This window comes from Choloepus didactylus, chromosome 2 (assembly GCF_015220235.1).
Source record: "Choloepus didactylus isolate mChoDid1 chromosome 2, mChoDid1.pri, whole genome shotgun sequence".
Classification (NCBI taxonomy): domain Eukaryota; kingdom Metazoa; phylum Chordata; class Mammalia; order Pilosa; family Megalonychidae; genus Choloepus; species Choloepus didactylus.
In genome coordinates this window covers 175,909,204-176,126,881 of record NC_051308.1, presented here as the reverse complement: position 1 = coordinate 176,126,881, position 217,678 = coordinate 175,909,204, and the positions used below count along the sequence as shown (strand labels likewise).

Sequence of the window (217,678 nt, the reverse complement as noted above, 5' to 3'; positions counted from 1 at the left end):
AGTTTGGACATTTTTATGGCTGCAGAACTGTAAATTTTAGCCAAATAAGCCCCCTTTATAAAAGTCAATCCATTTCTGGTATTTTGCCTAATGGCAGCTCTAGCAAACCAGAACATTAGATCTTGATGTGAATTCACAGTGTGAATTGTGTCATATACTATATTTCATACTCTTCATTAGTTGCTAAGAAGCTCATCACCACAAATGGAATCCACCTCTAGGGAGTGGATATTATTCAGACCACTATGCAGGTCTGAACTCTGGGAAAGGAGAGAAGAAAGGAAGAAGGATTGAATAGTAAGATCCTTAGATTCCAATGTAGCCTCTGAGAAAGTCTCATCCCAGGCAATGAGGAGCCACAGAGTAAAGATTTTCTATTAAAGGAGTCCCATATTGGGCAAAAATGGTCCATCTCTAGTAGCCCTACCAAATTCAACCATTGGTTTTGAGTAACTCAGAGTAACTCTTTGAGAGAACACTGCAGTGGATCCAAATATGTGGCAGCTGGAAGTTGTGTGTTTACTACTCTCCTCACAGCAGGTTCTTTTGAAGGGAAATCTGGGGGGCACAAATTGTTGGCCACCATAGACCTTACAGCATGAATTTACTGCACAAATATTACCTATGACATTCCCTAATTCCTTCCCTTTCTTTTTATCTTACTGAATGATTTGTATTTCTGTAAAGCTACTTCAAAATATTGCTGGAATAAAACAAGTTATGACATTTTTTAACTGATGGACTAAACTAAAAAGTAAGATTATAAAAATATGAGTTAGAATACAGTAGAAATAGAGTAGATTTGGTTCTACTTTCTCGGATAAGCCCCAACGAGCCTTCAGTTGTACTTGATTCTATCCATACCTTCTGTTTTCAGAGTCAGCCTACTACCTATAGACTTAATTCACATGATTTCTGGAATTGAGGAGGGCCCAATTGTGTTTTCTTCTCTTTCCCTCCATTTCCTGATGCCTGAAATTACACAATTAGTGACATATTCTCTTGCACTTCTTGTTTTCTCTTGCCGGTCTCCATGGAATGCCTTCCAATCCTTCTTTCGATGGTTACCTTTATTTATTTTTCAAGGGTCAGCTCAGGCATCATCAGCTCCAGGAAGCACCTTCATGTAGCCTTTCTACAGTTCTGCAATATCTTTTTATGTATGTCCATCATAACCCTTATCCCACTAAATTACATAATTATTGTTTTATTTGTGAGTATATCTCTCTAGATTCTGAGTTCCTTGGGAAGAGTCCTTTGTTTATCTGTGAAAGAAGGGGAACACACTCCATCCTCAGTGTCCATGCAAAAAGAAAGTTTTATTATACTCATTTCTACAGGTCTTTATAGCATACAAGGTAGTCTCCTACATGACTGCTCTCAGGTATATTTTTTCTAAAGCCATGAGGTGTATTTACATATCTTTAGTCTTAAGGGACAATTTCTTTGGGGGCTAGACAGGAAACAGCAGGGGCAGGGGGCAGGAGGCAGGAGACAGGAGCACGGAAGGGGCCCAGCAGGAGTTCGGAGATTATTCCCTCATCTAAATTGCAGTCCGCTTTCAGACGTGCAAGGCTTTTGGCCTTTCCCTAGCTCCAGTGTCCGCCTTCAGACATCTGTAGCTTTGGGGAGGCCCTGCTCCATAGTTTGTTAAGCCAGGGGGCCTTCCATGTCTCCACATTTATCATTGTATTCCTTATAACTAGCACTTTACGTGGAACATGATAGGTACTGAATCAATGTTAAATGAAAAACTTCAATTCCACTAAAATATATATAATCATAGACATGTTTAGCTTTTCCATTCAGTCATTTTTCATTTGAAGGTGATTAAAATATAAAGGAGGTTTTGGTTGGGTGTGGGAATCCCAGGGATTGGTGATGGGTGTTGAGGGAGATGAGTGGGCAGGGGAAGGGAAGATAGGGGTGGGAAGTTGAAGGCACTTCATGCTAAAGGTTAAATAGAGGCCAACCCTAAGATCACAGAAAATGCAGAATTGGAAACCAGAGACAAAGTTACTTACCCAGTAGCAACTTTACAATTTCTCACAAAGCTGGCCCTGAGATGTGCTCATTTTAATGTCAATATCTGTTATTTAAGCCCAAGTGGATTGGTTTGGTAAACTAAATTTTTTTCAACCATTAGAAATGGCATTCACATTTCTGCTGGAGAAAAAAAAAAGGTGGTTGGTTGGTTTTCTACAGAAGTGCCCACATGAATGGCATGTTAGTTAAATCCAGGAGCAAAGAAATCAATATCAAATGTGAAGTGGCATTTAAAGATTTATCTCATTGGAAGAGTTCCTTTTAGACCTGGCTTGATTTCTTTCAGCAAGAGAGTCACTGAGACTTGACTGATTTGCATAGTTGTCTTAGTCATTCCTACGCTGGGAACACCAGTGATCTTTTGAGAATATTCCTAACTCCTCTTGCTTCTATAGACCCTGTCTCCAGGACTCTGCTTGGATTGAAGGAGAACTAGGATGAGAAATGCTATATCTTTGTATTATACAATACTGCACTTAAACAGCCATTGGCATAAATATCATATTTTAAAAATTGTTAGTGGGAATTACAACATGCTAGAGATTTTATAAATAAGTTTATTCTGGATGATGTTTGTGAATGTACTCTTAATTTCTTACAATGAGCACATGATACTAAACTATGGAAAACCCGTCATAAGAGAGAAAAAAATATCTTTCTCTAAGCTTTGTGGATTTTTACAAAAATATTAATTAGGTAGCTTAGTTTGCCAAGGCTGCTATGACAAATACCACATCCTGGTTAGCTAAAACAGCAGGAATTTATTGTTTCACAGGTTTAAAGTACAGAAGTCCTACATCAAGGCATGGGTAAGGCTGTGCTTTCTCTTGGAGTCTGTTGCATTCTGGTGATAGCTTGCTGCTATCCTTAGGGTTTCTTGGCTTTCATCTCTGCCGCCATCATGTGACAATGTTTTGTAGCTTTCTTTGACTTACTTCTACATCTTCTGGCTTCTCTGACTGTGACTGAATTTTCTCCCTTTATAAGCTCTCCAGTAATGACACACCCAGATTCAATTTGGCCTCATATAAATAGGATCTTCAGAGACCCTATTCATGAATGAGTGCACAGCTTAAATAATCATAACATCTTCAGAAGATCCTATTTACAAATGGGTTCACACCCACAGAAATGTAGCTCAAGACTAAGAACATATCTTTTGTGGGATGGATAATTCAATCCCTAACATGAAGTAGCTCTCTCCCCACATCACATCTCTTTCATTATCCCATGCTATTTAAAGTACTCTGATGTTACAGGACTTTGTGTAGGAGATAACAGCTACAAATAACAACCAGCTTTGTATATGTTCCTTTCACCTTTGAGTCCAATTCTGTGAAAGTCCCAAGATTAGCTCTGACTGAACTGATTTGAGTCATGTGCTCACTCCTAAACTAATTATTGAAGCCAAGGAATAGAATGCTAATTAGCCAAGCTTGGAATACATGCTCCCTGCATCTGAAGGATAGGACAGAAGAGTGAAGATAGGAAAGACAGAATGCAGACAAGTGTGGTTTCCCAAAGAAAATAAGGTAATTTTCCTGAAGAAAGGGGAAAGAATGCTGGGCGATGAAAGCAGAAACTTCCCACTACAATAAATTGAAATTAATATGGTCACTTTAAAGGGCAGCAGGGTTTTCCTCAATATGGATATGTCCTAACTTAGACAACTCCCTGTGAGTGGATATTTTGGATTGTTTGCAAAGTATTGCTCTGATGAATATCCTTGTATATGCATTTTGATTATATCAGGATAATTATTAAAAGTGAAATTGTGAGACCATAGTGTACTGTACTAAATCTTTGATTTAGGAAAATTCAATTACACATCTTGTGGAAATTCATTTGTCTTGGCCAGAGCAGTCCTATCCAATATAAATATAATGTAAGCCACATAGGTAACCCAATATATCAAAAATAGTATCATTTCAACATAGCATATATATTGCAAATTTATTAATGAGATATTTTACATTTTTTTTCTCATACTAAAGTTTTTGGGTTCTGGTGTATATTTTACACTTGTAACATGTCTCAATTAGGACTAATGCTCAATAGCCATGTGGGACTAGTGACTATCATATCAGAGAACAAAACTGTAGATTATTATAGTTCTGGTAAGCATGTAGGGAGTTTTGCACAGAGACTAATTTCTGGGAACTAGTTTAAAGCTAACTTTAAATTGAATCTAGTATAAATCAACCACTAATCAAGAGACTGTTTATCTCTCAAAAGAGTTCACTCTAAATGATGGTTTACAAATAAATGGTGGAGATGACTTGGCACCATCTCAAACCAGTCATGAAGACAAGATTATAGTCACTGGAAAGAGGTTTCATGCAAAAGCTGAAGCTTAGAATGATAAAAAGTTTGGTATTGGGTGAGGTGAGAAAGAACAGGGATTCAGGGTTACTTAGCTAAAGCTGCCTAGAGGAGAAGAATGCTGAATCTGGTGAACTGTAGTTGTCTGGCATCAGCCTTCTTCTTGAGGCACCAAATTTCATCCAGGCTATAATCAGGGTTTTCCAGTTTGCTAAAGCTGCTGAAATGCAAAATACCAGACATGAACTGGCTTTTGTAAAGGGGGTTTGTTAAGTTACAAGCTTACAGTTCTAAGGCCATAAAAGTGTCCAAACTAAGGTGTCAACGAGAGTATACCTTCACTGAAGAAAGGCCAATGGCATCTGGGGTTCCTGTCACATGGCTAGGCACACGGCGACATCTGCTGGTCCTTCTCTCCCAGGCTACTGTTTCAAAATGGCTTTCTCCAAAATGTCTCTGGGGTTATGTCTTAGTTTCTCTGTGTCCTTCTGCTTGTTTGTCCTGGGGTGTTTCTGTCTCCGCCTCTGGGCCTGTGTCAGCAATCTTGAGGACTCCAGTGAACTAATTAAGACCCACCTTGAATGGGCATGGTCACATGTCCATGGAAATAATCTATTCAAAAGTTCCCTCCCACAACTGGGTGGGTCACATCTCCATGGAAACAACCTAATAATCAACCACCCACAGTAAGAATGCACCTACAAGATTGAATTAAATGAACATGGCTTCTATGGGGTACATAATAGATTCAAACCAGCACACTGGGTGAAACAGTTCATTAGGCTTTGGAAAGCCTAGGTTGAATATACTTTAAGACTATGAAAATCATTTTACTCTGACATCAGAAAAATATCTAATGACTATTGAGTGCTTACTATGAGCTGGGTTCTGCATTCATTTGTTCTTCACAGCATGTGAATTAGGTACAATTGTTTTACCATTTTGCAGATAAACAAGCTGAGGCACAATGCAATTAGCTTCTCAGCTAGAAGGGGTTGAGTTGGAATTTAAGCCCCTGAGTTCTAACTCCAACATCCGTGTCCATTGCTTTTTTCTATTTTTTTCTCATTACACCATATAAGCTCATGCCTTTTGTCTTTTAGCAATTTAACTTCCTGTGCACATTGACATTAGTAAGTAGGTGCCTGAAAATGTTAGAAATAAGTATTTTAGTCACCAAGGGACACATTTCTTTTTGAAAACTAGTATGTAGAAGTATAATTTATATGTTGGTATCTTATGAAATGGCTAACATGAATCAGTCCTGACACTCTGGTCAAATCTTAGTATTCAAAAAATATTTATATTTAAATTAGAAGACCAAATCCTGAATTCTGGGGACTCCATCAGACCCTACCTGAGTAGCCACCCTCTTCCCCATTTCTTTATAGCCTCTCCATCTTATCTTTCAGCCAATTCTACAAAGCTGTTTAGGAAAAAATTGCCCTGGGATAAATAAGAAAGCTCCCATCATCTTAATGTGACAAGTAGAAAAGTAACATAGGACCAGAACAATAATCATTTGATTGTTTCTGATTGCTGGGGAGACAGCACCAAGCCTCAGAAAAAAGTGCCTACAGGAATATGTGATGAAAATGATGGGATTGGAGTGTGCATTATCTGATTCCAATTCCCAAATCTGGCTGGAGACAAAATATTCTGGAGAACAAAAGTCAATCTCCTAAGAATATAAAGATTTTTAAGCTTCTTTGCTACTAGTGACCTTGAGGCTTTATTAGAAGTCTGTCCATTTACAGGCCTTTGTCCTTGAGAAACTCACTTAACATTCTCATTGGCCAAATGAACAAATCACCTATATTCTAAAACATGCCAAGATATTGTCTAATTGTCCACTTACACAATTTTGGGACTTCTCTTTGTAACAGAAGCATGGTAAGGGCATAAGCACTTGCATAGGGGTCATCTAATAGGTCTTTAGCAAATGTATTTATGTGTCTGTCTTCCCATGGTACCCTTGGGCAATGGAAAGAAAAAGTAAATAAGTATTCTTTCTTCTTACCAGTCTGGAGGACAGGACTGCCATACACAGTATTTACAAACAAACCCTGAAAATGATTACCAAATTCAAAGACAGTTTATTGTAGGTAAGTACAAGGTTGAGCAGGGAGCATCTTAGGGTTTAAAAATTTAAGTTGCAGAGAAAACAACACTTTCTTCCAAGGGAATGTTTTGTTGAAATGCTGGAAATATGTTTACCAGAAGTAAAAAGATGGTCCAACAGATTTTACAGCATCTCAGAGGTGGTGCTCAGCCAAGGTAGATTTCATACTTACTTAAGCTGCTCCTGAATCCTACCTGCAGGATAGGAAGGAGTGTGATAAGCTTTCAGTCCCAGGAACACAACCCCTCTGACAGAATTTGGGGAACTGTTGAGGAAAATTAACATTTATAAGAAAGGAATGAGTTCCCTTTTTCAGATATAAGCCAGAACACATGTCTTGTCTGACACAAATTTAAAATTGGAGCTTCCAAACAATTTTGGAAAAGGAGTTTCCATCTTACTGGGCTCTGAAATAACCTCACCAAAGTGTTGGAGTGCTTCTCCCAAGGTCCCTAAGCTCCCTGGGAATGATTTGGGTCTGGGGGAAGCAAGCGGGAAGCCTGAACTTAACTGACTCCTCTTTAGGCTCCTCTGAGACCCTTGCTCCTTCACTACATGCTGGAGGTAATGACACTTGCCACCTTGCATTCATTAGTATAATAGCTTTAATTATTTGATTTGCTCCTATAAAAGGTGCTATATAAATGCAAATGATTACCAAGAATGATAATTAACATTCTTCAGCTGCAAACCACTCAGGCTTAATGTCCATATGTCAGAGAATGAGAAATATAGGAGCATTATTTAAGAAACTGTTCCCTCTTTTTGCTAAATATGGTGACAGGCAGTAAAATCTGTGCCTTCTTCTGGTTCCATAGCCTAAGTATTTTTGCTGACTAGGGAGATACTGATATAATTCATCTTCCAGAAGTGTTAAGTGCTAGGGTAGCAAGATGCTGCAGTAAAGATGGGGGCGAGATTGGGGGCGGGAAGAGAAGAAAGCAGGGAGACTACTTCCAGGTGGGAAAACGCAAAATCCGCAACCCCTAAGTGTATTTAACAGAAAGAGATTTATCATGATTTGCACACTGCCAGCAGTGTACACAAAACAGCTTTACAAGATGATAAAAGGGCCAATAGCAGAACTTGAGCATCTCAGGTTAAATGTAGTTCAGCCTCATATACACTGTTTTCCCTGTCCTGACCAGGTATTAGATATTGCTTATTGTCAGCATTGATAATCTCAATGAAACCAATAATCCAATTAAATAACAAAAGTCTCTGGATTTAAATCTTGAAGAAAGGGAGAATTTTTGTTGCTAGAGATGTGCTTTGTTTTCTTATTAAGCTCATCTGCCCATTCTGCTGTTACATTACAGAGAACAAGATAAACTAAAATAAAAGACAAAGTGGCAAGGCTACTCTTTAATAAGTCTCTTTAATAAGTCTCTTTAATAAGTTGACTCCCTCTTATTAAAGGATAAGTCTCTTTAATAAGTTGACTTATTAAAGTCTCTTTAATAAGTTGACTCCCTCTTTTACAAGGATGAATTTCATGAGGATTTGATTTTTCACAATATGAGCTGGAGCTGAATTTTAGTTTTTCCTATTAATTGATGTGTTCCTTTAAGAACCTTAACACTGATGAACATGTGGCAAAACCCTCTCCTCAGCACATTATTTAAATAGGGCATTAATTATGAATAAGGAATATTTACCACCAGCTTAGCACTCATCTTCCTCGGTTTTCCTGGGACAGCTATTTTTACATTCTTTTGGTGGTTTTTTTATTGATGTGTTGGAGTGTCACAACATTGTCTGATCTTAAATGCTTGCCTTCTCTTTGTAGCCCATTCCTGATTTGCAACTTGGCTCTTTCATCTACTTCTTGATCCAAACTCAGGTCTTTCATTCGTTTATAGATAATTTACTCCTACTGGTTATTTGGGATTTTCAAGCTCAAGATGCCAGTTGAAGTGAAAAGTTCAGAAGTACTTGGATTATAAATCATTTAATGTTCTATCCCAGGAGGACACTCCAATTCAAGATGAGAAGGTTTAAAAAGGTAGAAAGGTTGGTAAGCTCATGAACTGACTTTTTAAAGCATTACTTACGTAGTTTCTTTTTAAAAAGAAGCAGAGCATTCTGGGAATTTGAATTCAAACCAGAGCACATGCAACAGAATTAGTACTCAGCTTTTTTTTTTCCATTTTTTCATTTTTTTTTTTTTTTTTTTTTTTACTTTTATTTTCCCATGCAGATAGAGAACTTGGTGTGGAAAATAGAAGAAACTGACCCTGAAGCAAGCTAATGGTAACAGTCTTCACATATAAGTGGTAATGTTTCTTTCAAAGTAAATTTTAAAACAATCCCGTGAAATTTTAGGAATGGGGTCATTTGAATCCTCAGCAAGTTTTTCAATGTTTGCAAATTTCTTCTCTTTTTTTTTGCTTTTGCTTCTCTCTTTCCATTCTTCTCTTTTTCACCCTGGTGTTACCTACCTCTGCTTCAGCCGCATTTTAGCTGTTTAAGCCTGGCTGTCCACTTACCACCTTATATGCGCATTTACCACCCCATATGCTTCTTCCTTTCCCAACACCTTTCAAAACTCTTTTCTTTGCAAGGAGATCTCAGCTAGGTGTTAGGAGGAAAGTAATCTGAATAATCTGAATAATTTGATGGCTACTTAACTGTTTTTTTGTCCACTCTGGGCAACAGAATCATGACTTTAATTGTTGTGTAGGCTCTTCCCAATAAAAGTGTGCATCTACAACAGAAGTGACTGAAACAATTAATTAGGGTAATTAGCATTAACAGTGGGACAGTGGCTGCCTGAAGCTCTGTGTTGAGAAGATGTGTAAAGCAAAGTTAAGTGTGGTAGGAAGGAGCCTGACAATCAGAGATAATCATCTGTAGACGGGGACATGAAGATGGTTGACCAAAGGCCAAATATTTGCCATCCCTAATATATTGAACTATGATAATGGAATCTATGCTTTAAAGCAGTTGAGTCTATTAAATGAAATAATGCTACAAAGTACTAAGCATGATGGTTCTCAACTTTAACTGTCCATCAGAATCATCAGATTTTGATTCAGTATGTCTGAGATGATTGAAACCACAAAGCAATAACAACAGCCGCAACTTCTTAGATGAAATTTCACTGGGATTGAGACCTGTTGGCTTTACCCATAGCAGTCAATAAATATATATTTGTTGCCACCACTAACATGGATCAACATTTCTCAAATGGTATACTGGGAATACTAGAAACATTAAATGACCTATGAAAAAGCAAATTGCAATAAAAAATGTGTGGGAAATGTGGCATAGCCCATCCTCCCTTTTAGAAACTAAAATGCACATTTTTTGTTGAAGTGAGTTCTTTAGTAAGGATGTAAATAAATCAATTTCTCAAACTTTTGTGACTACAGAATCCTATCCCTGAACATCCATTGATGCTCTTTGAAGTAGAATTGGAACATAATATTCCTAAAGTGTCAACTTAAGCAGGAATACATAGAACAAACTATGGGAAATAAATAATCATGTTCTGTATAACTTCCTATTTGGGGACATTGAGTAACTATTCCCTCTTACCAGATCAATTCCAGCAACATACAACTTCATGTAATCATTTCTTCCATAAAAAAAGCCAACCAAGAAACTTCTTTTATGATCCACCCAATTACCATCCCAGTTCTCTGTCTCCCTGTATAACAAATCTCTTCAAGAGTTGTCTTCCTGTGCTGTCCCCAGTTCATCTTCCATTCTGTCTTTTTTTCCTGTGTCCCGCTTATTTATTGTTTTGCAGCAAATGCCCAACATAGACCATAACTGCAAATATCCAGCTGTACAAAAGGAGATAGTGTTTAAGTACAAATGAGAGACATGACTTTTTAAAAAAAATAAATACTTAAACACAACTGAGGATCCTACAAGCATTTGAACTCGAGGGTTTCTAGGCCTGCCTGACTGAGCTGCCTCACCTGTGGACCCACAATCATGATCATGGCCCCCACCCCAATAATCAATACATGGTTGCCAATGATTGAATATAATCACAAAGAGCCCCTTTTTAAGAGCTTTCCATAGCCCTCTACAGATATGATCTGCCTGGGTAAAAACAATAGGAATTTCTTGAAGGTCAATGGTCTGCAATGGTTAAATAAGGATTCTGCATGATTTTGTTGGTTCCCATTTCTATTAATACAGAACCTCTTAGGTGACTTTCTTCAATTTGTCATCTGGGACCAGCATAAGGTCTCCACCAATGCCTCTAAAGACACTGGACCATGCACCCTTGATGAAGTTTTTGCCACCTTCATCTTTGAAAATCTTCTACCAGGAGTCAGCACTCCCAGTATATATGATGTCAGCTCCTTTGTACCCAGACAGCATCACTGTCTGCTGCCTTGTGGTGTCAAAGAGGCAGGAGACCACAGCAGTCACAGCTGTCACAGTCTGGGAGATCATCCAGTTCACCACTATGTGTGTGTTCTTGAGGTCAGGGAACATGTCTTTGACCGAGCATCATACACACCAAAATAGGCTACCCTTTAGATGATGATGCCTTGCACAGAGACCTTGAAGCCCTGCTACAGGCCTCAAGTGCTGTCAGATTTGGTGTTCTTCACCACACAGTCTCTCAGGCCTTTGAAGTGTCTTTTTGCAACATATTTCCCAACATCAGCTGCCAAACGGGTTCTAGAAAAATCCAGTGGGTAGACCAAGCAGAGCCAAGCAGCTCTAGTTGCCCCACCAGAGGCCAGGTTGCCAGCAAAATACCTCTAGAGCTGTGTGTGCTTGTCTACACTCTCCAGAAACACCTGCTTATACTAATCCTTAAAGGCAAAGTTGAGGGCTTGGGTAGTGAAATACCAGATGACATTGGCCAAGTTACCCCTCCAGAAGGAGAGGATGCCCTGCTCCTTGGGTATACAGACTATACAGTCCATGATGACTTTGTACTGTTTGTCGGTGGAGATCTGCTCACTGGCATATTGTACCTGCAGCAGCTTGACCCACAATGCTACCCACCAGGAAGCCCTTGCGAAGGAGTTGGCTGTGTGGGTGGCAGAGCGGCACAAAGCCGGGTGGAAGTCCAAGAGCTGGGAGGGTCTGGCTGCTGGCTCAGTGCAGCTGGTGCCATCACTGAAAAGATTCCCATCCTCTCTTGAATGTGCTCATTCAAGGTTTTGCCCTCACTGCTCTTCCAAAACTGCACATATCAAGGGAACCACAACATTTGACAATACCATTGATTACTCTTTCCTCTTTGAAAAAAAATTGTTCACTTGGCTTCTAGAACATCAAACTCTCCTCGTTTTCCTTCTACTTCACTGGTCACACTTTCTCAGTCTTATTTATGATTTTCTTCATCTCCCCAATCTCTTGTACAACCTTCCCACTCCAGGGGTACATACCCCCTCTTTCCTTCTTCTGTTTATTTTCCCCCAAGCACTATCATATCTAACATCTAGCTCATGTATTTACTTCTGCTGTCTCATTCCCCCACAGTGTCTATGTTGACTGCTGATAGATCATCAACAACCAAAACAGTGCCTGACATGTAATAAGTAATCTCAACAAATGCTTTATGAATGAATAAATTGGATAAAACCAAACAATGTGTTTAGGAAAATGGCCTCGTCTGGTCCAGAGTCTGTCTTCCTAAGTTAAGTCCATTTCTGATTAAATCTTCTTGAGTTTCACCCCCTTTGGAGGCAGTAGAGGTTTATTTCAGTGACACTTTAATTGGTTCTGGTTGTCTAGTAATCAAAGGCATCGACTCCAGACCTGGGCTTGGGGCCTTTGTTGGTTGTGACACTATGGACGCTTTCCTTAACTTTGCTGTGCTTATTTCCTTGAGTTTGAACAAAAGCTAACAATTTGTTCTCCCATAGAATGCTTGTGGAGATTAAATGAGAATGCATTTTATGTACTTAGCACAGTGCCTGACACCTTGCAAATGATAAATGTTATTTCCATCAATAATATGATCAGAATTTCTATAGCAGAGCTATACAAGTTCTTGAATGTAACAGCCTTGGTTTCTATTCTTTTCTCTTTATCAGTTGCTAGTTCTGTGACCTGCATGACAAATCTTCTCAGAAATGCCCCCCACTAACCTAGAAGCAACATCCTATATAGCTATCTAGATCTAAGGAGATAGCAGAGCCCCAAGAGTTAACTGGACCTTCTGGGTGAAACAGTGCCAGCCACTCATTTATTCCTCTGTTCAAAGTATCTCTTGTAATTTTCTGCAAAATATTGCAGAGAATCTGGAATCTTCTTCAAATTTAAGAGTTATGAGACAATAAAATGCTTTTTTGATATGTAATGTAGCCTAAAATCGTTTAAAAACCAGAGCATATAACATGGGAATTATGATAGTGTCTATGTCTCTATCCAATCAAGGAGGGGGATGGTACAGGTAGGAAGGGGCTGTTATAAGTTCACACTGTGAAAGGGCATTTAAAGAATCTTCTGTTTGGTGTATTCCTTCCTATTTATAGCCAAAAGCAAAGGGGTTAGTACACAAGGCTACAGGCCAGCAAGATTGGAGTATCCGTAAGGAAACAGGCTTCAATATTAAATACACAGACAAGAGAACCCCAACAGAAGACATTAATACATGCAGGAAGCCCACATTTTGAAGAGGGCATTGGAGGGAGAAAACCTTCTTAGCACCACTGATAATAAATATGACATTGAAAATGCACATTAAACATTAGCATCAGGAAAGGCTTGAAATTTTGCAACTGATAAGAAAAAAGTTGTAGGCAGTCACAAAAACAAGTAGGGTAAGGCAGGGTGCACTTAGAATAACAAGTGGTTTAGTATGGTTAGAACATAATGTGGGGGTGAGGATTTGAATATATTTTTTTTATAAGGTAATTTTTAAATTGTTGCAAAGTCACTGGTTTTCCTCAGTCCCTTAAACTTAAAGTTGACCCTGGTTTTCCTTGCCTAGTATTGCTTGAGGGACTTGGATTACTATGATGAAAGCTCACAACAAGAAAATTGCATGAAACGTAAAAACTCAGCCTTGGAAAGGGGTATAGTATAATATCTATGAGCATGGGCTTTGAGTTTGAGCAGAATAAGGTTCAAATTCCAGCTCCAAAGCTTGCTAAGTGGATGATCTTAGGCAAGTTAATTAACTACTTTGAGCCTAATTTTTCTTTTACATAAAATGGGAATAATGTTACCTTCTTCAAGAGGTGGTTGTGAGGATTAGATTGAACCATGTATAGAAAGCATTTAGCTCAGCACTTGTCATATAACCAGAGTTTGTTAAGGGCAAATGATGACATTCATGTCAACAATGCAATTATTGAAAAGGGCCTACAAGTTAGATCTTAGCAAAGAAGATTTTGGCTTTAGAAAATGGACAGAACACACTCAAATTCAGATAAATAAAAACCTTTTGGCCTCCAGATTATATTGGGAAAAAGCAGAAAATCACAGCTTCCCAGAAGAGAATGTACTGGGATACTGGGCCTTTTTGTATAACAGAAGGGAGAAATGGAAATTAGAGGAGTATATTATTGGGGTTCTTCAGAGAACTGACAGGAGACACATGCACACACACACTCTCTCACACACACCTTAAGAGATTTATTATAGGAATTGGCTCATACAACCAGAGGAATGGCAAATCCAAATTCTGTAGGACAGGCCACAGTTGGAAATTCTGATGAAGATGAAGTTGAATTCCCCAAGAAAAGCTGACTGGTTGAAATAGAGGCAGAAATTCTTCTGACTTCTGAAATCCTCACTTCTACTTTAGTACCGCCAACTGATTGAATGAGACTCCCCTCAATGCTAAGGGGAATCCTCGTTTTTTATTGTAGGTGCACTCAGCTATGGATGCCATCGACTGACTATAGACACAAATCCATCTACTAAGTACCTTCACAGTAATAAGCAGGCCAGTGCTTGCTTCACCAAACAAAATAAGCTAGCCAAGTTGACACATGAAATTAATCAACACAAAGAGTAAGGAAGTCTAATCAACTCTCTGCCTCTGTACTTTCCACCTAGTTTGCTTCAGTATGCTTTGCTCCCAGTGGATCAGCCAACATAAGGTGATCAGTGGAATATAAAAAGGTTCATTATGAAACTTTGGAATACCTCAATGCTATTTTACTTGGGTGAGCTCAATGACAGAGAAATAATATTATTAGGATGCCAATGATAAAAATACATACAACAAATGATAGAAATGTATGCCCACATACACACAAATAACCATTTATGTATCTATATGTATGGATATAGATATTTATACATATAGACTAGAGATACAGATACATAATGTCGAACATTACTTGAGCCCTGTGCGCCTGGAAAACAAGGAGTTTCCTTGTTTCTGCAAAACGGTTTATTGCAAAAAAAACACTCTTGACAGTGGGGTAAGATGATGGCAGGAAAATGGTTTCCTGTTTTGCAAAATGATTTATTGCAAAAAAACACTCTTGACAGTGGGGCAAGATGATGGCATATGGAGGTGTGGAATTTAGTTAGTCCCCTAGAGCAACTACTAAATAGCCAGGAACAACTAGAAAATAGTCTGAAACAACTGATGGGGATTATCCGTGACCAGACAACATCATATACCAATTAGGAATGGGTGGAATGACTGAGATCACAGCATAAACTGAAAGAAATCTTGCCAAACTGTGGAGCTGGCACCACTCCCCACACCAGCATGGAAGTGGTCCCTGCCAGGAGCAAAGGAATGCAGCTCTACCAAGCTCCAACTGTGGCTTTAATTAACAAATTTGGACCACTGAATACATCCTACAAACACAGATAAACCCAGAGCAAGCAGAAAATGAACCCTGGCATAGAGGAGGTATGGCTGATGGAATGCTAGCACCCCATAGGATGCTAAGTATGGGTTGCCATATGGTCCTGCAACCCCTTTATTGGGTATATACTTGGAAGAATTGAGAGCAAGGACATAAGTGGACATTGCACACTGGTGTGTATTGCACCATAGTCATGATTCACAATGGATGGAGGTGTCTTAAGGGTACATCGACTGGTAAATGGAATGGAGAACAATGGTGTATACATACAATGGAATACCTAGCAGCAGCAAGAAGAAATGAAGTTGTGAGCTATGCAACTAGGTGAATGGACCTTGAGGACAGTATATTGAGTGAAATAAGGCAGAATCGAAAAGACAAACATTATAACGCTTCACTAATGTGGACTAACTCTAATGTGCAAACTCTGGGAATTGAATCTGAGTGCACAGGTTATCAGGGGAAGGTTTATGGTAAGTGTTCCTAGATTGTAAGTTCTCACAGCAGGCACATCTATTCATGAGTTGTAATGGTTACCTCTAAATTCTGAGATACTGAGCTCTTTGTGTATAACCTGGTCGCTCCCTATAACTTCAGATATCTGTGTGACACCTAAGACTCACAGTCAGAGTTCAAGAGCTATGAATGTCAGCATTATCCCTTACAGCAAATGTTAAAAAAGCTGAAAAAGAAATAAGACTTCAGTTAGAGATATGAATGAAATGAACTTGATTAGAACTAAGGTAAATCAGACTAAAGGGAAAATGATGATATTGACTGTGTTTTAAAACTTCAACTTCTGTGTGGGACCAAAGGAAGAGATGTTTATTAGTTGCAAAATCTGTATTTTTTTGTAGCACTCTATATAATTTAATTATTGTCAGTTTATTCAAACACCATAATTACATGAATCCTTGAATAGGCTGTGAAATCTGGTTGGTCTGTAGAGGGTAGTGTGAAACCCTTATATATCCCAAAGTAATTAGGGCAGAGAATAAAAAGTATTTGCAAAGCCCCCTTGAGGGCCCAGGGAAAAAATGTGGAAACATTAAACTCCCCCATCTGAGGAATTCTTGATATTTTCACAAGCATTGGGAAATACCATTGTAGTAGGCCAAGTCCTCAATCTTGGGTCTTGCCCTTATGATGCTTGTTACTGCAAAGGAGAGGCTAAGCCTACTTGTAATTGTGCCTGAGAGTCACCCCAGAAAACCTCTTTTGGTGCTCATTGGCCTTTCTGTCGCTAACGCACTTGGCAGATGAACTCACTGCCCTCCCCACTACATGGGACATGACTACCAGGGATGAGCCTGGACCTGTCATCATGGGATTGAGAAAGCCTTTCTGACCAAAAGAGGGAAGCAAAATTAAACAAAATAAAGTTTCAGTGGCTAAGAGATCTCAAATGGAGCCAAGAGGTCATTCTGGAGGTTTTTCTTATGCATTATATAGATGTCCCTTTTTAGTTTTTAGTGTTCTAGAATAGCTAGAAGGAAATACCTGAAATGTTGAACTGCAACCCAGTATGCTTGATTCTTGAAGACAATTATATAAAACTATATATGGCTTAAATGATGTAACCATGTGATTGTGGAAACCTTGTGGTTCATAGTCCCTTTTTCCAGTGTATGGACTAATGAGTAAAAAAATGGGGGACAAGAAGTAAATGAATGATAGGGGGGACATAGAGTATGAGATGTTTTGTGTGTCCTTTTTAACTTTTATTTTTATTTTTATTCTTATTATTTTTTGGAGTATGAAAATGTTCAAAAAATTGATTGTAGAGATGAATGCAGAACTATGTGATGATACTGTGAATAACTGTGCACTTTGGATGATTGAATGGTATGTGAATATATCTCAATAAAATTGCACTAAAAATAAATAAATAAAACATCATTTACTCTAAAAGAAAAGCAAAAACAACACACCCTTTCCCCTATGACTTACAGAGGACTCACAAATGCCTGCTTGTTTACCTATGACAAGGCCAGACACAGACTCCCCAAATTCCCACTCTTTACCTCATAAACGATAAACTGAACTGCTTTGCCCTCACTGATCAGTTGGAAGAAAATGCTTGTTGTGCTGGTCTGGATATATTATGTCCCACCAAAAGCATATTCTTTGATGCAATCTTGTGGGGGCAGATATATTAGTGTTGATTAGGTTGGAACCTATTGGTTCAGTGTTTCCATGGTGATGTGACTCAATCAACTGTGGGTGAGACCTTACATTGGATTATTTCCATGGAGGTGTTGTCCCACCCATTCAGGGTGGGTCTTTATTGGATCATTGGAGTACTTTAAAAAGAGCCACAGATGTGGAGCAACTGAGAGTGACATTTTGAAGAGGAGCTGCAGCTAAGAGAGGACAAAATGCCCCAAGAGCAACGTTTTGGAGAATGCCATTTTGAAACACAACCTGGGAGCAAGCGGATGCCAGTCACGTGCCTTCCCAGCTAACAGAGGTTTTCTGGATGCCAATGGCCATCCTTCAGTGAAGGTACCCTATTGTTGATGCCTTACCTTGGACACGTTATGGCCTTAAGACTGTAACTTTGTAACCAAATAAATCCCATTTGTAAAAGCCAATCCATTTCTGGTATTTTGCATTCTGGCAGCATTAACAAACCAGAACACTTGTTAACCAAATTTTGATTAAGATTCTCTCCTTCCCCTAGGTTCCTGAACCTTGGCCCATTCTTTTCAGAATAGACTGGTCTCACAATAAACCATTCTCTTATCTGCTATCCAATCAACCTATCTTCTCACCCCACTTCCCACAACCAGTCATCTTTTAGCCTTGTTTACTCCTTCCTATAAAACATTTTTTTTTCTTTTTCTTTCCTTTTTGTTTTTCCTAGCCCTTGGTCTTGCAGATCTTATGGTCAATGCATTCTCTCTTTTGCAAAAGTCTCTTTCCCTGTTACAATACTACTTTCAAATAAAATCTCTCCTTATTAAGTCCATATTTGTTTTGTATTTGACAGTATCAATCTAAGAAGGTTTGTGTATTTCTGTATATTTTTTAAAAACCCTTTTGAGCTTTAAGGTGTTCCTCATGCAGGAATGTTCTAGACTCCTGATATTCCACAGTTTAGTTGGGGTAGACAGGTCTTATGCTAGAAAGGATGTGTAAATGGTATCAGGGAAACACTACTGTTGTTCTTTTTCCTATATATTCCCATGCCTCCCTTTGGGGCTGTGTTTCTCAGGATGACTTCTCCTTGGAAATGTTATGTAAGACCATCCTTTTTTTCCTGAATTGTTTATCAAAACCCCTTTTGAAATGATTCAAGACTTTTATCTATGCTACCATCATCCTCACAGATAAAATATTTTCCTGCTGATCCTCTCAAGCTCCAGAGCAAGGCTTCTTGCTATTTGATAATATGCCCTGACTCCTAAAATGATTACCTTTTATGCTGGCTCATGGCACAAACTTTGAAAACCGCCAGCTGAGTTGTCATTGTTGTACAGCTGATTCATTGGTTGGTATACAGTGTCTGAGATGTCTTTGTTCTGCTGGCTTCCCACTGGTTATCAGATTACAGATAAGAATAAAAGAAAAGAGTATAACAACCAGAGCAACACCAGGGTCTCTAATAATATTAAAGGTTACCTTGTCTTTAAGAGACCATTTGTTATTTTTAAATGATTGTGTCATCCAAACGTGTCATGCTGGGCAAGTAAACATGACTATAGACCTGAGCTTTGGAAAGCTTTCTTCCTCATCCTGGAATTCATCTACTTTTTGACTGCAAGAGATAAAGGTTCTGAAAAATTAAATGTCTGGAATGATCTTTAATCTCAGTAGATAGCTTTTTCTTTCTTTGTGTCTGCCCAAATTTAAAGGAAAACACATTGTTCTTTATAACGCTGGGAAAGTGTGTGTGTGTGTGTGTGTGTGTGTGTGTTAAAGAAAGTATTTAATGCTGGCATATTACTTCACAGAAAAGAGATAATACTTTCCACTTGCGCAGAAAAAGCTTCAGCTATTTTGTTTTTATTTTTCTTCCAAAAGAAAGAAAATTGACAGATTGAAACATTCTTTGGAAAACATATAGGGCATTTAGAATTGGTTTTCAGTCCAAGGTACCCAGCCTATCAAAAGATTTGGAAATTAGCCTTGATTTATCAACCAATTTTCCTGTTTTGAAAACTTTTCTGAATCCATCATTACTGTAATACAAATAAAATTGGTTTTTCTTTCAAAAATACTTTCCAATATCCACAGTGCTTCGATATTTGTCTGAACTGAGACTTCCTATATGCATACAGTGTTCTATTTACAGAAATGGTTATATAACTCCTTCTTGGCTGCTTCTCTTTTTCACAGTGCATGGCCAGGCAAGTATAGCAGAGTTAAGTACTTTGGGGTTAAAATATCTTTACCGAATCCCACTATGGACTGAATCCTAATGACTTAAGGTACAGGGACATATCTTACATACTCGTCTCATGCAGCTGCTGCTTGGTGAAGGAAGTTGGCCTGCAGATGTAGCCTCTAACAAGGAAAATTCAGATAAACCATAGAAAATTACATTCAAATAGGTATAGGCTGAGATCACCACAGAGAAAATGTAGAGTCTGTAATTTCACTGGCAGAGGCAGATTGTTGAAAACAAAAATTATTAGGCTAAAATACTTTCTGATTGGCAGTAAATTTTGAATTATCTTTCCATTCTTGCTTACCAGTCTCATCTCATTCTGTGCAGCCCTCTTGCACTAGGCTTAGGGGCTCCAGCCAGTTTGTAGCTAATCCAGTCAGCCTGTGCTGCTAGCAGGTAAGATTGAGCAGGAGTCACTGATAATGATGGAAAAGCACATTGCTTTCTTGAAAGCAGACCAGGAGAGCCCTGGCTCCATCAGTTATCTTAGGGCGATGTACTGGTTTGATGAGTCACAGGGAGTGAGGTGCCCCCTGACCCCTCTGATCCATCTTTCCCACAGTGCAAAGACTCCGTGGCTGGAAGCCTCATAGCTGCTATCTTGTAACCAAAGGTTGCCCAGAGCTCTGACACATAACCATGGATAGGATAGTAGGGAGCCAGCTTGTGAATATTTCAGAAAACCATCTCTCACTGAGAAGAAAGAAGGGCAAAACATAAGATAAAGTGAGCTTGGAGAGAAGCTTCTCCAGTAAGAAGAGACTTCCTTTGTGTTTCCTGGTTCCCTTGGGATCAGATTACAGTGCTAAACCATATGTTCTGTAGCTAATATTTCTGCCTTCTGTCTGTCATGTAAATGACTCCCATTTACTGAATGCCTAACTGTGCACCAGGCATTGCATATAATTATTTAAAGACCATTTGATCAGGTAGTATTATGATTCTCTCCTCCCTACAGAAGAAAATGAGGCTCAGGAGATTAAGAATCTTGCCCCAAATCACACAGCTAAAACATATGTATTAGGACTCAAACCCACGTGTATCAATTCCTGTGTTTTTAACTATGCTGCACAGCTGCCTCATTCCTCTCTGCTTTTTGCTATTCTCTTTCTTACCCTGAATATTCTCAGGTTTGATTGTTAATTTGCTATCCTAGAGCAGGGTTTTGGCTGGAGCATCCTCACCAAAGGACTTTTCTGGACTGATGGGTCTTTAAGACAAGGGCAACTGGTGCTAATTGATTGACCATAGGGTTCCAACACAAAGGGTCAATGCTGGTGGATCTCTGCAGAAACAGGGTTTTAAAAATAAGCAACTTTGGGAAAGCAAAAAGCCTCAGCTTTGTGGCATTGATTGAGCTCAGATTACTCCCAAGCATAAGGTCAGAGTCATAGAGTTGTTGTCTCATTTGGATAATTTTTTTCCCCTTTTTGAGATGGCCCTGCTGCTAGATCTATATTAGGTCTAAGCACATGCTTGCTTTTATAATGTACTTTGACCTTTATTCCAAGCTGTACTGTATCATCAATTACTGATGGTTAATGATGATACATGTTCCCAGCCTTATAGGTCTTAGGCTAAAACTTTGATGACACTTATTCCTACCATGCTGGTCCTAAAGGGAAATATGCAATTTTCTGATTACTAACACTTAAATCAGCAGTGAGAGGAGCCTAATAAGAAGTCAAGAGAGAAGCGTTGAAGTGACAGTAGTTGCAAGGAGATGGCATCTGTGAAGTATGTCTCCAGCCATGAATCTATGCCTACAGTCCCTTCTCCTTCAAGTACCGCAACCTCAAGGGTGCTAAGGGACAGATCCTATGTCTAGGAAAGCAGAACTTCAGCCCTTATAGATTTTTAAACAAATTCTGCTTGCATTTTATTGATTAGCATCAGTTTGCTGAGAGCAACGCACTGTGCAAGATGGAGAGGTGGACTTAAAGAAGCTTAAGATATAACCCCTAACCCAGGTATCTCATAGCATAATTGAGAGAAGCAGTGGTAATAGAAGGGGAAAGTATGAGGTAGGCATAATGTTTAACACGATACCTGTAAAAAGTTGAGTGCCAGAATTGTGGGGTGGGAGCTCAGAGGAAGGGGAAAGCATGTCATCTCACAAACTATGCTCCAACCACAATAATATCTCATAGATATGGTACATTTTTGAGAAGTGCTGTGAATAATTTTTCCCCGCTCAATGTCCTGTAGTTAGATTGTCTAACTTTCAATTGTATTTTCACATCCTAGTAACTGTGTGATACTGTGCCTCTATCTCCTCATCTCCAAAAAATGACTATTACTACTACTAAATACTTCATGTATTAAATGTGAGGAATAAACTAAATAATTCATATGAAGCACTCATCACAGAAATCGGCATATGGGAAGGTCAGTAAATTATACTATGCCAGACAGAACTCCAGCTGAATTGAGTGGTAATGTACCCAGAGAAATGTTCCCTTTCCAGCCTGCCTTGAACCAGGGGTAGACACATGGCACAGCTCTAGCCAATCTGTGAGAAGTGGAAGTCTTTTGGGTTTTTCTGGGGAAGTCCCCCCCCAACTTTTTTTTTTTTTTTTTTTCAAAAAAGTAGAAATATCTCCCTGGCATCACCCTTTCCCCATTTTTTCCTTCTTTGAATATGGATCTAATACCAGGGAGCAACAAGTGAAAGGAAAGAAAGGAATTGCAGAGATGCTGTTCCTAGAACCCAATACAATCAACCTACTAAACCAATACCAGCAGCCACCTAGCTCCAGATTTTTTTTTATGTAAGAAAATACTCCCAATTTTTAATTGTTGTCATATTGCCTTGCAGGAGGGTATTCTGTTATTTGCAGCCAAAAGCATTCTTCATAGAGTGATATATCATTATTATTTTTACCTGAAGCCAGACATTATTTTATTTAATCTGCATCAAAATCCAAGAAGGGAGATATTATTATCCCTGCTTTTCCATTTGAGAATGAAAATTAATTAGGGCCTAACAATAAAAAGTAACATTTCAAATATTAAAATAATTGCAACAATAATAATAAGTAATGAATTATAATAAAATAAAAATATTTGTGTAATAACTGCTGATGGCTATTGAGTGTTTACTGTGTGCCACTTGAATGATATTCGTTTAGTCTTCAAAATTACTCTATGCAAGAGATATTGTAACTACCTCCATTTAACAGATGAGGAAATTGAGGCACAGAAAGGTGAATGACTTGCCCAAAGTCATGGAATTGCGATTCAAATCCAGATCCATCTGAACACAACATTTATGAGCCTAATTTCCTAATTCATCCTGCCTGCCTTCCAGCATTTCCAGAATGATTTCTCTCTTCTCTAGTTCTTTGCACATACTGTTCCTTATGGCTGGAACAGTTTTCTTCCATCTATCTCTTCTTGGCTAAGTCTTATTCATGTTGCATACCTCAGCTAAAAATGTAACTTCATCTTGGAAGACTTCTCTGACACTCCCTCCCCTCTATATGATTTCATCACCTCTTGTATCGAATCTTATCATAACACTTAGTCCATTCTTTTGCATTTTCAATTTTTTTATCTAGCTAACCCATCAGAGTATTGTCTTCCTGATCGGCTGGATCTATGCTTTGCTCAAGACCAAGATTTTCACAGGATTTGGTTTTTAGTAGACATTCATTTAAAAGGTATCAGAGTTTGGATGCTAGAGGATGCTTTAGTTTGCACAGAGCCTGAGGAGAAAGAAGCCAAAGCTGGTTTGAGAGAAGGGAGAATGATCAGTGTCGATTCTACACCACCCAACAGGACCTGCTCACTGTTTGAGCATTTACTGCAATCGGCTTTAGGAGAGCTCCTTACTCCATGGTTAAAAAAATGCAAAAAAGAAAATGCTCTGATGAAAAGGTGGCAATGTGTGCCTCTGGAAGGCAAGCCTAGACATGTGGTGGGAGTTAAAGAAATGTAGAATTACAAAAAAAAATCCCTCCCACGGATGTCTAAAAATGATGCTCCTAGCAGCTTTAGGTATCACAGTTGTGCAGGCAGAAAAGTATTTGATTAACTCACTGGCATTATCTCCAAGGTGTGGGTGTCTTGGAAATCTGCATGCACAATATTCCTTTCAGATAAGCTATTGGTCGTTGTTTTACATATGCTACATCGTGGCTCTTCAGTTCACACTGTACATGACTGAAGTTATACATTTTAAAAATTGTCCCTCTCAAAGTTAAAATAGCTTTGCTGTGGCCATTTTGTGCCTTGCATTTAGGAGCAAGATAATGAGATTTAAAGTTGAATTGAAATAGTTTCTAAATGTACCAGAATGGGTGACATATTCTGCCTCACCCTGTTCATTCTCTCTGCCTTGCTTTCTTTGGAATGTTTTCAGAGATCTTTCTTATCTGCATTTTTCCTCTTTATACGGGTATGTGGTGAATCAGACTTGGATGATTTAAGTGGCAGGGTTAGTCAGAGTATGTTATGGAAGCTTTCAGGGGCCACCTAAGGAAGGATTTCCAGAAATAATGGGATGAGGATGTGCCTTATGCAGTATCCTCACCACTGTACTCATCTCCCAGCCCCTGAGTCAACTCTTAAAACACCAAGTTTAAGAAGGAGAAGCCCAGGAAAAAGGAAACCTGTTTCCAAAAGCAGCCACATCTTCCTGTGTCCCTAAATGAGTCCATTAACTTATCAGTGATTTAGTTCTCTATGTGCTTTAATAGTAATAATAATTGACACTTTTAGAGTGTAAGAATACACAATAATTTTTATTTCTTTGTCAAATTTCAGTTAAATGGTAGTGGGTGCCAGGATCAGTTTGTTGGCAATGAGTCTGAAGCTGTGTGATGGTTAGCAGAAAATTATGCCCTAATCCAGGGGTTAGCAAGCTTTTTCTGAATAGGGCTAGATGGTAAATATTTTAGGCTTTGCAGGCCATATGATCTCTGCAGCAACTACTCAACTCTGATATTGTGTACTGAAAGCAGCCAAGATGATATGTAAATGAACAGGTGTGGCTATGTTCCAATAAATCTTTATTTTTTACAAAACAGGCATCGGGCAGCCATAGGTTGTTGATCTCTGCAGAGGAGACAGAGAGGAATCGGTGACACAGATGTCACGTTTCCCATTCCTGATGCAGTGACGTTCAGCATCCAAACAGTGTCACTTTTACAGCCGTTTTAGTTCTTTCCAACAAACATATAAGGAAGCTCAGAATAAGGTATTTTTAGGGCAATGATGCATTCTGGTTAACAGCACAAGCTTCAGAGAGTTCTGGCTTAGAATCCAGCTTTGTCACTTACAAGCTGCATGAACTCAGGCAGACTGGTGCTTTCTTAGTGCCTCAGTCACCCACTCTGTTAAATGGGGATAATAGTATCCACCTCAAGTATCAAGGGTCATTCAATGTTTTCGATAAATGTCAATTATTATTATCTTCCTAACTCTAACTGTAAACTGGAGCTAACCTCATATGGTATTTGTGAGTATTAAATGCGGTATCATATGTAAAGCTCATAGCCTAATGCTTAGTGCACAGTAATGTTTAATTAACATTAGCTATTACTCATATTCCTATTTTGTCATTAAAGGAAATTTGAAATGATCACATAATTGTGCCAAAGCATTATGGTGAATAATAGAAGAAGTGGTACTCAAACTTAGGCCTTGTTACTCCACAGATCACATGATGCCCACTAAAAATGAGCAAATGTGTGTTAAAATTCCCTGAAAAAGTACAAAGTGAAACTCATGTGGAAACATTTTTTATTAGAAGTGATAGTGTATAGACAAACCCTAACTTTCCATTAGTTTTATTTGTTGATGATTTACTTGTTTATTTATTTTTAGTCACCTACTTCTGTGAAAAACTCCTTGATTTCAGACATATTTTCTTTAAAGTCTAATTAGGGGGCAGCTTGGCCCTGGGAACAAAACCAGGCTTGATAACATTTAGGATTAAGAGATTTTACATAGTCTTTTCCACTGGATATATTTGAGCCTCTGTGAAACAGACCCCATTGTGTTATTCTACATTGAGCCTATCATCTTGGCCTCAGCTAAGTAGAGCAAATGGTAGACAGATAAACCAAAGTGGGGGAGGTTAGAGACCTATGACTTGTGTGACTCAGAAAGTTGAGCTGGACCAATTAGATCACCTACTACCTTCTCTCTTTCTCTAATTTTTCTTCCTTCCTTCCTTCCTTCCTTCCTTCCTTCCTCCCTTCCTCCCTTCCTTCCTCCCTCCCTCCCTCCCTCCCTCCTTCCTTCCTTCCTTCCTTCCTTCCTTTCTTTCTTTCTTTTCTTTCTTTCTTTTGAATTTGAACTAGAGGACTCAGAAGGAAGTTACCGCTTATATATGGCACACAGAGGTGGAAATATCAAGTTGAATTGGGGTACGGGAGAGGGCAATTTGCCCCTTATGAAATATTTGTAAACAGGAAAACAGTCAGTAGAGAGAAATATGATGATTTAGATGGGCAGAGAGAAGGAGCACAATTCCCAGTCCATCCCCATTGGGTCAACTCTACTGCAATTCCTATCTGTAGAAGAACCTACTAAGTAGCTTTATATTACCAGGATCTCCAGTTTAAATAAGCTATCTTTGTGCACCTCTGATCCTTGCAAACTGAACCCTGGCTGATATAGTGATGTCACAAAAGCATTGTCACTGGGACAGATATTTGAACTCTTTTGTATCTTGCTTGGTGTGCCAGTTTGAATGTATTTTGTCCCCCAAACGCCATTGTCTTTGATGTAGTCTTGTGGAGCAGACGTTTTGGTGCTGATTAGATTTGCTTGGAATGTGCCCCACCCAGCTGTGGGTGTTGACTCTGATGAGATATTCCCATGGAGGCACGGCCCCACCCATTCAGGGTGGGCCTTGATCAGTGGAGCCATATAAATGAGCTGACTCAGAGAGAAGGAACTCAGTGCAGCTGAGAGTGACATTTTGAAAAGGAGCTACAGCCAAGAGGGACACTTTGAAGAATGCACTGGAACTGAGAGAGGAGCTTCAGCTTAAAGAGACAGTTTGAAGACAGTCATTGAAAGCAGACTCTTGCTCCAGAGAAGTTAAGAGAGGACAAACACCCCAAGAGCAACTAAGAGTGACATTTTTGAGGAACTGCAGCCTAGAGAGGAACATCCTGGGAGAAAGCCATTTTGAAACCAGAACTTTGGAGCAGATGCCAGCCACATGCCTTCCCAGCTAACAGAGGTTTTCTGGACACCATTGGCCATCTTCCAGGGAAAGTACCTGATTGTTGATGCATTCATTACCTTGGACAATTTATGGCCTTAAGACTGTAACTGTGTAACCAAATAAAATCCCTTTTATAAAAGCCAATCCACTTCTGGTGCTTTGCATTCTGGCAGCATTGGCAAACTAGAACACTTGGCTACTTCACATGCAGAGGAAAGAAGAAAATAAACTTATATCTTCAAGTCTTGTTATACATATGTGGCAGCCCAGGACCCAGGTCCCCTCCTAAATGGGAATGAAATCCTAAGCACATAACAAGTCTGTTTAACCAGGACAGAGGTCAAGAAAGTAAACAATCTCCCCAGAGAGAGAAAAATGTAATCATGGATGTAAAATGGCACTGATTATATCTTTGTCTTAAACCTTAATCTTAGTAAAATATCAAGTCTTAAGTCTCTTTAATGATTATACTAGAGGCCTGATGTTCTCATACTATATGGAATGTCCTTGTTCTAAAATCATGTACATAATACCCCTGCACTCCTGTCCTGTTCCCAAGTGCTACCCCTCCAGACTGGCTGTCACCAGAGACTCTCTCCTGTTCGTAAGTCCTAATAAATCTGTCTACTTATGTGCCTGACATGTTTTCAGTCTCATATCAGCCCCAGCTTGTGCTTTGCATGAATTTTGTCTGGGCCCAAACAGTGTATTAGCTTAAAAGCACAAATGAAAAGGCCTTAGTAGTATCTATAGATTGAGAGCTAATTGGTTGGCAGCAAAATTTTTGAAGACTGCTTTTATTCCCCCTTCAATTGTACTTTAGATGATTTTCTGCTTCATTTCATTTTTATGATTACATAAAATATTACTGCATTTTAGGTATACCTAAGTAATAGTTAAGTAGTAGGTAGTGAGTATTACAAGTACTGTTTAATTCTCATTGGTTCTCAAGTGAGCCTAGTTGAAGGGTCGGAATCAATTAATCAGGAGACCTTGAAGTCTTGCCTGCTTAGTAACTCAAGTCTTTTAGAGTTACTTCATCCACCTCTCAAAGTTCCTTGCATTTTTATAATGTGATTGATCTCCTGCCTTTGCCTATCCCTTAATTTACTCTTAGTCCTTCCCCTTCCTATCATGTCCACATTCAAAGCTTTCACTATCAGTTTTCCTCCCTTCAACAACCTCTCCCTTTCCCTAAATATGTAATTCTAGGGAAACAAAGAGTACTTACTCCCCACGTACAACATATGAACCCTAGTGCACTTATTCTATGGATGCTGCTAATTAGGGGGAAAATGTCTCTTCTTCCAAATACAAGTTGTTGCCCTACCTGGTAATATGGTCACCATTTTATAATGTGGAAAATAAAATGGTTGAACACAACACATTTGTTGACATTTTGCTCAAAGGAGTAACAGATTGGAAGGATATTCAGGTAGCAAGTTCCAGGGGTGGTACAGTTGGATGGTGGCAGCGAAGACTCAAGTGTTGGTATTGGGAGGCAGATTGCATGGCATTGAATTCCTTGTTGCAGTTTCTTTTGTTTCAGATACAATATGGCCATATCCAAAACAATAAAGTGAAATAAAGGCACTTCAAACTCAATATTTATTTAGCACTTATGTGACAGAGATTATACAAGCTATTAGTGATACATCAAATGAATAAGGAAATAAGTGCCCTTGAGGATCCTGGTCTTAATATGAAAGAAACTGCCAGACAATTAAGCCACCAATTATGGTACAGGGTACCAAGTGCTATAATGCAGATATGTACATGTATGTGGGATTTCAGGGACAGAAACACTATTTCTCCTGTGGAGGGTGGCAGGTTAGAGAAAGCTTCAGAGAAATGACACTTAGAGAGTCTTGAAGAGGGGGTAGAAATTCAGCAAGAACAGAAGGGAAAAATGTATTTTAGGCAGAAAGCATAGGCTGAGCAAAGGAGGATTTTCTGGGAAGGGGAGAGAGATACCTAGGAAAACTGCCAGGAAGCTTTTGGGACAGTTGCTTGGTAACCAGTTTGGAGGCGGTAGCTGAATCACTCAAATACTCTTGTCTGCCCTTTTCCTTTCCCCACCCCCATAAGTGTGAGCATTTTGAGTGGAATCTAATTCTAAATCAGCAGCTGATTCAGGTATCAGTGACTGAGGAGTAAGTTATCTCAAGGACATCTCTTTCGAAGCTAAGGGGCAAGGTCTTACTTCCCATTCCAGGGGTACCCACAGAGCTCTCTAGCTCCTACTCAAGCTGGCCCCAGGACAAGCAGGTGGACACTGACTTGACCGAAACTCACTTTTGCAAATCATGCTTCCATCAATAGACCTAGTTGCAGAAGAAGAAATCAATCTTAACAGAGAAGGGGAATGGCAGGGATGAGCGTTTTTCATATCTTTAAAAAAAAAAAAGTGAACACGTTCAGAAAAGGTCCTTATCAGCACTTTCAACACTAAAAGGCGACAGAGTAAGAAATTTGTCAAGATCCCACATGTTTTCTTGATGATACTTCTCTTCCCTCTGAGGGCAAATTGATACAATATCGAGAGCTGTTCTGGAGATAACAAGAACAAAAGAGCTTACAGTAGGTGTTGTACCCTGCAGCAGGGACTGTGCCTGTCTGATTCTAGCCAAAACAATCTCCTACTCTTTTGCAGAGAAGGTTGGAGATTCTGGTCATGACTCATGCGGGGGGAATGACTGGAGGAAGTGGGTAGACGAGCATGGGCATTTTCGGGCTTCATTATACCTGGTATGCCCTTGAAAACCCGGGGAATCGTGGGGACTGTTTTCCCCCATCTGCCTCCACTTGTTTTCACTTCTCTCCACCACTTTCTCTCTCCGCCCCCACAAGCACATGCACACATTGGAGAGAAGAGGCTATTTCTGGCTTGCTAGCAAAGACAGAAATCACACCCAGAAGCAGAAAAGCTAGGAAAGGATACAGCTGAGAGACCAGACCACAGTTTTGAATAGCTGAGGTGAGAGGAGAACCACTTAGAGGGAAAGAGACCTGTAGGTTACATTTGGTTCTTCCCTTTTGATGGAGTTGTTTTGCTTCAGTGGTTAATCTGCATTTCTTCCATTAGCACCTTCGGTGACAGTTTCTGAAAGAATGAAGGGCAGAGTGACTCCATCAGACAGAATTCCTTCTGTACAATCCACTTGAATGTTTCATGTGTATTTCCTTAACTTCCAGGAAGAATGGCATCACCCAGCTAATGTATGGAGGCCTGGTTGTGTTCTATTCTTTTTGATTCATATAGTGGGGAGGAAATGAATCACACTTGATTAAGGGGTTGATACCACCTACTCATGCAAATTGTGTGTGTGGCTGGGAGCAGGATGAAGCAGAATGCCATAGAGTGGGCAAAGTTCCTCCCTGTGCTTGAGTGTTGACTATGTAGACCGCAACTGCCAGCATCTGGATCCACGAGTTGCTGGGTCTGCAGCCAACTCTGCCGAGAAGCGGGATTTTTGCGTGTGTCCAGCTTCTGGACTCTGGTTCATCACAGAATATCAAAGTATTATATTTATGTGATTCTTATTGCCTCTGCAGATAAAAAGACTGTTTTGAATGCCAAATCAGACTGCCAGGCACGAATTATGATAATAACCATAATGGCTATTTATTATTTGTTTTGTGCTCCTCCCAATATCCCACAAGTAGATATTTATAATCTCTACTATAATAATCTTGGGGAGGTTAAATTAGTAAATTTGGGTACCATAATTCAAATGCAGTTCTGCTTACCTCCAAAATTTGTGCTATTTTACTGCCTCCCTAAACTGACTTTAGAATTCCACTATGAAACCCACGATGTTTTTAAAGTGTTCCTATAAAATGTAAAATGGCAAGAGAGAATATTTTATTCATAATGTATGACAAGCCAGAAATTTAAAATGCTTCAATATCTGCACTCAATTTAGCACATAATTTTATATTCTCACAAATTGTGCTGCTTCTTTGATGTAGATCAATCTTTGAGGGCAGATTGCTTTTTGTACTTTGCTTTGTATCGCCTCCGGTGCCTAACATAGTGTAAGAAATCCAATTACAGCCAAAGAAAGGGAGAAAAGACAACACAGTATTTGTATGCCCAACACAGGGCTAGATATTTTTACATGGTTCCTATGGAATCACATTTTATGTGAGGATGAGGTTCTAAGTCAGCACACATGGTGATTATTTGTTAATCTTTTCCCAAGCCTCAAGCTGCCTTTCTCACACAACCCCTAATTTCTCAGTAATGTGGAATTTTGATGGGGTTGGTTTCATCACAGCTCCAGCGTGGGACTTATTGACTTAAATTAGTCAGTGAGTCCCATCTTTGTACAGTTATTGATTCAGGGATGTCACATGACCCAAGCAAAACTAATCAAGATACAAGATCTGGTCTTTGGTTTGAGCTATAAAAAACAGTAGATTTTCTCTTTCCTTCTGAATTTAAAAGGAGAAGCTTGTAGACTCCCAGAGCTACAAGAGCCTTTTGTGGACCAAGAAGGAAGGATCTTCATGAGAACTTACCCAACACTGAAAATTCAGAGCTGTGAAATGGTGAGAAGACTTGTGTGTCCCAGGAACACAGGGGCCCAGGACTGGGAACCAATAAATTCCCTTTTATGTTTAAGCCAGTATGAGTTGGTTTTTCTATTCCTAACAACATGAGTCCCACCTGATTCTCCAGGGAAGGTAAAAAAATTCTCATATGCCATCACATTAAAAATAGTCATAATATCTCATTTTAATTCCAATGCATTCAGTTGGGTTTTTTCCTTCACCACTGAAGCAGATTGCTATTTCTTGGGTTGGACAACAAATGAAATGACTGGCTTTCATTTTAGTGCCATGTTAGGAAAAATATACTTCTTTAAATTCTGGAATCACACCTAATGTAGTGACATGCTCAAAATGGGTGAGGCAAGTGGGAGATGAGACCTTTCCAGAAGATAACACACATTCTTGTATTTGCTCTGGAACATTTGGTCATTGACTGGATATCAGATAACATCACCCACACTATTTAAAATTCTCTCTCTCTTTCTCTCCCCATCTCCCTTTCTCTTTGCCAAGTACATGTATTTGACATCATGCAAGTAAAATAAATATACATAGGCTATGACTCCATGGTATTACCTAACTTGCAACATCACTTTAAAGAAGGAATCAGCATTTCAACTTTTTACGTAAGAAGGCATTGAGACTTAAGAAATTTAGCAGCTTCTTCAACATTATAAAAACCACAGCTAAAGCTAGGATTTATAGCCCAGCCTTCAGACATAGGTTATATGACACAGGAGATCAATGCATCCTTTTTTGATGGATTGAAAACTTACTGGGCTTCAATATAATGAAAGTTACAAATATGTTGGCAAATTGCTCAGGAATCAATAATTCTATTTAATAATGTGATATTAAAGTCTTGGCCTATCCTCTTGACTGTTACAGTTTTCATTGTTACAGTTTAATTTTAGAATCCTGATAATCTCTTAAATTTCAGAGTGTAAGGGGAGGAGGGGGAATATAAGTAGCATGTTCCCAAAGCGGTTCTACAGGGCTAAGGACTGATAATTTCCTATGAAGCAAAGGAGTCATACAATGAAATATGGCAAAAAAGAGTTACTGGAATTAGTGAGCACTGTTATAATTACTTACTGACAGTAAAGAACTAGAAATAGGGGTTGCTTTACCATTAATCTCAAAGATCAGACTACTCCTTTAGTCCATCCAGAAATGTTATAGATGATGAGTAGAAAGATACATTTAAAGCTTGTGAGGTTCAATATTTTTACTCCCCAGGATTGTGCATTCTCTTTTGTATATGGGAGATCAGTAGTGGGAAAGGAGCCAGGCTTTGTGTTCATCTCTTATAGCCACACCTACAGGCTATCCACGGCGTCTTTTCCTTAGTGGCAGAGTGGAAAACTATCACTTATTGAGGGCTTGTACTATTCAGGTCTCTTTCCTATGGTGACATCATTTAGCCTAATGCCTTCAACATCTCCTTGAGAAAGATTTCCATTTTGCAGAGAGAAACATTTAGAAAGTTTAAGAGTATTGCCCTGATTAATACAACACACCAGAAAATCTAAGTCTCCAGATTCCCAAATCCAGATCCTAACTAGGCCACACATTTTTGAAGCCTCCTAGTATCAGAATTGACCCCCAAACAGATGTCAAAAGCTTTCTTTGAATCTATACCTTGATGTTTGGAAGAGATTTTCAATTTGTCTGTTTTTTAAATAAGTTAGTTCTCAGTATCTTTCTTTGAGTTTCTCTGGTAGACTGCCACTTTGTAATTTTTTCGCCTGTTATTGAATTTAATTTATAGCCTAAATATTGGGTGGCAATATGCATTGGGGGGAGGGCAAAATGAGTTAAATGAAAACATTTTGAGATATTGTGGTATCAGACAGTTCTAGGTCTTGTTACTGGGTCTTATTATTCCTCACTGTGTGATCTTTGGAAGGTTACCTAACCACTCTGAGTCCCAATATTCTTCTCATCTATAAATTGGAGAGAGATTCTTTCACAAAATGCTTGTTCCAGTTTGCTAAAGCTGCTGGAATGCAATATACCAGAAATGGTTTGGCTTTTACAATGGGGATTTTATTAGTTTACAAATTTATAGTTCTAAAGCTGTGAAAATGTCCAAATTAAGGCATCAATAGGAAGATACCTTCTCTGAAGAGAAGCTGCTGCCAGCCAGTGTTCCTTTGTCAGATAGCAAGGCACATGGCTGGCATCTGCTTGTCCTTCACTCCTGGGTCTCATTGCTTTCAGTTCTTGGTTCCAGTGAACTCCTCTCTGAGCTTCTGTGGGTCCATTTTTAGCACCTCTGGGGCCTTTCTCTACAAACTCTCTCTAGGTGTTTCTCTCTGAGCTTTCTTGGCTTTTTCTGTCCTTTATCCTCTCATAAAGGGCTCTCATAAAAGGATTAAGACCCACCTTGAATGGGATGGTCTACACATCAATTGAATAACCTAACCAAAAGTCCCACCCCAAACAGGTCTGCAGCCACAGGAATGGATTAGAAGAACATGGCCTTTCTCTCTCCCTAAGGGTATAATGCAGGTAAACTCACTGCCTTCCCCTCTACATGGGACATGACTCCCAGGAGTGTAAATCTCCCTGGCAATGTGAGACATGACTCCTGGGATGAGTCTGGACCCAGCATTGTGGGACTGAGAAAGTCTTCTTGGTGAAAAGGGGGAAGAGAAATGAAATAAAATAAACTTTCACTGGCTGAGAGATTTCAAATGGAGTCGAGAGGTCAAATAGCTATCCCTTTGTAGTTTTTATTGTATTTTAACAGCTAGAAGGAAATACCTGAAACTGTTGAACTGCAACCCAGCAACCTTGATTCTTGAAGATGATTGTATAATTATGTATCTTACATGGTGAGACTGTGTGATTGTGAAAACCTTTTGGCTCACACTCCCTTTATCCGGTGTATGGACAGATGAGTAGAAAAATGGGGACAAAAATTAATTGAAAAATAGGGTGGGATGGGAGATATGGGATGTTTTAGGTGTTCTCTTTTACTTTTATTTTTATTCTTTTTTTGTGGTAATGAAAATGTTCAAAAATTGATTGTGGTGGTGAAACACAACTATATGGCAGTATTGTGGACAATTGATTATACACTGTGGATGATTGTACGGTATATGAATGTATCTCAATAAAATAGAATTAAAAATAAAAAATAAACCTAAAAAAACCTTTCTACTAAAAAAATCAATAAAAATTGGAAAAGAAAAAAAAGAACAATGCCTTTTCTGGGGAACATAACAGCTTCAAACCAGCACAATGGGTATAATAAACAGTGCATGTAAAGCACCTGCTACACAGCTTTCTTTCAATACCCTGTGCCCAGGCTCCTTCCATGATTATGACTGGTAAAGGAAATAGAAAGTGACCTTTGCATATTTGATATGTTCCAGCTGGTGCACTTCATCTTGGCTCACCATCTGTCTTAGGTTCCCAGCTACTATGACAAAATCACACAATGGCTTCCGTTAAGCAACAGGAATTTATTGGCTCATGTTTTTGAGGCCAGAAGAAGTCCAAAATCAAGGTGCAGCAAGGCAATGCTTTCTCCCCAAAGTCTGTAACATTTGCTCTGGCAGCCAGCAATCGTTGGGGTTCCTTGGCTTGTATCTCTGTCACATGTCACATGGCGATGTTTTTTCCTTTCTCTTCAGCTTCTGGCTCCTCCCCTGACTTTCTTTCTCTCTGAATTTGTTTCTTTCTCATTCTTTCTTTCTCTCTGAATTCTAGTTTCTTTCTCTTTATATGCCTCCAGAAATCTGGATTAAGATCCAACCTCATTCAGCTGGGCCACATCTTAACTGAAAAAAGCAAAACAAAAACAAAGCGTAACAAAAACATCTTCAAGAGACCCTGTTTACAATGAGTTCACACCCACAAGAATGTGGAGTAAGATTAAGAACATATCTAGACTGGGATACATAATTCAACTCACCACACCATTCTAGTTGAAGGCTATTCAATATCCTGTTGCCCTTTAATGCTTCCAACATCTTGTTGGCTTCAATTCCTTCCAGTGGTTTTCCATCCTGACTGCGCATCAGAATAGCTGATGGAGTTTTATAAAACCCACGTATCTAGACCTCATTCTGACAGTGATTCATGGAGGTTCTGGTTCAGTAGGGGTCAGGGGGGGAGCCCCTTAATACGTACAGTTTAAAAGCTCCAGAGGACAGTCTGCTGCACATGTAAGTTTGCAATTTACTACAGTTTGGACAACATGTTCTAGAATGTCAATGGCAAGCCACTCCTGGAAAGAGTGAAATGGTTGCATTCCCAGAAGGTCAACTCTGCCGAGTCCTCTCCATCTGCATCGTAATACCTGATCTGCTTGTAAATGCAGCTTCCTAGGCCCAATCCTGGATCAGAATCCTTGTGGATGTGGCACCAGCAATCTGTATTTAACAAGTTTCCCAGGTAATACTTATGTATACTGAAATTTGACAAATATTGCCAAAGAGATTCTAGGCCACAGAGAATTTGAAAACAGACCCGATAATAAGGCACGGACATAAATAGGCTTCTCTGACTTCTAGGCAAAATAGCTTGAAAAAATGATTGTGGTAACATTTATGTAACGTAAAATTGCCATCATAATCATATTTAAGTGTACAATTCAGTAGCATTAGTTGCATGTACAGCATTGCACCACCGTCACCACCATCCATTACCAAAACTTTTCCAACACCCCAAAAGAAACTTTGTACCCATTAAACAATAACTCTCCTATCTCCCCTTCCTCCAGCCTCTTCTAACTTCTAATCTACTTTCTCTGTCTGTGAATTTGTTTCTTTTAGATATTTTACAAAAATGGAGTCATACAATATTTTTCCTTTTGTGTCTGATTTACTTTGCTTAGTATAATGTTTTCAAGGTTCATCCATCTTGTAACATGTATCAGAGCTTGATTCCTTTTCCTGGCTGAATAATATTCCATTGTATGTGGCTACACCACATTTCGTTTATCCATTCATCTGATAATGGATACTTGGTGGTTTCCATCATTGGTTATTGTGAGTAATGCTGCTATGAACTTTGATATAAAAATATCTGTTAGAGTTCCTGTTTTCAATTCTTTGGAGTATATACCTAGGCATGGAATTTAGACAAAATGGCATTTGACTCACAGAGAATTGAAGCTATGCTTGCTTCTCCAGTGGATTGACTTTGCTAAGTAGTTTAACTTGCTCCAAACTCCCCTTTCCTCACCTTGCCCTAACTCTCCTACTTCCATTCAAACATGCCAAGGTCATGGAACAAACCAAGCTCACAGAACCACTTCAAAATAAAAAGAGAAATATTTCTTCCTTTTTAGGACAAAAATCTGATTTAATTAGTAGAGACTCTATTTAGAATAGAGACAAAATGGCAGGTATTCTTTGACTTCCTCCATTTTGTATCTTTGATAAAAGCCCATAGAGCTGGCTTCATACTGCTGCATTTGAGTGAATCCAGTAAAAAAGGATGAACTATCACTTGTTTTTATAAATCAGAAGGGAAACTACTTGGCAAAGCACACAATTCAATGCCCTAGTGTTTGGCAGCCTATCTGAGAAAATGTCATACTGCAATACCACGGAAATTGCCAATCTCCTTACAAAGGAAAGAACTTTTTTTTTTTTTTTTTTTTTGGTGACTAAGGAGGTTTAGTGTTCACTGAGATGTGAAGACTTGAAAGCACTTGGATCTTCTATAGAAATGCCCAAGTACAGCTTACCCCCCTCTATGCCCACATCAATCAAAATGTAGTTTTCGTCAAAGTTGTTTTAATTTAGATTCTAACTAATCTTAACTTCTGCTCAGACTTGGTCATGCCAACAAGGCATGGCAACACAATAACAACTGTGGTTTACAGTTTTTCTTTTGTTTTTAATATACCTTAATTAAAATGAATTAAGCTTCAGCTAATCTAACAACTCATGAAATAAATTCATCAGACCTCCGCAAATGTGGGGAAAAATAAAATTGCTGCTATGTGCATGGAACAAACTTTTGGTCTTTAGTATTCTGTGCTTAATCAGGTTAGATTTTTGGCAACTGTTCTGTGGAGTGCCCTTCTTTTTAGTAGTTGGGGGAGAGGGCCAGGAGAAAAAAACAATTGTGTTATAATTTCCTCAATTTTTTCAATGCAGTCTCTGTATAGAGATTTTGGTCACAAACTTTAGATTCTGTTTTAACTGAACATATATGAAGTAGTAATCCATTTAGGACAGAATGTCTTGCCCCATATACATCTGTATTTTAGCCTATAGTTTTTCTAAAGTAACAAGTGTCAAGAAGCGTTTTGAGGGAGGCTGATTATCTGGATGCTGGAACAATCTCCAGTGGTTTTTGTTCTTATCCTTTTGATTTGCTGGCTTCCATATCTACCAGACTAGAGTGGAAAACTAGGTTATTGAATTCATGTCCCCTGATTGCCAGTGTGGTGTCCATCTCATTTAAGTGAGGGTGTTGTCATCCCTTGCATATTTCCTTGCTTGTTCTCTGCTTAGATTCCATATGAATCATGTCTCCAAAGTTATCTTTGAATTACCCAATATACAGATTATGCTGCCAAAATACATGGGAAAGATGTTTTGTAATTTTGAGGTAAGGATTCAGATAGTGTTGCATAACTCAAAACGAAATGGATTTTCTGAAAGAAAAAAAATATTAAAGGACAGAACTCGATTTCAAGAAATTTTATTTATAAGAATAAATGTTCCCTACCTTTACAGCTCATTTCCTGTCACTTACCATCTTACATTTAAATTTCAACTATACAACTATTTAGATTTCCTAGATAGGAGGAAGAGATGGTTTTCCAGAGTCTGGAAGCTGGAATTGTCCAGCAATAGCTAGAACCATAGAATGGGTTGCCTGAGACAGGGAAGAAAGGGTTGTCCCTTGTGAGGTCAGTCAGAAAAAGCACAGTTGCTACTGGAATTGCCACTACACAAAGTGAAAGTAGAATGAATATCCTGACTTCTCTCTTCTTGCTGCCCTTCAGCTTCCACTGAGCCTTCCATTGGCTAAACCACTAGACATCATTTAGCAAGGGAGCCTGGGATATATAGTTCCCTGAGATATCAAGCAGAACAGAGAGGTTGCAGGGAATGGATCTTAGAGCAAATAGGCAAAGGATAGCCCATCATAGATTGAGCTTATCTAGAAGAACTCTGAAACAAGGATTTGAGTTCAAGGAGTTCATTTGGGAGGTGATTCCAGGATGCACAGGTACGGGAGTGGGAAAATGATACATGAAAGGGAAGGAAGCTGATGCAGGGATCATTCATACATAGGCTACCACTGTGGGCAACTGTGGCTCATTCAAACTGGGGACCTCTGAGAGACTGTGTAAAAAAATGCTTCAGATACTTAGGGGTAAGGAAGCTGGGGTATGTGTACACCAACTCTCTTCCATGATTACTTGAGAATTGCTCTTGGGAGGAGATGAGCCATAAATTTAGTCGCTTTTGCAGACTTCCCTAAGCATGGGCTGTGTGTGATCCTTTCCTCAGAGAAAGTATCAGGCAGGGAGTACAGGTGCTCACAGTAAGAAAATGTAGCATATCTAAGAATAGTGAGTATTGAGGGACAAGAATAGCACCTGTTACATTCCCAAGACTAAATTAGTTGCTTCTCTTCTGTGTCTCTTTTGTACTTTCTGCATATATCTATCTTTGAATTTGTTGCATATTTTTTTCTAATCCAAACTTTAGCTTCTTAAGGCAGAAGCCGTTTTTTATTTTTTATCTAGACCCCTCCAATGAGCCAGAGAAGTCCTTAATATATATATATGTGAAGTGTTAAAACAGTGGTTTTCAACCCTATCAGACCCAACTCCTACCTTTTCCAACAAATAATTTGAGATATTCCTTTTACTATCCCCAAATTAAGATAATATAATCTACCTACACACATTAAAAAAAATCAATATTATGTCTTAACTCTTAAAAAAATAAAAAAAAAAGAAAAGAAGAAACCAATTTATAAGAAAATAATATGCATTTCATTGTGTAAAGGATCATGCACAGCTACACTGGAAAGTATAATATGATTGTTAAATATTTGCATCTACTTAAATAAATTTGGCTTTAAGAAGAAAAGGAAAACTTTCATCTGAATATTATTGACATTTTTATTTACGTTTGTTATATTGAAATATGGGCTAATTAAGTTTATTTGTATATGGGCACATAGAGTCATTATGAATATAATAATTATAAACAGAAAGACCTAGGAATATTGTATTGGCAACTTAAATTTCATAAGATTGTTATAACTTATGACATGATGTTCTGGTTTGCTAATGCTGCCATTATGCAAAGTACCAGAAATAGTTTGACTTTTATAAAGGGGGTTTATTTGGTTACAAATTTATAGTTTGAAGGCCATGAAAATGCCCAAATTCAGGCATCAACATAAGTATACCTTCAGCAAAGGAAGGCCAATGGCATCCAGAAAACCTCTGTCAGCTGGGAAGGCACATGGCTGGCATCTGCTGATCCCAGGTTATATTCCAGCTCCACTCTCAGCTTCTGTGCTTTCTTCAAAATGTTGCTCTTGAGGCATTTTGTCCTCTCTTAGCTTCTCCGGAGCAAACACTGGGCTAGCATCCCCAAAGTGTCAGCAAAAGTCTGCTTTTAGTGGTCATCTTCAAAATGTCTGTCTGAGCTGCTCTGAGGTCCTTCTGTTTGTGAGCTTTTTTATAGGACTCCAGTGATTAAATCAAGACCCATCCTAAATGGGCAGGGTCCATATCTCCATGGAAATAATCCAATTAAACATTTCACTCATAGTTGATTGAGTCACATCTCCATGGAAACACTCAATCAAAGGATTCCAACCTAATCAACACTAATACATCTGTCCCCACAAGATTGCATTAAAGAACATGGTGTTTTGGGGGACATAATACATCCAAACCGGCACACATGCTTTTTCAAAAAGATTAACAAATCTCTGTATGCTTCCAAAAAAAATACTACTTTTCATTGATTATCATGATGGAATTCCTGAAAAGTGCTAGGTAATTAAAACTAAGCCAAAAAAATGTGTATATTAAAACTGAACCAAAAAAATGTGTGTGGGTGTGTGTGTATATATGTATGTGTACGTATATATAGTTTGTTTATATGTAAAATGGAGTTAGAATCTAGGCTCAGGTAATTATATTGAGGTTTATCATCTACATGTATCCTCCCACAGGCTATATTATAGTTGCCAAATATGGGACAATTCTCTGATGTGCAGGACAGGCCCAGGCATTGCAGGATTTATAGCATCCTTAGTTGTCCTTACATGCTAAATAACAAAAAGCACCCCTAATCATTGTGACAACTAAAAAACACTCTCAAGTTTCTAAAATACCCTTCATAAAGTGGGATTATCCCTTTGAGACTGCTGCATTAAATGTTTGTTGAATACATCTGCTTTATAAGTAGATGTATTCCAAATGTTGGGTTTGTTGTAGATAGATGAACAGGAGATTGAAGTTATTTAGAAATATATCAAGTAGATATTCGCCAATTTATTAAAAATCACCTCCTGACTATGAAGATGATTGAGGGATGCTTTGGAAATAAATGTTTTTAAATACAGGATAATGTTGGGATATTTAAAACTGTCCTCCAGAAGATAATATGATGGAATTGACCTTTCAGGTTCAGCATTTTGATAATGGCTTGGAAGAACATATGAGGTATGCATATATATATATATCTATATAGATCTATATATATCTCCAAATATCAGATTTGGAGACAAGACAAAGTTGGAGGAATGGTTAATGTGATGGGTGACACTTTACCATGGTAAAACAATGAGTCAAAACAAAAAAAATTAAATTCAAACTTAAGTCTCAGAATATGATTGCAGCAGTATGGAATGAAAGCATAGGTTCAATTATGCACATTTGCTGATTACTGTCTTAACAAGTGGAGAGAGACAAGTTTCACCTAATTCTATGCCATCTTCAACTATGATAGATGACTAGTATTCAAAACAAGCAAGCTTATGGCCCTACTGTATTAGACCCATCTATAGTAATGAGCTTAGTTCTAAATGGTATAGTTTAAGAAAGATGTAGACTAACCAGAAAGCTTTTGGAAAAGAGAAACATAAGGAGGGATCTAAAACCTCCTCCTCTTGAAGAAGTTTTGACAGAATTGGGGATGTTAAGAGTGGAGAAGAAAATATTTAGAGAAACCATCATTTACATATAAGTGAGGACACGTTTACATATGAGTGAATTAAGACTAAGAGAAATTAAGTATTAAAACTAATACCCATTATAGCTTTATTTATCAAATACTCATTGCCCAGCAATGGACTGTACATCATTTGTAATTTTCACAATAAACACATGTATTAATTAGCGCAATACAAGTTGCTATAAAAATAAACTTAAAACTTTATAACTTAACAAGATAAATGTTTACTTGCACACATTTAACTGTGCAGTCTTTGATCCTGTTAAGTGTGGTGCTTTCCTCCACGGGATGATTAAAAATCCCAGGCTTATTCCATCTTGGGGCTCCTCTATCCCCTAGGGCCTCTGCATCCTTCCCACTGACCAGGTAAATGAGAGGAAGAGAAAGCATGTGTAGTAGGCACAAATGCTTCTAAATACTTTCTTGGAAATGACATACATAACTTCCATTCATATTCCATTAATAAGAAGAACTCACATGACCCAATCTGAAAGCAAGGGAGGTGGGGCAGGGGAAGGGAGAGGGTCAGGAGGGAGCTGGGAAATACAGACCCTGGTTGGGCATTTGTCTTCCAAATTCCAGGTTATGAAGAAGAGAACGTGATTTTTTTTTTTGGTGGACCACTAACTTCTCAGCCATAGTGAGACAGGTGGATTTTTCCCTCATTTAGTATTGGGGATACTAAAACTCATCAAGTTTCAAGGAACTTTCTCATTTTCTCATGGCTTTTAAATGACTGTACACTTTGTACCTAATTTTAAAGCCTGTGCTAAACCACCTTTAGGGAGGGACAGTTCTTTCTATTACCACTTTTTGTTCTTTTCCCCAAATAAGTTCAATCTTCTTATTGTTACAAGCTTTTTGTTTGTTTCGTTGGTTTTGTTTTATTAGCCAATGGAATTTCAGCTACATCTAACTTTTATTGAATCGAGAGAGTTATATCTCTTTTCTAAACAAATCCTTCTTCCATTAGTTCCCCCGGGGCATGCCACCGATTATCTTTGTGGTGGGAGTGTTTCAACACACACACACACATACACTCTCTCTCTCTCTCTCTCTCTCTCTCTCTCTCTCTCTCTCTCCCACACACACGCACAAGCGCCTTTCCTTCTCTGACCTATTCTACCTCACACATTTTTTTTTCCTTTGGGAGATTAAACTGCTCCAGGACCCACCTCTCTTGTATTTAAATTAAGTCTGCACAAAATACTGAAGTCACCTATCTTCCAGGCTTTGCTCAGTCTTCTTAGCAACCTCCCTAACAACAGACTTCTTTGAAAAGGGATCTCAAAAAAGTTTCACAGGTCCACATTTCTTCTAATTATACTAAAAATTGGGGGAATAAGAAGCAAATTGCATCACAATTTAAACCAACTTCCCCCCCAGTTCATTCACTAACCTCCTGAACTATGGACCTCCTTCTGCTCCTGCCCATTAGTTACTGTCTATTCTTCACACTGCAGTCAGAATGATATCCAAACACGAAGCAGTTTGTATTATTTTCCCACCAGAAACCTTGCCAGTGGCTTCTGCTCCCACTTTTGATCAGGGCCTACAAACCCATGCAAAGTCCCTCCTGTGTCTTCAGCCTCTCCTCTTCTCCCCTTTGCTGTAGCTCTCCTGTCTTGCTTTTACACCAATCTGCCAAGATCAATCCCCCTTCGCTGCCTTTACAATTGCTATTCCTTCTTCAGGGCTGCTCTTCCTCCAGATTTTTACATGATTTGCACTTTCTCATTTTAGGTAAGGATTTCGCCAACACCCTGATTTATCAGCAGTAAGTTTTAACAGAATCTGATGCTATCGGAAAATAAAATCTATTTATCTATGCATTTATTATACATGCATTTCCAGGAAGTGAAGGACTTTGTCTCTTTCACTACTTTATTTTACTCTGGATTTGCTTCCTAGGGCTGCCTGACAAATTACCATAAGCTTGGTGGCTTAGAAAAACAGGAAGTTAAACTTTCAGCATTCCAGAAGCTACAAGTCTGAGATCGAGCTGCGCTAGGATCTCTCTAGAGAATTCTCCTCCATTGCCTCTTCCTAGCTTCTGGAGGTGGTCAGCAATCCTTGGAGTTCCATGGCTGATAGCTGCATCGCTCCAATCTCTGCCTCCATCTTCACATGGACTTCTCTCTTGAATTTGTGTCTCTTCTCTCTTTTTGACAACAGTCCTATTGGATTAAGGGCCCACCCTACTCCAACATGACCTCATCAAAACTTAACTAATTACATCTGCAACGAGCTAGTTCCAAGGAAGGTCACATTCTGAGGTACTGCAGGTTAAGACTGCAACATACTGGGGGGGCACGATTCAACCCATAACACAGTCACTGAGCCCAGTATTGGCACCACGTAGCTGCTCAGTGGGGAGTAAATCATACAACTTACTCACCAACGTTTGTGTAGTGCCTCCCATGTATCAGGCTTCCTTGAGGACTTTGTCTGTTTAAGGGTGTTGATAAAATGAGCAGCTTTTATTGAGAACAGAGACTGGTGCCCACATCCATCTTAGAAGCAAAAGCTTATCCATCGGGGACATCTCACTCAGATTCCGCTTAACAGCCGAATTGGAATTCTGTCAGGCAGCCAAAGCTGACCATAATTAGTCTGCAGAAGTGGGAAAGGCACTGTCTATGTGATTTTTCTCCCCACATTCATCTTGAGTTCAAGATCATGCATAAAACATGTTTGCTTTAACTTTGGGGAAAGTTCAGCATACTGGAATTGAAGGGAAATTTGTCTTTCAGGCAGGTGGTAACCAAGATGAAAAAGTCGAGGAAAGGTGACAAAAGAGGTTTGCTTAAGAAAGGAGGAAGGATTCTCTACTATTTTCCTTTCTCAGAAATGATGCTTAACAAAGAACATTGGCTAAGTGCATCCTTTATGGATGATGCAGATTATTCCAGAAGAAATAAATGCAGTGCATAAGTCAATCGAAAGAATTGCCCCCACGTTGACTTTTCCTTTTAGCTTCCTCATTAGCTATTCAAGAGCAGCATTCCCCACACATGTCTAAAAATAGCTAGAAGCTTGGTAAGGAAAAGTGAGGCAACCTGTTTTCTCTGTATTTCAACAGTGATTCAGAGTTGCACATAGTTACATGAAGCCAAAAGGGTGGTATGTTTTTTTCTTTTGAAATTGTGTGTCCAAATAGTATCTATAATAGAAAAAGACATGCCCAGAGGTTTTATTCATTTTTAAATACTGTTACATGAGTTTCACATAGAACTTTGTAGAATGCAAAGCACACTAATATAAATAACCCCCCTGGGAAATAGGTGATAGTAATATTAGTAACCACTTTTGGTGGTGTCGTGCCCCCATTCGCACATAAACCGGCAGCCCCTCCCACCTAGGTGTGTCTGAGAGCCACGAGGAAATGTTTAATCTTGTCTCATGGTATTTTGTGACAGCTTTCCTTACCGCAAGATGTTGGTTGTTTTCTTTCTCATCTGCTCTGGCTCTAGTTTCTCTTGTTGATGTTCTCTCTTCTCTGAGATACTCTGCATATGCCTCGCTCATGTCTTCATGCCCATGAGAATGCTGATATTCATGTTGACTCCTGAGGTGCCAAAAGGGTGCTGAGTTCCCCATGGAAGTGGCGAATATGCTCCTCTTTCACCAATTTTATGCTACGTTTTCCTCCTTCCTCTTCCAACTAGTGGGACACTTATGCCAAGTAAATAGATTCTTTGAGCAGGCTCCCATCAATTCATAAGAAACGCTCAGATTAAACCTAGCAGTGGGCTGGATTTAGGCTCAAGAGGGAGCCTGCTGTATTTCATTTGGTTTCCATGACAACCCTATGAGGTAGTTCAGGGTAAAGCACTATAGGCCTCATTTATGTATCAGAAAACTGAAATATGAGGAGGTTGATTCATTTTTAAATTTTAAAAATAATTATTAAGAATTTTCTGGTTAAACTAGGGAATTAGATGCTTTTCTACTGATCTTAACATGGACATTTTCTGTTATTTCTTTGTCTCCCTTTTAAGGTTCTCTGTGTAAGGACTTCTTAATTGCCCCTACGTAAGAAAAGCTGCCCAGGAACAGGTGAATTTCACATGAGTGGAGGTTTTGAAACAAACGGGAAGGTAAACTGGAGTGTTCACATACCAGATGTAGAATATGTACTAGATAATCTTTAAGATCTCTTTCCAGTCTTCTTGTGGTCAATAATCCCAAAGCCAATCCAAAAGCCAAGCAAATAAAATGTGACTCTGCAAAAATGTGACTCTGCAGGCTTTTATTAAAAGAAGGGTATGGGGGTGTAAATGTTGGGAGGAATGCACAAAGCAAAGCGGTTGATGACATTCCAGAAAAAAATTAGAGAAAAGGCAGAGGGAGTAGCTTTTCAGCTTAGGTGAGAGCAGGATCTGGTGAAGCAGTGCATGGCTCATTATCTCCATCTTAGTCCAGGGCAGTGCTGACCTGACCTTAGGTCCCAGTCTTCAATGACTGTAGCAATATGAAAGAGGTAAGAACGAAACAGAGGGAGCAAGAGGACAGAGTATGATTCGCTGAAATGTCACAGGGCCTGGTAGGTATTGAGTGGGAGCAAGGTGGTACATTCAGAAGCAGCTCAGTCCCACAAAGGTGTCTCAGAACCCCGTTCTATATTTGGTTTCCAGTCCAGGTCCCAAACTGGGAGAAGCGACCCCATAACAGAAACCAGGGCAATTGTGCTATTAGAGGTAGAATAGAACTCTCTCGTCCACAGTATCCAAAAGGGAATCCTGTTCCCAAAGGAAGGAAGAATGGCTAATGACAATTATGACACATCTGAGAAGTCCCCCTTCTCTGCCCTCTTTTTGAGCAAGCATGACTCAAAAAGTTCTGGGATGATTAATTTGGGCAGAGAATAAAAATGTATTTGCAAAGCCCCCTTCAGGGACTGGGGGAAAAAGGTGGCAATAATATACTTCCCCACCTGGGGAATTACAGATATTCTCACAAGCACTGGGTACTACCAATTTACAAGGCTGAGCCCTCATTCTTGGGGCTTGCCTTATGAAGTTTGTTACTGCAAGGGAGAGGCTAAGCCTACTTAATATTGTGCCTAAGAGTCACCCCAGGGAACTTGTTTTATTGCTTAGATGTGGCCTATCTCTCTAAGTCAACTCTGCAGGTAAACTTACCACCCTCTCCTACATGGGACATGACTCCTGAGGAGGTAAATCTCTCTGGCAGTGTGGGGCATGACTCCTGGGGATGAACCTGGACCTGGCATCATGGGATTGAGAAAGCTTTCTTGGACCAAAATGTGGCAAAAAAATGAAATAAAATAACGTTTCAGTGGCCAAGAGATTTCAAATAGAGTCAAGAGGTCATTCCGGAGGTTATTCTTATGAATTAAATAGATATCCCTCTTTAGTTTTTAGTGTGTTGGAATAGCTAGAAGGAAATACTTGAAACTATTGAACTGCAACCCAGTAGTAGCCTTGATTCCTGAGGACAATTGTATAACTATGTAGCTTACACTGTGTGACCCTGTGATTGTGAAAACCTTGTGGCTCCTACTCCCTTTATCTAATGTATGGAAAGATGAGTAGAAAAATGAGGACAAAAAGTAAATGAATAATAGGGAGGGATGGGGATATGGGATGTTTTGAGTGTTCTTTTTTACTTCCATTTTTATTCTTATTCTTTTTTTTTTTTGTGGTAATGAAAAAGTTCAAATTTGACTGTGGTGATGAATGCACAACTATATAATGGTACTGTGAACAACTGATTATACACAGTGCATGATTATACAGTTTGTAAATATATCTCAATAAAATTGAATTAAAAAAGAAGTTCTGGGGCAAAGAAAACTTGTGGTACTAAATTGTGTCCAGCACAGGCTGGCGGTCTGGGAGAAATATCTGTTTCTCTGTTACTCTCTTTATGTTATCGGCATTTTCACAGTCTGCTTGTTCATTCATCTTTGTAAAAGTTTTTCAGCATCTGGATTTTCTGTTCTCTGGATTCCCCTGAGGTACTGGGGCTCATCACTCTGTGTGAAGAGTTGGTGAAGAGGAGGGGACTTGTCTTGCTCACACATCATCTTTTACGCTGACTTGACCTGTACATCTTAGCTTTGACTTTTACACTTGCTCTGCTAAGTCCTTGAACCCTTGGGACTCAAGGCTGTGTCTGACAACTCACACAGATGGCTTTATTTCTTTTCTCTCAGCCTTGGAAACCGAGCATTCTAACAAAAATCAGCCTTCAGAAGTGATGTTGTTTTACTTTTAAATTGTATATATTTTGTTTAAATGAACCAAAAAGTGAGTTGCAATAGGTTTAACAATTTACTTATGGCTCACATCAGAAAAGAAAAGTAGTTTTCTTTCCAGATGGGTAAATTGAAACAGGTTAAACGTATTTCTCTTGATAACAGCAAAAAGGAACGGAGTTGAGAATAGAACTCTGCAACCCTGATTCCCAGTTCCCTGTTCTCATCAAGAAAACACAGTCAACACCCTGCTCTCTTGCTCTGATTGCTGTATTTACATGCCCCAATTCTCCCATTAAATTTAAATTGTATTGTATTTAAATTTAAATTGTATTTAGCATCTCCAGCAGAAAGCATTAGTTTTTAAATTATTTCTAAGAGGTCTGAGAGGAGGTTATTGGAATTCTGTCTTTAGAGCACAGGCAAAAAGGGAATACAAAGGTTAAATGATTAAACACAGGTCACACACAAACCACAGAAGTGTAGACAAGAATTCATAGCATATTATTCCCTCTACTTTGGGGTATATTTTGAAATTTTCATAGTAAAGCATTTAAAATGACACAAATCAAAATATGGCAAAGTGAAAAAAAAACCAACAGTCCATTTTCCTACTGAGTTTAATAATTAACATAGTATATCTAATAGTTAATTATCTTTATCTAATTCCTATGTTTTCCAATACAATATGTCCCCTAGGAGTAGGTTTGCATGCATATGATGACAGTGAAGTGCTGAATAGCTTCAAGAAAAATAGTAAAGGTTTGGACTTACAATTTGTACTGCTATATATATGTGTTAACTATTGAGATCGATATACTCTAGATTCCTAAGTACATACATGAGATCACTATTTAAGGTGACAGACACTGGACACAGGATTGAAAGGAAATGAACATGATAACAATGCCTGGTAATTAAGAATGTTACTATGTGACAAGGATACTGAAAGCACTAGCAATATGTTCCAATGCAGATTGTGGGTAGAGGATAATGTGAGGTTTAGATTTTAATACAAAGAAGTAAATAAGACTTTATAGATTTCACCAAGACTTGGTAAGTGGAATTTTCAATTAGAATAGAGCAATGAAGGAGTAGAATTTTTGAAAAACATAGAATGAAAGATGGAAAAAAAATTTTATATGACCATATAGCTTATGTAAGATGTAGTACTTTAAGGTCTTTAAGCAGAGAAATGACATAATTAATCTGCACAGCCTTAGATCACATGCAATGTGTTTAGAGTGAGAAGAACAAGGGTCCAAGAAACAAATTTGGAGGCTTTTCCAGTTACATAGATAAGAAATAATAGTTCTAGACTAATACAGTGACATGGTCAAAGGGAGCGGTCATATTTGAGATAAAAATGAGGAGGTGGCATTAAATAGAAATGTAAGATAAGGGATAAGGAGAAGATACATTACCTCAAGTAGTCCACCCTAGAACACTGGCTTACTGGTGACTCCATTTACAAGGATGTGAAAATCTGTTGAGAAAACATCACAATTTGTACATTTTGCTTTGAAATGGTTGTGGGACATTCAATTTGAGATGAACAGCAATCAATAGGAAAATAATTCCTGGAACTCAATCAGGAAATCTGAAGGAGACATCCTTAAAGTCTTAAGATTATTGAGTTTTAAGATAACCTGGTGAGACTGTGCCAAGTGAGAAGATAAAACACATGGATGAAACCCTGGAAATTCCACATAAAAGCAATTAATCACATCTTTGTGACTCATGCTTTAATATAGGGATATATCAAGCACTGTGAAGCACAGAAAAAGAAAGAATGTGTTCTGAATTCAGTACTGGTAAATTAGAGAAATTTTCCTGAATTTTGGAAGATTTCTTCTGAAAGAGGAAGTTGTCTTAGCCCATATGGCTTTAAAGATCATAATCAGGAAAAATGGAATAAAAAACAACTTTCTAATAAAATGAACTGTGCCAAAGAAGATAGTCTAGTCTAGTTAGGCAGAAACAAATTTCCAGATGCTGAAGGTGTGCCCAACATAAACGAGGCATGCAGTAATAAATGAATAAGGCTGATCAATTTTCTGAGAGTTGTAAATGATGATGAAATATTGAATGAGAAGCTCTTCAAAATAACAGCTGAAACTGATTTCTGTCCAATCTTATAACTCCAAATTTTACACTGAATAGCTTTCAGGTCCATAAATACAAGGGTGTGGGAGCACAGAGCCTGGGCCTTTCCCTAGAATTCCGTGCATCTTAAGCACACAGTGGTCTGTATGACCCAGAGCAGTTAATCAAAATGTAGCCTCCCCCATACACCCCCCACCCCCTCAAAGGGAGGGAGTGCATAGATGGTCACTTCTCCCTCCTGTTTTAACTAAACCTTTCCGAGGTCCACTGGATCCCAGAACCGAAATTGTTACTCCCTTCCTAGCATGTAGCTAATCTAAACGTTTAAAGATCCCTTTATCTCATACCCACTGTTTTTGTTTTGGGCTTCTCTAACTGGCCTTGCTGATTCCTGCCTAATTGTGAATTGCTTTCACACTGAGCTCTGAACTGGCTGCCTTCAGCACAGCTTGACTGACTCCTCACTTCACTCCTGTAAGTTCCTGTAATAAAGTTTATGTCTCACTTCATTCCTGGTGTTTCCTTTCATCTCCTTTCTGGACCAGCCCCTGCGGGCCAGTACAAATGGATCATCTGTAACAACATTTCCCTGAAGAGACACTTCCATAAACTTAGTTTGCCATCTGTGTCTGAGAAAATGGTGCACCTATGTTGGAGACTCTGTAAACGTACATAACCTGAAAGTGCAATAAGACATTTGCACAGAACTATCACTTTGCCAGTGTTGTTACTTTGGACATGATTGGTTTCCTCAAAATTTTAAGGTCCATTTTTTTCTTCTTTCATTCCAGTTTCTTCTTCACCATTATTGCATCCATGTAGGATCACAGAACAGAAAATGGTCAGAAAGATCATTGATTAGTCCATCTCCCTGGATTCAGCAAAATAGCAATTAGATAATTTTGGATTAATGGGATGTATTAGTTTTCCAGAGAAACAGAACTAACAAGAACATGCACACACACATACATACAAATAATAAATACTGAGATTTATTATAGGAATTGGCCCACGCTACCATGAGGATTGGCAAGTCCCAACTCGGTAAGGCAGGCCACAAGTTAGAAACTCAATGGTAGTGTTGAATTTCCCAGGAGAAGCTGCAAGTTGTGAACTTCAATGAAGGTGAAGATGAATTCCCTAGGAGAAGCTATCTGGTAGAAGTAGACATCCAAATTCTTCTTTCTAACTGCTGAAATCCACAGTTCTCCCTTTAAGGCCTCCAAATGATTAGATGAAGAGATACCTCTCACTGCTGAAGGCAAGCTCCTTTGTTGATACTAGATACAATCAGCCAGAGATGTAATCAACTGATCTATAATTTAAATCCACAAAATACTCTCACAGTAACAATCAGGCCAGTGCTTCCTTGACCAACCAATCTAGTCAAGTTGACACATGACATTAACCATCACATGGGGTCATAAAGATTCTCATCTCAACAATTTCATGACTTCTCAGTTTCAAAATTTGTAGGTCTTATACATATTTCAAAGTGCGAAGTACAAAAAAACATGTATTTGCTATGGGTTGAGACCCCTCCCCCAAGCCTGTCTGGCTTAATTTTCTAAAAAAGGAACTAATTACATTTATATAATACTTAAAAACATATTATGAAATATCTCCTAGTATTAAATTATATGTATTGTTCTAATATTTATTTCATTTTATCTTACTTACTTTTTTCCTAACAGGTGACCCAATTTATTCTTCTCATTTTATTCTGTATAAACCGTGCACTCACATTTTATATTCCGTACTTTTTTCTTTATTAAGTTTTTGATGCTACTGTATTGCTTCTGAATTAGAATAATGTTTATCATTCTCAAAAGACGTTTCCTTGTATTCCATCTCTAGGTTTTTGATACTCAGTAGTAATGTGTAAAATACATTCTTTTAATTGCTCTACAGATCCCTTTTTATCCTTAAAACATAAGACACACTTTTTTGCTTCCTGGATGCAATTAGGACAAAATATATGAAAAATGTCAACAAGAGTAACAGTTAATTGTTAGACAGAAAACATGTGCTGTAGTCACTTTAGGGACAAAACTAAATTGGAAATTCTAGTTAAATGAAAGTCAGCTTTCCTAAGCAGATGTCAATAAAGAAGCAATACCTTCTTCCATAACATTGATTCTAGGGCCAATACATGCATGTTATTTTTTCCTTGAGTTCTATATGAAACTTTGTAGTTTAATACAATACCCCCATATATAATATACTGATCAAAACATGGAAATAGCATATATTTCAATTGACTCTGGACAGTACCCAGTATATAGGAGCTCCCTTCCCTAACCATTTAGTTTGATGGTGGGAAGACATGTCTTTCTAGTTTTGTCCATAGAGATCCAAATATCAATCAATGAGTTGACACAAGTATTTACTCTGTACTTGGGACTTTCAACTTAGTTTTGAGAGTCTGATGCCATCAATCTGGGACAAAGGCACTGAAGAAATAATTAGTTCAGGTTTAATTTACCACATATGTATTAAATATTTCCTATGTGTTGTATACAATGAAGAAAGAAAATTAGTAATATAGTGTTTCATAAACTGTTAGCTATTGTTTAGAGATGGGTTTAGTTATTTGTTGAGATGGTATTAAATAATAAAGAATCATACAATGGGCAAGATCTTTTTACTTCTCTTTCAAACCTGATTATCATCAGGCAAAATTTTCATTTGATGCCTCTGTATCTTTTGTTCCTCTTTAATACTCACAAATCTGTTATGAAAGGAGCAGCTATGGTCTAAGACGTTGAGGTAGGCAACAGTACAGTTAGAATTTAATAATACAATTTAATTTTTGTCATTTTTATTTTGAGGTTTCTCTCTGATTAGAGCAAAGAGATATAATTTTCTTTTAAGATGCATTTATTTACGTTAAAAAGTATTTAAGCTAAAGGAATATTAGCAATACTGGATGCGCAGATGCTGGAATTTTGGTAAGAACTGGACAATTGTATACTTTGCTCATGAGGACCACCATTTCAATTATTCTTTATGGGGCAAACTTCTGTTCCTAAATGTTACCTTTATTGTGCCTCTAATTTATTGTCTACTCCCTTCTACACTTCTGGTTATAAGGGGACTAAGATCATCACCAACTTGGAAGCCTCTACTATTTTTAACAATGGGATCTAAGTGGTAGAGATAAGAATTATATGAAGAGATAAAATTACAAAATAATTAAGAACCAGGTTCTGCCTCTAATGCATTTTTCATCAAATATCAAACTTAGTACACATACTATGATGTATTAGCTATGGCATGCATTTTTATCCATTTTTGCTTACCAAATTACTGCCAAAAATCACCATGCTTTGGGCACTCCCACAGTGTGGATAAGGTAACTTTGCATGGTACAGGCATTATTTCAGGTTATGATTGTGCTTCTGAGCAACAACTGAAAATAAAAATCAAGTACTTTACAAGTCAGTCCTCCAGAGATATTTACTGATTGCAGTTTCTGCTATCTTTTGTGAGGAAGAATATGTTATTGTTTTGTCATAAAGAAAATGAATGGCAGAAATGAGAATCAAACTCAGACACCTTGATTTAATGGACCACGGTTCTCCCACTTATAGGAATAGGATGCATACTCCCAGACAGATGCTACAATTAGACTGCAAGGAGCAGGAGAAGAATCCTTGTGCTGGGAGTGAGGAGGTTAAGCTGTGTGACCTTTGACAAGACACTTAACCTGTTAGGACCTCAGTTTCCCCAACTGTCAAATAGAAAAATTAATATTTTCCTTGTTTGTCTCATTGGTTTGCTTTGAGGCTTAAAGAAAATGCTGCACAAGGAAGAGACTTGAAATTCTGAGCTGCTATGAAAATGTAAGGCATTATTATACTTGTATCTTACTAGTCTTCCCTCTGTGATGTTGGTCATTGTTCTCTATTCTGCACGTGCCCATGATCTCTCACATAGGTTCTCCCAAGTCTATGTTCTCTATTTCCTGATGGGTCCAGAAGCTAGACCAACCACTACTGAGGATGCTAGTGTTTGGCAGAAAGCCCTCTCCTGTCCCTCCCCCTACTGGGACCATGTCCTAGTGATACTCTACTTGACTATGACGTAGGCAGAGCCCTGTCAATACTATCTGTTCTCATGAAAGCTAAAGTTGAGAAGGAGGAGAGTCAAGATCCCAGGGGCATTTGGTGAGTACTTTTTTTCCTTGCTCTGGACTCTGACAGCAGATGGATGAAGCCATAGGTAAAAATCCCACTCAACTTTCATGATCCAATTCAGATATCAAGTTTTCTCTGAAGCCTTTTCTGGTAGCCCCAGACACATTAGTAGTTCCTAGATCTTGTATTATCATTGTACATTGATTGAACACCTCTGTTATAGCACATACTGCTTTGTATCAATTTCATATGTTTAGGTCTGTCTTTTGAAACTGTTCCAGTTTGCTAAAGCTGCTGAAATGCAAAACACCAGAAATGGACAGGCTTTTATAAAGGGGGTTTATTAGACTACAAATTTACAGTTCTAACACCATAAAAGTGTCCAAACTAAGGCATCAACAATAGGATACTTTCACTGAAGAAAAGCCGATGACATCTGGGGTTCCTGTTTCACATGGGAAGACACATGGCCAGACTCTCCTGGGCCCCTCCCGGGGTTAGCTTCTGGTTTCCATTGCCTTCTCCAAAATGTCTCTGGGCTTCTGTCTTAGCATCTGTTGCTCAGCTCCTGTGCATCCTTGCTTGTTTCTCCCAGGGTGTTTTAAGTGTCTGGGGTCCTCTCTTAGCTTCTCCGGGGCAAACTCTGGATTTCATCTCTTAGCTTCTCTCCTAGTTCTGGTTTCAATGGATGTCTCCAAAATGTCTCTGGTGTTTTCTCTCTAAGCATCTCTGAGATTTCTTCAAAATGTCTCTGCCTTTTATACTCTGGTAGAGGATGCCAGAAAACTAATTAGGACCCACCTTGAATGGGCAGGGTCACATCTCCATTGAAATAATCTAATCAAAAGATTCCACTAACAATAAGTCTGCACACACAAGATTGGGTTAAAAGAACATGACTTTTGTGGGGTACATAATAGATTCAAACCAGCACAGCAACGAACTTCCTCAGAGAAGGAATCTGTCTTAATTTTTTTCTGCCACCTCAGTGCTCTGTTCAGTGTCTGTTATATGATAAGCATTCATAATTTTTGGAAATAAAGAAAATGTTGGAAGGAAGGAAGGAAGAAAGGAAGGAAAGAAGAGGGAAGGAGGGAGGGAGAGAAGGTGGGAGAGAGAAAGAGAGGTATGTAGAGGGAAAAGAATGAGTGAATTTTCTTTATCCTATAGAGTGGTTAACTTTGCTCTCATCATCCCTGAATACAGAGCTATAATTTTTATCCAGATTTTAGATCAAGAATATTCAAAAAGGATATATTATTTTCCTAGGTGGTAAGGTAACTGTGATAATTGCTGTTCAAAAGTTGTTTCTTCCTTAGCATCCATTTTGTGTATAGGTTTTTCTTAGTTTTAATAACAAAAAACATTTTTTAAAGTAAGTGTTGTGTGTATGATGTGTCAGACATACATAAATGGCAATCTCAAAATGTTATAATCAGTTTTTCTTTTGCCTATGTGATTATTTTTGTTTCTAGCTCCAAAATGTCAAAAAAAAAAAAAAAGTAATGCTTTTTTAAAATATCTAGACAATTTTGCCTTTTGATTTGAGATCTGGGCACTCATCTTATTCTTGTACTGCAATTAGAATCAAGAAAATCATTAAGCATTTGTAAGAGGACATCCTATATGAATTTAAATAGCTTATATTTTTAGTTTACTTTTCCCAATTTTAAGCCACCACATAAAGCATAAAAAGGCATTTCTAAGTCACATATTTACCTAACAAATTTCTTGATGCATTTTCTAATGAGATAAAAACTTATATTTATCCTCTTTCCTCAGGTAGCTGCTTTCTAAGTCTTATGACTATGAAAGGAAAAAGAAAGGAGGAATAAGAGGGACAGGGGAGATAGGAAGGGAGGCAAAATGAGGGGAGGAAACTTCTACTTAAGATTCTTAAAGTAGCAAACAAGGAATGTCTTAGAGATAAGGCTTCAACGCTGGGAGAAAAAAATCAGAGTGTTGTAAAGATTTCACAAACATAAAAAAATGTAAGTAGAATTTATGCTTTCCTGCCAAGGTCCAGAACATTTAAGGAATGGTCTCATTTATTATTTTATTTTTATTCTACAACAGTCACCATCGACCTACCTCCTTTGCAGCTGATGTTTAAAAGTTGCTTATCTTCCTTTTAAATTTTTAGTAGTCTCATTAAAACTGTTCTTATGAACACTGAATGGTGGTTTTCATAAGAGAGCTAGCGTTCTATAGACACTAATATTTCATTGAGGTCAGCGACCATGATGCATTCATCTCTTTATCTCAGTTCTTAACAGCGTGGCTGCACATAGGAAGTACAAAATGAAGTATTTGATGAAAAATTGCATAAGTGTCTGAATGATGTTTGAATGAGAAAGGTATTTAATTTTTATTGGCCTCATCATTGTTTGCTTTCCTTAATGTGGCTATTTATATTCTAGTCCAGCTCTGTGTTTTATTTGCTTATTGTTGAGGGAGGATTCCTGCCCTGTGGTCATGGGAATGGCCAAAAACATGACATCTGGCACTGAACAGATGAGATCCACAGCAGCTTATTAGTCACATAGACTCATAGCCCAGGGGAGGACTTCACAAGCCACACAAGGCCAAATGGGATTGCACTCAGAAACAGTAAATAAACAGGAATTGTAGCAGGCAGGCATTTTAATACCAAGAGGATGGGGTGATCCTTTGTTCCCACAGGAGGATGTGGTTGGACTGTTTGAATAACTTTTTACAGGCTGGCTGGGAACTGAAACCAATTACTCAGAAATAAGTGCCTGGTCCTCAAGATAAGGAGGGTTATTTGATTAGTGGGCCTTATCCATAGGAGTAGAGGGGAAAGGGAACTTTTCTTGATGCCTTTTGAGGCCCTCCTGATTTTAGCACATGTCAAGAGAGTATGTAATATTAATTTTAGGCCTTATCCCATACCATGAAATGAGAGTTTATCTTTGATAGAATATTTTGCTTTTATAAGAAATAATATATGAAACAAAGATTTTGATTATTTAAATATTAAAGAAGCCTTAACAAAATCTTCTTCCATAGATCAATTCTGCAGGGACTATTGGGATCAGTGTCAATAAAAATCAAATTCAAAACAAAACAAAATAAGGCAATACACTAACCTGAACATTTAATTTTAGTTGATAATCACAAATGCATACTGTGTGCCTGCTATGATTAATACACTGAAATCACTGTAAATTGTCTGAAATTAGTAAGTTTCTGATCTGCAAATAACTTTTTAAATTTCAGATACACATTCCACACTTCTCTTTAAGTAATCTTCATCAGTTTTTGCATAATTTCTATAATTGTGATATTATGCATTGATTACTAAGAATGTCATGGCTAACCTCATTAACTAGTTTTCTGGACTTTTATCATTTTTATAATTTTTTTGTTACATATTTGAGTTTGAAATAACTTCACTTTAGTTTGAAAATGGTTAATTTTCCAGCCCTTCACTATTGTACCACCAGTTGTCCAGGTGGTCAATTAAGACAATGAGCCAAACTGAAACTAACAATCAAGTCTTTATTCACTTACAGCAACAGTGCAATCATGAGGCAAAAAGTGACACTGACACTCCAGTGTTCCATTTTCCCCCACAAAATGTCACTGGGTGAGGATCAAGTGGACCAGCATTGATGAGGGTAATTAACTTATTGCTGAGCAGCCCTGAACAAAAGGCTCCTGCTTTTTAATGACATGTAGGCAGGGAAGAGGGGAAGAGGGAAGTACTTGGAGAAGGAAAGTATTGAGTCTAAGTAGAGAAAGGTATCTCAGCCTAAGCCCCCAATAAGGAGGTCTTGGTGGAGGCAGCTGGGAAGTGCTTCAGAGGAGAATCCTGGTAAGGAGGGCTCCAAATATTGGCACTTGTGCTGGGAATACAGATGTGCATATGCATATGGCTGGCCTGGAGTTCTGAGTTCTTGACTGCAGCTCTCTCCAGAAAACTAGTGCATTGGCTGTGCACCAAGTGTAGCATAAAGAGAGCAGCTTCCCCTCATGAGACCTGCCAGGCGAAACCTTGTGATTGCCAATGGTTGGGCTTGAAGGATCACACATAGGATTTTGGCCTGGAGCCAGACTCCTCATGGGTCCACCATCTTTTCCGCAGTTCTGCAGTACTGGGGATCATACCATGTATCTACAGCAGCTCCCTTCTTTTAGCTTCACCTTGCCTGGAATTCTCCAGTATCTGGCTCAAAAATTTCATACCTCTGAATGCATGCAACATCTTTCAGATACTTGGCTTGTGGTTAATTACCCTCTGCCTCTGTTACCCTTCATTTCCATTTCATATTGTCCACATGCCACAAATTAAATAAAATCCTATCTCTGAGTCCCCTATGTCAGTATTGCCCAAAATCAAAATGTCCTCACCCTTTCCTTATCCCTTTGCTCCCTTCTTGTCATGCGCAAATATTGTATACATTATATTTGTATTTCAGAATCTCTCCCCCTTAAATTACTAAATGAGTCTCCACGTGGCTAAGTGGTGCTTTTATCCAACCCAGGATACCTGGGTCTTGTTACTTCCCTCACCACAACACCACTCATCTTTTGGCATCCCAGTACCAGACCCTGGATTGTCCTCATATTTTTCTTTCTTTCCCATGTTTCTGTTCCTTGGCTAGTGTTTGCTTTAGCCATCAAGCTTGGCTTAATAGAGGTGTGTGCTCTCCAATCACAACTTGGCTGTGGATACTTGCTTGGCAACCCTCTTGTTCATCACTCATTGGATTTCTGGCTCCCCCCCTTCAATGGCAGATTTAGGCTTCATCATTCCATCACTTATCTTTCCCCACCTCTCTTTATAGCTGACAACTTTCTCTATTTCTTCAGGCAGGTGTGAACTCTCCATCTACCTCCTGTACCTCCTCAGTGATGTCCTCTTTCTAAAAGCAATACAGTAGCATCTGCAATACTGTGGTATAGCATAAATGGTTAAGAGCTTGGACATTTTAGGAAAAAAATATGAATTTAGATACTGTATTTACATCGAAATTGAAATCTAAAATTTACAATATTTATACTATATTTTCAACAATTTTTTTTAGATTTTATTCTATTCATCTAAGAAATGGGGATGACACCCATCTCTCTATGTTCTGTGGATTGAATGGCACATAATAAGCACTTAGTAAACATAAGCATCATATCATGATCATCATCATCAGTCTCTTTCAAAATTGTTTTTTTATGTAATTTTATTGAAAGATATTCACATGCCATATAATCATCTAAAGTATACAACTGTTCACAGTTTAATCATATAATTGTGCATTCAACACCACAATTTTTGAACATTTCCATTACTACAAGAATAAAAATGAAAATAAGAATAAAAATAAGAATAAAAGAGAACACACGAAACATCGCATACCCCTCCTCCCCATCATTTACTTTTTCAAAAATTTTTAAAATTGACATATTTTCACATACCATATAATCATCCAAAGTGTAAAACAATTGTTCATAGTATCATCATATAGTTGTGCATTCATCATCACAATCAACTTTTGAACATTTTCATCACTCAAAAAAATAAAAATGAGAATAAAAATAAAAGTAAAAAGAACACCCAAAATTTCCCATACACCCCTCCTTCATATTATTCATTTACTTTTTTTAATATTCATTTTATTGAGATATATTCACATACCATGCAGTCATACAAAACAAATCATACATTTGATTGTTCACAGTACCATTACATAGTTGTATATTCATCACCAAAATCAATACCTGACACCTTCATTACCACACACACAAAAATAACAAGAATAATAAAGTGAAAAAGAGCAATTGAAGTAAAAAAGAACACTGGGTGCTTTTGTCTGTTTGTTTGTTTCCTTCCCCTATTTTTCTACCATCCATCCATAAACTAGACAAAGGGGAGCGTGTTTCTTATGGCTTTCCCAATCCCATTGTCACCCCTCATAAGCTACATTTTTATACAATTGTCTTCAAGATTCATGGGTTCTGGGTTGTAGTTTGATAGTTTCAGGAATCTACCACCAGCTACCCCAATTCATTAGACCCTAAAAAGGGTTGTCTATATTGTGCATAAGAGTGCCCATCAGAGTGACCTCTCAGCTCCTTTTGGAATCTCTCTATGACTGAAGTTTATTTCATTTCCATTCACATCCCCCTTTTGGTCAAGAAGATGTTCTCCATCCCACGATGCCGGGTCTACATTCTTCCCCAGGAGTCAGATTCCATGTTGCCAGGGAGATTCACTCCCCTGGGTGTCTGATCCCACGTAGTGGGGAGGGCAGTGATTTCACCTGCCAAGTTGGCTTAGCTAGAGAGAGAGGGCCACATCTAAGCAACAAAGAGGCATTCAGGAGGAGGCTCTTAGGCACAATTATAGGGAGGCCTAGCCTCTCCTTTGCAGCAACAGTCTTCCCAAGGGCAAATCCTGTGGTAGAGGGCTCAACCCATCAAACCACCAGTCCCCTATGTCTGTGGTCATGTTAGCAACCATTGAGGTGGGGTAGGCGAATACCCCTGCATTCTCCACCAGCTCCTCAAGGGGGCTCTGCATATTTTTTTCCTTGTTTTTTTTTTAACTTTTGTTTTTAAATCAACTGTATGAAAAAAAAATTAAAAAAATTTAAAAAAACATACTATAAAAGAACATTTCAAAGAGACCATAACAAGGGAGTAAGAAAAAGACAACTAACCTAAGCTAACTACTTTACTTCCAACATGTTCCTACTCTACCCCAAGAAAGTAACCTAACATAGCAACATTTCTGTGAACTTGTTCCTACTATACCCATCAGAAATTAACAGACCATAGTCATTCCTGGGCATTCCCAGAACGTTAAATTTACCCACATTAGCTTACCTGTTCTTATTGGATTATTGTTCCCCCTTCTTTAATTACTCCCTATCACTAGTTCCCCTACATTCTACATTATAAAACATTTGTTTTAGATTTTTCAAAGTTCACATTAATGGTAGCATATAATATTTGTCTTTTTGTGCCTGGCTTATTTTGGTCAGCATTATGTCTTCAAGGTTCATCCACGTTGTCATATGTTTCACGACATCGTTCCTTCTTACTGCCGTGTAGTATTCCACCGTGTGTATATAGCACATTTTATTTATCCACTCATCTGTTGAAGGACATTTGGGTTCTTTCCATCTCTTGGCAGTTGTGAATAACACTGCTATGTTCATTGGTGTGCAGATATCTGTTCGTGTCACTGTTTTCTGATCTTCCGGGTATATACCGAGAAGTACAATCACTGGATCGAACGGTAACTCTATATCTAGTTTTCTAAGGAAATGCCAGACTGACTTCCAGAGTGGCTGAACCATTATACAATCCCACCAACAATGAATAAGAATTCCAATTTCTCCACATCCCCTCAAGCATTTGTAGTTTCCTGTTTGTTTAATGGCAGTCATTCTAATTGGTGTGAGATGGTATCTCATTGTGGTCTTAACTTGCATCTCTCTAATAGCTAGTGAAGCTGAATATTTTTTCATGTGTTTCTTGGCCATTTGTATTTCGTCTTCAGAGAACTGTCTTTTCATATCTTTTGCCCATTTTATAATTGCGCTGTCTGAACTATCATCATTGAGTTGTAGGATTTCTTTATATATGCAAGATATCAGTCTTTTGTCAGATACATGGTTTCCAAAAATTTTTTCCCATTGAGTTGGCTGCCTCTTTACCTTTTTGACAAATTCCTTTGAGGTACAGAAACTTCTAAGCTTGAGGAGTTCCCATTTATCTATTTTTTCTCTTGTTGCTTGTGCTTTGGGTGTAAAGTCTAGGAAGTGTCCGCCTAGTACAAGGTCTTGAAGATGTTTTCCTACATTATCTTCTAGGAGTTTTATGGTACTTTCTTTTATATTGAGATCTTTGGTCCATTTTGAGTTAATTTTTGTGTAGGGTGTGAGGTAGGGGTCCTCTTTCATTCTTTTGGATATGGATATCCTACTCTCCCAGCCCCATTTGTTGAAAAGACCATTATGACCCAGTTCAGTGACTTTGGGGGCCTTATCAAAGATCAGTCGGCCATAGATCTGAGGGTCTATCTCCGAATTCTCAATTTGATTCCATTGATCTATATGTCTATCTTTGTGCCAGTACCATGCTGTTTTGACAACTGTGACTTTATAATAATCTTCAAAGTCAGGGAGTATAAGTCCTCCCACTTCATTGTTCTTTTTAGAGTGTCTTTAGCAATTCGAGGCATCTTCCCTTTCCAAATAAATTTGATAACTAGCTTTTCCAAGTCTGCAAAGTAGGTTGTTGGAGTTTTGATTGGGATTGCATTGAATCTGTAGATGAGTTTGGGTAGAATTGACATCTTAATGACATTTAGCTTTCCTATCCATGAACATGGAATATTTTTCCATCATCTTTTAAGGTCCCCTTCTATTTCTTTTAATAGAGTTATGTAGTTTTCTTTGTATAGGTCTCTTACATCTTTGGTTAAGTTTATTCCTAGGTACTTGATTTTTTTAGTTGCTATTGAAAATGGTATCTTTTTCTTGAGTGTTTCTTCAGTTTGTTCATTTCTAGCATATAGAAACATTACTGACTTATATGCATTAATCTTGTATCCTGCTACTTTGCTAAATTTGTTTATTAGCTCTAGTAGCTGTATCATCAATTTCTCAGGGTTTTCCAGATATAAGATCATATCATCTGCAAACAATGACAGTTTTACTTCTTCCTTTCCAATTTAGATGCCTTTTATTTCTTTGTCTTGCCGGACTGCCCTGGCTAGCACTTCCAGCACAATGTTGAATAACAGTGGTGATAGAGGGCATCCTTGTCTTGTTCCTGATCCTAGAGAGAAGGCTTTCAGTCTCTCACCATTGAATACTATGCTGGCTGTGGGTTTTTCATATATGCTCTTTATCATATTGAGGAAATTTCCTTCAATTCCTACCTTTTGAGGTGCTTTTATCAAAAAGGGATGTTGGATTTTGTCAAATGCTTTTTCAGCATCTATTGAGATGATCATTTGATTTTCCTCTTTTGAATTGTTAATGTGTTGTAATACATTGATTGATTTTCTTATGTTGAACCATCTTTGCATGCCTGGAATGAATCCCACCTGGTCATGGTGTATGATTTTTTAATGTGTCTTTGGATTCGATTTGCAAGCATTTTGTTGAAGATTTTGCATCTATATTCATTAGGGAGATTGGCTGGTAGTTTTCCTTTTTTGTAGCGTCTTTGCCTGGTTTTGGTATTAGATTGATTTTAGCTTCATAAAATGAGTTAAGTAGTATCCCATTTTCTTCAATGCTTTGAAAGGGTTTAAGTAAGATTGGCATCAGTTCTTTTTGGAAAGTTTGGTAGAATTCCCCTGTGAAGCCATCTGGCCCTGGGCATTTATTTGTGGGAAGCTTTTTGACGACTGATTGGTTCTCTTTGCTTGCGATTGTTTGGTTGAGGTCTTCTGTTTCTTCTCTGGTCAGTATAGGTTGTTCATATGTTTCCAGGAAATTGTTCATTTCCTCTACATTATCTAGTTTGTTGCCATACAGTTGTTCATAGTATCCTCTTATAATTTTTTTAATTTCTTCAGGATCTGCAGTAATGTCACCTTTCTCATTCATTATTTTGTTTTATGGGTCTTCTCTCATTTTGATTTTGTGAGTCTAGCTAGGGGCTTATCAGTCTTGTTGATCTTCTCTAGCTTCTTCAGTTGATCCATTAGTTCTTTGATTTTGGCTCTTTCTTCCCTTTTAATATATGTATTTAGTGCTATAAATTTCCCCCTCAGTACTGCTTTTGCTGCATCCCGTGGATTTTGATATGTTGTGTTCTCATTTTCATTCGTCTCTATATATTTAGCAATTTCTCTTGCTATTTCTTCTTTAACCCACTGATTATTTAGGAGTGTGTTGTTTAACCCCCAGGTATTTGTGAATTTTCTAAGTCTCTGATGGTTATTGACTTCTAATTGTGTTCCATTGTGGTCAGAGAATGTGCTTTGAATAATTTCAATCTTTTAAAATTTATTGAGCCTTGTTTTATGTCCCAGCATGTGATCTGTTCTGGAGAAAATTCCATGAGCACTAGAGAAGAATGTGTATCCTGGCAATTTGGGATGTAATGTTCTATATATGTCTGTTAAATCGAATTCATTTATCAGATTGTTTAGGTTTTCAATTTCCTTATTGGTCTTCTATCTGGTTGATCTGCCTATAGGAGAGGGTGATGTGTTGGATTCTCCCACAATTATTGTGGAAATATCAATTGCTTCCTTCAGTTTTGTCAGTGTTTCTCTCATGTATTTTGTGGCACCTTGATTGGGTGCATAAACATTTATGATTGTTAATTCTTCTTGTTGAATTGCCCCTTTTATTAGTATGTAGTGGCCTTCTTTGTCTCTCAAAACATCCCTGCATTTAAAGTCTATTTTATCTGAGGTTAATATTGCTACACCTGCTTTCTTTTGCCTGTAGCTGGCGTGAAATATTTTTTCTGTCCTTTCACTTTCAATTTCTTTGTGTCCCTGCATCTAAGATGAGTCTCTTGTATGCCATATATTGATGGTTCATTTTTTTTTTGATCCATTCTGAAAATCTATATCTTTTAATTGGGGAGTTTAATCCATTTACATTCAACGTTACAACCGTGAAGGCATTTCTTGAATCAGCCATCTTATCCTCTGAGTTACGTTTGTCATATATATTTTTCCCTCTCTCTATTAATATCCTTTAATGTACCCGTACCGAATCTCTTTAGTACTGAACCTTTCTCCATGTCTCTCTCTCCTTTCTTTGTTTCTCTGTCTGTAGGGCTCCCTTTAGTATCTCCAGTAGGGCAGGTCTCTTGTTAGCAAATTCTCTCAGCATTTGTTTGTCTGTGAAAAATTTAAGCTCTCCCTCAAATTTGAAGGAGAGCTTTGCTGGATAAAGTATTCTTGGTTGGAAACTTTTCTCACTTAGAATTTTAAATATGTCTTGCCACTGCCTTCTCACCTCCATGGTGGCTGCTGAGTAGTCACTACTTAGTCTTATGCTGTTTCCTTTGTATGTGGTGAATTGCTTTTCTCTTGTGGCTTTCAGAATTTGCTTTTTCTCTTCTGTATTTGACAGTGTGATCAGAATATGTCTCGGAGTGGGTTTATTTGGATTTATTCTATTTGGAGTTTGCTGGGCATTTATGATTTGTTTATTTATGATGTTTAGAAGATTTGGGAAGTTTTCCCCAACAATTTCTTGTATACTCTTCCTAGACCTTTACCCTTTTCTTCCCCTTCTGGAACACCAATGAGTCTTATATTTGGACGTTTTATATTATCTATCATACCCCTGATGTCCATTTTGATTTTTTCAATTTTTTTCCCCATTCTTTCTTTTGTGCTTTCATTTTCCATTTTGTCATCCTCCAGGTCACTGAGGTCAACTTCCTCTAGTCTTGTACTATGAGTATCCAGAGTCTTTTTAATTTGTTCAACAGTTTCTTTAATTTCCATAAGATCATCTATTTTTTTATTTACTCTTGCAATGTCTTCTTTATGCCCTTCTAGGGTCTTTTTGATGTCGTTTATATCCTGTGCCATGTTCTTCTTCATGTCCTTTATATCCTGTGCCATGGTCTCATTGTTCATCTTTAGTTCTTTGAGTAGTTGCTCTAGGTACTGTGTCTCCTCTGATCTTTTGATTTGGGTGCTTGGGCTTGGGTTATCCATATCTTCTGGTTTTTTCATATGCTTTAAAATTTTCTGTTGTTTTTGGCCTCTTGGCATTTGCTTAACTTGATAGGGTTCTTTTAGGATTTGTAGACCAATTGAAATCCTTATCTCTAATTTGTCTGATCTACAGCTTCGTGGAGTACACTTTCTCTAACTAACCAGCAGGTGCATCCACGAGCCACCTGTTCCCCTGAAGCCAGTTCTCCCCCGCTTTGCCTTTGTGTTGAGTGGGGTAGTGAGTCTTGTGGGGTCCAATTGGTGTACCAAGCTTGCGTGTGTAGTTGGTATTGCCCACCTTGTGTATGGGGCATGTTTCTGGGCTGTCAGGGAGGGCGGCAGCTCTAGCAATCAAATCTCCCTGGTGTTCTTGGAGTTTTAAAGCTGCTGCAATAGTCTAATCTTTCAGTTCAGTGCTGCCACAGTTTGTCTTTGCCACTGACCCACAAGTCCTTGGTATGGCCCCTGAGACTTGTGAGTGGGTTACTCTTCCAGGCCATGCATCCCCTGGTTCTCTGTTGAAGAATATGCTATGTCACAGTTGAGTGCCATCCCCCCAGGGCGGTTCTGGGCTGTAGGGCTGTGTAAGGAGGCTCCCAGTCTGCTAAGCAGATGTCCCCCTTTTCTTGGGAAGTTGTGGTGTTTAGTGAATTTTCTCAGTCACTGGATTATTGCTTTTTGTCTCAGAGCTCTCTTAGTTCTGCTCTTGTCTTGATCTGCCCAAATTGCAAGTCTTTGAGGCTTTCTGTATTGGGCTTCTTAGAGTAAATTTTTTAGAAAAAGAGAGAAAAAAAAGGGCCCTCCTTGCAGATCTAGTGGGTTATTGAAATGCTAAGAGACAAAGCAATTAGGGCTATTAAGGAAAGGTCCAGGGAGCAGAGAGATCAGTTTTTCTTCTGGATTTGCATATGAGCCTCAGGGCCTGAGCTTTGCCCTTCCCCTTTCTATGTTCCCCAGAACTCCAAAAAGCCTTTGCTTTTCTTTTTGGGCTTTTCTTGCTGTTTCTTGCTATCCCTATCTCCTCTCTGCTGGGCTGGCTGCTCTCAGATTCTCTGGTGTCTGGTCTCAGTCTATCTATGATTGGAGTTTGGATCAGTAGAATGAGTTTCCGATGAGAGATGCCACTGCAGTTCTCCCTTCTCCTTCCCAGTGCTGACGGCCCCTCCTCCCACAGGATTGAGCCTGGCAGGGAGGGGCGTGGGTCCCCTGGCCGCAAAAACTTACAGATTTCGCTGATTGCAGCAGTTCCACGTGTTCATGAGTGTTGTATGAAGTATGCCCAAAGTCAAATTGCTCTGTGGTGTCCAGTCCATGCAGTTCCTGGCTTTCTACCTACTTTCCTGGAGGAGTAACTAAAACATACACCTCACCAATCCACCATCTCGCCTCATTTACTTTTTGTCCCCATTTTTCTACTCATTTGTCCATACACTGGGTAAAGGGAGTGTGAGCCATAAGGTTTTCACATTCACACAGTCACACGATTTAAGCTATATAGTTATATGATCGCCTTCAAGAATCAAGGATACTGGATTGCAGTTCAACAGTTTCAGATATTTCCTTCTAGCTATTCTCATAAAATAATTATTAAAAAGGAATATCTATATAGCGCATAAGAAGTTATCTCCAGAATGACCTCTCGACTCCATTTGAAATCTCTCAGTCACTGAAACTTTATTTTGTTTCAATTCTTTTCCCCTTTTTGGTCCAGAAGGCTTTCTGAATCACACAATGCAGGGTCTAGGCTCATCCGTGGGAGTCATGTTGCACATCATGAGGGAGGTTTATACCCCAGGGAGTCATGTCCCACGTAGGTGCATAGGGCAGTGAGTTCACCTGCAGAGTTGGCTTAAAGAGAGAGGTCATTTCTGAGCAAAAAAAGGTCTTCTGGGAGTGACTCTGGCACAATTATGAGTACGCTTAACCTCTCCTTTGCAGTAACAAGCTTCATAAAGGCAAGCCCCAAGATCGAGGGCTTGACCTACTAAGCTGGTGGTCCCCAATGCTTGCAAGAATATCAGGAATTCCCCAGCTGGGGAAGTTTAATAGTTCCAGTTTTTTTCACAGTCCATCAAGGGGGCTTTGCAAATACTTTTTATTCTCTACCCAAATTACTCTGGGTTATATTGGGGCTTCATGCTAATCTGTACAAACCAACAAGATCTCACTCCCTAGTCAAGTTTCCATGAAATGATGGCATTTGAGTAAACTGATCATATGAGTTAAACCCTAGTGTGCTGCAGAAAACACAGACCTTGCACCATATAATCATCTCTTCTTTGGTCCCACATAGAAGCCAAAGCTTTAAAACACAGTTAATATCATCCTCTACCCTTAAGTCTGATCCACCCCAATCTCAACCAAGTCCATTTCATGCATGTCTCCAATTGAAGTCTGATCTCCTTTTCAGCCTCTTTAACAGTTGATTCATGGGACACTGCCAACACTCACAGCTGCTGAACTCTGGCTCTGAGTCCCAGGTGCCACACAGACACGTGAAGCTCCAGGGACTGAACAAGTCATACACAAACAGCTCAGAGTCTCAAAACCTAGAAATCACTGTTACAACTCATGAATAAATGTGACTGCTGTAAGGGCTTACAACCTAGGAACCTCCATATAAGCCTTCCCCTTATAACCCATGCTCCCAGATTCAATTCTCAGAGTTTACACATAATTATTAGTCCATATTACTGAATCATTATACTGTTTGTCTTTTCATCTCTGGCTTATTCCACTCAACCCACCATCCTTACAGTCCATTCACTTCATTGCATACCTCACAACTCCATTCCTTCCTGCTGCTCCCTCTGAAAAAACATTTTTATATTTGTTTTTAAATATATTTGTTTAAAAATATACAAATATTAAATATTTGTATATTTAATCAGACTCATTGACAATTTTAGTTTTCACTAAGTTATACAGCCCCAGTCTTTATTGTCTATCTTTCCTTCTGGTGTCATACAGACCCTTAACACTCCTTATTCATCCATATTCAGTCATCTTTTTCAGTGTACTTACAATATTGTGGTACCATGACACAGTATCGTGCTATCCATTTCTAGAGCTAGACAATCAATCTTCTAGAACATTCTATATGCCTCAAAAGTTTTTAAGCTGCTGAAGTTATAAAATTTGCATCAGGAGAATCTGCTCTCAGCAAACTTTGAGTTAAAGGGTCTGGATTTACATTCATGCCAGAAATAATAAAAAAACAGACAAACAAAAAAGCTCACTATATTTTGAAACAATCATTTTCAAGATAGTGGACATCAAGTTACAGAAGACATTGATCCATGAAAGACAGGTAAAAAATGCTTTGAGAGAGTTTCCAGGGAGACGAAACCCAGGTGGAAACCAGCAGTCTCCTGTGTTGAGATAAACAGAGAGTTCAGGGAACCCAAGGTAGCCTGATGGAGCATCAGAGATCTGTGTGAACAAAGAACCCCCAAGATTTGTGAAGACCCCACTCAAGTACTCACCTCTGTCATGATCAATTCCTGTATATGAAGAAAGAACTTAGAGCTGGGGGGCAAGAGGAGGATACCCTGACTGGCACTCATTCAGGGCTGGTATGTAGTTCCTCTTCCACCAGCCTAGCTGGAAAAATTCATTATTTATGGAAATTCAGTAGAATCATCAAAAAACTCTTTCCTTAGTAACAGATAATGATCAGTTGTAGACAGAGCACTGTTCAGTACCTACCAAACAAGTCACAAATGCAGAACCCAAAAGGATCAAAATATTTCAAAACAGTTTGACTACATCCCAGAACAAGCCCAAGATTTATAGGAGTAAAAAAAAAATCCAGCACTGAGCAAGGTAATGTTCACAATATCTGACATCCAATAAAAAATTATGAGGCATGCAAAAAAGCAGGAAAACATGATCCATAGTGACATGGATCCTGAATAGATACAGATATTATACTAGATGTGAAAATTAGTAGACATGGATATTAAAGCAGTTATTATAACTATATTCTATCTGTTCAAAAAGTTAAATAGAGACATACAGATATAAAAAGGCCTAAATTGAAATTATGAAGATGAAATCTACAATGGGTGTGATGTAATAAACTAGATGAGATTAAGCAAATATTAGGCATAGCAGAAGAAACTATTAATAAATTTGAAGATATAGAATTTAGAAACTATACCAAATCACAGAGAGAAAAAAGAAAACAAAATAAATGAAAAGAGCATCAGTGAGTTATGGTACTACTTCAAATGACCTAATATACATAATCAGAGTTTCTAAAGTGGAGGTGGGAGGAAGGACAGAAAAATTATTTGAAGAAATATTTGTCAAAAAATTACAGGCTTGATGAAATAGACACAGATTCAGATTAAAGAAGTTCAATGAAACCCAAACAGAAGAACCATGAGGAAAACTAAACCAAGGCACATCATGACCAAATTACTAAAAACAGAAAAAAGAGAAAATCTTAATATCAGCCAGCGGGGGCGGGGAGTAGGGGAGATATTTTCATGCAGAGGAACAAATTTAAGAATGACAGCATATTTCTCCTTGAAAACAATGCAATCAAGAAGAAAATATAGGAACATTTTGAAAGCATGCTGGAGAAATATTGTCAACCTAGAATTCTATAACCTGCAAATATGTATTTCAAAAGTTGAGGTGAAATTAAAATTTTTTCAGACATATGAAAGCTAAAAGAATCTGTCACCAGCTGACTCAAACTATAAGAAATAGTAGATGGAAATTGGAATCAACACAAATGAACTGAGAATACTGGAAATAGTAGCTATGTGGGCAAATATATAATTATTTTCTTATTATTTATATCTCTTTAAAATATACTAATTCTTTAAATAAAAATAATGGCAATGTATTAGTGGTTTTATTATATATCTATGCATAAAATGTATGGCAACAAATGCTTTAAGGCAAGGAAGGGAGAAATGAAAGTATACTATTTTAATGTTCTTACACCATGCATGAAATGATATGATATCACTTGAAGATAATACTGTGATAAATTAAAGATTTATGCTATAAACACCAATTCAAACACTAAAATGACAAAACAAAGAGTTATAGATAATAAAGTTGTGAGATGAAATGAAATAATTTTGAAATGCTCAATTAATACAAAATACGACATAAAAAGAAGAACAAGAGAAGAAGAAACAGATGAGACACACAGAGAAAAATTAGCAAAGTGATAGATATAAACTTAACTGGGCCAATAATCACATTAAATGTAAATGATCATATGCTCCAATTTAAAGATAAAGATTTTCATATTGGATGAAAAGCCAAGTCTTTTTCTATATACTGCCTATACTAAACTCACTTTAAATATAAAGGCACAAATAGATTAAAAGTAAAAGGATGGAAAAAGATATAACATGCTAACACAGGAAAAGAACCTAATGTTATTACATTAATTTCAGATGAAGTAGATTTCTTAGCAAAGAATATTATTAGAGATAAAGAAGGTCATTCACAATGATAAAGGGGTCAATTCCTCAAGAGATCATAATAATCCTAAGTATTTATGCACCTAATATCAGATCTTCAAAATACATGAAACAAAAATGAATAGAAATGCAAGGAGAAATGGCCAATTATAAGCAGAAATTTCAGTATCCCTCTCTCAATAATTGATAGCACAAGTAGAGAAAAATTGGTAAGGATATATATTTGAACACCTAACAACTAACTTGACCTAACTGATATTTGTAGAACACATCACCAACAGAATAAACATTCTGTTCAAGTGCATATGGAACATTTTAAAAGGCAGTCCACAGTTTGGATCTTAAAATTAGTCTTGATAAATTTTAAAGGATCCAAATCATAAGAAAGTGTTTTAGTTGACTACAATGGAATTAAATTAAAAGCCAATAACAAAAAGATCTCTGCAAAAACCCCAGTATTGGGGAACTAAATTATAGCCTTATAAATAACCCATGAATCAAAGAGGAAATCAAAAGGGAAATTGGAAAGTATTTTGAATTGAATACAAGTAAAAACACAACATATAAGATTTGCTAGGTGCTGCTAAAGCAGTACCTAAAGGGAAATACATGCATAACATTGAATATTTATATTTCAAATGTAGAGGTTCTCAAATCAATTACCTCATCTTCCACACTAAGAAACTAGAAAAAGAAGCATAATTAAACCCAGACTGATAGGAAAGGAAATTTAAAAAGAATAGACAGAAATCAATAAAATAGAAAAAATGATAAAGAAAGCTGGTGCAAACAAAAGGTGGTTCTTTGATAAGATCCAACTGATAAAACTCTAGTCAGAAATAAAAAAAAAATTAGAGAAAACACACAACATCAGGAATAGGACATGTGACATCACTACAGTTGCTACAGATATCAGAAGATAATGATGGGAAGAGGATTGTGGGAAGATGGTGGAGTAGGATGCCCTAGGATTCAGTCCTTCCACCAGCACAAATATTAAACAGGCAGAAACTGTCTGAAACAACTATTTTGGAACTCCAGAGGCCAGTAGAACACTGTACAGAATCCAAGGAAGAGTGAAAGGAAGAGCCTGGTAAATTATGGTAATTACCAGTAAATTGCACTCTTGGTGCAGCAGTGACAGTGTCCATCCTCCATTCTCATGGCAGGCTACCATGCAGTCCAGCGTCTGGCTAACTCACTGGTGACAGAAAGGGGCATAAAAATCCTCTTCACCAAGACCAGGATCTGATCACTGATCATGGCTTTTTTGTTATTGTTGTTCAAGTGTTTTATTTCTAATGTTAAATTATGTTTTCTAAATATTTTTATAAAGAAATGAAAAATGCCACAAACTACTGTTTGCCACAAAGTCATACACCATAAAGTAAAATACAACCCACTGAATTTATCCATGTTTTCCCCTAATCAGATGTGACTTTTAGATGTTTTTTCTATATACTTTATTCTGATTCATTTATACAGCTTAGGGAAAGCTGATTTATAATAAGTTGTTTTCATCTTTAAAGCTAAGTTCTATATACTGCCCCTCCTTTCCAGCAAATCCAGTGCTAAAGTGAACAATGATGCAATGTATTATTTCAGGGGACCAAAGTAATCTGTAATGTTAATTTCCCAAATTTAAATTACAAATTTCTGCCTGTATAAAAAAAAAAAATAGCCAAAAACATATAGTCAGCAGGAAGGAAAATGTATAAGATGAAGTTTATTTAACTAGAACTTCATTACTTATGTTTTACCCCCAAGCTACAGGCACTCTGTAGACTGGCATAGAACATACACAGCTACAGAGTTTAGATTTTTTCAGGCATGTAATTACATGAAAAATAAATAACTTTTAAGCTCTTTCTTAGTTGAATTGGCTCTTATATATTTTCAGGGGAAGGGAATCCCAAGGATTTTGTGTTCCTTAAGAAACTAGCATATATAAATGATCTGCAATTAGATTTTGAAACCTAAAGAAGCTTTTTTTCCTGAAAGTGCAATGCAGATATTCATGGCCATCACTGTTCATATAATGAAAAGATGGAATGACAAAGACAGATTCAATCTCTTGTAAATGTACAGTTGTAAGCTGATCTAAATGGAAAACAAAACAAAACAAAACAAAAAACTTGACACTGACAATCATTTAAAGGAAAAAAGATCCAATCAAGAAAAATGTTGATGAACAAGAATATCAGATCTTGAAAAGGTTAGAAAAGTGTTATCCAACACAAAAATGAGAACTACAGATTTGAAAAACATTCGTCTTTGTCTTAAAATATAAACAAAAAATAGTGGAAGGAGGAAGACACGACCATTCAGAATTGAGGCAGGTCTTTATAAAAATGGAACAGAGTACAGTGATTTCACCTCATGAAGGAAATGACTGAAATGAAATTTCACAAGCCTTCATGCCTATAATAAAATATATTAATTTGAAAAAAATCAATGCACAATTATCAAAAGTACAAAGTCTGGATTTTCCTCTTAGGTTTATAATAGACTACCAAACCTGTTTAATGCATTTACTTCCACAAGCCTGCTCTGTTTAGTAACAAATGCTATATACAAGTACATACATACATACCGGTATTTTACCATGAGAATCGTATGTCTCACCTCAAATTAGTGGTTTGTCTTTCACCCACTTAAATATGTTTTATTTTCATCATAAAAAATTTAAGACCTTTCTAAGTGGTATATTTTAGAAAGCTACGAAAGAGCTTTAACCAACAGGAACATAAAAAAGAAACTTGATTTTTAAATGAAATATTATTTGTATTGTGGCATGAAGGGTTTAACAGTTGAAACATAAATGCTTAAACTAATTCACAGCTATAAGAAAATGACTGATTTTTAAAATATACCAACCTGAGACTATGTAGTTATCCACAGTGAAATACTAAAAAACAGTAAATGAATAAATAAGGTGATTTTTCAGCAGTGGCCATTCATTATTTTGCCTTCAGGAACATGGAAGAAATTGTCTTCTTTAAGTTTCAAATGTTCTGCTTTTTCTTGTCATTTCTTAGCTTCCTCAATATCACCTTTGATTGCTGAAAAAAATGACTATAAAGAATTGAAGTTCTTTTCTGGTCTGAGGTAGCCAATGTGGCCATACTGAGCATTTTCCCTTAGAATTCCTCCTTGAAGGCATGCATAATGTGAGTTTCCATGGACTTTTTTGTATTCTTATAGTATGGGTTCCATCCTATGCTCACCACCATCTTATGGACATCTCCACTTCCAACACTGGCCCAACCATAACAAATGCCAGTGGATATGTCAGCTGGAAGATTATCTGCTACTTGTTCAGGAAAGTTAGCAGTGGGGATGCCCAGCTGCTTGGAGCCATGACTAAAGCCCTGCAACTGGCAATGGCAGAAGTAGGGTAGGTGCCTCACGATGCCACCCGCTTGTGGTGTGGGGTCTGGCCCAGTCTGTGCATCTGATGGGGTTGGTGTCTAGGCATCTGACAGAAGACACCAGAGGGAGCCCAGCTGGTCTTCCAGGTGCAACCAGCTGCATGGCTCTGATGATGCACCGTGGTGGGTCTTTCATGCCACTGACCCAATAGATGCTACCAGGCATCTGAGAGATTGTGTCTCTGATCACAGCTTTTGATTAGCAACTTTGTATCACTGGGGGCCCAGCTCAGAAGGCAGCCATTCTCCAACCCATCCTGGATAAAGGCATGGCAGAGGAGATTTAAAAATGCTATGCTTTCTCTGAATTGCAGGGGATAGTGAGTTGAAGGGCTGCATTTAATGGGCTGTCAAGAAAGCTCAACTTTGGGGAGCAGTGGAAGAAGCTCCTGGTACCCTACTGAACACTCCTGGCACCCTACTGAAGGGAGCTGGTCTGTGTTCCCTTTATGGGTCTCTGGTCCTGTTTCAGCTGGAAAAGACTGACTTGGGAAAGTCTTCTCAGTGTGCCTTCCCTCCAAGAATTTTTCCTCCAGACAAAAACAGTTTGAGACAATGAAAGCAGTGTAAGAAACTATAGAGGCAGAAAACCTGGAACAAAGGCTAGCCTGTTTTAAATACCTGGGAGAGGCAGTTCTGTCTCCTGGGAAGTGGAGGGGATATTCAAATTTGTGTAAACAGGGAAACTCCTATATAACTAACAAGCACAAGACAAGACACAATACCAGAAAAGACAGGTAGGATTCTGTACTCTGTATTCACCTTGGGCAGACCTACCTGATAAGAGGGCTAATGCTCAAGAAGATTTCCATCACCAGCTGTTTACAAAATCAAGAAACAGACCATTCAGGGAATAAATCCCAGAGTTAATATTTTAAAATATTAAAATGTACAATGTGCAACAGTGCACAAGACAAAAAACAAACAAACAAACAAACAAAAACAAGAGATGACAGCCCATCCAAGGAAGAGGATAAAAATCCAGAAAGCACCAACAAAGAAGACCAGAATGTGGACATATAAAACAAAGGCTTAAAAAAAATGATCTCAAGAATTCTTATGGAGAAGAAGGAAAATACAAAAAAAAAAAAAAAAGATATCAAGAAAACAATGAATAAGCAATATGACAATCTTAGTAATGAGATAGAAATTTTAAAAAGGAATCAATGAGAACTTCTGGAGTTGAAGCTCACAATAACTGATATGAAAAATGCCCAGGAGTATTTCAAAAGCTCAGTGGAGCTGGCAGAAGAATCTGTGAACTCGAAGACAAGACTATTGAAATGAGTCAGGCTTAGGAGTAGAAAGAAAAAATAATTACAAAATGTGAAAATGGCCTAAGGCAATTCTGAGAAACCAACAAGCATACCATATAGGCATTATGGGAATCCCAAAAGGAAAAGAAAGAGAATAGGGTCAGAAAGAATAGTCAAAGAAATGATGACAGAGAACTTTCCAAAACTAGGAAAAGATTTGAATAGGCACATCCAAGAAGCCCAGAGAATGCCAAACAGGATAAACATGAAGAACAGTTCATCCCATCACATACTGAACACACTATGATTGCAAAGGACAAGGAAAGTTATGAAAGATACAAGAAAGAAGCAACATATTATGTATAAGGGAATCCCAGTTAGATTGTGTGCAGATTTCTCAACAGAAACCTTAGAGGAAAGACAGACATGGGTTGAAATACTTAAAGTGGTGAAAGAAAACAACTACCAACCCAAAATTTTTTATCTAGTAAGATTTTCTTTTGCAAATGATAGGGAGATTAAGACATTCCCAGGTAAACAAAAGCTGAGGTAGTTCATCACCACTAAACCTACCCTACAAGCAATGCTAAGGGAATTCTTCAGACTGAAAGGAAAGGATGTTAGATAGTGGTTCAAAGTGGCATAAAGAAATAAAGACTTCCAGTAAAAATAACAATTTGGGTAACTATAAATTCCATTATTATTGTAATGTATTGTTTGGTATGTAATCCCACGTCTTTCATCCTACAGGTGCTAAAATCAAATGCATAAAAGTAATGATAAATCTATGGTTTTGGGCATAAAATGTATAAAGATATAAGTGGTAAGAAGTACAAAAAAGGTGGGGGCATAGAGGTGTAGGAAAATTTTATGTGTATGCTATTGAAGTCAAGTTGGTATCAAATGAAATATGATTGCTATATATTTAGAATGCTAAATTTTAACCCCATGGTAACCACAAAGAAAATGTATGAAAAATATATCCAGATAGAAAAAAAGAATGTACTCAATATGGTACAACACAAAAAAAAGCAAATAAATATAAAAGTAGGCATTAACAGAAGTGAGTGAAAAAGGTATAGGCCTTACAAAGGCTAAATAGCAAAATGGTAGAAGAAAGTCCTGCATTATCAGCAGTGACTTTAAATGTAAATGGATTAAACTCTCCAGTCAAAAGAAAGAGATTGGCAGAACGGATAAAAAAGGATGGCCAAACTGTTTGCTGTCTGAAAGAGACTCACCTTAATTCAAAGACACAGATAGGTAGAAAGTGAAAGGAGGATAAAATATGCTATGTAAGTAGTAACCAAAGAGTGTTGGGGTAGCTATACTAATATACTAATGTTAGATAAAATAGACTAAATTAAAAACAATTACAAAGGAGAAAGACAGCCATTATATGCTGATAAAGGTGTCAATTAAGCAAGAAGATACAACAATTAAAAATATGTTTGCATCTAAGAGCAGTCCCAAAATATATGAAGCAAATACTAATGGATTTGAAGACAGAAATAGACAGTTCTACATTAACAGAAGACTTTAATACGCCACTTTCAATAATGAATAAAGCATCAAGTCAGAAGATCAATATGGAAATATGAGAATTGAACAATAAACCAACTAGACCTAACAGATATGTATAGAACATTTCACACAACAAAACAAAATACATATTCTTCTTGAGTGCACACAGATCATTCTCAAGGATAAACCATATGTTAGGTCACAAAACAAGTCTCAATAAATTAAAAAATATTGAAATCATTTACTGTGTCTTTATTGACCACAACAGAATGAAGCAAGAAATAGTAACAGAGGGAGAAATGAAAAATTCACAAATATGTGGAAATTAAACAACATTCTGTTAAATCACCAGTAAGTTAAAGATGAAATCAGAGCTATTGAGAAATACCTTGAAACATATGAAAAGGAAAATACAATATACCAAAACTTATGGGATACAGCAAAGGTAGTGCTGAGAGGCAAATTTATAGCTCTAAATGTTTACATTACAAAAGAAGAAAGACTTCAAATCAAAGACCTAAACTCAAAACTGGAGTGATGAGGAAAAGAAGAGCAAACTAAATCCAAAGTGAGGAGAAGGAAGGAAATAAAAAAAGATTAAAGTGGAGGTAAATGAAACAGAGAACAAAAAAAAAGAGAAAATTAAAAAAAAAAAAGTTGGCTCTTTGAAAGGTCAATAAAATTAATAAATCTTTAGAAAGAATGATGAAGGTAAAAGAGAGGATACACATAACTACAATCAGAAACAAAAAGGAGGGCATTACCATTGACTCAACATAAATAAAAATTGCTATAAGAGGATATTTTGAATAACTGTATGCCAATAAATTATATAACTTAGATGAAATGGTTAGAAACATGCATACTACCTACATTGACTCAAGAAGAAATATAAAATCTTGAGAAACCAATTACTAGTAAATAGACTGAATCAGCAATCAAAAACCCCCCAAGACAGAAAAGCCCAGGATCAAAGGGCTTTACAGAAGAATTGTACCAAACGTTCCAAGAAGACTTAAATCCAATTCTGCTCAAACTCTTCCAGAAAACTGAAGAGGTGGGAATACTCCCTAATTCATTCTATGAGGCCAACATCACCCTCATATCAAAGCTAAATAAAGATATCACAAGAAAAGAAAATTACAGACCAATATCTATTATGAGTATATATGCAAAAACCCTCAACAAAATGCTGGCAAACCAAATCCAACAGCACAACAAACCCTACCTCCCACCTTGTACCAAAATCAATTCAAATGGATCAAGGAACTATATATAAGAGCTAGAACTATCAAACTCCTAGAAGAAATATAGGGAAGCATCTTCAGGATCTTGTGCTAGGCAATGGTTTCTTAGACTTTACACCCAAAACACAAGCAATAAAAGGAAAAATAGATAATTGGGACCTCATCAAAATTAAAATCTTTTGTGCCTCAAAGACTTTATCATGAAAGTAAAATGACAGCCTGTACCATGGGAATAAATATTTGGAAACCACTAATCTGATAAAGGTTTAATATACAGATAATATAAAGAAATCCTTCAACTTAACACAAAAAGGCAAATAATCCAGTTAAAAAATGGGCAAAAGACTTTAATAGACATCTCTGTAAAGAAGATATACAAATGACCAGAAAGCACATGAAAAGATTCTTGGTATTTGTGCCGGTTTGAGTGTATTGTGTCCCCCAAATGCCATTATCTTTGTGGTCTTGTGGGACAGACGTTTTGGTGCTGGTTGGATTTGGTTGGAATGTGCCCCACCCAGCTGTGGGAGATGATTCTGATGAGATGTTCCCATGGAGGTGTGGCCCCGCCCATTTGGGGTGGGCCTTGATCGGTGGAGCTATATAAATGAGCTAACTTAGAGGGAGAAAAGAGAGTGCAGCTGGGAGTGATGTTTTGAAGAGAAGCAAGTTTGCTAGAAAGGAACGTCCTGGGAGAAAGCCATTTTGAGGCCGGAGCTTTGGAGCAGATGCCAGCTGCCTTCCTAGCTAACAGAGGTTTTCCGGACACCACTGGCCGTCCTCTGGTGAAGGTGCCCGATTGCTGAGGTGTTACCTTGGATGCTTTGTGGCCTTAAGACTGTAACTGTGTAGTGAAATAAACCCCCGTTTTATAAAAGCCTGTCCATCTCTGGTGTTTTGCATTCTCCAGCATTAGCAAACTAGAACAGTATTATTAGCCATTAGGAAAATGCAAATCAATACCACAATGTGATTCCATTTCATACCCATTAGAATGGTTAGTATTTTAAAAATCAGAAAATTCGAGCATTGAAGAGGATACAAAGAAACAGGAACACTCATCCATTGCTGGTAGAAATGTAAAATGGTGCAGCCATTGTGGATGACAGTTTGGTGGTTCCTCAGAAAGTTAAGTATAGAATTACAACATGGTCTGGCAATCCCCCTAGTAGGTATATAGCCAAAAGAATTGAAAGCAAGAACTCAAAGAGATATTTGCATACCAATGTTCATGGGGCATTATTCACAATTTCCAAAAGATGAAAGCAACCCAAGTGTCCATCAACTAATGCATAGAATTAAGTTCTGATATATGTGACAACATGGCATGAAACTTGAAGACATCAGGTGGAATGAAATAAGCCAGACACAAAAGAACAAATATTGTATGATCTCACTGATACAAAACAATTAGCATAAGCAAACTCATGGAGTCAGAATCTAGAATATAGGCTAACAAGGGATGGGATGGAGATAAGGAATGAAATTTAAGGCATCATTTTACATGTGTGTGTATGTGTGTGTGTGGCAAAAGTTATAAAAATATACACTTTTTGTGCAATTTATTGTATGCCAATTACATCTCAATAAAGCTGTCTAAAATTTTCTAATATGCAGGGTGTTAGAGTTCATGAAGATAAGAGATGGAAAGTCTCCATTCTTTTATTCAAAAAGCATTTACTCAATGTCTACCCCTGGCACCAAACCAAGCTTCAGATCAAGTATGGCCTCTAAACATCAGTATATTTCAAGGGGTTGGCTTTTCTTCAGTTTTCCATGTAATTTCTACCTAATATCATTATCCTGTCCAAATTCCATATTGTCATTGTGACTTCTCTGATCTTCAAAGCTGATATGTGGTTTCTTCTTTCTAAACCACTCTAGCAACTACATGTGCAATTCATTTGGTGGTTATTTCCTTGGCAATATCCATAATGCTTATAGTTCCCTAACTTGGAATGCTTACTTCTATCACCTTAGTCAATCTAAATACTGCCATTTATTTTTTTTAACTTGTTCAACTTTTTACCTCTTTCTGAGTCCTTTATAGCACTCTCCAACTTGGAATTGCCCCTTCTCTACTTGAATATTTAGTAGACTCTAGAAATATGAAAATGTTCTTTCTACTATCAATGTCTCTTTATTGCCATGTTCAGAAAGATTATTGGATTGGGTTAGATAACTACCATTCCAGTCTGAGCTCTTTTGCAAACCTTTAGCAAACCAGGTAACTGTCAAAAAAGGGGTTGTTCATTTTGAGACCAGAATGTTCACTCCATCTTCAGGTGTCATTCAGATGAAAGTTTCATCTCTAGTTATGACCTTAAAGCTGAGTGAAGTCAGTTGTGTTTTGAGTAGCAGGCCTTATAACTAGGAAGAAAGTTAGTGTTTTAGAAACCATGAATGACAAGCCAGTGTTTCTGCCTGTCTGTGGTGTGTCCATGCTGATTTCAGACTAAATAATCATCACTGTATTGGTGAGTCCAATGACGCTTTTATCACAGCAGGATAAATTCCTCTTGTCAAAATTGGCACCAATTATGCAAATAAAATTTGAAGGGTTCATTAGCTAAATGGTAATTGGAGTAACATGCATTAAAGAAATGATATACAAAATTTCTATCCAGAAAAATCACTTACAATAACCTTTAAAAGCCTTCTTAGTGCATGATGACTAAATCAAGATTTTAGATATGTTTAATAGATATTGAAAGGATTCACAGCTAACATTCTGTTCATGGTGTATTTTTATATATTTTTCCTTCCTGTTCATTTTCTTTGATTATAAACACTGCTCATAGTACTAAGGGGAAGATAGTAGCCATTATTTTAAGATACAGCATTGTATTGTCAACTACAGACATGTAAAATCAACAAGTTTTTACTGGAAGGAAAGTCAAGTCTTTCCTAATCTCCTTAGTTAGAGTTGATAAATCTCTCAAATGTACTGCACTAATCTCACCTATCACCTTTTTACTTTCATTTCTTTTTCCTGTCTACCTCTGCTTTTAAGAAATGGTATTCTTTCTGTCTTTTATCTCCAGGGGCTAGCATAGTGTAGGTCTTAACAAATGTCTGAGGAAGGAAAGAAGGGGCAGAGAAAGAAAAGGTGGGAAAGAGACAAAAGGACGGCTATCATTGCATTAAGTAGAGTGGAAAATAAAACGGTATTACACAGCATAGTCACTATTCTCAAGGATTTTATTGTGATGTAAAGGAAACAAGCTATACATGTATAAATGCATAAATATTAGAAATGAAAAGTACCTTAAGAGGGCCTTCAGTTTAGTGTTTTCCATCAAAAATGATTCAGCGAATGAAAAGGAAAACTACATTACAACTATCATGAATCAGAATGATCACTTGGGTATGAAAAATTGATCTAGACCAACCATTCTTCTGTATCTTGATCTGTCTTAGGTATATAAACTAAAATCAGATATTTTTATAAAACTCACAGATCTGTGAAATATCGCTGAGTTTGATTACTGTGGTGAGGAGTCAGATGTAAAGCTAAACTAATATTTCTTCTCTCTTATTAACCTCTGTGAAACCCAATTTACGCCTGGAATCTCTGTATGGGTTAAATATACTATGGCGAAATCAGTTTCCCATATAATACAATTAATCATGTGTTACAGTAGAGTAGAAATTCATTAGTTATTTTTTCACTGGTTTGAATAAGTTATTTTAAGTGTCTTATCATTACTGGAAGGAGAACTGCTTATATTAGACACTGGAGGAATATATAAAAAAATATATTTGAAAAGAAACAGGAACTTACTTGGAAACCAGATCTCCAGTAGTGAGGGAAGTTTCAGAAAGTTGACATATATTAAGTACTGACAATGTGCTGGGAAGAGTGTGCAACATGCTTAATATGCTTTATTACATTTATTCCACAAAGATTTCCTGAGTGCCCAGTAAGCTCTAAGCATTGTGTTCTAGGAATAATGTTATTTAAGAAGGCTGTGATATCCATGCTATTTTGTCCATTTGTTTTCTGCTAGTAAGAAACTAAACATTAGAACTTTAAATAACTTGGTCAGGATTACACAGCTTGTGTCAGCCAAAAATTGAACCTGGGTTTATTTGACTCTGAAATACATGTTCTTACATTTGACATAACAGTGTCTTCTACATACCTAGAAGACAGTGAAATTAGGGTAAAATGTCTGGTTTCTGGAGAAAAAAAATATTTTAACTTAAATTCTAGCTCTATGAATCATTAATTTCATAACCATGGGCAAGCCCAAACTCAGGGACCTCAGTTTCTTATCCTTTTTAATGAGTAATAAAACACTCCATTTACCTGGCTTGCAGTGAAGATTAGACTAAAAATGTATGCAAAATGTGTAGCATATTTTCTTGTATTCAGGAATAAAAAAGCTATATTTTATATTATTTTAGATGATTGGTGTCTTTCCATTCTGCATTCTCAGCATCTAGCACCAGGTCTAGTATGCTGTAGCCTCTTGAGACATGCTTGTTGAATAAACAATGAGAGAATGAGTGAATGGATATATATGAGGCATCTGAAAGGCAACGAAACTCTCACAATCATTTTCTTTTTCAAATAGCAGAGATATAGTCCCACAGTCTCAATGTTCTTGCTTATCTGTTTGCTTCTGAATGATTCCTGCTGTGAGGTAATATTAATAATGCTTCACCTTGCATTTTTGAAAGAATGTCATGCCAGAGGATATAACAGGCACTGAGTAAGCACAAATCACATCCAAAGCAGGACATGAGAAAAAATTATCTTCTAACTCAGAGTGAAACAACACTCTTAATGGATCAAAATTACCGACAATGTTTGAAAGGGCTCTGATTTTATAAAATAATTCACAGAATAACGTATTTTATAAAAACCTCCAAGATATGAAGATGGTTAGAACTGTTCTTGGAATGGATCCTCTAACTCAGAGATAAAACACCTGTGCTGTAACCAGGTATTTTGTAAAAGAAGCAGCTCAGTAAACACAGATTTGTTCTAAAACAAATAGGCATAAAAGTATGCATGGAAGAATTGAGATTGAGAAATTCTATTACTTAATGAACTGGTATTTAAATTTAACTGATTTATATTATTGGGAAATATTTGTATTTTACATTTCCTGTAAAATAGACGAGAAAAGATACTGAGACTGATTTTACTTTATGGCCTGTGGAATCTAGGATGTTATTTTATACTGCTGACATATACATGGTGTAATGGGTTAAATTGAATCCCCCAAAAACATATGCTGAACTCCTGACTCCCAGAACCTCTGGATATGACCCTATTTGTAAATAAGGGCCTTTACTGATATAATCAAGTTAAAATGAAGTCAATCAGAATTAAGGTGTGGCCTAATCCAATATGGCTGGTGTTCTTAAAAGAAGAGGAGAAGAGACACAGACACATAGACACAGAGGGGAGAATAACGTGTAAAGATGGGGACACACAAGGAGAAGACAGCCGTGTGGAGACAGAGGCAAAGATTGGAGTAATGTTGCCAAAAGTCAAGGATGCCTGGGGCCACTAGCAGCTAGGAAGAGACAAGGAACGGTACTTCCTTCAAACCTTTGGAGGGAACATTGTCCTACTGACACTTTTTTTCAGACTTCTAGTCTCCAAACTGTAAAAGAATAAATTTTCATTGTTTAAATAAAGGCACCCAGTTTTGTGTTACTTTGTTTCAGCAATCCAAGGAAACTAATACACATGTATTTTTCAAAAGTAAATAGAATAACATTTTTAGATGAAAAGCTTAAAATATCTGAACATGTATTACCCTTGAAAAGTTCTGATAGATTAGATTGTTGTTTAAAATTTTCACTCCCTCTTCTCCCATCCCCATGGCATTCATGTACCTGACTCTTTAGCTGGGCTCTGTCGTTTGGCTTTCTTTGGCCAATGAAATTTGGATAGAAGAGACAGTGTTCCAGTTTGAGCCTATGCCTTAAGGGTAGGTTTACCAGATTTAGTAAATAAAAATACAGGATGCCCAGTTAAATCTGAAATTCAGATAAACAGCAATTTCTTAGTGTAAGTATGCTCCATATTTAGGACATACACATTCACTGTTAATCTGAATTTCAATTTTAACTGGGCATTCTGTATTTTACCTGGGAATGCTACTTAGGAGTCATTTCATTTTTTGGTTGTCCTTTGCCATTGCCATGGAGAGAAAAAAAAGCCCCGGCTAACCTGTTAGTCTCTGGAGAAAGAAGAGAGTTATCTGGATCATTTATAGAGCCAACCTGCATATAAGAACCAAACAGACTTATATAAACCTGTCTAAATCACCTGACTCACCCAACGACTCATTCAATCTATATATGTGAGAGCAAAATAAATTCTTATTTTGTTTGCCACTGAGAATATATATTTTACTTTTAATTTATATCCAAGTAAAATTTGCTCAATAAATAACAAAGAGCTAACTAATAGTGATAACTATGAGAAGTTACCATTGATTGCTACTGGACCTGAATCTATTCCAGATCACACATTTCTTTTGCTCTTACTTGCTTTCTACTGCACATGGACCAACTATTCAGGCTAATGTCTCATTTTTTTTGTTTTTTAATTTCATACAAGGTTTTACTTAGTGCCTTATTAGTTGACTATTGCAGTGTAAACATTCACCCCAAAATAGCTTGAAATGTTTATCATCTCACAGATTCTGTGGGTCAGGAATCGGTGAATGGGTCATCTGAGTCTTCTGCTGAATGGTCTCTCACAAGTCACAATCAAGGTGTTGGCTAGGGCTGTATTCACCAAAAGCTTGAGTAAGGGAGGAGAAGCTTCTGAGCTCACCCACATGGCTGTTAGCAGGATTCAGTTCTTCATGGACTGTTAGACTGAGGGCCTCAGATATTCACTGGCTGTTTTTCAGAGGCTTCCATAATTTCCTTGCTACATGGGCCTCTTCAACATGGTAGTTTGCTTCATTATGTACACCAAGAAGGCAATAGAGAGAAAGCAAACCAGCAAGAAGGAAGTCAAAGTCTTTTAAAATCTAATCACAGAAATGATATCACATGACTTTTGAGATATTCTATTCAATAGAAGCAATTTACTAAGTCCAGCTCACCCTAAAAGGGCAGGTGTAAAGCAGTAGAGTGACTACTAGGAGGAGGAAGTCACTGGGAGCTGTGATAGGCTGCAAAAAAAAAAAAAAAAAGATATCCACATTCTAATCCCTAGAAGCTGGAAGGTTACTTTCTATGGCAAAATAAGGATCACTGCATATTTGATTAAATTAAAGAACTTGAGATAGGGAAATTATCCATGCAGGCCCTAAATACTATCACTTGTATCCTTATAAAAGGGAGGCAGAGGGAGACAGCACACAAACACAAAGAAGATTGAGGAAAGAGCAGAGAAAGATTTGAAGATGATTGCCTTGAAGATGATGAAGCCACAAGCCAAGGAATGTTGGCAGCCACCAGAAGCTGTAAGAGGCGAGGAACAGATTCTCCCCTAGAGCATCCAGAGGGAAACAGCCTTGCAGACATCTCAATTTCAACACAGCAATACTGTTGGGCTCCATAACTGTGAAAGAATACATTTCTGTTGTTTTAAACCTCCAGGTTTGTGATAATTTGTTATAGCAGTCATAAGAAACTAATAGAGGAGCCACATCCAAAGCTGAATAACATAGTTCCTAATATACATCAATATGTTGTCCAGGATTTTTTTTCCATTTTCAGTTAACAGAAAGCTTTCCTTAAATTGGCCTAAATAAGAAACATTTGTGCTAGCTCAGATAACAGAAAATTCACAGGTAGAGTTAGTTTCAGTTGCTACCCACACTTGAGACACAAATAATGTCAGTTTCTTCCCTCTTTTTTGCTGCTATTCTTAAGCAGAATAAGAATTGTTGCCAGAATGTTTTGGCAAAATGATTGGCAACAGCTTCTGCTTTACATCCTATTCACTCTCATACCTGAGCAGAAAGAGTGATTCCGTCTTCCCACTATATCACTGTAGGTCCAAATAAAGATTCTCATTTTCTATAATTGAGTCATGTGTCACCTATATAATCAATCTCTGCACTTAGAGGTATGTGATGCTTGGATTTTCTAGGCTGGTTCCTATGTCTCCATTGGGGTGAAGTTAGGTCCACCCAAAACTCATGGATTAAGACAGTAGGTTTGACTCCATAACAAAAATAAGTAACCATTATTGAAAAAAGGATGAATGGATGACAAGTAGGTAAAAACAAGGAATTTATACTCCATTCAGTCCTGGGGAGAAGCGGAGTTGAAGAAAATCAGCCTCTGTGTTTCAAGTTATTCGCAGTTTCAAGTGGGATGCAAAACAATAAAGATATAATATGTCCTAAGTAGTTACTTTCTCAGAAACTAAGACCAAACATCATAAATACAGGTATAGATAGCATACATTCATGCATTCATTCTACTTTAAGCAAGTACCTCACTGGCTTTCTAAAAACCCTGGAAATATTTACGTCTCAAAATATTTGGGATACAGTATAATGTAAGTCTAAGAATATGGATTCTGGAGTCATATTACCTTGGTTTATTGCATGGCACTGCCATTTTCTTGTTGTGATATTTGGTAAATTACTTAACTTATCTGAGATTCATTTTACTTGTTTTAAAAAATTAAGATACAATTACCTTCTACATAAGATATTTTCTAAATCACAGTATAATGAGATGGCTCATGCTTAATATGTAGTAAAATGTCCATCATTTGCTCTATGGGTATTATCTGGCCTGGAATATTCTTCCCCTAGTTGCTTCCATACAAGTACACTCCTTCTTAAAGAAGTAGATTCAATCTGCTTTTCTTTGAAGTCTTTCCTTACACAGCTTTCCTTACTCAGTACCCATCGGTAGTGTTAGTAACTTTTTCCTCTGATCTTACTTCTATTATTACACTCCCACATAATCCTGTGATCATATGCATTTGTATTTTTTCCTCTTGCTAAACATTCAGAGCTGTGCTTGCCATATAATAGCTCCTCAACAGGTATGCATTGAAATTTTCATGAAATGTTAAAAGCCATGAAACCTTTGTTCACATTGCAAATCACTTGAAATTAGAACATCTGTATTCTTTTTATGACTGCATTTCATATAATGATCTCCACAGTCTAATTAATCCATATATTTTTGTATTTGAACCTATGACAGAGCATTACCAACATGTGATAATATTAGTAATAACTAATATTATTTCTAAAGTACAAGTATTTTGGTATATAAGTATAGTTGATATTTCTACTCTTGTTCAATGATATAATTCTTCTCAAGAGAAATTTCTGTCTATGAAGATAATATCATGGCATTTTATTTAGTCACATAATCAATATTTTATTGCTCTATGACAGCAAGACTACAGATTGATAGCTAGACAGGAGAGAGACAGAGAGAAAGAGAGAGAGAGGCAGAGAAAGAGAGAGAGAGGCAGAGAAAGAGCGTAATAATCTTAAAATGTCCTGAACACTTGCCTGATGTTTTGTTCTCTCTAGAGATTTGTTTGAAAGATCACATCCAGGTTTATTCAGTCTGTGGCTGTGCCTAACAATATTCTATTACTGAAGAAAAATATTGCATTCCAATTTACTCCCAGTGGGTGGGGTGAATCAATATTTGCTGAATTAAATTGAACTGAGTTGAAAACTTATCTCCTGTAACTCTTACCTAGAGCCTCTGAGTTATTCTGAGGGGAGCCAAAAGAGGTCAAAGTTTGAAGAGCCTAATGAATAATAGCAATTATATTCCCATGACTTCTCCATCTTCCTTTTTGGCACCCCACTACCCTTATAACAGTTGTCTAACTTTATTTATTAATCTCCCATGTAGCTATAGCAGCAAATGGACCCAACTCACAGATGGAAAGTTAGAACTTTGGCTCACTAGATAAAGGATTCATCCACTGCTTTCCAGAGTTAGTCAAGTGTGTCCATCTGAGTTAGCAAAACAGGAGACTTGTTATTACAACATAGTATCATAGATCATGAATTGAGACTAAATTTTCTTTCATCAGAAATGAAATTACACAGGCACAGGGAGTGTCCCACAGGATCTGTGGGGGAAAAACACAAACCAGTTTAAACTTAGTATTCCTTAGCATCTAACAGAGGGTTTTCATCAAAGTAACAGGATACATAACTGCCTTGTAGTGCATTTTACTTCCCATTTCCTTTAAAGACCTTTCAATTAATAGCTAATAGTTGCTACATGAGGTAGATGTTTAGGATACTGTGAAATAGACAAAACTACAGAACTCAAATATACTGGTTATTAAATTTTTTGCAACAAACATGAATCCCAGAATATCAGTAGACAGAAAGCTTAGGATATAAAGTACGCAGGTACATTTAAAAAAAAGAGGATTTAAATAAAAGCTTGCCAATTTGTCATTTACTTTACAGTGAATATTTTAGGCACTATTATTGTTTTATTGTGAAAAGAACTCCCCTCACATTGTCCCTACCAACAGAATGCTCACTGAAGTGGAAAAGTGAGACAATTCCACAGTTAAATTGAAAATATAAACAAAACATTTATGCTTAAAATATCTAAAGGATTTCAGAACTTAATTAATTAATGTAGATTAGCTTTTCAAATTTAAGCCAAGCCTCCAACTAAAGGAGTAGGTTTCCAGTTGACCAAGATGGCAGTGTAAGATGCTCTAAGGTGCTGTTCTCCCACAGAATCTTTGAACAACTAGGAAAACTGGCAGAACCACCTTGCCCAAAACTCCAGAAAACAGAAAAAGGGTTGCAGTAATTGAACAAGGGCTGAATCAAGACAACACAGCTCTAATAATGCTCAAAGTTCATAGTTCCCCTGCTAACTCTCCTCCACCCCATCCCCACATGGTCTGGAGCCTGCCTGCACTCTTATTGTGGATCCCTGATCCTGTTCAGGGGGAGCAGAATAAGCCCAAACACATACTCGGATGCCTACATGTCAGTGCCACTCTACCAGGTGGCAGCCTGAAGAAGATCCATCTCTGGCTCCCCCAATTAGGCCTTGTCTTGCAGGCAGAAGCAGATTGCAGAGAGCTAAAGCAGTGTGAAAAATAATTATGTCAAAGCAGCCTGGGAAAAGGCATTCTCAGCTTTAAGTCAGACAATAGAGCACCAGAAGAAGGAAAGTCTATTTTATAGGAAGTAGAAGGGACATTCAGATTCCTGTAAATGGGGGAAATCCTAAGACTGTGAGCAAGCACAATCCCAGGACAAGAAGTAATCTTGGAAAACATGGAGAGGACCCTGAACTTTTATTTGCCTGGGGCTGGTCTTCTTATCAGGAGGGCTAATGCAGAGCCAACTTGCAATGACTGTGAAAGGTGTTTTTGCTTAGTTTGTTTGTTTGTGTTAGCTCCTGGCACTTAAGGAAATCTCTGTCCTATTGCTAACCGGGAAAAGAGAGCTCAGTGAATAAAGCCCACACTGTAAGATATTAAAATAAACACTGTGCAAGAAAGGATTGCAAGAGAAATAAAGAAACAGGAAATGATGGGCCATCCAAAGGAACAAGATAAAAATTCAGCAACAATCAACAAAAAGACCAGACTTTGGGCAGACAAAAGACTTTAAAAAAAAGTAGTCTTCAATACACTCAAGGAGATAAAGGAAAACACAAAGAAAGAACTAAAAGATGTCAGGAAAACAACAAAAGAAAAATATGAGAATCTTGATAAACAGATAGAAATTTTAAAAAGGAACCAAATAGAAATATCAGAGTTAAAGACCACAATCACTGAAAAGAAAGTTTTCCAAAAGAGTTTCAACAGCAGATTGGAGCTGGCAGAAGAAAGAAACAGTGAACTTGAAGACAAGACAATTGAAGTGATTCAAGCTGAGGAAGAGAAAGAAAAAGAATTTTAAAGAGAACAGAGCTTAAGAGACCTGTGGGACACCATCAAATGTACCACTATACACATTATGAGAGGCTCAGAAGGAGAAGGGAGAAAGGGCAGAAGGAATATTTAAAGAAATAATGGCAGAAATCTCCCCCAATTGAAGGAAAGACATGAACATTGAGATGCAAGAACATAACAAAACCCAAACAGAATAAACTCAAAGAGAATCAAACCCAGACATATAGTAATCAAGTTGCCAAATGCCAAGGACAAGGAGAGAGTTCTGAAAGCTGCAAGAAAAAAGTTGTATGTTATATACAAGTAAGTCTCAATAAGATTGAGTGCCAACTACTCATTAGAAACCATGGAGGCAAGAAAACAGTGGGACACAAAAAAAAATGTATGTTTAAGGAAAACAATTACCAACCAAGATTTTTTTTTTTTTTTAGAAAAACAAAGCAAAAGTGGAATTTATTGGTTCTCGGAATTCAAAATCTCAGATGCAACTCTTGCTTCAGATACAGCTTAATGCTATTGTTCAAACAATAACTCATGATTTGATTGTTCTCCAATTCTGATATAACTACTCTTTTGTTGACTGTATTCTCAGCCTCCAGAATCCAAGGAGTTCCTCCCAGTTTCAAGTCCAAAACAGTAGTTCTTCCTATTAGCTTCTGCCAAATCCTAGGACTTGAATTGAATCATCCTGGGTCTACTGACATGTGAACCAATAACTGTGGCCTGAAGAGAGGAACTTGGAGCTGATCCAGGCCAGTGCCACACCTTATACTTCTGATTGGGGGAAAGAAAGGAAATTCAATGTACTATTACCAGAAAAAGGGGATAAGAAATTCTGGGAGTCCAAAATGACCAATGTCCAACACAGGCTTCTCTCCAGAGTGGACATGCTCATGGTGACCTAGCTGGGAAGAAGTCCTAAAAGGTTTTTTCACACTTACTACACTCGTCAGGTTTACCTCCAGTATGAATTCTCTGATACCAAAGATAATTTCTTTCATAGTGAAGACTTTTCCACACTCATCACATACATAGGAAGACTCTTGAATATGAATTTTTAGATATCTTTTTTTTATTTTTCCTTAGCACTGAAGGCTTTTCCACAATCTGCACACTCAAAAGGTTTCTCATCACTGTGGACTCTCTGATGCCAGATTATTTTGTATGAAAAATTCAAGGCTTACCCACATATTTTATAAGAAAAAGGTTTTTCCCCTGTGTGAATGCACTGATGTTGGCTAAGATGTGAAGTCCTACCAAAGCTTTTGCCACACTCATTGCACTCATGTGATTTCTCTCCAGTGTGGATTTTCTGATGCCAAATTAGTGGTGAATTACCAACAAAAGCTTTTCCACACTCATTACACTCATAGGATATCTCCCTAGCATGGATTCTCTGATGTATGACAAACTCAGAACTACTTGTGAAACTATTTCCATACTCCTTACAGTGATCCAGTCTATCCCCACTGTGGATTCTCTGATGCCTCATCAGATTTGCATTATCATTAAAGGCTTTCCACACTCCTCACACTGACAGGGCTTCTCTCCAATGTGGATTCTCTGATTCTAATTTAATGAAGAATTGCCATTAAAGGCTTTTTCACACTCATTACACTCAGTTTCTCCTCAGTGTGGATTCTCTGCTGTCTAACATAGTAAGAAAAATAGCTGAAGCATTTCTCACACTCCTCACATCTGAAGGGTTTCCTTGCAAAGTGGATTCTCTCATCCTTTCCTCTAACATTTTTCCTTGTGGGGATTTTCTGGTTCTTCTCATGCACATGGTTTTGGAAAGTTGGTTCTCCAAGGAACACTTTTTTGCACTCACAAATCATCACCATGTCTCTTTCTTCAGAAATTTGCTGTGTTGATGTGGCCTCAATGCCAATGCTGGTCTCAGCATCTTTACAGACCTTTGGTCCTCTGTGCAGGCGGATCATCTTGTGCTTCCTGGCCTTAAAGAAAATCCACTCATTCCAGAAGTGAGATCAGGGCAGGTTGGGAACTGAGTATCCTGGTGCTGGGTTTTAAGGGGCATGGATGCCATCACCTGGGCTCCCTCTCAGGAAGAGCAGGGGCCCAGGAAAGGTAGAAAGTACGGTGTGACTGGAAGTCCCAACAAAGTATTTCATATCTGGTGAGACTGTCTTTCAAAATGAAGGTGAGATTAAGACATTCCCAGATAAACCAAAGTTGAGAGACGTTGTCACCACTAGACCTGCCCTATAAACAATGCTAAAGAGAATTCTTCAGACTAAAAGGAAAGGACACCAGACAGTGGACCAAAATGATATAAAGAAATAAACAGTTCTGGTAAAAGTAACCATAGAGATAATTATAAATTCCAGTACTATTGTATTGTATTTTTTGTTATGTAACACATTTTACTTCTTACAGGTTCTAAAATACAAATATACAAAAGTAATGATAAATCTATGGTTTAGAAAATACAATGTATAAAGATATAATTTGAAACAAATTATACAATAGGTGGTGGACGGAGGTGTACAGGAACAGTAGATGTGCATCCCATTGAAGTTAAATTGTTATAAAATCAAATGATTGTTATATATTTAGAATGTTGAATTTTAGCCTCATGGAAAACACAAAGAAAATATATGAAAAATATATCCAGGAAGAAAGGAGAAGGGACTCAAAATGGTACAATACAAATAATCAAATAAATATTAAAGTAGGCATTAACAGAAGAATTGAGGGACAAAAAATATATGACTTGCAAAGACCAAATTGCACAATTGCAGAAGGAAATCCTGAATTATTAGTAGTTATTTTAAATGTAAATGGATTAAACTCTCTAGTCAAAAGGCAGAGAATAGCAGATGGAGGAAAAAGCATGACCCAACTATATGCTGCATGTAAGATACTCACCTTAAATTCAAAGACACAAGTAGAGTGAAAGTGAAATGATGGGAAAAATATAACATGCTAGTGGTAATCAAAGAGAGTTAGAATAGTGAATAGCTGTACTAATATCAGATAAAATAGACTTTAAATTAAAAAAAAACTGCTATGAGTTATAGAAGATCACTATATAGTGATAAAGAGGAAATTCAACAAGAAGATATAATGATTCTAAATATATATGCATCTAACAGAAGGGCACCAAAAGATATGGAGCAAATATTGACAGATTTTAAGCGAGCAATGCATGGTTCTACATTAATAGTAGGAGGCTTCAATACAACACTTTCAATAATGGATAGAACATCTACACAAAAGATCTATAAGGAAATAAAAGACTTGAATGATACTGAAAAGTAACTAGACATAACAGACAAAATATAGAACAGTTCCCCTACAGCAGCAGAATACACATTCTTCTCTAGTGTGCATGGATCATTCACCAGAATAGACCTTATGTTAAGCAACCTGATAAATTTAAAAATATTGAAATTATATGGTATATTTTCTCTGATTGTAGTGGAATGGACTAGGAAATAACAGGTGTAGTAATGGAAAATTTACAAATATGTAGAAATTAAATAATATACTCATAAACAACCAATGGATCAAAGAAGAAATCACAAAGGAAGTTAGATTATATCTTGAGATGAATGAAAATGAAAACACATCATACCAAAACTTACAGGTTGAGGCAAAGACAGTGCTGAGAGGGAAATTTATAGCTCTAAATGCTTACATTAAAAAAGAAGAAAGATCTCAAATTAGAGACCTAACCTCATAACTGGAAGATCTAGAAAACATAATGCAAACTAGATCCAAAGTGAGCAGAAAGAAAGAAAGAAATGACAAAGATTAGAATGGAGACAAAGAAAATAGAGGGGAAAAAAGTCAACAAAACCAAAAGATTCTTTGAAAAGTTTAGTAAACTTGACAAACTGTTAGCTAGAATGATGAAGAAAAAAGAGAACATGCAAATAACTAAAACACAAAGTGAAAGGGGGGACATTACTACAGACCTCACATAAATAAAAGGGATAAAAAAATATGGTGGTGTGAAGCAGTATGTGTGCTGGTTTGAACTGATTATGTAGCACACAAAAGTTACATTCTTTTAATCCAGTCTTGTTGGTGCAGATGTATGGTGGGTGGATCTTTTGATTTGTTTCCAATTTTTTGATTAAGATTGTTTCCATGGATATGTGACCCCAACCATTCAACGTGGGTCTTAATTAGTTTACTTGCATCCCATAGAAAGGATAAAAGTCAGAGACATTTTGAAGATTTCTGAGAGATGCTTAGAAAACACCCAGAGACATTTTGGAGACAGGCACTGAAACCAGAGGTGACACAGACCCAGAAGCTTGGAGATGCTAAGATAAGAGATGGAGCCCAGAGTTTTCCCCAGAGAAGTTAAGTGAGAACCCACAGACACTTAAAGAGAAGTCCCTGGAATCAGAAGCTGAAAGCAATGCAACACAGGAGCAAAGGACCAGTAGACTCCAGTCACATGCCTTCCCAGCTGACAGAGGGGTTCCAACATTATTGGTCTTTCTTCAGTGAAGGTATCATCTTGTTGATGCCTTAGTTTGACACTTTTATGGGCTTAGAACTGTAAATTTGTGAACTAATAAACCCCTATTGTAAAACCCAATCCATTCTGTTATTTTGCACTCTGGTGGCTTTAGCAAACCAGAACAGTACCCAAGTAAAACATGTTCTTAAATCTAATCTAATCTTGTAAGTGGAAACATTTTGTAAGAAGGGCCTTTCAAGTTGAGTGTCCCACGTCAATCATGATGGGTATTAATCCTATTATTGGAGTCTTTTATAAGAGAATGAAATTCAGACAAAGAGAGATAATGCTGTGGAAGCAAGAAACTGAAATAAATTAAACCCAGAAGAGAAGAGAAAGACAAGTAGATGCCACCATGTGCCTTCCTATGTGACAGAGGAGCCAAGGATCTCTGGCAGTCTTCAGGAAGAAAGCATCACCTTGATGATGCCTGGATTTGCTTATTTTCCCAACCTCAGAACTGTGAGTGAATGAATTCCCATTGTTTAACCATTTCATGATATTTTCTTTGAGCAACGTAGGAAACTGCAACAGAATTTCATACCAAGAAAGTGGGGTTCTATTATTGCAAATACCAGAATTGTATTTGGAAATGGCTCTGGAATTGGGTAACATGTAGGGGCTGGAAGAATTATGAGATGCTTCATAGAAAAGGTCCAGATTGCTTTGAAGAGTCCATTGGTAGAAATATAGATGCTAAAGGTACTTCTGATGAGGTCTTAGACAGAAATGGTGAATGTGTTATTGGAAAACTGGAAGGATGGTGATCCTTGTTTTAACATGACAGAGAACTTGGTGAAATTTAGTTCTGATGTCAGATGGAAGGCAGAACTTGAGACTGATGAACTTGGATATTTAGCTGAGGAGATATTCAAGGTAAATGTGGAAAATGTAGCCTAGTTTTTCCTTGCAGCTTATAGTGAAATGTGAGAGGAATGGGATGAGCTGAAAACTGAAGTACTGGTCACAGAGAAACCACAGATTTATGGTTTAGAAAATTCAGAGCTACTGGAAAGTGTGTCTCCAGAGAATAGTTTTCCATGTGAGGGTATAACTAAACATAGATCCAACCAGCCATTTCAATGCAAGTCAGTATTGAAGGTGTAGTTATTTAGGAAGAATCTGTGGAAAGTTCTATTGACTGATGGATTGGACCCCTTTGCATGCAAAACCAACACTTCAATTGTGAGATCACTATGAATGGAACCACTGCCAGCAAGGACTAAAAAGGACAGAAAAGGGACATACTGAAGGAAAAATCTCTTCAAGGGTGGAACTATAGAAGCTGAGGTCTGAACCAAAGCCATCTTCTCAGGCCAAGAAAGCAGGTCCAACCCTGGTGTAGAAAGGGTGATTCTGCCCTGGTGCTTGGAGAGATCAGGCTTTCCACCCTATTGTTCAGGAAAAGTGCTAACATCCCATTATTTTCAGAGGGTGAAGCCTATGCCCTGGGGATTGTGGCGAGTTTAGCCAGCACCCCAATCCTCTGATAGAATGGAGCTTGTGCTCCCACATTTGCAGAGCCTGCCTGTCATCCCAATGCTTGCAGAACACGGACTCTTCACCCCAGTGTTCAAAGAGAGCATCAGAAAAGCACTTGGAAGGGGTGGGGGCTGCTGTTTCATCAGGCCTAGAGGACAAAATATTGTTCCATAGAAGATTCTCAGACCTTGAAATCTAATTGAGTATACTCTACAGGGTTTTGGAATTGTTTGGGATGGTGTGACTCCTGTTTTCCTTCCAATTTATCCTTATGGGAATGGGAGTGTTTATCCTATGCATGTCCTCCATTGTATATTGGAAGAAGATACCTTGTTCTCTAGGTTTCACAGATCAGCAGACAGAGGGGAATTATGCCCCAGGACAGACCACATCTGTAACCGGTTTTGATGAGACATTGTACTATGCACTGTTTCTGAATTGTGTTAAGGCTTTTGGAATATTGTGATGGAATGAATGTATTTTGTGTATAGAAAGAACATGTCTTTGGGGGTCCACATGATGGAGTGAAGTGGTTTGAAGCAGTCATTACCCCAGAAAAATATTTTCTTAAATGTTATCCATTCCTTTGGGTATAAACCTATTATAAGTAGGAGCTTTTGATAAGGTTACCTCAGTTAAGGTGTGTCCCACCTCAATCTGGTTGTGTCTTAATCCTATTTCTGAAGTCCTTTGTAAAAAAATGAAATTCAGGAAAAGAAAAAGCTATGGAAGCAAGAAGTTGAAATAAATGAAACCTGGAAGAAAGGAAGAGAATAGCAGACACAGTCATGTGCCTTGATATATGACAGAGGAGCCAAGGATCTCCAGCAGCCAGTCTTTGGGAAGAAATCATTGCCTTGATGATGTCTTGATCTGGACATTTTCTTGACTTCAAAAATATGAGCAAAGAAATTCTCATTGTTTAACCTGGCCCTTTTTCATGGTATTTGCTTTGAGGAGCCAATGAAACTAAAACAAATGGGATATTTTTATGCTGAAAAATTCTATAACTTAGATAAAATAGGCAAATTCCTAGAACCACACAAATTAGCTACACTGATTCAAAAAGAAATAGGGACATCGGGGAAGATGGTGGCATAGAAAGAAGTGGAAAACTTAGTCTCCCCCAGAACAATTCATAAATGAACAAAAAACCAGTAAATAACCTGGAATGGTAGTGGGGAGACAAACATGACTGTACACTCAACATCCACTGACATGAATTGGGAGGAATGCCCGAGATCACAGCATAAAATCTGTAAGTAAAATTGCGGACCCGCGCTGAGAGCCGAGAACCTAGAGCTGGGAGCCCCTCCCTCACGGAAGCCGTGCCGTGCACTTTCTCAGCCCAGCCCCAAGTGAGGTTTTAATATTAACTGCTCAATACAGACAGTGAATCCTCAACAAGCAGACAGAGGCTTTTGGTGACAACTGACCTTGGGAGAATCGGGGGAAATATTCTGTCTCTCGCTCTCTCTCTGTGGAGAAAACCTCAGCTGCTCTCAGCCCACAAGGCGTTGCAGTAAAGACAGCCTCACACATTCTGCATTCTGAAATGAGCTGAGAGCCCCGTAGCACAGCCAAGTGGCCCAGGGCTTCCCTAGAGGGACAGCGCACACTGATGACGTAGCACGGCATCCAGGGAGAATCGCGGCTGGGAGGGGGGATCTGCTCGGAGAACCCAGGGGTGCTACGCCAAGTCTGGTGGTTTATGGGGCACTGAGAGAGAGCTGCCCTTCCTCCCTGGCCACCCATGCGCGCGCCCCACATTCAGGGCGGGCGACTCCAGCGGCGTGCCCAGGTTGAGCTCTCCAACTGAACACACAGGAATCATTTCCCCTCACTACACAAGAACTGACTGGAGGGATATAAGTGGCTCACAGACGCCATCTGCTGGTTAGTTAGAGAAAGTATACGTCACCAAACTGTGTCTCTGAAAAATTAGATCGATATCCTTTTTTTTCTTTTGATACAACTTGAAAGAACCCTATCAAGCAAAAAAAATGCCAAGAGGCCAAAAACAACAGAAAATCTTAATGCATATGATAAAACAAGATGATATGGAGAATCCAGCTCCAAACACACAAATCAAGATTTTGGAAGAAACATTATACCTCACAAAATTAATTAAAGAACAACAATCAAAGAAAGAAAACATGGCAAAGGATTTAAAGGACATCAAGAGGACCATGGCCCAGGATATAAGCGCTATAAAAAAGACCCTAGAAGAGCCTAAAGGAGACATTGCAAGAGTAAATAAAAAAATAGAAGATCTTATGGAAATAAAAGAATCTGTTGGCCAAGTTAAAAAGACTCTGGATATTCACAATACAAGACTAGAGGAAGCTGAACAACATCTCAGTGTCCTAGAAATCCACAGAACAGAAAATGAAAGAACAAAAGAAAGAATGGAGAAAAAAATAAAAAAAAATTGCAATGGATCTCAGGGATATGATAGATAAAACAAAACGTCCAAACTTAAGACTCATTGGTGTCCCAGAAGGGGAAGAGAAGGGTAAAGGTCTAGAAAGAGTATTCAAAGAAATTGTTGGGGAAAACTTCCCCAACCTTCTACACAATATAAACACACAAAGCATAAATGCTCAGTGAACTCCAAATAGAATAAATCCAAATAAACCCACCCCAAGACATATTCTGATCAGACTTTCAAATACTGAAGAGAAGGAGCAAGTTTTGAAAGCAGCAAGAGAAAAGCAATTCACCACATACAAAGGAAACAATGTAAGACTAAGTAGTGACTACTCAGTGGCCACTATGGAGGCAAGAAGGCAGTGGCATGCCATATTTAAAATTCTGAGAGAGAAAAATTTCCAGCCAAGAATACTTTATCCAGCAAAACTCTCCTTCAAATTTGAGGGAGAGCTTAAAATTTTCACAGACAAACAAATGCTGAGAGACTTTGCCAATAAAAGACCTGCCATACTTCAGATTATAAAGGAAGCCCTACCAACAGAGAGACAAAGAAAGGAGAAAGAGATATAGAGAATTTTAACAGACATATGTAGTACCTTACATCCCAAATCACCAGGACACTCAATTTTCTCTAGTGATCACAGATCTTTCTCCAGAAGGGACCATAAGCTGGGACATAAAACAAGCCTCAAGAAATTAAAAAAAAAAAAATGAATATGCTCAAAGAACATTCTCCAAACACAGTGGAATACAAATAGAAGTCAATAATTTTTGAACTATAACTCCACTATTTACTTCCTACATGATAAAAAATACACAAACTCTAAGGACAAATCAATGGTTTTGAACTCAATGTAAAATATGTAATTTTAGACAACTATATAAAGGTGGGGGAATGAAGGAGTATAGGAACATAGTTTATGTGCCCTATTGAAGTGAAGGTGGTATCAAAGAAAAATAAGATTGATAGGGATTTAAGAGGTTAATCTTAAGACCCACAGTAAACACAAAGAAATTATCAGAGAATATAGCCATAGAGATGAAAAGTAGAGTTTGGGTTAAGAGAAATGAGGGAAGGGGCAATGGGAAGTTAAGAAAGGAGTGTAGGGTTGCTGTTTGAGGTGAAGGGAAATTTCTAGTAATGGATGCTGGGAAAGAGCATAACATCATTCTAAATGTGATTAATCCCAATAATGGAAGGCTAGGAAAGGGGTGGAATGGGAAGATTTAGGCTGCATATATGTTTCCACAATTGAAAAAAGAAAGAAAAAAAAAAGACAGTCTAACTAGACAACAATTGAATGCTAAGGATGAACTTGGATGGGATTGGAGGGTGGAGGACAGGTGGCTCGAAGGGACACAGTTGAGACATAAGAAAAAGTAAATATAGAATGTAAGCATTGTATCATTGTTGAATCTCTTATACTTCTTAGCTGTGTTTAACGGAATTACATAAAAGAATGTTCTTGTTCATGGGAAGTACATATGTGAATTATAGTGTATGTTCAAGGATGTGTGCAGCTAACTCTCATATATTCAGAAGACAGAGAAATATGTGATGGATGATAGAGAGGGAGGGAGGGAGGGAGGGAAAGAAATAGTGATGTGACAGCATGTTAAAGTTGGTGGATTGAGTTATCGGGGGAGGGGGTCAGGGTATGATGGAATTCTGTGTATGGGGCTAGTATTGTTTTTGCAACTATTCATGTAACTGAATTTATTTCAAAATTAAAACAAAAAGAAATAGAAGGTCTCAACAGACCAATAAAAGTAAAGAGATTGAATCAGTCATCAAAAACGTTCCAACAACAACAACAAAAAAAAGCAGATGGCTTTATAGGGGAAATTTTTCATACATTATAAGAAGAATCAATACCAATCCTGCTGAAACTCTTCCATAAATCTGAAGGGGGGAGCACTATGTAACTCATTTTATGAGGCCAGTATCATACTCACACCAACTACCACAAGAAAAGATAGCATAAGAAAGGAAAATTTGAGACCATATATCTAATGAATATAGATGCAAAAATCCTCAACAAAATATTAGCAAACTGAAACCAGCACAATATTAAAATAATTATACAGCATAATCAAGTGGAACTTATCCCAGGTATGCAAGGATAGTTCAACATTAAAAAATCAATTAATATCATATACCACATAAATATAATGAAGGGAAAAAAACCCACATTGTCATGTCAATTGACAGAAAAAAGTATTTGACAAAATGTAGCACCTATTCTTGAAAAAAAAATACTTGAGAATTAGGAATAGATGGAAACTTCCTCAACATGATAAAAGGCATATATGAAAAACCTACAACTAATATCATACTAAATGTACTAAATGGTGAAAAACTGTAAGCTTTTTTCCAAGATCAGGAACAAGACAAGTATTCCCTTCATCACTACTTTTATTTATCATTGTACTGGAGGTTGTAGCTAGAGCAATTAGGTAAGGAAAAGAAATAAAAGGCATCCAACTGGAAAGGTAGAAATAAAACTTCCCCTATTTGCAGATGACATGATCATCTGCATAGAAAATCCAAAAAAAAAAAAAAATCCACAACAAAGCTAGTAGAGTGAATAAATAAATTCAGCAAAGTGGCAAGTACAAGATCAATATGCAAATATTAGTGGTAAGGAACAATTGGAAGAGAATATCATGAAAACAATTCCATTCACAATAGCAATTAAAATTTCAAGTATCTAGGAATAACTTTAAATGAGAACATAAGAGGCATATATAAATAAAAAACAACAAAATATTACTAAAAGAAATTTTTAAATGCCTAAATATATGGAAGGATATTGTTCATGGCTTGGAAGACAAACTACTGTTAAGATGTCAATTCTACCCAAAGAAATTTACAGTTTTAACACGATCACAATCAAAATTCCAACAGCCTTATTTGAAGAAATGAAAAACTAACCATCAAATTTTTATGAAAGAATAAGGGCCCCCAAATAGCCAGAGCCATCTTGAAAAAGAAGAACAAATGTGGAGGACTCACACTTATCAATTTTAAACTTATTACAAAGCCAGAGAAATCAAAACAGCATGGTACTGGCAAAAGCCAGTCACAAAAACTAATGGAATCAAATCAACAGTTCAGAAATAAACCCTCATACCTATGGCCAATTGATGCTTGACAGGTGTGTGAAGTCCACTCAATGGGGAAAGAAAATTCTTAAAAAATGGTGATGAGAAAACTGTATATCCATAAGCAAAAGAATGAAGGTGGACTCCTACCTCACACCATATACAAAATTCAACTCAAAATGTTTCCAAGAACTAAATATAAGGACAAAAACTATGAAACTCCTAGAAGAAAACAGAATCATCTTCAGGACCTTGTGTTATACAGTGGTTTCTTAGACTTTCCACCAACAGCATAAGAAACAAAAGAAAATATGGATAAATGGACTCATCATGAAAGTAAAAGGACAACTTACAGAAGGGTAGAAACTGTTTGGAAACCACAAAACTGATAAGGGCTTAATATACAGAAAAAAAAATCCTGTTACTCAACAATAAAGACAATCAAACCAATTTTTTAATTTTTAAATTTTTTTATCATTCAATTTTATTGAAATATGTTCACAAACCATACAGTCATCCACAGTGTACAATCAGTTGTTCACAGTACCAATGTATAGTTGTGTACTCATCACCACAATCATTTTTTGAACATTTTCATTATCACATACAAAAAAGAATAAAAACAAAAGTTAAAGTAAAAAAGAACACCCAAAACATACCATCCATCCATCCCTCTTTGTTATTCATTTACCTTTTGCCCTCATTTTTCTACTCATCTGTGAATACACTTGATAAAGTGAGTAGGAGCCCCAAAGTTTTCCCAATCATGCAGTCCTACAGTGTAAGCTAAATAGTTATACAATTGTCTTCAGGAATCAAGGCTACTGGGTTACAGTTTAACAGTTTCAGGTATTTCCTTCTAGCTACTCCAATACACTAAAAACTAAAAAGGGATATCTATACAGTGGATATCTATATAATGGATAAGAAAAATGTCTAGAATGACCTCTAGAATCTATTTGAGATCTCTCAGCCACTGAAAATTTATTTTGTTTTATTTCTCTTCCCACTTTTGGCTCAAGAAGGCTTTCTTAATCCCATGATGTCAGGGCCAAACTCATCCCTGTGAGTCATTTATCATGTTGCCAAGGAGATTTACACCCCTGAGAGTCATGTCCCATGTAGGGGTAAGGGCAGTAAGTTTCCCTGCAGAGTTGGATTAGAGAGACAGACCACATCTGAGCAACAAAAGAGGTTTTCTGAGGGTGACTCTTAGTCACAATTAAAAGTAGGCTTAGCTTTTCCTTTGCAGTAACAAACTTCATAAGGGCAAGTCCCAAGATAGAGGGCTCAGCCTTCTAAATTGGTAGCCCCTAATGCTTGTGAGAATATCATTATTTCCCAGGTGGGGAAATTTAATATTTTCACATTTTCTCCCAGTCCCTCAAGGGGGCTTTTCAAATACCTTTTATTCTCTGCCCAAATACTTCTGGGATTTATTGGGACTTCACACTAACCTGTACAAACCAACTAGATTTCACTCCCTATTCAAATTTCCTTGAATAATGCTGTTTGAATAAACTGACCACACAGGTTAAATTATATACAGTGCTACAAAAAAATACAGATTTTGCAACTAATAAGCATCTCTTCCTTTGATGTCACACAGAAGTTGAAGTTTTAAAACACTGTCACTATCATCCTTTGCTCTTTAGTCTGATTTACCTTAGTCCTAGTTATGCATTCACCACCGCTATCTATATGAGGGCATTTCCATTTCTTCCACAAAGAAAGAGGAAGATTTAAAAAAGAAAGAAAAAAGAAAAAAGAAAAAGAAAGGAAAATAATTACAGCTAAAAATCAACAAAAGAAAAAATAAAATACAATAAAAAAGTCAGACAACAACATGAATGCCAAGAATCCCATACCCGTCTCTTATATCCCCATCTTATAGACATTTGGCTTTGGTATATTGCCTTTGTTACAATTAATGGAAGCATATTGCAATGCTACTGTTAACTATAGACAGTATTTAGCATTGATTGTATTTTTCCCCAATACCACCACATCTTTAACACCTTGTAAAGTTGATGTTCATTTGTTCTCCCTCATGCAAAAATATTCTTATATTTTTATATTTAATCACAATCATTGGCCACTCTAGATTTCACTAAATTATACCATCCCAGTCTTTATCTTCTGTCTTTCCTTCTAGTGCCCTGCATGCCCCTAACCTTCCTCTTTCAACCATACTCACAGTCATCTTTGTTTAGTGTACTTACAATATTGTGCTACCACTGCCCAGCATTGTGCTACCCATTTCTGAATCTATACAATCAATCCTGTTGAACATTCTGTACTCCTTCAGCATCAAATGCCTGATCTTTACCCCTTTTCTATCTCTTGGTATCTTCATTTCTACACTCTTCTCCAAACCTCTCTCTCCTGTCTTCTCCTATCTGTCCATAGCACTCTCTTTAGTATTTCTTGTAGAGAAGGGGTCTCCTGTTCATGAACTCTCTCAGTGCCTGTTTACCTGTAAATATTTTAAACTCTCCCTCATTTTTGAAGGACAGTTTTGCTGGATATAGGATTCTTGGTTGGCAGTTTTTCTCTTCCAGTATCTTGAATATATCATACCACTGACTTCTCACCTGCATGGTTTCTACTGAGAATCTCCACTTAGTCTTTTTGAGCTTCCCTTGTATGTGATAGATTGCTTTTCTCTTGCTGCTTTCAGAATTCTCTCTTTATCTTTGACATTTGACAATCTGATTGGTAAGTGTCTTGGAGTAGTTCTACTTGGATCAATTCTGTTTGGGGTACACTGTGCTTATTGGTTCTGTAATTTTATATCTATCATAAGAGTTGGGAAATATGCATTGATTATTCCCTCTGTTATTCTTTCTACTCCCTTTCCCTTCTCTTCTCCTTCTAGAACACCTGTAACATGTATATTTTATGCTCCATGTTGTCATTCAGTTTCCTGAGACCCTGCTCATATTTTTCCATTCTTTTCCCAATCTGTTCTTTTCTGTGTAGGATTTCAGATGTCCTGTCCTCCAGTTTGGTCATCTTTCTTCTGCCCTTCTAAGTCTGCTATTGTACAACTCCATTGTGTTTTTCATTTCTTCTGTTGTGCCTTTCATTCCCATAAGTTCTGCCATTTGTTTTTCAAACTTGCAAATTATTCCTTATGGTCACCCAGTGTCTTCTTTATATCCTTCATCTCTTTTGTCACATTTTCTTTCAGCTCATTGATTTGATTTAGAAGATTTATTTGAACATCTTTATTTATTGTTTCAACTCTTGAATCTCAGTTGAGGTGTTAGCTTGTTCCTTTGACTGGGCCATATCTTTGAGTTTCCTAGTGTGGCTCATGATCTTTTTGCTATCTAGGCATCTGATTTTCTAGATTAGTTTATTCTGGAGGTTGTGTTCTTTTGCCTTGGGTTTTCTTTCTGGTTTTCTTTGATCTCTATATTTCTTTATTTTTCCCACTGGCCAGTTGTCAGAATGGCTCTGTTCCCCAGTCTTCCCCCAAACCAGGCACCCACCATGGCCCACCATGGGGATTGGAGGTGAGCACTGGGCACCCCAGCATGTTCACTGTGTGTGATAATATAGATCTGCTGGCTTCCAGTGGTGCTGTTTTTTCTGCCAGTCAGCAAGTCCTGGGTTTTGTTTTAGAGCCTTGCTTTGACATTGGGTTGTCTGCATTTCTCAGCCAAAACCAGGCTGGGTTTCTGTGCAGGGCCTGTTCCTGTGGTCCTAATAAATGGTCTGAAGTATCTTTTTAAAAGGGCTTCTATTTCCGTGCACTTTCCAAACTGCCCAACAGATGGCACTATTCAGTAACTTACTCATCCTCAGAGGCTGCTTTGCCTCCTAGCACAGGTGAGCTGAAACTGCAGGATTCCTATGCCCTCACTTTGCTGACCAAAATCTGGCTCAATGTGGGGCTACACCTGTGGCCAAGTACTCCCTCAGCAGAACCAGTACTCCAGCTTCCCTAAAGCAAGGAAATGGCCACCAGCTGCTACTTCCCTCAAGGGTGGGAGTAGGGTTTTCAGATCCAGGGCCGGAAATGCAGTCTGTGTCCACATTTTCTCAGTCTCTTTGTCCCTCACTGATCTGGGCCTTGAACTGTCCTCCCCTATTCCCTGGGTCTTCAAACAGTGGGGGTATGTCTCACTGCTGTGAGAGATTTTAAAATTTTACAGGTAAGAATGTGAGCATTCCTTTCTGCTGATTCTGTGCCTTTCCTGCACTGAGCCAAAGTGAGGGGGAGGAGAGAGGATCAGCTGGTCCAGGTGGAAAATTCCTACCTAATATTTCTTCTCTTTCTTCAATTTGGCATTTGCATGGTCCTTCTCCTGTCTATATCCTCCTCCAGACTTTCAAACAATTCAGAATTGTCCTATTTTTCACTGAATTTCTGGAGAGGAGTTTTCAATAGCTGTTTATGTCACCATGTTGATGTCACTCAATCAAGCCAATTTTAAAAAAAGCCTTGTATAGACATTTCTCTAAAGATATACAAATGGCCAATTAGCACATGCAAAGATGGCCAACATCATTAGCCATTAGAGAAATGCAAATCAAAACCACAATGTGATACAATTTCGTACCCACTAGAATGCCCACTATTTAAAAAAAAAAAAACAGAAAATGCAATTTTGGGGGAGGATGTGGAGAAATACAAACACTTGTATATTGCTGATGGGGATGTAAAATAGAGCAGTGGCTATGGAAGTAGTTTGGTGATTCCTCAGAAAACTAAGTACAGAATTACCATATGACTGAGCAATCTCACTTCTGGGTAGATACCCTTAAGAATTGAATGCAGGGACTTGAACAGATACGTGCACATTGATGTCCATAGCAGCATTACTCACAATTGCCAAAAGATGGAAGCAACACAAGTGTCCATCAACTGACTAATATATAACAAAATGTGGTACATGCATACAGTAAGGTATTATTCAACCATAAAAAAGAATGAAGTTCTGATACATGTGACAACATGGATGAGCATTGAAGACATAATGTTGAGTAAAATAAGGTAGACACAAAAGGTAACTATCGTATAATCTCACTGATATGAAACAATTAGAATAAGCAAACTCATAGAGTCAGAAGCTAGAAAGCAGGTTACCAGAGACAGGGGTGCGGATGGGGAATGGGGAGTATACTGGTTTGGATGTATTTGTCCCCCAAAATGCCATGTTCTTTGATGCAATCTTGGGGGGCAGATGTATTAGTGTTGATTAGATTGTAATTCTTTGAGTGTTTCCGTGGAAATGTGACCCACCCAACTGTAGGTGATAACTCTAATTATACAATTTCCATGGAAGTGTGGCCCTGCCCATTCAGCGTGGGCCTTGATTAGTTCATTAGAGCACTATATAAGCTCAGACAGAAGGAGCCAGCTTGCTACAGCCAAGAGGGACACTTTGAAGAATGCACAGGAACTGAGAAGAGGAGCTGCAGATGAGAGACAGTTTGAAGACAGCTGATGAAAGCAGACTTTTGCTCCAGAGAAGCTAAGAGATGACAAACATCCCAAGAGGAACTGAGAGTAACATTTTGAAGAGGAGCTACAGCCTAGACAGGAACATCCTGGGAGAAAGTCATTTTGAAACCAGAACTATGGAGCAGACGCCAGCCACATGCCTTCGAAGCTAACAGAGGTTTTCTGGACACCATTAGCCATCCTCCACTGAAGGTACCCAATGGTTGATGCTCTACTTTGGATACTTTACGGCCTTAAGACTGTAACTGTGTAACCAAAAAAAAAAACCCTTTTATAAACACCAATCCATTTCCTGTGTTTTGCATTCTGGTAGCATTAGCAAACAAGAACACGGAGTTAATGCTTAATTAGTACAGTATTTCTGTTTAGAGTTATGGAAATTTTTGATAATGGTTGGTGGTGTGGTAGTACAACATTGTGAATGTAGTTAATACCATTGATTTATATGTTTGAATGTGGTTAAAATGGGGATATTGTAGGTTGTATATATACTACTATTGTAAGAATTATTTTTTAAAAAAACCTGTGGAACTCCACAACACAAACAGTGAACCCTCATGTAATCTATCTATGGACTATAGTCAAAAATATAATTACAATAATATTCTTTTATCATTTGTAACAAAGATACTACACTAAAGCAAAGTGATAATAATATGGTGGCACATGGGAACTCTGTATTTTTTGAATTATTTTTCTGTAAATCTACAATTTAATAAAAAAAAATATTAAAAAGCTTATCCTGTAGTTTTAGCCCCTATTTTGAGGCTCATTAATATTAGCTCTTTAAGGGTTTATTAAAAATGTAAAAACTTAGAATTAATATTGGGATCATGACATTGTCAATGATACTATTCTTGCTGGTTAATCTGTAGGAAGCAGAGTGCCATACTGGAAAGAGTACTGTCCTAAGGGACAGCATGAACACTGGACTTTTCATACTGTCTATATACATCATGAGTCTGGACTTGTTACTGTAACTCTATTTTAATCTCTACTTACTAAACTCTATAAGTAATAATAACAGCATATATGACATAGGATTGTAAGAATTAGATGATACAATGTATAGCACTTATAACCCTGGCACATTGTAAAAACTCAGCCTTAGTCATTATTATTTTTATAATTATTTTGTTAGTAATATTATTATTCAGAGCCAGAAGTAAATGTATTTCAAATCACAAATTTGTCCCTCATTAGCTTTGCAAACTTGCCAAAGTTGCTTAGCTGTTCTAACCCTCAGTTTCTTTGTAGTTCTAAGAGGATTGTGTTGTCTAGATATGCTATAATGTTTAAATGAAGCATTCCACGGTAGCTTACACTATAATATAAAGTCCTAATATAATTTCTGGCATAGAATTTAATAAGAAATAGCAATTGTTATTATTGCCTATTATTCTTTACATGCTAAACAATACCTTCAAGGCTATCAGGGGAGACTCAAAAAATAAATGCACCAAAGTTGTTTCAGTTCAATTAGAAGTCAATATATGCACAGTAGACTAAGAAATAGACTAACCAATCATTAAAACATTTTTTAATAACTCACATGTATCATTAAAAAATGGAACCTTCTCAATATATGAATGTTTACTTCTAAAACATTGCATGTTATTATATTAATATATTATAAATATATAAAATATGAAAATATATACTTTAGAATGAGGTTAAAATTTTATTAAAAGTATAAAATCATTTTTACCTTCACTAAGATATTATTATTGATATAAATATCATTTTAGGGGTAAAAATGTGATTGACTATGCCTCATTTCTTTTTAATCTTGCCTTAGCACTTTGTGATATAGAAATGTAAAGTTCTAATTCTGATTTTATTTTATATTTTATTACTGATTTTTATGACTTAGGAGAAAAAGATTCATAAATCCAAATGGCAGAAAGACATCACTGACTGTACTTAAAAACATTCTTCCACTAAATTTTCATCACATCCATTCATTAATTATGCAAAGTTTTTGTTGACATTCATATAATGAATTTCCTTCTCCTCTAATTTGTTTGGTTGTTTTTCAATCCAACTGCAAATTGTTGCATTTAAAAAAATTTTTAAATGGTTTCAAAACTCCCTAAAATGTCATTTGAGAACATTTTAGAAGGATTTTAAAATAATGTTTCTGAGGATTTCATTTGCAAAATATAAATGTTCTTATGGGCAATACACAGCATCTTTGGCAGCAATACCACATGTGGGTGGAAACAATTGTAAGCATCTATATTCCAAATGCTCTATCCATAGCAAGAGTTTATTCCAGAAGGCAATTGTTTTCTCACTTATTGTTGAAACATCCCTTTTACTTTGAGGAGATAGGTGAAAGAGTTTATTTTAAGATTTGCTAGGTCACAATTATCTGATATCCACTTATCATAACAGAAAAGATCAGCACATTTGGAACATGTGTCTTTTGTAAAGTAAAAACTCATAATTTACATTTAAGCTCAATAATTATTTTCATTATTTTGCCAAAAGATAACCAAGCAAATTTATGTGAGTGAGAAAGATTTTTGCAGTCACTCTCAATCTTATTATATAATATTTTAATTATTTTACTCTTTTAAATTCTGTGTATTTTCAAATATAATTATCCATATAATACTATCTTGCAAAACATAGTATGGGATATGTCATAATACACACACCTTCCAGTGAGGAACCACTATCAACTCCTCTGTCTCTCAGAGTTTTATTCTTTGCAGGTATCACTTTCTTATATATGGACAGAGCAAGTTCATTTCTTCCTCATTTTCATAATAAAAACAAATATCAACTACAAATATCAAGAAAATATAACTCTATTTTCTTCCTGCCCACTAATGTATCATCTTACACACTCCCAGATACCATTCACATTGGTGAATGTATTGTTTTCATGGTTAATTAGTTTCATGGCTGCTAAAACCAATATAATACAATGGGTTGACTTAAAAAACAAATTTACTGGCTCCCAGTTTTGAGGCTAGGAGAACTTAAAAATCAAAGCATCAGCAAGGCAATGCTCTTTCCCCGAAGACTGTGGCACTCTGGGGCTGGTTTCTGGCCATCCTTGGTCCTTGGCTTTTCTGTCACATGGCAATGCCCATGAAGATATCTCCTCCATACTCTTCTGGGTTCCATTGACTACCTACTTCTCTCCATGACTCTCTCCTTGTGGCCTTCTTTACATGACTCCCAGTAACAGGATTAAGACCCAACTTGATTCAGTTTGCTATACCTTACCCAAAATAACTTCATCAAAATTTCTTATTTTCAATGGGTTCACACCCTCAGCAATGGATTAAGATGAAGAACACGTTTTTCTGGTATTCATAATTCAATCTGCCACATCACTATATAGAGAGCAAGCTTTGGAGGTAATCTGTGTCAGAAAATTAGCAAAACCTTGAGTGGTACGAAAGGACCAGTGCTTCAGGAAACAACATCAATAACAACAGAAAAACCAAATGGCCTTTATTTGACACCAACTTTGTGATAAGTCTGTTGGTAAATACTTTGAAAATTATTCTCCTTTCTTTCTCATGGCAGAAAAGTAAATTAATATTATCAGGGGTCAATACCTACACTGTCCAATACAGACAGTGAATATCAGCCACATGTGACTACTTAAATTGAAATCACTTAAAATTAAAGAAAAAATTAAAATTTTGTTTTCTTGGTTGCACTAGCCACATTTCAAGTACTCAATCGCCAAATGTGCTTAGTGGATATCATACTGGATTACACAAATTACAGAATATTTCCATCATGTCAAAAAGTATTATGGGATAGTTCTGGTCTGGAATTAGATCCCTTAGGAGGCTTAGCACAAACAGAGATTTTATTCAATGCCACTGGCACTAAAATTCCAAACATTTCATTTTAGTCTATAATGGCATAAAATGAAGAACTATTTTTTCTCCATTAGTCAAGTAAAATTAGAGCCCCAAACATAATGATGCTAGTTCATCTTCATGGAAAACTTACTTTGTGCCAGGCACTATATCAAGTATTTCGTATGAATTACCTGATTTAATACTCACAAGTGATCTATTAAATAAATCCTTAGGAAGGAAAAGTCAATAATCCAAGGTCATAGGGTTGATAACAGAGGCCCTCTGATGTGAAACAAAGAAACCTGATTCTGGAGCTCAGGCAATTAAGATGTGTTACGTTTGTTTGGTGGCATTACATGTTCTGTAGGGCAAAAGCAGGACTAGTGTGAGGTGAGTCAGGCATTTCCTTCAAGCACAAAATTTCAGGAAAGGGATGTGCCAGAAAACAGTAATTAAGATAAAAAAATATTTTAATGTGTTATTTTTTTTAAATTAAAATTAAATGCAAAAAAATCCACAATGAACAAAACATCAAAATTTTATATAATGGCAGGGTCAGTATTACTGCTTTTTTCTTTTGTTACAGGCCCTCAACATAGCACTTCTTATCTTAAAATTGTGACTTTGTTCATCATGGATTTGTTTTAGCATTAATTTAGTTTTTAAAAATAGCTCCTTCATAAACTCTTTTCAGTCTCTTCTTTTGACCCTTGCTGGAATTGAGAATTCCTAGGGTGCTAAGTTTTTTGAGCACTCCCAAGCAAGACTTGGTAAGTACTGATCCATGGTTCTTTCCCCCTGCTTGGTTTACTCATGGTGTATCCAAATATACTAACCATCTAGGCATAATGATTTCATTGCACAAAGCTTTTGCCATAACACATCTTATCTTGCTGCCTATCTAAATTTTTAGGGCAAATCCCTCTTCTCATGCCACGCTGAGTAAAAATGATAGGTGATGCTATTTGTTGGATACATAAATTATTAGATATAAATTTCTTAGCTGTAGAATTATTACAGGCATATAGTAAGCACTCAGCAAAAGGTAGCAATACTTTTTTAGATGATATTTCTTTTCTCCTCTCCATATGATTTTTTTTTTCCATGAGAAATGAGGAAGTTGGCATAGGATAATTAAAAATTGAAAAAATTTAGTGGGATTTCTAATGCTACAGAAAATGAAGCCAGCCATAAATGTGATCAATAATCAAAAGTGTTATAATCTGTAAGACACTATACTTTCTGGGGTTGAATTTTACCATGGCCACTAAAAAGACCACACCACCTTCCACTGGTGAGTTTTCAGTATTATGTTACCAGTTTCACAATTACAGGACATCTTTCTAGAAGGTACTGTGATACAAAGATGGAGTTAAAGAAAAATGGAAAGGCAAAGAATTTTGAGACAAACAGACTTGGTTTCAAATCCCAGTTCTGATAGCCATGCAATCTTGTACAAAGTATTTGATCTCCACTAAACTCAGTGTTTTAGTTTCCAAAGGTTGCTGCAATGAAGAAGCACAAATCAGGTGGCTTAAAACAAGAGAGATTTATTGTTTTACAGTTCTAGAGGCTAGAAGTTCAATTTCTGTAGGCCAGGTCCATACTTTCTCTTAAATCTGTAGCGGAGAATCCTTCCTTGTCTCTTCTGTTTCTGGTCACTTGCCGGCAATCCATGGCATTCTTGACCTCCACTATTATGTAGCATTCTCCCCTCATCTGTCTGTGTCCAATAAGGGTATCTGCCCTATTGTATTAAGGGCCTACCCTACTCCAATAGGACCTCATTTTAACTTGCCTAATTCCATCTCTAAGGACCCTATTTCCAAATAAGGTCACATCCTGAAGTACCAGGGATTAGGACTTGAATGTACCTTTTTGGGGGGACACTATTTAACCCATAACACTGCTTCTTCATAGAAAAAGCAAGGATAATGTGACTTCAGGTTTACATTTTCTTAACCTATAGTTTGTAAAGCTTGGTTAATTTTATCATCTTTAAGCTCTAAAATTTATCCTTTGCTTGGTTATTGCTAACCACCAGATTATTTTTTTTAATTAATGAGAATAAAAGCCTATTAAGTAAAAGAAAACCAAACAACAAGAAGGGAAATTTAATTTGTGCTTTTCCTAAACCAATTAATCCAGCCTTCATCCTAAAATATGAGTAAATTATATGAATAAAATGGTAAATGGGAGGCACGTTTTTAGTGTTTAGTATCAGTCACAGTACTTACTGGTTTCATTTGCTGAGAAACTTACATCTACTTTGTAACACACAGGATATCAAGTAATCAATTTCTATGCATTTCTGGAACCCAAATATATTTCTCATTAAGTCTTTTTGATTTGACTCATCCTGACCAAAAATGGTTGATAAAATTACTAAAAATTAAAGAGACTATTATGAAACCCACATTATTCAGATACTTTATTTTTATCCATGTAAGAACAGTCTAGAAGAGATATGATTATATTTGCAGAACCGTGTTTGAGGGAATCATAGTTTTACCTCACATGTAATATAATTGGGTCATATGTGATTGCATATCAAGATTTCTATTTCAGTTATCTGTTGCTGCCTTAAAAAAGTTACCACAAAAATGTGAGGCTTAAAACAATGACTGACTAAATCTCTAGTTCTGAGCATTGGCTGGGCTCAGTGGGGTGGTTTCCCTACATGGCATAGGCTACTGAGGCTACATTCAACAGGGAAGTCAGCTAGAACCGAACTAACTAAAATGGCATCTTATCCTCCACAGTGCCTCTGCACACGGCTCTTGACAAGTAGTAGTTCAATGGCTGTCTTCTGAGAGGTAGAAAGCAGAAGATTCCAGTCTTCTTAACAATTCAGCCCAGAATGCCATTAAGACTTCCTTCAAAACAAATCATGAGACCAGACCAGCTTCTAAGGAATGGAAAATGGACTCCATTTCTTCATGGGAAGAGTGGCTTATATGTACAGGGATGGAAGGAAGTATTGACAGCCATATTTTGAGACCTTCAGTCTCTGTCCTCTGCCACAACAATTCACATCCTTGCCCCCTGCAAAATGCATTCACCTCCCCCCCCCCCCCTGAGTTTCTCTTCTCATTATGGCGTCAGCTCCAAGACCAGGTTCTGGTCATCTAAACCAATCCCAGAAGTGGATAAAGTGCCCCAGAGGCCACTGCTCAGAGTAGCAACTTGGATTCAGTTTCCAGGATAAAGTACATGGCATTGGAATAGCGACTGTGCAGTTGGTAGAGGCCTGAATGGTGGTTAGGGGAATGTTAGAGAGGCCTGAATGGACACTGGAAAGATTGTTAAGTGAGGCTGGAGAAAATGTGACTCATGTTATTTATATATTGGCAGTAAAAATGGTGAGATTGCTGCAAACTTATTTGGAGTTACTTGGAAGACATAAAGGTAAATAATGAACTCTGGAACTGGTGGAGAAATTAATAGGCAAAATTTTGAGAATGGCTCTTTAAGCTACCTATGAGAACTATTATAAGAGAACAACAAAGAAGGAATTTTTCAATTTTAACACAGAATTTAGAGGAAATATTTTCAACCTAGGACAGAAAATAACTCTATTTCTCATTCCCAGTTTCTTAAACCAACCAAAGCTTCTATTAGTAAGAAATAGCCTCACAGAAAAGACAAAATTAAGGCTCTGACAACAGAATGTGGCCTCAGGGCTAAGATCAAATCAAAGTTGCAGCTGTGGTAACTGCTTCTTTTTTTTTTTTTTTTTTTTTAATCTTCATTTTATTGAGATATATTCATATACCACGCAGTCATACAAAACAAATCGTACTTTCGATTGTTCACAGTACCATTACATAGTGGTACATTCATCACCCAAATCAATCCCTGACACCTTCATTAGCACACACACAAGAATAACAAGAATAATAATTAGAGTGAAAAAGAGCAATTGAAGTAAAAAAGAACACTGGGTACCTTTGTCTGTTTGTTTCCTTCCCCTATTTTTCTACTCGTCCATCCATAAACTAGACAAAGTGGAGTGTGGTCCTTATGGCTTTCCCAATCCCATTGTCACCCCTCATAAGCTACATTTTTATACAACTGTCTTCGAGATTCATGGATTCTGGGTTGTAGTTTGATAGTTTCAGGTATCCACCACCAGCTACCCCAATTCTTTAGAACCTAAAAAGGGTTGTCTAAAGTGTGCGTAAGAGTGCCCACCAGAGTGACCTCTCGGCTACTTTTGGATTCTCTCTGCCACTGAAGCTTATTTCATTTCCTTTCACATCCCCCTTTTGGTCAAGAAGATGTTCTCCGTCCCACGATGCCGGGTCTACATTCCTCCCCGGGAGTCATATTCCACATTGCCAGGGAGATTCACTCCCCTGGGTGTCTGATCCCACGTAGGGGGGAGGGCAGTGATTTCACCTTTCAAGTTGGCTTAGCTAGAGAGACAGGGCCACATCTGAGAAACAAAGAGGCATTCAGGAGGAGGCTCTTAGGCACAACCATAGGGAGGCCTAGCCTCTCCTTTGCAGCAACCGTCTTCCCAATGGTAAAACCTGTGGTAGAGGGCTGAACCCATCAAACCACCAGTCCCCTATGTCTGTGGTCATGTTAGCAACCATGGAGGTGGGGTAGGCGAATACCCCTGCATTCTCCACAGGCTCCTCAAGGGGGCACTACATCTTTTTTTTTTTTTCCTTGTTTTTTTATTTTTTTAACTTTCCCTTCTTTTTTAAATCAACTGTATGAAAAAAAAAAGTTAAAAAGAAAACAAACATACAATAAAAGAACATTTCAAAGAGACCATAACAAGGGAGTAAGAAAAAGACAACTAACCTAAGATAACTGCTTAACTTCCAACATGTTCCTACTTTACCCCAAGAAAGTTACCTAATATAGCAACATTTCTGTGAACTTGCTCCTACTATATCCATCAGAAATTCACAGACCATAGTCATTCCTGGGCATCCCCAGAACGTTAAATAGCTTATCTGTTCTTCTTGGATTATTGTTCCCCCTTCCTTAATTGCTCTCTATTGCTAGTTCCCCTACATTCTACATTATAAGCCATTTGTTTTACATTTTTCAAAGTTCACATTAGTGGTAGCATATAATATTTCTCTTTTTGTGCCTGGCTTATTTCTCTTAGCATTATGTCTTCAAGGTTCATCCATGTTGTCATATGTTTCACGAGATCGTTCCTTCTTACTGCTGCGTAGTATTCCATCGTGTGTATATACCACATTTTATTTATCCACTCATCTGTTGAAGGACATTTGGGTTGTTTCCATCTTTTGGCAATTGTGAATAATGCTGCTATGAACATTGGCGTGCAGATATCTGTTCGTGTCACTGCTTTCCGATCTTCCGGGTATATACCGAGAAGTGCAATCGCTGGATCGAATGGTAACTCTATATCTAGTTTTTTAAGGAACTGCCAGACTGACTTCCAGAGTGGCTGAACCATTATACAGTCCCACCAACAGTGAATAAGAGTCCCAATTTCTCCACATCCCCTCCAGCATTTGTAGTTTCCTGTTTGTTTAATGGCAGCCATTCTAACCGGTGTTAGATGGTATCTCATTGTGGTCTTAATTTGCATCTCTCTAATAGCTAGTGAAGCTGAACATTTTTTCATGTGTTTCTTGGCCATTTGTATTTCCTCTTCAGAGAACTGTCTTTTCATATCTTTTGCCCATTTTATAATTGGGCCGACTGTACTATTGTCATTGAGTTGTAGCATTTCTTTATATATGCAAGATATCAGTCTTTTGTCAGATACATGGTTTCCAAATTTTTTTCCCATTGAGTTGGCTGCCTCTTTACCTTTTTGAGAAATTCCTTTGAGGTGCAGAAACTTCTAAGCTTGAGGAGTTCCCATTTATCTATTTTCTCTTTTGTTGCTTGTGCTTTGGGTGTAAAGTCTAGGAAGTGGCCACCTAATACAAGGTCTTGAAGATGTTTTCCTACATTATCTTCTAGGAGTTTTATGGTACTTTCTTTTATATTGAGATCTTTGGTCCATTTTGAGTTAATTTTTGTGTAGGGGGTGAGGTACGGGTCCTCTTTCATTCTTTTGGATATGGATATCCAACTCTCCCAGCCCCATTTGTTGAAAAGACCATTATGACTCAGTTCAGTGACTTTGGGGGCCTTATCAAAGATCAGTCGGCCATACATCTGAGGGTCTATCTCCGAATTCTCAATTCGATTCCATTGATCTATATGTCTATCTTTGTGCCAGTACCATGCTGTTTTGGCAACTGTGGCTTTATAATAAGCTTCAAAGTCAGGGAGTGTAAGTCCTCCCACTTCGTTTTTCTTTTTTAGAGTGTCTTTAGCAATTTGAGGCATCTTCCCTTTCCAAATAAATTTAATAACTAGCTTTTCCAAGTCTGCAAAGTAGGTTGTTGGAATTTTGATTGGGATTGCATTGAATCTGTAGATGAGTTTGGGTAGAATTGACATCTTAATGACATTTAGTCTTCCTATCCATGAACATGGAATATTTTTCCATCTTTTAAGGTCCCCTTCTATTTCTTTTAGTAGAGTTATGTAGTTTTCTTTGTATAGGTCTTTTACATCTTTGGTTAAGTTTATTCCTAGGTACTTGATTTTTTTAGTTGCTATTGAAAATGGTATCTTTTTCCTGAGTGTCTCTTCAGTTTGTTCATTTCTAGCATATAGAAACATTACGGACTTATGTGCATTAACCTTGTATCCCGCTACTTTGCTAAATTTGTTTATTAGCTCTAGTAGCTGTATCGTCGATTTCTCAGGGTTTTCTAGATATAAGATCATATCATCTGCAAACAATGACAGTTTTACTTCTTCTTTTCCAAATTGGATGCCTTTTATTTCTTTGTCTTGCCGGATTGCCCTGGCTAGCACTTCCAGCACAATGTTGAATAACAGTGGTGACAGCGGGCATCCTTGTCTTGTTCCTGATCTTAGAGGGAAGGCTTTCAGTCTCTCACCATTGAGTACTATGCTGGCTGTGGGTTTTTCATATATGCTCTTTATCATGTTGAGGAAGTTTCCCTCAATTCTTACCTTTTGAAGTGTTTTTATCAAAAAGGGATGTTGGATTTTGTCAAATGCTTTTTCAGCATCTAATGAGATGATCAATTGATTTTTCCCTTTTGACTTGTTAATGTGTTGTAATACATTGATTGATTTTCTTATGTTGAACCATCCTTGCATGCCTGGAATAAACCCCACTTGGTCATGGTGTATGATTTTTTTAATGTGTCTTTGGATTCGATTTGCAAGTATTTTGTTGAGGATTTTTGCATCTATATTCATTAGGGAGATTGGCCGGTAGTTTTCCTTTTTTGTAACATCTTTGCCTGGTTTTGGTATTAGATTGATGTTAGCTTCATAAAATGAGTTAGGTAGTGTTCCATTTTCTTCAATGTTTTGAAAGAGTTTGAGTAAGATTGGTGTCAGTTCTTTCTGGAAAGTTTGCTAGAATTCCCCTGTGAAGCCATCTGGCCCTGGGCATTTATTTGTGGGAAGATTTTTGATGACTGATTGGATCTCTTTGCTTGTGATGGGTTGGTTGAGGTCTTCTATTTCTTCTCTGGTCAGTCTAGGTTGTTCATATGTTTCCAGGAAATTGTCCATTTCCTCTACATTATCCAGTTTGTTGCCATACAGTTGTTCATAGTATCCTCTTATAATTTTTTTAATTTCTTCAGGATCTGCAGTTATGTCACCTTTTTCATTCACTATTTTGTTTATATGGGTCTTCTCTCTTTTTGATTTTGTCAGTCTAGCTAGGGGCTTGTCAATCTTGTTGATCTTCTCAAAGAACCAACTTTTGGTGATATTTATCCCCTCTATTGTTTTTTTGTTCTCTATGTCATTTATTTCTGCTTTAATCCTTGTTATTTCTTTTCTTGTACTTGGTTTAGGATTGGTTTGCTGTTCATTTTCTAGCTTCTTCAGTTGATCCATTAGTTCTTTGATTTTGGCTCTTTCTTCCTTTTTAATATATGTGTTTAGTGCTATAAATTTCCCCCTTAGCACTGCTTTTGCTGCATCCCATAGGTTTTGGTATGTTGTGTTCTCATTTTCATTCGTCTCTATATATTTAGCAATTTCTCTTGCTATTTCTTCTTTAACCCACTGATTGTTTAGGAGTGTGTTGTTTAACCTCCAGGTATTTGTGAATTTTCTAAGTCTCTGATGGTTATTGACTTCTAATTGTATTCCATTGTGGTCAGAGAATGTGCTTTGAATAATTTCAATCTTTTTAAATTTATTGAGGCTTGTTTTATGTCCCAGCATATGATCTATTCTGGAGAAAGTTCCATGAGCACTAGAAAAGTATGTGTATCCTGGTGATTTGGGATGTAATGTCCTGTATATGTCTGTTAAATCTAATTCATTTATCAGATTGTTTAGGTTTTCAATTTCCTTATTGGTCTTCTGTCTGGTTGATCTATCTATAGGAGAGAGTGATGTGTTGAAGTCTCCCACAATTATTGTGGAAGCATCAATTGCTTCCTTTAGTTTTGCCAGTGCTTCTCTCATGTATTTTGTGGCACCTTGATTGGGTGCATAGACATTTACGATTGTTATTTCTTCTTGCTGAATTGCCCCTTTTATTAGTACTTAGTGGCCTTCTTTGTCTCTCAAAACATCCCTGCATTTGAAGTCTATTTTATCTGAGATTAATATTGCTACACCTGCTTTCTTTTGGCTGTAGCTTGCATGAAATATTTTTTCCATCCTTTCACTTTCAGTTTCTTTGTGTCCCTGTGTCTAAGATGAGTCTCTTTTATGCAACATATTGATGGTTCATTTTTTTTGATCCATTCTGCGAATCTATATCTTTTAATTGAGGAGTTTAATCCATTTACATTCAACGTTATAACCATGAAGGCATTTCTTGAATCAGCCATCTTATCCTTTGGTTTATGTTTGTCATAATTTTTCCCCTCTGTCTATTAATATCCTTTATTGTACCCATACCGAATCTCTTTAGTACTGAACCTTTCTCCAAGTCTCTCTGTCCTTTCTTTGTTTCTCTGTCTGTAGGGCTTCCTTGAGTATCTCCAGTAGGGCAGGTCTCTTGTTAGCAAATTCTCTCAGCATTTGTTTGTCTGTGAAAATTTTAAGCTCTCCCTCAAATTTGAAGGAGAGCTTTGCTGGATAAAGTATTCTTGGCTGGAAATTTTTCTCACTCAGAATTTTAAATATATCGTGCCACTGCCTTCTTGCCTCTATGGTGACTGCTGAGTAGTCACTACTTAGTCTTATGCTGTTTCCTTTGTATGTGGTGAATTGCTTTTCTCTTGGTGCTTTCAGAACTTGCTCCTTCTCTTCTGTGTTTGATAGTGTGATCAGTATATGTCTCAGAGTGGGTTTATTTGGATTTATTCTATTTGGAGTTCGCTGAGCATTTATGATTTGTGTATTTATGTTGTTTAGAAGATTTGGGAAGTTTTCCCCAACAATTTCTTTGAATACTCTTCCTAGACCTTTACCCTTTTCTTCCCCTTCTGGGACACCAATGAGTCTTATATTTGGACGTTTCATATTATCTATCATATCCCTGAGGTCCATTTCGATTTTTTCAATTTTTTTCCCCATTCTTTCTTTTATGTTTTCATTTTCCATTCTGTCATCTTCGAGGTCACTGATTCGTTGTTCACCTTCCTCTAGTCTTGTACTATGAGTGTCCAGAATCTTTTTAATTTGGTCAACAGTTTCTTTAATTTCCATAAGATCATCCATTTTTTTATTTAGTCTTGCAATGTCTTCTTTATGCTCTTCTAGGGTCTTCTTGATTTCCTTTATCTCCCGTACTATGGTCTCATTGTTCATCTTTAGTTCTTTGAGTAGCTGCTCTAGGTGCTGTGTCTCTTCTGGTCTTTTGGTTTGGGTGCTTGGGCTTGGGTTATCCATATCGTGCTGGTTTTTTCATATGCTTTATAATTTTCTGTTGTTTTTGGCCTCGTGGCATTTGCTGAACTTGATAGGGTTCTTTTAGGATTTGTAGACCAATTGAAGTCCTTATCTCTAATTTATCAGATCTACAGCTTCGTGGAGTACACTTTCTCTAACTAACCAGCAGGTGGCGTCCACGAGCCACTTGTTCTCCACAAGCCAGTTCTCCCCTGCTTAGCCTTTTTGGTGAGTGGGGGAGTGAGTCTTGTGGGGTCCAATTGGTGTACCAAGCTTGCGTGTGTAGTTGGTGTTGCCTGCCCTGTATATGGGGCGTGTTTCTGGGCAGTCAGGGAGGGGGGGGGTGGCTCTAACAATCAAATCTCCCTGGTGATCCTAGAGTTTTAAAGCTGCTGCAATAGTCTAATCCTTCAGTTCAGTCCTGCCACAGTTTGTCTCTGCCACTGACCCAAAAGTCCTTGGTATTGGCGTATGGCTCCTGAGACTTGCAAGTGGGCCCCTCTTCCAGGCCGTGCACCCCGGGTCCTCTGTTGAGGGATGACTGTGCTATGTCACAGGTGAGTGCCGTCCCCCCAGGGCAGTTCTGGGCTGGTGGGCTGTGTAGGGAGTCTCCCAGTCTGCTGAAATGATGGCTGAATTGGGCTTTGTTAATTTACACTGCTCCACCTTCCCAACTCTGGGACTATCAGCTGTGGTTGCAGGGAAGGCTAATGTCCACACCCAGTTTTGTGGTGTGTGCCTGTTATTTGAAGCACTTCCGTCACACTGGGTTGTCTGGGGCAGTTCTGGGCTATGGGGCTGGCGATGGGCAGAAGTGTTTCCTGTCCACCAGGATGATGGTTGTGGGTGGACACCCCCCTTTTCTTGGGAAGTTGTGGTGTTTAGTGAATTTTCTCAGCCACTGGATTATTGCGTTTTGTCTCAGAGCTCTCCTAGTTCTGCTCTTGACTTGACCTGCCCAAATATTAAGTCTTTGAAGCTTTCTGTGTTGGACTTCTTAGAGTAATTGTTTTAGAAAAAGAAAAAAGGATTAAAAAAAAAAAAAAAAAAAAAAACAAAACGGGCCCTCCTGGGAGATTTAATGGGTTATTGAAATGCTAAGAGACAAAGCAACCAGGGCCATTAAGGAAAGGTCCACAGGGCAGAGAGATCAGCTTTTCTTTGGGATTTGCATATGCGCCTCAGGGCCCTTCCCCTTTCTATGTTCACCAGAACTCCAAAAATCCTCCGCTTTTATTTTGGAGTTTTTCGTGTTGTTTTTTTTCTATGCCTGTCTCCTCTCTGCTGGGCTGGCTGCTCTCAGATTCTCTGGTGTCTGGTCTCAGTCTATCTATGGTTGGAGTCTGTATCAGTAGAATGAGTTTCCGATAAGAGCAGCCACTGCAGTTCTCCCTTCTCCTTCCTGGAGCTGACAGCCCCTCCTCCCCCGGGACTGAGCCTGGCAGGGAGGGGCGCGGGTCCCCTGGCCGCAAAAACTTACAGATTTCGCTGATCTCAGCAGTTCCACGTTTTCATGAGTGTTGTATGAAGTATGCCCAAAGTCAGATTGCTCTGTGGTGTCCAGTCCACGCAGTTCCTGGCTTTCTACCTACTTTCCTGGAGGAGTAACTAAAACATACAGCTCACCAGTCTGCCATCTTGCCCCGCCTCCCAGGTAACTGCTTCTTAATAATCCAAAAGATATGAAGCAATGCCTTGTAGACACTTTCAACCAGAAAAGGCATCAAAAATTTCAAAGGTATTATTCCATAGCATACTGGATCTTAGCCCAAAGTAGAGAGGGACTTCCCTTAAAGATAGCTGTGAATATTATATTTATCTACTGTAATAGATTACAATTCAGTACCTAGGAAACCCACAATATTTTTAAGGTAGTTGAATTGGATTGGGTGAAAAGAAACGAAGAAAATTCAAAATGAAAAGAAGTCATTAGGTCTCCAACTTTCTAGAGGTATAATGAAGGTTGAGCAAGCCACTCAGTTTTCAATGTAGGAAATTTCTTACAGAAAAGGAATGATGATTCAGTGGCCAGAAAATTGGTCTAACAGATAGAGTCAGAGCTACAGAAAACTACTTTGGGGAAAAGAATTGAACCCCAATCAAGGAATATTCCTTGCCTCAGAGTAGGATACTTTGAGATCATATGCATTGCCATTTGTTTTCTGGGTTTTGTTTTGGGTTACATGTGTCCAGAATGACAGGATCCACATTGGAGAAGTTTTATCTGGACATGAATGCAGATCACAAGATATTGGACTTTGAGTCTGACACCATAACTGGAAAAGACTTCAGGGTTTTGAGTGGGGGTGAGAGCCTTTTACATATAGGCTGACTGTGAATTGTTGTGCTAAGACAGTAGATTGTACCAGGTTGCCTGAACACACTGCCGTCATCAATTTCTCCCATTCCAGTATGCTCATGATGCACCCACATTAAGAGGTAGAGTCTGTTTCTTCTATCTCCAAGTCTGGGCTATCCTGGTGATTTGCTTTGACCAATATCTATGGCAGAATTGAGATTCTGGGAATGCTGAGTCCAAGCCTTAAGAGAACTGGCAGCTTCCACTGTCTATTTCTTAGAGCTCTGAGCCATCATGCAAAAAGTCCAACTCTGCTGTCTGATAGACCTGGGGGTGGGGAGTCAGAGAACATCTCAAACTCCTAGCTGAAAGCGACTGTATGAATTACCTCAGAATACCCCACACGAACTTGAGTTGAATCAGAGAAGCGTAAGTATTAATAAGTCATTTTTTTTTGTTTTAAGTAATTGTGTTACTTTTCTAATGGTGTGTAACAAATCACCACAAACTTATCTGCTTAAAACAACACACATTTATTGTCAATGCACATTATTATTATGGGTCAGGAGCCAGAGCATGGCCTTGCTGTGTCCTCTGTTCAAGATACCACAAGGCTGAAATTAAGATGTGGGACAGGCTTCAATCTCATCTGAGCTTTGTCTAGAGGAGAATATGCTCCCAAGCTCATTTGGGTTGTTGGGAGAATCAATTTCCTTGCAGCTGCATGATTGAGGGCTGTGGCTTCTTTCTGGCTATAGGCTGGAGGCAGCTGTCAGGTCCTAGAGGCTGCCTGCAGTTCTCTTCCACACGGCCTTCTCTTTAGGCAGTCCACAGCTAACGGATTACTCATCACCTCTGCCATATTCTGCTAGTTAGAAGCAAGTCACAGCTTCAACCTGCACTCAAGAGGAGGAGAATATACAAGGTCGTGTTCACTAGTGACCATCTAAGGGTGTGTCTGCCACAGCCACTAAGTTTTGGATGGTTTGTTATACAGTAATAGATAACTAAAACATCTTTTTTTCCAGCCTCAATTCTTTAACTAAGTAAAATTTGTCATTTTTAGCATTCACATAAAGAACCCAGTCATGTAAAACACTTTACTAAATGTCTGCAAAATTAAAGAAGCATCTTTTCAATATTAATCTTGGCTGTATTACTGAAGTATAGAGTTCTTCCCATCTGAGTCATCAAGTGAGAAGAAGTGCCAACTCTAGAAATCTTCAGGCCTTTTCAAACACTGAGCTCATGATGAGGAGTATTCTATCCATGCTCTGCTTTCAGATTCAAGAGTCAAGAAAATTCCTTAAGAGGAAGGGCCACATTGGGGGCACATGCCATTTCAGATCCCGAGAATGAAGCTCAGGAAAAGTTACAACAATCCATTTCATCTGGCATCGGATGGTTTGGAAAGTCGAAAGTCAAGGGCTGTGACATGCTCAGTAGCTGGAGCTTTTGAATGTTATAAGGTTTGTGCTAATACTGAGAACACCTTAAATGAAGATGGGAAATAGTTGGATTATGCTAAGACCCAATGTATGTCCCAGTTTATTCTCCCAGTACATGTTACCAGTGTATGCTTTCGTCAAAGGAATGTTTACAAAGATTACAAGGATCCAACATGAATCATTCTGGTTCAGATTATATATGGTATATTGTTGGTATAAGCTCTGCTACAGGTGTTGCTTCAACATGAACAGTAACTGTAGTTTATGCACTTAACACTCTGTATTCTAATATAGTTCTATTATGTATAAGGCACTTTATGTACACTACTCAATCAATCTTCAAAACAACCATATTGTAGGTACTATTGTAAACTTTTTAAAGAAATAATGAAGAAATTGAATCTTAGAGTTTATTAAAATGCTGATGATCACACAGTAAATCATGGAGCCATGGCTCCAACTTAATTCCTTTCCATTTGATACCAAAGCCCATATGTTTTATCCATTGTGATAAACCGCACCTTTATTTGTCCTCACAGTGGATGGTGCCAAACTTTTTGAGAAGGATTTGATTTGCACCAATGTAATCCAAGCATTCCTCTCATTGGAAGTGGATCATAGAAATCAGGAGTGGGTTTCCCAGGTATTTCTTCAAAAAACTGAGAACTTAGATAACAGAGGTAGTGCCATTCCACATGCATCAGGTCACTGATCTCCAAATGTATTTTTTTTTTAAACCAAAAAGAAAAGACAAGTATCTAAACAAAATAAGACCTTGACCCAGTCAGCATAGCTGGCTGGTTTTACCAGTTGTAACAGTAATAAAACCCAGTGGTGTTCTAAACACAGTGAGCTGAAAAGATGAAATCAAATAGAGTTTTAGAAAAGTAATTCTAAGTTTATGAAAAAATAAAATCAATCAGTTGAAGAAAAAACTTGCAGTGAAAGAATCAGCACTTCTAGTCTCATAAATAAAGCGTGAAAAAGTCTCTTACTTCTGAAGAGAGGAGAGTTGTTATACTTCACACCACAGAACTTCACAGAACTGCTGAACTTCAAACAGACTAGCTATAGACAGTTATGAAAACTCAGGAATGGGGTGATTCTTCTAGGGTCATCACAGAGGCTGGACTAGAGAAGAAAGGATTTCTATACCCACTGGTTTGACCTAAAAATAGCTTTAAAATACACTTCAAAATTTACCTCATTTGCTTATTCACTCATTGATTTAATCACACATAGTTAATGCAATTTCTACTATGTGCCGCAGGTATGGAGCTTACCAATGAAGATACAATGGTGAGAAAGATACACCTGGTTTTTGCTCTCATAGATATCACAACATAATATAGTTAAAAAAAAAAAAAGTCAAGTGAAGGTATTAGCAATACGGTGAAATAGGTCACCTGCTGTGTTAGGCGAACCATGGAAGCACTCTCAGCTTAATTGGGGGTGTGGGGCAGTGGAAGATGTATGTCAGGAAAGATTTCCTGGAGGAAAGGACACCTATGATGAAACACCTGTGATGGTAGTGAGGTTAAAACAGCTTTAAGGAGACTGTTTTAGTCAGAGGAAATGGCTTGTGTGAAGACTTAGAAGTGAATGAGTTCAAGGCAGCTTAGTGGAATGGAATGAAGTGTCTGGTGGATCTGTGGTTATAAGGGCAGGAGTGGTGAGAGGTGATGGTAGAGTATTGGATCACAGGAGCCTTAAGTCTTGTTAGGGTAAAGAGTAGGAGTTGGTACAATAGGAAGCCACTGAGGGGAAGAGAAATGGTCAGATTATTTGTGACTGCTATTTATAGAATCAACTAGAGTTGGCAAGTTGAGATCCAGTAAGACTAGAGTGGGAGATGTTGCATTATAGAATCAACAAGGTTTGATGATCAGTTGGATGTGGGAGCTGAGGGTAAGGAGCAATTAAGAAGGACTCCAAAATTACAGGTTTAGCCAGGGGTGTTAATGATGGTGTCATTAATTATATAGGAAATCCAAGGAGGGGAGTGATATTGCGGATTGGGGAGGGGGGAAGGGATGTATGTTTACTGAACTTTTACCACTATAGTAAAAGTTTACTATGCTTTACTGTTCTTTTTGAATTACAGTCTAGCATTGTTTTTAAAGTATTATTAACATTGCTTTTATTTTTACTACTACCATTATTAGGACCATCACCTAACATTTATTGGACAGCTTCAACGTACACTAATGAATTATATCATTTAAATATTCACAGCCATCCTGTGGGAAAGGTACTATGAGAAAACTGAGGTTTAATGAGGTTAAGTTACTTGCCTAATGTTACGCTGCTAGTATGTGGCAAAAGAATTATTGAATCCTGTCTACCTGAGGTGAAACAGTGCTCTTAACCACTATGTTATATGGAAAGTGGTGGCTAATTTGGTAGTTAGACCAAGAAAGATTCATTCATTAAAAAAAAAAAAAAAAAAAAATGAGTCTCTATTAAGTTCCAAATGCCATTTCTACAAAGATAAACAAGACATCAAGCCCACCCTTAAAGAGCACACATTCTAGTGAAAAAGACAAAAGCAAACATATACTATTTTAATGCAATGCATGATAATTGCTTTGATGGGAATAGGCCATGGCATTGTGGAAACAATGAAGCAGAGGCTTAACTGAAAGTGGAGAGGTAGGAAAGTCTTCAAAAAAGGCATGAAAGTCATAGAAGAAATATAGATATTAAACTCACTGACAGAATTTCAGAGTGACTGGAACACAGTGTATGATATGGGAATGGTAAGAAATATGGCTGTAGACTATTTTAAACCAGATAATTAAAACCATTGAGTGCCAGATTAAGGAGTTTTGACTTTATTCTAGAGTTAAATCATAGGAAAACTTCTGAGTGATGTCTTTACATTCACATTTTGGATAGATAATTCCAGCAGCAAAATAGGAGAGTTATGGAAGGAACAAGAATGGAGTCTAAGAGACCGTGTACACAGAGGTGGCAAACTAAGACATAATTTGGCCACGGATGTGTTTAGTCACCATAATGGAAAACAAGCAAAACAATGAGAGCAAAAAAATTTGAATGTAAATGCTTTCAAAGGAAACAAGAATCCGCCAATAATTTACAGTCCTCACTGTTCCCGGTGTTCTTTTAACTGCCTTCTTCAAATATTATTGTTAGCATTCCTGGCTTTTTAATTAAAAACTCCCATGACAGTAAGAAACAGAATGAATAAGACCTAAACCAAGAGTGCCTATAGGATTAATGCAGAGTAAGGAGATTATAGAGAAAATGATTAAAGAGGTAGAACTACAGGCATACCTCAGAGATAATATGACTTTAGTTCCATACCACCACAATAAAGCAAGTGACAGAAATTTTTGGTTTCCCAGTACATATAAAAGTATAATTACATTATACTGTAACCTACTAAGTGTGCAATAGCATTCTTTATTAAAGAAAAAAGTAATGTCCATGCCTTAATTAAAATGTGACACAGAGACATGAAGTGAGAACATGATGTTGAAAAAATGGCACCTACAGACATGCTATGCAGTTTTGCCACAAACCTTCAATTTATAAAAAAACACAATATCTGTGAAACTCAATAAAGTGAAGCACAATAAAACAAGGTATGCCTGTACAGAAATTAAGATAAGCATGATTTGAGGCAGGGGCTAGAATTCATTAGTCATCAGAAACGGTCAGAGACAACTTAAAGTTAAATGAGTGCTCCCTCTGAGGATTTGCACTCTGGGAAAGAGTGCAAAACATTGATTTTAAGGGATGGACTTAGGAAGTGTAGCTCATAAAGGAGGCCTTGAGGGTGGGCCAGTGTACAGTCTCTGCCTGAATCTGCCCTTGTGAAGCCTGACTGTGAACAACGGTTAGGAGGAAGAGACAGAAAAGAAAAAAAGGGATCTTCATATAAAATAATGTTATTAGATTCATAAACTTTCAGTCAGCCAACTTCAACCTCCACTTTCTAAAGGCAAACAGGGCAGCCAGTCAGGTTCAGTTCAATACATATTGGTACCCACAGTGGGCTAATAATTTGGTTCTCCTTAAACCTAAAGATCTTTAGATATTTTTTCAGTTATTTAGTGGATTTGGAAAAGAATTCATTTCATTAAATTTTTATTTAAATAATATAAGGTTCATTGATTCTTGTTGTTGAAAAAGAATCCAAATACTTTAAAGTACAAAGAGCAAGAAATGAGTCTCCCCTTACCTCCCTTACCCCCAAAATTCCTCTGCTTTCTTCATAGTAACTACTTACTATTTGGTATTTATCTTCCCATATATTTTTCTATGCTTTTATACAGATGTGTCCAGAGGACTAATATTTATTTGATTGAAATGCTATGAAGCAAATTTCCATAGAAATATGAATCTACTTGATATGAGGAAGTTTAAGTACCCTTATATTTTTCCTCTTTTCCAAAAATTTTTTAGCTGTATCTATGCATTTTTCTCTTCATTTTGAACTGTAGAATTAGCTTGTCAGAGTTGGCTAAGTAATTCAGTTAGTACTGTTTTGGGGGCAGCATTGAATTTATAGATTTAATTTGAGAGTATTTATGTATTTGAAATATTTGGTTTTCCCATTCAGGAATTTTGTACGTCTTTCTATTTGAGTTTTCTTTTCTTTCCATCAGTAAAGATTTACCTCTTTGTTCAATAGCTAAATTCCTAAACATTTTATAATTTTCTTGCTAATTCAAGAAAGATTTTTTCCTTTAGATTTTCTTATTGTCATTTCTGTTGAATAGTTGTTGCTGCTTTTTTTTTTAAATATTGATCTTTTGTATTCAACAATATTACTAAAACCAGTGATTAATTATAAGAAATTTTCAAATCAGTTCTCTTGGGTTTTCTTCATAGAGGTTATCACTTGTAAATTCTGACAGTTTTGTCTTTTTAAAATATGTGTGCTTTTTATTTATTTTTCTTGTCTTACTGCATTGGCTGGTATCTCTAGTAAGGCATTTATTAGAGACAGTGATAGTTCACATCTATAGTTTTTGCTGAATTCAATGTAATTTTTTAAAAACACTTGCCCTTAAAGTATAAGGTTTGTTTGGAGATTCTTGCATATAGACATTATCAATTAAAAGAATACTTTTTCTATTTCTAACTTTCTGAAATTTTTTAATAAAAAATTTTTATCAAATTCTTCTTTAATCCATCCATTAATGTAATGAAAAAAGATATATGACTTTCCTAATGCTGAACCCTTCTTTTATCTCTTGGAAAGAAAACCTTCTTGATCAGAATATATTATTCCTTTTCCAGTTTTGTTATTAGGATTTATGCTAATTCTGTAGAATTAATTGGGAAACTTTCCATCTTTTTATAAACTCTGGAACAGTTAATATTGTTGGCACATATTGGTGTTTTTTAATATAACAGCCTATAAAATATATAAATCTATTTCTTTGTAGCAAAATCTTCCATTTCTCTAAATCTAGATAGAGAAAGGTGGATAAAAACTATTGAGAATAAACTAGACCAGAAATGATGAGTAACTTCTGTGCCTATACAAAATAAATAACTCTGACAATGATTTGCAGAATCTAGGTGTAGTCAGAATGTAAGGTTAGTCAACACCGTGTTAATGTGTCTCTGCTGAACTGTAGCTTCTTGTGCCCTCCTTCCAGGGACCAGTGTTCAAGAGAGGGAATAAATGAAAGTCATTGCTGCTACACTGACTCAGATTCCTTACTGAAGAAGGCTGTGCATTACAAATGACTGGAAAGTCACCCTGGTAGAATGAGATTTGTTGTTAATAATTTGAGGCCTTCAAGCATCATACTTCTTGACTCCAAGTCCTACCATACTTTGCCTAGAATTTAACATCTCCTCTTTCTTCCAAACCCACTCCCTGTGTTTCTAAAAGTTTTACATTTATTTCTTGCCTGGCAATTGTTACCTTTGATTTTGAAGATGATATTTAAACTGATAAGGTTTTCTAACAATGTCTAAAGTTAATCAATGTTTATATTCTTTCTCTGATCAAAATCGGAGAGTCTTAGTACAGAATCACTAAGCCCCTCTCTCATCTGGCCCTCCCCAATATTCCATGTGATAATTATTTTGGACTTTAGATCCATGTTATTATTTTTGATATTTCACATTAGGATTTATTGACCCCCCCTTTTTTTTTATCAGTTCCTTTATAATATCATATGCTATTTTTCTGGATTTTATATTTTAATTTCCTGCAGAATATCCTTAAAAATTATGTCTGAAAATGACATAATTTGCTTTTCTACTTTAATAAAATATTGGCTTTTCATAGAATTCTGGTTTCAAAATCATTTTCCAATTTTTTTCTGCAGAAAATGGAAAACATTACTCCCTCCATTCTAGAATGTTAGCACCACCCAGAATTCTGAAGCAAATATTTTCCTTGCTCTTGTGTGAATAATTTTATTATTGATGGGGGTGTTAGAATTTTTTTTTCTTTATTCTTAGAATTCTTAGACAAACCACAATGCATCATTTAAAAAAATTTTAATTCATGCTGTTGGCACTTAGTGGACATTTTAATCCAAGATCTTATATCTCTTTAGCTCAGAGAAACACCTTCTTCTATCTACTCCTTTCTTCAATTAATCCTATTCTCTGATTTGGAACTCCTTTCAGTTGGATATTGGATATCCTAGATTGATCTTTATAAGTCTTAATGTTTTGCACTTCTAGTTTGTTCGTCTTTTTGCTTTTCATTCTTTGTGATCTCCTTGACTTTATTTTCCAGACCATTAGTGTTTTCTTCCCTTTCTCTATTAAGCCCTTCTTCTGGTGCTTTATAATTTTAGCTACAGTTGTCATTTTAGCAATTCCTTCTTCAGTGCAGATTCTTTATATCTGTCATTGCAATAGCAATGAAACTTTTTTTCCTGAGGATGCTAATAAGATTATTTTAAAAATTCCTGTTATTCCCTGAATTTTCTTATTTTTCTCTAAAATGAGCCATTCTGTTTATCCTGTTCATTCTCTTCCAGACAACCAGTTGTTTTGCCAATCTGATTTAGGAATGAAGGACTAGGTAGATTAGTGTGGGTAAGGAGAAGCAATTCATTTCCAGATATATAGGTCTGAATCATCACTAGCCCTTTCTTGCAACTGGCTGGACTGGCAGTAGGGTCTGTATTTGGGGTGAGGATGGGGGGGAATGCAACAAGCAAGCTTCAATTTAGGGTACATAGGGGACAATGTGGGAAGAAAGACTGAGGAATTCACCCTACACTTCCACCAATATTTTTCCACCAGAGTAAAAATTGGTGGATATTATCTTGGCTCTGAAACACTTTAGATCATTTCTGTACCGGCAGAAATGTTTTTTCTCTCCACCTTCATCTTGAAAGTGGAGATGAGTCAAAGTTTTTTCTGCTTTCCTTTGAGACTACCATACCCACACAAGTAGCTACAAAAATGTCCCTGCTGCTTGTTGCTCAGGCAGAGCAAAGGAAGAGAAAGAGCTCAGTTGCCCCAAATATAGTCCTTTTTAGTTAATTTCTCTAGGGCTCTTTGTGGCTTTTTGTACAATCTGTCTCTGAGTTTTGGGAATCATTAGAATTGCTTGCACTTGAATTCCAGCTTTTCCTGACATTTTGGGGCTGTGATTTTCTTTACTTTTGTTGCTGGTCAGTCTACTATATTCGATTTTACCTTTTAGGTGGTCCTCAAAATTTCTATTCTGCTGATAATATCCTATTTTGTTATCATTAATATTCTGTACTTATGACTTTTTAAATATTTTTGTACAATTTTAAAGGATTTGGTGTAGAAAATTGAATTGATGATAATGCTATACCTGCCATCCTCATCTAATCTCTGATTGTTGTTCAGTAAAAAGTGGATAATATTTACTTTATGCTTAAATTGAGAGATCTTTTACTTGCATTAAGTATTCCAGAGCTTTATGACTTCTTATAATTACATTCCATTTCATATTTTTATGTAACTCATAATATTACGCATATTCACTAATGTATGAATTATAGTTACATGTGTATCATTACAAAGCCTTGTTCACAATATGTTTAAAAAGATCTCAAAGATTTCTGGAGTTTAAAATTCAGCCTTTTAAAAAGATTATTCATTCCAGGCAGAGATTTTCATGCCATGCATTATTCAATTTCAACTCTTGACTTTAGGCAATTCTCAGTTGACTAGTCTCAAAGTTTATGGCTTAGCTTATAGTGGTACCAGTCAATTGTATGAATCATAAAATTCTCAACAGGGGTAGCTAACATTGTGGAGGAGGAGATTTTATTGTTGTTTTTACTGTTTATTATTGTATTGCTGTTACTTTTAAATTTCCATTTAGGAGTGTCATCTTGGGGGGTGGGTGAGTTGGACAGTATTTTTGTTCCAACTCTTTACTGTCTCCCTGTAATAAAACTTTGTGCCCATATACTTGCCATGTGCCTTCATTCAGAGTAAGCAGAGAATATATCCCCTCCTCATTTACATTGACTTTGGCTATGCGGCTTGCTTTGGCTAATAAGTGTGCATAGATATGATGTAAACAGAGGCTGTAATTGCATGGCTTGGCTTAGCTTCTTGTGCTCTTATTGCTTGCCATGAGAAGCAAAATCACTGAGCAGCCATGGTCTCAGAATGAAAAATACTTCAAGCAGATCTAGACTACCTGTAGTTTGAAGTAGAGCCATGCTAGCTGACACACAGAGCTTTGAGTAAGAAAGTTTATTATATCTACAAGACACTGAAAATTTGGAGGTTTTTTCTTATGTAGCATTTTCACAGTAAGAGATGACTAATTCTGTAAGGATCAATTTATATTTCGCTGTTATTTGAATACATTGGTGTCATATTTTACTAATTCATTTCACAAATATTTACCAAGTGACTACCATATGCCTTGGATTTTTATGGACAGTATTATTAAAAGTACAAATACTTTTCTATTGCCAGTGATGTTTCTTTTCCTTATTTATATATATGCCCAGGAAACCTGCCTTGCTAGCTGCCTATTTAATTTGGATTTGAGAAATTAATCAGTTCCAGTCACTATCTTTCCCAAAAGGAGAAAGTCTGACATAGAGTCATGATGTTTTCTGATTTCCAAAGTAACAAGAATTTTAGACCTCTTATATGCAAGTTAAGTTACAGATTGTGGGTTGACCATGGAGTAAGGATAGGTCAGGACAGGCTGCAATAACACTTGACTCTAAAATCTCAGTGACTTGCCACAGCAAAGATTTATTTTTCATTGATGTTCTGTGTCCATCATGGGTTGGTCTATGGCTGTTTTCCATGTTGTCGTCCCTCTGAGACCCAGGCTGATGGAACATTCTGTATATAAAACATTGTCAACTCCAAAACAGAGGAAAAAGTATGTGCTGGCTCTTAAAGCTTCTGCCTGAAATGGAATCAGATCATCTCTTTTTGCACTTCATTAGTCAATCCTCTCATCAAAAGGCCATGAAATTATAATCCTCCCCCAGGAAAAGACTGAAAACTTTATAAATCTTAATACACTTATTCCATGACAATAACCAGCATGAATAGTCTCAGAATTAATGGTTACTTTCCACAGGATAGGGAATTTACACTTTGAAGTCCATATAACTAAAGGGAACTTCTTCACATGCAGCCAAGATATTTTGTGATGAGGAGATAGAGAACAGGCACAAATCTGACACAAATCTAACTCTAACAAGAGTAGTGTTTATATTCTTAATATATGTAGGCCAAATGTCATGCAAATTTGGCCCAATTTTACCTTTGTCAATGAGCAGTAAATGACTGGGTAGCTCAGAATTTTGCTTCCTGTATTGAACCTGAGTCCACAATCTTTTATTCTTCCATATTTTTCATTAATATTTGCTAATAAGGTCCTTTATATTCTCTGATATCAGCAAGATTTTTGTTAGATACGACTCTAAGAAAATAAAGCTTATAGGTTTTCTATTTTGACATTAAAGATTATAGAACTTTAATTTTCTATCCCCTCAATAAAGAAACTAGCAAAATCCCTGGCATAAAATAGGACTAAGAAAATCCTCCTTCCTTGCCTACAAATATATTTCCAGCTGCCTTTGAGGATCATTTAGCCTTTTTAAAACCAAAATGTAATGCTTTACCATTTATAAAGCACTTTTAAAAAATTCAATTAATTCTTATTGCAATGCTATAAAATATGTACTGCCATATTTCTTTCTGTATGGATAAGTATATTGAGACTACAGGAAGTTAAACAACTTTTGAAACATCAAATATTATGGCAAGTGGCAAGAACTTTAGTTCAAAATACTATACTCTTCCATCACACCTGTTACAATGCCTGTAATTTACTTTAAAACATTTCAGTATAGCTAATGTGATAGAACCTATGTGCCAGTTATTTAAATTTTAGCTCTTGATGTGATTAGCTGCCATGCTATCAGAACTTGAAAGTCTAGAGGTAGCCAGATATCAGTATGATAAAGTACCACATTCCAGAGACAGCTTCTACAAGACCTTTTGCTATTCATATCATGATCAACCATTGATATATTTTATTAAGCAGTCAATAGGTATAAAAAATGGGTTTTTATTTATGACATTAATGTTTTATGAATTATCACAATTTATTATTTACAAAGGTCTAATTTTGAAAATGTTGATATTTAAGATACGTGGTTTGGCAAAAATAGTTTACAGACCTTCCTCATCTTTGCTTGTTCCCAACAACCTCAGAGATGGCACCTGTATTTTTAATTCCCTAAATGGTCCTGTGTCCAACTATTGGTATTATGATAGATTGAGTTAAGGACCCAGGAGAAAAACATGTTCTTAATCTTAATCCCTTTCCTATAGGTGTAAACTCATTGTAAATAGGACCTTTTGAACATGTTATTTTTAGTTAAGTTGTATGTAACTGGGTCTTAATCCTATTACTTGAGACTTTATAAAGAGAAAGCCATGGCGAGGAGTTAGAAGCCAGAAGTCAGTTGGAATGAGGAAGAGAAAGGAGAGGACATCACCATGTAACGGGAAAGCCAAGGAACCCCAGGGATCACCAGCTCACCAGAAAGCTACTGGCCCCAGGAAGAAATAAGCCTTTAGCCTCCAAACTGTGAGACAACAAATTCCCATTGTTTAAGCCAACCCATTGTGTGGTATTTGTCATAGCACCCAGGAAACTAAGAAAGTTTGGGGGAGGATTTCTGGATTGCAAGATGCTGAATAGAGATTCCCTGTCTCAGGAATTTTGTGCTTTCCTCAGAACTATGTTATGTGGTTGGGAGGACTAAAAGACATGGAGTTGGGACTTCTTCAAGTATGGGAAACAGGTTGCATGAGCCCCTTCTGTGCCAGCTTTGCTAATAAATATTAATCTAACAAATGTCTTGATGTAGGGTGGAACTTGAGGAACAATCTGTGACTTGCTTTCACTACAAGCTGGCAGCAAGGTTATGGAAAGTAGCAACATCATCTACCCCAGAATGTACTGGCAGCTACTGTTATCTATGACCAAATTGGCTTAGGTCAGTTTTCAATAACACTGCTGTTCTGATTTGCTAATGCTGCCTTTATGCAAAATACCAGAAATGGAGAGGCTTTTATAAAGGGGATTTATTTGGTTACAAATTTACAGTCTTAAGGCCATAAAAGTGTGCAAGCTAAGTTATCAACAAGAGGATCCTTCCACTGAGGAACAATGATGGTATCCGGAACATCTCTGTCAGCTGGGAAGGCACATGGCTGGCATCTGCTTGTCCTTTGCTCCCAGGTTGTATTTCAAAATGGCTTTCTCCAAAATGCCTCTGGGTGTCTGTCTTAGCTCCTCTCTCTCAGCTCCTGGGTGTCCTTGCTTTTTTATCCTAGGACATTTCTTTCTAAGCATCTGGGGGTCCTCTCTTAGCTTCTCTGGGGCAATTCTAGGCTTCAACTCTTTGTTTACCATCTCCAAATGTCTTTCTATCTGTGTCTCCAAACTTCCTTCTGTCTGCATCTCCAAGCATCAGCTTTCAATGGCTGTCTCCAAAATGTCTTTCTTAGCTTCTCTTGGGGCATTTTGTCCTCTCTGCTCTCAGTGTGAGCTCTCTTCAAAGGACACCAGGGAACTAACCAAGACCCACCCTGAATGGGCAGGGCCACACCTCCATGGAAATAATCTAATCAAAAGTTTCCACCCTAATCAAAAGGCTAATAAATCTGCCCCCTCAAGATTGCATTAAGTACATAGCTTTTCTGAGAGACATAATAGATCCAAACCGGCACAACTGCATAACCGCTTGACAACACCATGCAGTATGCCTCCTGAGTGTTGTTCTTTATAAGTTTTCTTCTGTGTGCTGATGTTGAGGACGATGACTATAGCATGATTTTTCCAGATCCTTGAAATGCCCTGGATATGTATCTGAGCTCTGCAAATAATTGCACAGACTAGAAATTAACTCTTTAAGAAAATTTCTTCAGACAGCTTTTGGAAGTCCCTTGATTCTTTCTATATAGCCATACAGAATGACATTCTGCAAGTTTTAAAAATTAATGTTTTTATATGCAGCAAGGCACACAGAGAAAATATTGGATAATGAAACAAGTGCTTAGCAAGTGTATAAAGCCCTTCTTTAGACAGCTTTACAAAGATGATCTAATTATATTTTTCTAAAGACAAAATTTATTTTTAACATAATAAACATAAGGTGGAAATAAAAATAAAGCAGCCATAAAAAACAACAACCAAAACAAATGCTAATTGGTTGAAATTATTTTTCTTCATCATAGAGTACATGTCCCTAACGTCTTCAGTACTTTCCATTATTGTTTCAAGAAAGCTGGGCAAATTTGTACTGAATATCACAGACTTACAAGCCACTGTTATCACACCTTTGAGATTGCCTTTGATTTCATAGCCTTTATCTCAAGGGAAAAGGATTCTTTACCTGTTATTGTCAAATCTAATTTTGAATAAAAAATCAAGTTGCATTTCTATTGAAATTGGGCATAAAAAATAATTTTCCTTTGGCTTTTAACTTTAGATTCTTGAATGCTCTGATTACTACCAATTCCAAACTGGTACTAGTATTTTGCTGTTGAGCCTTTGTTGATAGCAGAGAATAATTAGCCAACTTTGCAGCTAAAATGAAGTTTTAAAAATTGTATACTGCTTTGTTTGTTTGGAATCAAGTCTGTAAGAAGGGTCTTATACACACTTTGATTTGGCCTTGTAAACTTTAGAACTAATTACTGCTTCAGTAAGTCCCAATAGTTTTACTAGATTGGAGCTGATCGGGCTATCATAATTTTGGCATTTTATAATATATTTTAATCAAATTTTCCTTGTTTTTCTCCCACTTTCAAGACTTTTTGATTTCTTAAAATTATCATATCTTAAAACGTGTTGGGGTGGACTTCATCATGTAAAGTAGAAGAGGCAAACTTGCCAGTGACTTACAATCACCTTAGGACAAAATGCTTAGCATGATACAGAAGACTTTTTTTAACCTTCACTTTGTGATCCATATTTCTTTTCTAACCTAATCTCTCAATGCTGTCCCTCTTGGAACCAGAACTTTAATTACACAAGGAATTTTTATGCTATTTCATATGATTCATTTGCACATTTTGCTCCTCTGCATGAGATAAACTTTCTTGCACCTTAAAACTCCTAATCATTCAAGGAAACTCTGAGATGTCACTTCAATACGACCACTTCTGGGAAATCTTTATGAAACCTACCAAGTAGAGTTAATAATTCTCTCTTTTGTGCCCCCTATAATTCCAAACAAACTTTCATTATCTGATACTTCTATTTGCTTTACAAATGATTTCTCTACTAGTTATTGAGCTCTTTGCTGACAAAGACTATGCTTTATTTTTTTTTTTTTTATTTTAATTGCTTCATCACTTCTAACACTTAGAGTTGGTCTTTAGAGGGAAATGAAGCTCTGGTTATTCTCCCAATGCCAGAGATGGCTTCATTGCTCTACCTCTCTTCTCATCAGTCCTGAAGGAAGAGTATCGTTAATCTGATTGGACAGATATGGCATGATGACCAGGCTCGTTAGCTAATGAGCATGTCCTGGTATGTTCTTTACTGTTTCTTCCTATCAGGCAACTAAAGCCAGAAGTGGGCCAAGCACTTCCTTTCAAGGTAAGCCTGTTTGTCTCTCTTTCTGGTCATTTTTCCACAGTGTCAGTAAGCTGTAAGACAGTGAGGTATCAAGATGTGGGTTTTGAATTACAGAATAAAGAGACTCATTAAGCTAACAATTTAGAAGGATCTGTTCAACAAACTGCATTTTCAGCCCATGCTTCCCTCTAATAATGCCAGCCCACAGGGGTGAAAATGCTTTGTGTCCCATTGCTTGTGGGCCTATCACTAGTTAGGGAATTTCAAAGGCTGAACCTCTGCTCTCCTGAGTTGACAAAGAAAAATCATGACACATCAAAGGGGAGCATTTCCTACAGCTACACAGAGACAGAGATCAAAAGACCAATGTCTGATGAAAAATATCAACTTGGAAAAAAGTAACATGAACACATAAGAACATTCAAATAAAACAGAAATAAGTTTCTGGATTAAAAAAATAATCATCTAAAACACATGATTTCCAACTAAACAATTTGATAGATAAATTGAAGAAAGTATAGTCATGAATGACCTATAGGATCAAATAGAAGTAATAAAGAAAAACAAATGGAAAAAAAAATTAAAAATGGAGATAGTAATGGAAAAAATAAGACTGAGGACAGATCCAGAATATAATATGCCAATATAGAATTTCTAGGAAAAGAAAAAGTAATGGATGTAGGGGTTATACTATTTAACAACTATTCAATGAAAATATCCCTGGAAAAAAGAAAGATTTGATTTTATAAATTTAAAGAAGTCACCAGGTTCACAATACAAGTGATAAAAAAGAACATGTACCTAGGCACAAACATTTATAAACTTAAAGATGAAGAGAAAAATCTCTTAAATTTTCAAACAGAAAACCATGGTGCCTACAAAGGTAAAATAAACAACATGATGGGATAATACATACAAATGAGTAAGAGTCAAGAATTAAAACCCCAGAAACCTATGCCTGGTCAAGGTATTCATATGTTCACACATAAGGGCAAAACAATATATATATATAAATGGATAATTTCAAGTATTCAAAGTGTGTATCCCCTTAGGTAAGGTAACATATAATTTATCATTCCAACTGAGAGTAGAAGATGGCACTATTAATAATTTTGCCAGAACAACAGGACTTCCTAGGAACATTGGACTGGCATATAATTTATCATCCTAACTAAGAATGAAAGGTGGCACTATCAATACTTATGCGAAGACAATAGGCCTAAACTAGGACTTCCTAGGAAAACAAGAATGAATGGTCTGTATTTACTACATTTGAGGAAAAGGCTAAATAACTTGACCATTAAGAAAAATAAAAGAATCAGAAGAAAGAACTACAAACTCAGAACAGGAAAAACTGAGAGGAGAGGAAACAAATAGTGAATAATAAAACTTATAATTAAATGCAAATAAATAGTGATAGATCATTTGAGATAGCAATGTAAAGTTAAACCAAGATTCCCAAAATATAGGAAATACATTGCTGATAAATTCTAATAATAATCCAGAACTAAGAGTGATACACTATTTCTGCAACAGTTGGGGTGAAGGTAGGAAAAGGAGGGGATATAAAAGCATTTTAATCACCTCATCTGGAAGAAGGGAAAATATAAGAGTGAGTGTAGCAGAAGTATTGTTAAGGTCTTAGATTATTATGGTGGATGGAGAAGCAGTACAGTAGAGCATCTTTTGGAGGAAATTATTTGGTATCTGTATTCATATATTATAGAGGGATGTATCTGGCAATGGATTAGAAATATAAAGCACAACTTATAAATTAGAAGGGGAATGAATTGCTGAAATAGATCAGCAAAAATGAGGAAAAGTTAATAGATGAACTAATAGCATAAAGTAATTAAGTATAACATAAAATGGAAGAAATAAAATTAAGTGTAGTGATTATTATACTAAAAGTGAAGGTACATAAAGGCAGAGATTGTCAAATTAGGTAGCACAAATAAACCCAAGAGTTGTACTAGCGATAAGAAATGCATTTAAAGTAAAGCATAAAAGATTAAAAATAAAGGAATAAAGGACTATTAAGTTATAGACTGCTGGTTATCCTCCTGAATCTTTTCTCTCCTAATTCTGTAAAAATAGAGTTTTGATATGAGGATATAACTACCCAACCAAAAAGAACTTTTTTTTTTTTCAAAGTCTCTTGCAGTTTGTTTGGCTATTTGCCCAATTACTGGTTGATGGATATGAATGGAAATGATGGTTCCAACTTGTAAGTAATTCCCATAGAATGCCCTTTTGCCCACTTATTTACCCTTTTCTCTCTTTAGTACCTCAAATGTGGATGTAATAAAGGATAGAAAGCCATCTCGGGACAAAACAATAGAAGTCTTAGGCACCATTGCTATGGAGCAACATCATTGATATCTGTGAGATGGAAATAAATATGTACATTTTTAGAGGTGTCTAACCTATATCCCAACTGGTAGAGATAGGCAAATAAATATTAGGAAATCCCCCTTAGTAGATACCTGTAATAGAAAAAATAGTATCAGGCAAGATGGCATTTAAGGTCAAAGGCACAAAACAGGCTAAAATAGGTCATTGGGTGAAGTGATTGTCAAAAACTTATATACCCCAATGTTGAATTGTATGATAAATGAACTAGACTTGACAGACATTTATAGGATACTGCACCCCACAACAGCAGGATACACATTCTTCTCTAGTGCTCATGGAACATTTTGTAGGATAGACCACATGCTGGTTCACAAAGCAAGCCTCAACAAATTTAAAAATATTGATTTAAAAAAAAACACTATCTCAGATCATAATAGAATGAAGTTGGAAATAAATAACAGGCAGAAGATTGAAAAATTCACAAATATATGAAGACTATATACAACACAGTCTTAGAAAACCAGTGGGTAATGGAATAAATTACAAGAGGAATTAGTAAATACTTAGAGGCAAATAAAAATGAAAACACAACATATCAAAACTTATGGGAGGCAGCAAAGGTGATGCTGAGAGTGAAATTTCTTGCCTTAAATGCCTATATTAAAAGAGAAAAGAGAGCAAAAATTGAGGAATTAAATGTCCACCTGGAGGAACTAGAGAAAGAAGAGCAAATAAACCCCAAAGCAAGCAGAAGGAAAGAAATAACAAAGATAAGAGCAGAAACAAATAAAACTGAGAACAGGAAAACAATAGAATCAACAAAACCAGAAGCTGGTTCTTCAAGAAAATCAACAAAATTGATGGACCCTTAGCTAGGCTAACAAAAAAAGGGAGAGAGAAGATGCAAATAAATGCAATCAGAAACAGGAAGGGAAATATAACTACTGACCCTGCAGAAATAAAGGAGATAATGAGAAGATACCATGAGCAACTATATGCTAATAAACTGGACAACTTACACGAAATGGACAACTTCCTAGAAAAGCATAAACAGCCAACATTGACCCGAGAAGAAATAGACAACCTCAACAAACCAATCACAAGCAAAGAGATTGAGTCAGTCATCAAAAAGCTCCCAAAAAAGAAAAGCCCAGGACCAGATGGCTTCACATGTGAATGCTACCAAGCATTCAAGAAAGAATTAATACCAATCCTGCTCAAACTCTTCAAAAAAATTGAAGAGGAGGGAAAGCTACCCAACTCATTCTATGAAGCCAACATCACCGTAATACCAAAATCAGACAAAGATACTACAAAAAAAGAAAATTATAGACCAATCTCTTTAATGAATATAGATGCAAAAATTCTTAACCAAATACTCGCAAATTAAATCCAGCAGCACATTTAAAGAATTATACACCACAACCAGGTGGGGTTTATTCCATGTGTGCAAGGCTGGTTCAACATAAGAAAATCAATTAATGTAATACACCACATCAATCAATCAAAGAAGAAGGACCACATGATCATCTTGATTGATGCAGAAAAGGCATTTGACAAATTCAACATCCTTTCTTGATGAAAACACTTCAAAGGACAGGAATAGAAGGGAATTTTCACAATATGATAAAGGCAATATATGAAAAACCCACAGCTAACATCATACTCAATGGGGAGAGACTGAAAGCTTTCCCTCTAAGATCAGAAACAAGACAGGGATGCCCACTGTCAACCATTGTTATTCAACATTGTGCTGTAAGTTCTAGCTAGAGCAATCAGGCAAGAAAAAGAAATAAAAGGCATCCAAACTGGAGAGAAAGAAGTAAAACTTTCACGGTTTGCAGATGACATGATCCTATTGTAGAAAATCCAGAAAAATCTGCAGCAAAGCTTTTAGAGCTAATCAATGAATACAGCAAAGTGGCAGGCTAGAAGATCAACATGCAGAAATCTGTAGTGTTCTTATACACAAGTAATGTGTAACAATAAGAAGAAATTTAAAAAATTCTGTTTACAATAGCAACCAAAAGAATAAAATATTTAAGAATAAACTTAACGAAGGCCACAAAAGACCCATACAAAAAAAATTACAAGAAACTGCTGAAAGAAATTGAACAGGACCTAAAAAAATGGAAGAACATACCGTGTTCATGGATTGGAAGACTAAATATAATTAAGATGTCAACTCTACCTAAACTGATTTATAGATTCAATACAATACCAATTAAAATCCCAACAACTTACTTTGCAGAAATAGAAAAACCAAGAACCAAATTTATTTGGAAGGGCAAGATGCCCCAAATAGCCAAAAATATCTTGAGAAAGAGGAGTGAAGTGGGAGGTCTCACACTACCTGACTTTGAAGCGTATTACAAAGCTACAGTTCTCAAAACAGCATGGTACTGGCATAAAAACAGAGATACTGACCAATGGAACCTAACTGAGTGTTCAGAAATAGACTCTTGCATCTATGGACAATTGATCTTTGATGAGGCCATCAAGCCAAATCAACTGGGACAGAGCAGCCTTTTCAATAAATGGTGTTTGGAGAACTGGATATCCATTTCCAAAAGAATGAAAGAGGACGCCTACCTCACACCTTATACAGAAATTAACTCTAATTGGATCAAAGACCTAGACATAAGCACTAATACTGTAAGACTCTTAGAAGAAAATGTAGAGCACTATCTTAAAGATCTAGCGATAGGATATGGTTTCCTAGAACTTACACCCAAAATGCGAGCAACCAAAGAACAAATAGACAAATGGGATCTCCTCAAAATCAAATACTTTTGCACATCAAAGGAATTTGTTAGAAAAGTAAAAAGACAGCCTACAGAATGGGAAACAATATTTGGAAACCACATATCTGATAAGGGTTTAATATCCCAAATATATAAAGCAATCCTACAACTCAACAACAGAAAGACAAACAACCCAATTAAAAAATGGGCAAAAGACATGGACAGACACTTTTCTGAAGAGGAAATACAAATGGCTCAAAAACATATGAAAAAATGCTCAATTTCACTGGCTATTACGGAAATGCAAATCAAAACCATAATGAGATATCATCTCACGCCTACCAGAATAGCCATTATCCAAAAAAACAGAAAATTACAAATGCTGGAGAGGATGTGGAGAAAGAGGCACAATTATTCATTGCTCATGGGAATGTAGAATGATGCAATGACTCTAGAGGACAGTGTGGTGATTCCTCAGGAAGCTAAGTATAGATTTACCATATGACCCAGCTATTCCATTGCTAGGTATATACGCAAAGGAACTGGAAGTTAAGACACAAATGGACATTTGTAAACCAATGTTTATTTCAACATTATTCACAATTGCCAAGAGATGGAAGGAGCCCAAATGTCCATCAATGGACAAGTGGATAAACAGACTGTGGTATATACACATGATGGAATATTATGCAGCTGTAAGACAGAACAAAGACATGGAACATATAATAATGTGGATGAACCTTGAGGACATTATGTTGAGTGAAGTTAGCCAGAAACAAAAGGACAAATACTGTATGGTCTTACTAATATGAAATAACTTTAATGAGCAAATTTTGAGAGTTAAAAGCTAATAACACAGGCTACCAGGAGATAGAAAGGGGGTAGAGATCAGGCATTTGATGCTGAAGGACTACAGAAATATTCAGCAGGATTGATTGTATAGATCCAGAAATAGATAGCATAATACTGTGTAATGATAGCACAATATTATAAGTACATGGAACAAAGATGCCTGTGAGTAAAGCTGAACGAGGGGGTTAGGGGAATCTATGACCAGAGGTAAAGATAGACAATGAAGACCGGGACTGTATAGCTTGGCAAAAACTGGAGTGGCCAATGACTCTTGCTAAATGTACAAATATAAAAATGTTCTCACATGTGGGAGAGCAAATGAATGTCAACCATGCAGAGTGTTGAAAAAGGAATGGTGTTTGGTAAATGTAACAAAGGGAATATACCAAAGTTAAATGTGTATGAGAGGGGGATACAAGGGAGGGATATGCGATTTTTGATAGTGGTATTGTTTTCTGTCCTTACTATTATATTGTATTGTATGACATTTTTATTTTTCTTATTATTATCCTTTTTATTATTCACAAAAAAAACTTTTTCATAATAATCAATATGTTCAAGTGCTGACTGTGGTGATAAATGTACAACTATGTGATGATGCCATGAACAATTGATTGTACACTGTGGGTGGTTGTATGTTATGTGGATATATCCCTATAAGATCGCAGGAAAAAATATAGAGGTAAAAGTGCTGGAGAAAACGTGGAGAGAGGGATGTACCTATTTACTGTTGATGAGGAGGCAGAATGGTGTAGCCTTTCTGGAGGTCACTGTGGTGGCTCCACAAGAAGCTAAGTATGTGGGGCCGTAAGGTCCTACAACCTCATTATGGGTATGTATTTGGAAGACCTGAGAGTAGAGACATGAATGGACATTTGCACACTGGTGTTTGTGGAGGCAGTATTCATGATTTGCAATTGGTGGAGGTAGCCTAAGGTTACACTGACTGAGGAACAGAATGGTGAACTGTGGTGTACGCATACAATGGAATATTGAGCAACTACGAGAAGGTGTGAAGCTGTGAGACAGGCAACAAGGTGAATGGATCCTGTAGACAGCATGTTGAGTGAAGTACCCCAGAAACAAAGGCAAACACTATAATGTCTCACCAATACTACAATGCTACAATGCATAAACTCAGAATTGAATCTTAGAGCACAGCCTAACTGAGAAATGTTTATTGTAATGGTCCCTAGATTGTAAGCTCTTACAGCAGTCCAATCTATTCCTGAATTGTAATGGGTATCTCCAAACTCTGAGATGTTGATCCCTTAATGTATAACCTGATTGGTCTCTGGAACATTGGATATCTGTGTTACACCTGAAACTCAGAGCTAGAGCTCAGCAGATATGAATGTCAGTATTAACACATACAGCAACTGGTAAAAAAAAAAAAAAAAATGCTGAAAAAGAGCCCAGACTTAGAGATATGAATAAAGCAGATCTGCTTAAAACTAGAGCAAATCGGGCCAAAGGGTAAAAGTTGAAACTGACTGTGTGTTAAAACTTCAACTTCCATATGAGAACAAGGGAAGCGATGTTTATTTGGTGTAGGATGTATATTTTCTAAACAGTATAACTTCTGCAGTCGCTTTGTTCAAACACTACAATTACATGGAACTTTGAATAGGAAGTGAGCTATGGTAGGTCTGTATGGATTAGAATGAAATAGCAACACATCCTAAAGTAATTTGGGTGGAGAATAAAAATACATATTCGGGGCCTTCCTGAAGAGCTGGGGGAGGATGCAGAGGTATTGGACTTCCTCACCTGGATTGTTGCTGATGTTCTTACAAACGTTGGGGACTGACAGCTTGATATGCTGAGCCCTCTGTCTTGGGGCTGGCCCTATGAAGCTTGTTGCTGCAAGGAGAGGCTAAACCTAATTATAATTGTGCCTAAGAGTCTCCCCCTGAGTGCCTCTTTGTTGCTCAGATGTGACTCTCTCTCTAACTAAGCCACCTTGGCGAGTGATCTCACCGCCCTCCCCCCTACATGGGACCTGACTCCCAGGGGTGTAAGTCTCCCTGGCAACACATGATATGACTCCCAGGGATGAATCTGGACCTGGCATCATGGGATTGAGAACATCTTCTTGACCAAAAGGGGGATGCAAAATGAAACGAAATAAAGATTCAGTGACTGAGAGATTTCAAATGGAGTCGAGAGGTCACTCTGGTGGAGATTCTTACGCACTATATAGATAACAATTTTCAGGTTTTAATGTATTAGAATAGATAGAAATATATACCTGAAACTACCAAACCCCAACCCAGTAGCCTTGACTCTTGAATATGATTGTATAACAATGTAGCTTACAAGGGGTTACAGTGTGATTGTGAAAACCCTGTGGATAGCACTCCCTTTATCCAGTGAATGGATGCATGAGTAGAAAAATGGGGACAAAACCTAAATGAAAAATAGGGTGGGATGAGGGGAGTGATTTGTGTGCTTTTTTTTTATTTTTACTTTTATTCTTATCCTGATGCTTTGTGGTATAAGGAAAATGTTCAAAAATAAATTGGAGTGATTGAATGCACAGCCACAAGATGATACTGTGAACAGTTGATTGTACACCATGGATGATTGTATGGTACATGAATACAACTCAATAAAATTGAATTAAAAAAAAAAAAAAACCCTTGGGGGGCCCAAAGTCAAAACAACAACAACAACAAAAACTTATGTACTCCAATAGTTAAAAGGGGAAACTTTAGGTGGTATATTTGTTATTAGAACAAAAATTTAAAAAAAAATAAACATAGGACTTTACATTATCTTGAGGTAAAGTATAAACTATAGTTGATATAATTATGATAATATTATTTCATCAACTGTAACAAAGGTACCACACTAAGGCAAAGTGTTAATAATAGGGAAAATAATGTGTATGAGGGAAGGTATATGGGAACTATGCATTTTCTGATGATTTTTCTGTAAACCTACAACTTCTTTAAATTAAAAAAAAAATGTTAAAAAACAAACAAAACACAAGCCCAGCTTTCACACTAAAGAAAAAATAAAACAACTTACATACTTCAAACAATACAATGTCTAATTACATAAAGCAAAACTAGTTAAAAATGCAAGAAGAAAAAGACAAAAAAATCATAAATTTTCAACAGTAGGCAAAAATCAAGTAAGTGCACAAAGACTTTAATGATGCAAATAAGCTTGATTTAATAAGCACATATAAAATTTTACAACCTTCAAATACAGACTATTAAGATGTTTATTCAATGTGTACATAAAAAAGTCACTGTTTAAAGTTAAGATTTTTTGGCATATTTTCATATTATAATCTAATCAAATTATTAAAAAATAATCTAAATGTGTTAAAATCTTAGAAATTATAAGGATACTAATATATAACTCAAATGATAAAGGAAAATAAAAATGAAAAATAATCTAGAAAGCAAAGAAGAGCACTTTATAACAAAATATTTATAGGACAAAGCAAAAGCAACACCTGGGAAAATGTATAGCTTTAAGTGCCTTTATTTTCAAAAAGATGAGAATTAAGGAATCTGGTATTTATTTTAATGAATTAGACAAACACAATAAACACAAATAAATTGAGTGGATATAATTAAGAATGAAAAAGTTTATATTAAGGAAATGGAAAAAGAATGGATTTCTTTAAATCTAAAAGCTGGTTCTGTGAGAAAACTAATTTTTGATGTATTTATAAATATTATATGAGCTTGGAAACTTTCTAGTAGAATAAACACTAGATTGTTAACATGCATTACTAATGGTTGATTGTTTCCATGACAGAGTGGTTTCAATTTTATTTTAAATCTCCCAAGTTTCATTATGGTAACTAATTTTAAAAAACCATGTAGATGAACCTCATGATAGGCAAAGGTCACCTGAAAGCTGAACTTAACTTAACCGTAGTTAACAGTTTGTGATTTCTAATATATGCTTACTTATTGTGTCTATCAATTTTGTTAAGTAAAATAAAGACATTTCCATTAAAAACAACAACTAACTTCTCTTTAGTATATTCTTTTGTTTTTTTTTTTTCTCAGTATATCTCTGTTGATATTATTTGGACTCCAGTCTTCCTATTTTATTTCAAGGAGGGTGGGACTGCATTTCACTTCAAAAGATGGAGAAATTAAATTCTTCTAAAAATGAAGGCAATTTCTTAGTGGTGAAAGTGATGAAGCAAGGACACTTTTACTTGATGATTGTCAGATGAGTACACCTTAATTATATTTTCCACCATTTTATGGGATTAAGAAATCATGAGCTACTTTGTACATGTCATAAATTCTGCAGCAGTTTAATTCAACTATCCTTTCCCCTTCAACCAAAAATTATCACAGAAAATCAGATTTTAGTATTCTGCTTTATTTCAGATAAGTAGGATGTAGGCACATTCTTTTCAAATGGCTTTCAAGCAAACAACACTTATCTTCTTCATGAATTCCAGATGAAATGCAGAATTTTCAAGGATTACAACATAACAGATTATTTAGAGATATGGATTAGTCACACAAATCTTGAATCAGTTCAGTGGAGATGATAAATGGCTAAAACGATAGTGCCAGAAGGACAATGTGCAATCTGTGAACAAAAATGCAAGCCATTTGGCTTCATTGTAACAGTGTCCAAGTGCTTTTCCAGAAGAGAGGAATGGCTTGGAAGGTAAATATGAGTCCAAAGATTCAAGTCCCATCTGTTCAGACAGGCTGAATCTCGCTGGGATGACAACATTTACGCAGGGCATTGATTGATATCATCCCAATTGGCTCTTGACATGAGTAGTTGAAGATATCTGAATTATAAATTTGACCCAGGAATCTAAATATAAGCCAAGAGCAGTGGATGTGAAAATTCTATAGCAATTGTCCTCTTCCCACTGCTAACACCCCCCAAAAAGAAAAGAAACATAGACTGGAACTCAAGCCTAGGAAATCACAAAAATCCAGCTACCTATTTACATTGTAGATAAATTGTACCTGCCCTACAACATTTGTTTTATTGGCTTCGATTATATTGATAATTAGTAATTTCAGAGCAAATCAATTTAACACTGTCTGTTCTGGCATAAGTCTCAGATTTACATCTCTAGAAGGCTGAGAAACCAAGAATTCAGATTCGCCTCTATTTAGGAAGCTCAAGTCTATGGTTCATCTATTTTGTTTTGTTCCCCCTCATAAAAATGGAGTAGGATAACAAGTGTATTTTAAATCTCTTGTTACAATAATTCTACATGTGGAATTCCAGCTTTTCATTTTATCTAGCTCTATCCCTTAAAAATATCCATTTCCTTGCTCAAAGACCAACTCTACTTTTGCCTTACTCATTACAGTGCCTGTTATGCAAACATCTATAAAAATGTCCAATTCAACACATCATTTCTGTGTTTGCTTTTTGTTTAATTGGAACACTTGATGGCTGTTTCATGATTATTACACATTTAATGACCATGCACTGTGGGTAGGTGTGCCAGTTTGGATATATTATGTCCCCCACAAAGCCATGAGTTTTTAATCCAGTCTTATGGGATATTTGGATTAGGTTGTTTCCATGGCAATATGACTCACCCAACTGTAGGTGACATCTTTGATTAGTTTATTTCCACTAATCAGGTACAGCCCCACCCATTCAGCATGGGTCTTGATTTAATCACTGGAGTCCTACAAAAGAGCTCACTAACAGAAGGAGCTCAGAGCAGATGAGAGGGACACTTTGGAGAGAAGCTAAGAGCTGACACTGACACTTGGAGGTGCTTGGAGATGTCTGGAGATGCTAGCCCAAAGTTTGCTCCGAAGAAGCTAAGAGAGGACCCCAACACTTAGATGCACAGGAGCTGAAGAAGCTAAGAGAGACCCAGAAACATTTTAGAGAAAGCCATTTTGAAATATCTTGGGAGAAAGAGCCAAAAATGCATAGGAGCTGAGAGTGTAGTGGTAACACAACCCAGTATCAATGGACGCCAGCCACATGCCTTCCCAGCTAACAGAGGCTTTCCAGATGCCATTGGCCATCCTTCAGTGAAGGTATCATCTGTTGATGCTTTAGTTTGGGCACTATCATGGTTAGAACTGTAAACTTATAACTTAATAAATTCCCTCTATAAATCAATCAATTTATGGTATTTTGCATAACGGCAGCATTAGCAAACTGGAACAGAAGGGAACAAGATTAGGTCTTGCAAAGAATACAAAGAAAGATTCTTTATGGAATACACGATAAGCTCTTTCAAGTTGTTTCTTTTTTCTTCTTTAACATCTCCCAATACTGGAAAGTTCTTTTCCCTTGGGAACATGCAGACAAAGCTTGCTGATTCAATTAAGAGCTTTGAGCCACCTAAATCTCAAGTTCCTCTCCTATAATAATGTAAACGTCTATGGTAGATTGCATCATTGTCAACAACTCTTCACCTTTTTTGTATCCATGCCTTTTGCCATGGGCCTTTGCAGCTGCATGCTCTAGAGGCCAAGTATATTTCCCCACTCCATTGATGCTGGACTTGGTGATCAGGCTTACTTAGGGCGAAGGAATGTTAGCAGGACTGAAGAGAACAAAGGCTTGATATTTGCTTGCATGGTTGGGCTTGCTCTCATGTGATTTTCCCATCATCCTGAGAACACGTGTCCCAGATAGCCCGATGGTCCAAAGAGGATGAAAGGCATATAAAGCAGATTTAGACACAATCTGTGGCTTGGAGCCAAGCCCAGTTGAGCCCAAACTAGATCAGCTGAATCCCAGCCTTCCTCACAAACCCATGAGTAGAAATAAATGCATATCGTTGGTTCTCCCTAATACATTCCTTATCATATTTTTTAGACAATTAAGAAAGACATTATATATACGTTGCCCAATTCATTGGTGTATTGAAAAAATGATACTTCCAAGAATGGACAGTGCAGGAAAAGCTCACAATTCAGTAAGAAGAGAGGGCATTTGCAAGTTTTACAGCTCTAAAACAAACAGAACAGCATTTGACACTCACCTTTACCAACTATGCATCCTTGAGGAAAATACAGAACTTCTGAAAGGCTTGGTTTCTCACCTGTAAATTGAGATTGATAGTGCACATAGCTCATAGTGTTTTAAGAACTCAGTGAGCTAATTCTGTGAAGGGCTTAGCAATAATGTGACACAGAGTGAGTTTTCAATACGTATTTTCAATTTTATTGTCACTACTCTTATTATTGTCATTATTATTAATATGAATGTTATTTTAATAAATGGCCTAAGGTTGTTGAATTTCAAAAATATTGAACAATTATATTTTCCTTTGCTCTATCTATCTCAAAAAGATTACCAAATGCAGAATCAACAACCTTCTTTCTAGAGATCCAATTTACCTATTGTTAGTGTGCTTGTTTTGACAAAGATTTCAAAATTGACAAGTAGTTGGACTTTTGTTGTGCTCTTCAACTTAGAGCCTCTCTGTGCTTGTGTCTGGTTGGTTAATGTGGCAAGATAATGAAGGAGACTATTAGTATCATTCTATTCTACAATCTAATCCTGGTAATTCCTCCTAGACAGGGAACTGCAAAGGCCTTTTACAAAAATCCTATTAATATTGAAATAGCTATTGATTGAAGGACTCTACCCAAATGAGTGCTTTTCTTCATAGGAAAGATCACTTCCAAACATTATATTCCAATATAAATCATTTCCAAATATATTTATTTATTCATTTCTAACATCTGCCTCTATCAGTAGTAATCAAGGTCCCTATGAGACTAGATCTTGTCTCTTGCTCACTGCTCCAAAGCCTAGAACACTGCCTGGCATGTAGAGTACACTCAGCAAACACTTGCTGAATGAATGAATGAATGAATGAATGAATATTATTAAAATGGTTAGAGCTTCAAGCATTTCACATGAATTATTTCCTTTAATTCTCAGAACAGGCATAAGAGATAGGTACTGCTATCCCCAGTCTACAATATGAAATGTGCCAGTTAGTTGCCTAATGTCACACAGTTGCTATTGAAGTGAAACCAAGCGTACTCCCAAACCCAACTCCTAATGACTACTCACTAGTTACATTGCTGGAGCATCCATTGTTTTATTGAGTTATTTAGGTACCTCTCAGAGAAATTATCTGGGTTAGGCCCATTTGCAAAGAATGAAAAAAGGGTAAAAGAGAAATTACATACAGGCAGTAAAGCCCCCAAGTCTTAATTCTCAATCATAAAAAAAATTTACTGCGGAAAGGATTTTAGAGACAGCAATAAGAAAAATATTTCATGAATCATTCATCTTCAGTGCATGGCTTTCTGCTCAATCAGTTGAAGATTTTTTTCTTGTTTTCATACATTTATCTTTTAGGGTCATAGAATCATAGCTCTTACAGATAAAAAGAACTTCAAGTGTCTGGTTCTTGAAGTTATGTTTGTTATTTCTTTTCAGACCTCTTAATCTGGAAGGGAAATTGGTTTTCCCTGGATCCCTTAACTGATCCCATGGTTTTTACTTGCCAAGGTACCATCACCTGAAATTCAGGGGCTATGAACCCACCTCCAAAATGTGATTCATTCAGTGAGGTTAAGAGAGTAGAGTAACAAAGTATGCATTGATTTATTTCAGGGTAAAAATATAGACTCAAAATATAAACTTCCCAAGGGACGTTACCTGTTGTTTTTGGTTCCTTTACCACATCACACTGAAGTCCATGCTCAGTCACACTTAAAATGAATTGAACTGAATGAATTAATAGCGACTGGCAGCTGAGACAAATTACTTACCCTTTTGTTCAAGACTGATGATTATATATCTTAGAGATTTGGCTGAAACGCACATAAGGCCAGTGGAGTGTATTGAATTTTGAGAAGTGATGTTTCATTGTCCAATTGGTCTGTTGTGGGAATGCCACCTTGCGCCACTTAAAAGCCTTGCTAGTCTACACTGCTCAGAGCACCCCTTTGGCAAAGTTGCCCTAGAGATAATCAAAGGAATTTCCCGGAGAAGCTCAACATTTAGTCTTAGCACAGTGCTCTTTTTTATCATTTCACCTCTTTCTTAGAGCTGGAAGTGTACTTTTCCCAAAGGATTCAGTATCTGAACCAGTTACTCCTTGGTTTGAAGTAAACTTGAGCTAGCTTAAGCAAGACAGGAGACACTGTAATGGGAGTCTAGGTAATTCACAAAAACCAAAAGCATGCAGACCAGTGGGCCTCAAGAGTAACTAACTCAGGGTATAATGCATTTGCTGTTATAACCTGGTCAAAACAAGTGTGCCTTGCTGAACTTCCTGAGTGCCAGCAAGTCTCTTGGAGGGCCACTACCCACAGTAGTTCCTAGTCTCATGCTGCAATTATTTTTCTAGCAGTCTAACACCTTTGTTTTCCCTCAGTGCAAAGTGTTTGACGCTTCCTTGAAAGACAGGTGACAAAGGAAGCTCACTCTCTTTGAGCTCAGAAGTTAATAAGAAACTTTCCCTCTCTTAAAAGGTCTGGAAAGCATGATATTTGCTTTCTTCAAATTATGGAGAGTTACACTTGCATATAATTAGCCTAATTAACCCTCTCATCGCTGCTTCTCTGATTGGGAGAGGAGAGCAACTCCAGCCTCCAATCAGGTTCCCTAAGAGCAGAAAAGTAATTTCACAGAGAAGGCTTATGACACAAATATGATATGACCCAATCCCAGAAGCTGTTAGTCCCGTCACTTAGAGTGACTTGTTATTTGCTCTACCTATAATTATTCCAGACTGACATTTTATGTATGTTGAGGAAGATTGAGAAAAAAATAAATATGCCAAGGAATTCACTTCTGGTGAAAGAATGATGTACCTGAGCAACCAGTTAATGCCGATAAAACCTAAAAAGCTATTGAAAACTTTGTGAGAGATTGATTTAATACCCACATTTAATAGTCAATACCAGTTACTGACCTTTTATCATGAAGCTGTTGAAAAATAAATTATATCGGTGTTTCATATCACTGACATAGCTGAAAATATGACATATTGCTTAAATCGCTGACTATCTGAAGTAACTTAAATTTTCTTAAATATCTAACTCCAATCAAAGTCTCAAATGTAGGAGGTAACTGGAAAAATGATTCCCAAATTTTATATGGAAGAACAAATGCTATTATCTACAGGCTAAAGATTTGAATTCATTTGGATATTGTAGTTTTATGTCTGATATTCTAAATGGAAGGAACATAGGCTTTGGAGTTAGGCACACAAAAGTTTGAATCTTTACTCAACTGTATGCTATATGGGTGATTTTTGACGTATTTTACCTTATCTGTAAAGTGAAGGAAGTAATGACCATCTAATAGAATTATTATGAGGATGGATCAAATGGGATGTTCCATGTACACCAATGAGTACAGTGACAATTACCAGATTTAGTAAGTAGAAGTTATTATCAATATTATTACATTAGGAAATAATACAGAGCATAACAGCTCTGTAGTATAAATAAAATAAGAAGTTGTGCTTTACAGAATGTCAGGCCCTGGAGGAAATATTTAAATTTGTAAAAATAAGGACTTATATATTAACTGGAACATTGCTGAGACTTAGTAGTTAAAGAAACAAGAGATCTTACAAATCATCAAGTCAAGAATTTCCATGGTTTGTTATGTGGAATATGAACCATGCAGGGTAATTATGCAAAGAAAGAAAGATCCAATTGTACCTTCATCAAATAAAAGTGTACAATAATGCCGACTCATTTCCACAATGCATGCTAATGCTTTCTCAGCTCTGAGAAATCATTCCATGAAGACACTTGTTTAAATCTGTCTGACTCCGACTTTCTAAATTTTTATGACCATAAACATTCTGATTTCACAAAATGGTTATTAACCTTTCTCAGGTATTCTTCAGAGTTCTTGGATGCAAACTACAGAATCTATTTAGGTAGTTTAGTCAAAAGATGTTGATTAGGTAGCTTATGGGATTCTCTTGAGGGCTAGAAAGCCCAGAGTATAAGGTACAAACTCAGGAACCATACAGCCTAGAGAAATACCTAAGCATATCACTTCACTGTTCTGGTGGACACCTGGTTGCCACTACCACCCAACACTCTGAACTTGTGTGCTATCTACTTTCCCCATGTTGATCAGTCTACTTTCCCCACAGATGCATATGAATGGCAAAACTTAGGTTATTAGCTATGAGGAGTCTTGGAAATACAGATTTTACCTTTTCAGTTTCTATACCATAAGAAGGCATGTGAAGAACTTTGAAGTATGAATGAATGAGACATTTGACAGTATCTGCCATATCATGAGACCCTAATTTAGAGAAACACATTTTGGGAGGCATGAATTAAATTAGTTTATCTCTTTGTAGTTTAAAATGCCTACGAATCCTACAAAACCCATCCCAAATGTTTCCTGCTTGATTAAGCTTTCTGTAATTGCATCAGGACATAGAATTTGCTCATGTTTTCATATTAGCATTTTTGTTTACATATTTATTTCCTCATTTCCTCTATACTGTGAACTCCATAAGCACAGAGAAAATGACCTCTGATTTAACATTATCTTGGTAGGTGAATCTGATTACGATTAATGGACCTCAGAACTGCATTGCTATATCTAAGCCTCCCTGATCCCAGGCTTCAGCCTGCTTCCCTGCCAAAGTATCCCTAGCAACAGCAACTACAGTTCACTTGGTCCTGAGCCAACTCTCTGGGGCTTCTGCAGTGCCTACCACTTTGGATCAGGGAGCGCCACATGCAGCACCAGCTGACAAATACAGAATGACGGCCACACCTGCACACTGACCCACAGAAGCTTTGACTTTCTTTCCTACTGGCAGCTTTGAAAGAACCCACAAGTGTGAGGAAATCAATGCCACGTGGGATAGATTTTGACAGATGCAAGAGAAGGGTGACAGGACAAAGCCAATGCATACAAGACTGGCAAAATATTCAAAGATGCAGTACTTCAGACTGTTCCAAGATGCAGTACTTCAGACAGTCACTGAGCATTTATCTGCCTTTACTAGGAAGCTGCAATGCTTAGTAATGCACACTTTTTAATTTGCTTTCCCTTCTTCTCTATGCCACTTTCTTTTTTTCTCACTTCTGCTTTCATATGATTTTACTTCCAAATAAAGTGTTAGCACAGAGCCTTTGCCTTTGTCCTGTTTTCTATGGAAACTTGGCTAAAGCAATACTTACTGAACGTACACATAGAAGAATATGGAAAGTACCATTAAGAATGTTATATGACCTGTTTAAAGTCCAAAGAAAGTAAGGACAAAGCCAGGACATGGTACCCCTATAAACCAAAGACCCTTGAGGAAAAAGTATTTGTCATCTTTGAATGTCCAAAACCTTACACAGGTCCTGGCAGATAGCAGGAACTTGAAAATAGTAGGAAGGAAGGAAGGAAGGAAGGAAGGAAGGAAGGAAGGAAGGGAGGAAGGGAGGGAGGAAGGGAGGGACGGAGGGAGGGACGGAAGGAGGGAAAGGAATCAAAGAATCAAGCCATGGAAGAACTGAAGGCAGAAACATGGATAGACATTTGTACACCAATGTATGTGGTGGCTTTATTCACAATTGTCCATGGAGGTGGCCCAAGGGTCTAGTGACTGATGAGCAGAAGGGCGAGCTGTAGTGCATACATATGTTGTAATATTGTGTGGCTGCAGAAAGGAATAAAGTCATGAGGCATGCAATGATGTGAAAGAAACTTGAGGACATTATGTTGAGCAAAATAAACCAGAAAAGAAAGGTCAGATACCGTATGGTCTCATTAATATGAATTAACTATAATGAGCAAACTCAGAGAGCTAAAGTCTAAAGCATAGGTTATCAGGAAGCAAAAACAGGGCAGAGATTGGGCAAGCAATGCTCAAGGAGTACAGAATGTTCAATAAGGTGGATTGTAAAGGTTCAGAAATGGATGGCACAATACTGTGTGATGGTAGTAGAATACTGTAAGTGCAAGTAACAAAGCTGAGTGTGAGTACAGTTGGAAGAGGAAGGCTAGAGTTGTGTATGTAACCAGAAGGAAAGCTAGATCATAAAAACTGGGACTATATAACTTAGCAAAACCTAGAGTGGATAATGATGATTGTTAATTGCATAAATATTAGAAAAGTAGAACAAACATATCACTATTACAAGGTGTTAATAGTGTGGTATATGGGAAAAATACAATTAACATAAACTAAAGTCTGTAGTTAGCAGTAACATTGTAATATTCTTGCATTAATGGTGACAAAGGCACTATACCAAAGCAAAATGTCAATAATAGGGGGATATAAAGGACATGGGAATTTCTCATATTAACTGTAGTGGTGAAAGCATAACTATGTGATTTACACCAAAAGCCACTGATTGTACACTTAGGATGGATTGTATGGTGTGTGAATAAAACAGTTAAAAAAATAAGTAATAGGGGAGGGTAAGTGTATGAGACATTTTGGTTTTCTTTTTTCTTTTTCTTCTTTTTTGGAGTAATGAAAATGTTCTAAAATTGATTGAGGTGATGAATTCACAACTTTGTGATGATGCTGTGAGCCACTGATTGTATACTTTGGATTGATTATACAGTGATTATATCTCAATAAAATTGCATTTTTTAAAAAAAGCATTGTGCTAAATTTAAAACCAAACAAAGTAAAAACCCTTGGTAGTGAATCACTCAGTGTTCAGTGTTTGTATAGTTTGGAGGTTAAAAGCACCAGCTATGAAATCAACATGCTCACTTTGAATCCCAGATTCATCACTTAGTAGCCATGTGACCTTGGCCAAATGACTCACCATCTCTTGCTTCCTATTTCCACATGCGTAAGATTGGATTATTATTGTACCTATGGAATAGGTTGTTGTGAGAATCAAATGAGATAATTTCAAACAGTGCAAACTATTTGAAAGAGTGCCTGGCATGTTTCACATATGTTTGCTAATCCTTCTGACTTCATGATAGCTATAAAATTTCTAATAAAGAAAAGTGATGGATGAGAACTCTAAAAAGAAAAAAAAAAATCAAACCAGGTTATGGTAAAGACTGGCGCTACCACTAAATATTCCTGTGCTCTTCAAATTTCCCAACCTCCCCTGAAATTGTTTTCAGGGCAAAGTAATTGGTTCAGCCCAATGGGAAGTGGAAAAAAATGATACCAGCTACTTCCACCAAGGCTTTCCAAATATGCAAAATCCTCACAACCTCTTCCACAGTGATTTTTGTGACCACAGTTTCTAGCCATCACCTGACACATTTCTGAGTATGATATGATTGAGAAGTAAAATTTAGTGGGATAAGCCACCGAAATTTCAAGGCTGAACTGTTTCATATGCTAACATTAATTACTCTAACTAATAAAGAAATTGTTTTCTGGAAATTGGTGCTGACGTAAAACAACATAAAATATTTGGCAATGGCTTAGATGTCATGGGGCAGATATCAATGAAATTGATTTTATAATCTGAAAAGTAGTGACCCATATAAGGTAGAACAAAATATTTAGTACAGGCATCACCACTGATAAGATAAAAATAGGCTATATGTCTGATAAATTTGTATTTCTGGAGGACTAGGATGGAAAACAAAATGTTGAGTGTGTTCTGTTTGATAATGATTTTATTTGGAGAGGTAGGACAAGAAAGATACGAGATCAGGAAAGAATTAGCTCATTTGCAAATATAATGAAAGGGAATATAGAGAGAACAAAATTTGAGATTTTGTCCAATTAGAAAATCCAATTGCTTCTAGATCTCAAATAGTAAAAAATAATTTTAAAAGGCTTAGGGCCACAAACATCCAATAAAATCTTTCATTGGGTAAAATAACTTAAGGAAATATCATCAGATTAAAGGGGTACCTATAATTCCAAATTTCTCAAAATAGCCACCACTGAGAGAGAAAAACCTGTGGATAAGAACAAAAAACTAATTAATAAATTCATTTAATACATAAAATATGGTAGATTTGAGAACTATTTCTCAAAAATAATTTTGATTCTGGTAACTAGCATATGGAATGAAATGAATTCAAATATCACATATTTAAATCTGTTTTATTTTTATGTGGAACTTTGCAAACATATAAAAAAAAATGAAAGCATGTATAATAAGCATCTATCTGTATACCATTACCTAGATTAACTTTTATTATTTGCCGCATTTGCTTTGTCTCTCTCTCTCTCCCTCCCTCCCTCCTAGTCTGCTTCTTCACTGAGTATCACTATGCATTCCCAGATTCATAAACAGTTTTATTCACTCTGTTATAATACTTTATCATTATTATCACTATTATTATTGATGCTTAAATTGCTCCAAATTAAGCCAGTTAAAAGGCCCTTTGAGCTGCTCTTGTTAACTTTTACATTACCTCCTTAGTCTTCTGCACCCATACACACCCTGCCACACACACACTCACACACACACACAAATATGCCTCAGATTTAACTCTACTTGCTCTGAACTTGCATTTATTCAGATCTGGGAACCAACTATTTCTCCAAGGAGTCCTGATTCACTTTAGTGGGATGTAGTGTGGAGCGAGTTTGTATACGGTGTGTTGTGGGAACACAGGCTCAGGCATAGCAGAAACTCCCAAAGTACGATGGCTTTATTACTTACATAGCACAAAGTGTCCAAAAGATCAGGGGAAGAGATCCCATCATGGCCAGTCTCCTAGGGAGGCCAAATTTCTCAGGTCAGCATTGGTGGATGGCAGCTCCACATGCCCCACTTCCTGTCAGAGATGAGGGACAAATCTGTGCTGTTTGATTGTTGCCTGTATGTTGACCCCAGGGAGAGGGGGCCATGTCACTGAGAGTGGCACTGAGGCTGCTTATTCCCAGTCAGGTCCAAGGAATGGCTGGGTCATTTCATCAGACCTAACATCTCCTCCAGGCTGCAGAATGGAACCAGACTGAAATATCCACACACAATAGAAAAAGAGGCGGGGGGTGGAGGGAGTGGGGTAGGTGAGGGCTGGGAGGTGGCTGCTGAGTTTGTGTCCCTGACTTCCCCAGCAAGTAATATTTAGAGTTGAATCTTTGGATACTAGGTATGCTCATGGCTAATGAGATGGCATTGCTTCTAGGCCCTTTCAATGTATACGCTTAGGAACTATATGTAAAAATTTATATTGGTATCTCCAATTCACATCCAACACCATATGTTCTTTCTCACATTCCCTCAAACCATATTTGGGTCTCCTTCTGTCCACACTAAAAATCCTGATTTCCAATCATATCAATATATTTACTTATTTGGTTTATCCTACACTACACGTAAAATAATTTCAAAATTACAGCACTGGTTTTACTATTGAAAACAAAATCATTAAGTAGAAAACCCAGGAAAAGAAAAACTAATTACATAACAACTGAGAAAAAATATGATTGACAGCAACAAAATACATAATAACAAGTCATTTGTTTCACCCAATATTAATTGGTCAGAAAATATAATTAAGGTTTTTTACGCACACACATCTCTCATGAATAAACTCAGTCAAGAAGTCTGCAGAACTTACTGTACCGATCAGAATTTACCAACCTCGGCACTACTGATACTGTGGACTGGATAATTCTTTTTGTAGGGGTCTGTGCTGTGCATTGTAGGATGTTTAGCAGTATAGCTTGCCTTTACCCACTAAAACGTCAGTAGTACCACCCCCAGTAGAGGAATCAAAAATGTCTCCAGACATTGCCAAATGTTCCCTGGGAGCAAAATTGCCTCTGGTTGAGAACCACTGGTATAGACTGTGTCATAAAAATATTCTGTCTTAAACGAAGAAAATGATCAAGTTCTTTCATATAAACCTCACTACTGTAAAATTTTCAATTCTCTTCAGTTTTCAAAGAACTTTATAAAAAATCATTAATAACAAATTAATAGAATAAGAAAAGTATGTAAGCAGATCATTCATAAGAGAAGAGATACAAATGGCTAATAAATATATGAATGAATTTTCTAGCTTAGTAATAATAAAGAAAACAATAAAAAAATAATTGTATAATTGGAAAATATATTATTTTAAATAGCAGTGTGAGCAGGTGTGCTTTGAAATAGATTTTCACTTACCCAGCTAGTGGGGGTGTGTATTGGCATAATCTTTTACAGATGGCAATTTGACAACATTATAAAACATTTTTAAGAATATGCATATCCTTTTACCTAGGAATTTCACTCCTTGAAATTTACCCTTTGAAAATAATCCAAAGATGTGCAAAAATATTTGTAAACAAGGGGATTTGTAATGTGATATTAATAATAGCAAGAATTAGAAACAACTTAAATGTCCAGCAACAGGAGTTAGATAAAATAATTATGGAATTGCTATTGAACACAATATTATTCCCCCATTCTTTACTGTGTCTCTTTATTATGTGGTTATTTTAACAAGTACCTTTAATACTTGTGTGTGTGTGTGTGTGTGTGTGTGTGTGCACGTGTTTGCTGCAGGTTAGCTTCCTCAGTAAGCAGACTCTGAGATGGAACTGAGTGTGCTGGATGTTTCCTAAGAAGAGCCTCTGGAAATACATGTGGAAGAGAGGAAAAGGAAGCAGCTGTGGTCAGAGGGAGAAGTCAAGCTGCGATGCATGCTCAATGATGGCCTTTGTTGACCCTCAGGAAACTGTAGAGCTAGACTGGCCATTCAGTGTCCCAAGAGATGGAACAGGCCATTATACTCCTGCATCAATCAGTCATCGGATGTGAGTTGCCCCAGGGAGAGGCGTGACCTTGAATAATGCCACTCTTTGCACCTAAAGCATTCCCAGAAGGAACTGACAACTCTAGACTCTCTGCTGGTGATATTCCCAGCAGCTAGAGTAACAAGGCCTTCATTCAGGGGCATCTTGCTAGCACATCACAGCATCTACCTCAGAGTGTGTACGTGTTAGGTCTTTGTGGGAGGAATAAAGTAACAGCCTTTCCTGATCAGGTTCTGAGCAAATTAAAAAATAAAATAAAAAGTTTCACAGGTGAGGGCTAAAAATATCACCTTTTTTTCTGATAAAGATGCTTTTGAAGAAATGGCATGAGAGCTTTTTAACACTTACTACAAAATTAGACAGAATTGCCTATCCAGTCTTCAGCAGAGCTGGGCTGGGGAAGTGTTTCACATTGGGTAACTGCCTCAGTAAGACTTATCACAAGGAGAAAAAGAACAGAAAGCGTTCTCCTTGCAGGCAAGTAGATCCCCAGAGAATGAAAAGAGGAAGGGGCTGGACAACTCCTATCCAGTTTCTACTTCCAAACTCATCAGTCTGATTTATCCTCCTTTGGTGAGGAGTGAGAACAGGCATATATGGAAACAAAGGACCAGAGTAATATACTGATTGATATACAATGAAGAAAATTCAGAAATGTGGAAAAATCATTTAGCTAATAGTGATATATATATATATATATATATATATATACAGGAAAAAATGTTTGGGCAAATAGAGTTATGCCAAACACAGTTATATCTGGGCTGTGCTATTGGGGTGAAACTTAGGTTCTTTATTACATCAAAAAATTTTTACAAATATCTCATATTTAACATGTATTCCATTCATGATATAAAAATATTATAAAAAATTTTAAGGAGAGTTTGTCCATAATAAAATAGGTAGTATAGAGAGCACAGTATTGATGAAGTGGAAGTAAGAGGAAACTAAATAAGATGGAGAAGAAGAGAAGAAAAATAGGGCAGCAAGTGTCTCAGGTGCAAGTGATTGGGAGATAAGCCAGAAAAGTGGTTGTCAGGACACTTGTTACTAGAGTTGAAGTACACAGAGTAAATTGGTATCAACTTCAACAACTGGTGAGCTACATTAGGGAATGGGCTTCTTCAAATTACCTTTCGAAAGCCGAGTGCTTGATAGCAGGTGGTTACTCCAGCAGCATCCCAGTTCAGATGTCAAAATTCAAGAATGGCCCACACGTTCACCAGACACAGACGAGTCCAAGTTGGATTCAGGATGCTCTGCAGTCCTGGCAGTGTCCCCGTAGGAAACAGATGGTACACTCAAGCTCAGGGCAGGGACTTACACGTTTTTTGTGGGAAGAAGTATAAAGTCACTTGGTGAAGACTATGTAGGAAAGATGAAGGACAGAGGGAAATAATGCAATCAATCACATGTACTTTCTCTTTGTCTCTGTCACCAACACTTGACTGTAAGCACCATCAGCAAGATTTGGTCTGCTGGATACATTGCCATTTACTCAGCATCTAAAGCAGAATTCATAATAGGCGTCAATTGATATTTTTAAATGCATAATATGAGCTTTGTAAATGAGCTGGATGTGAATACTTATCAACCTACAAAAAAGAATCCAAATTTAATCTGCAAGTTCCTGAGTATTAACAGTTCAAAGAACCCCAATTTTTGGAGATGCTTTGAAAAATAGGGATTTAGGATGAAATGCCCACTTTACACCAGAAATTTTTAGTTGACATAGAAGATAATCTAAAACTGGAAGTTTTTGATAATGAACACATAGGCTGGTTTCCATGGCAATGAAGCAGCCTCAGTGAAAGGTTGTGTGATTTCATATTTCGTGATTTCAAACAACAAAGGGCAAGCACATTACCATTTTTTCTATGTGAGTGGTCAGCACCAGATGCATAAACACATAAGCAAACACAACTGCAACTCCTAAGCATTTACAATATTTTAACAGGACTATGAGGCTTTCTGCCCATGCCCTTGCTATTAATTATTATGGCCATTGTCTTATTTTATTGCTTACATTTTATAGTCTTATGAGGGAAACGTTATGGTTTTCATTGCTCCTTGTGAATAATCAGTTTATGCCCATAGTGACAAGACCAACATAAATCTACCAGTTGCTTAGCTATGGTTTGAAGAGGTGGGCTTAAAGACTCTGCATAACTTTAATATAGCGCACCCTTCAAGGCAGTCTCTGGGCAATACAGAAAATATAGAAAAGTACTTTTCTGTTGTTTCTGTTGTATGCATAGATTCTTATGTGTCTTTCTATTATAAAAATAACAACTCACTTATTGAGGTCTTCCTGTATACTGGATATTCTTTCAAGCACTCTCTGTATGTTATGTCAATCTTGATGACACTATGAAAAAAGACTATACACTTCCCCATTTAATATATATTAGGGAGAACCTAAGAAGACAGCTAGGTGAGACAGGGCAAAAAAACACCTCCATGAAAAATACTAGATAAAAGCCAGAAAGTGACCCAGAACACCAGTTCCAGCAATGCACCAGCTGGACAAGGACTGCTAAATCCACAGGGACCATGCATTTGGTGAAACCAGGATTCTGCGTTCTGAAACAAGTGAGTGAGCCAGCTGAAAGTCTGGTGGCCATGCTGTGGTGTGGGGAAACCATGGGTTGGCATTTGGAGATGGACTAGTTCTTTAAAAAAAAAAAAAAAACTTGGGAGGGGCTGTGGATATGGCAGCGAGAACCACACAGTGAAGCACGGCAGGAACGGGCTGTGCCAACGCCTCAATATCTGGCGTGGAAGATAGCCCTTTCCACACCCGCTGCTAATTGTCTCAGAGCCAGGAGGGCAGAGGGGAGCCAAAAGGAGAAAGAAACCGCACACCTTGCAGCCATCTTCCTGGTGGGCTGGGGACACTCCTGCTGGAGACCAGGGCCACAGCCCAGAGCCATGCCAAGGGTCCCAGTGTGATGGAGAGTGTTTCCCACAGCACCGCGTACATGCCACAGTATTGGCCATGGACAGTGGCCCTTAGTGCACCCACAGCTAATTGTCCCGGAGCTGTGCAAAAAGGGGGAAATTAACATGCCCCATTCAGCCATCTTTACAGCAGGGTGGGAACGCCCCTGCATGGCCTGAGAGCTGGCAAGCACTTATGATGTGGCAGAGCTTTCCCTCAGCAGAGAGGTCCTGGAAAAGCACGGCTGAGAAGGGGGACCCGCTCGGAAATCCCAGGGACCCTACGCCAATACCAAGGAGTTGTAGGTCAGCAGCAGAGACAATCTGTGGCAAGACTGAAATGAAGGCTTAGACTCTTGCAACAGCCTTAAATCTCTGGGAACACCTGGGAGGTTTGATTGTTAAAGCTGTCCTGCCTCCCTAACCACTCAGACACATGCCTCTCATTCAGGGTGGACAGCACCAATAACACACCCAAACTTGGTACATCAATTGAACCCCACAAGAATCAGACCCCACACACCACAAAGACAAAGTTGGGGAGAACTGACTTGAGGGGAATAGGTGACTCACGGATGCCATCTGCTGGTTAGTTAGAGAAAGTGTATGTCACCAAGCTGTAGATCTGACAAATTAGAGATTGGTGTTTTTCATATCCTGAAAGAACCCTATCAAGTAAAGCAAATGCCAAGAGGCCAAAAACAACAGAAAATTTTAAAGCATATGATGAAACCAGATGAAATGGAGAACCCAAACCCAAACACCCAAATCAAAAGATCAGAGGAGACACAGTACTTGGAGCAATTAATCAAAGAACTAAAGACAAACAATGAGAGCATGGCACAGGATGTAAAGGACATGAAGAAGAGCATGGCACAGGATATAAAGGACATCAAGAAGACCCTACAAGAGCTAAAGAAGAACTTGTAAGAATAAATTAAAAAAATAGAAGATCTTATGGGAATAAAAGAAACTGTTGACCAAGTTAAAAAGATTCTGGATACTCATAGTACAAGACTAGAGGAAGCTGAACAACAACTCAGCATCCTTGAGGACCAGAGAATGGAAAATGAAAGAACAAAGGAAAGAATGGGGAAAAAAATAGAAAAAATCAAAATGGATCTCAGGGAAATGATAGATAAAATAAAACATCCAAATTTAAGACTCATTGGTGTCCCAGAAGGGGAAGAGAAGGGTAAAGGTCCAGAAAGAGTATTCAAAAAAATCATTGGGGGAAATGTCCCAAACCTTCTACACAATATAAATACACAAAGCATAGATGCCCAGTGAGCTCCAAATAGAAGAAATCCAAATAAACCCACTCCAAGACATATTCTGATCAGGCTGTCAAATACTGAAGAGAAGGAGCAAGTTCTGAAAGCAGCAAGAGAAAAGAAATTCACCACATACAAAGGAAACAACATAAGACTAAGTAGTGACTACTCAGTGGCCACCATGGAGGCGAGAAGGCAGTGGCATGACATATTTAAAATTCCGAGAGAGAAAAATTTCCAACCAAGAATACTTTATCCAGCAAAACTCTCCTTTAAATTTGAGGGAGAGCTTAAATTTTTCATAGACAAACAAATGCTGAGAGATTTTGCTAATAAAAGACCTGCCCTACTTCAGATACTAAAGAGAGCCCTACCTACAGAGAAACAAAGAAAGGCGAGATACAGAGAAATTTAACAGACATATATAGAACATTACATCCCAAATCGCCAGGACACACATTCTTCTCTAGTGATCACAGATCTTTCTCCAGAATAGACCATAGGCTGGGATAAAACAAGCCTCAATAAATTTAAAAAAATTGAATTAATTCAAAGCACATTCTCTGACCACAATGGAATACAAATAGAAGTCAGTAACCATCAGAGGCTTAGAAAATTCACAAACACCTGGAGGTTAAAAATTAGGGGGAGATGAAAACATTCCCAGGTAATCAAAAGCTGAGGGACTTCATCACCAGTAGATCAGTACTATAAGAAATGCTAAAGGGAATTGTGCGGGCTGAAAGGAAGGGACACTAAACAATTGACTGAGACCACATGAAGAAATAAAGATTTCCAGTAAAGATCACATGGTAACTATAAATACCAATACTACCATATTTTTGATTTGTAACTCTGCTATTTACTTCCTACAGGATCTAAAATACATAAACTGTTACGATAAATCAGTGGTTTTGGACTCAATGTAAAATATATAATTTTTGACAAGAGCTACATAAAGGTGGGGGAATGGAGGAGCATGGGAACATAGTTTATGTGTCCTATTGAAGTTAAGTTGGTATCAAAGAAAAACAAGATAGTTACAGATTTAAGATGTTAAATTTGAGCCCCATGGTAAACACAAAGAAAGTATCAGAGAATATGACCATAGAGATGAAAAGTAGAGTATGGGTTATGAGAAGTGGGGGAAAGGGCAATGGGCAGTTAAGAAATGAGTGTAGGGTTTGTGTTTGGGGTGAAAGGAAACTTCTAGTAATGGATGGTGGGAAGGTGATGGCATTGCAACATTCTAAATGTGGTTAATCCCACTAATGGAATGCTAAGAAGGGGTTGGAATGGGAAGATTTAGGCTGTATATATGTTTCCACAATTGAAAAAAAAAAAGTCTAAATAGATAATGACAATTAAAAGCCAAGGATGATCCTGGATGGGATCTGAGGATGGAAGAGAGGAGATTCAAAGGGAAACAGTTGGAATGTAAGGAAAAAAAGGAAATACAGAACGTGAGCTTTGCGTCAATGTTAAATTTCTTGAACTTCTTAGCTGCACTTAATGGGATTGCATAAAAGAATGTTCTTGTTCATGGGAAATGTATATGTGAATTCTATTGTTTGTTCAAGGATGTGTGCAACTTGCTCTCATATGCTTAGAAGACAGAGCAATAGATGATGGATGATAGGGAGAGAGGGAGGGAAAGAAAGAAATAGTGGTGTGACAGGATATTAAAGTTGGTGGATTGGGGTATCAGGGGAGGGGGGTCAGGGTATTCTGGAGTTCTGTGTATGGGGTTTGTATTGTTTTTGCAACTGTTCCAGTAAGTTTGAATTTATTTCAAAATAAGATTAAAAAAAAACAAATGAAAGGGATTAATGAAGTTGCAACTGGTTTGCTCACTCTGTCATTTATTCACTCCTTTAACAAGCATTAATGAATACCCTCTTTATGTTAGGCATCATTCTAGGAGCTAGGAACAACACTGTGAAAATAATAAGTTCCCTACTCTCAAAAAACTTAGACGCTTATAACAGATATTGGCAATAAATAAAAAACAAAAAAAAAAATAAGATAATTTCCAATACTGATATATGCTATGAAAACAAATTGAATATAGTGATAAATATGGTTAATATGGTAATAGTGACTTTAGATGGGAGAGTCAAGGGAAGACTGAAGAAATAAGAGTTGAACTCAAAACTCTATGTGAGAAGGATGGGTTGTGAGAGGATTTAGGAAATCCAACCAGAACAAAGAGTGTTGTAGGAACTGAAAGAAGGCTTGTACTTGGGGAATAATATACAAGAGATAAGAAGAAACAGGTCAATCAGCTGGTAAATGATGGAGATTAAACCCAGGTCCTCTGACTCTAGAACCTTTACTCTTAGGTAATAGCTAGCATTTAACACACTTTCAGCCATAGGTGTCTTCCCAGCTCAAAAGTGGGCTACAAGAGTTCTGAAACTTAGCCAAAGGTAGCCGCCTAAAAGTTTAAAATCTTTGAGAACTCTTCAGTGTTTTTAAAACTTACATAAATTTTTGCATTCCACATCCAATATATCTTTGTGTTAACATTAGAATCTTAATTCTACCTTAAAATTTCCAATTCCCTGGGAAGATAAACTATATTTCTTCTAAGGCTCCATAGGAAACCTCCATGGAGCACTTCTGAGCACACCTGGGGCACGTACAACTCATTTTGAGAAACACAATTAACATAATTCATGGTAGGCACTGGATACATGCTGAATGAAGAAACAAGTGAACTAATTCATACTGTTTTCCTCTCTGAGCATATGGGGTGTCACAACATAGCCTTAAGTGTCTCGATAGAAGGTGGCAAAGCGTTGTTTTAAGTATACTTATGGTTGTAGAGTTATTTATTTAGGTTTGAATCCCAGCTCTAACAGTTGCTAGTATGTGACCTATGGGCACATTATTTAAGTCCTTTGTGCCTAAATTTCCTCACTATAAAAAACTGACATAACAAAGTACTATGTTATGGCCAAGGATGAAGATTGGTAAAGAAATTACATGTAGGGAAGTTAACACAGTGCCCAGGATCTTTTGAGTATGGACCAAATGTTAGGTACTTTATAGGGGCATGGAAAATCCCATGTTTTGGCAATGATAAAGAGTGGCATTTTGATAATGAAAACTGGAAAACTCAGGATATGGCTTACATCTGGAATTGATATTGGGGAATTAGTATTCAACTGTGATGTCTTGATACATTAGTGCCTGGTACTTAGTAGGCTCTTGAACATTTGTTGAATAAGTGAATCAATAAGTGGTTAGCCATGTGTGATTGCTCAATAAAATAGCTGATAATACAATTTTTAAATTAAGAATTTTTTTCCTAATAATTTATAAGGGGTTCAATTTTATTTTGACATAGCATCTCATGTCCAAATATCTTAAAGCCATCATGGGTATTACCATATAAACGCTTTGAAAACTCATATGATAAAGAAACTGTCATCCAAAGGTAAATTAGTAAACCAACTCTCTGGGAAAAAAAATATCTCTAATTTGTAGTGTTTTCATATTTCCATGGTGTCAGTACTCCCACTGTAGCCTATTTCAAGCTACCATGTGACATCATTGATGCAGAGTTAGAAAGAGACAAGTAGAATTAGTTCTTGTGAGCTGGTATGAACTAGCTTCAGCAAACTGTCATTTTATCATCCCAGGATTTTCTAAATTAACTTACCCCCAAATTTTTTCAACAGCATGCCTCTTAGTAGAGAGAAAATGTTTTGCTGGGCATCTCTTTGTGAAAGGCTGCCCTATGCTTTATTACTCTCATTTTTATTTCCATACATTTTCTCGAGTGTGCAAGAAAGGGAAAAAGTTATAGTGAATGCAGTCTCCCTGGGACAGAAATTGTTCTGTCATGCCATGCATACAATGGGTTGAACCCCACTGGTATATGAGATAGCCCATCTAATCTAGTCTTCCAATTTGAAAGGCAAGAGATGCTCCCATGTTAGTGCAAAGAGTAGGTCAAGTCCTGACAGTGTGACTAACTTGTGGTAAGTGAAGTTAATAGGAAATGGAGATAGACATAAAAAAAAAAAACTGTCAGCATGACTTGACTATTCTTCAACTATAGTCATGCCCAATGAAAAAGCAAATATGAATCAGAAGGTATCAGCTGACTTACTATACGAAAATAAACAGGGTCTGAAAGAATTTGAAGTCCACTGATCGAGAAAATTTTTCCATATGAATAGACCTACAAATGTTAGGTCTGCTATGTAATTTAACAGGAGATAGACAAAATCATTTGGTAGTCTCATTTCATGTGAGGTATGATCTTGCCAGTGGTATTATTGGCTAAAGCTTTCTTTCCTCTGACTAGTATCAGGATGGCCCTGCCAGAATTTTCATTTGTCTTTTTTCAATGATTCCATGGCTGACTACACCCTACTTCCAAACATCATTGCATTATTTCTTCATATATGTTTAAATATTTAATCAAAGTACAGCTTTGTCCAACAGTTGTTGGAATATTTTTCCTTAGAGTTTTTTATTATCTTTTCTCTGACCCATTATGTTATTCTTGTAAGTTCACAATCAGATGATAATCTTATCCCTTAACTTCTAAGAAGTTGTGGTCAACTCTCTGCAACTCTAAATAACCACAACAGCAGCAAATAGGATATTGGAAGAACTTGGGGCTGCAGGGTTTTATTTATTCATCCCAAAATACTAATTGTGTCAGATTCTGTATGGAGCACTGGGAATACAGTGGTAAGAAAGACACACATGATCCTCACCTCTTGATGCTTATAGATCCAGTATGTCTACTACTTACCACCTGAATTGGAAAATAGCTTCATCTCTGGGGTCCTCAGTTTCCTAACCTATAAAATGAGAATAATAATATTTACGTCACTGAATTTTATAAGAATCAAACAATCTATATATAGATGTAAAAGCACAGTGTATACCTAAATTTTCTAAAAACGGATAGATCATTTCAGATAGAGTAGATATTTTGGTTTCTTGAATTAGATACAGATGGGTGAAGGGGGACACTGTTGGAGAGGGCACAAAACAATAAGAATGGTGGAAAAAAAAAAGGAATAAGCATCCTGAGATGATGGTGTAGGAGCCTTTGCATAATTAAAACAAATACTGTATGTTGCGAAAGAGTAGACAATAATATTGTGCTCAGAGTATGTTGGAATTTGAGTGTCACTAGAGCAATGTAACATTTTTTCTCATAGTCAAGAGGCTAGAGGAAAGAATTATAATTTTCCCAATAGAGGAATGGCATAAGATAGTAAGATGTAGGGAATTCAGTCTGTTAGTATTTGGACAGATTGAAATGTGGATAGACTGGCAGTCGAGAGTCCTGGTCTTGAAGTCCTGGATTTCAAGCCAAGCTTCAATACTTATCAGCAGGACAAAATCAGACAAGTTTCTTCATCTCTCTGCATCTCATTTTCCTCATCTCTCTGTACCTCCATTTCTTCATCTATAAAACCTGAATAATAACATCTTCTCGGTAGGATTATTTTAAGACTTAAAAGGGTTAAGTCAATGTCTGCATATAGGCATACAGTAAATGACAATAAATAGTGACTGCTCCCATTCCAACTTCATTATTAATAAATAATGAGTTCAGAAGATTTTGAAATAATTAAATGATCCATGTAAGGGTTGTTGACAGTCTAGTTTGTTTTCTAGTTCTTGAGTTTCCATAGAAAAATAGCAAGCATTTCTGGTAGGTTAAAAGTTCAATCAACAGCATGCGGACAGCAGTTTAGTGAAATAGACAATATTAATATTTTGTCATCTGTAGGAGATTTCATGAATTGGCTCAATTCTTCACCCCTTGTCATGAAACTTCGGAGCTCCTCCAAAGAACCAGAATATATATATTGCTTTGGCCGGGGAGATATTAATAGAAATTATCTAAAAGAGGCTTGCAAAAGGAAGTGTACATTTCCCTTGTAAATATGTTTCCACTTGTCCTCTTATACTGCTTCCATTGCCATGAGAGGAACATGTCTAGGCTATGCAGTGGGAGCTTGGGAGACATGTGGAACAGAGCCAAATTGCTCCAGTTACCTCAGCTAACAGCCAGGAACCCACCGGGCCTGTGAAGAAGCCCAGTCAAGATCAGGAGAACTGACTGGATGTATAAGTTATAAACTTTCTGATGTATGTCACTGAGATTTGTGGTCATTTATTACTTAACAATAGCTAACCAACATGTCTTCAGGAAGATATAACTTCACTTCCTAATCATAAAAAATAAAACTAATATCTACCCCATAAGATTGTTTTAAGGACTAAAACAGACAAGATATACAAAGTATTTGACACTAAGGAGCTACTAAATGCTGGTCCCTGAGACTGAAGAAATCAACCTTCAGTAAATATCTATAAACTTTCTACAGTGCAATACATTTTGAAGTTTGTGATTATTATCTGATTATTATCTACTAGACCCAAAGAGAAAAAAGAAAATGCTACATTAGAGCACTTAATGCCAGAATTCTGTGTATTTATAATTCCAAAATAGTCTTCCTTTTTGAATTTTTACCTATTGCTTTAAAAGTCCCATTTTATATGACAGATGTTAAAGTAAGTCTCTCTTTAAACAATGAACTGCTCAAGATAGGACTTTATTTTCCCCCCATTAATACAGTGGCCTTATTTTCCATTTTATAATGGACTCAAATAGTCAATGATTGGTTAAATTGCTCATTCTGCCTCTTGCCTGCGAGGCTTTTGCTGTGAGCAAACATCAAGCACAAAATCTGCCATGGAACATTAAACAGGTATTCTCCTTTTTAAACCTGGTGATCTCAATTTCCTGGAGTTATCCAATAGAAAACAGATGCAAATTAAGAGCTCAATTCACAAAAATAATAGGTAGCATTTATACTGGCTTCCTATGGAGATGGCTCAGAAAAAGTGTGGAAAGCACAGCTAGCACTTCCAAATGAAGTGTGTATTCCTACAGTTTCATAAATATCTTTCTTGTTCTGTTCCAAATATTGACCTTTCTGTGCTGAATGCAAAGGTAAGCACAGGCATCAACAGGGTAGAGTCATAACAGAAAGCTGCCTCTCTTTAGAACAGGTAAATGCTTTGATGGGCTTCACTGCTTCTTTTTTGATACACTGAAGAAAGAGGAACAGATTTAGTCAGTCTTATTTATGCCTGCTGAATAGTGCATTCAAGGGCCAGAATGCTGATAGGTTTCTGGCCCTCTCTCAACATAATTGGCAAAAGATCTCTGGCATCCTAGAGAAAGTCATTGAGAAGAAGATTCTTTCTTTCTCTTTCTTTCTCCTTTCTTTCTTTCTTTCTTTCTTTCTTTCTTTCTTTCTTTCTTTCTTCCTTTCTTTCCTTCTTTCTTTCTTTCTTTCTTGGTGCTTGCATGTGTGTTTATTTTTGTTTTCTGCTTGTTTATTTCATTTGGTTTTGTTTTATGGCAGAAAGAAAAGAAAGACCTGAAAAAGATAGATTGCTTTACCATGTGTTGATGCATTTACGGCAAGCCTTAATAGAGTTGAGATCGTGTTTCACCCTTAATCAATTTGTGAAAGTCTACCCATAGACTTTTGTTTACCTTAGAAATTTTGTAACCTTTGATGACACTAATGAAAAGAAAAATAGAAAAGTGAACCCAAAATGTTGCTTGTATCTGGGGAAATGTAAAAGAAATGTGAAGATTGGGTGCAGCATCAACTTCCACACTGGATGAACTCATTTTAGATGTTTGTTTGGCCTGAACAATTTGCAGAGTCACATTATGTTTATTAAGGACTTTAATCAAGGAAATATATGGTACATATTTAACATAAAGAAGCACTCAGTAAATATCTATAGAAATGAAGTGAGGCTGGGCTAGGCAGACACTCAGGGAAAGAATTGGTCACCTGTGTGGTAGGTCAACATGGAGATAAACAATTGGGTTCTTAGAAATATCCAGGTATTTGGCATATAATAGAAGAGCTGCTAATCATTCATTCTTTTTGTGATTATTTTGGCAAGATAAAGTCATCAGTAAGGAGATTTTGGCTATGAGGAAGGCATCAAATTCCACCCCAGATCTTTCATATCAACTTGTCAGCTGGCTTATTATGCCAAGATGGACTCATTCGTAAATGCAAGAAGCAGACATCAATACCAATATCGAATTGCCTCAGACCTTTCTCAATTGATATTCAATCCTCCATTCTTGCTGTCGTTTCCACAGGTCTCATATCCCAGGCTCAGAATGTTGGCATTTGTTGAGAACTAGCCTATGCCAAGTTACTCATGTACAATTATTAGATTATTTGTAGTAGATCATGGCTGCTACTATAGTTAGATGAATATGACAACATCAATATCTGGATACCAGCTTATATTAAAGCAATTGGCATAGCAAATTCAGTCACATTTAGGGATACATCTTAGAAATATTTATTTTAAAAGCCAGAACAATAGCAGCTCAACAGCCTATTTATTCTGTAAATCAAAGATGACCCGGTTCTCTGTCATTTAACTGCTCTGGACAGAACATGCATATGAGGTTCACTAGAGGCTGGTGGAACAATCGAAAAGCAGGTTTCAGTTAGCCTTACAGTCATCAGGCAAACAGGATCCTCTCTGTCATAATCAATATTACCTCAGAATTTAGTCCCCCTGCAGCAACCTCAAGAGTGAGGGCTGAAGGACTGATTGGACATCATTTTCATGCTTGCAGGAGGAGTGTCTCTAAAGTATTTTAGACAGTAGATGGATCTTGAATACCACTAATTTTTCACAATTGGAAAGCATGTTTAATATTTATTAAGCTAATTAGCAAAGCCTCTGCTATTGATTGGCAATAAAGAGAGCTGACTCATAACTACCAGCTCTGGAGCAGGGCCTGTCTGAATCACTCCAAATTATGAATTCCTGAACTAACTCTGTCTGGATTATTAATTAAACACATACACATACACTTACACCATATTGTCTGCCAGTTTATACATTAAATAATATGCATATGATACCAGTTGTTACAAACTACTTCTGGCCCTATCAGCTTTCTATCATCTTCACAAGTTATTTGAGCTTGCCTGCTTTGACTACTGAATTCTCTCTAGGCTGTTATGGTTTACAACTTTGATTTCTGCATCCATATGTCTCCCAACACCCTCCCTCTATGTCTTCTCTATCTTTAACCCTACAAAATCCTATAGGTGACACAAGCCTTTAATAGAAGAGGAAGATTGAAAATAATATTTCTAATTATTTCCACAATTTTGAAGACTGAAGTGTGTGTGATTAGTATCCAGATGAAAAGACTTTGAATGAAAACAATTCTTATGGTAGACAATAGTAGAAAGAACATGCATAAGTTTTAGATTCAGATATCCTTGTGTTTGAAACTTAACTTCATCACTTACTGACTGCATGATATTGTGCACATTGCTTAACTTTGAATCTTATTTTCCTTTTTGTAAAATGGGGATAATTTTTATGCAATAAATATTATAACATATATAAAGTGATTAGGTAGTTCCTGGCCTATCTTGGCAGTGTTAGTAGTTGTAGTAATCATCATTATTATTGTTTTGTTGATCTTATTGCTTTATCCTATCAACTAGACGGGAAATTGTAAGAAATCATTAAGATCCATAAAATGGAAAAAACTTTAAATGAACACATGAAACAAATTGGTATTGAATTAGCTATCTATAGAGAGGAGACCCTTCTAGTAATTAGAATGATCAAAGGCTTCTATGTGTACAGATTGCTTGTCAAACATTTGTCTTGACAATGATCTCATTGTTGGGATTATCTTCAGTAGTGCTAGCTTCATTCATAAAAGGCAACGAATACAGTTTTATATGTGCATATATAATATACTATATTTCACATATGTGCTGACTCCAAAGAGAACAATGCCAGCAGGAATCTGTATTATAATCCTAAAAGGGTACAATTCATCATTTCATGACAGGCATTATAAGAGCCCAGTGGTTATGAATTTTAAGTTTTGTATAGGACAGATCTGGGTTGTCATTCTGGCTCCACCTCTTATAAACCAAGAAACCTCAGCTTTAACACAGTTAAAATGGGAGTAAGAACAATAAATTTGGGAGGATAAAATGAGTTAATCCACACACAACGTTTAGCACAGTGTCTGGAACAGAGTAAATGTGAACTATATCCATATGACAGCCAAGGAGAAAATCAGACAACTGCTCAGATGCTCCACTGATGTGATAAGCCTGTTCATTGTTTTTTTTGTTGATACAGTGATTATTTGGACCCATAGAAAATTTTCTAAATATTTGGACCATCAGGAAAATGCTTTAATGCAAACACTCATACTTTCTTCAGGCACAAAGAAGACAGTTTGCAATTTAATCTCAGAACACTGAGCAGATGAAATCTAATGCTGTGGTCTAAAGACGATCCTGATGGAGACCGAGCTAAAGAACAACAACAACAAAAATTTGACCCTACTTAAACACAGGCTCCACCTTGGGCAATTAGGTCACCATGAAGGCAAAACTTAATTTCTCTTCTTAGGCAGGTCCTGTCAACTGATGGTGGTAGGGTAATAAAAACCTAGAAGGCCTGGCAAGACCAAGTTGGTGGAGTGCAGTGTCTATGGGGCATTGAGCTCTAGACAAACAAAAGGCTTCTACCCCAAAGATGCTCTGCAGCCCTTACAGCTGGGATATTTCTGCCTTGTGTGGTCTTTTCACATTGTAGGTATTCATAGGTACATGTTACATGCTGGAGAAACTATGAAAGCCAATTATAAAAATAACAACTATAATGATAAAAGCAAGCACTTGCTTGCTTTTCCATGTATGTTTCAGGCTCTAAGCTAAACACTTTTAATCCCCACAAGTACCATATGAAGTTGGTAGTATTATTTTTCTCATTTTTTTTAACAGATGAAGACACTGAGACTTAAGAAGTTAAACAACTGCTCAATTTGTGTAGCCTACTGAGATTTGAATTCAGGCTATCTGACTCCAGAACTAGACTGTTACCCTCTAAGCAAGAGCGAATCCTTTTTACAGATCCTCCTAACTGTTAAATGACAGGACAGGTCCACCAACAAATTCTGAAAACAGCTACTATTCAAGCTCTGAACAAATATATGTTGTAATACAAAGCTGCTTTGCCCACTATGGTCACGGCACTGTCCAAACTAAAGTACTTAAGACAATCCTTAAGCCCCTTTGAAATGGATTCTAAGCCCTTCACAATCCTGTCCTTGTTTTACTCACTAGTCCCTTTTCTCTCCACTAGTACCTCATATGTTTTCTCCCAGTCTTAGCTCCAAACATGCTGAATTGCTTTAATTTCCCAGAATGAGTCTGCTCTCACTCCTGTGAGCACTCTGCATAGTCCTTCCCTCTGACTGAATACACTCTCCATCCTTTTCTTCTCATCCTCTCCCAAAGTATGGCTAGCTTACCCTTTGACCATGAAGCCAGTATTCTGGCTACAGGAACAAAGATCCCCTCCGAAACCCAGACTTGGTGTTTGCCCTTGGCATTAGGGGAACACTTCCTATCAATTACATTTCCCAAGATTTTACACCTTTCTGAAAAAGCAGTTTATCAAGGGAGCAGGAGCAGAAAGTGGCTGTCCATCAAGGCCCATAAGAATTCCTAAATTTAAAAACACCAAACTAAGATTCAAGCTACTTACTTAGATCAGGTCAGTCTGTTTTCCAGCATATGAGTCCTGGTTCTACAATTGCTTGGGAGCATCAGTCACAGTCAGTATTTAGGATCCTGTACCAGAGACTAGGGGGAAAGATAACACTTGAAGTTTATTCACATTTCTTTATAATTGTTCATTGTTCATCTTATGTGACTCTTATCTTGGAAGTTACACAGTTCTATTTAGATGGCACCTGTTGACCAATGTTCACTTTGAACAAATAGTCTAAGAGTAGTTCAGAAGGACAAGAGAAGATAGAGCAGTAACTTCTCCAGAGAGCCACATCCTCATTGTATATGTGTGTCTGTGTGAACATGTATAAGGAAGGATGGCTTTAGCATTTCGGGGGGGGGGGGGGGGGGCAGAAATGAACATGAAAAAATAAAATGCAAAAGCATATTTTAATGTGAGCTGTTAAATTTTTAAATACTGAATGTTTTATTTATCACCTAGGAAAATCTGAGTAGGTTATTTAATAATATACAACAGTTTTTATAATGTTCAAAGTATTTCAACTATCTTTTAGTTCTCCTACAACCAATGAGGTTGGCAGGGCAGGAATTATCATCCCTACTTTATAAATGAGGGGAAAAAGGAATAGGGAAGTTGAGTGGTTTAGAACACAGAACATACATCTCTTTATCTTTCAATTTTTCTGGCATTCTCCAAATCTCTCTGTGTGCTATTCCATGTGTCATTAGACATTAGAAATTGAACTTCAGAACTTTGGTCTTTATTAGGAAAATAAAAGCCACTCCCCATGGATCTTACATTTGGAAAATCTGTCTCTCTATAGTCAGATTATTTTGCCAATCCTTCTCTCTGCTTTTCTCCTGTAAGTTTTTGTTCACAGTTGTGATCTTCCTTCTTTATGAAAGGATACAGGGCTTTATAAGCCAAGGGGAATAAAGGATGAGAACATTCCCACAGGGTGTTGGCCAGCTTCCAGCCCCAAGAAGGATATTATTTTCAGTGTTATTATTCCAATTTCCCTGGAAAGGTCTCACCTCTTTGCCCATACCTCAGCACTCTCTAATCTTGCAAACTTGTGTCTGAATTGCCTCTTCTTGTCTCTGCCTTTTCAAAAAACATAGGTGTTTATCTCAGATATACCATCATAAGCGCCTCATCTTTTCTACTTTTGTAACTGATTACAACCCCTGCTATCAGAGTTGATTATCAAGATTTTATGTGTGTATGCTTCTGTTCTCTGTTCTCTGAATGACAGAAAGTCTAGATGCTGGCCTTGCCTTATTTGCCATCCTTGCTTCCTCTAAGGGACAAAGAAGCAGAATGTTGATGTATACTGTGAATGTACTAATCTCAACAGAATTTGCATAATAGAATGAATTGCTCTGCGGTCACCTAGATGAGTCCCTATTACCTTGTGCCTATGTTATGACAATGGCCTCTTAACTGGCATCCCTGCCTCTTTTCAAAGAGTCTTTCTCAACAATGACAAATAGAATTATTTTTCTGGAATGCAAATCTCATATTGGTCTCTTCTGTAAAACCTTTCAGTTTCCCAATAGCCTTTAAGACCTTAGTCCAAATGCTCTAGGATTATCTCTAAAGCCTTCCACAATGTGCCTCCTGTTTATCTCTTCATTCTCATTCCTCTCTTTGCAGTCTTCCTTTCATCCACACTTCTCGCAATTTCCTAAACCTCCTGCACTCTTCTTGGGTGTTTGCACATGTCTGGGTGTTTGCACATGTCCCCTTACTGCTCAAGATGCCTTTTCTTCTGCCTGATCACTCCTCTTTATTCTGCAGGTTTTACCCAGAAATCATTGTCCCTGATCATACAAACACTGTGCATCTGGGATAAGAATCCCACATCTGGCTTCAAGAACATCATGGTTATCCGAGCATTTCTTTGTAGTTTGAGGGCAAGAACTCTGTATTATTCATCTCTGTGCCTGTCACAGATAGGGCCCTCAGCAAATTATTATTGAATGAATTATTAACTTCCTATGCTTCATAATGTGCATGCACAGTACCCTTTCTATATTCTCACCTGGATATTGAGCAGGATACCACCAAACTGGGAGAACTAGGATTCAGAAAGTGCCCAAGTCCTTTTACTGACTCTATAAATCTAATGAGATGGATGAGTTTGGCAAGACATTTTCTGAGACTCTATTGCACTCATATCTATCTATCTATCTATCTATCTATCTATCTATCTATATATATATATATACACACACACACATATATATATACATATATATATAGAGAGAGAGAGAGCGAGAGAGAGATTGTTCACATACCATACAACTATCCGAAGAGCCAAAGTGTACAATCAATTGCCCATGGTACCATCATACAGCTGTGCATCCATCAACACAATTAATTTTTTTTTCAATTTTTAGAATATTTTCATTACTCCAGAAAAGAAATAAAGACTAAAAAAAAAAAGGAAACTCAGATCCTCCCATGCCCCTAACCACGCCCCCCTCCATTATTGATTCATAGTTTTGGTATAATACATTTGTTATTATTGATAAAAGAATGTTAAAATACTACTAACTGTAGTATATAGTTTGCAACAGGTATGTATTTTTCCCTATATGCCTCTCTATTATTAATTTCTAGTTATAGTGTCACACCTTTGTTCTAGTTCATGAGACAGATTTCTAATACTTATATAGTTAATCATAGACATTGTCCACCACAAGATTCACTGTTTTATACATTCCCATCTTTTAATCTCCAACTTTCCTTCTGGTGACATGCGTGACTCTGAGCTTACCCTTTCCACCACCTTCACACACCTTTCAGCACTGTTAGTTATCCTCACAGCATGCTATCATCACCCCTGTCCATTTCCAAATATTTAAGTTCAACCTAGTTGAACATTCTGCTCATAATAAGCAACTGCTCCCCATTCTTTAGCCTCATTTCTATATCCTGGGGACTTATATTTAATGTCTATGAGTTTGCATATTATAATTAGTTCATATCAGTGAGACCCTGCAATATTTGCCTTTATGTGTCCATCTTATTTCACTCAATATAGTGCCTTCAAAGTTTCTTCATCAACCCGTTTCTTTTAAGATGGTTTTGTTCACACAAAACATACATTCCGTCCTAAGTAAACAATCGTTGGTTCCCTGTATAGTCACGAATTTATCTATTCAGCACCACTGCCACTATCTATATAAGGATATCTCCATTTCTTCCACAAAGACAGAGTAAGAGTCAAAGAAGGCAGAGAGGGAAAAGAAAAAGAAAAGAGAAAGAGAGAAAAAAAAACAAACAAAAACACCCACAAACCTTGATAGCTAGAAAGTGACAAAAGGAAAGATAGCATTAACCTAAAGTAGAATAACAAGTCAGACAAAATCACCAATGCCAGGAGTCCCATACCCTTCCCCTATTACCCACACCACCCCCCACATGCATTTAGCTTTGGTATATTGCCCTTGTTGTATTAAAGGAAGCATAATACAATGTTTTTGTTAATTATAGTCTCTAGTTTGCATTGATTGTATTTTCCCCCAATTCCACCCTACTTTTAACACCTTGCAATGTTGACATTCATTTGTTCTACCTCACAAAAAACATATTTGTACCTTTTATTACAATCATTGAGCACCCTGGGTTCCCCTGAGTTACACAGTTCCAGTCTTTATCTTTCATCTTTTGTTCTGGTGTCCCACATGCTCCCAGCCTTCCTCTTTCAACCATATTCACAGTCAACTTTGTTCAGTGTACTTACATTGCTGTGCTACTATCTCCCAAAATTGTTTTCCAAACCTCTCCCACCTGTCTTTTCCTCTCTGTCTGCAGTGCTTCCTTTAGTGTTTCCTGTAGACCAGGTATCTTGTTCACAAATTCTGTCATTGTCTGTTTGTCAGAGAATATTTTAAGCTCTCCCTCATATTTGAAGCCTAGTTTTGCCAGATATAGGATTCTTGGTTGGTGGTTTTTCTCTTTCAGTATCTTAAATATATCACCCCACTTCCTTTCTGCCTCCATGGTTTCTATTGAGAAATCCACACATAGTCTTATCAAGCTTCCTTTGTGTGTAATGGATTGCTTTTCTCTTGCTGCTTTCAGGATTCTGTCTTTATCTTTGATGTTTGATAATCTGATTATTAAGTGTCCTGACATAGGCCTATTCAGATCTTTTCTGTTTGGGTATGCTACACTTCTTGGATCCATGATTTTATGTCTTTCATAAGAGATGGGAAATTTTCATTGATTATTTCCTCTCCTATTGCTGCTGCCCATTTTCCCTTCTCTTCTTCTTCTGGGACACCAATGGCATGTACATTCTTGCTTTTCACTTTTTCCTTAAGTTTCCAGAGACATTGCTCATATTTTTCCATTCTTTTCTCTATCTGTTTTTTTGTTTGTAGGCTTTCAGGTGCCTTGTTCTCCATTTCCTGAGTGTTTTCTTCTGCCTCTTGAGATCTGCTTTTGTATGTTTCCATTGTGTCTTTCATCTCTTGTGTTGTGCCTTTCATTTCCATAGACTCTGCCTGTTGTTTTTTTGAATTTTCAATTTCTACCTTATGTACGCCCAGTCTTTTCATTATACGGTTCAGCTCTTTTGCCATATCTTCCCTAAACTTTTTGAGTTGACTTATTGTTAGTTGTTTTAATTCCTGTATCTCAGTTGAAGTGTAAGTTTGTTCCTTTGACTGGACCATAACTTCATTTTTCTTAGTGTAGGTTGTGGTTTTCTGTTGTCTAGGCATGGTTTCCTCGATAACTCCAATCAGGTTTTCCCAGACCAGAATGGGCTCAGGTCCCAGAAGAAAGAACTATTCAGTATCTGGTTTCCCTGAGGGTGTGTCTTAGAAAATTGGTACACCCTGTGCTGCCTCAGATCACTGTGCTTTTCTGCCCAGCAGGTGGCCCCTGTCACCCTATAACTCCAGACTGGTGTAAGGAGGTGTGACCTGTGGCTGTTTTCCTGCAGGATCTCAGGTCTGGTTCTGAATGGAAGGCAGGTAGTAGAACTGGGCCCCACCCTTTTCCTCTTAGAGGAGATAGACCCCTTAGAGAGAGGTCATTAGCATTTCAATGGTCTCTCTCTGCCTGTGCTATCTCCATGCTTGTCTGGGTCAGAGCACCAGGAACTGAAAATGGCTGAGGCTTTCTCCACTGAGCCAAAACTGGGACCGAAAGTCCCCTTCAGGGCTAGTCTACAGTGTCCCTCCTGTTCTCCAAGGTCAGTCATCACCCAAAGCCTCTGTCTGCTTGTTGGGGATTTGTCACTCATAGTGAGCAGTTCATAGTCTCTAGTTAAAACCCCAGTTGGTGCTCAGCTGAGCTATACTCGCTTGCTGGGAGAGAGCTTCTCTCTAGCACCACGAGGCTTTGCAGCTCGCACTGTGGGGGGAGGGGGCTCCTGTCTTGTATCTGCAGTTTTTACTTAACAGATTTTATGTTGTGATCTCAGGCATTCCTCCCAATTCAGGTTGGTGTATGATGAGTGGATGGTCACATTTGTTCACCTGCAGTTATTCTGGATTATTTACTAGTTGTTCCTGGCTTTTTGTTAGTTTTTCCAGGGGGACTAACTAGCTGCTACTCCTCTCTATTCTGCCATCTTAGATCCTTGTCCCCATTCACATATTTTAAAATGTATATTTACTACTAGGTGTTGGCACTATTCTAAGGGCTTAGGATGTAGGGTACACAAAACAGGCAGAGTCCTTTATTCATGAAATCCTCACTCTATTCGGGGAGACAACAAACAAGTGAATAGATATATAGTGTATATCAAGTTATTATAAGAGTTTAAAAAGTGAAGCAGGATAGAGAGATTAAAGAAGTAAGGGATACAATATTAAATAGGAAGGTCAGAGGAGTCATTTCTGATAAGGTGGATATTTGAGCCAAGATGAAAAGGAAGTAAGGCATGAGCATGTAGATGTTTTGAGGAAGGAGCATTCCAGGCAGAGGGAACAGCAAGGTCAAAGACCCTGAAGAAGATCATGCTCAGCAGGTTCCAGGAACAGCAAGGCTCCCTGTATGGTTGGAGCACATGAATGAGGGGGGAGTACAAAAGACGAGGTCAGAGCATTGGCAAGGTCCAGATTATGCGGGGTCAGTTGTAATTTTTGCTTTTTACTCTGGATAAGATGGAAAGCTATTGGAGGATTTTGAGCAGAACTGATATATTATTTTATTGATTTTTTTTCAGAACAATCCTTCCATCCATCCCTGTGACTGCACTGTGAGTAGATACTATTAGGGAGGCAAGTATGGAAGCAAGGAAACCATTTAAGGTGCTACTGCTGATGGCTTGGACTAGAATGGTAACAGAAAAAGTTGTGAGAAATTAGTTGGATTCTAGATATATTTTTAAGGTACATTTCATGGGATGGGATTTTTCTAATGAATTTTTGGGAGATGTGTGAGAAATAGAATAATCAGTGATGATTCTAGCAGATTCAGGGTGGGTAAAGAAGAATCAAATGTTCAGAGTTAGTAGAGATACATGAGAGAGAGAAAAAGAGAGGGAGAGAGGGAGAGATACAAGTGGAGCTCTTGAGTCAGCAGGAAGAGAAATGAGTCTAGAGAGTAGGTGAACTCAAAGTGTAATGATTTAAAGCAATAGGATGGGATGGAGCCATCAAGGAAGTGAGTGGGAGCATTAAAGAGAAGGGTATGGGCACAAGATTAGAGACCAGGGAAGAATCATCACAGGAGAGAAGGAAGGACCTACAGAGTCCAAACAAAAACTAGAGAAAATGTTGTCATAGGAACCAAATAAAGAAGAGGCCAAAGAAGGAGCTATCAAGTTATTTCAAGCACTGCTAATGGGTTAAATAATGTGGGAACCATGACTTTATCTCTGAATCTGATAATATGCAGGTTGCTGATAACCCTGACAAGTACAATTCACTGGAGCAGTGGGAACAAATCTGATAGAAGAGAGTTCACAAATAATTAGAGAGTTAAGTAGACACAAGAAATGCAGATAATACATAAAATGAAACTTGGATTAGGTAACTCTTGAATTTCCTTTCATCTCTAATTTCTATGATTAAAAAAAAATTATATCTATGTTCTATATCCATGGATTGCCAATTCATAATGTTGGAGTCCAACCCAATCCTCAGAGCACCGAATTACCTTGAATGCATTTTACTTTTCCTTCGAGAATTCAGAGGCACTTTCGTTTCACTCAGAGGCTCAGGGTCACTTGTAGCTGTATCAAATATCATTGCGCTATAGAACCATTGAAGTGTCAGTTAATAGAAATCTGGGTAACAGAGAGCTTCTTGCTTTTATAGTTTTACTTAATCCTTCCCTCTCTTCTGCATTTTCTTTCCATCATTAACCTGTCGATTCATCCATCCATCCATCTGTCCATCCTTTACTTGTTCAATAAGCATTGGAGATATCAAGATTCAGAGTGTTCTCTGTCCTGCAGTTGGGAACACAGGTAAGAAATCTCTCTAGACCCAAAGGAGAGTATCCCAAAGTAAGCTGCACTGAGGGGCAGGGCCTGGGGGTGAGCAAGTCCAGAGCTATAAAGTGAGTGGGAAAGATGTGAAGAGAATCTGAGGTAATATAGCGACAATGAATCATGATCCTAAAAGGAACCTTGGGTTGAAGTCATAATCCTTGTGTTAAGCATCAGCTCCAAAGGGTGAAATAAAGCTGAAACCAGGATAATACAGCCACAATATTCCCCACCCAGGAAAAAAAAAAAAAAAAAAAAAGAGGATTTGGAGAAATTTTGTTATGGTAGCCTACTTTTATGTTAAGAAGGTTTGTAGAAAAGGAAGGAATAAAAGTAAGGTAGTATGCATACGAGAATAAAGCATGATTAAATTAATGAAGAGTTTTCTATGATAAAAGTATGAGTAAGACTACGTGTGAACATAGAGGAAGAAATGCTCAGTTTTGTTCCTTTCCTTTTTATTTCCTTTCTTCCAATTCTTCTTCCCTTTCTGGGGTTATCATTTTTTCTCTTAACATAGCACAGAGAAAAATCTGATACAACCCATGGTGATGACATCCAGAATAAAACATATCTTTTAAAAAACATACAATTGATCTTCAAAATAAGTTGAGCCATCTCTTCATATTTTAACTCCATTTCTTAAGTTCTGTATCTATGTTTTCCCCAGAAGAAGAAAATATTTGCCAGAATTGACTTTCCTGACACTTTCTCAATGGGCAGAAAACATTACTTTATAAGATACTTAAAATGCCACATTTAGCACACAACATGGGTAAGTGCAATGAATACAAAACAGAGAGCAAATTAGAAAAACGGTCTACATTTTTTTGTACTCTTTGCTACTTCAGTAGGACAAGGGAAATAATGACTTGGAGTTATGTGTAAGGGTTCAGAACCAAATCCAGTGAAGCAGAATAAAGTCAGGCTGTTAGATGGAGAGAATCATGGCTGCTACCGGAATAAACTTTCTTTGCCAGAGAAAGAAGATCCTTATACTCACACCTGTCTCTCCGACACTTAAGACAGTTGGAACAGTGGAGCAGATATGCCTAGAGTTATCCAACATGTACACTTGATAGGGGGAGCATAAAGCAAGATAGCTTCAAGTTCTTGAGGAAAGTAAGTTGCAGTCAATGGAACTGAGAAGGCTCATTATGTGGGAAACTCCTTTTAGGTGATAGTTCTTCCTGAGGGAATTCTCTGCCAGAGCCTTAAGGACTTTTGCCCTGCTTGGGCAGATTCTGAGCCATGAAATTGATTTCTCATTTCAAAATAGGTTAGGCTTTTCCTCCTACGTTGGAGAAGTTTACAGTAGTTACGACAGAGAGAAATAGATGATATATTCAACCCCAGGGCCTGTCTCCGAATTAAAGGGGAAATAGCTGTGCTTTGCTGATGGAAGCTAAGACTAAGGCCCACTAAACTCAAGAGTTCTTTTACCTTTCGCGGTGGACCAGAATCCACTAATGTAAATACACTGGCCAAAGGACTGAAGCTTAAATCACTTTGAAAGAAACGTGCTCTGCTGTACGCAGTGCTGTGCTGTCTTGAAACACCCTCCACTCAGGCATGTTCCTCCCACCCTTGAGTGGTGTCCTTGACTTCCAAGTTTCATTTCAAGGTTATAGAGTAGCATTTCTGAGCCTCAGTGGTCCTCATCTAAAAATCCCTGATAATTCCACTTAGCTAAGGTTTGTTGAAAAGATTAAACATCACCTGCATAAATACAGTTAAACTGAAGCCTGCTGTAAAACATTTATTAATCTAACTTCAAATTAGCTACCAAGTTACTCAAGGGCAAGGGAATTGCTGAATCCTTAGAATCTGGCATATTGTTAATGTCAAAGAAGTACTTCTTTAAATGAAGTGTGAGGTATTATTGTTATTACTCTCCCTTGTATGGATTTTTTTTTTCCTTTAAAATTTTTTAATATATCAAAAGGCCTGCTTTAGTGATATGCTACTCCCACCAGAAAATAACCCTGATACCCCCTTGTTGGGAACATAAAGCTTAAGTTGACCAGTCACCTCATATTGCTGAACCCCTATGTGTACAAGTACATGTGTGTCTTTCAAACCAGGCTCACGTGACTGCTACTGCTAGTAACCCACATCTACCTGTTATTGGACCAATTCCCACTCCCTTTGGAAAGGTGGGCAGGGCAAAATGAAGCTCCCCAGGTGGTAGGGAGGGAATAATGGCCTCAAGTAGTGCATGGATTGGTTTTTGTGTTCCTGAAGACCCATGACCTACAAGCCAACTTGAACCTCTGCAGTCTCTAGAATTTGTGCTGTCTGGCACTTGAAATGGGGCTCATGCAAATGAAAAATGCAATTTTTAATTTTAGTTAATTTTAATTAATGTAAATTATTTTCAAATGTATGATTCAATTATTGGAAAACTTTAAATATGTTTGGAGCAACTTAGATATGTCAATCTTCTTTTTCCTTAAATTTTGTGAAATCTCAACACAGATCAAGTATTTCTGATAAAGTTTTAGCATCCATATTGAAATGTATTAGAAGTATAAAATATAATAAAAGATTTAAAAGACAGTATAAAAATATATAAAAATCTTAATTTTATAGTGGTTGCATGACAATAATTTGGAAATATTGGGTTAAATACAGTATACCATTAAAATTAATTTTAACTGTTTCTTTTTACATTTTTTAACATAGCTTGTATAAAATTAAAAATTACCTATGTGTCTCACGTTATATTTCCATTGGACAGTGCTGCTCAAAGGGGTCCCCACTGATGGTTAATTGTGCCCTTAGTTCAATCAATACCCTGAACTTGAAATTCAGTGTGAGTCTATTTGGGATGATGATGATGATGATGAAGAAGATGATGATGATTATAATGATGATTTTGATGAAAAAGATAATATCTTAGTCTTACTACTTACATGAATTTAAAGTTTGCAGAGTCTTCTTACCTAGAACATTTTATTAAACCCTATGAATCACTATGATGTACTATGAAATTCACTTAAGCTCAGAGAAGTGAAATAAATTACCCAAAGTTATTCTGCCCATCCTTTAAAAAGTTACCTTAATCTATGCTTTAAGGAGGGTTAGTCAACATTAGAAGTGTCCTACTCAGGAATATATACTGCATTCATTAGTATTTGAAATACTCTATATGAAGTTCCACTGTACAGTTGGGTGCTAGAAGTCTTTGGCTATCTTTATCTGTAATAATCCATAGAGGTTTTATTAACTGATATAAAGATGCTAAAAATGATTTTTCATTGGTGAAGTGAGTGTCACTGGAGATGTGTAGACTGGTTAGAAAGATCAAATTGATTCCCCCAACTTTGCATGAACCAGTATAAGACTCTTGAGCTCAACAGTTGTATCATACAAATAGTGGCGAAGGTTCAGGATTCACAACTAGCATTTTGTTATGTCATTTTTCTGATGTTTTTTTTTACAAGACTTCAACAAGGAGATTAAAATCATGATACAATGTTAGGATATTTCATAACTGGAGTAAATTTTTCACTCAGATACTGTCAGAGCACCTAAAATGATAGAGACTTGGGACTTCCTTTAGCTTATCATACATGTCGTATGGCTATTGTCATTTCTGCCTGCTAATACACAATTGCATATGATGCAGAATTCAGTCTGAAATTTTCATGGAAACATAATCTGTGGTAGCCAGGTCCTGAGGGAGGGTATCTACATCCCACACCTTCATTAATTACAGTGGACTATTTGTGAGAAAGGATATGACAGTTGTGAATGAACTGGTGTAGGCAACATCTTCATAGAGTAATATTGAAGTTTAAAACTTTTCTTTGGGCTAATCTCTGCCATCTCCTCTTACTTTTGGGCCTGACTCAGTGGCTCCCTGCCTTCCAGGAGGCCTCCTGTCTCTGTCTAAGCCCTAGTTATGATGATGTTCCCAGAAATATAAATATATTACCCTTCTTGGCATAGGACAACTCAGTGAGATGGCCTGTACTGCCACACCAAAAAGGATAGTTCTCTGATGTAGTTTTTATCAAACAAATAAGCGGAGTGAAAATTTTTGAGAGGGAGATACAAGGTGGAAGAGTTTTCTTGGAAAGTTTTCCACACAATTTTTAGCAAAAATTTAATGACCAGATTCTGTGCTAACCAACTCAGAAACTGGTAAGATGAAAAAACAAGTGGAATTGCTACAAAGTAAGGCAACAGGTGACCAAAGCAGACTTCTTAACATGTGTCCATTATCTCCCATATGTTGTGAACTTACATCATCTCTTTTAGCTTAAACACGGAATAGCCTCACGAGAAAGAGATGATTATGATCATTTTATAAGTGGATGTCAAGAGTGACAAGGGATAAAATAGATTCAATCCTGAGCCTATGGCTTGTTCTCTTTATTGTTCTTTTGTCTAGATCTGACTGGTTGTTGAATGCAATAAGAACTAGACTTTGAATCAGTTTGGGATTCAAATTACAAATGCAATAGTCGAGATCACACAACACTCAAGGTTCAAAAATATTCACAGTAAAGATTTAAATTAGATGCATAATGCTCAATCCCAACATCATCGTACATTTTATCATTCACTCAGTGATTCATTCATTCAACAAGTGATTGCTGATTGTCAAGCCCTGTGATAAATGCTTGAATGTTGTATAGATTAGGGAGATGTGTCTATAAAGGTATTTTAAAGCAACAAATGCATAAAAATATTAGTTTTTGTTTTTTTATTAATAATGATGCAATAATCTCAGGTGGTATAAAGAAATAGTTACTTGTTCCTGGCTCAAAAGGTTAAAGGAAGAGATACCCTTATCAGCCATTTGGTTACTCAGGCCAAAGCCCACAGTACCAACCTAGGAAACCCCTTTCCTCATGTCTACAGTGTTAACTGCTTGTCATCTTACCATTCCTCTACATCCCCATTACTGTTATTTTGTTTAAGCTCTTGACCTGTCTTGAATGGGCAGTTGCAATGACCTTTTAACTGGTTCACTGACCCCAAGTTTCACCTGTTCTCCACACTGCTGCCCAAGTCAGAACCCCTTATCTCTAAGATGATTATCTGCTACTCTGGCTGCTTCCCACCTCACCCGTTCACTTCTGCACTCCAGCTACTCTCAACTACTTATAGTTTCTCGAACAAGTCAGATTGATTGAAGGCTCCATGCCCCTGATCATGTTTCTGCCTGTATCAGAAATGCCCTTTGCCTACTCCTTCACCTAAAGAGCTCTTACTGACTTTTCAAGTCATCTCAACAGTGACTTCTCTTAGCTTGTGTTTCTTAAACCTCTTACTTTCAATACTTAAGTTAAATAGACCAATCCCTCATCCCTTTTTTTAATCCTTAAATCACCATAATGTATGATGTTACTATGGCACCAGCAATACCCAACTGCACTTATTTATTTACCCAAGAGTCTACCCCTACTAAATTGTACATTCCTTGGTATTGAGTGCTGTGTTTGATTTATCTCCAGTGACTGGTACACAGCATGCACACAGTACATGCTTACTGAAAAAAAGAAAGAAGAAATAATTATCTTGTCATTGCTTAAAACCTTTCAGTGGATGCCCTTTGTCTACAAAATGAAGTCTGAACTCATTTCAGTGGTATATCAGGCCCTTGCTTCATCTAGAGTCTCATCTCTTGCTGAGTCTATTAATTTCTTCATGATCCTGTTATACTAAAATATAAGCAATTTTCCCAAATAGGTCTCAGTGTTTTGGTCCTCCAGGCCTTGGCTCATGCTGTTCACTTGGCTTGAGGGGTCCTTCCTCTGTGGATACTTTCTTGAATCCCTCCATCCCCTGAACAGTAGAACTGTTCAGTAGTTAGAACTAACTACTTTCTTTGTTTGATTTCCGCTTTAACCTGTGCACATTTTCATTCACAGCACTTGGAACAGTTTATTGCACTAATTTGTTCACATGCCTGTCCTGCCACCAGGATGAAACCTATAGTTTCATCACAAAGCCCTGCTAGAATCTTAGATTGCCAGTATCACCCACATTTATTGCCTCATCGTGACTACCATCCTGTCTTCATGATGGCCTGGTGGAAGGAATGTGGCTAAGCCACGTCACTCTCCATAATCTGTGTGAGTGCTCAGAAACAAAATGCTCATGCTTTCCAAGAGAAAAGACTATGAAGGAGAATGTAAGGCAGAAACTGAATCTTATTTGTCTCCAGCAGCTATAATCCAGCAGCTAGCATATAGTAATCACTCAGTAAGTCTTTATGGAACAAATGAATGAATAAGTGAATTATCAAGAAGAGGTCAAACAATCACTCAAACCATGAATTTTCATTTCCATCTGCCTGTTTCCCTACTAGAGTTAGCATTTTCTCTTTCTTCCTCTTCTGATTCCTCCTGTATCTTAATAGTCCTGAGCCACTCTTAGATTTTTAGTGTCTGTACTTTACAGTTGAGCTATTTCCAGGACTTGGTCAGTCATGCCATCCCTGTATTAAGGGCCAAATGAGAAAGGGCTTGTGGGAGCTCTTTGTTACCTAAGGATCTAAAAAGGGAGAGTGGGTGTGCTGAAATGTAGGCCAACCTTTAATAACAACATCTAAAATGATCTTGGCCCATTTTGTATACCCCAGGCTTTGCAATTCTCTTTCTCTCCAGCTGAAGTTCTCAAATGTTTCCTTGCCTCACACACTCTTAGACACTCCCTGGCTCTCGGGTCTTCTATGGATGCACAGGGCTCTAGCTGTCCTCTAGCCTTACCTATAGTTTCATCACAAAGCCCTTCTGGAATCTTAGATTGCCAGTATCACCCACATTTATTGCCTCTTTGTGACTACCATCCTGTCTTCATGATGGCCTGGTGGAAGGAATGTGGCTAAGCCATGTCATTCTCCATAATCTGTGTGAGTGCTCAGAAACAAAATGCTCATGCTTTCCAAGAGAAAAGACTATGAAGGAGCTTTCTGCAAATCTCTTATACTTAGTGAGCTCACTTAACATACCCGTTCTACGTGGGCCAGTTCTGGCTCACAGCAATGCCTGTATTTCTTCTGCTGCTAGCATGTAATTAAATGCTTTGTGAAGCACTTGGAGATATTCAGCTATGTAAAAAACATCAAAGAAACAAAGGTTGCCCTTGCCTTTGTTCTTTAATTTGAAGCTGCTTGTTTCCTACATTCATTCAGTAATTCTTTCTTCAGGTTGGCTTTGGTCCCTGAGAAGCCTGAGTTGGACTTTTGGATAGAGAGTTTTGTTTTTCAAACTTAGAAATCTCAGATAAGCAATTTTGAAATATCAGCTGAAAAGGACACCCCTTCAATTTTGCAAGTGGAGGAAAGGCTATTCATTTTCCTACATCTCATTTCTATTCTATTCTATTAACTGGTAGGTCAGTAATGGACTGCAGTTTCAGGTCAGTCTAATTTCTCATGGTCTCTGATGTTCCCATCTCCTCTCAGAGGTGGTCTCTACCACAGGCCCATACCTGTCTCTCCCTAAGCAAATTATGACAAAGACAGAGGTCTATTTCCATCATTTATTTGATGGGCTTTGGATCAGATTGTGCAACCAATGTACCTAGTGACTATTGTGCTATGAATAAGTTCTTGGTTGAACCCAAGTAGCTTCTGAGTAACAGTATTCTGTCCTACCCAACTTCTACACCATGTAGGTGCTTTTATTTCCAGAGGACATGGCATGTACCTTGGATTCTTTGCCCATGGTTCTATACTGCTGATAGGAAGGCAATGATCCTTCCTAGAACCTGAGCTACTCTGAAACAAGTCCAGCTACTATCAGCTGATTAGTCTTCTCTCCCAGTATCTCTTTGATTTCCCATCTGTCTTAGTTTTCCAGGGCTACTTATAACAAAATACCACAAACTGGTTGGCTTAATCAACAGAAATTTATTGAATCACCCTTTGGAAGCGGAAAATCTAAAATCAGGGTATCAGCAGGCCAGGATATCTCTGACATCTATAGCATTCTTGTAGTGCTTGCTGGCAACCAATCTCTGCCTCCACCACATGGTGAGCTGTCACTTTCTGTCTACTTGGCTTATACATTTGTGTCCAAATTTCCTTTCCAGTCATACCAGGTTAAGCCCAACTCAGATTCAATTTGACCTCATTGAAATAGGATCTTCAAAATTCTTATTTCCAAATGAGTTCACATCCACAGGACCAGAGGGTAAGGGCTTGTACATGTGTCTGTTGGGGGCATAATTCAATCCTCAACACCCTCCAGGACAGCGGGACTCAAGGCATTGTCCTCAGAATACCACCACCCACTGGATTCTATGGTTGCTCGCTACCTACACTGTCTCAATTGCTGTACCTCACGGGCCAGATTTGACATTCTTCCTTCCTCCATGTTCCCTAGGCACAGCATAATGAGGTCTGCCAGAACAATGCCAGGGCTTGTACGCCAACCAGACTCAGTCTCACAAAGCCAGGCCCTGTCTCTTTTAATTCTAGCTTCTTCCTTCTCCTCAACTGCCCTTGTTGCCAGGGGATACATGTGTCATTCAGTGAGGCCATACCAGCTATGACAAGTCCCAGTTTAAAATAGTCATCTACCTTTTTTCCATGGGAAAATATACTCTCTTTTACATGTCAACTTTATCTTAGAAAATAAAATCTCTGGCGAGATGATCTTCAAATTTGCAGACCTGGGTACATTTATAATTGTGCTCAAAAATTTAAAAAGTATCCTACACTTTATTCATTATCTTGTTGCTTGTTTCATTGAAAACATTACCTTAGATGGTGTAGTGGTTTGAAATTGTTATGTACCCCAGAAAAAGCCATGTTCTTTTAATCCATTCTTGTGGGCACAGAACCTATTCTGGGTGGGACCTTTTGGTTAGGTCATTTAAATTGAGAAGCGATCCACGATCCACCCCATAACAGAGTCCTCCACGAAGAGAATAAAAGACAGAAAAAGCTGAGAGAGGTCAGAGAGAATCACCTGGAGAGAGAGCTCACAGAGAGAGAAAAGTCCTGGAAATTCTAAGAGAGGACCCACAGACACTCAGAGAGGAAGCCACCAGAATCAGAAGCTGAAAGCATGGGAACCCGGGAGCGATGGAACAGCAGATACTGGGCATGTGCCTTCCCATGTGACAGAGGTGTCCTAGATGCTGATGGCCTTTCTTCAGAGTCCAGATATCTTCTTACCGATGCCTTAATGTGGACATTTTCATGAGCTAAGAACTGTAAATTGTAAGCTAGTAAATCCACATTGTTAAAAACCAGTCCATTTCTGGTATATTGCATTGTGGCAGCCTTAACAAACCAAAACAGATGCGTATATGTGTATGTATTTAAAATGCCTGATAAATATGTATTTATTCATATGAACAACACATAATATATGTTTATGTATGTATGTTTATGTACACATATATATGTGCATGTGTATAAATACATAACACACACATAGAAGAGGAACAGAACAGCATTAGTACTTTAGCCAAGAATATATAGTAATATTATTTTATAATAGCAACTTTAAGTATTGCACCAATTGAAGGACCATAATACCAAGAGCCTGACTACATCATAGTATACATGAAAAATAAAGTACAGTTAACAATAGTCCAGTAATTTTTAAAAAAATGGAAGCAAGGGGACTAACCTTTGCTTTACCACAAGGGAAACAGATAAAATTCATAATAATGCTTAATTTTCTGCATCAATTTAGCCTGGATTATATAATAAGAATGAGACTCCCAACAGACAGACTGCTTCATGTAGAAATAATATTTTACTATCATAATAAGAAATCTACAAGGTGCAATAGTGACTACTCATGAAGAAGGACAAAGATGACTCCTCTATTTGTCAGTAATCAAATACCTCCTACATTCTAAAAAATCAGACTGGGAGTTTCCAAAGGACACTTTAGGTTTCAATTGTTATGTTAAATGCTATGTTTATGTCTCATTAGATTCAATAAGGAGATGACACTGTTCTATGAACACACTTGAAATTTATTTAAAGAGAGTAGATGCTCAAAGTCACTCTTTGCTAACATGCTTCCTAATAAAATGGCTATTGTTTTGTCTTTATAAACACCTTTTTGAAGCATAATTGGGCAGGTTTAGACAACACTATTAGAAAGACTAGCTGTGTGGCTATGAGTAAACCACTTAGGCTCTCTGAATCAAAATAATGCCTACTTACCCACAAAGATATTGTGAATATTGTATGAGATAACACATATGAAGCACCTAACAGAGAATATGACAAATGAAGATCATTTGATAAATTGGCTACTTTCCCATTCTCTTATGCATTAAGTATCTCCTCTACAAGCAGTGTTGCACCCAAAGAACAAGCCCGGTTTTGGGTAGACACATCATTGTACTGATTTAGTCTTCTGGATAAATTCTCCAGTCCAAATTATTTGAAAATAGTCCTGGCTGCTTTTGCATTTGCTATTGTGCAATATAATACTTCAATGATAATGTTAATAATGTCTCCCATTTATTGATAATTAAGCTCTGTGTATTATCACTAGACTTAAAAATCTTCTCCGAAGGGTGGGTATTTACTCCCCTCATTTTGCAAATGAAAAAGTTGAGGCAGTATTTATTAGGAAATGTGTCTAGGGACCTACAGCCAGCAAATGCCAAAGCTCATAACTAAACAGTTGAGCCAACTCTCTGGCATGTACATTTCTACTTTACCACATGATCTCTTTTTTGTTTTCTCATCTATTTATCTCACTAGATTATAAGATCAGATGTATGTTATATTCATGCTATTATCTTTAGTGCATGATACAGTTCCAGGCACAGAGTAGATCCTAAGTCATTTAGTTTGGCCCAACTAATTATTCAGTTCAATTCAGCTCAATAAATTCCTCTGAAGGTCTATACAGTAGAGTCTCTGAAATTCTGGTTGTTGAAGAAAACAATTACAAATGTGGAAGTTTGTTGTCGTTCCCTTGAAGTCAGTACTTTGTTTTTGCATATAAGAAACTTACAATATACTAGTGGATTCCATATGCACTGTACTAATTTACTGCAAGACTGGGCAAAATGAGCCAAGAGTGGATTCAACATGCCTTGCATAGGTGGAGTAAAGATACCTGAATTCTGCTTTTGATGGTCAGAAAAGCATCCATAGAAGAGGTGATATCTCACTTGGGCTTTGAAGGGTGAACATAATTTCAATATTCTGAGCAGAGTAAGATGTATTAGCAGAATAGGAAGAACAGTCTGTGTGCATAGAAGTTTTACTTAGAGATCATTTGAGGCTGAGTCACGGACCTTTTAAAATTCCACAAGTGACTTAAGCTTGCTTCACTGGAACCCAAAGTAAATGCAGTAGCAAGCATTTATACTTCATTTTCAGGTGTCACAAACAGTGGCCAACTTTTATCAAAAACTTTACCTTTATCTCTTCCTTTGCAAGGCATGAGTACAAAAGTCAGCTATTATCCTTGACTTCTATAGAACCAGCTCAGTGTGAATTAAATGGAAAGAACAGTAAAAGATGAGCCCCAGAGAAAGAAAGGAGGGAGATCAAAAAGATCCCTGAAATGTTAATTGCAATCACTGAAAAAGAGGTAACACGAAGTGGAAACTAAGATGATATGCTATATGTAACATTTGAATGCAGAATATTAGAAGGTCAGCAGATAGGGCTCTAAAAGGTAAAAATTATATGTAGATTCAGACTAAGAAATAAGGTTTTGTGATAAATTCAGGGTAAGATGAGATAAGATAAACCCAGAACTAGAAGATAAGGTTTCCCTTTATGGGTTAAACCAGTTAAATACAGAGTGTTTGGATAAAACCAGTGGTCTGCACAATGTTATTAGAGAATAAAATGATTCCCCAAAGCAGAGAGAACAGTATGTAGAAAGGGAAACAGCATAGCAGGGTATAGTCCTAAGAAGACAGTGCATATGAAAGGAAAATGTGTGAACTCTGGGATAAGGCCTATTGAAGTTTTCATACTGTCTGTAGTTCTTAATAATTGTATGACCTTGGCCAAGTCACCTAACCTCCCTGAGTGTCAGTTCCCACGTCTGCATAATGGCTATAATTATATCCTAGGGGGCAGTGTAGGAGTGCAGGCTCATGAATCAGACTGCCTGGGTTCAAACCCTGTTTCTACAAGTTACCATCTGTGAACCACAGGTGAGAAAATTAATCTCTTTGTTTCATTTTCTTCATCTGCAAAATGTGAATAATTACCTGTATGTCACACCATTCATAAGAATCATTTCCAGGAAGGGAAAACAAAACTATCAAACCTTTATAAAACAATATAGGATGATATCATTATGAACTCAGGATTAGAAAGGATTCTTTTCAACAAGAAACAAAAATAATAAATCATAAAGAGAGAGATTGATATATTTGACATTAAAACCAATTACAAAGGATACTGTAAGAAGAGGTTTTTAAAAAACATAAGCTGGGAGAAGATGTCTAGAACTCATATACAACATAAAATATCGATACTCAGGAAAAAGAATTTTAAAAAACATTAACTGGAGGAAGGTATCTACAACTCATATATAACATAAAATATCAATATTCAGGAAATAATAGAAACAAATCTCTAACGAATCAATAAAAGACAATCAATCCAATAGACTAACAGGGAAGGAAGGGAGTTACTAAAAATACATTCAAAATAAACGTTCCGCTGGAGATATGGTGGGAGAGGAGAGAGATGCATATTCTATTTCTTAGGCTGGGTGGTAGATACTAAGGTGCTCATTTTATCATTATTCAAATTTATACACTCTTTTGTAAACAATGTATTTCTCAGTACAGTTTTACAGGATTATAATAAATACCTACCGCACAAGGATTAAACATGTTATTTAGAACACTGTCTGTAACTTAGTAGCTACTTAATAAATGATAACTATTACTGTTATGTTATTAAAACATTACTAACATTATAGGCACTTAATAAAAGGTAGCTCTCATTATTAAGCTCCTGTTTCATGAAGAATATGTTAACTGAGAGAATGGTCCTGCACAGAGATTAAAATAGAGGAAAACCATCCAAGGGAAGCCATGCCTCTCTACTTGGGAGGTTTGTCCCTACAGTGGAAGTGGTTCACCATGACAGCATTGTTCAATTTTACCAGCCTTTATGATACTCATCCTCTCATAATAAGTTCACATAATTAACCTATTATTTCTCACACAGCTATTCTCAGAGGAATAGATTGTGCAAATCAAACTGCATGGATATTTTGTTCTTTTGAGTAATTCTATTTCATAATATCTATTAATAAAACAGCATCATATTTTGTGTCTCAATCTCTTGTAAGCAGAGTTAGTGGGAGTCTTAGCTTTCTCAATTTAGAGAGAACCCATAAAATTGTGCTTCTTGACCAATGAGACAGAAGACTGATTCCTGGGTCATGATCCAGCCCCAGGAATGAAGCCTGATCTGACCAGCCCAGGAGACTCTTTCTCTGATCAGCCCCTAACTACCAAAAATTGAAGGCAAAAAACATAAAGTTTTGATAAGAGACTTAGTCTGGGGCTCTTGACAACGATACTGGGTCTTTTGAGATCATTTCGATGTACTGAAATAGGTGCTGCCTTGTGAAGGTTTCCAAAGTATTGTTCAGAGAGTAGTAAGTGGGGTCTGCCATGGGGAAAGGAAAAGCATGTAATGGCAAGTAGAACATGAATTAATGAGCAAACACTGATCACCAAACCATAGACAAGAGTTATTTGTCATTTGTTTGGTTTAGAAAGAAATAAAGTATCAAGGCAGACAACCACAGGTGTTAAGGAAGTATGAGAACCAAGCTTGGGAATAAATGCAAAAAAAAAGACAAGTTTCCTAGGAAGTATGGCACTTGTTCTGTGTTCAAATTATAGCATGAAATGCACAGTAAATTAATCTCCTATGGGGAAAGAGGTCCTGGTTTTGAAATAAACAAAAGTACCTGTAAAACCGTGTTTTTAGGTTTGCTTTGTATGTGAATAAGGTTAAAGTTCTGAATTTGAGTATCTGTGCTCATAGATTGGTCAGTATTATCACTTGGTGAAGTAATCACCAAGGGAATTGATAGAGTGATTATAAATAGAGACTGTAATAAAGTGAGAGGCATTGTGTTTCCTGACCACATATAATAAGTTCTCAAAAGCTAGAAAATTTGACAGAGATAAATAGAAGAAGGTCAATTTCCCATTAAAGCAGATGAATTGTTTTTAATGGTAAGCAGGTTGATAAATAGGAAGGAAGGCTGTCTCTCCTCTCAAACTAACCAAGAGTGATGACACTTGCTAATAAATATTAAGAAATCCCTCAGGAAGAAGAGTAAAGCCTCAAACTCTAAACTTGTATGCATAAATTAGGAAGGTGCCACACGGAATTTTTAAAGAAAGCAATAGTGAAACGAAGTGGAAAAATAGTAAAGAAACTAGAGCAAGAAGTATACACAAGATTGAGAATATATGAAGCAAGGATGATGGATTATCCCAAGGTGGTAAGGAAAGAAAAAGAAAATAAATAAACACATAGACAATTTAGGTAAATGAATAGCTATAGACAGACAGATAGATATAGATACAGGGCACACAAGAGAATGAACATACAAAAGTGTCAAAAGAGAAATGATGGATGAAAAAATAGTTAAATCATTTTGGAATTGTTTTGGAAGCAAGACAAAGCTCATAGAAGGAATCATTCATTCATTCATTCATACATTCATGTATTTATTACCATAGTCATGAAGCAGAAGAAGGATGGACCCCCACCCCAGTATTTGGTTTAGGTGTTAGGACTGATGACACCACACTGGCTAAGAGGTGTTGAAAAGGCTTATTACTAATATAATAAGACTTCTGGGGGAGAACAGGTGAAGCTCCTGAAGCTGATCCAAAAAATGGCTTGAGAGAGCAAGGAAAGGAGACTGGCTTGGGGTTTTTGTTGTTTTTCAGAGATGGGGCCACAATGAGGGTTTCCACATGGGCAAGGCCCGGTGTGGTTTGAATCTCTTACCAGCACCAAAGGAAGGAGCACCCAGGCTTTCTTATCAGCTTACCCTGATGTAGGCAGAGGGAGATAAGGGAGGGGTGAGCTTAAAAGCTGCCAGCAGTCAAACATCAAAAATTGACATGAGGTTTTTCAAAATTTACTCTTGATGTTTGACTGATGACTGCAATATACCATGTTTCATTTAATTGAATTTGTACTCTGCCACTATGGTGCTTTATATGGCTTGCAGCTTGAAGCCTGTAAGGAAGGTTAAAACAGGTTGAACACCTTGTTAAAGAGCACAGCATTGTACACTCTGAGAAATGAAATGAATGCTTTGGTCATTATCAGTAACGCCTTGAGCTATGAAGTTGATGAAGAGTGTCTTAGTGAGATCTTGTATCGTGGCTTTAGTATGTGCAGAGACACATGTGACCTTGTTTTATAATTCGCATATCTGTGAGACAAGAAATTCTCCAAGTTCTCCTTTGTTGCTGCCATTGTCTGGACCACATAGCCAGAGCATTGGCCATGGCCCAAGAATCTGTAAAAATGTGCAGATGGAGCGAATTGTTGGCAAGGGTGAGCAATGATAAAATGACTGCCTGAGGTTCAGTCAATTGTGCTGACCCTTGGGTCCCATCCTTTACCAGGGATGTCATGGTTAATGGATGAAAAGTAGCAGCCTCCAGCACGCTCTATAATGTGTGATGGTGGTGAGGCCATCTATGAAATGTTTAAATTCCCATTGCTGTTCACTCGCTTGTTCTAAAAGGGCTCCCCAGGTAACCAAGGGTTCCTGGAGAGGGATAAACTCCAGCACTGTGACACCTGCAAAGGGACTGAGGACAGGGGAAATTACTCCTCTGAAGGTGAGATATGCCAAAAGATGCAGTTGGCTCTTTGCTTGCAGGGTGTTGCTTCCATGACCAAAGGCATAATGAACAGCCAGGTGTGGAGGTCATAGAAATTTCTGCAACAGCACTTTCTGGTGTAACGGGATATAAACTGGTGCCAAGGAGGAAGTTTCATTCAACAGAAGACCATGGACAGCTTATGGCCATTGTGGGTGGTTCAGAGATTCCAGAAGGCATGAAAGGATGTTGCTTATCACCTCTAGGGTAGAGTCTCTCAGGGTACTACTGAGTGTGCCTGTTTTATTGCTATTTGGACAGATTCTAGAGTCTTTTGTTGTAGGGGTCTCCATTCAAGGTAGGCTGATTTGCAAGCAATAGTATAAATGGGCTTAAGTAAAATTTGTAAATGAGGAATATGTGGCCTCCAAAAATGAAAAAGGCCTAAAAGATAATAGGCTTATTTTAATATTGTGGGTGCTGAGAGGGTCAATACCTGTTTCTTGACGGTGTCAGGGATTGACCTTCCGTCTACCAAATAATTTTCAGCAATTTAACCAAGGTGGTAGGTCCTTGTATTTTGTGTGGGGCAATGTTTGATTCCTTTTTGTGAGTCACTTTGTGATTATTTGTATGATATGAATGAATGTATTAAATGAATCTTCTCAGAGGAGGATGTCATCAGTGAGTTCCTGGAGAAAGCTGATGCTTTGCTGATTTGAAGCTGCTGGTACCCCAGAAAATGCCAAGTTCTTTTGATCCATTCCTGTGGATATCGTGGGTGGGAACTTTGGGCTAAGTTGTTTCAAACTTAACTAGTACAAGGTAGGTCTTAATCCTTTACTGGGGTCCTTCTTGAGGATAAAAGACAGAAAAAGCCCAGAGAGCTCAGAGAGAAACACCCAGAGAAGCTTATAGAGAGAAAAGCTCCAGAGGTGCTAAGAGAGGACCCACAGAAACTCAGAGAGGCGGCCACTGGAACCAGGAGCTGAAAGCAACAAAACCTGGGAGCAAAGGACAAGCAGATGCCAGCCATGTGCCTTGCTATCTGACAGAGAAATCCTGGATGCCAGTGGCCTTTCTTCAGAGAAGATATCATCCTTTTGATGCCTTAACTGAGGCATTTTCATGGCCTTAAAACTGTAAATTTGTAAACTAATAATCCCCATGGTAAAAGTCGACCCATTTCTGGTATATTACATTCTGGCAGCTTTAGCAAGTCAAGACAGATGCCATTCAGTTCTTGCCTGCAAAGATGGTGTGCAGTGGCGAGGCTGTAGAGGTGCTGCATGTGTAGTCAGGTAAAGGCATATGATGTTCCTTTGGAGGTAAAGCAACCTATGGCTCAAAGGCTATTGAAATAGATACTCAACAGAACATATTAGCCAAATCCATGATAGCAAAATATTCACCAATTGCTAATTTGATGGAGTGAGTAATTTCAGTAATATTGGGTATATGGGCCTTAATGGTGAGACCACAGCATTAAGGTTTCAGTTATCTACCAGGAGACATCATTCATTCTTTCTAAGTTTAAGAACAGGTCAGATTGGGCTGTTAAATGGAGAGGCAGTGGGATAATGACATCTTCTCTAAATAGGTCGTGTATTATGGGTTTCAATCCTTGAAAGCCCTCTTTTACTTTGAACTGTATTAACTATTTTAACTGGGGGGAGATCCGTGGGGTCCCATTTTGTCAAGCCAATTTGTAAATGACAAGACCTTAATTTAATTTTAATTTATTACTCATTGGGTCAGAGCACTCATACCCAATGTAGGATATTTTAGGGAAATTTGTGCTATAATCATGAGGAATGTTGGCAAGGTGATGTTTCTGATGGCTATGGTGAGGCATTTCTAAGTGTCCTCTATATTATATGTGGTAACTTCATAATATTAAAGGGGATACCTCATTTAAATTTAGTGGTATTCCCAAGCGTAACTGTGATTTAAGCGCCCATATTTATTATTAGCGCCATGAAGTTTTGCCAGTTGGTATATTTAAGCTAATGTTAAAGTTAATGCAGACTCTATGGTATAGAGGCACAAAAAGCAATCAGAGACCCTTTATCATTTTGTTGCATATTCCAATAGTGGACTTTCATTTCAGGTTTTTGTTAATGTTGATATATCTTCCCCCTATATCTAGGGTATCTAGTTTGCTTTTTTATTTTTCTCCCTCCCTCCCTCTCTCTCTCTCCCTCTTTTCTTTCTTTCTTCCTTTCTTTTTGTATTTATTGAACATTCTTTTCAGGGGTAATCCTCCCTACCCAGCTCATATTATAAATTTTTTTCCTCCAAAAAGACTTACATCAGTATCATCAGGGTTAGGGGCCTCCCCTAGAGCACTGGTTGCTGTATAGGGTTTAAGGACCCTGGGTTTAGATCAGTTTGAATTACTCCTTCACTGTTCCACAGGGGTGACACAGTGTTTTTCCCTATAACCCTTAGGATCAGGATCTTTGTTGGAACAGAATCATAGGCAGCAGCAGTAAAGATATTTTACAGGACCCTAGTGATCCATCTGCCTTTATGAGTGTGGACCTCAGTAATGCAAATCTTTAAATAATCTTCTTTGAAAGGTGACCGCTCTTACTTCATGCAAGCATCCACCCAATAGGCTCAAATACTGTGCTCTGTAGATCAAGAACCAGACCCTGGTTGAGAAATGCAGCTAATCAGCCACAGGGTAAGACTCTTTCCCCTGAGCCTAGTGCCAGTCACAGCTTCATTCTAAGACACACAGATTCTTCTAGGTTGAGACACATGACCCAGGGCCACTTTATGGAGGGAACCAATTCCACACTCTGGTGCCCAAACACCAATTAATTATTGATAAAGTTCAGTTAAATCTGTAACAGAAATTTGGTAGAACTAAGCAAATGCAGCACAAAGCAACACAGCTCAAAGAGCAAGCTAGTCCACAAGGAGCAGCTCAAAGTACATGCTTGTCAATAGGTAGCAAAATCGTAGCTTATAAGGGGTGACAGTGGGATTGGGAAAGCCATAAGGACCACACTCCCCTTTGTCTAGTTTATGGATGGATGAGAAGAAAAATGGGGGAAGGAAACAAACAAACAGACAAAGGCACCCAGTGTTCTTTTTTACTTTAATTGCTCTTTTTCACTTTAATTATTATTCTTGTTATTCTTGTGTGTGTGGTAATGAAGGTGTCAGGGATTGATTTTGGTGATGAATGTACAACTATGTAATGGTACTGTGAACAATCAAATGTATGATTTATTATGTATGACTGCATGGTATGTGAATATATCTCAATAAAATGAATATAAAAAAAATAGACAGCAAAATCAGATAGCAAGCCAAAGCAAGAGAAAAAAGACCCCAGTGGTAGTAATCATCATCTAGACAATTTTACTTGTTGTACCAATTGGTGTAGCCACCCTACAGAAGTAAATGGATATCACTCAAAATATTATTTGGTGATTCAAACTGATAACACCATACATACACATCAAGAACATATAGAAATTAAAAAAAAGGTAAAAAGCAAACAATTTTTTTTAAAAAAAGAACATACAGAAAAACTTTATTGCTCACCTAATGAGACTTGATGGGGAGAACAGGATGGACTTCCCAAGCTGGTCAAAAAATAGCTTAAGAGAGCAAGGAATGGAGAATGGCTTGGGGTTTTATTGGGGCTGAGGCTAACGTGACGGTGGGTCCTTACACAGCCAGAGACTTGTGTGGTTTGAATTTTCCACCTGTGCCAAAGGAGGGAGGATGCCGGCTTTCTTATCAATTTGCCTAGGGTGGGGCAGAGGAGGAAGAGTGATGCTTAAAAGCTGTCAACTATCAAACATCAAAAAATGGAGTCAGAGTCTTTGGGACATTCATTTATTTAGCGAATGTTTATTCAGGCCTACTATTGACCTCCAATTTTGACCCAGAACATATTTACTAGTGGAAAGATACTGGAAAGTCCCCATAGCAAGTGGTATTTGTTGTTTGTAAAAGATTTATAGCAAGAGGTACCTGGTCTGCCCATATGGCTGATTGTAAACACAGAATTCCTGTATAAGCGGGGCATGGCTGGCTGGAGGACAGGGTTGTCATTTAGCCTTTCCAAATTGTGGTAAACAGAATAATGCCTCCCCCAAAAGATGTCCACATCCAAACCCCAGCATCTGTGAATGGTAAAGGATGCTTTGTAGATGCGGTTAAGTATCTTGTGATAAGGAGATTCAGGCTCAGTGTAATCACAAGGAACCTTATAAGAGAGAGGCAGAAGGGTCAGAGTCAGAGATGGAGATATGATGACTGAAGCAGATCTCAGAATGATGCAGGACCACGAGTCAAGCAATGCAGGAAGAAGTTACAAAAGGCAAGGGAACAGATTCTCCTTTTGAGCTTCCAAAGGAATTCAGCCCTGAGGATACCTTGATTTTAGCCCAGTGAAACTGATTTTGGACTTCAGAACTCCAGAACTGTAATTTAATAATTTTCCATTGTTCTATACCACTAACTTTGTGATAATTTTTACAGCTATAATTGGAAGCTAATATACCTAAAGGAATATAAAATGTAAGGGCTCTAAAATTGAAAAGCTTCTCTTGAGAACAATTAATATTAGCTCTTTTCTTAATCTGGAATCAAAATATATTTGGATGTTTGATTTTAACATTAGAAACATATTTTGAATGATTTTGAAGGCTGTGTCTGATGATTTGGGGTTCTTCCAGGTAAATAATATTTTTTCTATGCTTTGTGTTGGACTGTGTTCTTTGATTAATAAGGTTTGGTGCTCTTTTGAGTTTGCTTTGATAACTCAACCACTCAAGGAATAGAGTAGAATAGAATGGGATAAGTTGTGGAGTAATGAGGGAAAGTCCATGTGAGGGTATGACATTTGAGCAGAAGTAAGTGAAGTGAGAGAAGAAAACATTCTGGGCAGAAGGAAAAATTGCAAACTGCTTAAGGCAGAAAAGAACTTGAATCATTAAGGATCAGCCAAAAAGTCAACATGGCCAGCATGAGAAGAGTGAGGAGGAGAGTGCTAGAAATGCAGTAGGAGAAATGGACAAGAGCACAATCATGAGGAATCTTATGGCCACGGAAAGGAAGCGAGACCATTTTCTGACTGGAATAAGAAGGCACTGGAGGATTTTGAGCAGGGAGGCTATATCATCTGATTTATAAGTTTAGAAACTTGATTCTTTGGCTGCTATATTGAGAAGAGAATGTAGGGAACAAGAATAAAAGCAGGGAAATTAGTCAGAAGGATTCTGCAGCAATCCAGGTGGTTGTATTTGGCAGGTAGCAGCAAAGGTGGTAGGAAGAGATTAGATTTGAGATACATTTTTGAGAAGTAGAACTAATAGGACTTGCTAACAGATTCCCTTTAAAGTGTGAGAGAAAAAGAGGAGTATAGGTTGACTCCTAAGTTTAAAGGATCAATTGGGTGAATAGTGGTTCATTTAATGAAATGAGGAAGACAGCTGTGAGAGTTATATTTGGATATGTTAAGTTCCAGATTCCAGTTAGACGTCTATGTGGAGATGTCATGTAGGCATTTAGTTATACTAGAGATTAAACAGACTTCCACACATTTTAAAGTCATCAAGTGAAGATTAATAAAAATGTAAGAAAAATTTGGCAACACATATACAAAATCTAGTACTTTAATTTAATTCATTTCAGCAGCATTAATCAAGAAACAGCATGAAGTTGTTCAAAAGAAAAATCCTTAGGGTGAAGCTGAAATCCCTATTCAGCTCCATTAGCCCAGAAGGGGGAAAAAACCTGATGAGATGCTGCCCAAACTGATTGAGATCACTGCTGAATTCTCTAAAACATTTCAGAATGGCTTTGAGTCAGTTTGGCTGCACTTTTAATGGCATATGGGCCAAAGTTATAAGGACCAGCATGATGAAACAAGAGATTTAATAATACTATTTCAACAAAAGTGAGAAAGGAAATTTTATAAGGTGGAGGCAACAAGCGTTATTTATCATCCACTACATGATATTTGGATAGGATCTCGCTCACAGTCTGATGAGAAAACAAAATACAAGTAGATAAAGGTGAACAGAGGGTCACAAACTTAAGACAAAATCATGTAGAGTGTTAAAGGGATTTCCCAGAAAGGATACAGATTTAGTATTGATCAGACAAACTAGCTGTTTTCCCTTTATGATTGCATTATGCTGTTCAAGGGGAAATGATGGAATGTGTGAAGATGTTACATCACAGTGACCACATCCTCAAATCTCTTGGGTATGTAGAACAAGAAATTAACTAGAGAAGGTACATAATGTTCAGGCTGCCATTGAAAACCTGACTAGGATTGGCTAGTAGACACTTTCGTGGGAAAAGACGTATATAAATTGTCCACCTACTTGCTTTCTCTACGTTACCATTCACAGGCTTCCAGAACTGTCTTCCAGGAACACAAATCATATCTTATTTCTCCCATTCTGAGAAACTCACTTAAGATTCTCCATGATATGATGCCAATCTGATTTTCAAACCCAATATCCCAATAACTATATCTCATCATTCATTGTTCTGCTCTGTTGTCCTTATCTTACATTCTGCTTTTGGAAAATCTTTTCCTACACTACAAAATTCTTCTCATCCTTCAAGACATCTTCTCCTCTGAGCTTTCCTCAATCATGCAGTTATAATGAATACTTTGTTTCCTCTCTACACTAACCTTCAATTCTGGGGCAAATACTGCAGTTATATCATTGTTGATGTGTATTATTCCACTTAGACTGTGAGCACCTTGGGACCAGACACCATGTTTTATTCCATGTTTTGTTATTTCTGTCATCTTTAGCAGAGTAACATGGGCATTACGCATTCAAGAAAGACTTGAAATAAAAATTTTAAAATGTCTTACCAGTGCTTGGCATAGTTAGGATTCAACAAACCTTATCTCTTGATATTAATAGTAGCAATTTTAACAAAATTAAACACATATGAGATGAGATTATTTTCTTAATTTTGTTTGACTTTTTACTGTGGCTTGAAGTGGAATCCAGACGTTTTAGGTAAGGTTGTCCCCTAAGTCTTCCCCATTTATGTGGCATAGTCAAAAGACAAGCAGAACATATGCTGGGTAGGATGGAGGGGCTTAGACCTGGATCTGGGGATTTTTGAAGAAGCTTCTATTTCCTTCTGCTTGCTTAGGAGCCTCCTAACAGCCTTATGATGAAAAAGAGGCACTGGGTAGTTAAGTGCCTTGCCCAGCATCACCCAGGTGGCAAGTGATGGAACTGAGAATTGAACTTGGAATTCTGACCCCAAAAGTGACGTTTTCATTGGAACAGCTTAATGCTTATCTTATGCTAAGAATAGGATAAGATACTAAGATTCTTTTAATAATCAGAAGTCACACAACAAGCTTCAGAGGTCATTTTTCAATTACAGAAGGAAATTAATCACTGAACCAGTGACTTATTTCAAATCACATAAAAAATAACCAGAAGAGTTCAGAATATAATTCAAATGGCCCTTCTCTCACTTTTTTTCTCCAAGTAGGGGACCCAAATTCCCTACTGTGAAATAAAAGAAAATGGTGATTCAGCTACTACTGTAACTGTTTTAAACAAATTGGTGGCTTTTTAATCACATTTTACCTCCCTCAGGGGGAACAAAATATAAAAAAATTCAACTGATTTTACCAACATAATCATAAAACATAATGTTTTAAGATTCCTAAGTAGACTGTCCTCAAAAACAAACACTAAAAACTTATTTATATTTAGCAAAGCTGAATTTAAATATGAGAGCTAACCTAAAATTTGCCTAGCCCAAGTAAGAGATCAAAGGCTCTGTTCCTATTAAACTTTGTTTATAGAACAAAAATTCCCATTTGGTTCTTCTTTATTATAAATAAACTTCCTTAACATTAGCAGATTTTTTTAATTGCCATTGCTACTATGTTCTTCTCTATTAAAATCTAAATCAGGATCATGTGAAAATAACAGTGTAAGTAGGGTGGGTCTTATTCCACGTGCTAGATCAGCTAAGTATAGTTCTACAAAATGAATATTAATGGATGAGTTGGTCACCCACAAAAAAAGACCTTAAATACAATATGAAATTCCCCAAACCACATGCAGCAAAATTTGAGTATTAATGATATTCTAAAAGAGATGCTAGACTTGTTAGTGGTGAGCAAGGTTGCTTAGATCATGCTAATGGTAATGCCTAACAGATTCCCTAAATGCCTTTCATGTTGATGCAAGATTCCTGTTTCTATGGCAACCTGCTGTGAGTTAAAAAGGGTACTGTTAAACTGTACTGCAATTTTGCTTAGTCTCTTTGAAAGAAAAATGTCAGAAGAAACCATTTCTTTATCCATGATTGTAATCAGAGATCCTCCAACCCCACCCACAAACTTCTATTGTTGCCCCTGAAGAAGATAGTAAAGGCAGAAAATCAGAAATCTGTTTAATGATCTATGTTCTACATGAGCCACAGATCCTTTGCTGGATCCAGTAATCACACTCGGTAGCACACTAATATTGGCAAATCTGTAGGAAGAGTTCAAAACAGATGATGGTGCCAAATAATGCGCAGGAAAAAATAATAAGGAAAGCATCTATGCCCAGATTCCTAGAGGCTGCTTTTAAATTTGTTAAAACAACTTCCTATAGTGTGGTGCATAACTGTTCTGTTTTTGAAGCTCTGCTATTCTTTGCATTTTGAAAGGAATGAAAATATAATGAATATTTCTCTCATTCTGCAAGGAATCTGAAACAAAGCTCTGACAAGGGACATCCACCCACATGTTTGCTTCAGCTTTCCTAATTCATTCATTATCCTGTTCAAAGCTCAAGACCAAGAGATCTACATGGAGTGACAGAGACAGCATGTCCACTGACAATTACCCCAGACCATTCAATGGGGGAAAGTGGAACTGAAAGTCAAAGATCCTTTTATATACGAAGTGCAGTGATAGGAACTCAAAGCCAGTGTTTTATATATTTTGAAATATCATAAAAGACTTGTAACTAACACTTATTGCACACCACACCTACTGTGTTCCAGGTATTATGCTAAATCTTTATATACATAATACTAGTAATCATCATAAAACTACAAAAGATAGGAATTTCAAATATCATCTCCAGTTTTGCAAATGAGAAAATTTGCTTTAGTTACTTGCTTAAGGCCGCATTTACCCTAGAGAACTTTTGAAGAAATCAGAGGTATATTTTGAAGCTGCATACCTCCCATTTAAGTATTCTTCTGATGTTTAAAATGAGAGTATATAGAGAGAACATATATTTGTGTGTGTGTATTTGTGTGTATATATAAATGCAAGTGACTTTAGGAGCCTTGCCAGCAATTTAACTAAGGCAGGCTGCTTGGAGTGAAGATAAAATGGAGGCTGGTGAGGACTGCAGCCCGTTTGAGTTTACACATCTCCTCTAAAGGGGGCAGCTGCCACTCAGTTCCCACTGATATTTATCATGTGGAAATGTAAGTTCAGTGTGGCCAGATTTTCTTACTTTTAAAGACCACCTACTTGTCTTAGTTCCCTAGCTGCTAAAACAAATACCATAAAATCTGTTGGCTTATCAACAGGAATTTATTGGCTCACAGTTTTGAGGCTAGGAGAAGTTCAAAATCATGGCATCAGCAAGCTGATGCTTTCTTCCCAAAGACTGTTGCATTCTGTGACTGGCTGTTGCATTCTGTGAATGTCTTCTCCTTTCTCCTCTAGTTTTTGTTGACTTCCAGCTTTTTCCCTTTGGCTTTCTTTCATAAAGTCTCTGGTAAAAGGATTAAAGCCCAAATTCATTCAGTTGGACAACAGCTTAACTAAAAGTGACATCTTCAAAAGGTACTATTTACAATAAGTTCACAACCACAGGAATGGATTGTCTGGAGTACACAATTAAACCTACTATGTTACTGGTTCCAATTTTCACATGAAATCCAACCACTTTTAAATGTGAGTACAAAAAAGAAGTGTGCAGAACAAGGAAAAGATCTGCCTACTGGCAACCTTACTGTTTTCTCTGTTGTAGAAATTAATCATATTCTCTCCAAACAAAAAAGTCACTTCAAAAAAGGAACCTCCACCTTCCACTCCACAAATGCAGAGAACAGTAGTTAACAAGGATATTGTAATGACCGAATTTCAGGTATTGGTGAAACTTCCTAGTAAATAAAGTGGAAAGAATACTTGTATAACTAGCATATGGAGTAGTGCCCAGTTCTGATTTTGATATCATTTATTGACCATCTCATAGAAACAATGTTTGCCTTTCCTTTTCCTTCAATGTTTTATATTTTATACCAAACTGTTTAAGTAGAACAGAATTTGATTTGCTCTTTAATTAAATGAAAATCATTTCAATTTTTTCTATAATTTTTTTCTGTGTGATGATACAAGTAACAACTTAATTTCATTTACCTGAATTACAACAATAAATATACAGTATAGAAATGAGTAATTTAGATTTTCACATCTCCTGCTGTGGAAGTTACCTAAGGTAACAAGACTAAGGAACAACTTTAAGACATACATCTCTACAATAGTGGCCTCTTTCTGACAGCAAGCAAGAATGAAGTTTAAGATTGCACTGGAAAGTGTCTGCTATTGATTTTATTGATATATTTACTTTCGATGACAGAAGGTCAAATTACATGAATATTTATCCATAGACAAAGAAAAAGAATTTAGTCCCCTGTTTCAGCGTACCTCATTCACAGGTGTAAATGAACAATAAAATTACCTCTGAGGGCAGTGATTATGTACGTTCAAAACATTTCTTAGAGATTTTCTAAGATAATGTTAATGCTAAAATAAATATCCCTGAATCACTTTGTTGGAATAGTGATATTAGTCCATTTCTATTCTTTCACTACAGTCATTAGCTAATTACATAAAATACCCAAGTTTACACAAAAATGAGCATGATCATAAAAATAAATTTGAGCGCTCACAGTGATCTAGCAACACAAATAATAATTCATGAAGATGGTGCCCAGAATGGTGCTTCAGGATTTTTTTTTGCAAATTTCAAGAGCTGCGTAAAGAAAGCAAGCTCAACTAGCACTCTGGCATTAATAGCAGCTGATCAAAGCTAATGAATCTTTGAAACTCAAGCACATATGGGTGGAAGTGAAAATTTGTTTCCTAGGAGTCTGAACTTGAGGATCATGGTGGACAGCCAGAATAAATAACTGAATCCCCATTTCCCTTCATTTGCTCACCACATTTTCCGTTGTCCACCACTACTTAATGATAATGACAGTAAAGGTAGTAGGCAATACTATATTTTGTTCTTACTATACACCAGACATGGTGCTATTGATATATATTTTCTCATTTAATCCACACAACAGAATAGGAAATTTGCACCTAAAGAGGTTAAATCATTCATCTAAGGAGATAGCTGGTAAAGCCCAGAGCCACCCTTTTTCACTCCAATGCCCTGACTTCAATGTTATAATCCTACTGTTACACTCCCACTGTGGGACTATGAATCCAGGGTACACATGAATTTCTCAGCAGCACTTCCAGAGGGCTGAGTAAACTGAGCAAGTCACTTCATCATTCAGGACCCAGTCTCTTCGTCAGTAAAATGGAAATAATGTCTTTGCCTTGCCAGCTCCATGAGATTATTGTGACAATCAAAGGAATAAATGCATGTGAGAGCAGTCTGAGCAGTAGAGACTGCTACCAAATATGAAATAATAATATTACACCATATGTTCACCCAGTCAAGTAAGTGGAAGAGTACTTATTTTGGGGGGAAAAATAAATAGTATCTTGTTTTCTCACTTATGATTTGACTCAGTTGAGAGGGATACATTTCAAAGCACAGTTTAACAAGTAGCTATAGAGCAGACTTCAAAGAGTATTATGGATTACAGTTCCACCATTTCAGTTATTTTCTTCTAGATATTCTAATATTCTAGGCAGATTGAGATCAAAATATCAGCATCAGAATGTGATGACAGGAAAGAAGTGACTTAGATGTTCTGCAACAATGGAATGCCTACTCTTCCCTGCAGCCTAGTCAAGACCTGTCAAAGACAAACAGAGGGAAATTTGAGTTTGCAGAGAATTTCCTTACTCATGGTCAGCAACATATTGGCCTCGGGAAAAACAGGACAGAAAGAGGGGACCCCCATATTTAGGACTTCTGATTAGATGTGTTCTACCTGATGTAAAATCTTGGAAAAAAGGATTTCGCTTACTGCCTCCTGCTGGAAAAAGTAAGGGGTGGGGCACAAGGAGGGTTTAGGGATAAACTTTCCTTATGCCAATCAAATGAGTGGGTGAGGACCATCTTCAGGAAGAACTGTAAAAAAGATTCTGCTTAAGACAAAACTTTCCAGGTCATTTTGTATTGTTCGGGTTTACCCTGAAGTCATCAATTAATTATATAGGTATTTATGGTGCATCTGTGGTGCACATCCCTTTTAATCTTCTTTGTTTCTAGACAGAGTTCATGAGTATGCCGCAAATAAGTATGAATGGAAATCTAACTTTACTGACAGCCAGTTAGAAAATTTTTGATCAATAATATCCCGGAGAGGTGGTCATTCCAAATTTGGTCTTACTCTGTCTCTCTAGACTTGTTTTTCCAAACTGCCTCCTCATAAACATACTCTAACACAGAACATATTCCAAGCACATTATATTTCCCATCATCACACAAGAGTGCCAAATTCTCTCATGTATCTAAACCTTTATATTTCCAATTCTCTTTTTCTGATATGCTGTAATGTTTCTTCATTGAACAATGAATTCCTGTTCATTTTTCCAGATCAAGCCTAAGAGTCATGTTGGGGAAATAAAATTGACAGCAAAATCTTCTCTCAATCTAGAAAACCTCTTTCACAAAGGTAGAAGAGAAAGAAAAACAATCTTATTATTGAATAAGCATTAAACCAGAAGGTGATGCATCACAGACAATTCGCTAAAGAGATTGCTAAGAAAGAAAGAATTTGCACCCTTTTATATGGCCAGGCGGATACAACTCATTTCATAAATATTTGCTAGATAAATGATAAATTAGTCCCCAAGAAAGAGGACTTGCCAGCACCTAGTTTATCTTAAATCCACCTGGTGATTAGATTGGTCTTTGTGTTGCTCATTGCCTCTATCCAAAGGAATAATAAAACTTTTCCTATCTCTATGACAGGAAAATAGTTACAACTTAGAGCCAGGCATCTAAGTTAAACTCCCATGTAAATGGAGAGTTAAAGACACTAACTTCCTTGACGTTTACTTTTCAGAGAGATGGCTCTCAGGTCCCTGAGAAGGATATGACTGGGTTGTAAAGCTGCTAGATATTTATTTTTGAGAAGGGGAAGGATTTATAATTACAAGTTTTCTAAAGCATGCTCTGAGAAGAAGGAAAGGGAAGGGAAGTCTCTTTCCCTTTTTGCACCAGAAAAAAATTAATATTTTTTCTTTTTCAATTTATTTTTACCCTTACAATCACCACTTCCATCCATTTTCATAACACCCAGACAAGAGTGATCCTCTGTGCATTTCAAACACTTTGTTCATACCTCTAATACAGAAGTTACCACTTTCTATGTGTAGTAGAATGTTCTATTAACAACCCAAACTGAGCAGGCTATGATCATTATTAGTGGGCTTATGGATAGTATTTGCATAAATGTTTTGCATGACATGCTTTATGTTTTTTGGCTAAAGGAGAAAGGAAGTATTTTGTTTTATTTATGGGTTTTATCTGTGTTTAAGCTCTTGAAAGACAGTAACAAAAAATGGAAAACAATGGAGCATATTTCCCTATCTAGTCCCTTGGGTAGGTTGTTAGCTCTTTTAGAAAAAGGAATGAAAGCTTCAAGATGTAGATGCAGTTTTTTTCAGAGCCTGTGAGGCCCTGGGCACCAGTGGTTCTGTTTTAGACTATCTGTTCCTAAGTGCAATTCAAGCACTGCAAGGTCACTTCCCTCTCTCCACTGTGGGACTGTGGTGGCCTCAGGAGCAGTGGATCAGTGGCCTTGGCATGGACATAGTTTTCTTACAATGGCCACCATCAACAGTGGCCTTAGTGAAGTTCCCTTAAGTGATTTTATGAAAACAGGGAAGTGTTCGTCCACTCCTCCTCTGGCTCCCCTTATCAGTGTACTATCATATGGTCCCTATAGCTGAGGGATTAGCTCATGTACAAGAAGCACTGTTAGGTACTTCTAGAAATCTTTAGGGGTATTTTGCAGGAGACAGGAAATTCCTGAGTGACCAACTAGAGGAAAGAGCAACATTTGAGTGACAATGTGAATGTGACCTCATTATCCAAAGGCTGGGAATCTTGGGAACACTGAGTTGTACATGCTATAAAGCATTAAAATCTAGCACACAGTCTGGTAGCTTTTATTGCCAATGTGATTATCATTGTAGTTATTTCCTTACATGTCTATATGGTTCTCTAGGCTGTGAACTTTTTTGACCAAGGGCAATATCTTGTTAACCACATTTAATGGACTTTATCCAGCAGGCACTCCATGCACAATTGATGAATGAATGAATGAATGACTGAACATAGATTAAATTGAAGCACAGAACTTTTTTTGTTCAAGCAAGTATTGTTCACAACCACATTTACTGTTCTTTGTGTATCATGAATCCTTGCAAAGTTACAAAGAATTATGGAACAGTAAAGGGAAATTGAGAAAGCTGCTAGACTTGAGCACCTCACCAAGGCAAAGAAGCCCAAGCTGATCTACATTCAGATTTTGTAGGCCTCACAAGGGTTCTCCACCATGAAGAGGAGATTCAATCTTAGAAGAAGAGCTGTATAGTCATTAAAAGTACAGCTTTAGGGCCAAACTGCTTGTGTTGAATCTTCTGTCTGCCACTCTCTAAGGGGTGACCTCAGCTAAGGACATCCCCTCTCCATGTTTCAATTCCCTCATTTGTAAAATGTTAATAAGAACAGTGTCTCCCTTGTAGGATTGTAGTGAGGATTAGATAGTTGTCATGATTAAAGTGTTGAACATGCTTTCTGGCACATGATAAGCATTCACCAAATGTTAGCCATAACTGATATTTACTTGATGAATTCTATTTCACTTAGCATGATCTTGGCTTGTCCCAAAAGGTAGTAGTAATTCTAGCCACTTAACTCATGTCCAGACTCTGTATTTCAGTTTCACTTAATATTGAATCCAGGACTGGATGGGCATGCTGAAAATTGACAATAGCATGTGTGAAAGTGTTTGGAGTTTTGGGCAGGAAGGTATTTTAAAATGCCTACCTTGTATTGCAACCACATACCAATTCTTGTGAAAAAATGTCAAATGCTTTCTCTCACTTTATCCTTGGCGTCTTCTTTTCTCTTCCATTTTAGCTGCCCCTACAGCTTATGGCTATTGGCCTCCTGTGGAGATACTGCTTTCCTGGTGATACATGTACTCACACAGTTGCAAGCCCATAAATTGACCCATCAGTAGGTGAGAACGACTCGTTCCAATCTGGCCATTACGCTGTTCCAGAGAGTTGCAATTAGAACTCTACAACAATTGCTGTATGAGAGAACTCCTAGGGAAAAGGTTACAAAGAATAGAAACAGGCATATTTAGGAAACACATGGAATCATGATTAAAACTGAGAATTTGTGTTTAGAAAATGAATAATAAATCAAGAGAATGGTTTCTGCTCACTGGCAATTTGCCCATTGCTTCTGCAGGTAACATGGGATGCTGGTTTTCTTCTGATGAATCATGTTTTAGTAATCACAGTGTCAGTCAGTTTGAAATTTCTTGCTGTGAATCTGACTGAGATAGCCATAAATTCAGAAGAAGTCACTGCATTCTGAAAAAGGCAGGGATAAAAAACACAGGCTTTTTGGAGGATAGGGGAGATATGAAACCTAGATTTCAATGGAGGCAAAATGAGTGTGCTTAGTTTTGCAAGTGAAATTGCTGTGTTTGTCAGTCACTTTTGTCTATTGCTTTTCTTTCTGCAGAGCTTGAATGCTAAGGGAGAGAATCCAAATTCCCATTTTTGTTATAAGTCAGCCTTGTTTGCCATATTATTGAGACTGTAATTTGTCT

The 217,678-nt window shown here is 37.4% G+C and overlaps 3 pseudogenes; all 3 read right to left on the bottom strand.

Moving 5' to 3' along the window:
• Positions 1–10,651: 10,651 nt before the first annotated feature.
• Positions 10,652–18,721, bottom strand: LOC119513901 (annotated as a pseudogene).
• A 55,377-nt stretch (positions 18,722–74,098) lies between these two features.
• On the bottom strand, positions 74,099–74,752 carry LOC119513894 (annotated as a pseudogene).
• A 16,524-nt stretch (positions 74,753–91,276) lies between these two features.
• On the bottom strand, positions 91,277–185,624 carry LOC119513887 (annotated as a pseudogene).
• Between the last annotated feature and the right edge of the window lie 32,054 nt (positions 185,625–217,678).